The sequence below is a fragment of the Engystomops pustulosus genome, chromosome 8, assembly GCF_040894005.1.
Source record: "Engystomops pustulosus chromosome 8, aEngPut4.maternal, whole genome shotgun sequence".
NCBI lineage: Eukaryota > Metazoa > Chordata > Amphibia > Anura > Leptodactylidae > Engystomops > Engystomops pustulosus.
The window spans coordinates 49,106,378-49,334,223 of NC_092418.1; the positions used below are offsets into that span (position 1 = coordinate 49,106,378).

The 227,846-nt window shown below is 42.5% G+C and overlaps 2 protein-coding genes across 5 annotated transcripts; one reads left to right on the plus strand and one right to left on the minus strand.

Annotated features, from left to right (window-relative positions):
* Window positions 1–433: 433 nt before the first annotated feature.
* Window positions 434–142,706, minus strand: GLS (glutaminase). Of its 2 annotated transcripts, XM_072120882.1 has the most exons (18): window positions 142,260–142,706; window positions 137,016–137,112; window positions 135,138–135,259; window positions 116,528–116,657; window positions 97,742–97,821; window positions 85,652–85,815; window positions 80,701–80,759; window positions 76,447–76,479; window positions 74,863–74,921; window positions 64,305–64,371; window positions 59,687–59,737; window positions 54,257–54,433; window positions 51,076–51,207; window positions 48,763–48,855; window positions 23,936–23,997; window positions 15,248–15,324; window positions 11,989–12,052; window positions 434–7,443 (listed from the first exon to the last, which is right to left on the minus strand). In XM_072120882.1, exons 1-18 carry the CDS (start codon window positions 142,535–142,537, stop codon window positions 7,287–7,289), a joined length of 1,902 nt encoding a protein of 633 aa, XP_071976983.1. In that variant the 5' UTR covers window positions 142,538–142,706; the 3' UTR covers window positions 434–7,286. The 2 variants fall into 2 exon arrangements, with proteins under 2 accessions (XP_071976983.1, XP_071976984.1); XM_072120883.1 differs by lacking the exons at window positions 434–7,443; window positions 11,989–12,052; window positions 15,248–15,324; window positions 23,936–23,997 and adding an exon at window positions 38,626–40,432 and having other exon boundaries at window positions 142,260–142,705.
* Window positions 142,707–202,617: 59,911 nt separating this feature from the next.
* On the plus strand, window positions 202,618–227,080 carry MOB4 (MOB family member 4, phocein). 3 transcript variants are annotated; one of them, XM_072120884.1, is made up of 8 exons: window positions 202,618–202,775; window positions 205,184–205,246; window positions 210,455–210,555; window positions 213,686–213,728; window positions 215,394–215,480; window positions 221,838–221,917; window positions 224,930–225,041; window positions 226,848–227,080. In XM_072120884.1, the coding sequence occupies exons 1-8, from the start codon at window positions 202,716–202,718 to the stop codon at window positions 226,977–226,979; spliced, it is 678 nt and encodes a 225-aa protein (XP_071976985.1). In that variant the 5' UTR covers window positions 202,618–202,715; the 3' UTR covers window positions 226,980–227,080. The 3 variants fall into 3 exon arrangements, with proteins under 3 accessions (XP_071976985.1, XP_071976986.1, XP_071976987.1); XM_072120885.1 differs by lacking the exon at window positions 202,618–202,775 and adding an exon at window positions 202,996–203,124; XM_072120886.1 differs by lacking the exon at window positions 202,618–202,775 and adding an exon at window positions 203,181–203,204.
* The last annotated feature ends 766 nt before the right edge of the window (window positions 227,081–227,846 follow it).

Sequence of the window (227,846 nt, forward strand, 5' to 3'; positions counted from 1 at the left end):
TTCCGTGTTTATTTTCCATTAAGCTCACCTAAAATGGAGATTCCAACAGAAATCCCAAACACGGGTATGAACTGAGCATTAAAATAAATGCGAATGAAAAAGTGTTTGGTCATAATGGTCGTATTCACATGATGCATGTACACTGCGTTTACAATACATTAGTGTTACAATTGATGTAAATTTTATGTAAACACTAAGTTGACAAATTGAAAACGGACCATGTGAACAAGGCCTATAGCCTTTCTAGGCCAGATTGAAAACTGGAGGCCGCTTCTCACTGTACGTAGTTTTTAGACACTATGAAGTAGTGTGTGAATGATAGTGCTAAATATTCAGTACACGGCAAGGGCAACTGACTAAAACTTCCCTTTAAGATGTTCAACTGCACAGAAATGAGTTTTCATGTTGCAGAAAACTAAAGACAGTAGCCATGTTACTTTATTATTCCTTTAGTGTGCGTTCGATAGTAACACTATATTCAGAAATTTAAATATGTTGCTTTAAAATTACTTTTAAGCAAATACATTCAAAACATTATTTTCATTAAAATCTTGCACAACACAATCAGCTAGCGTTCTCTAGCTGAGACCGTGATAACTCGTTTCATTAGCAATGACATTTCTACCGTAAGATCACTACCAATATTTGCAAAATTACAGCTATACAATTGATCAAATCCCACCAGTTGGAAGTCACCATTTATCACCTTTAAAGGCGTTTGCCCATGAAAGTTGTCAAATTTGAATCTCCTAGTGATGTTTACACAAAAAAGGCAATTTTTAACCCCCTTACTTTAGAATCTTACTCAGTTTCAGACTCTCTAAGCTGACACTCTGTGCTATGAGATGCTGTGTGCTGACAATGTGCTTAGATTACCAGAGTACTGGGTTTATCTACATTTTTTTTAAAATATAGTCTTTTTATTCATAACAGTAAATTAGAGAACATGTTATTTTGAGTATATTTAAAAATATTGTCTTCTTGTCTAATGGAAAATGAAACTACTAATGATTTGTTTATTGAAACCATGGGATTTCTGAAGACATGTCTGTTAAAAGGATGGAAGAATGGAAACAACCTTGAATGGATGGAAAACAGAAACCCTTCTGTTTATTATCCATTTCCATTGACATCCATTCACCTTCCATTAGAATCTGTCATTAAGAACATCAAAATCAGCGCTGTAGGAAACATTTTTAAATGTTAAAAATTGTGGACTCCATCAGTGATAGTGTGAACTGGACCTAACTTCTATATAATGGGAAGATAAGAATTAGATGCATCCTCAGCATCCATACAGTAACCTTGGGATTGAAGCTCATCTACTATAAGTATTGTGATTCAGAGCTGTTTTTATAGAGAACACTAGGGAACATTGAAAACAAAAAGGAGTCCTGGATCTAATAAACATCTATAGAACAAAGGTATCGGCTGAATTCTGATAAGCCTGTATAGCAGCCTGTGGTCGGAAAACATTAGTTGATAGGCAACAATTTCACGCAGAAAACAGCTATTATTTTGTTCTTAAATTTGTACTATTTATCGAAATTAACATTTACAGTTCTGTAAATATACACAACATAACGAATATAGAGTTGGCAGAGCATATACAATAGCAAGTAAAAGCTACAAAATATTGAGAAATGTAATTCTTTTATCTGTTTTTTTTTGCCATATTACTATGTACAATGAATAATAAAATTTTTAAAGCAATAAAATCTACCATATAAGTAATACTTGTGAGGAATAAATGCTAAATGTTTACTTTTTATTAGGTACCCTAAGGATACCATAAAAAAATCTGATGAAATGCTGACATTTTTCAACACGGTTGTATATATAACAAGTGTGTTCATTAAAGTTAGTTTATAAATTGCATTTACTGTATACTGCTAAACTAATAAAAACATACTTCACTTATGAAAGTGAAAGTTTCTGGGGTTGGAATAATAAATAACATTAAACCCCACTTTTCCCTGCAGTTTAAGAATATCAGTAACATTTAAAGAATTTAAAAACAAAACACATTAGAACTGAATGCAATACTTCATCATGAACGTGCAGCAAGTGATGCAGTTTGAACTGCAATGCATGATGTCTAAGCAAGCACTTATGCAAGTAATCAAGGGCTTTATTATTTGTATTATTTGTTTGGCCAAACACATAAAATGCTGTGATGTTAGAATGGCAAGCCAAGAGAATGGTCCAAAAAATTAAGAAAACATCATTGCCAAGATATAAAGGGTAGCAAAGAATAAAACACATAGGAAGGAATTGGAACTTTTCTCCTACTTGTTTACAAGTGGATGCAAAAAATAAACATGATATAAAGGGTAGTCAACAATAAAAATGCATAGGGAGGAATTGCAACTTTACCCCCCACTTGCTTGAAAAGTGGGCAAAGAGGGCCAGTAATAGGGTGCACCAGGGCTGAACAGGCCTGCCAAATACATCAGATTCAGCATGATCTTCTTAGCAGCCTCTAAGTACATCCAATACATTGGGGCTTATTTACCAAGGGTCCGCGGCCGCACTTTCGTCGGATTTTCCTATGTTTTCGGGGATTCCACAACTGTGACAGGTATTTAACAGGGGATTGTGTTGCATGCGATCAGATTTTGGTGCAGCTGCGCTGGCTTTCAGGCGACCGAAATCGGGGGGGGGGGGGGGGGGGGGGGTTGGGGGGGGGGTTCCGTCGGACGATCCGACCGATTGGGACTGAGAGCAGGGTTTAACATTCAAATTGTGTCGCAAGATCAAGCACTTACATGCACCAGGAAGAAGAAGGCGAACTCCGTCGGACCTGAGTCGAAAAGCGACACACACAGGATATCGGGCGCACGATCTTTGTGAATCGCGGCACAGTGCATTATCATCGGACAATACACTTTAGGTGAAATCCTCCAGCCAGGTAAGTAAATGTGCCCGATTATGTGCTAGTAGGGAGAATATTTAGGCTGGAGCTCGATACATGAAGGGAAAGGAGCCCTATCCAGGTAAGAATAAAAATAGAACAAGGGTGGGGCACTGAACAGGGATGTGAGTGGCCAAGGAACAGAGACCAGATGAAATTCTGCATTTCCACCATTATTTCAGAAGTGTAGACCTCTAGAGCTAAACAATAGGAACCTAACCACCATGTCTACCCAATGTTTTAAAATGGGATACAAACGTGCAAACTTACTAGGATGAGGATTTATGGTAAATGAAGAGTATGGACATTCTTAGTACCTATACAGTATTTCTATCTGTAATGGTCTCGCATGATACATGTCTTGTTTGTGAAGATAGAGCAAAACCCAGTTGATGTCTATTCACCCCCTCATGTATGGATAAGAACACTGGTGCATAAAAATACCCCAGAAAAGAGTCCATGAAGCACTGACATGCACATTTTCTTCTTGTCTATGTATGATACAGGTGTCGTCTTTGCTTCATCTTTATAGGCGCTCCAAGTGTGTTTTGTGATCGTTATCTTGTTATGGGAAGGAATATATTCCATGTAAAAATATTTTCCCCTCAACCTTTTAAACAGATGAGAAGGGCATCATGATTATTATAGATTATTTATTACAATTTTTTTTTTTACAATAGGAATTTACTGTCTCACATAGTAAACTTGTTGGCCAAGTAGTACTGGGTATATATTTTGGAAGAGTGCTTTGGAAACTTGGCCTCCAAGGCCACATGCTTTGGTAGATACTATCCCTTTACTGTGCTCTCGCCGAAGAATTCTCCATCTGTAAAGGCACTTGGGCACCCTTTTTCCATTATGTCATAATTACATCCCAATTACTCTCCCCTCCCTGTAAGTATTAAAGCTGTCCAGGCATCTGTATATAAAATACAAACATATCAAGACCCAAGTCAAAGGGTCTGAAAATGTCTTGTTTCCTTCCACTCTGAAAAGCTCCCTTGAGAGTTCCTTTAATTTTCGCTATGCTCACGGGCACTCTAAATATCTGGAAACCCATTTGCCAACAGATTTCTTAGACTCCCTGAATCTCCCCTTCCACTTAAAGCATTGCATTAAGACTGTTCTAGATGGACCAAAGTGGAGCATCCATGGCGTCCTTAATTGGCTGTCTCCGTAAGGAGAACTCCTACTTCCCGACCCTAGTCACAAGCCTTTCACCCAGCCAAACCAGTTCCCTGCTGTACTCAGGAGACCCAATCAGGTCGAAAAAGTGCTGTCTACAGGAGTCTGTTCCTTCTGAAATAGATATACTGGTTTGGTTTTAATCCTGTATTATGTCATAAGGCCCCTTGTAGGTCATGCTTGATGTCAAGGGAGCTGCCTTACAAGGCATGGTTTTCCTTATCCCATCCTGGAAAACTTTGCATATTTTCCCAGAAACCCCCAGGTGGAGCATCCATGGCTGTAAGACTCCACACGCCTACATGATAGCCTTAATTGGCAGTCTCCGTAAGGAGAACTCTTACTTCCCGACCCTAGATGGACCAATGGCATGCAAAAAAGTATGAGCCTTCAAAAGTTGCCCTCTGGATGATTTAATATACAGGGAGGACTTGTACAGGGAGGACTGATTAAATATACAGGGAGGACTTGTACAGGGTACTTATGAAAAATTCTTTAGGACATGGCACCCTTGGACACCAAGATCGTGCCGTAGGGCGTGCGACACAGTTAAGTACGGCGATCGGCCCAAATCAGTCGGACAGCACGCCACCTAATTTGTGTCACATGGAAGCCAGCGCCTCTGCGCCATAAAAGGGTCGCATGGGACACAATCTCAGTGCAGACACTTCTTAAATACCTGTGAAAAATGTTTTAGCCATGAAGAAAGTGCTGACAAAAGTGCACCGTGCCACCCTTAGTAAATGAGCCCCAATGTCTTTCCATCTCTCCTCCCATGTGGTCCCCCCTTGTCCTTTACAACACTGACGCAAATCCAGACAGCACGCATAAATCATAATCCATCCTTGCCAACTGCATACACAGGTATCACTAGGATTTGTAAAGACTTTAGTTTACGCAAAGACTATTACGCAAATATAATTAGCAGTCAAAATGCATTGGCAAGGTAGATGCATTGATGCATACAATGTGAACATTGAACTATACGTTGATACATATTCACATCTTTGTGCTCCTCATAAGTATATTGTTTCTGTTCGCCAAAAAATATTGCTTTTCCTATTAATAATTTTAACAATTTTTAACAACTATTCACTTTTTTTAAGACATCTGTTCACAGGTGTATACAATATTGTGATTAACTGATTCTAAGTTTTTTTTTGTGAAGTTTTTTAAACTAATGTTTATTAAATGTGTGTAATTCATAATATCAACTTATAAAATCAATTTTTATTATATTTTGTATATTGGTGCCAACTTTTTCTGTTCTTTACTAATCAATTTTTACCACAATTTATTATACCACAAACACAATAAGGTATGATTAAACAGCCCTCCGTTGTTGTAACTAAACAGTGAATTTGCAGGTGGTGGATGTTCAAAACTGCTGAAAAATTCCATTTAAGAGATGATGAAAAACTGAAAAAAAAAGTGCCACAAATGTCAATGGATTGAGTCTGGCATTGCAGATCATCTCTATTAAAGCAAAATGGGATGAGTGAACAGACAAAACCTGTGGTGATGTTTTTAGAGGAAAGACACTATATCTGAACCTCAACACCTCCCTTATTAGACACCTGCAAAAGGTTGTAAGAAAAAGTAACATTGGGTTCCAAAAGAACAAATGCGAACTCAGCTTTGATTATTCAAGGTAAAATAAATGTAAGGTAAATGTTTGCCAAGCAGCCCAAGGCAAACCTTAATAGCACATCATAATTTATTTCTTTCAACTTTATTTTTTAAATACATTGAAATACACATCTAGTACTTTGGTCCTCAACAGCCTTGCCCCAGCCCAATTTGGCGCCAGGGAACATTTGGTCACGTTGCGAATGAAGAACCTTGTAAAAAAAACTAAATCAAAACATTGATTAGATTGTGAGCCCCATGGGGACAGGGGCAGATTTGGTAAGCTCTGTGCAGCGTTGCATAATCTGTGTGCACTATATAAATAAAGGAATTATTATTATTAAAACATGTACCGTATTTTTCGGACTATAAGGCGCACAAAAAATCCTTAGATTTTCTCAGAAATCAAAGGTGCGCCTTATAGTCCAGAGCGCCTTATATATAAACCGTACTTACAGACAACAGCTGCCTTAAAATGTGCACAGGTCTGCCACCTGCTGGCCATTCATCCTTATAATCTGGTGCGCCTTATAGTCCGAAAAATACGGTACTTGTCTAACCCCATTCCACAGCACCAGCCCTCTTCTCTGGCGTGCCTGCTGATGTCAACAGAGTTACATTCATCAGTGTAAGAGAAGAGAAGTAGACTGTGTTGGCAAAACAGAGAATGGTGAGTATATGATTGCAATTTTTACAGCAAAACGGGGATGGAGGGCAGCAAAAAGAGGACATTTAGATGGGGCTAAGCTCAGAAAATAGGAAGGGGCTGCAGATAAGAGCTCAGAAAGTAGGGGGGGGGCTATATTAAGTGTAAAGGTCAGTTAGGGGCATTATAAATGGGGGTTAGCGTAAAGGGGGCATGGTAAGATTTAGGCTACAGAAAAGGGAACTTTAAAAGTGGGGAGTCTAAGGTTAAGGGGCATTATACTATGTGGAGGTGACTAATAAATAGCATGGGGGCCAGTAAGGGGGGATTATTGTACTATTTGGGCACACAAAGGGTTGAGGATATATATATATATATATATATATATATATATATATATATATATATATATATATATATAAATAAAGTTGAGGGTTGCAAACTGAAACTTTCATCACCGCCCCCTCCCGAGTGCCAGAAATCCGTATCTAAAATGCAGCTTTAGACACACGTCTGCATTTGAATTAGCAATATGGGTACAATGGGTACTATTCTGCTGAACTTTGTGTACAGAAACTTTGGAAATAGGTAGCTACCTAACACAGATTTGAAATATTTGTTAATTTATGCAAAAATTATGCAAAAACTTCCAAACCAAGAGCACATCTATTCAGTTAGCTGTTTTAAGAGTTTGTACTGATTTTTTTTTATTTCTTCATTGAGTGAATTCTTTTTGAATTTGTTTTTATTTTTGTGTCTCTGACTTCATCCTGAGGATCCAGCTATAAGCTGGCATGAAAACATAGTTTGCATTTAGAATATACATCACTATAAGATAAAAATACACTCTTGAAATAATTATACAACACAACATGTACAAGAGCAAATATTGAAAATCTATGAATATATGAATTATAATAACCCATCTAGGTTCGTTTGGACAGTCTGGTCACTTTTTACATTATTTGGCTCATCCAGTGGTTTATAATTATTTTGGTACTCTTGAAGGATTTTAACAACATCATGATGTCCAAAGTGCATAGCTTCATCCATGGGAGTATTATTCCATCTGAAATAAAAAATGTAAATATTAAAAAAATCATTTTTATCAGTTTTTATTTATTTATTTGGCTAAAATGTTTTTTTTTTTCCCCTCATTGCTGCCAGAACTGAGTTCCCTAACTAAGTACTGTATTGTGGAATCAGCTCAGGAAATAAAATGACCTTTGTTGGATGGAAGAGTTGATTGTGTAGTACTAATGAAAGTTGTCAGACCAACCAGCAGTCCTGGATAGCCTGTTAGGAATTGCCAGGTTTCCGCACATCCTAGCTTTTTTTCTTGCCCAATATCCTCGTTATCTTCTGAGTATCCCTTCCTTTTCTCTGAATATTCCTGAATGCTTTTCTGATACTCAATATGTACATGCTATGTGATGCTTTTTTTTATTATTGCTTTTGTCTAGATATTGTTTCCTTGTGTATTTCCTCTTTAATTTTTCGACTCTATATGTCTATATACAAAAATTAATAAAGACATATTAAACATAAAATATTCATGGACACCTTTGGGCAAGAAACCATAAATCAATGAGCTCTTTAGCGACAAGGCTGCGCTCTAAGATGGTATGGGTATACACACGCAGTTATTGACGCTGCGCTCTAAGATGGTATGGGTATACACACGCAGTTATTGACGCTGCGCTATAAGATGGCATGGGTATACACATGCAGTTATTGACGCTGCGCTCTAAGATGGTATGGGTATACACACGCAGTTATTGACGCTGCGCTATAAGATGGCATGGGTATACACATGCAGTTATTGACGCTGCGCTATAAGATGGTATGGGTATACACACGCAGTTATTGACGCTGCGCTATAAGATGGCATGGGTATACACATGCAGTTATTGACGCTGCGCTATAAGATGGTATGGGTATACACACGCAGTTATTGACGCTGCGCTATAAGATGGTATGGGTATACACATGCAGTTATTGACGCTGCGCTATAAGATGGTATGGGTATACACACGCAGTTATTGACGCTGCGCTATAAGATGGTAAGGGTATACACACGCAGTTATTGACGCTGCGCTAGAAGATGGTATGGGTATACACACGCAGTTATTGACGCTGCGCTATAAGATGGTATGGGTATACACACGCAGTTATTGACGCTGCGCTATAAGATGGTATGGGTATACACATGCAGTTATTGACGCTGCGCTATAAGATGGTATGGGTATACACACGCAGTTATTGACGCTGCGCTATAAGATGGTATGGGTATACACATGCAGTTATTGACGCTGCGCTATAAGATGGTATGGGTATACACATGCAGTTATTGACGCTGCGCTATAAGATGGTATGGGTATACACACGCAGTTATTGACGCTGCGCTATAAGATGGTAAGGGTATACACACGCAGTTATTGACGCTGCGCTATAAGATGGTAAGGGTATACACACGCAGTTATTGACGCTGCGCTAGAAGATGGTATGGGTATACACACGCAGTTATTGACGCTGCGCTAGAAGATGGTATGGGTATACACACGCAGTTATTGACGCTGCGCTAGAAGATGGTATGGGTATACACACGCAGTTATTGACGCTGCGCTATAAAATGGTATGGGTTTTAAGTCATAGCAGCGAGCGGAGAGAGGAAAGACCAAGGGCTATTGGCACCTGTTAGGACAGAGCTTGCCTCACTCATCCTTTGCTTAACCTCTATATCTCTTAATAAAATCCTTGATAAAACGTTAAGTTTACTAAATGGGGTTATACTCAGGGGTGAAGGGTTTTACAATGTTTGGATTTCTATAGCGCTTAGCAGATATGACACAGCCCCTCCCAATATGTTATACTTAGCTTGTGCGGGCATGGTCTCTGCAAGCACAAAATAATGGGTTGTGAAATGTCATATTTGTTGTAAAAAAAAAAAAAAAAAAAAATCAGTATTAAATTTCTACAAGCCATTAACTTTTTCAAAGCTCATGTTGGGTAAAAATGCTCACTACATCCATTGATAAATAACCTGGATGGTGTACTTAAAAAAAAATAAACCCTGTACAGGTGACTTGATTTTGTTATGTTGAACTTCCTAATATATATAGTCATTGGTTAGTTTTGAGAGGTTAACTCATATACAAGGTTTCTGAACTGTCTGAATATTCAACCTTCCATATCAGTCAGTACAGCTTCAAGCATCAAACAATATATGTCCATTCAACTGTTGTAGGTCTTCATTCAGTGTTGTAAATACATTACCCTTTCTGTAATTAAAATAGGGTGAAGATTCATTTAAGAAACCTTTCAAATATGAGTTGTTCCACTGATAGATCAATAAGCAATTGCCATTACACTTCAGTTCTGTCCGCAACCCTCGGGACGCACCTTACGCCACAAGGTCTGGTTAGAGCTGTGTAGTTCAGCTTTCAAACATGAGTTGAAAGGAGAGTGTTTACAACACGGGATGTTATGTGCCAAATGGGAAGAGTTTCTTTCCTCATTGGCTAGTAACCTAATTATTGAAGCTCTCTGCATGTACAGAGATATTGGTATCTGAATACCTGGATATTATGCCACACATAAAACCAGTAACTGGATTTCCATACATAGCTGAAAATAGAAAAAGAAATAGAATTTACTTTCATTTACATGTCAACTCAACCTGTCACAAGTCCAATCCCTTTGGTTTAACCTTTGTGGCACTACAGAGATTGGAAGGGTGGGAATTATATTACCAAAATGTCTAGAGTTAAATCAAAGATGATTTACAACTTTGATACATATATCAAAAAAGGGAAGGGGAAGGATTTGGAAAGAAAAAAAGTTGTGGATGTGCTAAAACGTAACCTTTATTGAATTTTTTTAACATCTTTAGTATGATCTCACATTAATAGGTGAACACCTATTAATGTGAGATCATACTTAAGATTTTGATCATACTTTAGATATTGATCTATCAGTGGAATAACTTACATTTGAAAGGTTTCTAAACAGAATTTTCTCCCCATTTCAACTGTAAATTAGGGTAATGTGTTGTATAGTTTTACAACACCAAATTAAGCTGTTACCCGTTGAATGGACACATCTTGTTTGACCTTTGAAGCTGTACTAACTGATATAAAAAGGTTAAATATACTGACAGGTCAGAGACCTTATATATGAATTCTCTCAGGAGTAACCACGCCGCCATGCTTTCAGTGCCGCCGGCGACTTTGCCGCGGGCAAAGAAAAAGTTAACAGATGTGTTAGAAATGGGTATGCTGTAATATGCAGCAAAGCCCATCTCTGTATGAAGAGGGCTCAGCCAGTGAGCCCTCTTCACACACCCTTCATAGCTCCGTGGCCGATATATCCATCACGGAGCGTGAAGGGGTTAAACTTGAGCAACTTTCCACCATATTTTTTGTATGGGCCATTGATATATTTATATAAAGTAATCATGTCCCCTCGTTGTCTCTTTTCCAGACTAAATAAATCTAGTTGGTTTAATCTTTCCTTATAACTGAAATTCTCCTTACACATTTTAATTTTTGTGGCTTTTTGTTGTAACCTCATTTGATAAGTTGCCTTTGTCCACATTCTGAAACATTTTAATGGTTTATATAAGCTTAACTCACATTACCTGGCTCCCTGCTAGAAGCATGAGATGAGTCCCCTGGTAGGGAGCAGCTGCAGCCTATGTGTGCCTGTATCAGTCTCATCGTTCCAAACTCATGCAGGTCCCTCCCCACTTCCCATCATGTGCATTGAGCAGGCAGGGGATGGAGGGAAATGGTATAGAGGAGTGGAAGATTGCATGAAGAGACACAGACACACACAGGCTGCAGCTGCCCACCCCTGGGACTCACCACATGTGGCGGGCAGGGAGCCTGGTAATGTAAATCAAAGTCATTTTTAAAATCAGCATAGCATAGGCCAGTGGTGGCGAACCTATGGCACGGGTGCCAGAGGTGGCACTCAGAGACCTTTCTGTGGGCACCCAGGCCATCGCCCCAGCACACCAGACAGGACAGGAAGAATCTTCCTGCAGTTCCAAGCAACATAAAAGATGCTACTTGGGACTGTAGGAAGAGAGAGAATGAATAGACAGGGCCGAATTATCTTTGGAGGACCTCCTGCTGGCCCCTACAGGTCTACAGAGGGACACTGTAAAGAAGCTAAAGTGATGCAAATTTTCCATCTTTCTACTGTGTTGCTGTCCTCAGGAGGCCATTATGATTGTTGAAGAACAGGGAGCAGTAAGTTACTGCTTTAATTTTTGGCTGGCACCTCGCAATAAATAAGGAGGGTGTCTTTTTGGGCACTCGGCCGCTAAAAAGTTGGCCATCACTGGCATAGGCTATTGGAACCTGTCAACCTCTTTGTGTGTGTGCTGCTGCTTGGACTAGAATAAACAGTATTCTCTTTTTTGTGAATGGAAATTTTTTCCAGGACCAGTAAAATTTTCAAAAAGCTCTGATGGAATATAATAATTTCAGGAATGGTATACTCTTCAGACTAATTATATACCACTCCTAAAATGAATTAAATTAAGTATGACAAAGAAAAAACACCAAAAATTGTGAATATTTTTCAGACACTATTAAATAATACTTACCGGTCTTTTGGGAAAGGGTTAACTTTGCATGCCTCTAGAAGAAAACGTACAACTTCTACATGTCCTGCATTTTTAAACAAAAAAGTCAATGTGAAGCATGCAGATACATATACGTCTGACTATATACATATACTCTCACTAGATCATGTTTAGGATTAAAGTACATGTATGCCAGTGCAAGAGTTTCCCCACACTTAGGACAGGCAGTTAAGCGGTCTGGACCGGCTGAAGAGGGAGGAATATTTATGCCATATATTGCACCATACATCAATTTAAAGTACCGTATATACTCGAGTAGAAGCCGAGTTCTTCAGCACAATTATTGTGCTGAAAATTCCCCACTCAGCTTATACTCGAGTATAAAAAAAATAAACTGACCACTCACCATTCCGACGGCCCAGGCAGCTCCTCTTTATCTTCATGCTGCATGTCCCCTACAGCTCTGTGGGCAGCGCCTCTTCTTTTTTCACGAAGCCTGGAGGTCCGCCACATCTCCATGAACATGGCCCGCCGGTGCACAACTGTGATGTCAGCTGCTGCTGACATCACAGAGTGCACCATCCGGGCACACTGAGCTGTCGGGGACCTGGTGCCGGCTCACGTGAAGAAAGCGACGGAGCTGTTGCGGACTTGCAGCATGAAGATTAAGAGGAGCTGCCCAGGCTGTCGGATTGGTGAGTAGTCTGTTTTTTTTTTTTACCGGTAAGCTATACCCTACAGGGGGCTGGCAGGCAAAATATGCTAAAGGAGGGGCTGGCTACATATTTAAAGGGGCTGGTAAGCTATAAATTACAGGGGGCTGGCAGGCTATACACTAGAGGGGGCTGGCAGGCTATACACTAGAGGGGGCTGGCAGGCTATACACTAGAGGGGGCTGGCAGGCTATATACTAGAGGGGCTGGCTGGCTATACACTAGAGGGGGCTGGCTGGCTATACACTAGAGGGGGCTGGCTGGCTATACACTAGAGGGGGCTGGCTGGCTATACACTAGAGGGGGCTGGCTGGCTATACACTAGAGGGGGCTGGCTGGCTATACACTAGAGGGGCTGGCTGGCTTTATACTACAGGGGGCTGGCTGGCTATATACTACAGGGGGCTTGCTGGCTATATACTACAGGGGGCTGACTGGCTATATACTACAGGGGGCTGACTGGCTATATACTACAGGGGGCTGACTGGCTATATACTACAGGGGGCTGACTGGCTATATACTACAGGGGGCTGACTGGCTATATACTACAGGGACTGACTATATACTACAGGGGCCGACTAAATACTGGGAGGCTGTGACCAATGCATTTCCCACCCTCGGCTTATACTCAAGTCAATAGGTTTTCCCAGTTTTTGTGGTAAAATTAGGTACCTTGGCTTATACTAAGGTCAGCTTATACTCGAGGATATAAGGTAGGTTTCCCTCCATTTCTTGTTAAAAATAACATGTCTATCTGCAGCCCATCCATGTAGGTTAACTGTTGTCAGATCAGGAAGCTCCATTCTTAAAATGAACAAGGCTTCGCCTTCCTTATAGGTGTTGTCTCTTGACTGCATATAGAAGTGATATCGTGTAATAACCCGGAGCAATATTGAGAGTCTAAAAAAGCCTGATCAGAGAGCTTCTTCCTTATTTCCCTCACCCTACCTCTACAAAAGGATAGTGCTTGGTATAGCTAAAATTACCTTAATGTCAAATAATATTTTGAGTTTAGACCAGAGGCTTTAAACTATGCTCACTGCTACCCTTTTCCGCCATTCCAAGTGTGTTTTCCGATGGCCCTGCCATGGCGACTCTGGATAAGTGGTCAATGGCATATGCTTGGATAGCAGAAACGATAGACCATTTTTTCCATGTGATTATGGTATCCCTCAGTAAGATGGAGGATTTCACCTCCTTTGGAATCATTTAGTATGAATTAAAGACATCAAATCCCATGGGGCAGGTATATCCCTTTCTAGATCTCAGAGTGAGAAGAGGGCTTAATGCCCAAAGAAAGGCTTTCCACATGTGTTTAATTCTAGCACCCCGCTTTCTCCCACATAAACTCTATACCCTGAAAATTCTTCTACCTATGTATAAAGTAGTGCTCAAAGAAGTGGGCTAGTTGCTCTAATGCAATATCTAAAAGTAAATGGGAAATGGACCATCCCAGGCTAGTTCCTTTCTTGTAGAGGGAAAAGGAGCAACAAAAAACCTGGTGTGCTAATTTTTGCAGTGGGATTGTCATACATGCCTGCAATATAATGATCCAGTACCATCCCCAGCCAGCCCCATGTGACATTACCAAATGCCTTTTCTACAGCCAAGGCTACAAAGGTTGGTCTCTCTCCTTGTGTACAGTTTTAAATTTTATTTGTACTTTCAATCATTCTATTTTAGTACAGCCGTAAAAGCAAATTACTCTGTAAACTCAACTTATGTAAATGTACAGTATTAATATATTAATATAATTAATGTACAGCATTTGTTAACGTACACAACTTGAAGTACATTCGAAAACATTTGTGAAAAATAGTAATAGTAACAGTAATTACTCAGTTTTCCTTCACCTGAGATTAGGTTTGCTCAATTAAACATCCTCAGGTTGCATTCAAACACGGGAGTTACATTGTGTTTGAAAAGCAATACAACAGATGAGGAGAGAAGATTTAACTACTAACATCGCTGTTAACATTTATGTTTACAAAATGCAATAAACACAATGGGGCAGATTTACTTACCCGGTCCATTTGCGATCCAGCGGCGCGTTCTCTGCGGTGGATTCGAGTCTTCCAGCGATTCACTAAGGCAGTTCCTCCGACGTCCACCAGGTGTCGCTGCTGCGCTGAAGTCGGCCACGCCCCCGATTTCCGTTGCGTGCACCTCGGCGCCGATGCGCAACAATCCGATCGCGTGCGCCAAAAAAAACGGGACAATTCCGGGAAAATCAGCGCAAATTGCGATTCGGGCCCTTAATAAATGACCCCAAATGCATTTAGGCGTTTGCAAAATGCAGATGTTAACGCAGTGTCAACATATGTGTTAATTTTTTAAATGCTAATGTTAACAGTATTGTAATTAGTCAAATCTCCTCTACTCAACGTAAATGGCACATGTGAACATCCCCTCGCTTACTCAAAATGACATTTTGGCGATCTCCCTCTGCCAAGTTTTTCCCTTTAACTTTATTACAAATTTACATTTCATTTTATGCATTCAACATGGTCAGTAACAATATAGAAAATTGTGTAATTTCTGAGAGATATGAGCGATATATTACATACCTTCTGCAGATGCCACGTGAAGTGCTGTGCGAGAATCATAGTCACGTTGCTCCATATCCATTGCTGACAGGGCAAATCTAGTAAACAAAAGAGTTCTGTTAATTATGGGGTCTAGTCTGGGGTTCAATGGCCTTCATGCTCTAATCCTGCATAATCTACTTACCGCCTACTATTAATGCTTTTCAATCTATTATTTGTGAAATTACAACTACTTGCATGTTTTGCTCATCTATCAGATTGCGTTGGAATTTTAATGAGTTAATGTGCTACAACCCATTGAGACGTTTTATTTCAAGGTCTATTTTTTATCTACTCTTTGTCTTATCACACAATGCAGAAGCCAATACCCGGCAGAGAATCCCAGTGGATACACAAGTGTGTGTGCAGACAAGATTGTCCTACATCCACAATTTGTTTGAGGAGCAAACTTGAGATCCCACACCATGGTGCCAAGCCGGAACATCTAAACCGCTGTCTGCTGTGCATGTCGCCATACTGCATGCTGAAAGAAAGTGTATGTTGGACCTTGTCTGCAGCTGAGCACTTTGAATATTAACAAGAACAGTGATACTGAGATATTGTGGATATCTTTCTGACATTTTTATGAGGTTTCAGCAGTTGAACTTTTAGATGAATATTTGTGATTTTAGGTTGAATTTGGACTTTTAACTTGTTCAGTGTCTGCACCTTCCTAATTGTTTTCCAAAAAGATTTCAAGGTATGTCGAGACTTGCAGCCATTGACAATCCAATGGGAGATTCTGGGAAATATGCAAATATGTTTTCCAGCATGGGATATTAACCAGTTCACGACCGCCCGCCATGTATTCACGGCGGCGGTCGGGTCGCGCTGCATGGAGAGGGCTCACGGGCTGAGCCCTCTCCATAGCCGGTAAGTCTTTGCTTCAAATTGCTAGCACCGATCGCAGGTGTTTTCACAGCGATGGCTGCCGGCAGCCTCAAAAAGATAGCGGCGCATGGGCGCCGCCATATTACCTGGGATTGCTGCTCCCTGCGACGTCTCCATGGTAGCCTCGGGTCTTAACCCCTTCATTACAATGTGCTGATAGCACATTGTAATGAATGAGGAGGAAAATCCCCATATACTGCCATACCGTAGTATGGCAGTATATGATAGGATCGATCAGACAACCTAGGGTTAAAGTACCGTAGGGAGTCTGAAAAATAGTATAAATAAAAATAAAAAAAAAAGTAAAAAAAAAATTATAATAATAAAACCTAAAATTTCAAATCACCCCCCTTTCCCTAGAACTGACATAAATATAAATAAACAGTAAAAATCATAAACACATTAGGTATCGCCGCGTCAGAAATGCCCGATCTATCAAAATATAACGTTTTTTCAATGCGTTTAACCCCGTAACTGAAAATAGCGCCCAAAGTCAAAAAAGGCACTTTTTTGCCATTTTGAAAAATCTAAAAAAATCTATAAAAAGTGATCAAAAGGTTGTACAGTCCTAAAAATGATATAATTGAAAATATTATCAAATTTCGCAAAAAATTACACCACCCACAGCTCTGTACACCAAAGTATAAAAAAGTTATTAGCGCCAGAATTTGGCAAAATAAAAAAAAAAAATTTTGTACAGGAGGTTTTAATTTTTGTAAAGGTATGAAATATATAAAACCTATACAAATTTGGTATCCCCTTAATCGTACCGACCCAAAGAATAAAGTAGACATGTCATTTGGGGTGCTCAGTGAAAGACGTAATATCCAAGCCCACAAGAAAATGGCGCAAATGCGTTTTTTCACCATTTTCACTGCATTTGGAATTTTTTTTCCCGCTTCCGAGTACATGGCATGGAATATTTAATACGATCACTATGAAGTGCAATTTGTTACGCAGAAAACAAGCCGTCACACAGCTCTTTACGTGTAAAAATAAAAAAGTTATAGATTTTTGAAGGTATAGAGTGAAAAATGGACCTGAAAAAACAGGAAAGGACCCGGTCCTTAACCGGTTAAGGCAGCTCTCTTAACATCAAGCACAACTTTCAAGAAGCCTAATGACATGATTTCGGATTAAGCCAAATAAGTATATCTATTCCAAGAGGAACACATTCCCAACTGTAGACAGCACAGTTTTCCCAGATTCCCCCAGTGGAGCATAAATTGTTTTAAGTCTCCACACAGGCGGGCTTTTTTGGCAAAGTCTCCATAGGGAGAGCTCTTACATCCTGACCCTAGTCAAAAGCCTCCCAGTCAGCTAAATCAGTTCCCTACGTTCTACTAACAAGATGCAAAGACATCAAAACAGCGTCGTCTATTTGTATGATATATTGTGCTTTACATGACTCGATTTTGTATATTTATGTTATATTTTCTTCAATAAACCAGAATGATAAAAAAAAAAAAAACAGCGCCGTCTACAGTTGGGAGCCGCTTATAATAGGCTAACTGCTGCGTCGGTTTCGGCACAGACCGCAGCAGTTAATGGCAGCCCGTGAGCTCTCTTCATACATTCTCTACAGCACAACAACATTATAGTATGTTGTGGTGCACAAGGGGGTTAGTTCTGGTATGTAAATAGATTAATACATAATTAGATGAATGTGATAAATAAATCCGTGCATAAAGGCACACAAGGTCCATGTAGGTTAAGGTAGAATTAACAAAATGGAGAGGTGTTAGGATGGTTTCACATAGGCGTTTTTTCACATCAGTGATTTTCTACTGAACCCATTTTGGCTTATGGACACATACAGATTGGTTTTATCTTCCTGGCATTAGTGATTTTTCACTGATCCCTTACTGAACAGTTCTTTTCAAGTGGCTTTTTCACACTTCAGTTGTTTCCACTGTTGCGATGTTGTCAGTGAACACAAAAAGAACAGGTTCTAAACTGAAGTATGAAAAAGCCCATTGAAAAGAATGGTTCAGTAAGGGATCACTGAAAAATCACTGAAGCCAGGAAAAGAAAACCAATCTATGTCCATAAGCTAAAATGGGATCTGAAAAATCACTGATGTGAAAAAAAGCGAGTCTACCCTCAGAATCTAAAGGGGTAATTAATTGTATTGAGGATGTCAAGATAATGGTAGTTATGGATTGCTCTAAGAGAGAGAGAGGTTATCAGAATATTAGTAGATAGATAGAACAAAGTAGGGTTGCTTACCATGATACTGAGACTCTGTGGTGTGCCTGCAGCTCCACTGGGCTCACTGAATATAAAAACCTGGGGAGGAGGAGGATCGCTTTTTTCGATTGGTTTTTAGAACATGTTTTATAAAGGGATGTGATAAAAAATCATCTTTTTTTTTTATGGTGTTCACTGTGTGAGTCTTATAATGTTTCAATGCTATTTTACAGATGGTTGCAGCAATACGAAATATCTTTTTTTTTTTTTGTTATTTAGAAATATTTGTACCCTATATTTGTAAAGGTGGCATTTTGGTGACGTTTTCTTTATTTTTATTTGAAAAACCTTTTTTTCACTTTTTGATTTTTTTCCCCACAGGTTGACTTGAGTTGATCATTCAAGCTTATACCCAATACTAATGTATAGCAGTGCAGTGTATGTGGCAGATCATGCCGAAAGCAGGATCTGATGTGTAGCTTCTAGCACTGCTTGTGAGCTGGGTCCAAAAACTGCACATAATAATACTGGAACATATACACCGAAAATAATTCCTAGTCGGGTCTGTATAATATTGTTGAATTCTGAACCCACCAAAAGTTCCTGACAAGTTATCTATATACAATTGTACATATACCAGATACGTACAGTATAGACCAAAAGTTTGGACACACCTTCTCATTAAAAGAGTTTTCTGGATTTGCATGACTATAAAAATTGTAGATTCACACTGAAGGCATCAAAACTATGAACTAACACATGTGGAATTATGTACTTAAAAAATGTGAAACAACTGAAAATATTTCAAAATATGTCTTATATTTTAGGTTGTTCAAAGTAGCCACCTTTTACTTTGATTACTACTTTGCACACTCTTGCCATTCTCTTGATGAGATTCAAGAGGTAGTCACCTGAAAAAGTTCCCATAGAAGCTTAGCACTTGTTGGCCCTTTTGCCTTCACTCTGTGGTCCAGCTCACCCCAAACCATCTTCATTGGGTTCAGGTATGGTGACTGTGAAGGCCAGGTCATCTGGTGTAGCATCCCATCGCTCTCCTTCTTGGTCAAATAGCCCTTACACAGGCTAGAGGTGTGTTTGGGGTCATTGTCCTGTTAAAAAATAAATGATGATCCAACTAAAAGCAAACCGGATGGAATAGCATGCCGCTGCAAGATACTTTGGTATCCATGCTAGTTCAGTATACCTTCAATTTTGAATAAATCCCCAAAAGTGTCACCAGCAAAAAAACCCCAAACCATCACACCTCCTCTATGCTTCATGGTGTGAACCAGGCATGAAGAGTCCATTCGTTCACCTTTTCTGCGTCGCACAAAGACACGGTGGTTGGAACCAAAGATCTCAAATTCGGACTCATCAGACCAAAGCACAGATTTCCACTGGTCTAATGTCCATCCCTTGTGTTCTTTAGCCCAAACAAGTCTCTTCTGCTTGATGCCGTTCCTTAGCAGTGGTTTCCTATCAGCTATTTTACCAAGAAGGCCTGCTGCAGTCTCCTCTTAACAGTTGTTGTAAAGATGTGTCTGCTGCCAGAACTCTGTGTGACTTGGTCTCTAATCTAAGCTGAGGCTGGTGACTCGGATGAACTTATCCTCTGCAGCAGAGGTGACTCTTGGTCTTCCTTTCCTAGGGCGGTCCTCATGTCAGTCAGTTTATGTCAGTCAATTTTTTGGACCGACTGACCTTAATTTCTTCAAGTAATGATTGGCCACTCGTTTTTCTTTACTTGTGTTTTTTTCTAGCCATAATACAAATTCTAACAGTCTATTCAGTAGGACTATCAGCTATGTATCCACCTGACTACTGCACAACAAAACTGATGGTCCCAAACCCATCTATAAGGCAAGAAATCCCACTTATTAAACCTGACAGGGCACACCTGTAATGTGAAAACTTTTTCTGGTGACTACCTCTTGAATCTCATCAAGAGAATGCCAAGAGTGTGCAAAGCAGTAATCAAAGCAAAAAGGTGGCTACTTTGAAGGACCTTAACACTTTTTTTGTTAAGAATATAATTCCACATGTGTAAATTCATGATTTTGATGCCTACAGCTTGAATCTACCATTTTCATAGTCAGAAACTGTTTGAATGACATAGCCTACACATTGACCATCCCTAGACCACCTCCACTACTGTCCTGGCCAATCTGACCAATGTTCTTGGCCAGTTAAGAAATTATCTTTCCACTGCTTCCAGTTCTTAAAGAAATATTTTGCTTTTACACTCTTATTCCTTTGGGTCTTAATTCGTTCCACGTTCATGAGGTGTTTGACTTGGTCTTTTATATGTGGAGTAAATGGCAGATCGTTCTGTACCGAGGTGAAGAATACTTCTCTTGACAACCATCACATGAAACAGTTGGGGCATATAAGGGTTCACTGAGTCAGAGATGTTTTTTTACTGCAGCACTATCTTCTTTGGAAATCAATTCAACTATAAGGACAAGAAAGGTTTTTTGAGATTTTGCGAATAGAGGTGTTTTCTTTGGTATCTTTTTTTATCACTTTTTTGTAAAGAGTATTGATAAAAAATTATTTTTCTTGCCCAGTTTTTTTTAATGGCGTTCACCATGCAGGTCCATTAAAACTTCAGATTTATTGTACAGATTGGTACGGGCATTAAGATACCAAATATGTGGGGTTATATACTTTATTAGGTATTTCTATGGGAATGTGCTATTTTAGGAATTTTTAATGCATTTTAAAAATGTTTTGACCTTATTTTTCATATATGCTTGGAAATATATAGCTGCTGGAAATTTCTATCTATGGGCCCCCCTGTGCTCTGTGCTTTCAACTGTATCCATTCAATATAATACAGTTGCTTTAATGCAGGACGGAGGGATCAGGAAGAAGGCAAGTCCTTTTTTTCTTTGGGGGGGGGGGGGGGGGAGGGAATGTTGCTTGCTGCTGGGCATTTTATTGAGTGGAGGACGCTAATGGACGTTAATTGATTGGGGCCGCTGCCAGTCATTTATTGATTAAAGGTCACTGCTGGACAGTCTCTTAAGAAGGGAGGCTGTTGCTGGACAATATAAATAAGATGTATGTGTATGGTGCTGTAAGTACATGTCTGTGTATCATACTGCTATATATTGGCAGCACGATTTTAGGTATATGGGGGCCCTGGTGTCTTATTACTCCACTGACTGCAATAATAATGCTTTGTAATGCAGTAAAAACATATGCAAACCGTTTGAATGTGTTGACCACTATTTAACATAAATTATCTATGTGCCTTTGCTGCCTTAATAATATTCCCTGAATTTTCACCAATTCATCATCCCTGATGCTTCCTTTACTGCTGTGTGCAGACTCTCTGTGAACAGGAGGGTTCTGCAGCAGGAGTTTATGATTCATGCTGCTGCTCCCCCCTCCCTCTCCCTGTGTCTGTCAGTGAGATGGACTGAGAGAAAAAAAGACACACTGGAGGCTGCCATAAGGACAGACTTAAAGGGCACCTATCACCACAAATCTACCTATAAAGGTAGATCGGGTGGTAGGTGAATCAATGGGACGTGAGGATAGCCCTTTTAAGGGCTAATCCTCAAGTCCCCGCAATTTTTTGTAAACTTTTATTACCCTAATATGTTAATTTTGTTATGCGGCTACTTGGACGTGGAGTAGCCGCATCTGAGATTACACGAGGCGGCTACTCCACGCCCCGGTAGCCACTTTACCCCTCCTACTCACCATGTTCGGCGCGCAGCTGCTCGTAGCTGCGCGCCCTCGTCCGCCGATGCTGCCGTCTGCGCATGCGCAGAACAGCAGGCCCGCGCCTGTGCAGCCCCGGCTTCGGAGCAGTGACTGCGCAGGCGCGGGCCTGCTGTTCTGCGCATGCGCAGACGGCAGGATCGGTGGACGAGGGCGCGCAGCTACGAGCAGCTGCGCGCCGAACATGGTGAGTAGGAGGGGTAAAAGTGGCTACCGGGGCGTGGAGTAGCCGTCTCGTGTAATCTCAGATGCGGCTACTCCCCGCCCAAGTAGCCGCATAACAAAATTAACATATTAGGGTAATAAAAGTTTACAAAAAATTGCGGGGACGTGAGGATTAGCCCTTAAAAGGGCTATCCTCACGTCCCATTGATTCACCTACCACCCGATCTACCTTTATAGGTAGATTTGTGGTGGTAGGTTTCCTTTAAGGAGTGAGATACAGGAAGCTGTGTAGAGATGCAAAGTGCAGCATGGGGAGAACAGGGAAAGGCTGAAGGGCATACATGCAGAGACATTTCTAATGGAAAAGATTTATTGAAAAGTGTCCAACCCCTTTAATGTGCAGTGTAAATAGACAGATGTGCAGACAGTTTAATGTCAGATCCTGAACTCAAATTTCTACAGATGTGCTTATCACTAGTAATGATACCGTAATAAAGAAATTAAAAACTTTGCATACAAAAGTCTAGTGTTGCCATTTTCTGACAGCTGTAACTTTTTCACACTTTGGTGTGCAGAATTGGGCAAGGTGTCATTTTTTTTAGATACTGTTAAAAACTGTACCACATTTGATCATATTTTATGAAAATTTTTATGGTTGGCAAAATGGAGAAAAAGTGTTGATTTGATTTTAAAACTTCAAAATTTAGAGGCCATTTAGGGTTCTTTTTATTTTTTACATACACCCTTCATAAAAATAAAAAAAAACAAGATGATACAACTAAAAAGTTCATCTTCTCAAGCAGTTAACCACTATATGAGTACATGGTCTGAATCAAAAAATGTACACAGCTTAGATGAACACCACCACTTTCTGCAAAAACTGATCTTGTTGAGTTTTTGCATCCCTGTACTTTGTAGCTAGCTTGCGGATAATGCCTTAACACATATGCTTAATTCCTTGTTGGTTAAGGAGAAGTACCGTATTTTTCGGACTATAAGGCGCACCGGATTATAAGGTACACCATCAATAAATGCCTGCTAAAATTTCTAGGTTCATATATAAGGCGCAACAGATTATAAGGCGCACCTGATTATAAGTGGCAGACCTGTGCACAGTTCAAGGCAGCTGTTGTCTATAAGTACGGTTCATATATAAGTCGAACTGGACTATAGGGCGCACCTTTGATTTCTCAGAAAATCGAAGGATATTTTGTGCGCCTTATAGTCCAAAAAATATGGTAACTCAGAATCAGGGGAAATTCCTTAAATGTCTTTCACCCCACCATTAACTTTCTAGTCTGTGCAACTATGATATGTATGCAACATCGTTCATTGTGGTGAACTATAATGTGCGTGAGATAAAGGAGAGGAGGGCCATAACCCTGAAACTCTGATGGCAGAGTATCCAAATATCAAATAGTATAAAGATCTTTCAAATAATCTTTTTACACATAGGATCACCCTCTACTATTAGAGATAGTCCTATTATATTTGGAGTTGGTTATTTTTGCATTTCTTTGGTCATTACTATGGAATTATAATGAACCTGCATCTATTCAATCATATATACGGTATTATTATACTATAAAGAATACCTTTATGTACCTGAATCCTGGAAATAAAAATGTGTTTTTCTCTGCAACAAATTACAATAAAACAATGCAATATATATTGTATATTGATTTGCTTTACCTTCTCAATGCAGATACGTCTCCGGTGTATGCAGCAAACAGTAGATTGATCACAGATTTCACCTAAAGATTAAAAAAAAAAAGACATGTCATGTATGAAAAATATGATATGTAATATGGAACACAAGTGTGATATAAATTTTCCACTTCATATGCTTATGCCCAAGCATAATCCCCATTACACCCTAATGTCCTACACATCCTAACTGTAAATATCCCAAACATATATAATGAAGTCTTGGGGCACAGTTCATGCAGCTATATCTTCTGAATCATGGCACTTAAAAAGAGAGTTCTAGTGAATAAAAAAAAATGACAATCGTCCCTTCAGTGCCACAGAACCAGATATATACACTATGTGAGAAAGTGAGAGGTATTGTGTGGGAAAACCGCTATCTGTCTTACAGGCAGATGAAATGCATGTGGTAAAAGCCCTGGGTTTGTCTGCAGTAACCCAAGGGTTAATGCAGACATGATAAGCAGGAATAGTCTGTTTTGTCTGTGTTGGCCTAGCTAACACAGACACATTTGTAATGTCCGTACTGGGCCTGCTTATTATGGAGTAGGGGTAGGCTGGTAGTGGGACTCCTACTCCACCCGGGCTTCGGTCCTGGGCTTTTGTATAGCCCACAGGTGCGGGTCACAGGTCTTGTTAGGGCCTGATTTAGTCTGCAGGCTAGAAGCAGTAGGAGAGACACTACCTGGAGAGCTGAAAGTGAGATTGCATTCTCACAGCAAAGGTAACTGAGGGCCTCCTGTCTTGCTGCTGGCCAAGAGCGTGTGCCAGGCAGCCTAGTACCCGGATAGCTAGGGTCCTCAAAATGTATTAGACAGCGCCTAGCCGGGCAGGAATTACTTTTATAATGTTTTTGCATGTGCCTAAGCCAAGGCTGAATTTGTGTTCTGTTTTGCAAGTGTGAATAAACACTTAAGTTGGACTTTTAAACCTGCGTGTGTCACTGCTTCTTGCACTGCTACCTGTCAACTACCAGAGCAATTCCCCACAACTATTAAAGTTATAGTCTGGTGTGCAATTACCATACAAACCTCACTCCGGACTAAGTTTACCGGAAAAATGGTGTCTGTGGCAACACAAAATACAATCCTGACATGACGGGGATTTTCAACTTTAAAATGACATCAGATCTGTGAACTAGGTAGGTAGAACTAGATTTAGAAGACATAGCAGTTTAAATTGTGCTGCAGTCTGTCAGCTGAAGAAAGCATGGAGAAAGAGGAGAAGGCTGCAAGGGAGACAGAGCTAACGATTTGCAGAGAACACCTTGCAAACCCAGGGAAAGGTAACAGAATGACATTGCGACCCAGATTTACCACCTTCTAAAAATAGAAAAAAACTTGCAACAAGCACATAACACGCATATCAGTATAGTTCCTGGGGTTGTGGGAGAGGGACAGATTCGGATCAGCTGTCATTGATGAAGGGTGTCATATTTTGGGCACGGTTAATCGAATCAACGATATATTTTTGATCTGGCAGGTATCACATTTGAATTGGATGGATTCTTGACTTCCTTGAATGACAATTATGTTAATATTATAATGACTTAGAAATCTGATCCCAGTCAAATTAAATTTCTGTATATTCTTGTAAAAAAAAAAGATGGTCATTGTTTATTGAAGACGGACGGTTTCCCGCAAAGAGACATCTGTTAATTCATTGTTATTAGTGTCTTCCTCTTATCCACTGCAATTGGTGAATACTGAATTTTTAAGACTTAAAAGAGTTTGTTCTACTGACACCCACTTCAAGAGACAATCAAGGTATCTGACGACATGTTTTTGTGAAAGAGGATATTCTAAACTTTGTTACAAAAAGGCTTACAAAAGGGAGGTGGAAACTCCACGAAATAAATAATTACACCCACGCCCCAAGACATCAGGAGACACCACAATAAGGTATGTCACTATCAGTGGTCTGACACGCATCAAAGTCTCTAGAAATATTGCCCTATTTGCTTTCCGTTTTTATCATCTCATCTGGCACTCTGATTTATATGATTTTTTGGTTCATAAATTTTATCCTCCCTAGACCCACACAGTTAATTTTTGGAACATCCAAACCCAAACAGGGATGTGTGCCATGTGAGAATTGTAACGTGTGTACTAATATTGACAACTGCACAACTTTCACTGACTCTTCTGGAACAAAAACCTATGGTGTAACTTGGCCAATAAAGTGCTCTACCAAAGGTGTGATTTATTATGCTGTATGTATGTCCCAAGATTTATGAGAGTCTTATGACTCCTAAGTTAAAAGTGCAAGCGAAGGCAAATATTAATGGAATCGTGAATGCTGCCAAGACTGAAGTAGTTATCTAGAAATTACAGCAATTGGAGACCAAATAGATTTGGCGGCTCAAGACTATGCAACTCTCAGGGCTTAATGAGAGTCTGTTAGCAGCATTCCTATGATCACTGGTATATCCCTGGCTGATAGAAGTGGGGGACAAGTTGTCCCCCTTGATCCGGTTTTATTTAGGATTGTCTTTTGAGATTTTACATCTCTTAATTTTTTTTATAGTGTTGCATGTCCCCTAGGTTATGTCATCATTGACTTCCTTGGATTTATGATCTAATAGTATGCTTTTTATGGCAGTAAAGGAACGGTTTAAAAATTTTTTTACTCACCGTTATCATTAGTTTCATTAAAATATCACTTTTAAATTTGTTTATACATTTTTGTTTACATAATGTTGGTGACCTATTTGCCACTTTATATTTACATATTTTAATATTATGGTAAGGAGGATGGCAAGGGGCACAGGAGGACAGTGAGCACTAAACTGTCATTAAGTTGTCACTTGCCTACTTACTGGCCCCACCCTAAGCAATGTGCAGTAACTGAACCCCGATTCCTCCCTAAGCCACAGTGCAGACACTAAACAAGACTGACAAACAAAACAACACAGAAAGAGTGGTCAGGGTCACGGGTCACACCGCGATAGCAAGTACAGTACAGAATCGGAGTCCAAAGGGGGTAGTCGATAGTACAAAGCCGAGATCAGATTACCAGAGAAGCAATAGCATACAATAGAAAGCACAGGCAAAATATGGAGCTGAGATATGATAATATAACCAGCGAGGTCCAATGGGACTGAGCAGGGAAATAAAGAAGATACTGGACATGCCTTCAGCAGCCGTCCATCAGGCTAGTAGCCCTTGCTGGACAGTGCTGAATTGCAGAGAGCAGGGTGTGGCTCAATAAACCCAAAGCAAAGTCGCAGTTCACACATTGGAAACACAAACAGGAATTAACGCCACCCAATCTGCAAACTGCGGATAGCGGGACATTTGGCACGGACTTTACAATTATAGACTGCAATTCTAAATGTTTTGCATAATGTTATTTTCATATTGTTTCAGAAATGGTAGGATGCTCGATATCATATATATTTCTCTATGCACTTTCAAGGTTTTTTCAATATTTCTTTACATCTCATGTACTTATATATTTGTATATTAATAATTTTGTAGTTTTGTTAATTTTATATACAACATGATGTTTGTATTACACATTTTTTATATTTGTCACTTTTTCCAGGTTTGACACTCAAAAATAGTTCCTATATGTCCATATTTCTTCAATATATGCACATTTGCACTTTTTTTGCACAGTTTTAATGGGTTTATTTATTTATTCTGGTCATTCTGGCACTTAGAATTTATTGAACAGCTTTATTGAACATACATTAGCTATATGCATAATCTAGTACTTACCAGGCATCATATATAGTTTATTGGTGACCATGGTCATTATTTTCATGCTCGTGAGACGCTGGAGTGGAGCATCACTTCCGGTTTTCGGAGCCGAATCTTCCAAACAGCATGTTCTTGTGATGCACAAAAATACCTGGCAAGGTTATGTTTGGATTGGCAGACTATTTTTAAATATCTGCCCGGGTCAGCCCCTCATCATGCCAAGAAGGTTTGGTAGCCAAAACATACATTGGGGCCTATGCCTGAGAATTGTATTATAAGGGTGAAAGACTATGTGGAGGAATGCTACTGTATACTTCACTGTATATTTCCAGGCATATTTTACATGTGCATGGTTTACTTTTTTGCTATTTTTAGTGTGTAGAAATATAATAAAAAATTGTGATTTAATTTATTGATTACTTTGTGTGAAAAAACAAATTTTTTGTTTGGTTTAGTGTTTTCCAAAAGAGGCATTTTCACAATGATCGCATATTTTTTTATATTCTTTGTTTATTCCTCTTCTTTTGGGTGTAGTTTACATGTTACACTGTCCCTCTCCTATATATAGATAGATATATATAGATAGATATATATACACCTGATCTGTACCATAAAATAATGTGACACCTGTAGCCCTATACTGCCCTCCTATTTATACATGATATTTAGCATAAAAAGTTACATCTTTTCTAGTGATATACGGTCCCTTCCCTATTTATACTGGATCATTAGTATTAAAAAATGAAAAACATTACTTATTTCTTATTAATAGATGAGGTGCTAGGTGGTTCCTTTGGTAGCTGGGATTGCCTCACAGATTGCCAATTTGGGATGTAAGGTAAGGCTGGCATAACCAAAATATTCATGATCTGGAGCCAAGAAGTGATAGTTTCTCACATATTGGGAATTGGTTGACCGGGTTGCTGATAATCTTGTGGGACCCATTCAAGGAGATGCCAACGGGAAAGACCAATCTGTATGTTATTGTCTTAAGATGGAAAGCATCAGTCACTAGTTTTAGTTGCCGTCTTTTCCCCAGCATCACAGTGGCAGTGTCCTCAAAAATGTCTATTTTGGACCCATCCTATTGTATACCCGGATTCTCTCTGTTCCTTTTTTAGAATTGCATCGCTATGGGTGTAGTTCAGAAGATGAGAGTACAGCACGGAGGGTTCAAACGCTAAAATAGCACTGAGATCAGGATCCAGGAGAGGTTGCAGGATATTGTACATTAGAGCTTCAGGAGGTATGGTCTCAGGTACCCCTTTAAGACAGAGATTGTTACGCCTCCCCCTGTTGTCCTGGTACTCAATGTAGTTAAGGTAGCTGTTCAAATGAGACGGACAGGTCTCGATAGCATTAGATGTAGCCTTTCCATGAGATGTTTGAGTATCTTCATGTAATTCAAGTCTGCTGCCAAATTATCTCATGTCTTTTTATTGATTTATGAGAGATGTGAATCAGAGAGGATGTCTCTGGGGCCTCACCAACACCACAAATTTCTTTTTAAGCGGAGTCCACTGCTTGCATCTGCCTGTGTCTCAGATACTTCTCAAGATCAAACTTAGATTTCTTGTGTTTTGGTGTACAAAACTTGTCCTTGTTGCCACATATAACCATTTCGTAGTTAAGGCGATAATGGTCCTATCAAGCCAAAAGCTTATAGGCGGATTTAAATTTAGCCTTTATCATAGTTTGCTTAAGAAAAAGTATGGTAAAGCTGTCAACTTTTCAACCGCCAGGCAAAAGTGTGACTTAGAACACGACTACCTCAAAGCTGTAGTAAATGAAAGAAGAGTGTGTGCTTGCGTTCAATGAAAAGTCAACCGACCTGATGTTGGATTAACATTGACCTAGTTAGCAAGCAGCTTAATAGAACAGGATGAGACCTATGTGGAAGGTGAAGGAGAGCTCTGGAGGTCAGTAGATATTAGCACTGTTTTGTGGGATTGCCTGATAACAGGTGATCAGAGAAGACCACACTCAACACATTCAGTAGGGGGCAGAAGAGGAGGGGCATGAAGGAGGATTGCAAGAGCTGGGGTAGCAGAATGGGCTTGTGGCCCCGGACGTGATACAATGAAAATAGGTCTCTGCTTCCCCACTTGGAGCCTTCATCAGGGGTGTGGAGGCAGGTTGCAGGGGAATCCTGGAGGGCAGTATCAGCGCAAAGAGATCTAGGGGAGGAAGCTAGGGGAAGCCCAAAAGCAATGGTACGGACATCGGATTCTGGCTTAAATTGAGGCTTGGGTCACCACCCACCATGACGGGTTATAAAAGTAAATGACATCATGAACATGAAGGACTTTACCTCTTCTATCCATAGAACAGAAGACAAATTTTATAAAGACTTGGCAACAGTGGCTCCTTTTTAGCAGTTTGCAGAGTACAGACTATCACCATGAGACTCTGCTAGCGGTTATATCGCCTCCCTGGCCTGGGCACTCCCTTCCCTTTCTCATCCTTCCTTGGATATTTCTTTGTGTGTGTAACCATTCCATATCCTCCACCATTTCGTTTCACTCTTCATCACTGTTCTATTGAAGGTAACTGGGCTCTTCTGTTATCCTCAATTATAAAACAGGCCAGGAGAAAGTTGGCTTGATTGCATGTCCTTAATTTTCATGCAGGCATGTTCACATGTTTAAACTGACACGGTTATTTTATATATGGTTCATATAGTTTGATATAATGAGGACTACGTTTCTGATTTCTACAGGTGTTCTTGTCATCAATAAATCTATTATTTAAAAAAAAAATGAGGCAGAGTATATAGTTTGCTTGTATACTGCAGTGCTTGTTACGTTCTGGGAGGCCAAAAAACCTGCAGCCAGAGTGCTGGATATACGGCGGAGAGCAGATGGCTGCTGGGAAGACTTGGTGAGGGCCCAGATGGTTGTTCCAGGCGTGATGGTACATCTGGTGGTGGGGAGGGCCATGGCTTGCAAAAGTCTGTCCAGGAGTCAGATCCCCAAAAAGCTGGTGTGGTGGGTGAGCTGGGAATGAGTCCCAGATTGAGAGGTTTCTTTGGGGAAAAAAAAGTTATAGGTGTAGCAGTATGATGGAGGGTTAGGCCCAATCTGGAGGAGCTCTCCAAGTCCACCCATTCAATGGCATTTGATATTCTCCAATGTGACAGGTCACTGTGGTTATAACGTTAAAGCTATAACATATCCACGGCGGAGATATATTGATGTGTCGCTCTTTATAACAGTGTAGAGTAGAACTACATAGTTCACTGCTGCACCAAATTAATCATCCAGCATCAGACGCAATGGGGTAGAGTTAACAGAAGTGTCATAGCAGAACTGTTCTAGATAAAAGTTGAGCTCTGATGGGTTGCTATTTCTCCACAGCAATTTATAAAATAAAAGCTGAGCTCTGATTAGTTGCCATGAGAACACTTCTGCTCTCTGATAAATCTTTCCCAGTGATTAATCTGGCACAATAGAGAGCTGTCTAGTTCTACTCTACAATGGTCTAAAGATTGATTCATTAATACATCTCTACCTACGTTGTTTGTTGGCGTTTTGAAACACATTGCAAACACAATGGGGAAAAAACCAAACCATGCATCCATTTTTTGCATCAAGCACAATGGGGCAGATTTATCAAGCTGTCTGGAAGTTCCTGACCCTGGATTGTACTTGACCTTGCATCTCTGCCGTTTGCCCTGACCCTGTGCCTGAACCGGACTTCACCTGACTGGTGAAGACCAGGTGCTGGCTAGCTAGTACCAGTCCAGAGGATCCACTGATCCCAAATCTTGACAGTAATAAAATTATATAGTTGAACTGGAATGGGTGATGGGAAGAGTAACCAATATTAGTAAGGGAAAGGCAGGACTAGAATACAAGGACAGATTGCAAAGATTAAGGTTATTCAGCTACAAACTATGACCGGGTAACCTCATTACAATGTAAAAATATCTGAAGAGACAGTACATATCTTTAGAGGAGAGGCGGTTCTATCAACGCCATAGACACTAAGACTGTGGAACTCTTTGCACCTGGGGCATCTGCTGTGGAGATTTCTTTAATGGGGGCACTGCTGTGGACATTCATTAAGGGGGCTCTGCTGTGGATATTTTTATTAATGAGCTGCTGGACATTTTATTAGAGTAGCAGCTGCATTTCCTACCCTAGGGCTTATACTGGAGTCAACAACTTTCCCCAGGTTTTTTTGTGGTAAAATTAGGAGCCTTGGCTACTATGCAAATATTTACAGTATTAGGGGGAGTTTAGGTGCAGAGCGCTCAGAGGCTGGACTAGCTGTCTGGTAGATATGGTCTGGACGTTAGTCTGGGTGGATGGTTTCATGCAGTAAGAAAGTGTAATTGGCTAAATAGATGGATTATAAGAGCATGTTTGAAGTTCATCTTTAAATTACTTTTATGAACAGTACAATATTAAGGATATAGGAGTAAATAGAGTAGTACTTAAAGAGGTATTCCAGGAATAAGCATAATTCTTATACAAATGGGTACTCAAAATATAAGCTATTTTGTAATTGGTTGTTATTTAAAAGTTTTCTCCCCTTAGCAGAAAATGCTGATGAGATAGACTGTAAGGAAGAATTAAAATGCTACTGGCCCTTTAATCAGTCCGTTAATTTCCTCTGCGTGGTCCGTTGCAGGAGGAGACACAGGACAGAAGATGGCCACTGGTCACATGTCCACATCACATGTCCTGCACCTGCCTGGGCAGGTCATGTGATCACCACTAAGTTAGGCTGTAGTCGGTTGTTTGCAGCTCATCCAGTGGAGATGGCAGTTACACATCATTACTATGGTAACAGAGCAAGAAAGTCTGTTACATCATCACTGGGAGCAGAGCATAAGAGGGAGGAGGAGTTACTGAGAACTAAAGGATCATGGGACTTGTAGTGTCCAGTGGCAGCCATCTTAGTAATAACTCCACCTACTTTAGAGAGGCCATAAATTTTGTAAATCATAAAATCAAACTAATTAGGCTTCATTTTGCGACTAATTACATTGAGTATTGTTGTATTCATTTATTTATATCATTATGGTTTTTTGTGTCAGACGCTCATATTCCCGGAATAACCCTTTAAGTCCTAACATCAGGACACATGTTGGTTTAGAGGCTGGGGGCCTAGCCCTAGGAGTTATTATGACCGCCATATTAAAGGTCGGGAAGGAATTTTTCCCTGCTTTAGGCCAATTGGAATCAGCCTTTGAAGGGTTTTGCCTTCCTTATTTACAAAAGGCCATGAGTAAAACAACCTTAAAGTGTTCACGGGGGTTAAAACAAAATGGAGGTGCAAATTTGTACTTTTTGGCTACATAAATGTACACATTCATAATGGATTAGATGCCAAAATGCCAAATACCAATTTCTATTGAGAATGCCAATACCCCAAACATGACTGTAAACTGTTGTATGAGCATTTAAGGGAAGGAGCTCTGTTCACACCAAATTTGCATTGTCACTTTGTAGAGCTATACAATTTCTTTCCTGCAATTTTAGGACATGTGAGGGTTTAATTAAGAATTAGATGCACTTTACAAATACTTCATGGCTTATTGATGAGATTTTATTTTATTACCGTATATACTCGGGTATAAGCCGTGGTACCTAATTTTATCACGAAAAACTATAGAATCAAGTATAAGCCTAGGGTAGAAAATGCATTTATTACAGACTCCACCCAGTATATAGATAGCCAGCTAGCCCGCCCATGCCCTCTAGTATATAGCTAGCCAGCCCCTGCCCCCAGTATATAGCCAGAAAACTCTGTACTTACATTTCTGATGCACCCCCCACAGGTCCTCTTCTTTCTTCTGATGCTCTGTCTCTGGGTCCCCGCATGCTACAAACTACAATGTCAGGAAAGGCTCCGACGTCATGCAGTATGTGACACCAGCTTGTGGAAACCCGGAGACAGAACTGGAACATCAGAAGAATGAAGAGGACCTGCAGGGAGTGAGGGAGGCGAGACAGTCTTGGCGACAGAAAGGAATACACAGTTTGTTTATTTTTATAGACTCAAGTATTTTTTGTGCTTAAAAACTCGGCTTATACACGTATATACGGTAACCCTTTTCTGGAAACCTAGTCTTAAAATCAGGAGAAGTTTTCTGGTAGAGACTTTGGTAACGCAGATGGGCCGGTGCATTCAAAAAGAAAGATCAGCCGGGGGGGGGGGGGGAGGGGGAGAGGGCAATACTGAAAATGAGTGAGTAGTCACAACAGTGACAGATCTGCAGGAGGTAGCTACATCATGGCACTGCAGCTCTTAGCCTGGAAACACATGGGGTGGCTTGGCTGCAGGTTAGCCTATTTGGAATTGTTTAAAATAGTTACATTAGCAGCATAGGGATTTAAAAAATCTCATCCACATGCTGCGTTAAAGCAGAGGAAGCCAATTGTCAACCAATGAAAAATGCACATTAACATCCATTTCTCTTGGCCAATCTGCATCCATTTGGTACTGGTTCTTCATTGCTTCTCATGAATTATATTTGAAGTGATCAGTTAAAACGGTTTAGACTAGACTTCTTAAAAAACAGACACATACATTCCATTAACACCTTAACTACCAGGCCCTTTTTTGTTTTAGAGTATTCAATTTTCACTCCTCACCTTCAAAAATCTAGAACTTTTCTATTTTTCCATGTAAAGAGCTGCGTCAGGGCTTTTTTCTATGTAGCAAATTTGTGCTTCATAGAGACGATATTTAACCCCTTCCCGACATTTGACGTAATAGTACTGCATCGCGGGAGGTGCGTTCCCGCAAAATGCAGTACTATTAGGTCAAACTTCTGGCCCCGGCTCCTAAACGGAGCCAGGGCCAGAAGCCGCGGGTGTCGGCTATATATTATAACTGACACCCGGCTCTAACACCCGTGATCGGAGATTGGAGCGGTCGTGCGGCGTGTTAGGGGCATTTGACAGGAATCGAACCCCCCGCATCGCTTACCGGGGGCGGGGGGGGGGGGGGGTCCGCTGCTCCGATCGCAGCCCTCGGGACTGCGTGATCTCCTTCCTGTAGCCGGGTCCCTGCCTTCTGGGGTGTAGTTTCTATAATGGGGTAATTTATGGGGTTTACTTTTATTTAGGCCTCTCAAAGTGACTTTAAACCTAAGCAGGTCCCTCAATAGCAGGATTTTGCATTTTTTATAAAAAAGGGAAAAATCGCACCTAACGTTCAAAGCCCCATAACATCCTACAAAAATAAGAGTATGCATAAAAAACCATGTCCACATAATGTAGACACTCGGTGAATGTTAGTTATTAATTCTTTTTGCTGTTATAACTATTTGTGGAAAAAGTAGAACATTTTGAAGTTCAAAAATCGAGAATTTTTCCAAATTTTCACCAAATACCTGATTTTCTCATAAATAAATGCAAAACATACCACCAAAATTTTTCAACTAAAATGAAATACAATGTGTCAAGAGAAAACAATTTTAAAATCACTTAAATATGTTAAAGTGTTTCAAAGTTTATAGTGACACAGGGCAGATTTGAAAAAATGGACCGTGTCAGGAAGGTGAAAAGTGGCTTCGGCGTTAAGGGGTTAATATTCCTTGCTGGAATAAAAATTCTACATGAAGTAAAATTGGTGAAAAAGCACATTTGTGCCATTTTCTTGGCCTTGAATTTTTTGGCTATCACCGTGTGCCTCAAATGAAGTTTTCTTTATTCTGTGGATTGGTATAATCACGGGGGATACCAAATTTATATACATTTGTTTTTTTATAATGTTTTCAGACATTTACAAGAATTAAAAAAAATCTTCATTTTGCCATATTCTAGCGCTAATAACTTTTTCACACTTCAGTGTACAGCGGTGTGCATACAACAATTATCTTTCTCTTCCTAGAGAGATCACGGTACCCACTTGGCTAGAAAAGCTTTGTTCTAGGCAGCTGTTAGAAAAGCAACCTCTTATTAATATAAGTCTATATTAGCACTTCATTACATCGCTAAACCATACTATCTAGGGCAGTGATGGCTAACCTATGGCACTGGTGCCAGAGGTGGCACTCAGAGTCCTTTCTGTGGGCACCCGGGCCATCACCAGAGATGACTCCAGGTATCTTCCTGCAGTCCCAGACAGCCCAGGACTTGCTGTGCACAGAGATATTTTAAAGAGTCAGCTGTACCTGGGACTATTTTCTGCTATATTGGTGTCCTCAAGGTGCTGGTATCAATGAAAACTGTGACAGAGAAGGGAGAATAAATCACAAATTAAATTTCTGTGTTGGCACTTTGCGATAAATAAGCGGATCTTTGTTGTAGTTTGGGCACTCGGTCTCCAAAAGGTTTGCTATCACTGGTCTAGGGAGTCTGAACTACAGGAAACCTTTACAGAGAAAGACAAAATTCAAGTGGTATGTCTAGATACATTAGGGTAAAAGAATACCTACAAAATCAAATCCAAATGGTATAGAACTCCCAACTGGTTACATCAATTACCCGCAAATATTCCTGCTGATTACTGAAGGTGAAAAAAAGGAAATAGGAATCATGACACACACCTACGATTCCCTCTTATACTCTTTCCGGAAAATAGTCAGTTATCACTAATAAAATCAGCTCTATTACCATGTCACCTAGCACTGTCCTACTCCTTCTCCTGGAAATGTTTTCCAATAGGGGATGACCAATAAAAGCAATACATTAAAAAATAATATCATAAAAGGTCTCAGTGATTAATCATGGTCATAAGGATTTTTGATTCTAGGTGTAATAGATTGGAGATGTGTTTCAGGTCAGGGAGCAGGTGGACATGTATTGTACTGTCCACATTATGGGGGGAAGGTGGGTATTTTATTATTAGGTTTCTGTTATTTCCCTCAGCTCGTTTAAGCCATTTGGGGTCAGGGTGGCTAGTTTAAAATTCCAATACATTGCTCTTCTTTTGAGCATTTCAATCTGTTTTCTGCTTTCTGAGGGATATGGTCTACGACAGTGGTGGCGGACCTATGGCACTGGTGCCAGAGGCGGAACTCTGAGCCCTCTCTGTGGGCACCCAGGCCCACAGAGAGGGCTCACCAGACAGGACAAGTTCACCAGACAGGACTCAGAGAATCTTCCTACAGAATCTTCCTACAATGATAGGCGAATTTGCTCTCCTCCTTTCAACTGCGCTGGTGTGTTTAGGAGGCTGAACGACTAAAAGTTGCAAAAGAACAAGGAGAAATAAATTATTGCTTAAATTGCTGTGCTGGCACTTAAAATAAATGCAATAAATAAGTGGCTTTTGGTTGAAGTTTGGGCACTCAGGCTCTTAAAGGTTCGCCATCACTGGTCTACGGCATTTATTCACATTTTTAAATCTGCTTGGAGATGTTTAGTGATATAGTGTCTAGATAGACTATGATTGTTTACTTTTATTTTTAACATTAGATCTGTGATGGTTCAAACACCTGTTAAATGATCATTCCTACATATTGTTTGTGACAGTTTATTAAGTAGATTACATACTCACTTTGCCATAGTAGGTAGTGTTTTATATTGAATCTTTCTCCTGTGTTGTTCGAGGAGAAATTAGTACTAACTTTACTTTGTATGCAGCATAGGCAATTTTTAGATTTACATTTGTAGCTGCTGTTTTCACAATTGTGAAAGCTTCTTTTTCGTCATCAAAAGTCGTAAAAAATGACACCACCCACAGCTCCATGCACTGAAGTATGAAAAAGTTATTAGTGCCAGAACATGGCAAAATGAAGAATTTTTTTTTGTACAGAAGGTTTAAATTTTTTTAAATGTATGAAAACATTATAAAAACCTGTACAAATTTGTTATCCTTGTTATCGTACCGAAACAAAGAATAACATAGACATGTGATTTGGGGAGCTCAGTGAAAGCTGTAAAATCCAACCCCACAAGAAAACGGCGCAAATGCGTTTTTTCCCGCTTCCCAGTACACTGCATGGAATAATAAATACCATCACTATGAAGTGCAATTTGTGACACAGAAAACAAGCCCAAACAGAGCTCTTTACATGGAAAAATAAAAAAGTTACAGATTTTTGAAGGTGGGGAGTGAAAAATGAAAATGCAAAAACGAAAAAGGACCACGTCCCTAAGGGGTTAAAAGGGAATAGACATATTTATGTCTGTAAAGTAGTTGCATCATGTAAAACAGTACCCAAATAGATTTATGATATAGAAACACGTTTTGATGTAACTCTCTATATGCTATGATGTACTGCTTTATGTATAAATGTAATGATAACATTTTAATAAAAAGAATTAAAAATAAAAAAAAAAAGATTTACATTTGTAGCTGCTGTTTTCACAATTGTGAAAGCTTCTTTTTCCTTGTTTTTATGGGGTCTTAGAATACTGGGAGCCAAAAGGTTAGAAAATTATTTAGCGGGCCATCGAGAATAATTTATAAACATTTTTTTTTTTTTTATAGTATCTTAATCTGTCATTTCTAACTTATGACTTATTCAAACCACCAGGGTGACCAACAACATCACTTGCATTACAAAATAGTTGCTTGTTATAACTTACCTTGACCCTAAAAAAAATCCTCTGTGTAGTCACAGGGGTTGGGCTTTGGTTTGGATGCATTTTTAAAAACAACATGTGACTTGTCTGTTTTACTCCCTTCTCAGTTTTTGACCCCCAACTTGAGGTCAAAGCCTGATGAGCTGACATCAATAGGGGAGGGAGGAGCTGTACAGGAGCACAAAGGGTGGGCAGCACAAACAAGTCCCATGTTGTGATGGTGTTTTTTCATTTTTTTTTAATGGTAGATTTAATGAGAAAGGATATCTTAAAGAGGACCTGACCTATAAAAACGGTACTAAAGTAAGCAGCTCCTAGTGCTAAAACAGACGCAGCAGTGTTACATTAGAAAAACCGAACTGCGCTGGAACCGTGTAAATGTAGCCTAACACTCTCACTACTGCTGAAAATGATGTCTTGGTTAGGTGCCATAGTATACATAGGACATATAGTATGATTAAGGCAAGGAAAGATTTACCTCTAAAAGTAAACAAAAAGATGTTTATTCCAATCATTTAATGCAAACACATAAAAAAACTTTGGAATAAATGCACAATAGATACAAGGAAATGACCTTTGTATAATAATTGGTCTATGTCAATTTTTATTTAGGTTTTATAGGTATTCTTGGAACATATATTGAAAAAAAGTGAAAAATACTTCTGCATTTAATACATGTTAAATGGGCTGCTGAACAACAAGCACCAAGTCAGCTTTATTGTGTATAGATGAACAGCAGCTTATTTGTACAGGCAGTTGTCCTTGAAACTCTGTAAAAAGATTCCTACTTTTTGGAAGTAGTGTATTTTTGGATTCTTTACACCATTTTATGTTGTTTTACCTGGCACTCCAGACTGAAATTTAAAACAACTAGATTTAAAGCAAACCTTTCTCAAGAACTTGTGCCAAGTTTCTATGCTATGCTGATTTTAAAAATACCTTTGTTGGCATTCTGTATAATTACTGTACCTTATATTTCACATTACCTGGCTCCCTGTTAGCAGTGTGTGGCGAGTCCTGGGGGAGGAATGGTAGCTGCAGCTGCACCATGCTGGGTCTCATTCTACTCAATGTATTCTTCCTCTACTACTCACTCATCCAGCTCCCTCTGCCCCTTCTTTGCCTGCTCAATGCAAATGACAGCTTGCGGTGGCAAGCCTAGAGGGGTGGCAGAGGGGCAATGGGAGCTGTATGAATGATTAGTAAAAGAAGAATGTATCGAGAGACTGACACAGGACACCACCGCATGCTACTGGCAGGGAGCCAGGTGCAATAAAGTTTTATAAAGTACTGACAAAGGTATTTTTACAATCAGTATAGCACAGGCTATTGGAACCTGTCACCAGCTTAAAGTTACATTTCTGGCAACAAAATCGATTTTCATGTTCAGTAAAACAACTTTTGGAAACAATATTTATGGTTTTTTTAAAGAAAGAAAAAAAAAGAAACTTAAAGGGGTTGTCCGAGGGTAATGAAAAAACAACTAAAAGGTGGCCGGAGGGGGCTGCTTAAAAAAATAAAGATCTACTTTCTGGTGTCCTTCCTGCCGGCCGTGCCGGACACGCCTACCCGTCCCTATTCACAGCATTGTGTATGGGGGCCAGAAGGTTGTCGGGTCCGGCCGGAAGCTGAGTCCTGCCCTGCTCCGGCGGCCATGTTTGTTTACATGGCGCCCAGACCGCACCAGAGCGACAGAAGCGTGGGACACCGGAATGCACTGGAAGGTAAGTAGATCTTTATTTTTTTAAGCAGCCCCCCTCCGGCCATCTTTAGTTTTTTTTCATGACTCATGGACAACCCCTTTAAACATAAAATAGCTGTATGGAGCTTGCCAACTAGAGGTAATACACAATAAAACTTGCTCTGCTAATGCTATACTCTGTTTTACATCAGGAAAGCAGCCTAATAAATGTAATATCTATCTTTGGCAAAATATAACCTGCACACATAAAAGATGCATTAAGGATATATCTCGGATAATGGCACTTTGAACAAGCAAAAAGAGGACAATCTATATACATAACTTGTATATAATAATTCAGTACTTCTTAATGTAAAAAGCTCAAATAATAATTTAAAACAGTTTCAAGAGAGAAACTGTTAATACAATATTTTGCAAGCTATGAAAGTGTTTAGCTGTTTCTGTCCCCCAAAGTTTCCATTCTATAGACTATAGTGGTGGATGAGTCCTCATTGGATTCAGGTGACACTTTTTTCCACACTGTATCTTTTAAAGAAAGCTCCTTCTGGAGTTGTTCATAATCCAGGGGTCCATAGGAGAGTTGATTCTTCATGTTACATACAAAATTTAAAATTGAAAATAAATTAAAAAAGTTACAAAAATATATAGTTGCAGAAGGAGCTTAAGGTTGATAAATCTAGCAAGCACACTTTGGGTTAGTAAAAAGCGTCAGCGTTATTGGCCAAAAAAAAAAAAAATCAAGAATATGCTACAGAGCACTTAACACTATATTTATAAAATATAACATTTTAATGAAATCCAATCTAAATGAATCCATGCCTGTTTAATAACGTAACAACTAGACGTGGAATTGTATTTAAATACTTGACATAAAACTTCTGCACTTTATATTACAATGAAAATCTATTGGAAGAACAGACTGATACATATATTGTAAATAACAGTAGATACACTTCACAAGGAACAAAAACAAGAATCAATATTTGTCATTTGGATAGCATGATGGGGCGACGCAAGCAAGGTACACCGGCAATCTACCTGGGTCCTGCAACACTGGAGATCATGGCTGACTACCACAACAGCTCTGAACCCTTCCTACCTCATATCTCAACATATGCACCTGTAGTCCAAAGCACTGTTAAGCCCAGGCTCTGCAGCACCAGATAGACAGACTGCTGGCAGATAAACAGCCTGCACTCTTTCATTTCATGCACCTACCGGCGCACTGGCTATGACTAACGCGGTGTTCAGATCAGGTGCACAATCACTAGAGGAGGTCCTAACACATATCTGCACTTCCTTTGGTCTAGTGCGTTGTTTGTGGAGACACTGGATAAAGGGAACAGTTGCCGTTGGACATAAGGCCCTGTGTTACGGACACCAGTATACCTACCGCGACAACAGAACCATGCGCAAGGACTTTGCTATTGCTGGAGCTCCTGCAGAGACTACAGAGCCAACATCAGAATTGCAACAGGGGTGCTCAATAGACTCCATAAAATCAGCTTATACGAGGGAAGTTCATAAGTGTTTGACGACAGAGGGAAGTTAGTGTTATCGTGTGCTGCCATCTATCAAACTACGGAAAAACAAATTGCAAACTGATATATAGTTTAGTTTGGATTTGGCAGCCATTTGAGTAAGATGTGTTTTGTGATCTGCGCCAAGATGGAAAAAGAGCAGCATCGTTCGGTAATTCGCTTTTTGTTTTTGGATCGGAAAAATTGTGAGGAGATAAAAGCAAAGTTGGATGCTGTTTATGGGGAAACTTCGCCATCTATGACAATAGTTAGATATTGGTCCAGCAAATTTAAAGTGGGCGAACATCCGTTTTTGATGAGGAGCGACCAGAATGCCTGGCAGACGTGGTTACTGAGTAAATCATTCAAAAAGCCCACGACATGATGCTCGCTGATCTCAAAACGAAAATGTGCAAAGTAGCAGAGGCTGTAGGTGTGTCGACCGGAACGGCAATTAATATTTTACATGATAAGTTGGCACTATGGGGACTATGTTGAAAAATAAAAAAAAGATTTTTTTTTGAAAAAATGGTGACTTCATTTATAACATGGGTACAGGTGAAAGATTTATTCTACCCACATTCTGGAGGTATCATCGGTACCAAGAACTAAACTATTGGGGAAAAAAAAGACCTAACCAACAAGGTCTTTCTGCTGGCGGGATCCTGAGAAATAAGGGAGAATTACTGAGGAGCTCAATCTGTGGCCAGTTGCAGAGGGTAAGTGGGGGGACAGAGGAGTTAAAGTCACAAATGTGGTAATTATGATCAGCATTGTAAACAACACTTTTCATTGTGGTGGATTAAAGGGGTTGTCCGAGTTTAAAAAAAATATATATATGTGTGGCCGGGAGCGGGCTGCCTAAAACAATAAAGCTTCCGGACGGCCGTGGCCGGGTATGCCCATCCGTCCCTATACACAGCATTGTGTATGGGGGCCGGAAGGTTGTCGGGTCCGGCCGAAAGCTGAATGCAGCGCTGCTCCGGCGGTCATGTTTGTTTACATGGCGCCCAGACCGGAGCGACAACAGCGCTGGATACCGGAGGGCACCGGAAGGTAAGTACAGCTTTATCGTTTTAGGCAGCCCGCTCCCGGCCACATATATATTTTTTTCAAAACTCGGACAACCCCTTAAAGAAACCTTTAACAGGAAGAGGACTTTGAATTTTTGCAAAGTTTAATAAACAGAGGTGAAATTGGTCTCACATCGCCACGGCTACATTAGGTATGTTTCCTGTAAAAAGTGTCTACATTATTCTATGTAGACCTCTGTTCTATGTGATGTCTTAAAACGTTTCTACATCAGTGTGTATAGAATCAGGTGAGTAAGGAAGGGCAAATCTGATTCTTCAAACCTGTATATGTCAATATCTTAGTAACGTGAACACCGGTATATAAATACATAGAAAAACATGGTTACTATATAAGTCTAGGCCATGAACAAAGCGAGCCTGATTTATTACCCACGGTACATTAGATTAGATGCTGTGGTTCCCTGAAAGTGAGCCATCTATATTACATAAAAATAGGCAAGTGGGCATTTGATGTTTGGATAAAAAAAAAAAAGTATAAAATATGACAAACTCCAACTGTGGGCGAGTGCTTGGCTGCTCTACCTCGAAGCCCTTCCCCTGACTGCTACCTGCTGGCGAATATAAGTTGATATTTCAGTGCGAGACTGGCTCAGAATCATAAGGACATGCCTGGACAACAATTAATACACCCTATAAGATATGTTTGGTGATTTAGCAGCCGTGCGGCTAGTGACAGGTTAAGTTTGTTAACCCTTTAGATGTTTCACAGGGGTTAAAACAAAATGTAGGTGTCATATAGAGATTGAATGCATTTTCCCCCCAAAAAATCACATTGTGGCTCAAAAATTACACATTCACAATGGATTACAAACTGGATAACTAAATGCTCAAGTATGGAATATATTTATACCCCATATTTGGTAGTAAACTACTATATGAGCACACTACAGGGTATAGAAGGGAAGGAGCACTGTGAATAAAGATCTACTTTCTGGTGCCCTTCCTGCCGGCCGTGCCGGACACGACTACCCGTCCCTATTCACAGTTTCTGTGAGTAAAAAGGAAGTGGCACTCACCGCAGCATGTAATGGGTTAACACCAAGGACTGGAGTTATATGTAATTGTTTAAGCAGGGTTGTGGAGTCCATAAGCCAAACCTTTGATTCAGATTCCTCAATTTCCATTCTCCGCCAAATTGGTAACGACTGACTCCACACTCCCTTTTCCTGGTCAAGCAGTGCTTGAGACATTCCTTCCCAGTGCATTATACGTCTGATCTGGAGCAGGGGAGCTTCACTACTGAGCATGAACATAAAGCGCAACACGCATTCATCTCAACCAAAAAGGGGATCAGCCGCACCAACAGGTCACATTTGGCCTGTCAGGTCATGAGCTGGGGTCCGCACTCTGCTGACAGTCAAAGTCTAATGAGCACTTCCATAACTGATGGAAGCATTCATTGGTGCAGGGGATATCCAGCTTGATTAGTCAAAGTAGGTCCAATTCATCACAATTCCCATATCAAAATAGTCACCGACTCTAACTCCACAGCCCCAACTAAGTCTTTTGTTTTTCTTTAATAAGGAATGAACATACACTTCCTTCACATCCATCCCGACCTTGTAGAGAGAAAAGGAAGAGAGGACAAGCACATTTAATCATTTTGGGTGGAGCAGCGGGGGGTCTATATAGTAGAAGCTCTAGAACTATTACTGGCTACAGAAAGGGGTCCTGTGACTACTACAAGTTACAGAGAGGGGCTCTGTGACTACTATAGGCTACAGAGAGGGGCTTTGTGACTATTGGCTGCAGAGAAGGGCATTGTGTCTACTATTTGCTACAGAGAGGAGCCCTGAGACTACTGTTGGCTACAAGGAGGAGCCCTGTGTCTACTACTGTGGCTACACTGGCTACAGTGAGAGGCCTGTGACTGCTACCAGCTACAGAGAGGTGCCCTGTGACTACTATTGGTCAGAGTTTACCAGAAAATACTTTGGTATTGGTTGGTTAGCATTTACTTTCCCTATTAGAAATGTGATGGCATTATAAACGCGTTTTTAGAAATACAGGGGTAACAAGCACAGCAGCTACTACAGGGCCCACAGTGTCAGGTCTGCTGGCCGGGCCCCCTAACAGAGAGATCTAAAATATAGTGGATGTACTGTACAACAGTGTATCCTGTAAAGCACACAATTTACCACTTCAGTTAGGTTAGGGCAAATGGATGCCAGGACCAGGTCTCCTTCCATTTACTTCCTCCATGCTGTTCCACCTGCTAGGCTGTACACCGTATTATCTGTGCCTTTTGAACCCGTTGATAAGCACCCCGGGCAGACAAACTGCAAGTGATAAGACTGTTGGACAGATCTCCTATGGTAAGTATAGACAGGGTTGTAAATATGATGAAGTAGCATATATGTAGAATGTACAGTATACTATATGTGTGTATATAATATAACATGCATGTATATGGGTATGTAATGACCTGTATGCGTGTAAGTGGGTGTACAATGTATATATGGGCGTATAATGTACTGAGTGTACATAATGTACTGTATGCATGTATAAGGTTATTTAGCGTGTATATAGGTGTATAATATTGTGTATACATGTATATGGGTGTATAATGTACTGTATATGTGGGTATGGTTGTATAATCATTCACATGGCCTTGGTTAATCAACGGCCAGATTTCACAGAACGACTGATCACAGTTTGGAGCTGCTTTTCTATGGCGATCTCTTGCATCATATATCACTATGAGTCCAGTCCTCTGGTACTGTGGTGCTGTGAAATCCATATGAACTGTGTAAGGGGAAGGGCCACATTCAGAAGTTTCCTATGGGCCCCAGCCTCTCTAGTACCACCCCAGTGCTGAACTACAAATGTTTCTTACACCCAAAACTTACACCCAAGCAATGACTTACACATAAAAAAAATGGTAGAAAATCAAAACTCTGTTAATATAGTATTTCCGTAGCAGAATTTGAGGCAGTTTATGCCACAAATGTCCTATTAAGCTAAACAGTTTAGTAATATTATTCCACAAGCAATTGCACTCATCCAGATAATCCAAATTATTTCACACAAACTAAAGTAGAAGGCAAAACCAATATATTATTATTCCACAAGCAATTATAACCAGGTATATAATGAAGAGTATTTCACACTCCCTAAAGGGGAAGGTAACAACCATATAACTTTATTACACAAGCCACTGCACCCAGCTAGATAATACAGGTTATTTCACACTAATTATTATTACTCCATAAGCAATTATACACAGGCTGATAATGCAGTGTATTTCCCTCAAACTGAAGGGGGAGGGGACCATGAAAAATATTATGTAACATGCAAAATATTGATAGAAATAAACCAGAGGGCAGACAACCCAGCAGTGAGACATGATCCCAAAAATAATAGGAGAAGATGCAGCAGCATAGGAATGCAAATGATGGCTCACATTCAGTATTGTCAGCCACAAGACTATCCGTCCACTGACCCTACAGAGTGTCTCTCTATGCTCATTCAGTAAAGCAAATGGCAGAGATTGTGCAAGTATTATAGTGCTATGGCAGGGGGTTGGATAGCTGCTGATGGCTGGACTGCCCGTCCCCACTTATGATGTAGTGTTCCCAGGCTTTCCATCTCTTTGAGATTTGCATTATGGTAGTTAAAAAACAAAGTTGTCCTGATGTTTGGAACAAATCCGACTTAATCCGAATTGATTCACTCGTGACTATTTAAATTATTATCCGGTTATGACTATGTAGAATGGTCACATTACAACATTTTTTCAGTTAAAGAAGACCTCCTGTCTCAGCACAATTTTTCATCACACTATATTCTGCTATACATATTCCGCTATTTTTGTAATGGAGCCTCTAAAAAGGTTTTACCCACTTTGTTATCTCATATCCACAGAAAACACTCATCAACACTGAACCTGGTAGTTCCCAAACACAAGTCCCATTGTCACTAACTTTATGACGTATCAGGTCAATCATATATCCTGTTGCTCCATTCAATAATACAGACGTGCTTGAAATTTGACCGGCGCACATATATCAGGTACTTCCATTCCCGCTCTTTGCAATTTCTGGCGCTCCCATACAACTAAATTAGTGAGAACAGGACAACCGTACTCATGAACTGTGGGGGAGTTGGACCTCCACCAATCTATTGTTATCCCTATGAAGTGCATAGGGCTAATAAATAACGTTATACGCGGTGCTTTATATTCCTACATACAGGCACACCTCAGTTGCTCAACTGCATTGCAAAGGTTAATATCTGCTCCATGATGCGCAGAAATAAGTGACATGTCAGCAGGGGTTGTACTGCGATTATCCTCTCCATCTATACTCCCCTTAATAAGGTTCCATGCACACGTCCACAAATAGGAGAGAGATGCAGTGTGCATGTCTGAAACAGGCAGCTGTACCACAAAAGATTCCTGCCCAGATTTGCGATGTGGCCGTTCAGCTCCCTATAGAGAGTGGGACGGGTGGGCAGCACTCAGCCATGTCTTTACTCGGCTTGTGGCTCACAGGGTACATCTGCACACACAGACACGTGATACCACAAGTATACAATGTCAGAGGCCAACGTAAAATGCATTATAAATTCTTTGAAAAATAGTTGCAGAAACGCCTGGGATCTATGACACACAGAGATACATGGGCTCATGTGTAGAAAAATTGCCACATTTGATATGATAAGAAACAGCTAAGAAAACGCATGCAAAACTGTAATGAAGCACATTTCTGATTTAGTTGTATAGACTCACATTAGTAATGACTAGCAACATTTTATACAATAATTTAAGAAAGATTTTTTATCTGAAGCATTTTATCAAACGCCATGCTTGGTTACATAGGTTAAAGGTGTTTTAACAGTTCAGCAAATAAAAGTTATGCTATTTATCTATTCCTTATTCTCCATACTTTATTCTCAGTAAATAAAAAACGGTCTTGAAAATTGTAAGGCAGTGATACAAAAAGTATCCTTAAAAGGAAATCTCCCATTAAAATCAAGCATGATAAACCATGGGCACTTACTCCTAGATCCAGGCACAGTGACTGTGGAAATCTTATATTTGTTATCCATGGCCTTCTTCCTTCTAAAATCCACTTTTAAATTATAATAACAAACCTGAAGGGCTCTATCAGAGCCCCTCTGTGCTCTGGTTCCACAGGATGCTACACTGTTTTCACCCTTCCCCTGCTCCACAGCACACTGCACGGTGAACCGGGCTGTAAATCTGAAGCCTGGAGGGACTTTAGCGGAGCCCTTCTGGCTCATTAGCATTAGTTGATCTTAGAAGGATTGAGGACATGGATAACAAGAATATCTCCACAGTCGCAGTGCCTGGAGTTTCCCTAGTTTATTACGCTCGATTATGAAAGCAACTATATAGAATTAAAAAAAAAAAAACCCTAGAAATACCTCCGCTCCTCTTCATCTTGTTCCCAGTGCTCTTCGTCACTAGTCTTACACATGTCGGGTGCACCTAGAAAACAAACGTATGATTAGCAGCACGGAGTACGGGAGACAAGATGTCTGGCACTCCGGGTTGCTAACTATGCACACCCTCGCCACCAGCCTGGGAGAGGGACTTGACGTCACGCGAGAGGCACAAATTCAAGCCTCCCGCATGATGTCACTTCGCTCTCCCATGCTCCCAGCTAATTATAAATTTGTTTTCTAGGTGATCCTGGCATGTCGAAGAGGAGCGGAGGGTTTTATTTTGTGTTTTTAAATGTTTTCTCTGTGGTTGATTTCCTTTTATAAAGACTGGTTATTAAAATTTAAGTGCGTAAAATCCTGCCAGCAAATGGTTTATTTTTCACAGACAGAGCACAGTCGTGCGCCACCAGACATAATGTGTTTCTAGAAGAAAAGACTTAACAGCCAGTTAAACAAAAAAGAGCATAATTAGCAAAAATTACCTCAACTCTCCCTCACCAGGGTGAAGGATTGTAAACCAACACACTTACATGCTGGTGTGTGCACCCACTGGCAGGATATACTCTTCTTTTAGCTTCCTATGCCTTTGTTTTTATGGAAAAAGCTCTAAAAATAATCTAAATGAGGGGCGTCTGACTCAATTAGCTATGGAGCCCCAAGCTCCTCATGCTCATTTGCATTATTTTTAAAAACTTCTTTTTTTATAAAAACAATGGCATTAGAACCTAAAAGAAGAGCAGATCCTGTCAGAGGGGGCGCACACCAGCACGCAAGTGAGCTTGGTTTACAATCCTTCGTGGTAGATTTCCTTTAAGTGATAAAAAAAAAAAAAAAAAAAAATACACAAACTGAGCTTTAAAGAGAAAAAAATAATTAAATGAAAATCTACTTACTCGTTGATCACCTCCTTCTCGGCGAGGATCAAGCTTCTTTGCAAAGTGCCGGAGGTTATCATAATTATGAAAATTGCACAGCCCTACCAAATCCTGTAACATAAAACATATAATTGGATTAACGTGTTATTCCTAGTTTTCTAAACGTAATTGTGTGAACAAGAACAAAAAGATGGACACCACAGTTGTTCAATACAAGATAAAAAGGCATTATGGGCAAAATTAAAATTATTCCCAAGAAGACAAGTTTCTTACATGTACTCAATATAACATATTCTGTCCAAACTGTCTCTATCAGTCCTGGTGTACACAATTTCAGTTGCCCCTAGACGCGACCCTGTAACTTCTGACTTTAGGGTCGAGTGGTCGTCATCTTGGATTTCCGTGCTTGCTGAGTTTTTATGTCTTTCTGCTCTGAGCCTGTAGCCACGCCCCCTCACGGTGTTCACACAGATACACAGACACTGATTCACTTCCTGCCAGGACATTGTGAGCAGAGTGGAGCTGCAAACTTCAAACTACAAGGAGATAAGTGATCTGTGTGAAGGGGGAGAGGCAGGCACATATTTGTGAATACACAGATGTAGCAAGCTAAAAGTGTAACAGTGTAAAATTCTGTGAGCCTCTGTTGGTCATGCCTATGTGCATCTCATCTCTGATCTGGTCTTAAATCTCTTTCAGTGTGTTTGTACAATGTCAGTAGCTAGATAAAAGTGTATATACACCTATACCCTGGTAATCTAACTGCATTGTCACCCCATAGCACAGCGGGATCATAATGTGTCTGCACCGTCCACATCCTGGGATTTTGCACTGAGCAGCCTAGGTAGTGATTGAAGCTAAAACAGCAATAAAACTGAGTAAAATGGTAAAGTAATACCAAATTTGTAAAGGTTTTATAATGTTTTCATACATTTACAAAAATTAAAAACTTGTGTAGAAATTTTATTTTTAAATTTTGCCATCTTCTGGTGCTAATAACTTTTTTATACTTCGGTATACAGAGCTGTGGGTGTTTTTTTTTTTAAATAAAGTTTTCAATGCTACTATTTATAGGACTGCACAACCTTTTTATCACTTTTTATTGATTTCTTTATATTTTTCAAAATGGTGCCATTTTTAACTTTGGCCGCTATTTTCCGTTATGGGGTTAAATGCAGTGTAAAACGGTTATTATATTTTGATAGAACGGGCATTTTCGGATGCGGCGATACCCAATGTGTTTGTGATTTTTACTATTTATTTATACATGTTCTATGGAAAGGGGGGTGACTTGAATTTTTAGGTTTTTTATTAAAATTTTTTTAAAAAAAAAACCTGAGGCTGTGATGGCAATGGATCGCCGCTTCCCGATGACGTCACTGTGAGCAACGATCTCCAACAAGATGGTGCAGCCCACGCTCCATCAACTTTTTGAAGCCGCGGACAGGTTTCCTGGTGGCGATGTGTGAGTTAACAGCCGCAATCGGTGCTAGCACCGATCTCGGGTGTTACAAGTAAGTCTTTGCTGCGATATGCAGCAAAAACTTACCGGCTATGGAGAGGGCTCAGCCTGTGAGCCCTCTCCATTCACTGGCACCCGACCTGTGATGTGCTAATACGTCACGAGTTGTGAAAGGGTTAAAGGGGTTATCTGGGTTTTAAAAATTACTGAGGGCAGGGCTGTGGAGGGCTATTTAAAAATAATAAATATGTACTTACCTTGTCCGGCGCCGCCGCACGTCTTCTATGTGCGCCGGTTTCATTACAAGGGTGCACAGGGAGCTTCCCCGGCCAGAAGCTCCCATCCGACACCATCTCCCAGCGCTTACAACACTGAGAGATAGGGACGGATGGGAGGAGCTGGCCACATCGCGGACAGGAAGCTCCCTGTGCACGGCTTCTGTGCCCCTGTAAACAAACAGGGGCACGGATCGAAGGGACCACGGCGCGGGACATCGGCGGCGACGGAGGAGGTAAGTACATGTTAATATTTTTAAATAGCCCTCAGTCATTTTTAAAACCCGGATAATTCCTTTAAAGAAAATATGATATATGATATATTATTGTGCCTGCACCAGAAAAACATTGCTTGGAGCTTGCACATGTACATGAAGTGTTTGCAATACACTTGGTTTCTGGTCGAATGAAGCAAAGTGCACCAAGAACAAAAAGGTGCATGCGAGACTATTGGATTATTTGGTGCAAACTGCACAATAGTGAGGCAAACTGCACTAAGGCAGACTGCACCAGTTGTCATATCTAGGCCAATAGATTAAAATGTATCTGCTATATATACACACACATATATAAATATTATATTTATATACAAACCTGGCAAAACTGAATCCCACGAACACTATTTCCTAATTTATCCAATGGTGGAGACCAGCACATCAAGCCCATAACATTTGGAACAACCAGAAGGATACCCCCTGAAACTCCAGACTTTGCTGGGAGGCCAACCTATAAGAGATAAAAGAAAGTAAGTACGGTATAATGTTACAGCATTCTCCGTTTTTAAAGGGTAATTCCAGGACTGACTTTTATTATCATCTATCTTTGAAGAGGTTTTCCCACAAATTCAAGTAAGGCCTTATCCACAGAACAGGGCCTAACTTGCTGATCGGTGGGGTGGTCTTCGTGATGAGACCCCAACAGATCACGAAAATGTGGTGTCTCCGGTAACTTCGTCAGACCCCTTGTCGCTTCATGAGAGTAATGGAGCAGACGGCCATACATGACCGCTCTGCTCCATACATCCCATAGGAGACGATGCGCCGCGCTCAGCGATCTCCGTCGCTCCATAGACATCACTGGGACCCCCACCGATCAGCAAGTTAAGCCCTCTCCTGTGAATAGCGCCTAACTTGAATTTGTGGGAAACCCACATTAATTTAACATCAATGAATCATTTCTATAAATACCGGTAAATATCAGAATGGATGGGATTTGACACTGTGCCATAACTTTTATAAAGTAATAACTGTACTTCACAGGATGCTGCATCTGCTAAACAGCCCGATCTCAAATAGCTCATTTGCAGCTCAGCCTCACTCAAGTGCTCAAAGGGTTGTTTCATAGATGTTTTTTTTTTAGGCTGGGGAATTCATTTTAAATATTTTTTTCCCAATAAATGATGTTTTGGCCACCAATTTTTGATTCTCGCTACTGATAATAGAGACAATGGGGTACATTTACTTACCAGGTCCATTAGCGATCCAGCGGCGCGTTCTCTGCGGTGGATTTGGGTCTTCTGGCGATTCATTAAGGCAATTCCTCCGATGTCCACCAGGTGTCGCTGCTGCGCTGAAGTCCGCTGAGGCCCGCCGGAGTTCACGATGCTATACCTGGTGAAGGTAAGTGCTTGTCCAGCAACACTTTTTTTTAAAAAAAAAATGCGGTGGTTTCTCCGAATCCGTCGGGTTTTCGTTCGGCTACACCCCCCGATTTCCGACACGAGCATGCCCGATGCGCCACAATCCGATCGCGTGCACCAAAAACCCGGGGCAATTCAGGAAAAAAAAAATAAAAAAAATCGGCGCATATCGGAAATATTCGGGTAACACGTCGGGAAAACGCGAATTGGGCCCTTAGTAAATGAACCCCAATGTTTTGCTAAACAATTTCTCCTGAATATATTAATACTGTAACCAATTTTTGGCCATAAGCTTCTTGAAGTACACCTGGCAAGCCTGCAAAAGGGAAATAGCGCTTCTTTGCTTTTGAAAGGATGATTTAGCTAGAATAGTTGAATTATTTTTGAGATTACTGTTTGAGATTCCAACTAGTTCGACAAAGGGTAATGACTTCACAGTTGTCAAGTACGCCAGATTTATCTTCCAGCATTGGTTCATAGCGATAAATCTGGTAAGATTAGTTGCAAGCCTTTAGTCAGCCTCCATAGACACACAACACACAGGCTGGAATATAGATCTCTAGTAAGGGATACTCCATAGCCTGATTTGTAAAAACTACTGTAAGAAGATTTTTTTTTTTAAAAGTATATTGGGAAAATGATAATTTTCAAGTGGTTCATCTACTAGTTGTATTTTATATTCTTCTATTTTTCTCTTTCATCTGGGAAAATGGGGAGAGGAAGCTGCATCTGTCTAACATGCTTTGTGGAAGTGGGAGCTGCTCTTCCAGACCCATTCAAATACTTATCTGGCCAATTGTGTTATATTAGTACTTGGATTGGCCCAGATCAGATGCCTGATGCAGAGAATCATATGAACAATGTTTTACATTTACACTCCTTCTGTCCTCTTCTGGAACCTTTGGGCTATAGGCCAGTTCGGCTCCTGCTATTGCACTAGTCAGCTGGACATGTATGGTCTTATGGCAAGAAACTGGAGACATGAGGACCTTAGTTGTCTCTCTGGTCACACCCAGGTTTCTCCCATTTTGTCGAGTTACAGGATAATCCCCATAGGTCTGATAAGGAGTCAATATCTTGCAGCTACTTGCCGAGATTCTGCTGGTGGAGAGGATTGGTAGGGCCTTTGAGATTCCCCATAGGGACATGTTTAGGTGTCTACAAATATATCATACCCTCCTTGCCCAGTTCATTCCGGTTGTGCCAGCCTTCTCCTCCACATAGAGGGGGGTTTGCAATCTCAGGAGCCTAGGTGTTTGGTTTCTATTCTTTCTACTCATCTACTGTCAGAACTTTATGCTTTATTAGTAATACATGTTCAGAGGACTGGATGCACCTTGAAAGTTTTTTCAAAGTGTTGCAAAAGTATAGCTCTCCACTGGATGGCTGATCTGGATGTGTATAGATTTTCCTTCATTGCAGTTATATCAATAAATAAAAAACTAACGCAGTTGTTGCACTTCAAATAATGAAAAACTAGGCTAGTATGGCAGGTGACAGGATCAAATTGGCTGTGCTAGTGTAAAAATGTAGCATGTTATCAGATACTGCCCTTCAATCTTCACATCAGACAATATGTACCTGTCAACAGTAGCCATTTTTCTGGCTCCCCCATGTCTCCATAGAGAAAACTGTACACACTGCCAAAGTTTTTATAGTAAAACCGACTTTAAAAAAATAAAAAAAATAAAATAATGTTAGATCAAAATCTACCTTTCTGTATGCAGAGCTGTGACTCTTTTCCCATGCGAGAGGCCAGTGAGGAGTGGGGCAGAGATGTAAGACTTCCTGAGGGTAATGTAATGTGCGATGCGGGAATGGGGGACATGGGAGGCTTTTTTTATTTTTAAAAAAAATTATCTTGAGGGTGGGGGTGGGGGGAGGGGCACCACTTCTCACTGGCCACTCCCCAGCTCTGCATACTGAAAGGTAAACTGATCGAACTTCTCCTTTTTTTTTGGAAAAAAAAAACCTTTGGCAACGTGTACACTATTTTTTATGGGGACATGGGGGAGCCAGAAAAAAAGGCTCCCGACGACAGGTTCTCTTTAAGTAGGATTTCACATTAATAACCCCTGTTCATTTAAAGAAGATATAGTAGAGTAAACAAACATGTTATTTGTGGTATATTCTTACGTGAAAAGCAAACTGTCCAGAAAAGTCATACATCCCACAGGAGTGCATTAAACTTAACGTATTTCTCACGGATTCAGGACTCAGTACTCTCTCCCCAGTGATTGGACAAAAACCTCCATTAGCCAATGTTGCTGCCATAACACTTGCAGATTCACAAGTTACTTCAATGGAACACAACTAATTAGGAAAAAAAATAAAAATGGCATAAGAACAAAGTCTGTGAAAACATTTCTAAAATGATGATAAAAGTTACTGTTGTGTAAAAAAAAATTGGCCAACTATTTACAGTGGAACGGTTAGGGCGACTTGGAACACTAAACTACCAACAAGCCCTTGGTTTGGGGCCCAACATATAATTTCCATCTGGTGCTATAATGAAAAAAAAACCCAAAAACAAACACTTTTACTAACCTATCGATGGGACCGATAAATGCACAGGACCCATCTCTGGTCCTCCTGGCGCTTGCGCATGAAGCTGCCAAAGTACACCAGTAAATTACTACGGCCCTGGAACGAGATGACATTGGGCTATTTGGGATACTAAACCACTGGTCTACCTGTGGGTGGTTTAGTGCCCCAAGTAGCCCTAACAAGTTCCTATAAGCTACAAAAATTAACTAAATTAATAAATATGAAAAGTGACAAGGTGTAGATACTAATTGAGTAATGGTTAGAGTCTTCATAAAGCTCTCATAAACACCTAAATTTGCATGGCACATATATAAAAAAAAAAAAAAAAGTATTATTAATAAAAGGTGGATATACTGGCACACAATGCCATTCACAAATGTATTGTTCCCTATTGTTAATTACAATAAGCATGGCAAGTATGTTTGCTTTAAAGAGGACCTGTCACCCACATTTTCAGCACTAGGAGCTGGTTACTAAAGTAAGCAGCTCCTAGTGCTTGAACAAACGCCGCAGCGTTAGAGTGATAGCGTTACTGGAACCCGATCAAACACTGCGGCGGGGTACAGTTTAATCATCGGACCGCTCGCAAAGCAGTCCGATGTATTTATGAGGGGGCGGTCCGAGGCGCTGCCTCTTCCCCGGACTGCCCCGCTTGCTCCATAGGCCAGACGCCAGTCACCGCCCATAGCCACGCCCCAACCCCACCCACTCATGAATACGTCAGACAGCTTTGCGAGCTGTCCAACAATTACACTGTACCCCGCCGCAGTGTTTGATAGCGTTACCGATAGTTCAAGCACTAGGAGCTGCTTACTTTAGTAAGCAGCTCCTAGTACCTAAAATTTGGGTGACAGGTCCTCTTTAAAGCGAACCTGGAGGAAGGTCACAAGGAATGTGATTTCTAGATTCCAATAGCCTTTGCCATGTAAATGCCTCCGACAAAGTTAGAATCCCAGACCTGTCATTCAGCCTGATCTCTAACCCTCTGGGTGCCCGATCGCAGAATTGCAGTATATAGCACCTTTGTTAACCCCTTCCTGACACAGGCTGATCCCTCTCCATAGTCGGTAAGTCTTTGCTTCATATTGCCTTAGAGACAGAAATGAATAGTAGCCCCCTTCCTACAAGTGAAGGAGTATCGGAAACCATGGTCTCCTCTTCCAAAAAGGGAGTGATGAGGATCACTGTTGACCTTGATTGTTGAATTTCTTGGTATCAGTGTAAAAGGTGGGACCACATAAAGGAGACCTGTGGACAGTGGGGCAGATTTATTAAGTGTCTGAAAGGCAAAATATTTCTAGTTGCCCATGGCAACCAATCACAGCTCAGCTTTCATTTTACCAGTGCTTATGAATATTCTAAAGGGGAGCTGTGATTGGTTGCCATGGGCAACTAGAAATATTCCGACTTTCAGACACTTGATAAATCTGCCCCAGTGTGTCCACTCCCAACGGGTGATCCGTGGGATGTTTTCCCTAGTTGCAAAGAGGTTCAATATAGGTCATCCCCATTTCTCCACTAGGTTGGAAAAATGTTGGTATTCTGCCTCCATTTGCCTTCTTCTAACCGAATTCAATTCCCCTTTGAGATGTACTTCTGATAGGAACAATACATTTTTCTCTGCCCATTTGAAAATTTCATCTGCTACTATGTTTAGGGTGACATTCCTTGAGCCTCCCAATTTGTTTCAATATGCCACAGAAGTGGCGTTGTCTGTAATTTTCTGTGATTTTTCTGTGATGTCCTGTAATAAGATGGGGAAAACATATTAGGGCTTCTTTAATTGCTACAAGCTACCTCAAGTTGGAGGAGGCCTTTTACATGACTAGAACCCAGAGACCCTGTGCCGCTATTGAGTACATGTAAATGCGCCACCACTTACAACTGGCATCTGGGCCCATTGGGCTGCTGGCAGGTAAGAAGTCATAAATTCTAGGACTCTCTTGATCTGATTGATGGGTTGCCCGTGTTCTGCAATTACTGGATTCTTTGTGGTAGAGTATCTAGTTTCTCTTTCGTCAAGAACAACTTTTGTAGTCTTGTATCCAGAACGATTCCCAGGAAGACTTTCTACTGGGATGGAAGTAGATTTGACTTGTATTGATTGATCATCCAACCTAAGGAGGAAAAAGTCTTCAGAACCAGGTTCAGCTGTTGTAGCGAAAGGAATGGGGTTGCATCTGAAATTAGGAAGTCTGCTAGGTAGGAAATTATGTGAACAAGTTCATGTGCAGGAACTCTGACTCCCGGCATTATTTTCGTAAAAACTCTTGAGGCTGTGCAGAGCCCGAAAGGGAAGATAGAAACTAGAAATGATGGACTTCTTTCCCCATCTGGATAGCCGCTTTCAGAACTTCAGGAGCCTTTGTTTTTCCATAGGCAAAAGTGTTATATAGAAGTGATTTTAGGCTGGGGGAGTTCTCAAACTACAGTAGGTATCAATTTTCTAGTAGCTCTAGTATTCATGGTGAATTCAACATTTTCTGTCATGCCTGAATAAACGTGTTTATCCTGTCCTTAACCAGAATCCTGGCATCACTGGGAGGAGGACTTATCTGTATTTTTGTTATGAAAAAACTTATCCATTGTGTGTTTGGTACCTGGAAAGTTGTTCCTTCTTGCTTTTATCAAGCTTCCCTCTGTTTTTATTATAGAACTTCGCTTCCAGAGGAGCTACTTGGATTGCAGCACGTCACTTCCTGTGGAAAAGTTTGTCTTCTCGGTTTCTACGGAATATCATCTAATCCAGATCTGAAGAGACAATACCCTTCACAGGGAACAGCTACCAATTTATTTTTTGATCCTGTATTTCCCGACCACGTTCTCATCCAGAAGCATCTGCTTGCTATATTGGAGAGGGCCGCTTCTTTATCTGCCGAAGCATCCGTTGATTAGTTGCTTGTTTCAGAAGAGGGAGATTGGCAATAACATTTTTCCGGGGATACCTTTAAGAAGTTGATCAAATCATCACGTGGCCGTGCATGTTGCCGATATTCCCAGTCTCAAGATCGATGTGGCGGATTCCCATGTTTTCCTGAGCCTCTGATATTTTTTTTTTACTTAGGATCCTTCAGGAGACCTGCATCTTCAAAACGGTAGGGATGCTTTCCTGGAAATCTCGGTTATGGAGGAATCAATTTTTGGTATTTTATTCCAGCGTTCTGCATCCTGACCTGCAAAAGGGATACTGCGTTTTTAAGTTTTCCATAACTGCTGGTCTCTTTTCTGTACCTGTATATTGCTTGGCATTCAGACCCGCTACATTATCATGTACTGGGAACACACTTAACATTTTTAGGCTATTCCTTGGAACCAATATGGGTTTACTAGGATCTTCCAGGCTCATTGTTAATCGCAGCAACCTTAAAATTTCATCTTCAAAAGAAGTCAAAGGTTGGCCTGATAGAGTTCTATGAGGACCTCTTTTTCCTTCTGGGACTGGTTTGCCAGGCTCAACTTTAATATGGTGCCGTAATCCTGGATTGCATATCTGCTGCTTTTGATTTGCCACATGACCCGGCACTCAGAACAAGAAAATAGCAAGCAAGCCTCCTGAGGGACCCCCAGGTAACCTGGCTGCCCGGGATTGGACACTGGGATCAAGTGGGTTCATAATGTGGAGAAGCCAGGGAAAGCATATTCAGTTGAAATTTACATATACATAAGAAGTTTACATGTACTCGAGTATATACAGTAGTGTATGCCGAGTTTTTCAGCACAATTTTTGAGCTGAAAATTCGGGTCTATAAAAAAAAAAAAAAAAAGAAAAGCTCAGCACTCACCATTCTGACGCCCGGGGGTTTCCTCTTCAATCTTCATGTGTGCTGGGGCCGGCTACAGGTCCGCAACAGCTCCATGGGCAGCACCTCTTCTTTCTTCATACCGGCTGCAGGTTCACGACAGCTCTGTGTGCACAACCCGCACGGATCTGTCCCCACCACATGTGAAGAAAGAGAAGGCGCTGCCCATGGAGCTGTCGCGGACCCACGCACATAAAGATAGAAGAGGAGCCGCCCGGGGTGTTGGAATGGTGAGTACTCATTTTTGTTTTGTTGGCAGGCTATATATTACAGGGAGATGCAATAATATATACTACAGGGGACTGGCAAGCTATATACTGGGGACGCTGTGACCAATACATTTCCCACCCTAAGCAGTGTGTCAGACAAACCTACAAGCTTTGCTTGGTATATTAAAATACTATGTGCAAACAGTTTCCCTGCACCTCAAGCGCTAAGGGCTGCTTTGTACTAACACTTTATCACACGGTTTGTATTTCAACCTTTTATCATTCCTGTTTAATAAACTGAAAAAAATATATATCCGCAAGTTTGCCTCTAACTTAATGTTACCAGTAAACCAATCAGAAGTTTCCGAAGACATGACATAATCATATGGGCTCTCCCAAATTGTTTAAATGCGTAGTAGTGTATGTAAACTTTTGACTTTGCAGAACATAATAAAAGTCTATTAAAATTATCTCTTTCTAATTCTGGTATTTGTCAAATATAATTTTAGTAATCCTAATGGACCTAAAACAGGAATTGTTTATTTCAAGCCAGCTGGTGAACATGCATATGTGTCTTTTTATATAGTGTATGTACAGTTTGAACTGTATAATAAGGCAAAAATACAATACAATTCATCCTAATATGTGATTTTTATAAAAAAAAAAAAAAACTTAGTGGTCATTACTTCCATAGGGCCTTCCCATATCATGAGATTACTGTACATCCACTGCATAGGTCACAAATACCTGATATGTGCAGGTTGCAGAAGTGGAACCCAAAGCGCTTTCAAAATGGAATAATGGAATAAAGCTGTATTCGGACTCATAGGTGTAGTTATTTTTGGTGTTCCCATCAAGTATTTATAATATATTGACAAATGTAAACTTAGGCGACAGGATGCTGATGACTAAATTTATAATCTTTTCTATAGATATAGGAGTTGGATCCCCTTACTTGTTAATGAGTATGTTAAATAAGTTCAGTTAAAAAGTTAATTTGATGTTCTTACCTGGAAATAGAAATCTAAGGTTCCAACCATGTCAGTGTGTTCTGGAAAACACTGTGATTAAAACAAATGTTAATATTATAGTGGAATAATTCTCTTTAATTATGAAAATAAAATTTAATTAATTAATGAAATTAAATCATTAATGAAAATAAAATTCATTCTGGAACATTCTTTTTTTTTACTTTTTGGAACGGTTTTATTCCGGTTATTCATAAAAAAAAACATTTATAATGTGGACATTGCCATTCTTCTTGTCAAAGCAACTAGGTAAATACTCTTATCAGAACTATTGCCAATTATTAGAAATGCATGTTATACAGTTATAATGAAAAATTAAATTACACCATCGTTTACTACCTTTCATCTCTAAGATTGTCGAGAAGAAGACAGTATAATCATAAGGTGGTGAATGAGGAACAAAATAAACACATTCATTTAAGGGACATCTATCATCAGATCAAGGATTGTAAAACAAGAACACTGACATACCGGTGTGCTCTCTCTCTGGAAGGATCTGCTGTTCTTTTAGCTTCTTATGCCCTGGTTTTTACAAAAGGAGGCTTTTAAATTATGCAAATTAGCCTGAGGGGCTCCAGGCTCTATAGGAGTTAATGGAGCCTGGAGCCCCTCAGGTTCATTTGCAGAATATTCTTAAAAACAAGGGAATAAGGCTAGAGGAACAGCAGATCCTGCCACAGATGGCACAGTTCAATGTGTCTGTATGTTTTGTTTACAATCCCTGACCTGGTGATAGATGTTCTTTAAATATAGCATGCAAGGTGCGCAAGATTCATGAATTGTGGCGCCAGTTCTGCATGAATCTGGTGCCCCCTGCACTACTCAGGCAGAGTGCACCAACTTTTTTTTGGTGCATCATTAACATAATCAGATAATGCATGATAAATATGAGGCACGGTTGGACGGTGCACAAGCACGCCCCCTTTCATTGCAGAATTGTGTGTCGCTTGGGGTTGAGTGCAGCTGTGACACATTTGTCTCCTTAAATACATGTGCAAGCAATGTCCACGAAAAAGAATGTGCAAAGTAAGACAAAACGGGAGCAGGGGCTTTAACCCCTTAATGACCGCCGTATCGGCTTTCTACGGCGGTCATTAAGGGTACTTCTTCTGATGCGACGCCTTTCTGCGGCGGCGCGTCAGGATAAGATTTCGGGACACCGGGTCTCGCTGGTGCCGGTGTCGGGCTGTGATATCACAGCCCAGACCCGGCACTAACACCCGGGATCGGAAAAACTCCGATCCCGGGTGTTTAACCCCTTACAAGTGTGCAAGTGTGTCCCACGTGGATCGGACCCCCCCGGTGTGCTTACCGGGGGATCCGATCTCTCCTGCCGCTGCCCTGGGTCCCGACGAGTGACCCAAGGCTGTCGGCTCCTCTCTGTGCCGGGTTCCGCCTCCTGGCAGGACCCGGGTGTAAGTAACTGAGCATGCGCGGATGATCGGATGATCGCTTATTCAAGCCAAAAAGTAGAAAATGTAAAAAAGTTGAAAAAAAATTAAATCTTTTTATAATATAATTAAATAAATAAATTAAAAGTCCCATAATCTCCACAGTAACACATAAAATTCAAATAAAGTAAATAAAACACAAAAACACGTACATATTTGGTATCACCGCGTCCGTATTAATCTGCACAATAAATCTAAATCAATATTGAACCCGCTCGGTGAACTATGTAAAAAAAAAAACTCGAAAAACTTCCCATAATATACAATTTTTCATCAAACACCATCACAAAAAATGTTCTAAAAAGTGATCAAAAAAAGTTACGTTCCCTAATATGATACGACTGAAAAGAACAACGTTTTTAGCAAAAAATAAGCCCTCAACCAGATCTGACAACAGAAAAATTCAGAAGTTATGGCCCTGAAAAGTTGTCAATAGTAAAAAAAAAAGTTCTCCAATATTGGTTTTGCTCAGGAAAATTAAGCAAAAATAAGAAAAACTATATAAATGAGGTATCACCGCAATCGTAGTGAACCAGAGAATAAAGATAAAATATTATTTTTACGTTACGGTGAGCGGGGGAAAAAATGCTAACAATCCAAAATAAAATTTAAGGTTTTGTTTGTGTCCCCCTTGAAATAGTTAATAAAATCTCATGAATAAGCTTTAGACTCCCAAAATAAATTATCTATACATTGTATCTCATCCCATAAAAAATAAGCCCTCATATGTTCGCATTACCAAAAAAAAAAAAAAAAAAAAAATTTATAGGTCATACAATGTGATAATACAAATCTGCTGTGAATGGCGCCTCCATTGATTCTATACTCGGCCGTGCGCCCGTACAGCAATTTACCACCACATATGTGGTATCGCTACACTCGGGAGGACTTGAGCATCAAGCGTTGCAGTGCGTTTCATCATTTAATTTATTCTGAAAATGTCAGTTTTGGCCTAAATGAATGTATTTTCCAAATAAATTCTATAGTTTCTAAATCGCAGGTCCATATTTTTTAACCCATGTGAAACACTTAAAGGGTTAATAGACTTAATAGAAGTTGTTTTACATATGTTGAGGGGTGAACTTTCTATAGTGGGGTAATTTATGGGGTTTTACTATTATTTAGGCCTCTCAAAGTCACTTGAAAGCTGAGTTGTCCCTCAAAATGTGAGTTTTGGCAATTTTCATGAAAATGAGAAAAATCGCACCTAAAGTTCTGCGCCTCATAACATCCTAGAAAAATGAGAGGACGCATAAAATATCATCCCAACATAAATCAGGTATTCTGTAAATGTTAATTATCAAACTTTTTGGGTAGTTTTACATCTTGTCTGGAAACCAGAACATTTCAAACTTGGAAAATGAAGAATTTTTACAAACTTTTGCCAAATTTTCACTTTTTTTCAGAACGAAACGCAAAACTTATCACTTAAATTTTATAACTAACATGAAGTACAATGTGTCACGAGAAAACATTCTCAAAATCACCCAGATATGTTAAAGCGTTCCTAAGTTATAACCAATTATCGTGAGACAGGGCAGATTTGAAAAATCGAGTCTGGTCATTGAGCTGAAAACTAGTGTCGGTGATAAGGGGTTAAAGGGAACCAGTCATCAGAAATTGGCCTAATAAACCACTAGCAGTATGTTGTCAAGCAGCTGAGAAGCTTCTTTAATGTTACTTTAAAGTTGATTTTTGGATGATCCCACCAAGCTGGGCCATGAAAGAAACATAATCTAAAAGCTGTTCAACTGCTTGACAACGTACTGGTAGTGATTTATTAAAAAAATCTGGGCCACAGTCTTAAGCCAGCAAAGATGTACTTTTCTTTTTCTGCATGGAATGCTTTACTGGGCCAGACTGTGTCTAATAGCAGAGCACATTAAAGTCAAGATGGCCAAACACACTGCTGGCTAAACTTCATAGTTAGGAGTTAAATTAACGTTAGAAATATATATACAGTATAGGTATTTAGCACTTCAAATGGATCTAAGCAAAAAACATTTAAATAAAACCCTTTTTTATTGTATAAATATTCATAAATTCCTTATATGGTAAAAATACAATACAATAGATGTAATAAAATAAAAACTTGGTTTGTGCCTTTTGTAATATACTTATTCATTCACATTCATGATCTTCCCAAAAATATTGAGTCAAATGTAAACAATGAGATGATATTTGTGCCACAGAAACAGTTGTCATTTAGTCCACATAAGTGATTGGATATGAAGAAAAAGCTGAAGATAACATTTAGGATGAAACAGAGCATGGCACTTACTCACTAATGAGTTCAATACCAGCTCCTCGTGAATCAGCATTCTGTGGTTAGAAATGCGGTAATGGTTGATTTCGTATTTGAGTTTTCTGGCAGACTACAGAAATCGCAACAACCCCAATCAGCAAAGGAATCAATAGGAGCATAAGTAGTGGGACATAGAAATAAGAGACAATAATTGGGCTGTGATCTTTTGCCATGCACCAACATTTACTTTATTGAACCCTGTAGAGCTCTTGATAAGTCATTTAAAGGAAATCTACCATTTGTTTTCATGCATTATGAACCAAACATACCTTGACAATGCTGTAACTACACTGATGCTGAGACATTTCTTGCTTAATCCCTGAACTGAGTGGTTTTGCTGAAAAAAATTATAAAATTTATTATAACGAGGCTCTCTTGCTAGTGTGGCTGCCATGGCACTTCTCCTCACCCTAATTATGCACTGCTCCAGCCTTGTCCTGCCTAACACAAGCAGAAAATACTTATCACTGTGCTTTCCCTTACAGGCAGAAGTAATCAATCGCTGCACCATCCCCCAGCTGCTGTGTATGAGTAATCCAGCTCTGGTTGATTAGTCCTGTCTAGACAGTTCAGGAAGCTCTGTGTAATGTGTTTATGTATGGTAGCCAGCAGCACCCAGCTTTCCCAAGGTCCTGAATTTTACAATTGTTATTTTGTTCAAAACCACTCAATTCAGGGATTAAACAAGATATGATTCTGCATCAGTGTAGCTTCAGCATTCTCAAGGTTTGGTTCACAATGCATAAAAACAAAATGGTAGATTTCTTTTAATAGTATGGCTGATCGGTTAACACATTTAATACATGACACAAGTTTAAGATAAAAAAATTAAATAAAAAGACACCTTTTTTTCTTTTAAATAATATCCAATAGCAAAATTCCTGTCTCCACTTTCTCGCTCAGATTGGAACCTAGAAATAAATAGAAGTGTACATTAAATTAAAATAGACAAACTTTAGAAAAATAGAGCTTGGGAATGCACCACCACTATGGACACACAAATGGGTGCTCTAGTTTGTTGGGGTATCACCAACCAAAAGAAGACATATAGATAAAAAAAATACCAGCATCACAATAGATGGGTTAAGCAATATTTATAAAATATACCTATAGAAATACACACTTTTATTAGCATAAAATAAATTGACATAAAATAACACAATAACTTGCAGGGCCCTATGTAAAAAGTTCTCATCAGCAATAGGTAATGGATGACTTGGATTGAGCCTAGGGTTTTTCTCATACTCCTTTTCCCTCTCTCCTTGTGTGCTCCTTCCCGCCCCCCTACTTCCCCTATCCCTCTGTATCCCTGCATGTGCTCTCCTTCATCTTCCCGTGATGTGCATGTTTAATGTGGTTAATGTTGTTAATACTTGTTTAGTAGTGGTTTAGATTCTTCTCATAATTTCGACATGCATTCCACAAAGGAATTAGCCTTCATATTGGAACTGCTATTGTTTTGTTCATAAAGTGAATGGTCATACATATCCAGCTGTACTACTAGATGCGTTACATCTGTGCTTGACTGCTTTACAGTGTGTATACTGCTTTATTATATATTGATTAATTGACAATGCCTTGAATATTGTTATACGCTGATTTCAATAAAGTTTATTGAACAGAAAAAGTTCTCATCAATATGCTTTCATAAGCAATTGAGAAATAAATATATAAAAATGATATATATGCTTACAAGTACACCTTGAAATGTGAAGCTTTAAAAACTATAATATTCCTTCAGATTAGCATAAGCAGAGGCAGGCAGTGGCATACCTTGAAGGTGATGGACTCTACTGCAAAGTGTGCCCCAGGTCCCCCCCCCCCCCCCACTATAACGTATGGTTTATAGTCTTCTCATATGTAAAAATTACACTTTATGGGCACCTCTAGGCCTATTTAGCCTGGTTGTTACCGCACCCTCTGCAGATGCCCTTAAGTTATGGCCCAGGGGCAGGCATGTAACTTTGTAATGTCCTATTAGCAGATTTTCAATACTGCAAGCTAGCTATTAGCTGTGAAGGAAACTGGAACAAAACTGCATACATGTAAATACCCGATTGGTTGAGAGATCGCGGCAACAGGAGGGGAGTATCCGAGAGAGACCGGGACCTCCTCCATTATCCGATTGGTCGGGCTTTGAAGAGGGGAGTGTCCGGAAGAGATCGGGAACCTCCCCCATTACCCGATTGGTTGAATCATGACGCCCACACATCACACGTCATCAGTGACGTTTTGAGCCATCACGCCCATACATGACACGTCACTGGTGACGTTCGGTCATCCGAATGGCCAGACGAGGGGGGCTCGTGAGCGATGACGGGCTCAGTACTTTGTATTTAAGCGGAGCAACACAGGCGCGCGCCACGGCCACGAATATGCCGGGCGTGCACACCGCACGCAGTGTTACTATTCATACCCTAATTTATCTTGCCAAACTTTAAGACCCCTAATGATAATGGCACAAAGAAACGCGTCGGGTCCTAGGGTTATCTAGCAGTGAGGAAGTGTTAGCCACTTTTGGCTACAGTCAGTCTAGGCAGATTATATGTAGCTCAGTCAGCCTACTAGCTGCCAAACTAACGAGTATTATCAGCCTACAGATTAGAAAATTGGTCGCTAATATACTGGTAGCCAGAAGTGACAGTCAGTATACTAAGATCGCCAACCCATTGGTAACTAGAAGTGACAGTCAGTATACCAAGATCCAATCTTCACAGAAATTGTCAGTTATATTGGATTAGGCAGGATACAAACCTGCAGCTATCTGACAACTACTATTTTTTCTACCAAAAGATTATTAATGGTAGTTATTACACTTCCTCACTATTAATAACAGGGTTGTGAGCCAATCCATAATCACATCCCAGTTATTGTTACGTTTCCCATCCCCTGCTGACAACTATTCATGAAGTACAGCACACACACATATGCATGCATTTGGGTCAGCAGTGGAACAGAGGAACAAATTAATGTGCACTTTCTGTTCTGCCTATTCTTTTAAAATTTGAAGAAATAAAAGTTACGTTTTATTTTTTTGTTATTATACCTCCAAATTACAGTGAATCTACATATAAATAGAGTTGCATTGTGTTCTCTACCTGGGTTGTTATGCAGGAAAAAAAATTGTCAAGAGGATATTTAAAGGAGTTGCCCAAAACTTGAATAAAAAAAGGTCTGTTATTTTACTGGCTAAGGCTGGTATTAATCTACACCATCATTTAAATGTATGAGGGTAGACTGCAAATCTAGAAGCAAACTATACAAAATTTTGGTGCAGGTTCTGAAAAACTGTTTTTTTATTATTTAGCAACTTGCTTAACTAGAGTAAATACACCAGGTGTTTTATTTTATCCTTTCCGCGTGCAGAAAGGGAAATTACAGTGATGCCCGCTCTCCCCTTTACTTCCCATTTACTTTCCGCTCATCCATATATCTAGCACTTTTCACGGATGAGCTCACCCTTTTCATGGTACAGTCATGGCCATAAGTTGAGACTGACACACATATAATATTTTCACATGATCTGTTGCCCTCTGGTTCTTATGTGTGTTTGTCAGATGTTTTTATCAAAACAAAAGCTTTTATTGAGAGTTAAATGGGTTAATGCAGCAAGTCAATATTTGCAGTGTTGACCCTTCTTCTTCAGGACCTCTGCAATTATCCCTGGCAGCTCTCAATGAACTTCTGGACCAAATCCTGACTGATAGCAGTCCATTCTTGCACAATCAATGCTTACATTTTGTCGCAATTTGTTGGTTTTTGGTTTTGATGATTGACCACAAGTTCTCAATGGGATTAAGATCTGGGGAGTTTCCAGGCCATGGACAAAAAATCTCTATGTCTTTGTTCCCTGAGCCATTTAGTTATCACCTTTGCTTTATGGCAAGGTGCTCCATCATGCTGGAAAAGGCATTGTTGATCACCTAAGTGCTCTTGGACGGTTGAGAGAAGTTGCTCTAGGAGGACATTCTGGTACCATTCTTTATTCATGGATGTGTTTTTAGGCAAGACTGTGAGAGAGCCGATTCCCTTGGCTGAAAAGCAACCCCACACATGAATGGTTGCAGGATGCTTTACAGTTGGCATAAGACTAGTGGTATCGCTCACCTTGTCTTCTCCCAACAAACTGTTTTCCAGATGTTCCAAACAATGAGGGGATTCATCAGAGAAAATGACTTTACAGACCTCAGCAGTCCACTCCCTGTACCTTTTGCAGAATATCAGTTTGTCCCTGATGTTTTTTCTGGAGAGAAGTGGCTTATTTGCTGCCCTTCTTGACACCAGGCCTTGCTCCAAGAGTCTCCGCCTCACAGTGCGTGCAGATGCACTCACACCTGCCTGCTGCCATTCCTGAGCAAGCTCTGCACCGCTGGTAGCCCGATCCCGAAGCTGAAACACTTAAGAGATTGGCCTGGCGCTTGCTGGTCCTTCTTGGGTGCCCTGGAGCCTTTTTGTCAACAATGGAATTTCTCTACTTGAATTCCTCGATGATGCGATAGATTTTTGAGGCACAATCTTTCTAGCTGCGATATTCTTCCCTGTTAGGCCAATTTTGTGCTGTGCAATGATGACTGCACGTGTTTCTTTAGAGATCACCATGGTTAACAGAAGAGAAACAATGATGCCAAACACCAGCCTCCTTTTAAAGTGTCCAGTGGTGTGATTCTTACTTAATCATGACAGATTGATCTCCAGCCCTGTCCTCATCAACACCCACACCTGTTACTGGAGCAATCACTAAAACAATGTTAGCTGCTCCTTTTAAGGCAGGGCTGAAATGAAGTTGAAATGTGTTTTGGGGGAAAAGTTCATTTTCTAGGCAAATATTGAATTTGCAATTAATAGCTGTTAAGCTGATCACTCTTTATAACATTCTGGAGTATATGCAAATTGCCATTATAAAACCTGATGCAGTAGACTTTGTAAAAATTAACATTTGTATCATTCTCTAAACTTTTGGCCATGACTGTACTGTGACTGCTAGGTTTAGCAACAAGAATGATTAAAGAGGTAACTCATGTATCTTGTCACCCCACATAAAGTGCATAATACAAGTGTTTTCTGCTCTCTTTGCGGCAGAAGTATGCTATGAGCATTTTCTTCAAACATCAAGCTGAATTGAAGGGGTTTATCATTTCTGCACAGAGCTGTGTAAAAAAAAAATCTCCTTCCACAGCTGAATCATCAAGTGGAATATTCCGTCCTTATTTATCTGTTGCACAAACATAACACAAACATGAAGAGGCCCTTTCAGAAACAGTGCTCACTAGAGGAGAAGAAAGAAGCAATACTTTTTTGCAGAGATCATCTTTTCCATAGCGTCCCCCATGACGGCACCTGGAGGTTGCACCTTGACCTTTGGTAGGGACAGGATGTTGCGAAGTTATAAGGCCCCTCCTCTGCCGCTGTTCCCCAGTGTATTCCTGTCCCTACCAAGGGTCAGGGTTGCGAGACCTCGTCTCTCCCCTTGGGGGGGGGGGGGGGGGGGAGATGGAATTGGAACCCCCCAGGACTGGTCGCGAGCGGGGGTCTTACCTCCCTTCCTGGCCTGATGTCCTGCAGGATGCAGTCCTGACCCCCCTCCTCCTGCAGCCCAGAGCCAAAGCCGAGGGGGGTACGGGTCTCCGGACCCTGGATGAGGTGCCTCCCGGCCTCCGGGGGCTACCTCCCACAGCTATTTTCCCCCCAGAACGCCGGCGCGTGCTGCGCGACGGCCGTGTATCGCCGGCCGGTTCGCGCATGCGCAGTACGCTTGACTTCCGGGTTCGGGCCACGTGATTGCTAGAGAAGCCATCTGATTGGCTTAGGGGGTGGCGGGAAGCTTAAAAGTGCTTCCTGCTTAGTGTCAGCCTCTATACCACCAACGAGTTCACTACTGAAGCTGTGGAAATATCCTTTACTATGGCGGACGACCTTGGTTCTTCCCCCATTGTCCCGGGTACCGTGAGTACAACCAAAAAACTTTTCTTAAAGGGGTAAAATATTGTTGTGCACTATTTTGTGGAGTTTAATATAGTCTGTCTCCTTGTCCTAGGACGACCCTTCAAGACCTAAGGACAAGGAGAGGAAAGACAAGGACCCCAAAAAGGGAAAATGTGTTACTAAATCAAAAAGATGCCTTTCTTGTAACATAAGATTATCAGATTTTTATCCAAAATCGTTATGCTCTGAATGTCTAGCCAGGGCTTTACAACAAGAAAAGGAGTCAATGTTAAATGAGCTTAAAGCGGCCATGCGGGAGGAATTCCAATCCTCCCTTATGATGTTTACTAATTTAAACCGACCAGTACCGGGACTAGGTCCTGAGCCAAATCCTGAACCTGAACCAGACCAGGATCCGGATTTATATCCAGAGCCAGCTTCTAAAAGACTTAGATCTCTAGATACTGATTCTGACTATGATAAACACTCGGCGGCTCCTACCTATTCTTGGAAGGACTCGCTTGAGGACGTCTCCTTGGTATCCGAGGACAAAGGAACCTCAAAATACCTCTTTTCTAATGATGAATTGGATAACCTCCTTAAAGCCGTACGCAATACGCTTAATGTGGAAGAGGTGGTGGAGCCTAAATCCATTCAAGATGAACTTTTTGGAGGGTTAAAATCCAAAAGGAAAAGGGTTTTTCCCATAAATCAAACCCTAAAGGATATCATCCAAGAAGAATGGAAGAATCCTGAGGGGCGGGCAAACATCACTAAAGAATTCAGAAACAGGTTACTCTTTGACCCCAAAGAGACAGAAACCTGGGACAGCCCCCCCAAGGTAGACATCCAAGTGTCTAAGGTGGTGAAAAAAACGGACCTGCCTTTTGAGGACTCTTCCCAATTAAGAGACCCCATGGACAGGAAGGCTGATAGTCTACTCCGTAGAGTCTGGGAATCTTCTATGCTTAGCCTCAAGTCTAACATAGCCGCTACTTCGGTAGCAAGAACTCTGTTTTTTTGGTTGGGAGAATTAGAAGACCACCTTAAAACAGATGCGGACAGGAATCTCCTTCTACAGACGATACCGCTGCTGCGTTCAGCGACAGGATTTCTTGCTGATGCTTCAGCAGAAAACATCAGACTGTCAGCAAAAGAAGGGGCGCTATCTAATTCAGTCCGCAGAGCTATTTGGCTTAGACAGTGGGGAGGGGATGTAAAGTCCAAGACGAAGCTCTGCAACATCCCATTCACAGGAGACTTCATGTTCGGCGCTGAACTAGATACTCTTCTGGAAAAAGCCTCTGATAAAAAGAAAGGGTTCCCGGAAATTAAAAAACCTCAGAAAAACTTTTCCTTTCGGAATCCCAAGGATCCTAAAGACTCCAGAGGCAGAGGAAAACAGGGCCGCTGGCCCTTCAACAAAGGTGGAAGAGGTCGAGGATATCTATTCTCCAACCTTCCACATCAATCAAAAAAACAGTGACTACCAGGTAGGGGGGCGTCTTCTTTTCTTCCTCCACAGATGGAAGACGATCACATCAAACAAGTGGATCCTGAGTATCATCAAATCAGGTTACCAGATAGAATTCAGCTCCCCTCCACAACAAAAATTTCTTGTCTCCAACCTAACATCTCGGAGAATGACAACACAGTTATGGAAGACTCTTCAAGAACTATTAACAATGAAGGTAATTGTTACAGTTCCCAAAGAAGAAGAAAAGAAGGGCTTCTACTCCCCCTTATTTCTTGTGAAAAAGCCAAATGGGACCCTTCGACTTGTCATAAATCTCAGACGGCTAAACAAGAACATAAGATACAAATATTTCAAGATGGAATCGGTGAAGACAGCCACCCCACTAATTCCTCCAGGCGCACAAATGTGCACCATCGACCTAAAGGACGCCTACTATCATGTCCCCATACACAAAAATCATCAGAAATTCCTAAGATTCGCGGTAGAATCGCCACAAGGGAAGGTCTGCCACTTTCAGTTCAGAGCCTTGCCTTTCGGAATTTCATCAGCCCCAAGAATCTTCACAAAGATCATGGCAGAAGTGACGGCATTCTTGAGGAAAGAAGGTATCTCCATTATTCCATATCTGGACGACCTCCTCATAGTGGCAGACTCGACCCTGACTCTTCTCAACCACAGAGATCGGACAATCCGAACCCTGGAAAATCTGGGCTGGATTATAAATCTCCAAAAGTCTCATCTAGACCCCCAGAGGGAGACAAGATTCTTAGGGGTGACGTTAGATTCCAGGCGCCAAGCTTCTTTTCTCCCACAGGACAAGAGAGAATCCCTTACCTCTTTCATAGACAAATTCCAAAGGAAAAAGTCATGCAGTGTCCGCTCAGCCATGAGACTGCTAGGTCACTTAACAGCTTGCCTAAACTGTGTATCATGGAGCCAGTTCCATGTAAGAACACTACAGGCGTGGACATTAAAAATCTGGGACAAGAACTTGGAACATTTAGACTTCAAGAAGGTCATTCCTCTGGAAGTCAAAAATTCTCTAAACTGGTGGAAACACCAGCAACATCTAGAAAAGGGAATACCATGGAACCCGACTCCAGTCCTGGTCATCCAAACAGACGCCAGTTCCTCAGGATGGGGAGCCGTTCTACCAGACCGTTACCTTCAGGGGTCATGGTCCCCTTGGATGAGAAGACAATCTTCAAATCTAAGGGAATTATCGGCAGTGTGGGAAACACTAAAAAGGCTACCCAAGACCCAGGTAAAAAATATCAGGATCCTGTCAGACAACGTGACTACAGTGGCCTATCTTCGCCGTCAGGGGGGCACAAGATCCTCGGACCTGATGGAGGTCACCAAGAAGATTTTTTCCTGGGCAGAGAATCACCTAAATTCCTTAACAGCGGTGTTCCTAAAAGGGTCAGAAAATCAGTCGGCGGACTTCTTGAGCAGAGAAAAGATGGACCCACAAGAGTGGTCCCTGAACAGGGAAGTCTTCCTTTCCCTAACCCAGAAATGGGGTTCTCCATCAATAGATCTGTTCGCTTCAAAAAAGAATACTCAAATAGAGGTATTTTTTTCCATCTCACCCAAGGACAACCCTCTAGGACTGGATGCCTTAAGCCAGTCATGGAAGACAGATCTAGCATATGCTTTCCCTCCATTTCCCCTAATCTCCAGAATCTTACAAAAAATTCAATCAAGTCAGACGACAGTGATCCTAGTAGCACCATTCTGGCCGAAAAAACCATGGTTTCCACTTCTCTTAAAATTAGCAATCTCAGGACCCATCTTCCTTCCCTGCAGAAGGGATCTGCTACACCAGGGCCCTCTTCTTTACCCAGACCCGAAGTTTCTGAACCTAGCGGCCTGGCTCCTGAAAGGGAATTGCTCCTAGCTAAAGGAATCTCTCACCAGGTCATACAGACCCTAATAGCAAGCAGAAAACCAATCACCAACAAAATATACTTCAAAATCTGGAAAAAGTATATATCTTGGTGCGGGGACCTTTCCCCGATTCCAGGCAAACCAAATATCGCTAAAATTCTTGATTTTTTACAGGATGGTTTTTCTAAAGGGTTAAGACCTAACACCCTTAAGGTCCAAATATCGGCCCTAAGCGCCTGTTTTGACTTCCCCTTAGCAGAGCACAAGTGGGTGAAGATGTTCATGAAAGCAGTCTTAAGACTGCGACCTACAATCAGATCCGATATTCCTAAGTGGAACTTATCACTAGTCCTAAACTCCCTTATGAAGCCTCCGTTCGAACCACTCTCGGAATGCAGCCTGAAAGACCTATCTCTCAAAACTTCCTTCCTTGTGGCCATAACATCCGCCAGGAGAATTGGAGAACTTCAGGCCCTATCCTCCAAAGAACCCTTCCTGATCATCTCGGAAGACAAAATAGTACTGAAATTAGATACGTCTTTTCTTCCAAAGGTAGTCTCAGACTTCCATAGAAGTCAGGAAATCGTTTTACCATCCTTCTGTAACAACCCAAGGAATGAGAAGGAAGCACTCTGGCATACTCTTGATGTCAGAAGAGCTGTCATAATTTATCTAGACAGAACCAAGTCTTTCAGAAAGTGCAGAAACCTATTTATTCAGTTTGGGGGAAAAAATAAAGGAGAGAAATCATCAAGTTCCACCATTGCTAGGTGGATAAAACAGACTATCTCTAAATCCTACCAGCTGCAAGATGTGAGTCTTTCAGAAAGCATAACAGCCCATTCTACTAGAGCTATGTCTACTTCCTGGGCAGAGAAACGGGGAGCATCTATCTCCCAGATCTGCAAGGCAGCTACGTGGTCAAGTACATCGACATTCCCAAAACACTACCGCCTGGATCTACCCTCTAGCCATGACTTGAGCTTTGGACGGAAAGTTCTCCAGGCTGTGGTCCCTCCCTAGTCTATTTATCTGGTAAGTCTCCAGGTGCCGTCATGGGGGACGCTATGGAAAAATTGAATTAGTCTCACCGGTAATTCTGTTTCCATAAGTCCACCATGACGGCTATATATACCCTGCCCTGTGTTATTAATGATGTCTGGCTAATATCTTCTAGCGCTCTACCAGAACCTCCGGTGGTTATTTGGAAGACACTGGGGAACAGCGGCAGAGGAGGGGCCTTATAACTTCGCAACATCCTGTCCCTACCAAAGGTCAAGGTGCAACCTCCAGGTGCCGTCATGGTGGACTTATGGAAACAGAATTACCGGTGAGACTAATTCAATTTTTTTTTCTCCAGTGCAGATTCAAACACACAAGACATAAAATGGTTGTAAGATGCACAATGGTGATTCTCAAACATATTTCAATATTTCAGGCAAAATTTGTTGAAAAAGGTTAATTGTGTTCTCTCATTAAAAACCAAGCGACTTTATTGATGAACTGTGAAATGGTTGACAGAGGAACCTCTGATCTTTTGAAACATATGCAAAAAATTTGCTGTACATTTCTGAATATTTACGATGAAAAGCAGCAATCAAAACATATTAAAGTATTAAATAGGGGAATTTTTTTATTTTATATTGTGTATATTTTCTGTCATCTGCTAATGTTACATTAGGGATCCACTGATCATTAAAGGGGTTCTCCAGTGACAAAGATTGACCTCACTAATACCTGATCTCCCTCACAATTATCACTTGACTAATTCAGTATCATTAAATCTTATGTCCCCTTTTCACAAAATCAAAGTAATTCCTGTGCACTGCCAGCTCCTGCTACCCTTACAGTTTCCATAGAAACGACCTGTATACTTGCTCTGCTCTCCTGTCAGGCATGTGCAGTCAGCTCCCTGTTCCCTGCTGTGGAAGAGGGGCTGCACGTTCCTCTGTATGAAGAAGCTATGCTGACCAAGGGGATTGTGGGAAATGTAATATTTTGGCAGAGTAGGGGCAACCAAATAAAAAAGGACACTTAGTGGCTGGAGAACCCCTTTAATTTACCTGGTGACACTGGCAACCTTTTGGGTATTAAATCTGTGCTGTATACTTACGTGGCATTACTAAATCCAACATATTCATTACCAGCCATTTGATTTAGGAACTGCATTACCTAAAAAAAAGTAAGGAATAATAATATATATATACATTTTCCATTGCATCTAAAAAAATAAAAAAAAAAAACATACATGAGACAACTGTCCCTAGTTTGTGATACAATATTAGTGATATTAACTTAATTTTATGGTGCTATACATTTAAAACCAATTGTCACTAATACATTGCTAAACTGGCGAGGAGAACGGTCCCAACAATCTATAAGTTGTAAATATGTATTGAAAAGCAAAATTTTACTCTACAGGTGTCCTTATCCCTTCCTGTCAAAGCCTTACGTTCACCTTACTAACTAATTTGTGATCTCAGGTGTAATTGGGAGGATCAAAAACTCCCTCCAGAAGTCACATAAGAAAAACTTGGTAAACACACATATGTTTTGTTGTTATTTACCACAATTAATAATTTTACACTACATTGCACAATCTTGGCACATTGTCAACCCACAGCACTAGAGGGATCAGAAAGTGTCTGCTTAGAAAGTCCCCACCCACATTCTAGAATTTTACACTGACCATGACTAAATTATAGGAGCTTAAACAGCAATAAAACTGAGTAAAATTGTAAAGTAAGGGGTTAATGATCTTTATTGTGTAGGGGATTCAAATTTGAGAACCTTCTTTCATGGGCAAACCCTTTAAGGCAGGCTCATGTAGAGCCAAAACGTTGCTCATTTGGGAATAAAAAAAAACGACTCTTTTCTATTGAATATTGCCTGTTAAAGTACTAATCATATTTTGGAGGACATAAAGCCCAGCCTTGTTAAACGTGCACCCACCCTGGATTCTATTTGTCCTGCTTGGATGATGCCGATGTTCATTTAAGATCTGAAGTAGCACTATACAGGCAGTCCCAGAGTTACGTACAGGATAGGTTCTGTAGGTTTGTTCTTAAGTTGAATTTGTATGCAAGTCAGAACTGTATATTTTACAATTGTATCCCCAGTCAAAATGTTTTGGTTCTTTGTGACAATTGAATTTTAAAAATGTTGGATTGTCATAAGAACCAGGATTAACAATAAATCTTGATTGCAGACACCCGTGTTAAGTGTTATAGCCTTTTATAGTAGCCTAAGGCTAAAGTGCAGTAAATTACCAAACTCCAGAGGCCCGTTTGTAACTAGGGGTCGTCTGTAAGTCAGGTGTTCTTCAGTAGGGGACGGCCTGTATGTTCAAACCATAAAAGTGAATGCAGGAGTGGACAAAATGCACAATAGCACACCAATGCAATAAGGAACTCTGGAATTCCATGTTCTCCAGATTACTTGGTGGTTCAATAGACAAGAGTCCTATTGGATATACATTTATTAAAGTAATACAATACAAAAAAAAATAATTCAACCAAGTAAACAAATTTGCACATTTTCCATTTATAAATACAAGAAAATATATGAAATCTTTAGGAAATTATATAAAATGCATGCATTTTATTTCTATAGCCGTGACTAGAATGAATTGGTTGGGAACCAAGAACAGAAATAAAGGAGAAACAAACAAATTGTTAGAAAATATGTCAGTACTTACATAGTCAAATTTTTCAGCGTTGCTTGCACCTTGCTGCAGAAAAATAAAACATTTTTAATATTATGATATTGATTGTGAAACATAAATAGCAAGATGTCTGCCAAGATGTTCGATTTACTAAGCCTTGTTTTACAGTTTTCTGAGGCAATTAAACCCAGCAGAGATCTGCAGAGGCTTCCCTTTTATTTTAAGCCCATTTGGAAAACCTGAATTTAAAATCCAGTCTAATCACCAGCTTTTAGGTTTATTCACAGTTTTAAGAATATACATCACAAAAGTGTCAGCATACAGCCGATATAAACACCTCAAAAAATAAAGGGAACATCCTAGATCTGAATGAATGAAACATTCTCATTGCATACATTGCTCTTTACACCGAAAGTGCCAACAACAAAATAACAAAAAAAAATTATCAATGGAAATCAAATTTTTTAACCAATGGAGGCCTGGAATTGGAGTCACCCACAAAATTAAAGTGGAAAAAAAACTACAGTCTGATCCAACTTTGATGAAATGTCCATAAAACAAGTCAAAATGAGGCTCAGTATTGTGTGTGGCCTCCACGTGCCTGTGACCTTCCTACAAAACCTTGGCATGCTCCAAAAGAGGTTGCAGATGATTTCCTCCCAGACCTCCTGGACAGTTTGTGGTGACGTGACGTTGGTGGATGGAGGGAGATGTCCCAAATGCCCTCAATCTGATTCAGGTCTGAAGAATGAGTGGGCAAGTCCATAGCATCTTGCAGGAACTGCTGAGACACTCCAGCCACATGAGGTCTAACATTGTCCTGCATTAGGAGGAACACAGGGCCAACCGTACTAGCAAGGGGTTTGAGGATCTCATCTCGGTACCTAATGGCAATCAGGCTACTTCTGGCAAGCACATGGAGGGCTCTGAGGGCCTCCAAAGAAATGCCATCTCACATAAGTACAGCAGATTGGAGATGCTGTGGAGAGAAGACTATGAAGAGCACAGTGGCAGTTTTGCAAACCGAGGTGTTCTCTGGCAACTGTCAAGTATTCTGCACGGTGTTGGGTTGTAAACATAACCACCATTTGTGGATGTCGGGCTCTCATACCATCCTCTTGTACAGCTGGAGGTCATTTTGCAGGGCTCTGTCAGTGCTCCTCATGTTCCTTGTTGCACAAAGGTGGAGAGAGCAGTCCTGCTGCTGGGTTGTTGACCTCCTTCGGCCCCCTCCACATCTTCTGGTGTACTGGCCTGTCTCCTGCTTCTGGGCACTACGCTGACAGACAAAGCAAACCTTCTGGCCACAGCTTGCATTGATGTACCATCCTGGATGATCTGCACTATCTGAGCCACTATCTGAGGACAGAAAGCATAGGTACGGAGAAGTGGTCTGTAGTCCCCCAACTCCAGAACCACTCCTTGCCAATTTCCAATAATTTCCACCTGTTGACTATTCCATTTGCACAACAGCATGTGAAATTGACAATCAGTGTTGCTTCCGAAGTGGACAGTTTGATTTCAAATACATAAATAAAGGAGGAATTAAAAGTTAAAATGTTTTAAAATTGGAGATTCACATTGACTTACATTTAAAACCTGTTGAACAGACAACACACAGGCTAAACTACAGTCTGATATCACCTGTGGAACAAAAGCTTGCAGATATGATAAATGCTAACCAAGCTGCACTCAGAGAAAGAAATCCTAAACCAACATTTGAAGATATCTTGCGCAAGATGAATGGGGATGTTAACCCCTTAACGCTGAAGCCACTTTTCACCTTCCTGACACGGCCCATTTTTTCAAATCTGCCCTGTGTCACTATAAATGGTTATAACTTCGAAACGCTTTAACATATCCAAGTGATTTTAAAATTGTTTTCTCGTGACACTTTGTACTTCATGTTAGTTGAAAAATTTTGGTGTTATGTTTTGCATTTATTTATGAGAAAATCAGATATTTGGTGAAAATTTGGAAAAATTCTTGATTTTCGAACTTCAAAATGTTCTACTTTTTCCACACATAAGTCATAACCGCAAAAAAATGTAATAACTAACATTCGCTAAATGTCTAATTTATGTGGACATGGTTTTTTAGGCATCCTCTTATTTCTGTAGGATGTTATGGGCCTTTGAACGTTAGGTGCGATTTTTCACATTTTCATAAAAAACGCAAAATCCTGCTATTGAGGGACCTGCTCAGGTTTCAAATCACTTTGAGAGACCTAAATAAAAGTAAAACCCCATAAATTACCCCATTATAGAAACTACACCCCTCAACGTAAGTGAAACAACTTTTATGAAGTTTGTTAACCCTTTAATTGTTTTACAGGGGTTAAAACAAAATCGGATGCAATTTTGAAAGTAAACTTTTTTTGGCTAAATGAATGTGTTTTTCAAAAAAATGTACAAATTCTCAGTGGATAAAATACCAAAACGCTCCACAAAATTTGATGCCCAATCCCTCCCGTGTATAACAATACCCCATATGTGGTGGTAACCTGCTGTATGGGCACACGTCTGATTCTTCTCAAATGCCCTTAGCACGCCGCGGTGTTAGAGGCGGGTGTAGGCTATAATATATAGTCGACACCCGCAGCTTCTGGTGCGGGCTCCGTTCTGGAGCCGGCGCCAGAAGCATGACGTACTATTACTGCATTTTGCGGGAACGCACCTCCCGCCATGCAGTAATAGTACGTCAAATGTCGGGAAGGGGTTAAGCATTTTCAAGCCATAAGAGAGACTGTTTAGATACAGAAGACCAATGTATGGGGTATCATCAGCATCTGGTTCTACATGGATATGACGGCACCCACAATTTTACAGTACAATCTTACTGTACAAATTTAAAATGAACAAGATGATTTATGGAGCATGTACTGTCCGGCAAAGGAATTGGTCTAGAGGACAGTAAAATCAAAGCAGTTGCTGATGCCAGTAATCCAGAAACTGCAGCAGATGTATGCAGTGTTCTTGGTTTAGTAAATTACTGTGAAACGTTCATTCCAGATATGGCAACCATCAGGGAACCCCTGAGATGTTGAACTTGCAGAGCAGCTGTATGGAAGTGGGGTCAGCTGAACAAGGGGCATTCATTGGACATAAGAGATGGTTTACCTGGGACACAACTCTAGCATACTTCAATCCTGCTGCACCTACTCAAGATATTGTTGATGCCAGGCGAGTCAAACCATCGACTCAAGCCGTTCCTCCCCGCATTGACCATGTGAAGTTAACAAATTGTCAGCAGTAGATGCAGAAATGGGAAGAGGCATGAATTCGTTGTGATCCAGCCTGGTTAAATATGAGTTGAGTATCGCAGGACAATTAATTCTGCATGGCAATTGTATCATGGTGCCTATAAAATTGTGAAAACAACAATTATGCCATAAAGGACATTAAAAGTATCCTACATAACAAAATGTAGCTACAAGAGAAGGTCTGGTGGCCAGGAACTGACAAGGATATGGAACGTATGGTTGCCTCTTGTTGAGCCTGTCAGCTGGTAGGTAGAGAACCAAATCAGGTACCAGTTATGCATACTACGTTAATCAATAGGAAAAACTGGCTTTCGATTTGTGTGATATCCCCTTTAGACACCATTTTCTAGTAGTTGTGGATTATTTTTCAAGATGGCAAGTGGTAGCAGTTCTGACTAAAGCAACTTCATCAACAGTAATTGATGGGTTGGAATGCATTTTTGCCATTGCCATCACTATGATGATTTTGAGTAATAATGGTTTCCAGTTTACCAAGAATTTCAGAGATTTTTCCATGGCATTTGACTTTAGATAATCCTGGATCACCCCAGTTCGGGCCGGATTATGCAGCTAGCGCACCATGCATTTCGGTGCGAGTTTGAAACATCAAAATCGCTTATGGGCAAACGACCTTGCTAATAGATCAAGCTGATGGGACTGTGGTAATCTTCTTATATTTGTTATAGAATCAATGCTAGCGTCAATCCACCTGGTCAATTTATATAAATTAAATTAGTGCAGAAATTATTGAGCCTGAGGGGCTACCCTAGCCCCTCTGTGATCTGGCTTTACAGACTACACTGCCCCCTCAGCACCATCAGCACTTGTGCAGTGAGCAAGTAGAAGGAGGGGGGAGGGAGTGCTGATGAAACGGGGGAATGTGTGCCAGTGCAACAGTCTGTAAAGATCTCTGCATTATTTTGCATTCATCAAGTTTACACAACTATTCACAGTGAGTGCTGCACGGTTTGCACAAATGTGCAACTCTATCAAAAGTGCTTATAAAAACAGGAACTATGACATACCTTGATTAAAGAAGTGATAACAATTGCACCAGCATTCACCATTGGGTTGTGAGGTTTTTCTGCAATGCATAAACAGATAGCAGCATCTTAGTTCTATTCATTTACAAAGCATTGAATGTGACAGATTAAAATTCTGTTACAAACCAATTATAGGAATTGTCCAAATGTATTCTTAATTATATTTGACAATTTCTAAGTAAAATAATAAAAACTTCTATAATGCGTAATTAGTTTCGGAATTCTATTACTAATTACGTCTCCACCTTTTTCTTTAAAAAAAAAGACTTTATTAAGAAGCATCTCTGCCACCAGTCAGGGATGACAGGGATGATGCAAGAAGGGAGGAGGTGCACGGTGTACAGTTCCTCCTGGGACACTGCCAGATAGTGACTGTCCCAGGCTGAGGTTTATTGTCCAACAGCAGAATAGAAATTTGACTCCGATGACAAGACTTGTAGCAATATAAGAAAAGAAGAAAATATCCTAATGGAAATCTTTATGGAGGAGCAACCGTTCAAGAAACGTGGTACATACTTGAGTATAAGTCAACCCGAAGCCCCTAATTTTACCACAAAAAACTGGGAAAACCTATTGACTTGAATATAGCCCCCTGTAGTATATAGCCAGCCCCTGCCCCAGTAGATAGCCAGCCAGCCCCTTCCCCAGTAGATAGCCAACCCCCTACCTGTTATGCAGACGGCCCCCTGCCCCATTATGCAGGTGGTCCCCCACCTGCACTCACTAACCTTTTACCTCAGTACAAGGGGTACATATGCCTGTTTTATTTCCATTATAAGTCTGGTTGCCCCTCTACACCTCTATTTGGTATAACTGTATCACTTGGTGATAGGCGTAGTGGTCTACGTCCCTTTCCACCACATTGACACTGACTACTCCCGTTTATTATTTCCACTAGCTTTGTAGCCTATTATTAGGTTGCAGGTGGCCCAGAACATTTCAAATCACCAACAGGCCCTGATGGGCACTGTTCAATGCGGATGTAGATATTTCAAATGTTATGCAAAAGTTCTATGCAGACGAAATTAGTCTATTGTTCAGCAGAGGTTAAGAATTCTGTAGCCAATATTCTGCGGAACAGAGAGGAATTAGAAAATCCCCTGACCTTGGAAGAGTTAAAGCAGGCACTAGTAAGATTCCTGAATGAAAAAGCCCCTGGTGTGGATGGCCTTCCCGCTGAGCTGTTCAGGAGGTACCAAGAGGTTCGCTTGCCTACACTTCTTAAGCTTTTTAACACCATAAATGCCACAGGAGACCTGCTTGCATCTATCAAGGAAACTATTGTTGTCTTTCTCCCTAACCCCATCAAGGATTTTCAGCAACCAGAGTCTTACTGCCTCTTATGATGATAACACCTTAAAGCCCCATATGTCTGGGTGGGTTCCAGCGATATTTGCATCTTGCAGATTATGGCAATTTCTTTACACACTTGGAATACTATGGCTAGAAACTGGGTGGGTATAAACCTTAACTTATTGTATGTTCAATTCTTCAGTACAAGCATACCAGTTTTGCTTCCTTCTATTCTACTGTTCTATGTGAAGGAGACCTGAACTCTGTGGTTGGCTGCTGGTGGACCGGTTTTTCAACTTGGTCTTCTAACCTTCGGGGCCCCTCCCTCTTCTTTTAGAGAAGGCTAGTTTGACTTATGGAGACCCAGACACCTAGGTGTTAGGGTGTGCACATGTCCCCCCGCTTTATCTGGAGTAGTGATAAAGCAAGTCTCTTCGAAGTAGATCACCTTCCCAGAGGCCCATCAGGTCATTCCCCTGTCCTGACTACCTTGCAAAAGGACGACTCCACCTCTTGGGGCACCTTGCATAAAATTTACCCTAATTAACCTTGCTTCCCGAACAAGACAGAACCCCCGTTCTGTTAAATAAGTTTAACCTTGGCAATGCTCCTTAGCCTCATCAAAGACATCCATGCCTATTACTGGGATGCCTTTAAAGCTGGTTTGCTTGGAGGTATTACATAGTGGGAGTCAGTAACAGAGGAAAAGTCTTTGAGCATGGATGGCACTGTTTATATGAAAAGAGTAAAAGACCTAACAATATTATTTTGAGCAGGGCAACAAGTCCAGCATTCTACTAGCTCCCCATATACATCAGAATAGAGCTTCTATTTCCATCCTTAAAATCTGAACTCAGTCAGGTCATCTTGTCACTTCTATAGCTGAGATTCTTAAGGAATTTACTTCTTTACTATCAGGACCTATTTAACTTCAGATTATATAAGTCTGCAGCACAGATCGACAACTTCCTAGGACAGTGATGGCGAACCTTTTAGAGACCAAGTGCCCAAACTACAACCAAGTCCCACTTTATCACAAAGTGCCAACACAGAAATTTAATTTGGGATTTATACTCCCTTCTCTGTCACAGTTTTCATTCATACCAACATCCTGAGGACACCAATTAAGCAGAAGCCAGAAGAAATTTGGATGACCATTGTAGCTTCCCTCCAGGGTCCCATAAGCAGGAGCTACATAACGATAATCCAGACATAACAGATAATCCAGATCCACACCTTCCTACTCCTCCAGTAGTTCCAGGTAGTCCTGTCACTTTAAAATAGCTCTGTGCACAGCAAGCCCTTGGCTGTTTGGGACTGTAGGAAGATACCTGGAGTCCCCTCTGGTGATGGCCTGGGTGCCCATAGAAAGGTCTTTGAGTGCCACCTCTGGCACCCGTGCCCACAGGTTCGCCACCACTGTCCTAGGACATCTCTCCTGCCCATAGAAGGCTGGGTATCCGCAAGTGCAGCTGAGAAATCCTTACTGCTCTCTGGTCTTTTCTTGCCGCTCAACTCTGTCTCCTGACACTACTACCAGGTTAAGAACACTGAGAAGCAAGACCCCAGGAGCAGGACTCAAAAGTGGTAAGAACTTACTGTACTGCTCTTAGGTACTCTACTGCTTCTGGCAGTGCCCTGATACCTGCCTATACAACCAGTGCGGGACATAAAGCATCACATGGAGGAGAGAAGAAGCTGCAGTGAGGTGCAGGGAGCAGAAGAAGAGCTAGGAGAGGAAAGTATTTATACATTTTTTTGTCTGCTCTGCGGGTCTCCAGTATTAGTATTTTAATGCTCTGGGGTTCTGCAGTATTGTTAGTCTGCACTGGGGTCGCAAATACTATTATGTGCTCTGGAGTCACCATTGTCTACTCTGAATGTAGTGTTTAATTGCTGCAGTGGTAGTTATTGCTGTACTTTGGTATGTATTTCTCAAGTGGCATTTTGTGTTTGTTGGTGCATCTAAGATGCTGGTAACAAATGGGGCCCCTTAAAGTTGAACAGTATGACAATATGGCCCTTGGACAAATAAATGTTGTTCACCCCCTGTCTAAATTCTTATATGAAAAATAAATCATAGAAGTAGGTAATAAGGATTTTATAACATGACTTTTAATAAAAGAAAATATTTTAAAAAATCTCAGGCAAACTTGAAATGTCGGGCATACAATACATCTGGAGGGAGTACAAGCCAGCATGGAACAACCGGGTGAGGAACATGGTGTCAGCACAGCCCCAGTAGTCCCTATATTTGAACTCTCCCTTACTCCTCATAACTCTTACCCTTACAGGGGTAGTCCCAAATCATCCCTATAGGAAGTGAGAAATCCTAAGTAACCCTAAAAATAAATTTAAAAAAAGGAAAGATTATCCCAACACATTTCCAGGATCCTACAATAAGGGCCGTTCATCAGGGAATTGTATACAAATAAGCATAGGGTGTATCAAAAATGGCAGATATGTTTCAGCAGGCAGACGAACAGTGATAACTAACATCACATACAGTAGTATGATAGGTAGTCACATGCTCACTCACAACCTGCTAGAGAGCGTATGAAACAGAAGGCAACACATGACCCCGCCAGTGCTCACGTTCTGTAGTGAAGTTTGACCAGCACCATTTGATGTAGTCTACCGCAGGTATTTTCTGTATAATACACCTAGTCTGCATAGATAGGGCTCAATTGTGAGCTTTTTCCATACAACCCTAACACCATCATGACAAACATGTACATCTTTATATCTGAAGGGGTTATCACATAAATATGTTTTCATTTGAACCATTCTATTTTTACATTTTCGGGTGTAGGTTAAGGATTTATTGACCTAGTGAAAGGGGAACCTATGCCCTAGTCCTAAATCCAGACAAATTAATCACCGTTTGCTTAATGGCAAGTACTGTATATTTTGGACACATTATTCAAACCTTCTTCTGGCTTAAAAAGTGCCTGTGTCTTATGGTCCTGTAAGCAGGGATATCCAAGTGTCAGACTCTCCTGACTGAAGATCAGGTGAAGCACTAACCATGCCTCTGCACTGCTCTCTCCTTCTTTCTACCCATCCTGAAATGAATACCACTGCAGGAGATTAGAGTGATGTCATGACTATTCACATGCTTGACCCCTCACAGGTCCTTGATTCCTTTCATGCTACCGGTTGGGAGCCAGGGAATGGGAGGATATGTTTTCTTAATACAGACGCTGGGACTAATTATGTTAAAGAAGTGTGTGTGAATGAAAGAATGTAGAATGTGTATGATAGATTATAACTTGTGCAGTCAATTTATTACAAAAATGAAGAAATGTCATCATGTTGAGCTAGCATTTAAATATATTTGTCACGTAATTGATTCTTTAGAATCTAATGGCTCCCTTCAATAAACTGTATTGATTCGAAGTCTAAACCCTTGACATTTATGTAAAAAAACAAGCAAACAAAAAAACACATGCACTAAAACTGTTAACTGTAAATGTTTGCTTATTGTGGGGACTGATAAAATTACAATGTTTCTGAATACTTTGAAACTAAAGGAAAAGAAATAATAGGTAAACATAGAACAAGAGTATATCCGAAGAACGTAATATGTCATAATAATTAAAATTTGAGCATTTTAATCACAGAAAATAACGTAACTCACCATCCTCATTTAAAAACAGCTTATTGAACCTTAAACCACTCGGTTCTTTCCCAACATATCTATGGACATATTCTGTGCTAAGGTCGTTAACAGCGATCGCATACTTTAGTGGCTTGACACATGACTGCAGGCAAAATGGGACTTTAGTATCACCGACTGAATGCCTATTAGAGGGAAAAAAAACAATGAGTAAAAACATAGTAGGTATTTGATGGGAGACAACTGCTTTATTTAATAAATAAAATAACTATCCGTTTTATACAAATCAGCTAGAACAAATTACCTTTGATATCACAAAGATGATATGAAGAACTGTGCCAAAAATTCTTATTCTCCCAACATCTCCTAAGTTGGCCAGTCTATGCTGTCTATGCTCCAGGCCATCCATATAGCGTCATCCTTTGCATCTCTCTCCTCACAATCCGTCCACATCGACAGAGGTGGGAGAATGGTAGTGGATGGAAGCAGAAGTCATAACTCTCTGGGCTGGCTATATACTGGGGAGCAGGGGCTGACTGGCTATATACTGGGGAGTAGGGGCTGGCTATATACAGAGGCATTGGCTAGCATATAATGAAAGGGTATGGGCATACTATATACTAGGGGGTATGGCCGGGCTGGCTGGCTATATACTGGGGGTCAGGGGACTGGCTAGCTATATACAAGAGGGCATGGGCTGGATGGCAAGCTATATACTGGGTGGAGACTGTGACCAAGGCATTTCCACCCTTGGCTTATACTCAAGTTAATAGGTTTTCCTTTTTTTATGTGTTTTTATGTGTTTTAACCTTGAGTATAAGCCAAGTATATACGGCAACAGAAATTCATCTTGGGAAGTAAATATACAACATACAATAAGCAATGTTTTACAGCATGGGATAAGAAAATCTTTGCCTCCAAGTTATCTTGTAAGGCAGCTATCTCTATATCAAGCATGATTTACAAAAGGTCTAGGTAAATTGTAACTCGAGTCACACGGTAATTACCGTATGTAACAAATGGAAATTTTATTGAGAATTCATAGCATCCAGAAGGTGACTTTTTGGTCATACAAATAAACCTTCATAAGACTCCGAATACATAGTACAAGATAAATAATGGGAAAAAAATACTATATGTGATATATCCAATGATTACAACGGTGTCTCGGGGAACATATTGAGGCACATTTACTTCGAAAGTCGGAAACTGCACTAAAAGTGTGATTTCTGTGTATAATGCTGGGTGCGGCGTTTCACTAAAATTTTGCGCCAGAAATCATGTATCTGTCACTTCCATGCACTGGCCCGACAGAGTTCACCATCTTTTTTGTGGTGCACCGTGAACATAGGGCGTGCAACACAATTTGCAAGTTAAATATGGCCCTCGGTCCGAATCAGGCACCGCAACACGGTGCAACACAACACGGCGCAGACACTTCTTAAATACCTGTGCAAGCAGTTTTGGCCTAAAATAACGTGCACAGTCCGACAAAACTGCGGCACAGAGCCCTTGCTTAATGTTCCCCATTATGGCTATATTATCGTCTCTAGAACTCAAAATTTTTAATCTCTATTGAGTCCATTCTGTCCAATACGATTCCTGTTTTAGTAACGCAACTCGATACCCCCCTCTTCTCGCGATCCCCATTTTCCCTAGAACATTAAATTTTAACCCCTTCCCGCTGATGCCCTTTTTCGTTTTTGCGTTTTCATTTTTCACTCCCCACCTTCAAAAATCTATAACTTTTTATTTTTCCATGTACAGAGCGGTGTGACGGCTTATTTTCTGCATAACAAATTATCTTTAAAATGGTGGTATTTAATATTTCATGCCGTGTGTTGGGAAGCAGGAAAAAAAAATCCAAACGCAGTCAGATTGGTGAAAAAACGCAGTCGCGCCATATTCTTGTGGGCTTGGTTTTTACGGATTTCACTGTATGCCCCAAATGACATGTCAACTTTATTCTTTGGGTCAGTACGATGACGGGGATAACGAATTTGTATAGGTTTTATAATGTTTTCATACATTTACAAAAATTAAAAGCAACTTATCATTTTTAGGACTGTACGACCTTTTGATCACTTTTTATATTTTTAAATGGCAAAAACAACTTTGGGAGCTATTTTCCGTTATGGGGTTAAACACAGTGAAAAACCGTTATTATACTTTGATAGATCGGGCATTTTCTGACTCGGCGATACCTAATGTGTTTATGATTTTTACTGTTTATTTATATTTATATCAGTTCTAGGGAAAAAGGGGGTGATTTGAATTTTTCGGTTTTTTAATTATAATTGTTTTTTTAAACTTTATTTTTACTATTTTTCAGACTTTAACCTTAGGTTGCCTGTACGATCCTGTCATATACTGCCATACTACATACTGATAGCACATTGTAATGAATGGGTCAACACGATGCAGCCTTGGGTCTTCGGAAGACCCAAGACTGTCATGGCGATGGTTCGCCACCCCTCGATGACACTACGAGAGAGACGATCCTTGACAAGATGGCGTCGCTCATGTGCCGCCATCTTTTTGAAGCCGCCGGCGGGAAAACACGGGCGATCAGTGCTGGTACCAATCGCGGGTGAAGCCTTTGCTGCAATATGCCGCAGAGACTTACCCGCTATAGAGAGGGCTCAGCCCCTCAGCCCTCTCCATGCACCCTCAAGCGGCATGTGATGTAGTATTACGTCACATGTCGGTAATGGGTTAACTGGTTGATGGAATGTCTAGCATCTTTGAGATGGGCAGGTATGGGAAGTAAAATGTGCGGTGTTGTTTCGCCTACACAGCCCAATCTCCAAGGGCATTTCATCAAGCAAATGCAAAATTCTGAATTTCAAGAATAACAGCCATTAATAAGAAATCTCTTCCCTGATAATGGGTAAGTGAAAGAATCTTCAATCTGAACATTTTACACTGTGCGCAGTGGAGACAAGGGAAAGTACCTTTAATATGTGTCAGTAAGAAAACTTCTTCAGGTAGTTTTAGGGTTGTGCCAATGTCTGCTTTCACTAGTTTGTCGATTAAGCTCAATCCCCTATTTAAACATGGCAGAAATGGCTGCTGAAATGCCATGACATTTGGATGTCCCTTTTGGAGAATTGGACATTGCTTCTATTGATTTATGAATTTGGTATGCGATAGGGTGCGATAGGAATGTACAAAAGGGATATGGAACTGGTTATTTTGTTTGGGGCATTGTTGACGTGATTTATAAGGTGCTGTGTTGGCATCCCCTCTCATTAAATTTAGTTTGAATATATTTGGAGTACAATGCAGACCAGAGGGTGCCATCCGTTTCTGCAACTCCAGTCTTACAGAGTAGAAAATTCAGGAGTGAGCTCTCCGAGCAATATGCAAAAAATGTAATCAATATATTGCTGCCAGAATTGGCAGTGTTCCACAAATAATGGATGTGGGTAGACAAAAGAATCTTCAAAACTGACGGAACAGCAATGGGCTCTACCCTAGCCCCCACATATACAAATACATACATGTCAGACTTTTAGGATTCTTTTGTCTGCCCACGTCCATTATTTGTGGAACACTGCCAAGTCTGGAAGCTATCCACTGCTATATGCAATCCTTCCTTATAGTTTCCACACTGGTAAACTGTTTTGCCTTTTCTCTTTTTCAGATATTGACAATGTCCTTCATGGATCAAGGTGTATTATTAATCACTACTTTGCCGGGTACCACTATCTGACAAAGTCTGAACTAGTGACCATCATAGCCTCAAGCTGGATTTCCACATGCTACTTGATGGTTTCTAATTATATGTATCAATGTAAACTGAGTACCTATATCTATTGTTACTACCTTAAACTCTATGTTATACAGTTACTACAATGTAATTTACCTTAACTCTGTACTTTGTGCATCAGCTACAGTTAGCATGTATTGCGTCTACATTCAGGACTCAGCCTAATTTGCCCTCAGCCTAATTTTTCAACTCTGCAATCATTGTAAGTGATAATAACTTTGGAATGCTTTAACATATCCAGGGGATTTTGAGATTTTCTCATGATACATTGTGCTTCAAAGTAATCCATAATTTAGATTTAGCTCTTGTGTTATGAGTTATTAGTTATGGAAAAAAAAAATTACAAAAAGCTTCTCAATTTTCAAGGTTGGAAACTCTTTTTCAGGCAGATAGTCATACCACCCAAATAACTTCATAAATTACATTTGCCAAATGTCTGCTTTATGTTGGCATCCATTGATTTTTCTAGGATGTTTATAAGGCTCAGATTTCAAGTGACTTCTACAGCTAGAGGCCGTAACAGTAAAAATCCCATTATGGAAACTATCCACCAAAAAAAAAAAAAAAAAACTTTAAAAGACGTTTGTTAACCCTTTAGGTGTTTTACAGAAGTTAAAACAAAATGGAGGTGAAATTTAGAAATTGTAATTGTTTTTGCACAATAGATTTTTTTTTAAATGTGGATATATGGGGGCTTATTGTTTGCTGGATGAGACCATTTTTAGGTACATCATTTTGGTGCTGCTATACAAAACTATTTAAGATAGTCTATCCCCTTTGCTATTATGTTTAGAGCAGTGGCAGAAAGATCTGAGAATATCTATTGATTTTGATCTATAGACTAACCATCTCTCTCAAGGTGTGCTCTTGATATGGAGACTAGGAGAAAAATTTTGTATCGTTGGTACTATAACCCGCATAAGTTTTCCAAAAAAATTTCCCAGTCGGTCTAGTGCCTGCTGGCGCTGCACAACAGCATATGGTGACATCTTACATACATTTTAATATTACACATTGATATCCATCTTTTGGCTACTAGTGCAGCAGTTACTAAGCAATATTTTACATTCTCAAATCTTTGTCCCCGGCCTTGGCTTTATTAGGATTATCAGATTACTCAACAAGTGAGCAAAAATAATCATAATACATATCAAAGAGGACAAACTAAATGAAGTGGCACTCACCGGTTCAAGTGAACAGACTATTTATTCACATAACGGCACACGTAAGGCACACATAGCCGCAAAGGCAGTGGCAACGGCACGGGCGTTTCGCACATTTCTCAAGGAATGACAACAGATGCCTGTGTCCACCGGATACAAGAAAGAACACAGATATTCGCCATGGTAACAACAAGCAATGTTAAAACAGAACCATCAAACATCCCTTAAGCCTTATAAGGCTTAATTGCCGAAACGCGTAGGTTCTTTGTTGTTCTCTTTTGGACACGTGCTCTTTTGTGTTACAATAAAGAAGATTTTATCAAGCTACGCTTTCTCAATGTGCGGTTGAGTGCCGAGATCATCTATCTTTCATGTTCCTGTGATGCATGGATCTATGAGCAACTGCATGCAATTGAAAGCTACAGGGGCTAGAAGGGTGAGCTGGACGTGCACTTAGTGCAGTGTTTTTTTCTATGTTATGATGTTCTTACTAAAATTCTTGGGGGGACGGTTCCATTATTGCGTGGCTCATACAATTGTGCCCATCGAAAATTTACTTTTGTCAATTAGCTTGGTTTATGGATATGTTTTTAAAATTTTGTTTATAGTTGTGTAAAGGTGAGAGTTTTAATAGTACAGGCGGTCCCCTACTTAAGAACACTCGACTTACATACGACCCCTAGTTACAAACAGACCACTGGATATTGGTAATTTATAGTACTCTAGTCCTAGGCTACAATAATCAGCTATAACAGTAATCACAGGTGTCTGTAATGAAGCTTTATTGTTAATCCTGGTTCTTATGACAACCCAACATTTTTAAAATCCAATTGTCACAGAGACCAAAAAAGTTCTGGCTGGGATTACAATGATAAAATATACAGTTCCGACTTACATCCAAATTCAACTTAAGAAAAAACCTACAGACCCTATCTTGTATGTAACCCAGGGACTGCCTGTATATCTGTATGAAGATCAGCGCAATATTCTGCATAAAGTGATTCACGCCCGCTGTGGATTTAACATTCCCTGCTGCATATATTGGTGCAAAATACACATGTAGGTTATTTATGAACTTCTAACTCTGTTTTTAGGAAAATACATTTTTATATCAGTAGTCTAGATTTGTAAATAGTGGAAAATTTAGAAATTTCATGTAATTTTTTGCATTTTATCCCTGTTTGCCGAAACGTTGCATGAAGGTGGTAGTGTGCATGAATCAAGTTATAATTGGTATACATGGTAGGCAGTGATTTTTGATTTTGTCAGAATGGGAGCTTTTTATTTTGTGCATTATATATTTTTAAACACATTTGTGGATTGCAACCAAATATTGCATGGTTTATGTTTTAGCATTCTTGGCATTGTAAATTCTTGTTGATGTTGTGTATTGTGGTATATATAAATTTGCTCATGTTGGGGGGAGAGGATTGCTCATGGCAGTGTAAAGATGCTTCTAAAATGAGCTCTGCTAGTGTTACCACCATCCACAGAACTAAGCTGGACCATTTTATCCCCCCCCATGGGGCAGAGGATGAGTGGTCCGAAGCAGGCGACCACACAAGAGGCTTCCAAGAGCTCTATTGAGCAGTTTATGGACACCGCTGCCGCCGTGCTAGAATCCAAGATGCCACCAGTGTGCAGCAGTCTGGGTCCGGAAGGCACTGTGGTACAGAGAGGAAATCTAACGGCCGGACAAGTTGCAGCAGGTGACAATACGGCTGACGGGCCAGCCGAACTGGGGGCACTGTAAAGACGGGGAGGAATCAAAGTTCTCGCCGCTGCCGTCGCAGGGGACCGACAGCAGGACCCCATTGCCACAGGGTAGGATCTCTCCCTCACTTAGTATACTGGTCACCCCAGCCTGCCTTGGGTGCCTAGACTCCCTGTCCCCCCCTCCTTGAAATCCTCTCCTGCCTTAGCCCAGCTTCACCACAAGCTGCAACCTCAGCTCCAAGCAGAGCCCCCCAACAGCCCATGCCATCCCACCCCCTACTATCCATCCAAGGCCCAGTCACATACTACCAGGATTGGGACTGGAAAACACACCTACGTGCCATACCCACAATGGATGATCTGGAAGATGTTTTGTGCAAACTGGAGACCTCTCACAGGAGAGACGGCTATAAAACAAGAAATACATAATTTGGGCTCTCCATTCTCCCAGACCTGGCAAGAAGAACACTACAACCCAGAAAGATCCTCAAACACCCTTCTTCTCACCATGCTTCGAGATAAGAATATCCTGTAAAGATGGGGGTACCCATTCAAACTGATATCGCGGCACACGGGGGAATCGTTTGTAAGATGGTGGAGCCGGAACCACAAAAGGGAGCCAAAGCCCCAGAGACCACTGCCCACTTGAACTTCACTCGGTCTCTCTTTGCACTAAGGGGGTTTTCCAAAGGTTTACTACAGTAACCCACATGGTTAAACTGATATTTGTACTGTATAGCAGTGTTAACTTAGTCGATTTTCTATCGAGGTGTACCTTTGCTTGTTCCCCACCCCCAGTGTTGGTTTTGCATTTTTGGTCCCATCTTTCCCCTCCCCCCTTTTACTCCCCTCTTCTCTTCTTCCTTCTGTTTCCTTTCCACTGTCCTCATTCACAGCTACACATTTAATGGCCCACGATGCCCTTATTCCAGGGGTCTTAACGCTTTCAATAAAAAGGGGACAAATTTTATACTGTATGCAACGCAAACAGATAATGATAGCCCTATTCCTGGAAACACATTTTTGCGCATTGCATATGCCAAAACGTTTGACTAACTATACTTCACCTGGTATCACAGTCCGAACCCAACACGTAAGGCGGGTAGGGTCTCCATAGCCATACACAAACATACCCTTCTCCACTCCCAACCTGACCTGGAAGGGAGATACATCTTCTTTGCCGATACGATTAATACCATTGCTAATCTGTATTTCCCCAACCAGGTTGATTTTGGCAACCGAGTACTTCAGAAATGTACAGAAATGTACAAATGTCTAGGAGGAGACTTCAACCTGTCCTTCGACCCCCTACTAGATTCCACAATGGGTAAGCCCACTGTCTTTCTTTCAGCTGCGCAGACTGAGGAGATCTTTAAGAGGCCTGGCCATAGTGGATCTGTGGAGGCTCATGCAACCAGGAGTTAAAGGACTACTGTACACATTCCGCTGTGACGCCCATAATAGTAACCATAGATTGGATCAACTCTTCATCTCCCATTATTACTCAATCTGGAACCGCGGTGTTACACAGACGGATTTCTATGGTCAGACCACGTCCCAGTCATGGGTTCTCTCGAACTAGTGGCACAACCAGCACGCCCCTTCTCTTGAAGATTAAATGATAACCTCCTTAACAACCCCCTTTGCGTTGCGGACATAAAATCAGCCATCTTTACTCAACAGTCTGTGGACGACTCCAATGCCATCTTGAAATGGGAGGCCCTAAAATGTGATTTAAAAGGGAAACTAAATGTTCCATGGCTCGCACCTAAAAAAGGAGCAGCTTCAAACTAGTGTTAAGGTAAACCTGCTGATAGATCAAATTCTGTCATTTCTACTTGTTCTATTTTCCTAAAATCATTGTAACAGAGACTTCATAATAAGATGGCGCCGACATCTTGATCATAATGAAAACAATTAAGGCTAAAGAATGTCAACAAGACTTCAATCCTGACGTCAATAAGCAACAGCAAGGAAGTTCTCCAATCAAGAGACTACACGAGCTGGGAATTCTCCGCCCCTTCTGCTTCTTCCATAATTTCTATATAGTTTTGTGAAACCAAATAAAGTTCTAGCAGTGCAGATTTGCCATTGCCATAATCGCATGAGTGAGATTTAAATCAGCAAATGTGTCTGAATTAATTTCTTATGATATGCACGCATGCTTATTGATTAGAAACACGCAGCCAACGCACACTAAAAGAGGATGTCTTGAATCCTACCTTAACACTAGCAACTCTTTTTGCAGAATTGGGACATCTGGAAGATGTCAATAAAAACTTCCTCTCAGAGACTGCTAAAGTAGAGTTGACCAATATACGCCAACAAATCTTATACCAAATAACCCAATGCATTCACAACCGCATGAGAAAGAGCTTTTAGGAATATGGTAACAAATGCGGGTCTTGAGTAGCTAGACCCCTACACCCTCGGGCCACCTGGCAGGGAAATGACAAAATATCTTGAGAGATATGCACCGCCGGCTATCCCCACGGAGTCTGTGGAGGTCCCGTAAACGGACTTTACGGAGTATGAGCTCCAGTGACTACTCAAGGACCTTAAGTCGGGCAAGAGCCCAGGCCCAGATGGTTTCACGTCAATATTTTTTTAAAACTGTTCGGGGGCGACCTATCTCCTATGCTGTTACAGACATGGCAAGGGGGACTACTTTTCAGACACACCCTACAAGCTATAAACCTGGCAAGCTACAATCTTCTTGCAGAGATTTAAGGCCCATCTCACTACTTAACATAGAAATCAAACTCTACGCTAAATTGTTTGCACTCAGACTACAACCCATTATCCCCAATATTATCCATAGAGATCAAGTGGGGTTTGTACCTGGACGGGAGGCTCGGGATAATACAGCCAAGTCCATCTCTTCAGTAGCCAGGGCCCAGACCAATGGTATCCCCCTATGCTAACTCACTGTTGACACCAAAAAGGCATTTGACAGGGCGAGATGGGTTTTTTTAGAGGGCGTTCTCCGCAAGATAGGATTAGGTGCTAGAATGCTCCAGAGTATAATGGCACTATCACGATCCAACAGCTCAAGTACGTGTCGATGGTGCCCTCTCAGACCACTTTCGTATCAATAACGGGACTAGACAGGGTCAACCCCATTCCCCATTTCTATAACTTCTGGCACTGGAACCATTGGCTGACGCCATTAGGGAAAACACGGATGTCAGGCGCTTGGTGGCAGGCCTGGAATGTGCAAACTCTCACTCTCTGCTGACGACCCCCTACTCTACGTCACTTCACCTAGAACATCCCTCCCTTCTATTCTAAAAAGAGTTCCACGATTTTGGCTTAGCGATTAATTTCCAGGTCAACACACACAAATCCGAACTCAACATTTCTCTACCACATGAAGAACAGAAACATTTGCAATTAACATTCCCATTTAAAATGGTCACAACTGGCTGTTCGTTACAGACTTGGGGAAACTCTTTTGCCTCAATTATACCCCCCTGTTGCGGTCCATCGAACAGAATCTCGAGAAGTGGTCCAAGCTTACGGTCTCTTGGTTCGGAAGGATTAGTATCTTGAAGATGGACGTTCTCCTCGCCTGCTTTATTTACCCCAGACCATCCCTATCCCACTACAGAGATCCTTCTTTGATAGACTGAAACGTATCACACAGTCCTTTGTTTGGCACACCTCCCAAAAGCAAATTAAACACTCAGTATTATCCCTGCACAAAAATAGTGGGGGGTACAGATCTTCCTGACGACTTCGCTTACTACAAGGCAACCATTGACACATACATGCAGGCATTCGAATATGGTTGCCCGAGGTATCTCCAATCCTATACACGCTACTTGAGTCCTGGCGCAGATTTGCTCTCTCCACAGGTTCCAGGTCCTCTCACCCCACTGATAGGTAACCCTAACTCGCCGAACATTTACACTACGGATATCTCTGCCCCCCTTCCCAGAGCCCTAGAAGTGATCCATGAGAATAAAGTACGCCCCATGTCAGAGGTTTCCGCCACTCCAGGGGTAGCACCCTCCAGATGGCTACACTATTTCCAAATCATACATTGATTGCCTCTTTAGGCCCTCTTTCAGGATTAGTGGAACTTCCTCCATTTGAAGAACTGTGTGTCTACCTCTCCATCTCACTAAATATCCTTGGTCTGGGGAAATCTGAAAAGCAGATTTTTGGTTTTTAATTTTTAGTGATATTATGATGATTTATTCATGTGAACATATACCTGAGGTATCAGCGAAACCTATACATGTTTATCGATTACATTTAGGAGATGTAAAGCTAAACATTTTCTATTTGACAACAAAACATGTGCCACAAAGTAAATTTGTAGGCCTTTTATATAACTTTTTACGCTTTTACAGTATTACAGTAGATATTTGCTGCCATTTTGTGTATGCAGCTTTCATTTTGTATAATCTGCCTAGTGATTAAAACAGGCCATGTGAGTTACAGGAATTGGATGAGTTTTCTATTTCTCAAGAAGCAGAAATCTAGCCGACCTTGGTGTACAACAGAGGACGTAATCGAAACTGCCCAAAGGCCAGAAACCAATTAGCCGGTCAGTTATTCTTCAGAACCTACTGAGGTTACTTATTTAACTTTGCCTCTGCTTATCACAGTAGCCAAGCATAAACATGTGTAACACTAACAAAGTATGAGCTGCTTTTTCTAAGATACTGAAGCCTGTGTCTTGGTTTTGCTCAAATCCTAATATATCAGCATTGGTGCTTTTCTCTAATTTGGAAGTCACTCTACAGCCTAGAGAAGTCCTTAGAATTCACAGCATTCTCTAACAGTGCCCATGTCTTTACATTCTTTAATGCAATTTTGAAAATGGAGCAGGTGTCTGCTTTCAGAAAATACCGTATATGGATTGTTGGGGTTTAGTATAATTCTTTATGCTGTGATTTTGGTTTTGTATAAAAAAAAAATGTAAACATTGCTTTGGCCAATAATGCACCTAAATCTCAAAAACTGCCTGGCAGTGAAAGGGTTAAGGGGTTAAGAAAGTGATGTATTAGAAATTCAATACAATGCCTGACCTAACATCCATTTGAAATAGAATACTAAAACAAAAAAATGACTTGTGTTCTTTTATCTAATTTGAAAACCAAGATCATAAAAAAAAATATTTTTGTTCTTAAGTTAAATTTGTATGCAAGTCGAAACTGTATGTTTTATAACTGTAGATCCAAACTAAAATTTTTAGTGACAATTGAAGTTTCAAAATTTTTTTATGTAATTGGACCAAGGATTATCAATAAAGCTTCTTTACTGACTCGTTACAGCTGATCAATTCCGTTGGACTACAGTAAAGCATCCAGAGAGCTTCACCAGAGGTTACAGTGGGCAGAGGAGTCCGTCTTTAACTAGGGGTCGTCTTTAAGTCGGGTGTCTTTAAGCAGGGAACTGCCTGTATTTGCCAAAACTCAAAGTCAAAAAATCCAGGAATTATAAACTTACCTTTGACCATCTACTGTACAAAGTGAAACGCCCCAAAGGTCAGGACTAAACTTAGCAAGTTGAGGAATGTAATCAGCAACCTGTGGAGGAAAAAAAAACAAAGCCAAAAAAGTTATAGAACGTGCAGGGGTACTGCTAAAAATAAATAAATGCAGACATAATAAGCTGTGGGTTTCAAATATGGGCTTTCTACACATTGTAACCAAACATGCAGATGGAGTAGCACAGAAGTTATTGTCGGTCTGTAGCCGAAGGAGAGAGTGCTAGCCAAAGTTCACCTGACTCGTAGGCAAAACAAAGTTAATCCCCCCCAAAAAACGATTGAGGCAGCACATCCGTTGAAGAAAAGGTGTTTATTCACCCATGGTGCAGGTGTGACGCTTCGTTTGTGACGTTTGTGGGCATGTGCATGAGGCCCATAAGGCTAGTCCACCCCAGTTTTATTCAGCTAAGCTCTTTCATATAACGAAGGGGAAAAAGGACTATGAAAGTTTTTTTTTTTCATTTGTTTTCCTTTTATTTACACTGACAATGTTTATCAGATTTCTGGCTCATTATCTTTGTTAACATTCTGACAGAGGCTTATTTTTAGAATCTTACATACTTTACTTTAGTCAATAAATGTATATGCAAAAAAAAAAAAATTCTAATAATAATATCACTGACTTAAATCCAAATCTCTATCCAATGCTCTATGTTTTGTCCGTAAGCAGGGTGTGCGCCACTATTTTTTATGGAGAGGGGAGGCGCAAGCAGCGAGCGCTCGCTTATCATCCTCTCCAGTGTGCCCAACGTGTGCCCACTTGGCCGTAGCTGTGTGGGCACACGTTCATGTGAATGCAGCCTAACTCTTAGTATGATGACCTAACTATGTAATGCCACGTAAAAAAATATGAAACATTAAAATCCACAACACCTATAGCAGTGGTGGCGAACCTATGGCACGGGTGCCAGAGGTGGCACTCAGAGCCCTTTCTGTGGGCACCCATGCCTTCACCTCAAGTCTTCCTCCTGCGGTCCAAGATATGGACATGCTATGCTCAGTGCTATTTTAAAGCGACACCTCCTTGGCTGCCAGGGCTACACAAGAAGCGAGAAGGTGTGGACAGAGATGAATTATCGTTGGAGCTTCTGCTCTGGGTCCCCTTAATCTTCCTCTTCAGAGAACCATGGAAGGAAGCTACAATCCAAATTTCTCCATCTTCTTTCTATTGTATTGGTGTCCTCAGGACGCCAATACGATTGAAACTTGTGATACAGCTGGGATCAAGTTATTGCTTTAATTGTCTGGTTGGAACTTTGCGACATAAAAGAAGGTTAAGTTTGTAGATTGGGCACTCTGTCTCTAAAAGGTTCGCCATCACAGTACAGTTTCATTATTTGCAGAGGATACCAAGCTAATAGTAATTAATAAACAGGAGGATAGTTTAATAACGCTCAAGGATTTGTGGAAACTGGATGTCTAATCTACTCCCAACTTGCAGCATAATAGCACAGCGGGAAGTGACTTTGACACATTCCTTACTAATAGAGCATGTGATACGACACCGGCTCACAAGCGGATATATTACAGCTGACACTGTGCCCAATCACCTGCTGTTCTGTACAATAAGCTATTACTGGACCGAAACGGTGAAAGCCGCAAGAAAATACCCTAAATCTTGCCAAACACAAGTATTTTTCCTCAAAGCCCTTTAGACAATTTTTTTTTTAATTTGATCAAAAAACAGGTATGTGGAGTTACTTCTTTAAGTTGTGTTAATTAATGGATGCAGCGCTCAGCAATTTCCATCAGCTCCATAGAGATTAATGGAGAAGAACGGTCATGCACAGCCGTCTGCTCCATTACGGAGCAACGAGTGCGAAGACCCCCACTGATTAGCAGTTAGGCCCTATCCTACAGAAAACCCCTTTAACCCCATAGTGCAAAAAGATGTACCTGTATATCTTGTTGCACAGGGGGGAGTATGAAGAGGGCTCAGCCTGTCATACTCACTGGGTGTTTGCTTCACAATGAAGCGTGGGCGATTTGCATATTGCAATAGATGTGCAAAATCCCCATTTTGAAAAATATAAAAAATTTCAATAAAAAGTGATCAAAAGGTTGCACAATCCTAAAAATAGAAGCATTGAAAATGTTAGCAAAAGTCACAAAAAAGCGACACCACCCACAGCTCTGTACACCAAAGTATGAAAAAGTTATGAGCGCCAAAGATGGCAAAATTTGTTTCACAATGAAGCGTAGGCGCCGCCATCTTGGCTCTGATCGTCGCTCCCCGTGACGTCATCGCGGATCCGTTGCCATGACAGCTTTGGGTCACTCAAAGATCCAAGGCTATCAAGTTTTATGTTCAATCAACATTTATTGATGAATAACGAGTGTAAACAGAATTTTCAAGGCAAGAAGGGTGGTCTCGCAGGACCCCTGCAATAAGATACATATCACATCATGTCACAGAATGGCAAGGCAGCAGGCTGTACGTTTATATTGCGGTGGAGATCGTGAGATACCGGCTGTGGGGGTCTGCCCATCCCTTCCAGTGATAAGACGAGACAAAGATACGAACAGGGGGTAGACAGTACAAGACATAGACGAGAATGGAATGACTGGGTGGGGAAAGGGGGAGGGGTCTGGGGGTAGGGATGGCTTCTGTGTCATGTTTTGGCAGTGCACCACAGGCGTGTTGCTTAATTGCAATGCAAGAGTTCTGAAAGGATACAGATTCGAGAAGAGACCGAATTATTTTAGGCAAAAAGGTCCTGAAAGGCCGGGGTTAACTGGTAGTCTTCCCAAGGGGTCCACACAGTGGCTGTCTTACTCGGATCAGGCGTGTCCTCAGCCACCAACTCCTCCATCCTGCGTATGTATCGAAGCTCCTGTATCCACTCCACAACCGTGGGTGGATGAGGGCTCTTCCAGTGTCGAGGGATCACAGTCCTTGCCGCTGTGAGAAAGTGGCGAAGGAGTCCTTTTTTGATGGAGGAGATGGTGCCCGGTAGCACGGAAAGGAGGGCAACCTGTGGGCTGAATTGTATCGTCTTACCAGACACTCTGCTATAGGTGTCAAACACCATCCGCCAGAAGTCCTGTATGATCGAGCAACTCCACCAAATGTGAAGAATGGATCCCACCTCCGCACCGCACCTCCAGCAGAGCTCCGAGACTCCAGGATAGATCCTATGGAGCGTGAGGGGGCACCTGTACCAGCGTGATAGAATCTTATAGTTCTTCTCCTGAGCGCTGCAGGGCAGAGGGAGTTTATGGGAGAACAAAAAGGCTTTGTCCCAGTCTGCCTCCGTGAGTGTGGTTGATAGGTCTGTCTCCCATGCTGACACAAACCCTGGGTTCCCCTGGGAGGACTCAGCGAGCAGTATAGCATACAGCTGAGACAAGACGTGGGCTGGGGGTGATGTAGGTCTAAGTAACGCCTCAAACCCGGTTAGGGATGCCCCAAAACTAGAGTCAGTGTCCGAGCTTACGTACGAGGTTAACTGTTGGTACTCCAGCCAAGACAATGTAACGTCTGGATTGGAGGCTCTCAAAGAGTCCCAGGAGGGCATGGTGCCTCCAGATACTACCTGGCCCATACGAATATCTGCTCCCACCTCCCAACACAGGAATCTCCCTCTCCCCATCCCTGGGGGGAATGCTGGGTTGTTAAATAGGGGAGTGAGGGGGACCTGTAGTCTAATTATGGTGTCCCGAGACGCCAGCCTGTCCCATTCCCTGAGGAAGTATGGGGAGAAGAGTGAGTGTGTGAAGCTCTCTGGCCGTTGGGCCGGCCGAATCCACGGAATGGTGCGCAATTGAGGGTGGGTGAGGTCCGTCTCCAGAGACACCCATTGCTTGGATGCTCTGTGGTAATGCCAGTCTACTATGCGCATGAGCAGTGATGCGGAGTGGTAAAGTTTGGGGTCAGGAAGACCCACCCCCCCAGCAATTTTGGGTCTAGCTAGTGTGGAGTAGCTGATCCTACTTGTCCCGCCCCCCCACACAAATCTCCGGAAAGCTGCTTTTAGGCTTGTAAAGAATGAGCCCGGGGGGCGTATCGGTAGCGTTTGAAATAAATACAGGAATCGGGGCATTACGTCCATCTTCAAGACGTTGATTCGGCCGAACCTTGATAGACTACTACTGCGGTATTTGGCCAGGTCCCGTATTGTGCGATCCAGGAGCGTTTTATAGTTAAGGTTGTAGAGGCACGAGAGGTCTGCTGGGATGTCAATTCCTAAGTAACGAATGTGAGATCTCTGCCATTTAGGCTATCAAGTTTTAGGCTATTATAATGTGCGATTTGCACATTGTAAAAGATGATTTGCAAAATCCCCATATAGTATGGTAAGATCAATCAGACAATCTAGGGTTAAAGTACTGTATTAGAAATACAGTATATAAAGTATTGTATTAGAAATACAATAAATATATAAGTTTTATTTAAAGATTTTTCACTGCTTTTAACCCTGTAATGTAATGTTGTTTAACCTTTTCATAAAATGTAAGCTGGTTTAAAAAAAAAAAAAAAAAAAAAAAAAAAAAAAAAAAAAAGCTATGCCAACTGAAAACTAAAAAATACAGTCATCAGGTCTCTGTAACTATTTATGTCACTACTACCTGTTAGAGGCATCTCAGGAGGATTCCATCCCAACCTTTATCTAGATAACTGATACACTGACAGACATCAGCTACACAAGTACCTGACATGCTCTCTCCTCCTATACACATGGCTGCATTGTGTGGTAGTTGTATTTCATACACACAGGCTGCAGTGGTGCGTGGCACCCACTACCAGGACGTACAGAGGAGCAGCCAGCACCAGGAGTGTTGCATCATTATACAGTCAGTCAATCACTAAGAGGTATGGGTGTGCCGCACACATTTATGAATAAGCCAGACTGCAGAATATGAAATTGGCTCATTGGATCCATCTCAGGTCATTTGCATACAGCTTTAGAACCGAATAGTTTGAGTTTACAGGCATGTAGAGGCACAATGTAGGGATAGGGCATTGCTTACTAATGGCAGCTTAAGAAAATATATTTAGCTTTGGGGTTTAATTTGCATGACGGGTTCTCTTTCACCCTCTGAAAAATATTAGCAAAAACAAATGCTATTTTCTCCAATTTTGTTTTTATACAGCTAAACTAGACAAAAATGTACAAAAAAATATAAATGAGGTATCGCCATAATCATACTAACTCACAGAATAAAGACAACATCATAAAAATGCCCCCAAATGAGGCTAAAAATCCATATGCAGATTTTTTTCCACCCATATAATCTCATCAATAAGCGAAAGACGTCCCACAATGAAGGATCTGTACAGTACATCTCATCCTCAAAAAATAAGCTCTCACATGTGCTCAAAACAGAAAATTAAAAATGTTATAGCCTGTACAATGTGACTATACATTTGCTTTGCAAGGTCACTCCTTCCCGTCTACGCTCTGTCCTGTATTTTGGATTGGCGTATTGTTGTATTATAGTGCCCTGTGTTTGGATTGGCATAATTTGGAGAAATTGTGTGACAAACTTTGCAGAGCTTCTTGACTTGACTAACCATTGTGAATGTGTATTTTTTTTTTTAATACATTCCTTTAGCCAAAAAAGTGACAAATTTGTAAACTGTACTACAAATTTGTTTTAACCACTTAAAAGATTAACACATTTTTTTTTATATAATGGGGTAAATTTGGGGGTTTTATTAATAACCCCTTCCCGCCGCAGCCCTTTTTCGTTTTCTCATTTTTATTTTTCACTCCCCACCTTAAAAACTCTAACTTTTTTATTTTTCCATGTACAGGCAGTTCCCGGGTCACATACAAGATAGGTTTTTTGTAGCTTTGTTCTTAAGTTGAATTTGTATGCAAGTCAGAACTCTATATATTTTATCATTGTAACCCCCGCCAGAATTTTTTTGGTGTCTGTGACATTTGGATTTTAAAATTGTTGGATTGTCCTAAGAAGCAGGATTAACAATAAATCTTAACTGCAGACACCTCTGATAACTGTTATAGATGTCAATTGTAGCCTATGGATGCTGTTAGATTGCTGTACTATATCCTGAGGTCCGTATGTAACTAGGGGTCATCTGTAAGTCGGGTCTTCTTAAGTGGGGGACCGCCTGTACAGAGGTGTGTGATGGCTTGTTTTCTGCCTAACAAATTGCACTTCAAAATTGTAGCATTTAATATTCCATGTCATATACTGAGAAGCGGGGGCGCCATTTTCTTGTGGGATTGGATTTTACGGATTTCACTGTACTCCCCAAATGGAATGTCTACTTTTTTTATCATATGTTTTTAAACTATTTTTTATTATTACTATTTCTAGATCCCCTAGGGTACTTTTAACCCTAGGTTGCCTGATCGATATGGCAGTATATGGGGATTTTCCTCCTCGTTCATTACATGTACATTCATTCGCACATTATAATAAAAGGGTTAAAACGGGACAGCCTCAGGTCTTCAAATCTAGAATGAATTTTCTGACATAGAATAGATTTGCAATGCAATTAGCACCTTACATATAGGGCATCTAATCATTTTATCTGTATAGAAAAATCTGCAGGGAAATATTCCACTAACTACTCTAAGCCTCGTTCTTATAAAGTTAGTGCTACAGTTGCAACTTCCACATATGTGGCTGCCTAGTGGGATCACCTACATCCAGTTGCCCGATTTTGGAAGTAATCTACATTGTACCACTTTAACAGGTGTAGTATGTCTAAAGGTTGTAATTAGGGGTCATCTTACCACATTTTTGAGATTGGGATCCTCGTTGACCATCTGCCAATTCCTTTGAATGGCCGCTTTAAATTTCTGGGGCCTTAGAGCTGTAATCAGAAGAAAAGGTAACCCTTCAGGAGATCTGAACGTTTTAGCGATAATACCCTTTGGTATGCTTGTCCAACCAATGGCCTTGGGTACACTCTTTTAAAAGGACATTTCATCATTGTTCATAACGAAATTGTCCATAACGGACAGCCTTCTTCACACTCTTGGGATGATAAGTGTCAAAACGCAGCAGATTGCGGATTTGTAGTTGTGTTATCTAATATACTTTCATTTTCAGGGACCCATTCTGAACTATAGTTTGCAGTATATGTAATCTTTTGTCTAAGCAGATTTTTCTGCTTATAGATAAAACTACTAGATGCTTATATGCAAGGCTTAGGGAGCATTGCAAATCCCTTCAAACAGGGCCCCAAGTTAATAGACCAAAAATTAGAGTCATAGGGGAACAATTTATCAGCATGCAAAAAATAAAAGTTATATATATATATATATATATATTTTTTTTTTTTGCGTTTTGTGTACCGGAAAAGTTCCGTCTTGTTGTATCATGTGAACTTTTCATCTATGCTTAACTCCTTAACGCTCTGCGCCGTAGCTCTACGGCGCAGAGGTATAAGGGAAGTATGAAGAGGGCTCACGGGCTGAGTCCTCTTCATACAGAGGTGGGGGTTTTTGCATTTTGCACAAAACCCCCACCGCTAATAACCGCGGTCGGTGTTTGCACCGATCGCGGCTATTAACCCTCTAAACGCCGCCCGCAAAGTCGCGGGCGGCGTTTAAAAGACGGCGGCGCGCGGGCGCCGCCATCTTTTTTTCGATCGCCACGCCCCCGAACGTCATCGGGGGGCGGCGATCGGTTACCATGGTAGCCTCGGGTCTTCTCTTGACACGAGGCTACATGGTTTATGCAGGTTCGTTACAATGAGCCAGTGGCTCATTGTAATGTAAGACCTGCAAAAACGCCATATATTGCAATACTGTAGTATTGCAGTATATGGTAGGAGCGATCTGATCATCTAGGGTTATTGTACCCTAGATGGTCTAAAAAATAGTGAAAAAAAAAAGAAAAAAAAAAGTTTAAAAAATAAAAAAAATTAATAAAATATTAAAAGTTCAAATCACCCCCCTTTCCCTAGAACGGATATAAAACATAACAAACAGTAAAAATCACAGACATATTAGGTATCGCCGCGTCCCAAAATGCCCGATCTATCAAAATATAAAAACGGTTACGGCCGGCGGTGACCTCCGAGGCGGGAAATGGCGCCCAAATGTCCGAAATGCGACTTTTACACCTTTTTACATAACATAAAAAATGAAATAAAAAATGATCAAAATGTCGCACAGACCTCAAAATGGTAGCAATGAAAACGTCGCCTCATTTCGCAAAAAATGACCCCTCACACATTTCCGTGCGCCAAAGTATGAAAAAGTTATTAGCGTCAGAAGATGGCAAAAATTTTTTTTTCTTTTTTGTACACATTCGTTTAATTTTTGAAAATGTATTAAAACACAATAAAACCTATATAAATTTGGTATCACCGCGATCGCACCGAACCAAAGAATAAAGTAGGCGTGTTATTTGGAGCGAAGAGTGAAAGTCGTAAAAACTGAGCCCACAAGAACGTGACGCACGTGCGGTTTTTTTTCAATTTTTCCACATTTGGAATTTTTTTTCAGCTTCGCAGTACACGGCATGTTAAAATAAATAACATTACGGGAAAGTAAAATTTGTTACGCACAAAATAAGCCCTCACACAGGTCTGTACACGGAAAAATGAAAAAGTTATGGATTTTTGAAGTTGGAGAGCGAGAAATGAGCCGGAAAACCCTCCGTCCTTAAGGGGTTAAACACTCTGCACCATGTTCCATAGATTAGGCTACAACAAAGGACGTTTTCATCCGAAACGCGTCAGTTTTTTTCCTCTCATGGACGTCCTATGATGCTTTTACCATGCATTTTTTCCAAATAAAAGTGGACTTTTAACTTCATTCCTTGTTCCTTTCGTTGGAAGCTGGACAAAAAAAAAAAAAAACAACTTTTCTTGCTTGCTGTTTTCGCTTACTGGTTCCTCAACCCAGGGGTATGTGCAGCCACGCATCGCCACTCTTATTATCTAAGACTCTTTTTTCCTTTGAACATTTTATCATTTTGATTTTGAAACGGTGTATTGATATAGACCTTGTTCTAGTATGTGACTAATTTAACATAGTCATTTTATGTTGTGAGAAATGTCTCCATGTTCTATGTTCTTTTGTTTGTGTTTTTTAAAATTACTTCTAATTTGTCTCTAACCCTTAGCGCTCAGCGTCCCATACATCGAGACCTGAGCTGAGCCGGCATCAGGATACACTGGGATGTCGGTACCCAGTGAAACACCCGCTGTTGGCACGACAGCGGCATTTAAACTACCTTCCAGTGGTCTATGCCCCATGATCGCCCCCCCCCCCACGTTGATCGTTCCTATGGAAGCCCTGAGGTCCAATCAGGACCCCAGGGCTGTCCACAGGCAGTGCCTGTAAGATGATGTCTGTGACAGCTAATACCCTGCAAAACAGCAGTATTGCAGGGTATTATCATAAACAAGCAATCAGATGATTGCTTGTTCATGTCCCATGGTGGAACTAATAAAAAAGTTAAAAAAAAAATGTTATTCAATAAAAATAAATAAAAATGCCCATAAGCCCCATAAACATGTAAAGAGAGACATATAACACAAAAGAAGACCGAAAACCAGCTTGTTTTTGGCCAGAATGGGGCAACATGGATCAATAGAGATCCTTCGGTCCTCAACTTCTGCAGAAAAGCGTAGACTAGACCTATTCCCCATGATTGGCTGAAGGCGTCTAGGCCTGATGGAGACCCACTGGGGTCCAGAGAAAAGAAGTGGGTTGTCTTCCTGTTTTGGAGAGTTAGAACAAGAGGGAGGAAGAAGAGGAGAGAGCGGGGGCGCTCGATGTGTAGAAATTCTCAGTGTTTTACGGAATGGTGCATATGCTAAGTGCGCACTCACCTTTCTGTGTTGTGCTGATGGCACAACTCATATGATCGCATGTAGGATGAGGAATGGAACGGGATGCAGCCTTCCGGGAGTCACTTCGGTATGGGTGCTGATGGGAACAATTGTATAGAGTGGTCTCTATTGCTAGAGATCCGTTGGACTACCCTTTTGGTCCTGGAAAAAGACCCGGCGCACTCTGTTCCAGAAAAAAAGGTTTTATTCTTCCAATATAAAAACCATTAAAATATATTATAAAAGCAAGAAGCGTTTCGGATCCGGAGTGGATCCTTCTTCAGTTGCATTACATGTTTTCATTATGGATGTTCTATATATATATACACACACACACACACACACACACACACACCTTTTTGGCGCGTTCCCGGTAACGGAACGGGAAACGTCATACAGGGTGGTGAATAGATAACTGATATAATCGATTTTGACAAAATGACTAAATAAAAGAGTAAATAATACATCATATACACATAATTTTAAAAACTTCTATGGAATTAAACACCTTATATAACATCACTCCAACAGTATGTGGGAAGGACCACTCAAACCCTCCACTGTCGTCTGAATCAACATAGGTTCAATATCCAACATAGAAATAATAAGCATAGTTTATCTAGACATATGGAAATCAAACATAAGAACGACATCAAATATAACATCACTCCAATAGACCATGTTAACAAAGAAACATCAAATAGGTTTGAAGTCCTTAAACGGAAAGAAATCTATTGGATGTTTAAACTTAAGACACTAAAACCACTAGGTTTAAATGAGGTCACCGAAACGATCCTAATATAGACTTGAATACCATATACTTATTTCACATATCTATCATTGAATTATAACGATCCCACCACAGTAAATTTAACATCCATACTTACCTGTAGAATAAAGATCTTCTATTAATTGACAGGAACCAAGCCTTCTGTACAGCAGAGACAGAATCCATACACCTCCGATAGTCATCACAGCGGACACTGAGTACCGCCTTCCTGAGCACACATTAGCTTTTTGGCCCCTCCAGGCTTCCGTAGATGTAGTCCCGCGAATCTGCGGCATCCATCTTAGTAGTTTCTTACACTTGGTACTGGATCAGAAACGGGATGCACCGATACACATGGGACAACTCCAGTACCAGAGATTTTTTTACTTCATACAATAGATAAGGTGTTTAATTCCATAGAAGTTTTTAAAATTATGTGTATATGATGTATTATTTACTCTTTTATTAGTCATTTTGTCAAAATCGATTATATCAGTTCTCTATTCACCACCCTGTATGACGTTTCCCGTTCCGTTACCGGGAACGCGCCAAAAAGTTGTGTATATATAGAACATCCATAATGAAAACATGTAATGCAACTGAAGAAGGATCCACTCCGGATCCGAACCGGGTCTTGCTTTTATAATATATTTTAATGGTTTTTATATTGGAAGAATAAAACCTTTTTTCTGGAACAGAGTGCGCCGGGTCTTTTTCCAGGACCAAAAGGGTAGTCCAACGGATCTCTAGCAATAGAGACCACTCTATACAATTGTTTTGGAGAGTTGCAAACCGATCCAATACTGGAGTCCCCCAAAGATAACAGATTTCTTTGAAGGTTTCCAAGTTTAGAGACCATTCGTTTGGATCCAGTATGAATCTGCTTAGGAAGTATGCTTCTACATTTTCTGTACCCCTGAGGTGAATTGCCGAGAGGGAAAAGGAGTTATGATTCTGCCCACTTGAAGATCTGAGCGGATAGGCAGGTCGGATAGGAATGTAACAGTTGTATGTTGTATTGTCGGCGAGGATTCTGATATGTTGGCCCTTTATGGACTTGTGGACTGTTTTGAGAGTCTCTAGGATCGCTTTTAGCTCCCTGTGATTTGAGGACATGGAGCGAGTGAGATCGTCCCATTGTCCCAGAGGATGCAGACCTGGAAGTACTTCTCCCCAACCCTTCAGACTTGCGTTGGTACGGAGAACTGGAATGGGGTTCCACCAAACCCCATTCCTTAGATTTTGGGAATTTCTCCACTAGGTGAGGTAATGCTTGACTAGACCATTACCAGGACCGTGTTTAAGTTTGTTTGGGGTTCAAAGATGGACAGAGTCAAAAGGTCTGTCATGTACAAGGAGCCTCGCAAGGGGGGTAAGGGCATCCCCGACATCCCCACTTTGCTTTGGATTTCTTTTGTGTGTGACATGGTCCGACGAACTCTGCGAACACCAAGGGACTCTGCCGGAAAGTCCATGTCCCACTTTTTCCTTCTTCCCCTGTGGCGGGGGCTTGGTTGGGACAAGTGGAACAGCTCCTTCCCTTACAACTGGGATCCTCCCTGGTACTATGCCAGGGCGGTGAAATTTGTGAGGGATCAACATCTGGAGGGACTCAAGCCGGATTTGTGGAAGCCTAAAACTATCCACAAAGTCATCAGAGCCAAGGATCTTGTGGAGTGTGTTCCGGGGCTGACCACCAGCACCATGGACACCGTGTGGTCCAACATGTCGTGTGAAAGGCTTAACAACTGGCACAAGGATCTGTCATGGATGGCCATCCAGGGGGGCCTCCCCACCCGGTCATTTATGGCAGCCCGCAACCTGAGCAAAACCCAGTACTGCCCCCGGTGTCCCTTTGCGGAGGAGACATCATTGCACTTGTTCTGGGAATGCCCCTTTGCTCGGGGCCTGTTGAAAGCTCTGGATCACGAACTGCTTCTTTCTGTGCCCAGGAACACCATGACGTGCCACGCTGCACTTTATGGCCTGTTCCAAGGCACCCACACGGTGGGGGCCATCCAGGATGCCTGGCGTCTTATGAACTGCTTCAAAGACGTCCTGTGGTACGCCAGGAGGTGCCTCACCCTCCACAGAGAAACTTTGTCCATCCAGGACTGTCACCGGCTAGTCTTGAGCCAGCTCAGAGACTACGCCTCCCTTGACAGCAGGGTGGACTTAGAAGAAGAGGACTGACAAGCTTCTTCTTCATTTTCTCTTGTGGACTTTATTTAGGGAGTTATGGGACTTTGCCTCTTTCCTCACAGAAGGAGGCATCCAGGAAGAAGAGGACTTACCATCCTCTCCTTCCCCCCTACCTCCCTCATGTGTCTGTGATTTTTCAATAAAGCTTCGGGCCTGTGACAACTTACCCCCTTCCCCTCCTCCCTCCCCCCCTCCCACCCCCTGTTGCAGGTTAGTTGTTTTTATTGAGAAATGTGTGTTTTTTGTTTGCCTGAGCTAGTATGCTAGAGTATCACTTATTCTGCCATAGTGTTAGGATAGTGCTAGGAGTGTATCTTAATTTATTGTGTGCTTTGTACAAAGCCCATGCTGCGTCATGGCACACACTGTCTGTAAGTTTTACTGTGTATCTGTGAATAAAGGCTCTTTCAATCAAAAAATGCTTGACTAGATGATGAATTTTTACCCCGTAATCCAGATGTAGTGGGTTCTTGTCCCAAATCCGGATTGTCCAAGCTTGCATAATTCATAGTATCATAGTATATAAGGCTGGAAAAAGATGCAAGTCCATCAAGTCCAACCTTTAAGAATTAAATAAAATGTTTTATCCACATAACCTGTGATATTCTTTCTCTGCAGAAAGGCATCCAGGCCTCGCTTGAACATGTACATAGAGTCCGCCATAACAACCTCCTGCGGCAGAGAGTTTCATAGTCTCACTGCTCTTACAGTAAAGAACCTTTGTCTATGGCTATGGTAGAATTGCCTCTCCTGTAGGCGTAGAGGATGCCCCCTTGTCCTGGTCACAGGCCTAGGTATAAAAAGATCTTTGGAGAGATCCTTGTACTGTCCGTTCAGGTATTTGTACATTGTAATGAGGTCTCCCCTTAGATGTCTTTTTTTTTTTTTTTTTCTTCTAAACTGAATAATCCCAAATTTTGTAATCTGTCAGTGTATTCTAATCCCTCCATTCCCCTAATAATCCTGGTTGCTCTCCTCTGCACCCGTTCCAGCTCTACTATATCCTTTTTATACACTGGTGTACACAATATTCCATGTGTGGTCTGACCAGGGATTTGTATAAGGGCAAAACTGGGTCTTTATCATGAGAATCTATTCCTCTCTTGATACATCCCATTATTTTATTCGCTTTAGCAGCAGCCGCCTGGCTCTGGTCACTAAAATTAAGTTTACCATCCACCAATACCCCCAAGTCCTTTTCAGCTCCAGTTTTACCAAGTAATTGACTGTTTAGAACATAATTATAATTTGTTTCCATGGCCCAAGTGCATAACTTTACATTTATCTACATTAAACCTCATCAACCATTCCTCTGCCCACTCCTCAAGCTTCCACAAATCCCTCTGTAATGCTAAACTATCGGCCTCAGTATTTATTACTTTACAAAGCTTAGTATCATCTGCAAATATTGAAACTTGACTGTGTAAACCCACTACAAGGTCATTAATAAAAATATTAAAAAGAAGTGGCCCCAATACTGACCCCTGTGGCACTCCACTAGTAACCTCAACCCAATCTGAGAATGTGCCATTAATGACAACCCTCTGTTTTCTATCACTAAGCCAACTACTTACCCAAATACACAGATTTTCCCCTATTCCCAGCAGTCTCATTTTATATACCAACCTTTTATGCGGCACGGTGTCAAATGCCTTTGAAAAGTCCAGATATACAACACCCACAGCGTCCCCCAGATCCAGTCTTGAACTTACCTCATCGTAGAAACCAATCAGATTAGTCTGACAGGACCGATCTCTCATAAACCCATGCTGACGCTGGGTTAGAAGGCTGTGCACAGTGAGAAACTCGAGGATAGCATCTCTAACAAACCCCTCAAATATTTTCCCCACCACAGCAGTTAGACTCACGGGTCTGTAGTTTCCAGGATCGCTATTTGATCCTCTTTGTATACTGGTACCACATTTGCTATGCGCCAGTCCTGTGGAACATAACCAGTCCTCAGTGAATCTTCAAATATTAAAAATAACGGTCTGTCTATCACGGTACATAGTTCATGCAGAACCCGGGAGTGTATGCCATCTGGCCCCAGTGATTTATCTATCTTAGTGGTTGCGAGGCGGCGCCGTACCTCTTCCTGGGTTAAACTGTTGACGTTCCAAAAAGAATTTACATTATTCCTTAATGTGTCTTCCACCAGGGGATTTTCCTGGGTAAAGACAGTTGAGAAGGCGACATTCAGTAGATTGGCCCTTTCCTCATCTCCTTCCACCATGACCCCCATGTTATTTCTAAGGGGACCCACACTCTCTGTTTTTAGTTTCTTATCATTTATATACTTGAAAAATAATTTGGGATTATTTTTGCTCTCCCTGGCAATATTTCTCTCAGTCTCTATTTTTGCGGCCTTTATCTGCTTTTTACAGGATTTATTTTTCTCTCTATAATCCTGGAATGCCTCACCGCTACCTTCCCGTTTTAGCACCTTAAACGACTTATCTTTCTCGCTTATTGCTTTCCTTACAAGACTAGTTAGCCACATTGGCTGTTTCTTGTTCCTCTTATGCTTTTTCCCATAAGGTATGTGTTTCTCACAGGACTTTTTCAGAATATATGAGAAAAAGTCCCATTCTGAGACTTTCTGAGGCCAAGCACCGGATATAGGATGTCAAGAGTCCTAGAAGACTTAGGGCTGTCCGGATGTTGCAGACAGACATTTTTCTGAAAGAGACTCACAGCTTGTTTCAATTTTAGAACTTTTTCTTGGGGCAAAAAAGAACTCAGTTTTTCTGAATCTAACCTTACACCTAGAAACTTTTTCATCCTTTGTGGAGTTTTCTCGATTTATTATCCAGCCTAGATCTTGAAGAAGCAGCAGAGAGATCTGTAAGTGAGCCTTTAGCTCTGCCTCTGTTCTGGCAATTAAGAGCAGTTTATAGAATAGAGGGGAATAAAATCCTTTCCCTCTTTCAGACTCCTGTACATAGCTGCTGAATGTTGTCCCAGAGTTGGAAGTTTTGACTCTTGGTGAAATTTTTTTTTGGGGGGGGTAAGTGGAGACATTCTATCCTGTAACCTGATTGAATTACCTAAAGAACCCAAAGGACTCAGGGAAATTTCCTCCCATTTGGTTACAAAATAAGAAAGTCCCCCCTCCACCTGTCAGTCATTATTTCTTCTGTTTCTGGTCGTGGTTAAAGAGGTAACCTTGACCTGCTCCACTTTTCGCGCAACTCCATTTACCAGTCTTTCCCTTGCCCCGAATGGGGTTTTGTTTGCTCCCCTTCCCCCCATTGCTTATGCCACAAAGATTTACAAACCAAATTGGCTAGGGCTGCTTCCTTAGCTGAGAATCTTAAGGCCTCAGCAGAGGCATCAGCTAGAAATGCAGAAGCGGATTTAAGGAGGGGCATAGACTCTATAATGTATTCCCTAGGGCAGTGATGGCAAACCTTTTCGAGACCGAGTGCCCAAATTACAACAAAAACCCATGTATTTACTGCAAAGTGCCAACACAGAAAGTTAAGCAGTAACTCTCTGTTGTACCACAAATTCAATAGGATGAATACCTCCATCAATAAACTGCCCATACCCATACATTCTTCTCACTCTATTTACAATCCGAAGAAGCCAAGGATGTATTGCTTTGAAATAACGCTTTGAGAGTGGCATCAGGTGAATTCTTTAAGTCATGTCTGGTGAACCCTGTGCTGGGGAAATGCTGCCTGGGTGCCCACAAAGAGGGCCCTGAGTGCCACCTCTGGCACTCGTGCCATAGGTTCGCTAACACTGCCCTAGGGGTTTTGTTTACCAGGTGAGATTCTAATTCGGAAAGCCAAAACAATAGGGCCCTGGCAACAGATGTGGAAGCTATATTTGTTTTTATATTTAAAGAAGATGTTTCCCATGCTTTTTTTAAAAAGAGCATCAGATTTTCGTTCCAATGGGTCTTTAAGTTGTGCAATATCTTCAAAGGGGAGGGCCCATAAGTCTCAGTTCGTCTATTAGGGAGGATTTTTCCTCCTTAAGGACTTTAGTTAAGCATTCTGAACATTAAATCTTTTTATAATCCTCTGCTACTTTTGCATTGCATAAACCACATCTTTTAGATTGTTTCTTAGTAGGTTTTTTGTTCTCTCTCTTTAGGTTCTTTTTGTTCCTTTCCCTGAGCAAGTATTTATGATAACAAGACAGATATGCTCTACCGGTACGTGGACCTGGAACAGGTATGTTGCTTCATCTGCCATTTGTCTTAGAGGGGGAAGCACTGGAGCCACGGTGTATACTCTCCACGGACCACTTTTGAATGAGGACTCGGCGTTCCCATGGTAAGGCTCCACCCCTTCCCTTTCTGGCAACACAGCTAATTGTGGGAGCAGGCTGAATTTCAAATTTAAAAATAAAAAAAAAGTTCACGGAGAACCTCTTGCAAACTATACCCCATAGGGACAGGAAAACACTGGTGTTGGGTGCTAGGGATGAGCCTTTTAACCTCTTGTAACTTCCTGTCCCTACAGGATTTAATGAGCTTCCTCCAGGTGGGGGCTGTCATGGGAATGTGGTGGAAAATTTATTAGCGTCAGAAGATGACAAAAATCAAAAAAATACATTTTTGCACAGGAGGTTTTAATTTTTGGAAATGTATGAAAACATTATAAAACCTATACAAATTTGGTATCCCCATGATTCTACCAACCCACTGCGGTGCACAGTGATAGCCTTAAACTCCAAGCCCACAAGAGAACTGCGGTTTTTCACCATTTTGACTGTATTTGTAATTTTTTTCCTGCTTCCCAGTACACGGCATGGAATATTCAATATCGTCACTGTGAAGTACAATCTGTTACGCAGAAAACAAGTAGTCACACAGCTTTTTACGTGAAAAAAAAAATACCGTATATATATTTTTGAAGGTGGAGAGTGAAAAATGGAAATAAAAAAAAACAAAAAAACAAAAGAAGGGACAGGTCATTTAGAGGTTAATGAATTCCCTATTTTGTGGCAATGCTTTTTGTACTGTAGCTGGGGATTTATTGTATGGGGGAAATGTCAATGTATTTTTATGAATATTTATTAATATTTTTTTTGTGTGTGCGTTTTTACTTTATATGTCCCCCATGAGGTTATAAAAGACCCCTTGGGCACATTTTCTCTTTTTTTTTTTATTTTACTTTATTTTCTCTCAGATATGGAACCAGCGATCATGCCAGCTCTGCTCCTCCTTGCATCGCACTCATTCAGCATGATGCTTTGAGGAGCAGAGAAGGGAGAAGCAGTAATGAACCACATCTCCCTTCTCCCTAGTATCTCCGGGTATCCCTGTGCAGACATTCCTAGAGGAGTTAAACATGTTCAAGAGAACCTGGATGCCTGTCTGGAGAGCAAAAATATCACATCTTATGGGAATAAAACATCATAGTTATTCTGACTGCCATATTGGGGATGGGAAGGAATTTGATGCCAGTTCACCCAATTTAGGGACAGCCTTGTAGGGATTTTATGCCTTCCTCTAGATTAACACTGTACAATGCAGGATTAAAGCATAACCGTCACCAATGATGTCATTTTCAGCTGGTGGCAGGTTTCAACAGCCTATACTACGCTGATGCACTGACAGCATGCTGAATTATTTAATTAACATTTATCTGGCTCCCTCCCAACAGCATGGGGCAAGTAGTCCCCCGAGAGGGGGCAGCTGCAGCTGGTGTCAGTCACCTCTCACCCCCCCACTTCCGGTCATGTGCATTGAGCAGGGGGAGGGATAGTGTGGAGGAGAGCAAGAATGCATGCGGAGAGGGCAGCAGTCTATCAGGTTTGATTGTGACGGTAGATTTTCTATAAGTACTAGATGTGAGTCAACCTTAGGTTCCAAAAGTTAGGACCACCTGCATATGGGTGATATGCTTCATTTTGCAGAGCTGTTAACATATTCATGAAATATTATCTCTTTCTGCTATGAGTGATAAACACTAATCAAAGTCATAAATGTACAAATAATAATGTACCAACAGAAATAAAATTAAAATGTTGCAAAACAAAATACAGTACCTTTCCACCTGACAATTTCTTTGCACTTTCATATAGTTCATCGATGTGTGATGTAAAGGACATAAAGTCTGGTATAACAAATTTTCTTCTAAATGCCTGCGTTAGTAGCACAATGTTGCTCTGAACACACCTAAAACAAAAACATATACAATAAATCAGGAAATCAATAACTATGTTATGAAATATATATCAAACCAGAACACATTTAGTTAGTGACAATTCTTTCTGTAGCCATCTCTAATATGGTTCAAACAGGTCTTACAGGCTTAGTTATTAACCCTTCTTCACTGAGGTTCATTTGTGCCTCAATGCCAGGTATATTTCTGACGTTTTATCCACTTCTTTAAATTATATCTTTGGAAAAGCTTTACATATAACAATTTTTATTTAATTTTTTATCATGACATGTGAGACATTCACTTGCTAGGATAGTTTAATTAACATTTTTTTCTTTATATTAAATTTAAAATTTATATTAATACATTTTCTGATAATTGACCACAAAATGTGAAAAGATAAGCGTGTCTTTTTTCAGATGAAAGTTTTTTTTAATAAGTAATAATTTTTTACCAATTTTTTTATTACAGCACCCTTTCCCAGGTTCAGCTACGGATGTAGGGGGTGCATGTACTTCTACAAAGTGAAAGTCTTTCAGGCAGCTGCTTCTATTCGACAGGCAGGCACACTTCATCTCCTGAACCCAGGCACCTAGGGTTAAACAGGGGACTCTCCCCTTCATTATCATTTAATGATTTTGTATGGATGCTTCACAGAACCGGAGATGACCACCGTTGGACACCCTGATCCTGAAATATTCCATATGGGTGGAATATCCTGGAAAAAGGGAGAAGCTTGGCGTAAGCTTATAAAAAAATTTGCTCATAAGGTGCTCGCTCGTGACAATTTTTTTTAATAATCAAATATTAAAAATCAATATAGGAGGGGCATGGAAACCGGATTAAAAACACCCTTATCACCCCAAATCTTACCTCCTGCATGAATGCTAAGAAGGAGAGGTGCCAGGGCTGCTTCTACCCCACTCTCCCGGCCAGCGTCTCGCCACATCGCAACCTACATGACAGGCCCCTCTTCCACTGCAACTACTGCCGGCGGACCTCATTGATTTGGCCACATCGGAGGCGGGAACCACTGAGCGGCAAGGTGCTCCGGAGGCCCCGCAGCCCGAACGATCCATCCTGGATTCACCTAACCCGGGCCGGGGAACACAACCTCTAATGCCCACTAAACCTGGCACTTCAGGGTCTCCACGTGGTGCAACCAAGATGGCGCAAAAGAGCGCGAAGGTCAGGCGCAGTAGGATGGGACCGGAGATGCCGGCACACATCAAAACATCTAAAACCCCACTATGCCTCCTGTCTATTGATGCGGAGAAGGCATTTGATAGGGTCCACTGGGGGTTTATGAATGAGGCACTAAAGCAAATGGGTCTAGGACCGGGCTTTGTGGGCAAAGTAGCAGCTCTTTATACCAGTCCATCAACCAGGGTTAGGGTTAATGGATCTCTTTCGGATCCTCTGTTAATTAACAATGGCACTAGACAGGGATGCCCATTATCCCCCTTGTTGTACGCCATCGTGATGGAGCATCTGGCAGTAACAATTAGAAAGAACGCCAACATCCATGGAGCATGCACAGGAGACACACATTACAAGGCGGCTCTATATGCTGACGATTTATTACTATACGTCTCACAACCACAAATCACTCTCCAGGCCCTACTCCATGAGTTTGAAAGGTACGGTCACTTGAGTAGTTTCAAGATAAACTACACCAAATCAGAGGCACTAAATATTTCTCTACCGCCAGAAGAGGCACCAACTCCGGTTCTTCTTCAAAACGCAAAAATCTTTCGCCTTTGAAGACTGGAGGATTTCTGCAGATTAAGCGCAGTGTTGTTCTTTTAAGAACACAGAGCTAGCACTCGCTTAGATCTAGATGCACCTGAAGAGAACCGGAGAAGAACAAGCGCCTAGAGAAGAAACTCTGCTGGGAAGATTTGCATAGCTCCGCCCCCTTCTTGGAAGCCAAGCAAAGCAAGCCTCCCTGGAACTTCTTCACACCTCCGGAGCAAGCCTGACAGAAGCCATGGCCTCTTCAAGCAAAGCCACCGGAACAAAGAAACAGAAGAAAATCAAGCACACCCAGGAAGAAAGGATGGAAGAGGAGCCCCAGGCCCCAGCAGCTGCTTCTACCCCTGAAGCCTCCTCCTCTGAGCAGCAGCAGCCCCCAGCGGCTAAGCAAACCAGCCAGGAGCCCCCCAAGCTCCCGCCCTACATGAGGGACACGGTGGCGCTGCGACTGAAGGAGGTAGACGGAAGGGTGCCGGACATGACCAAGGAAGTGTTCTGCAAGAAAATGCTGCTGGACCAGGGGGTGAAAGCCTCGGACATCTTCGGAATCCAGGCCATGGTCACCGGACTCTTCTACGTGACGTTCATCTCGGTGAACGTCTGCAGAAGGTACTGGGAAGCGATCAAGGCGGCGGCCCCGGACTCTCCCTTCTCCAACTTTGTCGGCAACTGCTTGCTGCAGAGGGAAGAGAGGAAGATTATGGTGTCCATGTGGAACCTCCGGAAGCGACATCAACACCCTCCTCTCGAGGTACTGCATAGTGGTGAAGGAACCGGCCAAGATCCTGAACTGCTACGGCCTCTGGATGGGTAAGTGGACGGCGACCACCTGCCCCAGTCCTGCCCCAGTCCTTCACGCTGGGGAACTCCTACGGCCTGATTTTCTACCCGGACATGCCGCGGACCTGCCGGAAATGCGGGCAAGAAGGGCACGTGATCAAGGCCTGCAAGGAGGAGGCGTGCAAGAACTGCCGGGCGACGGGTCACGTCTCTAAGGATTGCCCGAGGAGAACAACATGTAACCTCTGCGGACTAGCTGGACATCTTTACAAGGATTGTTCAGAGAGGAAAAGGACCTGGGCAGACGTTGCCGCACTGGCTCCGGCCAAGGGCTTTGAAGCTCGGACGCCAGCTGTGTCGACACCTCAACCCAGGAAGAAGGCGTCAAAGAATGCGAACAAGCAGTCGGAGGCGTCAAAACCCAGGTCTGGTAAGACAAAGAAGGTGACACCTTCCACCTCCCAGCCCTCCCTGACCTCCCATAACCCTTTCTCCCCCCTCTGCCCAGCTGAGAATGCCATCCTCCCCCTAGCCAGCATCTCAGAAATTCTGTCACCAGCCCCTAGGGCAACCCTCCCGCCCCAGTCCATCCCCACCTCCTTTGGAGAGGCGGCACTAATGACCTCCCCCCCGCCACCTCTCCTCTTGCCATGACAGAGACAAACTTCCCCTTCCTCTCCCAGGCCCTTGTCTCCAACCCTGTCTCCCCAGAGCCAAGTCGAAGGAAGAGGAAACAGAGGGACAGCCCCGTCAGCGACTCCACCAGCAAGAAACCGCTGGAGGAGGCGGCGGAGCCGCCCCAGGCGGCCGAACAGACAAGGAGGAGTTCTTCGAGGAGATGGAAGCCGGTTTCAGGGAACACGGCCCCCTCTCCAGCTCCACCGACCTGACCGCGGAGGAACAGCACCTGGACGAGGTGCTGGAGAACCTCAAAAAGGTTCCGGACGGAACGAAGGCAAGCCGCCCGACCGGACAGGTAACTAAGGCGGTATCGTCCCAACCTAACCCTCTTTTTCTTCCCTCATGATGGCTAACCTAACCGTTTTTTCCATCAATGTTAGAAGCATTAGAGATAAGTTTCGTTGTCAGACTGCACTAACTTACCTTGCCTCCCAGCCGTGTGATGTTTACATGTTACAGGAATGTGGTATCCCCTCCTCTAGGTCCTACGACCATCTGGCCAGGGGCTGGAGTCACGGTCCTTCCTACTGGTCCGGTGGGGGCGATTGCAGGTCTGCTGGTACCGCCATCCTTCTCAGGGGGAGCGCTTTCACGCTTGATTCCGTCCAGGAGCTAGTCTGCGGCCGACTTCTGGTCGTGGACGGCTCCTGGGCGGGTGAGCCCGTGCGGCTCATCAGCGTGTACGCTTCCCCTGACAGGGGTGAGCGACTGGAGTTTTTCCAGAACCTCAGGCCGCAACTCGCCACCACTAGGGCAGTGGTGTTGGCCGGCGACTTCAGCTGCGTCATAGAGGAAGAGTGGCGCAAGCTGGACGCCATGTCCAAACTGCTGATAGAGGTAGTGACGGAAGCATCCCTGAGGGACGCCGTCGGGGCCAGCTCCGTGAATTACACTTGGAGCAGCTCCGACGGCGCTTCCCGTTCTAGGATTGACTTTGTGTTCACCTCCAAAGCGATCAGGCAGTGTGGGTCCTCCACGGTCCCCTGCTTCTTCTCCGACCACAGGGCGGTGCAGGTAAGGTGCGCCCTGGGCCACGGCTTCCCGGAAGCTCCTGGAAGCTGAACTGTGCCCTGCTGGCTGAGGAGGGAGTGCAGGCGGAGCTGAGAGACATCTACATGGTCTTGAGAAACGACAAATGTTTGTTTGAAACTAAGCGAATGGTGGGAATATGCTAAAGTTGAAATCCGTTCTTTCTTTCAGGACAAAGGCAGGCGGCAGCGGCCAAGAGGGGCCTCAGAGACCTCCAGCGCCAGCTGAGATCCCTGCAGGACCTCCAGCGCTGCGGCTGGGACGTCAGAGAGGATCTGGAGGACACCAAGAAGGGCCTGAAGAGGCACTTTGAGGAGGAATCCAGGCGAATCATCTTTCGTGCCAAAGTGGACAACCTGGAGAAGGGTGAGAAGTGTAACTCTTTCTTTTTCAGGAAAGTCCACGCCGGCCACACGCCCCTGAACGAACTACGTGACGAAAGCGGATGCGTGCAGAGAGGGAAGAGAGCCGTCATGGGAGTCGTCAGCGACTTCTACGGCGACCTCTACTCCCGCAAGCCCACAAACGACGAAGCCGCCGAGAGGTTCCCGTCAGGTATCGCTAACACCCTCGATCCTGCAGGTGCCGAGGCCACGGACGCCCCTCTGACGGCGGCCGAGCTGCTCTCTGCCGCTAAATCCTTCGGACCCGGCAGGACTCCGGGCGGTGAAGGTCGCCCACCCGAGCTCTACGTAGCGCTGGCGGACCTCATCTACCCGGACCTGCTGGAGCTCTACGAGGAGATGGTGGTGGAGGGTAGGATGCCGCTGTCCCTGAGGCAGGGACTGATCACGGTCTTGTACAAGCACAAGAGAGAGAGATGCGACCTGAGGAACTGGCGTCCCATCTCTCTGCTCAACGTGGACAAGATCCTGGCCAAGGTGCTCGCCAACAGGCTGAAGGGAGTCATCGGAGAGATCGTCCACCCGGACCAGACCTGCGGCGTTCCGGGCCGCCGGATCGCGGACAACCTGGCCCTGGTGAGGGACACCTTGCACTACGTCGGAAGCCGCCGCGTCCGCGCGGCCCTGGTCAGCCTGGACCAGGAGAAGGCCTTCGACCGTGTCTCTCACCGCTTCATGAGCCAGGCCCTACGAAGGTTCGGGTTGGGTAAGACGTTCTGCTCCTATGTTGACCTAATGTACCTTCCAAAACAAAAGAAAAAGAATGCATTCAAAAGGCTCATGGGATAGTGCAAAAACAATCATCAAATTTTATTAGTACACGACAGACAATAACCAGTATTCTAAAAACATTTAAAATACAAGAATGTACATACCAAAAACAATGTACAGTGACCTGGTGTAGGTACACCGTAACTGCCCACTGTCAATCACTAAGTAGTGATGTTATACCTCCCCAGAGTTATCAGCCTGGAAATTACACATGTGTAAAGTGCCAAAAGTGCTATGTGCATAAAGATCTAAACAATGCTCTGTGTCTCCAGAGCTGGAGAACACCAATGATCATAACACACGGTCAAAAATGGTACCGATATACTGGTAAGCGTGACAAGTCAAAGAAATACAGGATACAGCATTTGGCTCGCATATACTGGGGCTGTGCATTTGGCTCGCATATACTGGGGCTGTGCTACACCCGCTGGTTTTCTAATTCGACCTAATGTACCTTGATATCCACAGCTCGGTGTTGGTGAACGGCTGGAAGACTGACCCATTCCCTGTGCTTTCGGGGGTCAGGCAAGGCTGCCCTCTTTCACCCCTTCTTTTTGTTTGCGTTATAGAGCTGTTCGCAGAGTCTATCCGGCAGAACCAAGGGATCACCGCACCGGGACCCGGACGAGACGAGGTCAAGTGCTCGCTGTACATGGACGACGTGACCGTCTTCTGCTCCGACCGGAGCTCGGTGACGGCGCTCGTCCAGACCTGCGAGGAGTTCAGACAGGCTTCGGGGGCAAAAGTCAACTGCGGGAAGTCGGTGGCCATGCTTTTCGGAGACTGGCAGCTTGCTTCTTCTGCCCCCTTCCCCTTCACCATTCAGCGGGACTTCATGAAGGTCCTGGGAGTTTGGTTTGGGAGGGAAGGCGCAGCCCTGAAGAAGACCTGGCAAGAACGCTTGGCCAAAGTCAACACCAGAGTCACCCTGTGGAGCCTCAGACAGCTCTCCTTGGAGGGGAAGACGCTCGTCCTGCGTAACGAGTTGCTGCCCGTACTCCAGTACGCGGCTCAGGCGTGGCCGCCCCCGGCCCCCGTCTGCAAGGCCGTTACCAGGACCGTTTTTCATTTTGTTTGGGGCTCAAAGATGGACCGGGTCAAGCGAGCGGTCATGTTCAAGGAGCCAAGCAAGGGGGGCAAAGGTGTCCCCGACATCTCCACTTTGCTCTGGATCTTCTTTGTTTGCGACTGCGTGCGCAGGACCCTGAGGAACTCTGCAAGGTCCGCGGGAAAGTCCATGTCCCGTTTTTTCCTCCTGCCCCTCTGGAGGGGGCTGGGCTGGGACAAGTGGGACAGCTCCATCCCTTACAACTGGGACGCGCCCTGGTACTACGGCCAGGCCGTCCGTTTTGTGAGGGAGCACCAACTGGAGGGACTCAAGCCCGACCTGTGGAAACCAAAGACCGTGCACAAGCTCATCCGAGCCAAAGACTTGTTGGAATTTGTCCCAGGAGTCACCCAGGACACGGCCCAGGCGGTCTGGGCCAACGTGTCCTGGGCCCGACTGCTCAACAGGCACAAGGATATCTCGTGGATGGCCATCAAAGGGGGGCTGCCCCTGCGGGCCTTCACCTATGCCCGGAGACTGAGCAACACCCCCTATTGCCCCAGGTGCCCCTGGTCGGAGGAGACTCCCCTGCACCTGTTTTTGCTCAGAGCCTGTTGGACGCCCTGGAGCCCCATTTCCAAGACTCTGTGCCAAGGAGCTCCATCACGCACCATGCAGTGCTTTATGGGCTGTTCCAGGGCACTCATGCCATTGAGGATATCCAGGCCGCCTGGCTCCTTATAAATTGCTATAAGGACGCCATCTGGTACGCCAGGAGACTCCTCACTTGGCACAAGACAGCCTTGACGACGCCTGATTGCTACAGACTTGTCCTCAACAGCCTGCTGGATTACTCCCTAGCAGGGAAACAATGACAAGAAGGAGAAGCCTCCCTTTTACAGGAAGCTCCTCCCCCCTCTGCTGAGGTATACCGAGCGGCGGCGACGATGACGACGCTGCAGTGCCTCAGCAGGAGTCAATGGGGCAGATTTACTTACCCGGTCCATTCGCGATCCAGCGGCGCGTTCTCTGCGCTGGATTCGGGTCCGGCCGGGATTCACTAAGGTAGTTCCTCCGCCGTCCACCAGGTGGCGCTGCTGCGCTGAAGTTCCCCGGAGGCGCGCTGGAATGCCCTGAAATTCACCGGCCTATACCTGGTGAAGGTAAGTGTAATTTTCGCGACACTTTCTTTTTCTTAAATGCGGCAGTTTTTCCGAATCTGTCGGGTTTTCGTTCGGCCACGCCCCCGATTTCCGTCGCATGCATGCCAGCGCCGATGCGCCACAATCCTATCGCGTGCGCCAAAATCCCGGGGCAATTCTGGTACAATCGGCGCAAATTGGAAATATTCGGGTAACACGTCGGGCAACCGCGAATCGGGCCCTTAGTTAATGACCCCCAATGTCTTATCTGTGAGGACACAGTAAGAGCAAGACAGGCCAACGCCTAGCTGGATTAGGACCCCCCCTCCCCTCCCCTGGCGCCCACCGCCTCCCTCAGGGAGAATCCAGGCGAAAGCCGCTTTTTGGACTTTGCAAGACATCTACGCTTCGCACAAGTTCAGGACTTTTGTATAAAATGCTGGACTTTGCCAGGTAAACACAGCCTGTAATTCCTAACACACCTAATCTAAGCAAATGCCAGAAAACACTCACTTTCCACTGGATTTGGACTTTTACAGGGGTTTCTGGGTCATGCATACATTATGCAAATGGGCCAAACCAGGAAGTGGATTTTTGCTAGGTTCCCTTCCTTGTTTTTCCCCCTTCTGTGTCTGTCTTTCAATAAAGCTTCGGGCAAGTGTTACCCCCACCCCTTCCCCCCCGCACCCTTTTCCGTTTTTACACTTTGTCGTCGCCGTAAGTGAGATGCAATGCGTGTTTAGTTAGGTCAATTGAGCGAGCTGTGTGCTAGTATAGTGATTTCATGGCATAGTTGAGGATTATACTCCTGTGTTCTGTCAACACTACGTGTGAATCTTAATTTATTGTATATGTCGTGTCGCGGTCTGTGCTGCGACACAGTATACGCTGTATGTCTGTGCCAATGTATGTAACTCTGACTTATGCTCTTTCAATAAAGCCAGAAGAGGCACAGCATGTGGCCGATAGCTTCCCATTCTGATGGCATACTGACCACATCACACATTTGGGATTACAGATCTCCCCTTCCTATGAGATACACACTCTTAACTACACCCCTCTATTGGAGCGCACCCTGCGAGATCTTAATGGCTATGATAAAAAGAGGCTGTCCTGGTTTGGAAGGATAAACGCACTCAAAATGGATATTTTTCCTAGGTTTTTGTATCTCTTTCAGGGCGCCCCAATAGCCCCTCCCCCTTCCTTTTTTAAGAAGTTGAGATCAGCGATGACTCGGTTTGTATGGGGAACCAGCAGACCAAGGATAGGGTGGAGGGTACTCAGTAGGCCTAAATCGACCGGGGGGGGCAGGTCTCCCAGATCTTCAGGCATACCATTGTGCTGTTACTCTCCAACGCCATATAGATTGGCAATTTCATTCCAAGACAAAGCAGTGGGTTGCCTTAGAACAGAAATACTCCTCAGTTCCCCTGGGATACTTTCCCTGGATAGGTAAACATGCACTCCAATCCCTAGCAAAACACACAAGGTTTTCTCATGTAGCAATTGAAGCCTGGCACAAAATTATGCGCAAAGGCCTTTTGTCCCGTAATCGTGGCCCTCTCACACCACTTCTTCACAAGCCCGCTTTTGCTCCGGGAGAGGACAGGGACTCCTTCTTACTTTGGCGCTATGCAGATGATCCCCGTGTGGGTAGCATAGTTGAAAACGGCACCCCACCCACATTCGAGGCCTTGCAGCTCAAATTCCCGGATGTTCAGTTGTCCTGGTTTGAGTACAGTCAACTACGATCGTTTGTCGACAGTGAACGGGCTGCATTCGACTCGAGTAAGACGCCTTTTGAGGATCTTCTCAGCTCGCAGTCCCCTCAGCCCCAGCTATCTCACAAATCTATTCCTTATTACAGTCGAATGCAAATAAGTTTTCCAAGGTGTTAAATGGAAAACAAAACCTCCTTTTGCTACCTTGAATGGCAATCCTCTTAACATCAAGTATGACCTACAAGAAGTCTAAAAACATGATGTGGGATTAAGCCAAACCAGTATATCTATCCATAAGGAACAGACTCCCAGCTGTAGACAACACTGTTTCGACCTGGTTGGGTCTCCTCAGTACAGTGTAGGGAACTGATTTGGCTATGTGAGAGGCTATTGACTAGGGACAGACAGTAGGTGTTCTCCTTGAGGAGACAATGCCAATTAAGGCCACCTTAAAGGCGTGTGGAGACTTAAAGCCATAGGTGCTCCACTAGGGAATTCTGGGAAGAATGCAGATAAGTTTTCCAAGGTGTTAAATGGAAAATAATACCTCCTTATTACAGTCGGAGAGATTCACAGGCGACCCGGGATATGTCGGCAGGTGGGAACGGGAGCTGGATACAGAGCTCACTCCCCAAGATATGGAAAAGATGTACACCTTTACACAAACTCTCTACTGCTTGAGCCGCACAAGAAAAAAAACTACAAAATAATCACCCGATGGTATCGGGTGCCTGAGATGCTGCATAGGTACTATCCTAGTGTTCCATATGTTTGCTGGCGCTGCGGGACTGCTGGTGGATCCATGCTTCATATATGGTGGGAGTGTGTTAAAATTAAGCCTTTTTGGGAGAGAGTATCTAGCACATACACTGCGGTCACTAGACGCACGGTCACTTTCACTCCTAAGATAGTCCTGCTGTCCATTCTTCCAGGAACTTTACAGTCCCAAAAAAAAGGGGCTACTACGCTTTTTTCTAACTGCAACTCGTTCAGTTATCCCACGTTATTGAAGATCTCTCCTTACCCCACCATTTGCTGGCTGGGTACGGGAGATGAGCTACATGTGCTGCATGGAGGAACTTACCGCAGAAGTTAATCAGACAACAGAAAGGTTTGTTGAATTATGGCAGCGGTGGTTCCTTTTCAAAGATACCCCTGAGTATAATAATTTAACGACTGGGTCATTCCGTCTGGGATCGCCTAGGTACCCTGTTTCCACGAAAATATGACAGTGTCTTATATTAATTTTTGCTCCTTAAGAGGCACTAGGTCTTATTTTCAGGGGATGTCTTATTTATCCATGAAGAAGAATTTACATTTATTGGTGAACAAAAAAATCATCTTCTAAAACATCCTCATAGCTCTCCAAACACTGAATTATTGGAATATTTGGCCCTAACCTCTCATATTTAGCGATAGCACTTTCCTTAAATGACCACTTCATGTCCAGTAGTTGCTTGTATCTTATTGGTCCTGCAACAGTCAGTGATTTTATTCCTCAATTCTTCACCCATGTCACAACCTATTGCAGCATCTAAAAGATCTACTAATACTAATATACGGCTTGGGGGGAGATGTAGCAATGGCTGCCACTAGGTCTTATTTTCAGGGGAGGCCTTATATTTCTAAGATTGAACAAAATTGTACTAGGTCTTATTTTTGGGGGATGTCTTATTTTAGGGGAAACAGGGTATTTGTCGGTGTCAACCCTCAGCCCTGGATGTGTGTTCCTGCCCCCCTCCTACTCTCCACTCTGTCTCCCCTTCTCCCAAACCTCTCCTTTTTCCTTTCTCTTTTTTTCTTTTTCTTTTCTAAGTTGTTCTTATTGTATTTTCATAGTCCTTACACAATTGTTGGCTTATCAAAGCCATGTGGGTTAATATTAATAGGGAGCAGCATAATGGCAGGGGCCTTATAATCATCTTGCATATGGCTTTTACTGCTGCAACTCACAATATAGATAGCAATGTTATTCCCCTACTATGGCTTCAGTAACGAAAAATGATACATACTTTGCATGTCTCAACGGCTCTTGTTAATCTTTAGGTTGGAAGTCATGCGTGACCTCATATTTACAATTATATTATCCACAAACATCTCAGTGCGGACCTTCGGGCCCGAAATAGGATAGGTCTCTAATGTCTATATACTGTGTGGTCCAAACAATCCAGCTGAGAGACAAGATGCACCACAAGTTGCTCATAGATAATGCAATTCAAATATTTATTAGTATCCAAACAAGATCAACATAAGACATACATTTAAAATCATTTAAAACATGCAATATACATGAAATGACAACCGGAGACCCCGGTATGGGTCTTCACAGTGAACACCCCCTGCTACGAGCACTCAGTGGTCCTCAATAATCCCTACCACTCAATATACAATATTATTCTTGGTCAATGCATGTGCCAACAAAAAGTTTCTGCCATACAAGGTTAATGCAAAAACCCCAAGAGTACTGATAAACACCTATATTTGTTATAAAGTGCAAGTGCTAAGTGTTTAAAGTGTACAAAGTGTCAAAAGTGGCAGCAGGAGTTTGCAAAAGTGCAGATGCTAGTTACCAAATGCTGGCAGGCATACAGGTGGAGGGAGAAAGAAGCAGGGGTGTGCGGCACACCCCTGCTTCTTTCTCCCTCCACCTGTATGCCTGCCTGCCAGCATTTGGTAACTAGCATCTGCACTTTTGCAAACTCCTGCTGCCACTTTTGACACTTTGTACACTTTAAACACTTAGCACTTGCACTTTATAACAAATATAGGTGTTTATCAGTACTCTTGGGGTTTTTGCATTAACCTTGTATGGCAGAAACTTTTTGTTGGCACATGCATTGACCAAGAATAATATTGTATATTGAGTGGTAGGGATTATTGAGGACCACTGAGTGCTCGTAGCAGGGGGTGTTCACTGTGAAGACCCATACCGGGGTCTCCGGTTGTCATTTCATGTATATTGCATGTCTTAAATGATTTTAAATGTATGTCTTATGTTGATCTTGTTTGGATACTAATAAATATTTGAATTGCATTATCTATGAGCAACTTGTGGTGCATCTTGTCTCTCAGCTGGATTGTTTGTATATATTTATGCACCTGCTCTACTGTATTGTTGGTTGTGCTACCCACTATATCTTTTGGTATACTGTGTGGTCCTGCGTGACCCCTGCCTCAGTGTTTTTTTACAGGCTGATTACTTTCCTCTGTATAATTGTATATGTTTTCTATGTTGTTATAATCAAAAATCTAATAAAAATATTTTGAATATAAAAATCAATATAAAAACCAACAGGTATTTGTACCAATACAAATCAACATGTTCATTGTAAAAATCACAATCAAATATGGCAAAGCCAAACATTTAAACTATTTGGCGTTTAAATAAAATGGAGAAAGGGGTATATCTCAAACGGAGCCTAGCCAGGTGAGAGAAATTAGAGTGGTGAGAATTCACTACATATGAAGAGATCCATTAATGTTGTTGTGCAGGTGGGGGCAAGATGGGCTGTGCTGTAAAAATCTAAAGTATTGACAATTTCTGCTTGCTGTAGGACGACTTTCTCTTTTGTACGAACAAGGGGAAGGAGGAGGGAGGGGTTTGTTTTATATGTTTGTAAAACTGGAAAACTTTAAATAAAAATTTATTTGATAAAAAAAACTATTTGGTACGAAATTGCAAAAGGAATGAGCCCAAAGGTAATCTCCAGTTGGCTATAGAATGTCCCATGAAGGAATCAACACATGACTAAATCAACAAATAATTAGATAATAGCCAATAATTTAGGAGCCAGATTGTTAGGTGTCATATTAGTTCTTATTCACTTGACACATAGTTTAAATAGAAACTGCCACAACATCTTTAACCCCTTAATGACCACCCTATCTGGATTCTATGGCAGTCATTAAGGGTACTTCTTCTGACGCGACGCCTTTTTACGGCGGCGCATCAGAAGAACATTTCCGGACATCAGGTAATGAAAGTGCTGCTGTCTGGCTGTGATATCACAGCCCAGACCCAGCACTAACACCCGGCGTGTAACACCGCGACATGCAAGAGTCCCCACTACGGATTGGACCCCCTGGTGTGCGTACCGCGGGATCCGATCCCTCCTGCCGCAGCCCCGGGGTCCCGCGAGTGCCCCAAGGCTGCCAGCTACTCTGCACGCCGGGTTCTGCCTCCTGGCAGGACCCGGCTGTAAGTAACTGAGCATGTTCAGTTATTTACACTGTACACTACAATACATTTCGAACGTTTCAAATGAAGATTTTTTCCGAAATGTTGCCAAATTTTAATTTTTTTCTAGAATGAAACGCAAAACTTTTCCCTTAAATTGTACCAAGTTAGACACCCGTTCACAGCCTACATCTAACCCTTGCAGCCTTGCAATTCCCTTATTGGGAGAGGAGGCTGAGGACGAATGTATTATCTCAGAATACTAAAGAGCTGGGCGATAGTGCGAAAAACATGTAGTCAGAGTGGAGAGCAACATCTTTCAAACTTTAGGCACGCAGCAACGTACGCCTTCAACATATCGGCCTAAGAGTCCCGACTAGATAGGATAACCGCTTTCCTCCAGTGTAGAAACCAGTTAGTCGACCTTTGCCGTTGCACATGGACATGCCCCTCATCTCAGTCCTTTTGGAAAGATTTCCAAAAATTCATTATAGACTGGTACGGGGTCAAAATTCCCTTGCAACAGCTAGCTTGGCTTTTCCATTCATTAGAACCTTTTGCGGAAAGGGAGGAAGTGGAGGTCCGTATGACCCCTATCACACATATTCTAATTTTAGCAGCCAAAATGAGCTTGCCATTTTACTGGTTTGAATCATCCTTACTGACTGACGATCATAGACCAAGCAAAGCTATACTTAAACATTGATGGGCTAGAAACAGAAACATTTGTGTAAAGGATGGACTCCAGGGCTTGCCAGTACAGGCAGAGGAAGGAGATACTTTAGAACTGAAAGTATATGTAAATAATAAATATTTGTTTTCTACCAAAAAAAAAAAAAAAAAAGGGACATAGAATAGATTATTCTATAGTATAGAGTAGTAAATGTGAACTACTAAATGTGGCCACTAGAGGGACTCAATGTACAGATTATAGAACACAATACATGAAGCACACTGTTATATATACTTGTATTATTTATTTATATTTTTGCGTGTGATTTTTAACCCCATCATGCAGCACAATAACGTGATGGTGCTGCATGGCGGTGTATGCAGTGGGCTGAGCTCTCTCCACACACGGCAGGTATCAGCTGCATTACACATTGGTCTATGGCAGCCGTATGCTAGGGTACAAACAGCAGCTAGCAGATGGCCGTCACAGAAGTGCATAGTGCACAACACAGCGAGCAACACCTGTGTCACCGGAAAAAAAAAAAAAAAAAAGGTGGCAGCATGCACCCCAATGGAGAGCAGAGAGGTGAGGAGTGCTCCCCATCCACCACCTCTGCAGCCGAACATATGGGTGTTTGAAAGTAGCCTAAAGCTTTCAGATCCAGAGATCGTGTTGACGCCTTTACAAGCGTCCATGACACTTGTATATGTAGTTTTACTCTTAAAAACAAAAAAACCTCTTCGGCGTATAAATCCGCCTGAGTTTTCTGCTCTCCCCTTATCCTGGCCGGGTACTGCAGCAGCCTACTAGAGCCCGCTGTGTGTGACCGGAGAACTGGCGTTACCGATTGGCTGCTGATGTTCCGCTCACATGAACTTGCACAGCAGAGCTTCAGCCCTCATGGTCCGATGACGTGACAGCGGACCAATAGGCGCCGTGCTGTGCGTGGAGGGGTCCATTGGCTGAAGTGCGCAGCCAAAGCGCGGTGCCTGTTCAAAAGGGTCCTACAGCCGCAAGGGATTTTATTCTCCTAACAGCATCTGCAGCTCTGTCTATATACATTTAGCATACATGTACATACAGCCATCGGCAGGATCCGGGCTGTCACACTGACAGCGACGTTACAGGAGCCCCTGAAGATACTGAGCACTGTGCCTGCAGAGTGATTCCCTAAGTAGAGGGGTTAGATGCATACAGAGAAGTTACAATGTGCATCCTCTCTGCATGTATACAGATAAGGTAATATCCCATAGGATCAGTTAAGATCACGGTTATCTATCATCTGTGTAAAAGAACAGTTCCTAGAAACACATCAAAAATACAAACACACAAATTCAATAAAAAGAAGGAAAAAAAGCATTATCCCCCCCACACACACAAATTTTATATATAGTTTTTTTTTTTTTTTAAAAGCTCCTAATCCAAGACACCATCCATCTTGGAGGGGGGTGCCGTTAGCCAGAATCTGGTTTGGGGGAATGAGAGGCTTGATAGCGTCTATTAACATTATATACGTCAATGAGTTATATATTTGTATTACTGAAAATTTCATACTCCTCCTTGGCTAAAAATACTCCTCAAGAGAAGCTTTATGACCCTTCTGGAAAAATGTTAGTGCGACCTCTGCAGGGATCAGATTAACTGAAAAGCGATATGCAGTGAGGAAAGGAGAATGCAGATGCAGCAATAACCGCTTCTACGTTACCAAGAGACTCTTAGTATCCCCAGAGACCCGATCTGACTTATGTTACCTGAATGGGAGAAGTTTAAACCCACAACACTGGTCATCAAGACAGTAGGCCATCATGATCTGGTAAACGTTATGTATATACAATGTAAATGCATGCACTATAATAAAGCCAACTCCTCCCTGCAGCCTTAAAAGTTTGATGCAATTCTAACGCTACATCTGAGGGCAACCTTAGGACTGTAAGGAAAAGGTAGTTGAAAAGTGCTGTGGGATTAACAGGTTAAAAGTGGGTTTTCACATTTTTAAACCACTATTAGCTACGTAATTAGTATTTGATCTTTGTGGGAATGATAGCTAGCCTCCATGTCCACCCCTAAAATAAGGTAGAGTATGAAATATCATTTTTAGCAGCCCCTCTTTTATGTTAAAACGTTATTCTGTGCTCTGTACTAGGAAGCTGGAAAAAAGGCAATTCACCATTTCGTTACAAGATTAGTCTTTAAAGGAAACCTTCCATAAGAAAGCTAGATCTGATGGTAGGTGGTTAATAATGTACTAAGCCTTAATGCAGTTTAACCTAAAAGACTTTCTAAACTGAACTACACTTTATCTAGAGGCTATGCTATTTATCGTGAGAAGCGTCCCCGGGACGCAAGACAGGATTCTGGCAGGGAGTCAGAACACACGTATAATTCCAACCTGTCTATCAGTTCTAAAGTATAAAATTTAGGTCGCCCCGGAATCAGACTGTAAATCTTCAGATTTTAAAAATCATTCATGGCAGATTCTTCTCACAAATTGCTGCTCCTGTCCTCTCGATTACAAGACGAACACCCCCCCAAACACACTTCCTGTCAGTAAGCACCATCATGCACAGACCGACCCTACAGGCTACAAGCAAATTAAGATCTTTATGCAGAAAGGGGGAGGGGTGGGGGCACAGTATGTGTTATAGCTCAGATGTAGAACATCATGCATTATATGCATCTCACAATCTCTGATCTGTCTCATCTCTCCTTTTCTCGGTGTCAGATGCTAGTATAATGTTCAGAAGCCAAATAAAAGTGTAGATAAACCTTGTACCCTGATAATCTAAGCACATTGTCAGCACACAGCATCTCACAGCAGGGATAACAAAGTTTCCACTCAGGGTCCCAGTCCATACTTTGGAAATTTAAAATGCCCATCACTTGGATCGAAAAAATTTAATGTATAATTATGTTTTATGTTACGTTTGGGAAAAACTGATGGAGAAAAAGACTTGGGGTTATTGGTGAACAGTACACTCAATTTAAGTGATCAGTGTGAGTACTTTACTGCTAAAGCAAATGAAGTTATGCGAGATATGAAAAGAGGAATAGATTTTCATGATAAGAACATGGTGAGAGATTTATCATAAGTTTCTGAGAGCAGAACTGTTCATGTTGCCCATGACAGCCAATGAGAGCAAAGATTTCATTTTATAAACAGTGGGAAAATGAAAGATAAGCTCTGATTGGTTTCCATAGGCAATTCTGATAAATATCCCCCCATAGTTTTATTATACAAGTTTTTGGTCAGACCACATATGGAATATGTGTATAAAAAGGACGTAGTAGAACTTGAACAAATGCAGAGGAGAGCAACCAAGATTATTAGGGGAATTGGGGGATTAGAAACAATGACATTACAAAATTTGAGGTTATTCAGTTTAGAAGGAAAAAAAAAAAAAAAAGACAGCTGAGGGGAGACCTGACAAATACCTGACCGGGCAATACAAGGATCTCTCCAAAGATCTTTTTATACCTAGGCCTGTGACCAGGACAAGGGGGCATCCTCTGCGCCTAGAGGAGAGGTGATTCTACCATCACCATAGACAAAGGTTCTTTACTGCGAGAGCAGAACTCTCGGCCACAAAATGTTGTAATGGCTGGAAAATGTTCACGAGGGGCCAGGATGCTTTTCTAGAGAGCAGTGATTAACATCATATGGGAATATAACTTTTTGTTAGTAGTTTCTGTTTATCCAGGGAGTTATTCTGACCGCCATATTAGGGGTTGGGAAGGGCCAATTGGCATGAGCCTTGCAGGGTTTTTGCCTTCTTCTGGATCAACGCAATATAATGTACGGGTTGAACTGATGTCTTTTTCTAAAAATATTTACTATGATACGATCACCAAGTTATAGGAGTTAAAACAACAATACAACTGAGTAAAATTGTCAAGTAAGGGTTTAATGATCCATATTGTGGAAACATCACTAGGGAATTCAAATTTGAGAACTTTCTTACATGGGCAAACCCCTTTAAGTGCCATTATTTTCTGCAAGTATGGTAAAAGGAGATATCCAATGTATATAGTTCTACTATGTTTTAATACCTTAAAAGGATTCTTAACTACAGCAACTTGATGGTTACAGGTTAAGACTTTTCTTTTTCCTTTTGTTATCTGCTTTCTAGGGAAAGCAGAAAAGTAATTTGAACTAGAAGTATTGATTCAATCACTCTCCAACCAAGCACTCCTGGTTTGGGGTTTAAATGTCACATTATTAAGGCTATACATTTTTTGGTACCCATGTGAAGTGTTGCAACATTTATATAAGATTATTACACTCAACATGAGTTTGGAAAATGAAAAATATTTACTTTTTGAAGAGTTCTTTATCCAACATTACTCCATCAGATGAGGTCTGCAGAGAAAGTCTCAACATGTCCATGCATTCTTTCAGTCTTGGATCAGAGGTGCGCAAACCAGTAGATTTTAAAGCCTGCAAAAGAATTTAAAGAAGTACAGAAAGGCACATTGTTAATTTTAGTAAATGAGTAAATTAGTAAATGAGTAAGTTTGTTACTTTTTAAAAAAAGTTTTTATCTATTAAATTTTTTTTATTTTTTGTACGATTACAATAAACTGAAACTACATCAGTCGGCTACATCTTCACAACATTACAGCAGTAACAAGCGTAATCATGTTTGGAACAGCCAGTATAATACATCTTCAGTATGGATACATGTGCTATGCAGATTATGCATCAAAAAGGAAACAAAGCATAGTAACCAGACCACTTGTTGTAACACAAAATAACCTCACACACTCATTCTCTGGAAACCAGTGAGCGATAATGATGAATGACACTGTTAATAAGTAATATCCATCGTTTTAAGGGGCGAGGGTCATGATCCTTCCATGACATCATCACCACTTTCCGGGCATAATATGGGGTAAATCTAAAGAGGATTTTATCGTAGTGGCCATTGTTTACTTCATTCATAACACCTAGGAGACATACTGTTTGGAAAATTGAGCGTGGGAACTCAAAATGTCAATTTAGAAACTCCAGGACTTCAGACCAAAGAGCCTGAATCTTAGGTCAGGTCCAAACACAGTGTAAGAAGGTTCCAACTGCAGCCTGACAGCGGAAGCACAAGTCGTTGGGCATTACCGCCATGCAAAATTATTTTGCAGGAGTGAAATACACTTGGTGCAGAAACTGAGACTGGAAGTCCCATGCACTCACCACAGATGTAACATAGGACAGTTCACCCTCCCTCCAGTCATCATCCGACAGGTCAGGGATGTCGCCTCTCCAACATTCAAGGGCTTTATTAAATGGTCTAGTCCTTTGTTCTTGCAAGAGAGCGTAGACCTGAGTGAGTGGTTTAGGGAGATCCGTGTTGCTCAACAGTTTCCAGTTTTTAGAATTCAACTGTCAGGCTGGAGGAACCAAACTGGGCCCTGAAAGCATGGCGCAATTGTGTATAATGAAAACTAGCAGTAATGGGTACAGCATACATCTCTCATCTCACTGAAGTTCTGCATATGTATACAGGAGTTGACCGAGGAATTTTATCCCTGCCACCCCCCACATTGTCCATCCCAGGAGAGAGAGGAAGTGAGAGAGCCATGGATTAAGCTACAGTGGAGTCCTAGGCAAAAGAGGAGGGGAACCGCTATCTCCAACCAGCATTTGCGCCCTGCGTCAGCACACCATCACCACCATACGCATAGCGAGTGAAACATCTGATGGGGGTTTATATTAGTAAATTCGGAAGAGCTTCATAAGAAGATACTATGGCCCCTGTCAGTGCGGTAGCGGCATTGCTCCTGTCAACATCTATCCATTACTGGGCGGCCAAATAGTATAAAATATAAGTCGGGCGCTGATAACCCACCCCAAGACTTGGGAGCTTGGAGCAGAACTAGGCTAAAGCGCGGGTAACCACCCTGCCGGTAAAAGAACCTGATTATGCCGTCTATTTATTGTCACTTTAGCTTATACGGTATGCTCTATTGCATCCCTAACTTCAGACTTCTGGCATGGCTCTGAGGACCAGCCAAATACTTTTAGTCTGCATCACACAACAGTTTGCAGTCTTCCAGTTCTGCAAATTTGGGGGGGGATCTGGCAGTCATTAGAGGTTAGTCATTATGGTTAGACATTTATCCCATATTCTAAATACAGAAATAAATCACCAACAACCACCAATACGTTTATGAATCCAAACCATGCAGCACTAACTTACAGTGATAAATTTATGAACAGGAATTTTTTCTTGTCCTTCGGCAATTGTGTAAAAGAGCAAATCTTCCAAACTCGGCAAAAGTCCTTCTTTATTTTTTCTGAAAGATAAAAAATTTGAATAATCTAGCTAAACATATTCTAAGAATTAGACACTGCATCTGGTAACATGGTCAAAGAAGAATAATTATTGTACCCAGTATTATACCCTGTTATGTGTATACAAACAGTTTGGATATCAATGTAATAATGTTTTGATAAAATTAAAATAAGTTATTAGGAAATCAGGACTTCAGTAATAGAATTCATTATAAGTATAAATCAACACACGGTTTTAGATTCCGTAGATACTTGAGTATAAGCCGAGACACCTAATTTTAACACAAGAAAACTGGGAAAACCTATTGACTACAGTATAAGCCTAGCGTGGGAAATGCATTGGTCACAGTCTCCAGCCAGTATATAGCGAGCAAGCACATGCCCTCCAGTATATAGCCTGCCCCCTTAACATACAGCCAGTGCCTGACCCCAGCTACGTCTTCAGTTCCTGTTGCATACACCATGACCTCAGCTGCTTGCTGACCTCATAGTGTGTACCACTGGCAGCACACACATTATAATGTCGGCAAGCGGCTCACGTCATGGTGTGCGTAACGGGACCGCATGGGGAGCCGAAGACAGTAGAGGACCTTCGGGGCGCGTCACAAAAGGTGAGTACAGACTTTGTTTTTTTTCATAGAATCGAGTATAAGCAGAGTTAAGGTTTTTCAGCACATTTTTTTATGCCGAAAACTCGGCTTAAACTTTAGTATATACGGTAATTACGATAAATTACAGTATAGAAAAAAAATTAGCCAGGATTGCAAAAATAATTGGTCACAGGTAGAGGTTTCTGTGCATTTTTAAAAATTTTGCGATTATGTTACCTCAACTGGGTTTAGAGTTTTTGAATATTTTTTAATATTTGATGGTACGGATCTTCTGATCAAAGTATCTCTCAGGTTTGGAGGTCGTCCGTAGCACATTAAGGAAGCAAGGTCTGGGAACATTGTCCTTAAGCAGTTGTCTTTATGGAGAATGCGGTGGGGTTTTCTTATTTATGAAAAAGGGTGAATCTACCAAAAATGTAGAAAAATAATGTGCCATTCCCAAAATGCTCAGTTTTGCAAACTGATATTCTTACTACCTAAATTAGTTACTAATTAACATTTACCATATGTCCGCGTAGAAGCGTCCTTTTGTTTTATTAAAATGCTAGGAAGGTTACAATTTGAACGGCATTTAAAATTAAATTATTTTAGGGACCATTTTATTTCTATAGGGGTTTTTAAAGTTCTATTAATAGAAACCCACCACATATCATCCCATGCTAATAATGTTACCTCTCAAACCATTCAAAACAGCACATAGCAAGCATATTAATTATTTATTATTTTATAATAATAATAATAATAATAATAATAAAGGTTTGATTTGGAATTTACTAATTTAGTTATCAATATGTTTATTTAGCCCTAAAATTTGCCCACTTTAGCTTAATAAAAGTCTACCATTACATTGAGCAGTGTCTTCAGAGTATAAGAACCCCCCATATGTGGATGTAACCAGCTGTCTGGGCAAATAGCGTGGTGCAGAAGGAGTGCCATTGAACTTTTCTAGAGCAGATTTTGATTTCAGCTTTCAGGTGCATGCCATGTTTGCAGAGCCCCTGAGGTACGCAAAACCCATTCCCCTCAGAGAATGACTATTTTGTAAACTATATATCAAGGTGTTATGGAGGGCATTTTAACCCCTTGCTGCCAATGGACTTTTTACATTTTGATTTTTTGAAATAGAAAAATCCACAATTTTTTTTTATTTTTTCATGTACAGAGCTGAATAAAGGCTTATATTCAGAGTAACAAATTGTACTTCCATGATGTATACTAACTGGTTAGTGTGAAAACTGAAAAGAAAACACATTTGTGCAATATTCTTGTGGGCGTCATTTTTTCATCTTTCACTGTGCGCTGCTAATGACTAGAACTAATGGTAGATGCTATAGATGTTATATGAACAGTGCTACACACACTGGTGCTAAATTGGCCGCTCTGAGTACAATGTGGCCTCTCTATAAAAGAGAGAACTGCCACAATCCCATAAAAATAGTAATTTTATTGATAAGCAAGTTAAAAAACAGATGGTACCTAACATAATAATGTGGATGAATACATAAGAAAAAAAAACGTGCTGGGCAGCAGGTCAATAATAAATATAATTGCTCAAATATAAATGCTCATATATAAAGAGGCAGGGCAGTCTCTTTTTCTATTCACCTAAGGTAATCTACTGTTTAGTTTGCGTCCGTGTTTGGGTCTGCCACACTTGCACTTTGATCCCTCAGTTTTTACCAAACTACTTTTAACATACTCTTAACATGCTCTTAACATATCTAGGGGTTACTATTATGCTTCATGCCTTTTTTTTTTTTTTTTATATGTGTCTATATTGCAATATTTGGGACACACCTCACTGTGCATCTTTATATATGTACATTTATATTTAAGTAATTATATTTATAATTGACCTGCTGCCCAGCACCGTTTTTTTTCTATGTATTCATCTACATTATTGTGTTATTTACCATCTGTTTCTTTAACTTGCTTGCCAATAAAATTACTATTTTTATGGGATATGTGGCAGTTCTCGCTTTTCTTTGTATTGGTATTATCAACTAATTCTTTGGTTCGGTACGATCACAGGGATAGCACATTTATAAAGGTTTTATTATGTTTTGATAGATTTAAAAAACTTACGGTATTTAACCCCTTAAGGACGCAGCCATTTTGTAGCTTAAGGCTCAGTCCCATTTTTTGGATTCTGACTTGAGTCGCTTTATATGGTTATAACTTTTGAACACTGTTACTTATCAAAGCGATTCTGAGATTTGTTTTTTCCCCACATGTTGTACTTCATTTTAGTGGTAAATTTTGGCTGATAAGTTTTGCGTTTATTTACAAAAAAAAGAAAACAAATGATGAATTTTTTTAAAAATTTGCCATTTTCGTAATTCGAAATCACCGCGTTTTCAGGCAGATCGATTTACCACCTAAATAACTTGCAGAATAACATTTCCCATTTGTCTACTTTACTTTTTCATAATTTTTGAAATGTCTGGATAATTTATTTTGACGTTACGCGGCTTACAAATCGAATAGCGATTTTCCGTATTTTCAGAATTGACTATTTTGGGGATAAATACTGTTTGAAATTAAATTTTACATATTTAGCATTAAAAACCCCCTATATAACCAACCCATTTTCAAATCTGCACCCGACAAACTATCAGAAACAGCATTTACAAACATTGTTAACTCCTTGAGATCTTCATAGTAATTGAATCAAAATGGCTGTGAAATTTAGAATGGTCAAATTTTGTCAGTTATACGTTCATTTAGCACTAAAATTTACACATTTCCAAAAGATAAAAAGTGAAAACCCAGTGCAGAGACCCCTCACATATGGGGGCACAGCGAGGCGCAGAAGGGAAGGAGCCCTGCAGGATTTTAGTTTTCTCGTTGCCCTTTTTGAAGGCTATAAAATTTTCGCTTTTCCGTTATTTGGGCCATGTGACTGCATTTTTTTTGCGGGTGTTACCATTTTGGGGGGTTGGTATCACCTATTGTTGAAAATTTAGGAACTTTTTTTGAGGTCATGAGTAGAAAAGCATCAATTCTGTACTGGATTTTTTACTTTTTTTTCGGAAGGCAGGTTAAATGCCGCGGTCGCATTGACCGCGGCATTTAACGGGTTAAACACCCGCAATCGGAGCCCACTCCGACCGCGGGTGTTAGCCGGGGATGTCAGCGGTAGATTACCGCTGAAATTCTGCGACCCCCGATGCCGGTTCGGCTGCTGTGCAGCGCTGAACCGGCATCGTCTCTGCGCAGTAGCTGTGCTGTGCGCTATTCGCGTGACTCAGCGCAGTACAGCTACGGCGCAGAGCGCTAAGGGGTTAAAAATAATAAAAATTCTCCATTTCACTATATTCCGATGCCAATAAGTTTATCATACTTCAGAGTACGGAGCTGTGTAAGGTTTCATATTTTGCAGAGCATGATAATGTCTTCAATGCTACCATTTTGGGGACCATGTGATGTTTTGATCACTTTTTATTAAAAGATTTAGGTGTTGCAAAATGGCAAAAAAGTGGCAGTTCTGACATTTGGGTGTGTTTTTCTGTTACGGAGTTAACCACTGGGAATAACCGTATTTATATTTTTATGGACTGCGTATTTTAGGACGTAATGTTACTTCACGTGTTGTGATTTTTTTTCCCTTTTTTAAACTTTTTTTTTATTATATATTGTTTCATCTGTATTGGGGGCTTTTGGGGAATTTTAATTCATTGTAATTTTTTTGTGTGTTTTTTAAATGTTTTAATTAATATTATAATGTGACATGAACATGTGATCATCTGATCACTTGTTCATACTAATGGACTGCAATAACCATATATTGCAGCACATCAGAAGCGGCAACCTATGCACTTTCGTGGCCGAAAGGCATTGTGGGGTGTCGCAAGAACGGGCAAGTGAGCCCCTTCCCTCTCCAGGTATGTAAGCCAATTCTGCAATCGGGTTAACAATCGGATCAACGTCATTCCGAACTGGACTGTTAGGATGTCATTCCAATTCGGACTGCTCTAACCCGTGCAGAATTTTTGCAAGGTCAATGGAGAATTCTGTATGGGTGGTCACTAAGTGGTTATCATCCAGCATCACACACAGGGGTTAATCTTTCTAGTTCTACTGCACGGGTCTACAGTCCCACACAATAATACATCTCCCCCATGTGTCTCTGGCCTAAGGCTTCAGTGTCTCTGTTATTTTAGGAGTGATATATTCACTGCTAGTGAGGGAAGGATATAAGCTGATTATTCTTCCCTCTGATATACATGTGACGTGCAAGAAGTTGCCTGTCCCTAGCAGGACGCCCTTAGGACCTGGAGAGGAGAGGCCTGTACTCCGCTCCCACAGAGGCGGCGCCTCTACATCCTACACAATGAAGCATCCTCCTCTGTACCTGCACAGAGCAGGATCAGGGTGACCGAAGTAACTGATAGTGTGACCACATACCATCACACAGCCCCGAGAAACAAACCCCACATATACATTAGAATGGCCACCGTGCGCCCGGTTACTCCGCCTCTGATGTAGCTTCCGCCGGGCCCTGAGCGGCAGGTCTCGGTGTCATGGATGGTACTCACTTGTCCTCCTTGGTACCGCTGGTCGCAGAGTTGGCACTCTCCGGGTCTGCCGTGGCCTTCACTATACCTTCGGGGTCCGAGGATTCCCCTGACTTAGAGCACATGCTCCGCCGTTCGGATAACGGAGTCCACCAGAACCTGGCCGCACCAGTGCCAGCTCCGCCATAGCCAGGGTGTAGATTGCTCCTGTAACCGACCGTTACCGCAGCGGTTTTACAGTAACGTCTACTGTTTAGAATCATCAGCTGGAAATACAGCGCTCTCCCAAAACGGATCATTTTGATGTGGAAACGCTTCAACGTCTGGAATAAATGTACGGGGAGCCGCCTTGTACAATCCGCTTTCTGCGAAGGCGGTTAAGAGATGGAGCTCTGATCTAACTGGTTAGCTGTGATAGCTGTCAATGTAGCAGCTCACGATTGGTGAATGAAGAGGATTACATTTCTGTCTATTACAGGGGAGGGCGGGGATTGTGTTCTCGTGCTTTTCCGTTTAGAGTTGGGAGGGGCTAAGCAGCGCAGACAGCGTTAGGTAAACACTGCGCAGAGCTGCTCACATAATGAGACGGCAGGCACCCTGATCTTCAACATGTAGTCGGGAAGCTCTGAAGAAGGGAGAGGAATTATGCACTAGTGCCGTGTTCTTTACTTTGGATATTTAAGGTGGCAAATGACTATTAGGAATTATTTCTAAAGGGATTCAAAGTCTTTTGTCTCATTATAGGTCAATGACGTTATAGCTGGATTAAAGGGGTTATCCATAGAAAGGAAAGATGTTGCAGAAAGTTGCTGCTATCAGTTGTTTCTGGGCCATGATGCTCTGTCTAGAAAATAACTGAAAGAATGGGGCAGATTTACTTACCTGGTCCTGTCGCAATCCCCAAGGTGCGTTCTTCGACGAGGATGAAGTCCGGCCTGATTCTTCAAGTTTGCGCATCCATTTTCCTGCATCTGTCGCTTCCCCGCTGATGGAGTTCAATTTCTTCTTCCCGGTGTATGTCTTGTGACACAATTTGAATTGTAAATCCCACGCTTAGTCCAAATCAGTCGGGTTGTCCGTCAGTCACGCCCTCCGATTTGTGTCGCATGCAAGTCGGCGCCAAAAACCCCACTTAAATGCAGCGCAAACCAGGAATAGTCGGGAAACCCGACAAAAATGCCCCATGCGGACCCTTGGTAAATGTGCCCCATCGTCTTGTTTCCAGTGAATTATAATGCTGTAGTTCATGGATTGTTTCTTGCCCATGTTGCTCTGTCTAGAAAATAACTGAAAGAATGGGGCAGATTTACTTACCTGAACCTGTTGCGATCCCCGAGATGCATTCTCCAACGAGGATGAAGTCCGGCGCAATTCTTCAAGATCATTCGTCCATTTTCCTGCATCTGTCGCTTTCCCATTATGCTGTAGTTCGGAGGTCTAGCTAGTGTCAAAGATTGAACGCGTGTACTGAGTTATGCATGAATGGGACACCATGCAGTGACTTTAGGGTCTGGATCTCCTCAGTACTGCAGCTTGAGGGTGCCTTTACACGTGGCATTTTGGGGATATGTTTTTAAACGCATGCTTCTGAAGGCATGCTTCACAATGCATTTATTTTACAGGTTACAGTGTGTTTGGCTGCTTTGAAAGCGTTTTTCTTCATTGCTAGAAGTGTAAGCAGCTGGGTTAACATTGTCACAGGTGCTTACATTTCTATAATTGAAGAAAAAAGCCAAACGCACGGTAACATGTACTAAACATGCATGCATTTAATAACGTATCCCCAAAACACCACGTGCACGCATGAATGCATTCTGTATACTGTTCAGCCACTGGTCACATGATCTAATGACTTCATTGTAATTTACAGGAAATTACACATTATCCTTATTTTGCTAGATTGAGGCTTGACTGGTATTATTGATTATGAGGGCCAGCAACAGGGAAGAAATACTTGGACTCCAGAACGGTGGCTCTGCTTGGTCTCACTGGTCTCAGCAGGGTCGGACTGGGGTACCTAGGGCCAGGGCCGAATTAAGGTTGGTGGGGGCTTCTGGGAGCAAAATTTGGTGGATGCCCGACCGAATGCAGCATACATTAATGCAGGATACCCACTATCCCACCAGTATTACATCTACATACAGCCTCCAGCCCTACAGTAATACATCTACGTACAGCTGCCATACCCATTAATTCATGTACATACAGCCGCCAAGCCCCTAGTAATAAAACTGTATACAGCTGCCAACCTCCCAGTAAAAAATCTATATATGCAGCTGACAACCCACCAGTAATAGATCTGCACAGGCTCGGACTGGCCTGCCGGGGTTCCCGGGGAAATCCCCGGTGGGCCCTGACACCTGTCACTCTGCTCCCGTCCTACCCCTGCTGAAGATGGGTTCTTGCTGTGCATATTCATCCTGAAGATCGCACAGACTCCTGCTCTGCCACTTGTGTGCTGCAGCTGCCGGAGTTGCCAGCCCCTGCTCCTCCCATCCCCTTCCAGGCTCCCGCAGACTAGGAAGTGATAGAAAGCCGGGACGGAGCTTGTGGAGGAGGAGGTGAGCAGTGAATATTGGCCGAACGAAAACCCGACGGATTCGGAAAAACCGCCGCATTTAAAAAAAAAAAGTGTAGCGGGACTCGCGCTTACCTTCACTAGGAATAGGCCGGTGTACTTCAGTGCATTCCGGCGGGCCTCGGGGAACTTCAGCGCAGCAGCGCCACCTGGTGGACGTCGGAGGAACTACCTTAGTGAATCCCGGCCGGACCCGAATCCACAGCAGAGAACGCGCCACTGGATCGCGAATGGACCGGGTAAGTAAATCTGCCCCACTGTGTCCATTTGAATATAATGTATCCAGCGTGTGTTCATGTGCATATATTGTGTCCAGCGTGTGTCCATGTGTGTGTATATGGTGTGTCCAGCGTGTGTTCATGTGTATATAGTGTGTCCAGCCTGTGTTCATGTGTGTATATGGTGTGTCCAGCGTGTGTTCATGTGTGCATATAGTGGGGCAGATTTACTTACACGGTCCATTCGCGATCCAGCGGCGCGTTCTCTGCGGTGGATTCGGGTCCGGCCGGGATTCATTAAGGCAGTTCCTCCGACGTCCACCAGGTTGCGCTGCTGCGCTGAAGTCCGCCGAAATGCACTCAAGTACACCGGCCTATTCCTAGTGAAGGTATGTGCAAGTTTTACGACACTTTATTTTTTTTTTAAATGCAGCGGTTTTTCCGAATCCGTCGGGTTTCCCTTCAGCCACGCCCCCCGATTTCCGTTGCATGCATGCCAGCGCCGATGCGCCACAATCCGATCGCGTGCGCCAAAATCTCGGGGCAATTCCGGGAAATTGGCGCAAATCGGAAATATTCAGGTAACACGTTCAGTGTGTCCAGCGTGTGTTCATGTGTGTATATAGTGTGTCCAGCGTGTGTTCATGTGTGTATATAGTGTGTCCAGCTTGTGTTCATGTGTGTATATAGTGTGTCCTGTACACCTTTCTATGAAGGTGTACTTATGCGTGTAAATAGACTATGATATGTACATACATACGCTATATGTAGTTAGAGTGTTAGTTTCGTAACAATCAGGCCACGTGACAGAAGGGGCCCGCTACCTGCGGGTCCATTACGGGAAGATAACACAAATACAATTGATTATTAGAGTTCACGGGCAGATGCACGTGTGTGCTCTCTGGCCGTGCACACTGTGTGACATTATACAGTATGCACTCCGATAGCGCACAGAGATGTCTTTGCTCCCTCTACTGCATGGGAGGCCATGAGAAGACTGTCAATGGACATGTTATTGTTAAGTGGAGGCTGCCACTAGACATTTTATTAGTGAAGGAAGGCCACTGCTGGACATGTTATTAGTGAGGGGAGGCTACTGCTGGACATGTTATTAGTGAGGGGAGGCCACTGCTGGGCATGTTATTACTGAGGGGAGGCCACTGCTGGACATGTTATTAGTGAGTGGAGGCCGCTGCTAGAATATGTTATTAGTGAGGAGAGGCCGCTGCTGGACATGTTATTAGTGAGGGGAGGCTGCTGCTAGGATATGTTATTAGTGGGGAGGGGGCTGCTGGGACATGTTATTAGTGAGGGGAGGCCAATGCTGGACATGTTATTAGTGAGGGAAGGCCGCTGCTGGATATGTTATTAGTGAGTGGGTGGCAGCACAATTTTAGATATATGGGGGCCCCAATCCAAAGTTCACATCAGGGCTCACTGGTGTCTTGTTATGCCACTGTAATAGTGTATAATTAACCCCTTCACAACCATGTTTTCATACATTTACAAAAATGAAAGCCTCCTGTGCAAAAAAAAAAAAATCTTAATTTTCCCATTTTCTGGCACTAATAGCTTTTTCATACTGCGGTATACCGAGCTGTGGGTGGTGTCATTTTTTGGGGGACGTTTTCAATGCTACAATTTTTATAACTGTTTTTATTTTAATAAGCAATGCAATCCAATACCAATTATATATGTATAAGCAGAACCAGGATCAGGGGAGTGGTATTAACTTCTAAAAACAATCTCTTTATTATGTCACAAAAAACGACATGCACCAGAAATTAGTGCGACAAACAACACAAAGCAATGGTTACCAGTCTAATCTGATGTGTAAAGACACCGTACTTTGAAGTACGTGTATTTGGCGCCAACCTACTGCCATACCGCTGAGAGAGAGTCCCGCAATCCACCACTAGGACGCGGTACTAGCGGGCTCTTAAAGGGCCGAGCACACAGCAAGCCCTGCACGATTCAAAGCACTTTATCACAAAAAATAAGTGCAATTTTCTTCATAACTACCTCAAATGTTTATCCCTCTGAAGATTCCAATAGCGATGAAACGCGTCAGGGAGGCGGATCTGGATGAGGACTAGTTAGAATTACAGGGACAGTCTGGGACTGCTCTTGTAAGAGCGGGAGTCAAATTTGGGGACCGGTTAGGGAAAGAACCCATTATTGTGTACCCCATTCCCGCTCACACTTGTGACTCAAGTACGTCTGAACCACGGTAGGACTATCGGGGTATTACTAATAACAGGCAATGTACTTTTTTAGAGTATATGTATTTCCGCATGGTACATGTCTTTACACATCAGATTAGACTGGTAACCATTGCTTTGTGTTGTTTGTCGCACTAATTTCTGGTGCATGTCGTTTTTTGTGACATAATAAAGAGATTGTTTTTAGAAGTTAATACCACTCCCCTGATCCTGGTTCTGCTTATACAATTTTTATAACTGTACAGCCTTTTGATCACTTTTTATTGAATTTATATTTCATGAATGGCAAAAATGGCATTATATTTCGATAGATCAGACATTTTCGAACGCAGCGATACCTAACATGTTTGATTTTTACTGTTTAATTATATTCATATCACTTCTAGGCAACGGGGTGATTTGAATTTTTAGGTTTACGTTATTAGCTATATGCCATATTTCGAGGTTGCACTTGAATTGTGTTTTGAAATGCATTTCAATACACTAGTCAAGTGCAGCTTGTGAACCTGACGTTAGACCCCATGCACACAAACATATTTGTGAGACATAAGCTAGCCGTGGCACCATAGGTTTATTTTGCATGGTCACAGTGCAGTAAGGCACAGTGCTTCCACCGTGTCTCACCTAACCATGAGACACGCGTGAGTGTTCAGTTCCTTTGGAACTTTCTCTGTTTGGGGCCTATATTGTAAAAATTGTCGCATGCATGAGGCCTTAGTCTGCATTCACATCATGGGGGAGATTTATCAAAAGTGTCTGAGAGCAGAAAATAGCTATTTACAAAAGGAATCACCATCTCTGATTGGTTGACGTACTAGTATATCACAAGTCGTTTAGGGAATTTTCCAGAGCATTTCATAACACAATGCATTGTGTTATCGCAGCCTTATATTGTACATGCAATATTTCCTTGTAGCAGTAGGTGGGCCCCCAAAATCAACTTCACTGGTGGGCCCTAGACCCCCCAGTCCGACCCTGGATCTACATACAGCCGCCAACCCCCCACTTATACATCAACGAGGGCGGTTCAATAAGTACCCATGTTTGACGACAGAGGGTGTTCCTGAGGGAAGTTGGTGTTATCATCGTGTGCTGCCATATATCTAACAAAAGCAAAACAAATTGCAGACTGATTGATTGGTTAGCATGGATTTGGCAGCCATTTGTGTTTCGTGATTTCTGCTAAGATGGAAAAAGAGCAGTTCGTTTTTTGTTTTTGGATGTGAAAAAATGCAAGGAGATAAGCAAGCAAAGTTGGATGCTGTTTATGGGGTAATGTAGCCATCTATAACCACAGTTAGATATTGGTTCAACGAATTTAAATGTGGACGAACATCCGTTTTTGATGAGGAGCGACCAGGATGCCCGGCAGACGTGGTTACCGAGGAAATCATTCAAAAAGTCCACAACATGATACTTGCTGATCAACGAACGAAAGTGTGTGAAGTAGCAAAGGCCGTAGGTGTCTCGACCAGAACGGTAATTAATAATTTACATGCTAAGTTGGCGATGAAAAAATTGTCGGCCTGATGGGTGCCACGATTGCTCACGGTGGATAACAAGCGGATGCGGCTGTTAACTTCAAAGCAGTTTTGGAGAAATTTAAGCGTGATGTTATTTAAGCGTCATCGACCGCGGTGGTCCGTTAGGTCCACTACCCCTGGAGCCTGACACATATACAGCCGCCTACCCACCAGTAATACATATACATCCGCCAACCCCCCAGTAATACATCTACATATATAGCCGCCAACGCCCCCCAGTTATACATCTATATACACGGCCGCCAACCCCCCCAATAATACATCTATATATAGCCGCCAACACCCCAGTAATACATCTACATACAGACGCCATCCCCCCAGTAATACATCTATATATACAGCTGCCTACCCCCCAGTAATACATTTATACAGACAGAGACCCCAAGACAAGGACAGATGCCCCCCACAGGCGAAGACCCCCATCCCAGGCCTCCCTTCTCCCCCACAGAGACCCCCACGCCCCGGGAGCCCTGCCTATAATCCGACCCTGCCTAGGGCCCAAAGGTGAAAATGATTCTGGGGGCCCACCCTGCTACTACATAGAAATACGACCTATAATGCAGGTGTCCGGGAATGGATAGGCACTGGAGGCAGAGGCAGCAGAATATAATACAGGCGGTCCCCTACTTAAGGACACCCGACTTACAGACAACCCATAGTTACAGACAGACCCCTCTACCCACTGTGACCTCTGGTGAAGCTCTCTGGATGCTTTAAAATAGTCCCAGACTGCAATAATCAGCTTAAAATTGTCTCCAATGAAGCTTTATTGATAATTCTTGGTCCTATTACAGCAAAAAAATTTGAAACTCCAATTGTCACTGGGGCAAAAAAAAAAATTGTCGGGAACTACAATGATAAAATATACAGTTTCGACTTACATACAAATTCAACTTAAGAACAAACCTACAGTCCCTATCTTGTATGTAACCCGGGGACTGCCTGTATAAAGTTCTGCTTTCTCTTTCCCTCTCCATAATTGCACAGCTCTTGGTTTGTAAACTGAGGTTGCAGGGATGACATTATGTCAGGACATTAATGTTAGGGGTGTTATACATATTACACCTGCTGCTGGGCCTTCTTCTGGTGGTATGGACTTTGATAAGAGATGCAAGGGACAGCAAAAACATGCCAATTATGAAATGCAGACAACATTTATAACTTGTAATACCACAGATGTTCTACGTCGATTAGAGGGGGTATATCTAGACACAGATATGTGTTTGGTTACTTGTGTACACATCTATATGCCATGACCAGGGGATGCAGGCATCTAAATATTTTCTGGATATGTCTAACATAGACACAGATTTAGTTGAATTTGTTATGCTTCTTTTGGATTTTGTTTTAAAACATAATTTTTTTGTTTTCAGTGATCGATTTTTCCTACAGCTCCAGGGAACGGCTGTGGGGGCGACTTGTGCGCCCTCGTATGCCAACCTTTTCCAGGGGCTGTGGAAGAGAGAAATCGTCGACAGCACCCATGGTTATGACACCTTCATCTTGTGGTCGAGGTATATAGATGATATACTATTCATGTGGCAGGGTACTGTTACTGATCTTGAGATATTTTTGCAGGAAATCAATGTCAACCAACAAACCATCATACTAACCTGGAAGTACAGCCTTAATCAGATAGAATTCCTTGACATTCTGATTGGAAGGAATCCGAAAGGTTTAGTTACTACCGATGTATATCGGAAAGAGACATTTGTGAATTCTTTTCTTCATGCATCTTCCTCCCATTATCCGCAGTCCAAGAGAGCTATTCCGGTGGGACAGTTCCTGCGGATGAGAGGCATCTGCTCCAGCGACCGCTCTTCTGAAAATCAGGCCAATGATCTCACTAAGAGATTCAAGGACAGAGGCTACAGAGAAGCAACCATTAAACGTGGAGCTAATCAGGCAAAAAATTAAACCCGTAGCTCTCTCCTGGTAAGTAGACCGAGGAAGAAAAAGGAAGAGCCAGTGAGATTGCCAATGTAGGGGGATTAAAGAGATTGCAGAGAGGCATTGGCCAATCCTTTTGACGGATAAAGATCTAGCACAAAGTCTTAAGACACATCCCTCCATTACATGGCGGAAGTCACGGAACCTACGGCATATGCTGGTCCGTAGCCACTGTGTTCCCTATATAAAAAAAGGCTGGCTGGACAAGGGGGGCACACCATGCTGGGGGAAGTGCAAAGCATGCCAATACATGGAACGTGCACTGAATTCGGAAAACAACTCCAATTCGGAAAAAGAATATAAAATTGTATACCAAATTAACTGCAATACAGAGTCGGTGATCTACTTTCTACGTTGTCCATGTGGAAAAATATACATTGGCATGACGACCAGACCACTGAAGGTACCAGTTCTGGAACACATTCAGAGTATAAGAGCAGCCAGGGATGACACCAGCTCAGGCCTCCTAAAGGATTTAAAAAAATTACAACTTATTCCTAAGCATTTTCTTGAAGAACATGGCTGTAATCCTAGGGGACTCACAGTCCGAGGGATAGACAGGGTCCTCATGGGTTCCAAGGGAGGTGATGGCAAGAAGAGGTTATTGCAAAAGGAGTTGAGGTGAGTTGAGGTACCCTCTTGGATACTGTGCACCTGAAAGGCCTCAATGAGGCTACAAGCTTCAAACCTTTTTTGTAATGTTTTTAAGGAAAAGTTGGTGTTTTTGTTTTTCTGACCTCTTGTAGATGTCATACATGGATTTCCTTGATCTGTAGACAGTTCTCCTGCCTTTTGTATCCATCAAAAGGTCTAAGCTTCAAGATGACGCAACCCTCATGAAATTCAATTGAAAATATATACACAGAATGACCTATATGTGTGCAAATGTATCCATATATTTATATTATTGGTGTTTATGTTTACATGCATCCACATTTTTTAAGTAAAGGATTTTTCTGGGATATATCCTTTTCCCTTTGTGTGTTTTCAATTGTGGTGTGACATTGTATGTAGCTTTTGTATTCAATTTTTATTCAATTTTAAAAACAAAAATTTTATAAACAACCTACTTTGGGAGCGACTAAAGGACAAAAAAACAATCCAACATATACAGAAATATATGGTCCAGCTCTGTGAAGTTGGAGCCCAGTATTGCACGATTATCATGCAAGCAACGAATTCCAGGCTACCTCAGTAACAATGAGGCACACATGAGGCACAGATGAGTAATCAAAATTATGGATGAAAAATAAAAAACAGGACAAAAAAAGAAAAAAGGTGGGGTGGGAGTCAAGAGGGGTAAAGTTAGAGAAGGGAAATAGGGTAAAATAAGGTGAGATAGGGAAAGAGCAAGGGGGGGAGCAACCGCCGCGCTTCTAGGATTTCAGCAGACTCTCCATCCGACTAATCTCCTCCACTCTTCTCAACCACTGTGGGTGGTTCAGTAGAGAGCCAACAGGCTGGTATACATGATTTAGCCACATTCAGTAAATGTCGGATCAGGGAACGCCTGTATTTGGCAAGGGAGACCTCGTTATGATGTGACAGGACCCAGGCCGAGTCGTTTTGTAATGCTTTACCTGTCACCTCAGGAACCACCTCAAGAATGGGGTCTCAAAAAGGAACGAGCTTAGGACACTCCAAAAATATATACAGGATTGTTCCTACCTCCACACCGCCAGCAACATGAGGGGGCCTCTGGGAACATCTTGTGTAAGACGTGTGGAACTTTACACCACCTTGTGAGAATCTTAGAATTAGTGTCTTGGTAGACTGAACTTATAGTTGTTTTGTGGGCCATGATGAATATCTTTTCGCGCTGCTCTTCAGTGAGGCTAAACTCCAAATCCCTCTCCCATTTTAGGATGTAGGGTGGAATGTAATCCTGTGGAGGGGCTGTTAACAATTTATAAGAAGATGAGAGTGCTCCCCTAACCTGACTTTTCCGCATATAGAGCCCGTCAAACCCAGTCCACTGTCTTGCGAACAAAGAGGGGGTTGGTAGGGAGGTCAGGTAATGAGTCAGTTGGATGCCCTGCCACAGGGATGCCCGAGGCAGATCTGCTGGAGCCGTCAGAGTCTCCCCCTGCACCATTTACCCTCTACAATGAAGTGGCAGGCCCTAAAACGATCAGAGGTCATCCATTGTTTAAAGACCGGTGACGAGAGCCACATAGGAAAGTCAGGGTAACCCAGTATTGACGTGAGGGAAGAGTCTCCCGGAGAGATATCCCAAGTCTGTCTACACCTATCAAACACCAGTAGGGTGGATTGTGGGATGTCGGGTAAGGTCCCTCCACCGCTTCCTTCATATCCACGGGTGGCAGGGCAGGGGAATCTGAGTGGCATGTCGCTCCAATTGAACCCATGCTTTAGAGCTCTGATGGTGCAGCCAGTCAATGATTCTGCACAGGTGAGATGCCTGGTAATACCGAGTAACATCGGTCAGGGCCAAACACCCCTCTCTCTTTGCTGTGTGTAATATGGACCTCTTTAACCTAGCAGGTTTATTGGCCCAGGCAAAGGATGCGAACAGATCTCTATAAGATAACTGGTAGGTATCCGGATAGGTAGAGCTTGAAAGAGGTAAAGTAGACGGGGCAGAGCATTCATTTTGATTGCTCCAATTCTGCCAAACCAGGACAGGTAGCCCGTAGACCACCTTTTCTGATCTACAGTAGCTTAAGGGTCTGTAGTAATGGGGGAAAGTTAAGGCGAAATGTATCTTCAATGTCTGCGGGGAGGTGAATGCCTAGATACTTGAGTGATGAAGATGCCCATCTAAAGGTTAATTGTTCCCTAAGATGATCCCCCAAATCCCGGGGGGTATTTAACAATATGGCCTTAGACTTTAGCATGTTTATTTTAAAATGGGAAAGTGTACTGAATTCCTCAAGTTCTTTGAGTAAATTTGGAATGGTAATAAGGGGAGTTGTGAGAAAAAATAGTAAGTCGTCGACATAAGCCGGTGCTTTGACCTCCTGCGAGCCTACTTACAGGCCAGAAATGTCAGGGTTGCTTCTGATTCTACGGAGGAGGGGTTCCATTGTCAGGGTAAAGATAAGTGGGGACAATGGGCATCCCTGTCTTGTACCATTCTTTATTCTAGTAAGTCTGAATAGACTCCATTGACCCTTACCACTGCAGATCGCCTCGAGTATAGTGCTTCTATCCAGGTCATCATGTTAGAACCCAAGCCCAGGTGTCTGAGAGTGCCGAAAAGAAAGGGCCAACCCACCCGGTCAAACGCCTTTTTGGCATCCGCTGATAGTATAACTGTCGGGGTGGAGTTTGCGTTTGCCAGGTGGATCAGGTTAAGTGCTTTCGTGTGTTGTCCCTCGCTTCTCTAGTGGGGATGAAACCTGTCTAGTCTTAACCCTTTCAGGACCTGATCCTTTTTTGTTTTTTCATTTTAATTTTTCACTCCCCATGATCAAAAATCCATAACTCTTTTATTTTTCCATGTCCAGAGCTGTGTGACAACTTGTTTTCTGCGTAACAAATTACACTTTATAGAGATGGTATTTATTATTCCATGCCGTGTACTGGGAAGCGGGAAAAAATTCCAAATGCAGTGAAATTGGTAAAAAGACGCATTTGTGCAGTTTTCTTGTGGGCTTGGATCTTACGGATTTCACTGTGCGCCCCAAATGACATGTCTACTTTATTCTTTGGGTCGGTGCGATTATGGGGATACCAAATTTATATAGGTCTTATAATGTTTTCATACATTTAAAAAAATTAAAACCTCCTGTAAAAAAATTTTTGGGGGGATTTTGCCATCTTCTGGCGCTAATAACTTTTTTATACTTTGGTGTACAGAGCTGTGGGGTTTTTTTTGCGGATTTTGATGACGTTTGAATGTTATCAATTTTAGGACTGTTCGACCTTATGATCACTTTTTATAGAATTTTTTTTTAATGACAAAAAAGTGCCATTTTCGACTTTGGGCGCGATTTTCTGTTACAGGATCAAACGCAGTGAAAAACAGTTATCATATTTTGATACATCGGACATTTTCGGACGCGGCGATACCTAATGGGGCAGATTTACTTACCCGGTACATTCGCGATCCAGCGGCGCGTTCTCTGCGCTGGTTTCGGGTCCGGCGGGGATTTAATAAGGTAGTTCCTTCGCCGTCCACCAGGTGGCGCTGCTGCGCTGAAAAGCATCTGAACACGCCGGAATTCACCAAGGCCTGCTGAGTGAAGGTAAGCACGTCCCGAGCGACACATTTTCCGTTTTTAAATGCGGCAGTTTTTCTGAATACGTCGGGTTTTCGTTCGGCCACGCCCCCCGATTTCCGGCGCGCGCATGCTGGCGCCGATGCGCCACAATCGGATCGCCAAAATCCTGGGGTAATTCAGGTACAATCGGCGCAAATCGGAAATAATCGGGTAACAAGTCGGGAAAATGCGAATCGGGCCCTTAGTAAATGACCCCCAATGTGTTTATGCTTTTTACTGTTTATTTATATTTATATCAGTTCTAGGGAAAGGGGGGTGATTTGAGTTTTTAGGTTTTTTTATTATAATTTTTTTTTAACTTATTTTTATTTTTACTATTTTTCAGACTCCCTAGGGTACTTTAACCCTAGGTTGTCTGTACGATCCTATCATATACTGCCATACTACAGTATGGCAGTATATGTGTATTTTACTACTCATACATTACAATGTGCTGATAGCACATTGTAATGCATGGGTTAACGCGAAGTAGCCGCGGGTCTTCGTGAGACCCGAGGCTACCATGGTGACGAAAAGATGGCGGCGCATGGGCTTTGCTGGCGCCGATCAGCAGGAAAACACCCGCGATCGGTGCTGGCACCGATCGCGGGTGTTACCGGTAAGCCTTTGCTGCTTATGTGCTATTACGTCACAGGTCGTGAACAGGTTAAACCCTGCATTAAGGGGGCCAGGCAGTTGGCTAAGATTTTGGAGAAGAGTTTGAGGTCGACATTAAGAAGCGAAATTGGAGTATAACTTGCGCAGGAGGTTGGGTCCTTGTCCTCTTTGGGAATTACAACTATATGAGCTTGAAGGGTGTCACGTGGGATAGTATGTCCACTAGAGAGGGCATACTAGGAAGTGTTGTGTAAGGTAAGTTTTAAAGGATTTAACATTTTGGACAGAAAGGCCATCTGGGGACTTTCCTATTTGGGCAGTGTCAGGTGCTAATTTCACTTCTTCTGGAGTAATCGGGGCTTCTAGGTTCTGTCTCTCTTCTGTGGATAGAGTCGGGAAGTCTGCTGAAGTCAAATAGACTCTTATGTCATTTGGGCTGGGGGGCCTGTGTGGTTGCAGCTGGTAAAGGGAGGAATAGAAATTCTTAAAGGCCTCTGCAATGCTCTTTGCGTTCTGAGAGCGTTTGCTTGTATGCAACCAGGCTTATTACCATGCTCGTAGAAGATCTTACGGCATTTCACCAGAGAGTCTTTGGCCTTCACTAGGTACAGGGCACGTAGTTGGTCTCTCAGGGACTGTATCAAGGTCCTGTCTAAAGGATTCTGGGTCCGTTTATGTCTGTCCTCTGTCTCTTTTATCTGAGCCAATAAGTCCATCACCCTAGCATATTGCTCTCATTTTACCCTCCCCCTATTCTCATAAATACGTCCCTGATGTAACGTTTATGGGCTTCCCAGTACACTAGGGTATTGGTGACCGAGTCAGCATTTGAGGAGAAGTAATGTTCTATCTCTCTATTCACTTCCTGGACGTGTACTGTATCTGTTAGGAGTGAATTGTTAAGGACCCACCTACCCATCGAGTGTGATGGGGGACTAGGTTCAGCGTTATTGAGATAGGGGCGAGATCTGACAGTGGAGAAGTGTGGATGGTAGTTTCAGTTATTCTATCTAAGTGGAAATGGTCAATGAGGAAGTAGTCTATTCTCGAGTACGTGTCATGGGTTGTGCAATAGTATGTTAAATCTCGGGAGCTCGGATACATAGTTCTCCAGACATCCACCACCCTATGTGAGTTTAGAAGGTCTCTTACATGGGTTAATTGTGATCTTGGGATGTGGGATGACCCTCTCGAGGTGTCTAAGTCAGGAGACAAGGCAAAGTTCAGGTCTCCCCTTAACTAGTCAGATCGGTTTACTGGCCTGAGTTTGGTAAATAGAGGTTCACAAAGGTGACAGTCTGGGCGTGGATGGTTCTCTTAACAAACACATAGGGGCACATTTACTAAGGGTCCGTCGGACACATTTCCGGTGGGGTTCGCGTTTTTTTCCGATTTGCCTTGAATTGCCCCAGGTTTTTGGCGCACACGATCGAACTGTGGCACATCGGCGCCAGTTTGCATGTGACACAAATCGGGGGGCGTGAACGTCGGACAACCCAACTGATTTGGACAAACGGCGGAATTTAAAAACTAAATTGTGTCGAAAGATCAGCACTCACATGTACCGGGAAGAAGGTGAACTCCAGCGGACCTCAGCGGGGGAAGCGACACATGCAGGAAATTGGACGCATGATCTTAGTGGGGAGCTTAGTAAGGCAATGCAGGGAAAAGAGACACCCGTCCCGGACGCCTGTGAAAGTATCACAGTGCACAGATCGCTTCCCAGACCTTCGTATACTCGTGTCTCTCATTAATAAATTAGGTGCATTAGAAAGACACCTAGCTGCAGAAGAATAAAGAGGGTGAGGGGAGGGGTGGTGGGGGGGTTACATATGCGGAAATAGGCTCAAAGCTAATGGATGTGGCTTCCAAGGGATAGTCTTGAAAGGAGGCCCTAAATCGCCCTGGAACTGACAGTTTTGCTAACAACTCTTGAACCCAACTGACAATCAATAACAGATACAAATCAGGAGCTCCATGTAGGGGCGGGGAAAATTACACGGCGACTGTAATTTTGATGAATAGTTGATGAATAGTGAACTTCAAGCAGTGGTCCGCAGTCAGTCAGCTCATCACATCTGAAGATTAGTGGTCATTTGGGCATCCCCTCCTAGCTGGGTACGCTGTGGGGGGACGAGGGTTCCCTGGTCGGTCTCGACGTCTTTGCCGGGAGCATGGTACTGCTGAAACCTGCAGCCAGTCTGGAACATAACACAGAGGGCATCCCAGCAGTCCAAAAAGGGCAGGCAGGTCGCTGGGGTCATAAACAGGCAGTGAGCGACCCTCCATCCGCACAACTAGGTGAAAAGGGAGGCCCCAGATGTATGAAGCATCACATTCCCTAATAGCAACCTCGTCGTATGCCAGTTGACCCTTTTCTCGGGCACATCTCATCAGACGCTCCTTAGTGCAGTAGTGATGGATTCTGCATACCACATCACATGGATAATCTGGATCAGTTGGTTTCGGGCCAAGGGCTCTATGCACGCTGTCCAGCTCAATTGGAGTATCCGGAGGGTCTCCCAGTACTTCATTAAAGATTGTGGTGATGATGGACCCAAGGTCTCTGCCCTCTTCATTCTTAGGAAGGCCTCTCACCGGCAGATTGTTACGACAGCCCTGATTTTCAGGGTCGGTATGTTCCAGGGTCAGTGAACGTATCATTTGTTGTTGAGCGGTGACCCGCTGTACTAGCTGCTCCAATGTGGTGTCATGAGCTGTAGTTTGTCTTTCCAGAGAGCCCACCCTTGAGCCCATCGGTTCCATGGTGCGATGCACCTCATCCAGACAGTGACGTTGCATCTTCTCCATCCTGAAAATCATGGAGTCGAAGAAGCTTCTCATAGGTAAATTACTCAAAGGCTCATGTAAGTCCGCCCTGGTCAGTGGAGATTCATCTAAGAACCCAGAGTCCTGAACGTAGGATGAGGCCCAAGTCTGAGAGAGTAGGAATTCTGTGCAGCATGGGTCAATGTTTGATGTAGGGGACTGGTGGTGTGGGGACAAGGAGGGGGAGAAGGTCAAGAGCGGTGAGGCCTGTGGTCCTACGAGCTCCCCATGACACTTTACTGTCTATGCATACCGGCTCGTAACAGAGCCTTCGTAACAGAGCCCCCAGACGAAGGCTCTGTTACAAGCCGAAACGCGCGTCGGGGATATTGCCATCCCGGACAGTGGAGGTCCACTTCATCTCACCTTTTGTTCATTGGTAAGGTATTATCTCTACCTGTTTGTGCGCATTACCTATGTTTATGCATGTTAAGCAACTGTGTGCCACTTTACACCTGTTGCCTTCATTATATGTACCATCTGTCCTTACCTATTACATGTGCATGCTTTGTCCATGTGTAATTCCTCCTATGTCTGCCCGGGGTGACGAATTTCTCATTTGTTGTCGCCGCCTTGCACTGTCATTCCCCCTCAGCATTTTCTGAGGATTTTCATCCTGCTTTTATCATTATGTCTTAAATAGTCTTAATGGGAAGCCTCACTTTGGTGTGTTACTTACCATACCGGTCCAACCCACACACTATTACGTACCACATGGATCTGGGCTTACTTGATATATAGGTTTGATACCTTCACCTCCCTTCTCTCTCCCTTCCTGATTCTCCTGTTGTTTTGTCTATGCATACGCCAGATCTGGATCTATGCTTCTCCCAGATGGGCTGGCCTGGGATTGGGACAGGGGGCTCCTTTCTCACATGAGCCTGTGGAGGGACTGCGCTTCTCCCCATTGTTCTGGGGTCACTGACATGAAGAGAGCCTAGGCAGGATTGCACTCCTGTTTATGGTTTTTATGGGGAACTGCTTTCTCAGCTGTCCTTCATTTCCCGACCAGCAGGGGGCGCAGCGTGCATTTGTGCCTGTTGTATTATGTCCCTCCTGGTGATGCCATCCGTCTGCAGATGGAGACTCTGATGGTGGCTGCTCGTAGCCTGTGTGGAGGAATGCCGCACCTCATGAGGAGAATCGGATCCTGTGCCTGAAATGCATGGACCCGCAGAGCCCTCCATGTCATCTTGTGGAGCCGCGACCGGGTTTGTGGGCATTGGCCCGCATGCGTCTGTTTCATGCTGCAGTGTCACGGGAACTTTACAATTATCAATCACTGTTTTAGTGACAGGTTACATTGTCATCCATACCTTCGTCATATTTATTATATATAGGTAGTAGCACATGCACTTCATCCACATTTATTTACATTCACAACTTGTGGGGTATCATTTTATAGTTGGTATGTTTACCATTTGATCTATTTTTGAGTAACAGCACATGCACTTTATTTATTGCCATCTATATATACAATTAGTGGCATTTATGTATTTGTGCAGGTCAGCACATTATGATTTCATCATTGCAAGTATTGCACAATTCATGAGACAATGGGGCAAATTTACTTACCCGGTCCTGTCGCGATCCCTGATCTGGATGGTCAGATGGTGTGATTCATGTAGCTCGTGCGCCCGATTTCCTAGCCGAGGTCCGCCGGAGTTCACCTTCTTCTTCCTGGTGCTTGTAAGTGCGTGTCTTGTGACACAAATTTGAATGTTAAATCCTGCGCTTAGTCCGAATCAGTCGGGTTGTCCAATGGCCCGCCAATTGAAAGACGGCGCCAATGCACCAAAATCCGATCGCGTGAGCCAAAATCTCTAGTTGAATGCAGCATAACTCGGACATCATCGGAAAACCTGACGAAAATGCGCTCCGCGGACCCTTAGTAAATGAGCCCTATTGGGTTTACATTTAGGGTCATATATAACAATATTATTGGGATATATGTGGGTGTATGTGGACATGTGGGAATGAACGGATGGTGTATGGGTGTAGATAATGTTAGATAATGTTATGAAAAATTCTGGATGCATCCTCGCAGTATCATAGTATATTAGGCTAGAAAAGTCCATCAAGTCCAACCTTTAAGAATTAAATAAATGTTTTATCCCCCAACCCTTGATATTTTTTCGCTCCAGAAAGGCTTCCAGGCCTCTCTTGAACATGTACATAGAGTCCGCCATAACAACCTCTTGCGGCAGAGACTTCCATAGTCTCACTGCTCTTACAGTAAAGAACCTTTGTCTATGTTGATGGTAGAATCGCCTCTCCTCTAGGCGTAGAGGATGCCCCCTTGTCCTGGTCACAGGCCAAGGTATAAAAAGATCTTTGGAGAGATCCTTGTACTGTCCGTTCAGGTATTTGTACATTGTAATGAGGTCTCCCTTCAGTCGTCTTTTTTCTAAACTGGATAATCCCAAATTTTGTAATCTGTCATTGTATTCTAGTCCCCCCATCCCCTAATAATCTTGGTTGCTCTCCTCTGCACCCGTTCCAGCTCTACTATATCCTTTTTATACACTGGTGCCCAAAACTGTACACAATATTCCATGTGTGGTCTGACCAGGGATTTGTATAACGGCAAAACTATGGGGGTCATTTACTAAGGGCCCGATTCGCGTTTCCCGACGTGTTACCCGAATATTTCCGATTTGCGACTATTTTCCCTGAATTGCCCCGGGATTTTGCCGCAGATGATCAGATTGTGGCGCATCAGCGCTGGCATGCATGCAACGGAAATCGGGGGCGTGGCTGAACGAAAACCCGACGGATTCTTAAAAACCGACACATTTAAAAAAAAAATGTGTTGCGAAAATTGCACCCGGCTCGGTGTATTCCAGTGCGTTCCGATGCGTTCCGATGCTCTTCAGCGCAGCAGCGCCACCTGGTGGACGGAACTACCTTAATAAATCCAGGCCGGACCCGAATCTAGCGCAGAGAACGCGCCGCTGGATTGCGAATGGACCGGGTAAGTAAATCTGCCCCATAGTCTTTATCATGAGAATCTATTCCTCTCTTGATACATCCCATAATTTTACTTGCTTTAGCAGCAGCCGCCTGGCTCTGGTCACTAAAATTAAGTTTACCATCCACCAATACCCCCAAGTCCTTTTCAGCTCCAGTTTTACCAAGTAGTTGACTGTTTAGAACATAATTATACTTTTTGTTTCCATGGCCCAAGTGCATAACTTTACATTTATCTACGTTAAACCTCATCAACCATTTCTCTGCCCACTCCTCAACCTTCCACAAATCCCTCTGTAATGCTAAACTATCGACCTCAGTATTTATTACTTTACACAGCTTAGTATCATCTGCAAATATTGAAACTTGACTGTGTAAACCCACTACAAGGTCGTTAATAAAAATATTACAAAGATGAAGTACTATATATTAATTTAATTATGCCTATTATGTTGACATCAAACACAAGCAGTCTGTTTTTAATTTTCCCTTTGTATTAACACCTTAAGGCCAGAGCCTATCGCCTTCAGGACACAAGCCTATTTTTCAGACCTGCCATGTACATTTTGTTTGATAATAACTTTAGAACACATTGGGGCGCATTTACTTACCCATCCCGTCGCAATCCCCTAGGTGCGCTGTCCGACGAGGATTCGGGCTGAAGCAATTCACTAAGATCGTGCATCCAATATCCTGCATGTGTTGCTTCCCTGCTCAGGTCCGCCGGAGTTCACCATCTTCTTCCCGGTGCATGTAAGTGAATGGCTTGCGACACAATTTTGAATGTTAAATCCCGCACGTTGTCCGAATCCGTCAAATCGTCTGACGGCTTTCCCCCCGATTTGTATCACATAAAAGCCGGCCCCGATGCGCCAAAATCCGGTCGCGTGCACCAAAACCCTTCTAAATGCGATGCACATTGGAAATCGTCGGGTATATCCGACGATAGTGCGGAACCTTAGTAAATGAGCCCCAATTAACTATCATTAATGTGCAAACATTATCTATGTTATTTTGAGATGATTTTTTCATGACACATTGGGGCCCATTTACTTACCCGTCCCGTCGCGCCTGCGCCATGCGCTGTCCGACGAGGATTCGGGTCTGCCGCGATTCACTAAGATCGTGTGTCCAATTTCCTGCATCTGTCGCTTCCCCCGCTGAGGTCCACCGGAGTTCACCTTCTTCTTCACGGTGCATGTAAGTGCTGGTCTTGCGACACAATTTGCTTTTTAAATTCTGCGGTTCCGTCGGGTTGTCCGACGTCCATGCCCCCAATTTGTGTTGCATGCAAAACTCACCTTTCTGTCTTCCCCGCTGCTGGCTATATACTGGGGCAGGGGGCTGGCTATATACTGGTGGATATGGGCTAGCAGGCTGTATACTGGGGGGCAGGTGCTGGCTTTATACTATGGGGCAGTGTCTGGCAGGCTATGTAATGGAGAGGCTGTGACCAATGCATTTCCAACCCTCGGCTTCTATTTGAGTCAATAGGTTTTCTGAGGTTTTTGTGGTAAAATTAGGGGCCTCGGCTTATACTTGGATTGGCTTATAAATGTTTGTTTATATGACTTATGTTTTTTATGAAAAAAGGGGAAATGTAGCAAAAAATCAGCAATTTTCCTAATTTATAATGTTTTTTTTTTTAGACAGACACTCTTACCATCCAAATGAAACAGTTTTATGCCACCATAATTCATTTACAAAGACTCTGGGGAATGAGAACAGTTAAAAACCCCAACAAGTGACCATTTTAGAAACTAAACCCTTCAAGGCTTCCAGGATAAAGCAATAGTGACTTAAAGGCCCCATTCGACACTTTTAGTAGATTTTAGAATAATGTAACACCACTAGAGATGAGCGAACATACTCGTCCGAGCTTGATGCTCGTTCGAGCATTAGCGTACTCGAAACTGCTCGTTGCTCGGACGAATACTTCGCCCACTCGAGAAAATGGCATCTCCCGCCGTTTTGCTTTTTGGCGGCCAGAAACAGAGCCAATCACAAGCCAGGAGACTCTGCACTCCACCCAGCATGACGTGGTACCCTTACACGTCGATAGCAGTGGTTGACTGGCCAGATCAGGTGACCCTGGAATAGACTAGCCCCTGCCTGCGCTGCTCGGATCATTCTGTGTCTGGATGCCGCTAGGGAGAGAGCTGCTGCTGGTCAGGGAAAGCGTTAGGCTGTTCTATTAGAATAGTGTTAGGCAGGAGTGATTCTACAAGAACCCAACAGCCCTTCTTAGGGCTACAATAACGTTATACATTTTTTTTTTTAATTTGCAGCTAGTACCATATTGTGAGGAATTTGCAGGGGGACTTGCGACCGTTGTGTTTAGCGCTTAGTGACGCACATATCCATCACAAAGACCGAAGTGGGACAATTTATTAGGGGTTGGATTTCAATTAGGCACAGTCTGCCATTTACTTTTTTTTTTACGTTTATTTTTTGATAACTCAGCGTCATCTCATCTGGCATAGCAGTGTGCTTTCATACTTGGCTAGAAAATAGCCATAGGAGAATCCAAACGACTTACTTAGGCCTACAATAGCGTTATATATTTTATTTCTGGTTGATCTGCTGGTGGCTGGCCTTGCTGTAGTGCATCTACTACCATATTGTGAGGAATTTGCAGTGAGACTTGCGACCGTTGTGTTTAGCGCTTAGTGACGCACATATCCATCGCAAAGACCGAAGTGGGACAATTTATTAGGGGTTGGATTTCAATTAGGCACAGTCTGCCATTTACTTTTTATTTTACGTTTATTTTTTGATAACTCAGCGTCATCTCATCTGGCATAGCAGTGTGCTTTCATACTTGGCTAGAAAATAGCCATAGGAGAATCCAAACGGCTTACTTAGGCCTACAATAGCGTTATATATTTTATTTCTGGTTGATCTGCTGGTGGCTGGCCTTGCTGTAGTGCATCTACTACCATATTGTGAGGAATTTGCAGTGAGACTTGCGACCGTTGTGTTTAGCGCTTAGTGACGCACATATCCATCGCAAAGACCGAAGTGGGACAATTTATTAGGGGTTGGATTTCAATTAGGCACAGTCTGCCATTTACTTTTTATTTTACGTTTATTTTTTCATAACTCAGCGTCATCTCATCTGGCATAGCAGTGTGCTTTCATACTTGGCTAGAAAATAGCCATAGGAGAATCCAAACGGCTTACTTAGGCCTACAATAGCGTTATATATTTTATTTCTGGTTGATCTGCTGGTGGCTGGCCTTGCTGTAGTGCATCTACTACCATATTGTGAGGAATTTGCAGTGAGACTTGCGACCGTTGTGTTTAGCGCTTAGTGACGCACATATCCATCGCAAAGACCGAAGTGGGACAATTTATTAGGGGTTGGATTTCAATTAGGCACAGTCTGCCATTTACTTTTTATTTTACGTTTATTTTTTCATAACTCAGCGTCATCTCATCTGGCATAGCAGTGTGCTTTCATAGTTGGCTAGAAAATAGCCATAGCAATAGGATAGCATCGTTTGGTTTTAAAAACTAAAAAACACAAAAAAAAAACACAAAAAAAACCACAAAAAAAAGTAAAAAAAAAAATTAAAGTTATAACTTTCATTTTCAAAATGTTTAACCCGAGGGCTACGGGTAGAGGACGAGGGCGGGGACGTGGGCGTCCAACTACTGCAGGGGTCAGAGGCCGTGGTCCTGGGCGGGGTGAGACACCACCTGCTGATGAGGGAGCAGGGGAACGCCGCAGAGCTACACTCCCTAGGTTCATGTCTGAAGTTACTGGGACTCGTGGTAGAGCACTGTTGAGGCCAGAACAGTGCGAACAGGTGATGTCGTGGATTGCCGACAATGCTTCGAGCAATTTGTCCACCAGTCAGTCTTCCACGCAGTCCACCCATGTCACCGAAATCGGCACTCCTCCAGCTCCTGCACCTCAGCCTCCTCCCCCCCAGTCTGCCCCCTCCCAGGAAAATTTGGCATTTGAACCGGCATACTCTGAGGAACTGTTTTCTGGACCCTTCCCACAGTCACAAACCACTTGTCCGGTTGCTGCTGAGCAATTTTCCGATGCCCAGGTTTTCCACCAGTCGCAGTCTGTGGGTGATGATGACCTTCTTGATGTAGTGGAAGAAGTGTGTAAAGAGGTGTCCGACGATGAGGAGACACGGTTGTCAGACAGTGGTGAAGTTGTTGTCAGGGCAGGAAGTCCGAGGGGGGAGCAGACTGAGGGATCGGAGGATGATGAGGTGACAGACCCAAGCTGGGTTGAGAGGCCGGGTGAACACAGTGCTTCTGAGACGGAGGAAAGTCCTCGACCAGAACAGGTTGGAAGAGGCAGTGGTGGGGCCAGACGGAGAGGCAGGGCCAGAGCTGGTGCATCAGCGCCAAATGTGTCACGTAGTGAAGCTCCCGTGGCGAGGGCTCCCGCGGCGAGGGCTAGATTTTCAGAAGTCTGGAGGTTCTTTAAGGAAACACCGGAAGACCGACGGACTGTGGTGTGCAACCTTTGCCAAACCAGGATCAGCAGGGGTTCCACCATTACTAGCTTAACTACCACCAGTATGCGCAGGCATATGAATGCTAAACACCCCACTCAGTGGCACCAAGCCCGTTCACCTCCGGCCGTGCACACCACTGCTCCTTCCCCTGTGTCAGCTGATAGTCAGCCCCCTGCCCAGGACCCTGGCCCAAAAACCCCATCGTCGCATCCACGATCCTCCACAGCATCCACCAGCGTTCAGCTCTCCATACCCCAGACGCTGGAGCGGAAAAGGAAATATAGTGCAACCCACCCGCACGCCCAAGCCCTTAATGTCCACATCTCCAGATTGCTTAGCCTGGAGATGCTGCCCTATAGGCTGGTAGAGACCAAGGCCTTTCACAACCTAATGGCGGCGGGCCGCCCCTCGGTATTCGGTCCCCAGCCGCCACTACTTTTCCCGATGTGCCGTCCCAGCCCTGCACCAGCACGTGTCAGACAACATCATCCGTGCCCTGACCAACGCCGTTTCTGACAAGGTCCACCTGACCACGGACACGTGGAAGAGTGCTGCCGGGCAGGGCCACTATATATCGCTGACGGCACATTGGGTTAACTTGGTGGAGGCTGGGACCGAGTCTGACCCTGCGGCTGGTCATATACTGCCGACGCCGAGGATTGCGGGGCCTACCTCGGTCCAGGTCTTTCAGGCCTACTATGCCTCCTCCAGCTCCCACCCCTCCTCCACCTCCTCCTCCGAACTACCATCCGTGGGCATGGCGCCATCAGTCGCTAGCTCTAGGCACAGCAGCAGTGCCGTCGCTAAGCGACAGCAGGCGGTGCTCAAACTGCTGAGCCTAGGCGATAAAAGGCACACCGCCCAAGAACTATTACAGGGCATCACGGCGCAGACTGATCTGTGGCTGGCACCGCTGAACCTGAAACCAGGCATGGTTGTGTGTGACAACGGCCGTAACCTGGTGGCGGCTCTGCAACTTGGCAGACTGACACATGTGCCATGCCTGGCCCATGTGTTAAATCTCATAGTTCAGCGTTTCCTCAAGACATACCCCAATCTGTCTGATTTGCTCACGAAGGTGCGCCGCATCTGTGCGCATTTCAGGAAGTCCAGCACAGATGCTGCCACTCTCAGGGCAGCGCAGCGCCGCCTCCAACTGCCCGCTCACCAACTGTTGTGCGACGTGCCCACGAGGTGGAATTCAACATTAACCATGTTATCCAGAGTTTACCAGCAGCGCAGAGCGATTGTAGACTGCCAGATGTCAACTTCCACCAGAACTGGTAGTCAGGTCAGTCAGCTTCCTCAAGTCTACAATGAGGAGTGGACGTGGATGTCTGATATCTGTCAGGTGCTGAGTAACTTCGAGGAGTCAACACAGATGGTCAGTGGCGATGCCGCCATCATCAGCCTCACCATCCCGCTGCTTGGCCTGTTGAAAAACTCTCTGATCAGCATGAAGTCGGAAGCTTTGCGCTCGTCAAATAACCCTCAGGTCTGTTTCTCAGCGCATATCGTAGGAGATGGAGGAGGATGAGGAGGAAGAGGAGGAGAATGTTGGCGAGACACAAGAGGGGACCATTGTTCAGTCCTTCACTGTTCAGCGTGTATGGGCAGAAGAAGAGGAGTTGGAGGAGTTGGAGGAGGAGGAAATGGACAGTCAGGCCAGTGAGGGGAGTGAATTCTTGCGCGTTGGTACTCTGGCGCATATGGCAGATTTCATGCTAGGCTGCCTATCCCGTGACCCTCGCGTTCAAAGAATTTATTCCAGCACCGATTACTGGGTATTCACTCTCCTGAACCCACGGTACAAGCAAAATCTTTCCACTCTCATCCCTGGAGAGGAAAGGAGTGTGAGAATGCATGAATACCAGCAGGCCCTGGTGCACAAGCTGAAACAGTATTTCCCTTCTGACAGCGCTAGCGGCAGAGTGCGTAGTTCTGCGGGACAAGTAGCGAGGGAGAGTAGGCGAGCAGGCAGCTTGTCCAGCACTGGCAAGGGTACGCTTTACAAGGCTTTTGCCAGCTTTATGTCACCCTAGCAAGACACTGTCACCTGTCCCCAGTCTCGGCAGAGTAGGGCTGATCTTTACAGAAAGATGGTGAGGGAGTACGTAGCTGACCATACCATCATCCTAAATGATCACACAGCTCCCTACAACTACTGGGTTTCAAAGCTGGACATGTGGCATGAACTGGCGCTGTACGCCTTGGAGGTTCTTGCCTGCCCTGCCGCTAGCGTCTTGTCCGAGCGGGTTTTCAGTGCAGCTGGTGGCATCATCACCGATAAGCGTACACGCCTGTTGACTGACAGCGCTGACAGGCTGACGCTTATTAAGATGAATAAAGCCTGGATTTCTCATAATTTCCAATCTCCACCAGGTGAAGGAAGCTCAACCTGAATAATTTATGCACTCCTCCTCCTCATTTTCCTCCTTCTCCTCCTCTTTGTACACTAAAGCAGAGGAAACTGGCTATTTTTTGACAGGGCCCACTGGCTCTAGCTATAGTACTCTATGCATTTAATTTTTCTGGAGGGCCAGAAATTGTTTTAAACAATTTTTGGCACTGCCACATACAGGCACTCAATCTATTAAATTTTTCTGGAGGGCCACCTACCTGCTCCTCTGGTTTGAAAACTTTTTTGGACTGCCACATACAGGCACTCAATCTATTTCATTTTTCTGGAGGGCCACCTACCTGCTCCTCTGGTTTGAAAACTTTTTTGGACTGCCACATACAGGCACTATCCAAATTAAATTGTCTCCATAGCAGCCTCCACACGTTGTCTCCATTGCTACCTCCAAAAGTCGTCCATATAGCTGCCTCCATACATCGTCCCCTTATCAAACGAGGTGTGTCAGGCAGAAATTTGGGTTGTTTTCATGGATTCCACATCAAAGTTGTTAACTTTGTCGCCACCCTGCTGTGTTATCCACAAAATATACTGGCAAACTTTTATGATTAACCGATATTATTTCAGCGCTTCTTGCGCATCTGTTTACATTCCCCTCACCCGCCATATCCCAAACTTATAAGAACGCTACTACACTTAACTTGGTGGAGGCTGGGACCGAGTCTGACCCTGGGGCTGGTCATATACTGCCGACGCCGAGGATTGCGGGGCCTACCTCGGTCCAGGTCTCAAAGGCCTACTATACCTCCTCCTCCTCCCACCCCTCCTCCACCTCCTCCTCCTCCGAATTACCATCCGTGGGCATGGCGCCATCAGTCGGTAGCTCTAGGCACAGCAGCAGTGCCGTCGCTAAGCGACAGCAGGCGGTGCTCAAACTGCTGAGCCTAGGCGATAAAAGGCACACCGCCCAAGAGCTATTACAGGGCATTCCACATCAAACTTGTTAACTTTGTCGCCACCCTGCTGTGTAACCCACAAAATATACTGGCAAACTTTTATCATTTACCGATATTATTTCAGCGCTTCTTGCGCATCTGTTTACATTCCCCTCACCCGCCATATCCCAAACTTATAAGAACGCTACTACACTTGATCTTATACAAAAGGTTCTTAGAAGTGCTGTTTGGGGAGTAGCCTAGAGACAGGGGCTTGGATTGGCGAAAGCTCGCCTGGCAGCGGAGCGCCAGCTCCATCCCAAGATCCAACTAACATAGTTTTAACTGCAGCACCTTTAATCTACTACTAGTTCACTGCCTCCATACATGGTCCCCTTATCAAACGAGCTGTGTCAGGTAGAATTTTCAGGTGTTTCACTGCATACATAGTGGAACTCGGCGCGTCTGTCGCCGCCATGCTGGAGACCTGCAGTTGCAATCATAGAAGCGCAATATGGATGCCCCATACGGTCGCTCTTAATCATGGAAGTCCTCTCCATGGCTGCCTCCAAATGTCGTCCCCTTATCAAACGAGCTGTGTCAGGCTCATTTTTCGGGTGTTTCACCAGATACGTTATGGAACTTGGTCACTATGTCGCCACCATGCTGTGTTATCGACTAAATATACCGTCAACCTTTTGTTCACAGAGGAAATAATTTCAGCGCTTCTTGCTCACCTCCTTTGGTTCCTCTCTGCCACCCATTGGTTTGAAGCCTGAGTCCATTTAGGGTATGTCACCATGCCGCTCTCTAGCCTGCCGCTGCTGCCGCTGCCTCTGCATGCCGTCCCCTATAGTGTCAGGGTCAATTATTGGATGTTTTAGATGCTATCTAGCTTCATTCTGTCACTCTGTCATGGCCATGCTGTTGCCCATAATTTTGGCATAATGGTGTGTTTAACCCCTTAAGGACGCAGGGTATTTTTGCTAATTTCTCGCTCTCCATCTTCAAAAATCCATAACTTTTTCATTTTTCCGTGTACAGAGCTGTGTGAGGGCTTATTTTGTGCGTAACAAATTTTACTTTCCCATGATGTTATTTATTATTCCATGCCATGTAGTGGGAAGCCGCAAAAAAATTCCAAATGTGGAAAAATTGAAAAAAACTGCATGTGCGTCATGTTCTTGTGGGCTCAGTTTTTACGACTTTCACTCTGCGCTCCAAATAACAACTCTACTTTATTCTTTGGTTCGGTACAATCGCGGTGATACCAAATTTATACAGGTTTTATTGCGTTTTAATACATTTTCAAAAATTAAACGAATGTGTACAAAAAAGGAAAAAAAATTTTTGCCATCTTCTGACGCTAATAACTTTTTCATACTTTAGCGCATGGAGCTGTGTGAGGTGTCATTTTTTGCGAAATGAGCCGACGTTCTCATTGCTACCATTTTGAGGACTGTGCGACATTTGGATCATTTTTTATTACATTTTTTATGTCATCTAAAAAGGTGTAAAAGTCGCGTTTTGGACATTTGGGCGCCATTTGCCGTTCCGGAGGTCACCGCCGTCAATAACCGTTTTTATATTTTGATAGATCGGGCATTTTGGGACGCGGCGATACCTAATGTGTCTGTGATTTTTACTATTTATTATATTTTATATCAGTTCTAGGGAAAGGGGGGTGATTTGAACTTTTAATATTTTATTATTTTTTTACATTTTTTAAACTTTTTTTTTTCTTTTTTTTCCCACTATTTCTTAGACCATCTAGTGTAAATTAACCCTAGATGGTCTGATTGCTCCTGCCATATACTGCAATACTACTGTATCGCAGTATATGGCATTTCTGCTCACTATACATTACAATGAGCCACAGGCTCATTGTAATGAATATGCAGAAGCCATGTATCCTCGGGTCAAACGAAGACCCGAGGTTACCATGGCAACCGATCGCCGCCCCCCGATGACGTTCGGGGGAGCGGCGATCGGAGGTAAGATGGCGGCGCCCATGCGCCGCCAAATTTAAAGTGCCGCCGGCGACTTTGCCGGCGGCAAAGAAAAGGTTAACACCCGCGATCGGTGCAAGCACCGACCGCGGGTGATAGCGATGGGTCTTTGCTGCGATATGCAGCAAAGCCCATCTCTGTATGAAGAAGGCTCAGCCCGTGAGCCTTCTTCATACACCCTTCATAGCTCCGTGGCGGATATATCCGTCACGGAGCGTGAAGGGGTTAAGCAGCCTCAGAGGCATCCATGCATGCTGCCCCTGCTGTTTCCTGTCCATTTCCGTGGTGTTTCCATCCTTTTCTGAGGTTTCCAGGTGTTTGGCCAAGCTTCCCTGTGCAGAGCCTTGGTCCCCTTGAAAAATGCTCGAGTCTCCCATTGACTTCAATGGGGCTCGTTATTCGAGACGAGCACTCGAGCATCGGGAAAAGTTTGTCTCGAATAACGAGTACGCATTTTAGTGCTCGCTCATCTCTAAACACCACCATACGTGAACCTTATTGAAAACAACACCCAGAAAGTAGAAATTATTCATCTATGGGTATAATGAAAGTTTTTGGGGCTACTAAAATGAAATCCAGCAAAATCTATTTGCATATGTTGTGAAGAATATTTTTTCCTTCTGTATTCATCTAGGAGTATAATGAAAGGTTTTGGGGCTAGTATAATTAAATCCAGGCAAAATCTATTTGCATATGCTGTGAAGAACACTTGTTCCTTCTGTATTCATCTAGGGGTATAATGAAATGAAATGTGGTTCTAAATTTTATGTATAATATAAATGTGTAAATGGCCAACATTGCAATAAAATTTTGGGCATGTTTGTTCAGGATCATGTAAAAATAACAAAAATCCTGCCTCATCTCAGATGTGCTGACGGCCGTCAACGCTCCAATTACAGCTGAGAAACTACCATCAGGGAGGGCCCCGGGGTCCTTTACCTTTACTACCAGACTGTATTGACCCCGTACTTAATACCCCTGTACAATGTCTTCCTCGAAAGAAATCCCATCCCACACAACATGACCAACTCCCTTATAACTCTCATCTCTAAGCCAGGGACTATAGACCTATAGTTCTGTTGAACACAGACTATAAGCTCTTCACAAAACTTTTGGCCTGCCAGCTATGACAGTGGCTACCCCAGTTCATCAATAAGGATCGGTTGGGCTTTGTTCCTGGCAGACAGGGGGGGGGCAATACTAGACGAACCATTAACCTAGTAGATGAAATTAATCAAACCAAAAGGGAAGCCCTATTGTTGAGCCTAGATGCCGAAAAAGCGTTTGATCGCTTGGGATGGCCTTTCCTATTTCTCACTCTGGAGACATTTGGGTTCCACGGCTGCTTTCTAAATGCAGTTAGGGCACTTTACTCAAACCCATCTGCCTCTATCAAATTACCCCACGTTCATTTGCCCAGGTTTGAATTAGAAATGGCACCCGTCAGGGTTGCCCATTGTCCCCCCTCTTGTTTGTGCTCTGTATTGAACCCCTGGCAGCGACCATTTGACACTCAATGGATGTCCAGGGTATTCGGATAAGGGATAGGGTATTCACTCTCTCACATTTTGCAGATGATGTCCTCTTGACTTTTACTCAGCCCTTGAAATCCCGCCCCAATTTACATAAACTACTAGACTACTACGGCTATATAAGATAAGTATGAGCAAGACCTATTAACATCCCAAAGGAAACCTTGGCTCAGCTCCGCTTCTCCTTTAACTATAGATGGCAGACATCCGCCTTGACATACGTGGGGGTTAAGATTACCTCCTCCTATAGAACCCTATATTACCAAAATTTCCCACCCCTCTTTACATCCCTGAGACAGCTTCTGGGCAGATGGGATAAACTGCCCTTCCCATTCTTTGGCAGGATCGCAGCGGTAAAGATGACAATTCTACCGAAAGACCTATATTACTTTGAAACCCTTCCGGTTCCAACCCCCCTACGCATATGATGGACCTTCCAGGGCTCTCTGCTACAATTTATTTGGAGGCACAAACATCACAGATTATCTAGGAAAATATTGACCCTGCCTAAAGACAGGGGCAGGCTAGCATTCTCCGACATGCTTAAATATTACTGGCCACGCATCTGAGAAGGATACCAGCCTGGTCCACCTTATATGCATACACTAAATGGATGGAAGTGGAGAAATTGTGGAGTGCCCCGAATGCCTTCCTATGGGCCACGGCCCCCACCCTTCCACCCAGCAGATTGCTAGGCCCGAACTACTGTGCCTCAAAATTTCAATTGCAGTTGGAGTGCTCTCCAATTACTTCCTTCTTAAACCCTGGACTGCGGTCCAGCCTGGAGGGTCAAATGGTCAAGCTGTGGCATGATAAGAGCCTATTTATGTTCAATCAACATTTATTGGTGAGAAAGAGTAACAATCGTGAACAGAATTTTCAAGGCATGAAGGGTGGTCTCGCAGGACCCCAGCATTAGGATACATACAACGTCATGTTATACAGTGACGTGGCAGCAGACTGTGGAATCATACTGAGGTAAAGATCGGATTGTACCGGCTGCGGGGGTCCGCCCATCCTTTTCAAGAATAGAACGAGACAAAAATACGAACAGTGGGTAGACAGCACAAGACATAGACGAGAAGGGTATAGCTTGGTGGGGAGGGGGGATCTGGGGTTAGGGATGGCTTCTGTGTCATTCCTTGGCCATACACAACAAGCGTATCGCCTATTTTCAATGCAAGAGTCCTGAAAGGTTACAATTTCAATTAAAGAACTTATTATTTTAAGCAAAGAGATCCTGAAAGGCCAGGGTTAGCTGGTATTTCTCCCATGGGGTCCACACAGTGGCTGTTTTACTCGGGTCAGGCATGTCTTCGGCCACCAGCTCCTCCATCCTCCGTATGTAGCGGAACTCCAGTATCCACTCCACAACCGTGGGTGGATGAGGGCTCTTCCAGTGTCGAGGGATCACTTTTTTGATGGAGAAGATGGTGCCCGGTAACACTGAAATGAGGGCAACCTGTGGGCTAAATTGGATAGTCTTAACAGACATTCTGCTATAGGTGTGAAACACCATCCGCCAGAAGGACTGTATTACCGAGCAGCTCCACCAAATGTGAAGAATGGATCCCACCTCCGGCAGAGCTCCGAGACTCCAGGGTAGATCTTATGGAGCGTGAGGGGGCACCTGTACCAGCGTGATAAGATCTTATAGTTCTTCTCCTGAGCGCTGCAGGGTAGAGGGAGTTTATTGGAGAATAAGAAGGCTTTGTCCCAATCTGCTTCCATGAGTGTGGTTGATAAGTCCGTCTCCCACGCTGACGCAAACCCTGGAGATAAGAGCCTATTTAGATTCGCAGACATAGTGGATTATCAATAACGGGAGATAATAGACTTCCTGGATCTGCAGAGCAGGTTCTCCTTGCCTTCCTCCTCCCCATTAAGTTACCTACACATTAAATCCTTCTTATCCACTACATATGTTGCAGCATCAGACTCAGTGCCAACTGAGTTTGAGAGGTTATGCAAGACAGGTACCGCTACCGCAGGCCTTATATCAGCAATTTATAGGATACTAGCAGACCCTTACTCTAAAGACCCACCCCATCATAAGTATATGGATAAATAGGAGAAGTTTCTGGGTAGAACCATACCCTCTCCGGTGTGTTGTGGTATCATACCCCTGCACTTCTTCATCAGATTTATCCAACCTCTCCTGATATTTGTTGGAGGTGTGGGAGGGGGGAGAGGGCGTACCCCACGTTTTTTGTCCTGCGCGTCTTTTATTCCTTTTTGGCACATAGTTCAAAACTTACTTGAAACAGTATTAGGTAGTGCAATACCCATGGAACCAGCTACTTAATGTCTTCCCAATGGGTCTGCGGAAACAGAGCATCAAACTCTCACTTCATCTTTTAACAGCAGCAAGATGCCTCATTCCCACTCAATGGAAACAAGCTGCCTTGCTGTCACGGCTCGATTTAATTTCCGTATAAAGGAAGTGAGAATGATGGAACACCTGACGCCACTTTTACAGAATAGAGTTGTCAAGTTTGGGCTTCCTGGGATGCATACTGGTCCAAAACGACCCAGGTATGAGACAGTTTTTACTATTGGCGTGTCCGCTCCCCTTCTCCACACTATAATGCCTGCCTCCTCTTCCCCACTGATCTTCCCTTTGTCTTGTGATTGTCAGTCTAATGTTTTTCCTGAAGACATGTTTCTGCCTTTCAGGGTTTCTAATACTTATAATAAATATGTAACAGAGGGGAAATGGTGGATGGCACTACTTCATATAGTTGGTTTTCCAGTCTCTAATTAATGTCAGACTTGTGTATGTTGTAAGTCAACTTTGGGAAAACAGCAGGGTGGTGCTCTTACTCAAATGAAAACGGCAATCTTGAAATAGTAGAAAAACAGTAGAATGGCACTCACCACAATTTTCCTTTTTCCAATCTGGTTTATTAGGCAGGCAAGTCAGATGAAACGCTGCTGGCGCGAAACAGCTGCATGCACCTTGTCAATTCGTGAGTCCCTGCATCTTCCCCTCCCTTTGAATGTTTTGACATGTCATGGTTTTGTGAGTATCCCTAATAAAACCGATTGGAAAAAGGAAAATTGTGGTGAGTGCCATTCTACTGTTTTTCTACTATTTCTAATACTTATTACTTTACTTATGTTATGTCACTGGTTAAGTTAACTGCCTCTATCCCTCCTAGAGGGGACATAGGGGCAGATTTATCAAGCTGTCTGAAAGTCAGAATATTTCTAGTTGCCCATGGCAACCAATCACAGCTCAGCTTTCATTTTACCAGTGCTCATGAATTGCTTTAATTGGTTGTTATGGGCAATTAGAACTATTCTGACTTTCAGACAGCTTGATAAATCTGCCCCATAGAGTCTATCGTGACAGGATATACAATGTTAATGCTCCTTTATATGTCCCCCTGGTGAAGAAGTAAAATGTTTTCAGAGACCTTGTTTAAATGACCATTCTTGTACATCTTATGCTGTTGTACTTGTTGGAAAAAAAGAAAAAAAATGTTTGCAATAAAAATACATTTGGAGAAAAAAAATAACAAAAATGACAAAATAACAATAAAATTAATATTCCAGGGAAGTATGGTAAGAGCGGCAACAGTCTTTGATGCACAACCCTGGCTTATCTGAGCAAGTGTCGCATGGATAACCCATATCTTTCCGTGTTACCTTTTTGTAGCACACACAGCATTTTTTGTACGGCCGTCTTTTTTTTTCTGTAGGGGAAATTTTAGATTGTCCCGGCACAATTCTGCTGGCGTGACTAGCATGGGCTGTGCTTGCACCTTCTTCACCCTCTTGGAACAGTAATTGTTTAATTACTTGTTATGGTTACTTGTTATGCCAAGTAGGTTACTTGTTGCCGGGTCTTGCGTTAAATGATAAAGGAATTATACAATGTAGTTTGCGAAACCCATTATATGGCTGTAGCATTTGATTGGCTAGATCAGTGATGGCGAACCTTTTAAAGACCGAGTGCCCAAACTACAACAAGCCCCACTTATTTATCGCAAAGTGCCAACACAGGAATTTAATTTGTGATTTATACTCCCTCCTTTGTCACAGCTTTCATTAATACCAGCACCCTGAGGAAGTAAAGCAGAAAATAGAAGAAATTTGGATGATCATTGTAGTTTCCCTCCAGGGTCCCATAAACAGGAAGAATTGCCAGGGCCGGAGCAGGAGCTACAATGATAATCCAGATCTGTCCACACCTTCCCACTCCTCCAGTGGTCCCAGGTACCACTGTCACTTTAAAATAGATCTGTGCACAGCAAGTCTTGGGCTGTCTGAGACTGCAGGAAGATACCTGGAGTCCTCTCTGGTGAAGGCCTGAGTGCCCACAGAAAGGGCTCTGAGTGCCACCTCTGGCACCAGTACCATAGGTAAGCCACCACTGGGCTACATCAACCCTTCCCATGTGTTGGCTGTACTTCTGTATGCAAACTGGCTTGAGGACTGTGGCATTGGTTCCTCTGACAGAGACAGGGGTGCTGTAATCTGCATGGATAGATGTGAGGACAAACACATCTCTCTTGTCCTTATATTTTGTCAGCATGGTGTTACTCTGACACAAGGAATTACTTTCACCCCGTCTCAATTTAAGGTCCACCAGATTTTTTGGGAGGCCTCTTTGATTCCTCCTTATTGTTCCGCAGGCCACTGTTCCTTTTTCAAGGAGGCATTGAAAGAGAGGGACACTTGTATAGGAATTATCAATGTAAAGGTGATAGCCTTTACCCATCAGGGGGAATAAAAGATCCCACACAATCTTACCACTTGTGGTTAGGACAGGGGGCATTCAGGTAGACAAATCTGGGAGTCCTTTCCCTCATAGATACGGAATTTGTAGGTGTATCTCCTTTCACTTTCACAGAGCTTGTAAACTTTAATCCTGTACGTAGCTCTTTTGCTTGGCAAATATTGCCGAAATTTAAGCCTACCTCTAAAGAGTACAAGTGACTTGTCAATGGCTATATCTTTTTGTGGGGTGTAAATCTCCATAAATTTCTCATTAAAATGAGTCACTACTGGCCTAACTTTGTATAATCGGTCTTGGGCATGGTCACCAGCGGCAGGACATTGACTATTATCGCTGTAATGCAGAAAGTTTAACAGAGCCTCAAAACGTGGTCTTGTCATTACAGCTCTGTACATCGGTGTGTGGTATAAAACGTCACTGGACCAATATGACCAGATGCTAGCCTTTTTAACAAGTCCCATTTTAAGAAAGAGCCCCAGAATCTTTTTAATTCTGTGGCATTAGTGGGGTGCCAACTCTGGCTTCTAGCATAATAAGATGTGGGGTGACTGTCCAGAAACTGTTCTGCATACAGATTTATCTGTGTAACCATTAGGCCTACAAATTCCTCTGTCAAAAATGTTTTAAAAAATCAAGTTCCTTGTACCCATCTGTATTAAAATGTATTCCTGGGTTGGAACTGAATGCTGGAATTTGGGGAGAAAACATATTTGGGAGCTCCCAACTGGGTTCACTTGACTCCTCTTTACTCTGCCTACTCTGCCTTTGTGAGGACTCATCACTGTCACTTAAGGAGGACATTAGAAAGTGTTCTTCATCACTTGCAGTGTCTGTATCTGAACATATGTAGGCATAGGCCTCATCTGCAGAATACACCCGTTTAGCCATGCTAGAAACTATATTTTTTTAGTTATTTAGTATTTTTTAGTAACTGCAACGTCAGCGCAGGAAGGGATACAAATGCTGAAGATCTGTATAGGTCTAAGTATATGTAATAATTAGAGATGGACTAATTTGTTGAAATTAGGTTCAACCCGATTCACCAAATTTCAATTCAAGAAAATTTGATTTGACGTTAAAAAACAGGTATTTCCTGCTTGCAAAGAGCCTGTAGGGTGTTTTAGAACATTGTGCCGTGCTCAAATATGCATAGGGAGAGTGGTTAGGTCCTCAAACAATGCTGTGTTTTAGTATGAGACAAACATGACAGCCGCCGCTCTTAGAATAACTTCACTCTTCAATTCCATGGGCACTTACAGAGGCCAACTTCACCAAATAAGTGAAGCGGGAATGCAGCCTGACAAGGTAACGTCCATGCCAGCTCGGAAGGACCAAGCTGAGGGCCAAGATCCCACTATAACATCAAAGAGTGCAGAGTGCTTTTTACACTGACATTAGATGATTCCGTAGATTACGACAGAACTTGTTCTGTTAAACGCGGATACATATAGAAACCCCCCAAAAGAGTGGAGAGGGTGTCGGCAGTAATTTTGCATCAACATCACTAATCATTTTGCCATTCATTTCATCTGTCAGTCCACTTTCAATCGGTCAATAATCCATCAGTATTGCTAAAGCCAAAAACAAACAGGAGTGGATCCAAAACAGATATGACCAGTAAATGGGATATTTGCATATCCTCTGTGTTCTGTATCCACTCCTGCTTTTGGCTATCAATCTTGAGGCTTTTCATTCCTTCTGACAAATGAAATCAATGGGAAAACTAAACATAGTGGCAACGTCATAGAGTGGTGGAGGGCGAAAACAGCATTATGGAATCACAGGGTGTTCCAGGGAGACACCGGTCAGTTGGCAACAGCATGAGTAGGCCACTGAGTGGCACAATGACAAAGTGTGGAGATGGCAGCAGCAGCATGTAGTTAGAGAGTGGCACGATGACAAATCCTTGAGGTGGCAGCAACATGGTAGGCCACAATGATGGAGTGTGGAGCTGGCGTCAGCAGCAGGAGCCCACAGAGTGGCACAATGACAGAGTGTGAAATTGGCAGCAACATGGTAAGCCACAAAGTTGCACAATGATAGAGTGTGGAGGTAGCATCAGCAGCAGGAGCCCACAGAGTATCAGAATGACAGAGTGTGGAGGTGGCAGCACATGGCAAGCCACAGAGTGGCACAATGATAGAATGTGGAGGTGGCGGTAGCAGCAGCAGGAGCCCACAGAGTGGTACAATGACAGAGTATGGAGCAGTCAGCAACATAGTAAGCCACAGAGTGGCACAATGATAGAGTGTGGAGGTGCGGCAGCAGCAGGAGCCCACAGAGTGGCACAATGACAGAGTGAGGAGGTGGCAGCAACATGGTAAGCCACAGAGTGGCACAATGATAGAATGTGGAGGTGGCGGTAGCAGCAGCAGGAGCCCACAGAGTGGCACAATGACAGAGTATGGAGGTGTCAGCAACATAGTAAGCCACAGAGTGGCACAATGATAGAGTGTGAAGGTGCGGCGGCAGCAGCTGCAGGAGCCCACAGAGTGGCACAATGACAGAGTGTGGAGGTGGCAGCAACATGGTAAGCCATAGAGTGGCACAATGATAGAGTGTTGAGGTGGCATCAGCAGCAGCAGCAGGAGCCCACAGAGTGGCACAATAACAAAGTGTGGAGCAGGTTTTTATAACCGAAACGTGTTACCTAGACTTTTATTTTTATCACTGTTTGGTGTTTTATATAATAAAAGATTTTCAATACAGATTATTTCCAGCTATTTATCACTATTGTAGATACGATTTGGCCTATTAGCGCCCCACGATAGCTTCTTTCTCTTGTTTTTTCCATTTTTTACTCCACTGTCTACACCGGCCTCTATTCGAGGTCCGGGTATTTTGGAGCTGTGGGAGCTGCTTAGAACAAACCATCCATCTACTCCTGCTATTGGCTTCAATTAGCCATACGATCCAGAACCCTTCCCCAGGGTGGGCTACAAACTGCACTGTAACAAGGTGCTTTCAGGTGAGCAGTACTCTTTTCTCTCACCAACCATTGATCCCAACAGTATTACACAAGGCGCCGTCCTCTCTTGTTGTTTTTTCGTTCTGTTTACCTAATCTGATATAAGGCATTGGTGTGTTGAAATCTATAGGCATCTATAATCTGCATAAGGCATTGGTGTGTTGAAATCCTAGCCGATCCAAGCCTGATTCATCTCCACAAAGGTCAGTTTCTCCACATTATTTGTGGACAAGCGGGTTCTCCTTGGGGTAACGATGGCCCCTACCGCACTGAATACCCGCTCTGATGCCACACTACTGGCCATTGTTCCTCCCATTGTCTGTCACCATGGCTCCAATTTTCAGTTGTCACAGAGAAAGCCACACATTGATTTCTTCTTGCATGATGCGCAGCAGTTCCTCCCCTGTGTGACTTCGTTCGCCCAAGCAAACCAGGTGTAGGACTGCGTGACACTGCTGTGCCCTGCACATGTGGTATGAAGGAGCAGCACTTGTGGAGGCTGTAGTGGTGGTGAAGGAGGAGGCGGACACTGGCACAGGAGCAGCAGTTTGACAACGTGGAGGAGAAAGCGTCTTCTCCTGTTCAAGTTGTTGGTGTGGCTGGGCGGAAAGCACATTCACCCAGTGGGCCGAAAAGGACATGTACAGGCCCTGACCGCTGCCGTGCACCTGGGAAGAAACCGATAAGCTCAAGGACTGGCCCACCTTCTGTTTTACTTATCTGTGAAGGGCTGGCACTGCCTTGAACTCTCCACCTCAGTTCGGCACAAGCCATTAGTTCTCTGAAGGGTGCAAGTCAGAAAGGGAGGGACTGCAATACCAACAACTTGGACAGGAGCACGATCAGCTTCTGCACCTTAGGATGGCTGGACACATACAGTTGTCTCTTTGTAATCGCCTTGTGCAACGACTGCTGCCACCATGCGTAGCGAGGAGCAGGAGCATCTGGACTGGGAGATGATGTCAAAGACAGCTTCCTTCGGCAGGGGTGCTGGAGCCTTGTCTAGCTGAAATGCCATGTGTGCCACTAGGTGCAGCTGCTGTGACGGCAGGATGGACCTCCACATCTGTACCACGTTTCTCTCAGGCCATTGGATGGAGACAGTGCATGTGTTGACGCAGGGACGCGGTGCCAACGTTAGCTCCCTGGCCACACTTCATTTTCTGTCCGCAGATTCTACATGTATACACGCTTGGCTCCTCTGGTGTCTTAACAAAAACTGCCACACCGCCGAAGTGGTGCTTTTACTTCCAACACTCTGCACTGAGTGACTATTAATGCCGCTGCCTCGCTGAGTCCCTGTGCCACTGTTTACTTGGACCTGTGAAGCAGGGTTTGTACCCCGCGACTGTTTAGCTCCCGTCCTCGCAGTGCTGCAACCCTGCTGACTCACAGCCACAGCCCTGCTGCCTGCTTCGCTGCCTGACACACAAGCTGACACCCTCTTCTCCTGACGATGATGATGAATCCCTGGCTTCACCCAGCTCCCAAGTGCGATCGGCTACATCATCATCGATTTGTGTTTCCCTGTCACTGCTATTCTCCTCAACGGTCTCAGTATGCACAGCCCGTCTACTTGCAAGTGCAACATAACCTCCTGTGCCACTCTCCACATCTCTACCTTCCCACCTACTGCAGAAAGCAGCAGATGTCTGACCAACTTCTTCACTGTCAAGCAGCTGCTTACTTTCCTCAAGGTGTTTGTCCTTGCTGTACAGTGGCGCTGAGCCCTACCACCTAGTAGCTCTCTGGCTGCGGGAAAGGAACAGGACAGAGGCTGGTTGAGGACAGGTGAGGGCCGCTGACCTGCTCCTGGGACATGCCAACTAAGTGTTGTATCTGACGAACCCACACTTGGCTGGGGTTGTCAGATGTCATCTGGGAGGAAGTGGATGACCAAGTCAACCAATTAACAACCTTTGGGTTGTTTATCAACACACTGCCGCTAGATGACAACGGCAGTTCTGGCCTCACAGAGTCACCCCTGCCGCGACATCCCCTTACTGTGCTGCTTCCTGTGCCTGCTCCACCTGCCACCTCTCTGTGTGACATATTGGTTAAACAGGACCTTTCACCACCACAGACTTCCCAAACTGAACATACCATAAAGCAGGCTCTAGCATCCTGATTCTGGGGCACTTGGAATTTTCCTTCTAGCCCCCTCCGTTCCAGAGATATGACCCCCGGGATCTGACGATTCCGAGGTCTGTATGGTCAGAAAGGAGGAGCTGCAGCACGGGTGGGGGGTGTGTGAGTATGCTAAAATCTTCTGACACCAACCAATCAGCGTCGGATGGTGTCAGATAAGAGAATCCCTTGTATTGGGTTGAGCGCGCGCCGAGCAGCTGCTTGTCCCTGGCAGCACACGGAACACAAGGTGATCTCGCGAGATCACGCTGTGTTCCAATCTAAAGCGCACCCGGCACTGCAGACACATGATGCCGAGAACGTGCAGCCGCTGCTCGGCGCACTCTCTTCCCGATACAAAGGAGTCTCTTATCTGACACCATCCAACGCTGATTGGATGGTGTCAGAAGATTTTAGCATACTCACACCCCCCCCCCACCCGTGCTGCAGCTCCTACTCTCTGACCATACAGACCTCGGAATCGTCAGATCCCTGTGGACATATCTCTGGAACGGAGAAGGCTAGAAGGAAAATTCCAAATGCCCCAGAATCGGGATGCTAGAGCCTGCTTTATGGTATGTTCACTTTGGGAAGTCTGGGGTGGTGAAAGGTCCTCTTTAATCAACTATGTTGATTTGACAAGGATCTACTTTATCTGTCAGAAAAACTTGAGATTTGGGGTATATGGAAGCAGAAGAACCCTGGGATAGGAGCAGAAATCACTGCCGAAAGTATGTGGATTTTACACAGATTTCTTCCTATTCATTTCAACAACAAAAAAGAACTGCTATTTGGGGTATACAGATCCCCCAAAACGGACACCATGGGATACGAGCAGAAATCACTACAGAAATTATGTGGATTTTACACCTGCTGGTCATTCATCTTTATAATCAGGTGCGCCTTATAATCCGGTATGCCTTATATATGAACCTAGATGTTGTCACGCATTGGTCTTCGCCAGAGGGTGCGACTAGGCCCACAGTGGCAGGCAGGGTAGGGACACAGGGAAGGCAGGACCACGGGAAGGCAGGAGCACAGGGAAAGCAAGACCACAGGGAAGGCAGGGCCACAGGGAAGACGTCTGGAAACGCTCTGGAATCACGGAGGAGTCTGAAAACGCTTAGGAGGCTTTCTCTTCAGCAGAATGACCTGAAGATCCGGCAGGGGATTCTGGGAGCTTCCAGAATATATAGCAGAGCCGGGATGCAATCGCCAATTAGGCGGACGCTGGCCCTTTAAATTCCTGAAGATTGTGCGCAGCCCTAGCAGCGGGAGCGCACGGCCTAGTCTGAGGAGTCGTGCGGCCCAGACGGAACCACAGCCTGGAGCCTGACGAGGTAAGTACAGGCCGGGGACGGGGCAGCACATACAGCAGAGCATGGGTGCACCCGCGGGGGTACCCGTGACACAGGTCCAGACCGGGGGCTTAGCAGCACAGCGGGATACGGGTGCCCCCGCGATCCGAGACATGGATCGTGGGGTCACCCGTGACAGACGTTTTAGCAGGCATTTATTGATGCCGTACCTTATAATCTGGTGCGCCTTATAGTCCAATAGATACGTATGATATGTTTAAATTTATGAATTTACAGCACCTTATAGACAGTACACACTAGTTGGTATCGATACAAGATACAGTAACACTTACCGTATATACTCGAGTATAAGCCGACCTGAGTATAAGCCGAGACCCCTACCTTTACAACAAAAAACTGGAAAAACCTATTGACTCGAGTATAAGCCGAAGGTGTAGTATACAGCCAGCCAGCCATGTAGTATACAGCCAGCCTGCCCCCTGTAGTATACAGCCTGCCCCCTGTAGTATACAGCCAGCCTGCCCCCTGTAGTATACAGCCAGCCTGCCCCATGTAGTATACAGCCAGCCTGCCCCATTTAGCATACAGCCTTCCCCAAGTAGTATACAGCCTGCCCCAAGTAGTATACAGCCTGCCCCATGTAGTATACAGCCTGCCCCCATGTAGTATACATCCTGCCCCCATGTAGTATACAGCCTGCCCCCATGTAGTATACAGCCAGCCCCTAGTATGCCAAGCGAATAAAAAAACAAACTTAATACTAACCCTCCGACGATACTCACCTTTGATGCTCTGCACGGCTCCCGATCCTGGCGGCGGCTTCCAAACCTCGGCGGCAGCTCCTCTCTTCTTTCTTCACTGGTGGCTCCTGCTCTCTTTGCTTACTTCGCTAGCCGGCAGTCGCGTCCATGCGATCTGCCGGCGGGCGCACACTATGATGCGGCAGTGTCGCCGTCAATGACGTCATCAGCGGCGAGAGCGCTTCATCATAGTGTGCGCCCGTCGGCAGATCACAGGGACGCGACTGCCGGCTAGCGAAGTAAGCAAAGAGACCGGGAGCCGCCAGTGAAGAAAGAAGAGAGGAGCGGAGCCGCTGACGAGTTTGACTCGTGTATAAGCCGAGGTGAGGTTTTTCAGCACATTTTTTGTGCTGAAAATCTCGGCTTATACACGAGTATATACGGTAGTTATTGACGTCTTAGACACATATATATTTTATTGATACTTTAAATATTTTGATTATTATTTCAGTAAGATTTGTTTTCATAGCAACTCCATCAATATAGAGATATATAATATTAGGTTCACATAATACATATAAATTCATCACTTTTCAGCACCTAGCTCTTTATGTTCACTTTAATTGTGGTCATACACACACTGTAGCACTTTATATACCAGTGATGGCGAACCTATGGCACGGGTGCCAGAGGTCTCACTCGGAGCCCTCTGTGTGGGCACCCAGGCCATCACCCAGCACAAAGTTCACCATTCAGGACTCAAGACCTCCTCCTGCAGTCACAGGCAGCCCACGTTCAGCGTTATTTAAAAGTGACTTAAAGTGCAGGAGGAGCAAGGAGATGTGGACAGAGCTGGATTATTATAGTAGACCCTTCTTCGGACCTGTGATTCATGCTGTTAAGGAGACCTTATACGGAAACTACAATAATAATCCGAATTTCTCCTTCTTTCTCCTGTATTGGTGTCCTCAGGACGCCAATACGTTTGTAACCAGAGAGTTACTTTAGTTACTGTAAATTGGCATTTGGCACTTTGTGAAAATTATGTGGCTTTTGGTTGTAGTTTCGGCACTCAGTCTCTAAAAGGTGTGCCATCACTATTATATACTATACTTTTTTAGATCATGGATATAACACTTTTGTTATTTAACCCCTTAAGGACGCAGGGTTTTTCCTCTCATTTCTCGCTCTCCAACTTCAAAAATCCATAACTTTTTCATTTTTAAGTGTACAGACCTGTGTGAGGGCTTATTTTGTGCGTAACAAATTTCACTTTCCCGTAATGTTATTTATTTTAACATGCCATGTACTGCGAAGCTGAAAAAAATTCCAAATGTGGAAAAACTGAAAAAAACCGCACGTGCGTCACGTTCTTGTGGGCTCAGTTTTTTCGACTTTGACTGTGCACTCAAAATAAGACCTCAGCTTTATTCTTTGGTTCAGTGCGATCGCGGTGATACCAAATTTATATAGGTTTTATTGTGTTTTAATACATTTTCAAAAATTAAACGAATGTGCACAAAAAAGAAAAAATAATTTTTGCCATCTTCTGACGCTAATAACTTTTTCATACTTTGGTGCACGGAGATGTGTGAGGTGTCATTTTTTGCGAAATGATGCGACGTTTTCATTGCTACAATTTTGAGGTCTGTGCAACATTTTGATCATTTTTTATTTCATTTTTTATGTGATGTAAAAAGGTGTAAAAGTCGCATTTCGGACATTTGGGCGCCATTTCCCGCCTCGGAGGTCACCGCCGGCCGTAACCGTTTTTATATTTTGATAGATCAGGCATTTTGGGACGTGGCGATACCTAATATGTTTGTGATTTTTGCTGTTTATTATGTTTATATCCGTTCTAGGGAAAGGGGGGTGATTTGAACTTTTAATATTTTATAAATTTTTTTTATTTTTTAAACTTTTTTTTTCCACTATTTTTTAGACCATCTAGGGTACATTAACCCTAGATGGTCAGATATCTCCTACCATATACTGCAATACTACAGTATTGCAATATATGGCATTTTTGCACACTATACATTACAATGAGCCACAGACTTTGCCGGCGGCAACGGAGGGGTTAATAGCCACGATCGGTGCAGCCCGTGAGCCCTCTTCACACATCCTTTATACCTCTGCGCCGTAGAGCTACGGCGCAGAGCGTTAAGGGGTTAAATATATGTTTCACACCAGGCACACCTGTTAATTTCTGCACTTTATATACTTTATATAGACATGCAGGCACATTTACTTACCCGGTCCGGAGGAGTTCTCGAAAGTGCATTGTCCAACAACACTGAACTGTGCCGCGATTCACCAAGATCAGGAGCCCGATTTCCTGAATGTGTTGCTTCCCTGATCAGGTCCACCGGAGTTCACCATCTTCCTCCTGTTGTATGTAAGTATGTAAGTGCATGTCTTACGACACAATTTTTAAGTTAAATCCCACGGTTTGTCCGTTGGATCGTCCGATCGCCCGCCCCCCATTCGTGTTGAATGAAAGACGGCACAGTTGCGCCAAAATCCGATCGCGTGCGACACAATCGCTTGTCTCACGGACGCGATACCCGAAAATGTTGAAAAACCAGACGGAAATGCGATCTGTGAACCCTTAGTAAATAAGCCCCATGGTCTTGAAACATACACATTCTGAAGCACTTTACTGATTATTATTATTTTTACACCATTGATATAGCACTTTTGGTATTGAAACACACGTTTCATATAAGGCACACTCATTTTAGCCCTCCTACTTGCACTCTATATGGACATGGTCTAATTACAATATTTGCATGTGTCACTTTATTATAATCCAGTGCATTTTATGTAATGCATGCCCTTAATTTGGATGTGTATTGTATAGTGCACATTGTGGGTTATATGAATTTTCAATTATTGTGATCAGGTTCACCTTTCTTCACCTTTTTATTTTGCATTAAAGGTCTTTAACCCCTTAAGGACGCAGCCATTTTGTAGCTTAAGGCTCAGTCCCATTTTTTGGATTCTGACATGTGTCGCTTTATATGGTTATAACTTTTGAACACTGTTACTTATCAAAACGATTCTGAGATTATTTTTTACCCACATGTTGTACTTCATTTTAGTGGTAAATTTTGGCTGATAAGTTTTGCGTTTATTTACAAAAAAAAAGAAAATATGATGAATTTTCTGAAAAATTTGCCATTTTTGAAATTTGAAATCATTGCGTTTTCAGGCAGATTGATTTACCATCTAAATAAATTGCTGAATAACATTTCCCATTTGTCTACTTTACATTTTCATAATTTCTGAAATGTCTGGATAATTTATTTTGATGTCACACGGCTTACAAATCGAATAGCGCTTTTCCGGATTTTCAGAATTGACTATTTTGGGGATAAATACAGTTTTGAATGAAAATTTACATATTTAGCATCAAAACCCCCCATATAACCAACCCAATTTCAAATCTGTACCCCTCAAGCTATCAGAAACAGATTTTACGAAGATTGTTAACCCCTTGAGATCTTCATAGTAATTACATCAAAATGGAGGTGAAAATAGTCAAATTGTGCCGGTTATACGTTCATTTAGCCCTAAAATTTACACATTTCCAAAAGATAAAAATACAAAACCCACCATACAATTTGTTCTACAATTTCTCCCGAGTACAGAGACCCCCCACATGTGGCTGTGACTTGTTTTATGGGCACACAGTGAGGCGCAGAAGGGAAGGAGCACCCTGCAGCTGCCAGGATTTTACTTTCCTCATTGGCCTCTTTTGAAGGCTATAAAATTTTCGCTTTTCCATTATTTGGGCCATGTGACGGCATTTTCTTTGCGGGACGAGATGCTTTTTCCAATGTTACCATTTTGGGGTTTGGTATCACCGATTGTTGAAAATTTAGGAACTTCTTTTTGAGAGCAGGAGTAGAAAAGCATCAATTCTCTACTGTTTTTTTTACTTTTTTTTTTGTGGTGTTCACCGTATAGACTAATAATCATATTATCTTCATTCTATGGGTCGATACGATAACGGGGATACCAGACACGAATATATTTTCTTGCGTTTTACTAAATTTGTAAAATAAAACCCTATTGTGGGGAAAAATCTATCATTTTTGTATTGCCATCTTCCAAGTGGCATAACTTTGTTACGTTTTTGACTACGGAGCTGGTTGATGGCTTGTTTTTTGCGGGACACGTTGTACTTTGCACCAGTATCATTCTAGAGTACATATGTTTTTTTGATCACTTTTTATAGCATTTTTTGTGGGATTGAATAGGTAAAAATCATAATTTTTGGAGGGTTTATAACAGTTTTCTTTTACGGCGTTCATCGTGCGGGTTCAATAATTATTTATTTTTATTCTATGGATTGTTACGGACGCAGTGATACTATATATGTGGGGTTTGTGTTATGATTTAGACTTTTTTTTTAGTTATATGGCTCTTTATATGTTTTGGGGCTTTTGGGCATTTTTGGTGATTTATTACTTTATTTTTTTATTGAATAATTTTTTTTTTTACTTTTTCACTTTTTCCACCATGGGAAATGAACAAGCAATCATCTGATTGCTTGTTCATAATAATACCCTGCAATACTTATGTATTGCAGGGCATTATTAGTGTCAACCTATGCACTTGCATAGGGTGGCACTCTGCCAGTAAGATGACGTCACAGACGCCATCTTACCGACAGTTCCTGCAGGTAACACTGGGGTCCAGATCGGACCCCAGTGATACCGTAGCAATGATCGGTGCCCCCCGAAAATGATTCGGGGGGGCCGATCGTGGGGGAAAGACACCCCAGATGCATGTTAGATGCCGCGGTCGCGATGACCGCGGCATTTAACGGGTTAATCACCCGCGATCAGAGACAACTCCGATCGTGGGTGTTACACTGGGGTGCCGGCTATCAGTCACAGCCGGCACCCCGTGTTTCCCGATGCCGGTTCGGCTCAAATCTTGAGCTGAACCGGCATCGGCTCAGCGTCCGATATATCGGACGCTGAGCGCTAAGTCACTGAGCTCAGTGTCCGATATATCGGACGCTGAGCGTTAAGAGGTTAATTCACACTTTTTCATTTATTCACTCATGCTGCTATTATTCAGGATACATCTTTGAATAGGTATATGCAACATCCCCCACCGGGGCCTATTCTTTTCTCGGGGCCTGGGGTCAGCCGGGGCCCGCAGTACCTGAGTGGCTGGCGGTTGCGGCCTAGGGCACGCTAGTGTCACGGTGCTTGGTATGGGGAACCGGAGGGCTGTCCTACAGCCTGGCAGGTCTCCAGCAGGGTGGTGTTGGCAAGAAATGATGAGGGAGAGGCTGCTATAGCGGTTCTCCCTGGGGCAACCCTTTGGTGTCTAGAGTATAAGTCTCTGTGTAGTGGACAGGGTGCCTGTGATGATGGCAGCCGTAGTAGCAGGGACCAGACGGAGGCAGAGGTTGAACGAAAACAACTTACAGTTCTTTATTGGAATCGACAGGAACCGCAGCAACGTGCCTTAACAAAATGGTGGAGTGCTGAGATGCAGTTGGAGGGAGCCACAGGATGTAGATCACCAGCCTGGATGCAGAGGGCAGGCTGGGAGGTAGCTGTGTCCTGGAAGGATGCTTCAGCTTTATCCAGGATTGCTTCAGGTATCACACTTAAAGGTAGGATGATACCCCTTTCCTCACTATACTAGCTATTAGTTCCACTCTTCAGGCAGGGGCTAGGCTCACCTGCTCTGGTCTGGTATGCGTCTGCGCAGCCAGAGTCTGTACTGGATTAACTCCAGTCTGCTTCTGCAGACTCCTGGGTCTGACTGGTACTGAACTCTAGAAGTTTCTTGACCAGGGGTTTTGTTACTCCCACTGGTCAGGTGGTGGCTGCTCCTCCAATTACATCTCAGCTTACAGAAACAGAGTGTAACACATGTGATTGGCTGACACATATTACATCACAGGAAACAATTAACTCCTGCCTTACCAGGCAGGGTCTACCACTGCAGTGCTGATCTGTGTTATCTAGTGTTATGTAGTGACATGCTGTGAGGCTAATCATACCCTACACAGGCTGCAAGCTACATGGTGGGACGTATTTGCAAACACAGCTCTGCCTTGCATCGGCGAGGGTGTTGCATATATTTTGGTTGGTGTTATGCATATAAAGGTTATGTGGATAAGTATTTATATATATAATTGTGTTTTTTGCTCCTTCCTATACTTTTGCCAGTACCTAATATGGCCAGGTGTAACCTGATTCGGACTTCCGGTTCATGATGGCGCGCACAGGATTCGAGTGATAAGTCCTCCGGAACTTCGATTCCCCCCGGATAAGGGGGCGCGGTGACCGTGGTAATGCGCAGATACAGACACCTGACTGCATCCTGATAATTAGGTAACGTAGGCTACTATAGGCTCTTTTGGGTCACCTGGGCGCACCATATTGGGTATATATATTGAGTGCTAACCACACCATGGCACACCCCTGAGCAGAAGCGATGACGAAACGTATGTCAGGTGCTGTGGGGGTGGTCAAAAACTGCTCTTCAAATTTTTGTTACTATGCAACGCCTGGGTGGGTAATATTACAATCTATATTTGAAGTGTATATTCTGGTTTTGTGTACTTGTAACATCTGATAGTAGATGTATGTTATATTTAATTGTGAAGACCACCACCACACTGTCTTTGTGGATTTTATGTATGTTTCATTTTTTTTTTGATTGCCATATTATAAAAAAATAGAGATTGGAATAATTGTTTTAATATATTGGAGTTATGGTGTATTGTTGGTGGAACATTGATACTATGTACTAGTATTGGTATTTACACTCATCGGCCACTTTATTAGGTACACCTGTCCAACTGCTCGTTAACACTTAATTTCTAATCAGCCAATCACATGGCGGCAACTCAGTGCATTTAGGCATGTAGACATGATCAAGACAATCTCCTGCAGTTCAAACCGAGCATCAGTATGGGGAAGAAAGGTGATTTGAGTGCCTTTGAACGTGGCATGGTTGTTGGTGCCAGAAGGGCTGGTCTGAGTATTTCAGAAACTGCTGATCTACTGGGATTTTCACGCACAACCATCTCTAGGGTTTACAGAGAATGGTCCGAAAAAGAAAAAAAATCCAGTGAGCGGCAGGTCTGTGGGCGGAAATGCCTTGTTGATGCCAGAAGTCAGAGGAGAACGGGCAGACTGGTTCGAGCTGATAGAAAGGCAACAGTGACTCAAATCGCCACCCGTTACAACCAAGGTAGACAGAAGAGCATCTCTGAACGCACAGTACGTCGAACTTTGAGGCAGATGGGCTACAGCAGCAGAAGACCACACCGGGTGCCACTCCTTTCAGCTAAGAACAGGGAACTGAGGCTACAATTTGCACAAGCTCATCGAAATTGGACAGTAGAAGATTGGAAAAAACGTTGCCTGGTGTGATGAGTCTCGATTTCTACTGCGACATTCGGATGGTAGGGTCAGAATTTGGAGTCAACAACATGAAAGCATGGATCCATCCTGCTTAATATCAACGGTTCAGGCTGGTGGTGGTGGTGTCATGGTGTGGGGAATATTTTCTTGGCACTCTTTGGGCCCCTTGGTACCAATTGAGCATCGTTGCAACGCCACAGCCTGCCTGAGTATTGTTGCTGACCATGTCCATCCCTTTATGACCACAATGTACCCAACATCTGATGGCTACTTTCAGCAGGATAATGCGCCATGTCATAAAGCTGGAATCATCTCAGACTGGTTTCTTGAACATGACAATGAGTTCACTGTACTCAAATGGCCTCCACAGTAACCAAATCTCAATCCAATAGAGCATCTTTGGGATGTCGTGGAACAGGAGATTCGCATCATGGATGTGCAGCCGACAAATCTGCGGCAACTGTGTGATGCCATCATGTCAATATGGACCAAAATCTCTGAGGAATGCTTCCAGCACCTTGTTGAATCTATGCCACGAAGAATTGAGGCAGTTCTGAAGGCAAAAAGGGGTTCAACCCGTTACTAGCATGGTGTACCTAATAAAGTGGCCGGTGAGTGTATATTATAAATGTTAGTTTGGTTGATTTGACTATCTGTCTAAGTCCTCTTGCCCACAAGCAAATGCAGTCTGTGAAAATCGCTCTGTGCGCTGATGGGATTTCCTGACCAATACCTTGGATCACTGGAATGAACTTACATGCTGAGTTTATTACAGTGATCAAAGGTTACGGTTCTGGAGATCCCTGAGCAATTTTCACTGACCGCCTAAGGCCTCATTCTCACGGCCCTGTGGTCACTCATAGTTGATGCTGGGTCTAGTACACATGTGGGTGAAGAAGGGAGGGAAATTGAGTAATCCTCATCCTTCCCCATTTTATTGAAAGCCAATCAGCAGTGCGACAAGTTGGACTAGACAGGACACGTCCTATATTTTTCATCACAGCCGCTCAGTTTGGCCATAGTGTGGTGAAACACTGGGGCACATTTACTAAGGCCTTTGCGCCAGTTTTCTGGTGGACTTTGCACGTTCTTTCTAGTGGAAACTGCTTGCACAGGTAATTAAAAAGTGTCCGCATCACAAATGTGTCACACACAACCGTTTTGTGGCGCAGCTGCACTAGGCATCATGTGCCACAAATGTGGTGCACTCTCAGTTCAGGGAGTTCGAGATTTATGAAAAACGCCCGCCAGAATTCATGAATATGGCACACCCTTCACTATAAACAGAAAGGCCACACTTAGTGCAATTTGCACCATTCTTAGTAAATGTGCCCCACTGTGTCATCACCACACTGTGAACAGATGCCATAGACTTAGTAAATGTGCCCCACTGTGTCATCAATCACCACACTGTGAACAGATGCCATAGACTGAGGGCGCATTCACACGATGCGTTGCGTCACGTTGTGCATTGCATTTTTGACGCATTCCAGTGGCTTCAGCCTTTATAACATTACATTACGGTTACATTGTGTTTTAGCAGATGCAGTGGAAAAGCAATATAACCTTTGCATGTAATCGAGGCTGAAGCCAGTGGAATGCGTCAAAAACGCAACACACAACGCAAAGTGCAACATCCCCCACCGGGGCCTAGCCTTTTATTGGGGCCTGGAGGCAGCAGGGACCCAGAATACCAGAGTGGCTGGCGGTTGCGGCCTAGGCACGCTGATGTCACGGTGCTTGGTATGGGGACAGGAGGGCTGTCCTATAGCCTGGCAGTCTCCAGCGGGTGCTGTGTGCAAGAAATTAGATGAGGGAGTGGCTGTGGTACTGGTTCTCCCTGGGGCAACCCTTACAGTCTGTTGTATCAGTTCCTGTATGATAGATGGGGCGCCCTTGATGGTGATACAGCCGTAGCAGGGACCAGACGGCGATGTTGTGCATAAAAGTAACTTACAGTTCTTTAATCGAACCAGCAGCAGCAACAGGCCAAATGATTCTGTACAAAGGCAGATTACTGGAGTGATCTTAGAGAGGGAACCTCAGGAGTTGGGTCACCAGCCTGGATGCAGGTGCAGGCTGGGATGTAGCTGTGATACAAGTGATCTCAGCTCCTACCGCGTGAGACCGTCTGGAGGGGGAGAGCACGGAACTCGCTTCGCCTCAGAGTGGTAACTGTGCAGGACAAACTTTTCTCCAGCTCGAATCCAACAATGTTCAGACGGTATTCAGAGAAACTTTATCTTTATTTAATTCACATTAAAAGCACGCAAATACAATGTAAAATCCAAGACGTTTCAGACGCTTGGTGCGTCCTTAGTCATGGATAACAGAAATGATAAAATACATCAATTTATATCAGCTGGGACCAATGGTTCTCAAAATCACAGCCCATTCCGGTCAGTAGGAGGAGTGTATGGTCTGACCGGTTTAGTCAGCGTCACCAACCCCATGGCATGGGAGAAAAAGTTTGTCCTGCACAGTTACCACGCTGAGACGAAGCGAGTTCCGTGCTCTCCCCCTCCAGACGGTCTCATGCGGTAGGAGCTGAGATCACTTGTATCACTTTGGATTTCTTCGCTTTCTTGTGCTCCCGCGGAATAACCAATCCACAACCTTACATTGGGCATCACATCATTTTCGTTTCACATACTGTGAGCAGTTTCTATCATGGAACCTGACGACCGCACCCGACATGCCAAACTGAATCGTTCTTCGCGGATCATAATGTCACCACCCCACTACAAGTAAGTGTGGACTCATCGCTTAAATTACTGGAAAAACTCCAAATCCAGGAGACCAGGATTTGGTGGGATTTACCACATTGCAAACGTATACCACCAAACAAATGATACGCAGAGGGTTGTGTTTAAAAAAGATCCCTACTCATATTTATTGTAGTGAATTTATTACTGAATGGAATAACAAATTATTGGACTGTTCCTTTTCTCTAATGCAATTGATCATGAAATACGAGGAGGACAAACTAATTCAGATCCGAAAAGAAATTTCTGACATGCAGGACTCTCTTAAAAATGATCTCAATAACTTTGATGAAGCACTCAGCAAAATCAAAACCTCTGTGTCTAAAGTGGAAGACGAGAGCATGATCATTAAAAGAAAGAAATTCCAGAGGGATAACCTTTGATTATTCACAGAATCGAGTTTATGAGTGAGGGAGGTGGGAGCGTTTGCCCCAAAGACCCAAAAAAGACCAACAATTGTTCTAATTCCAGTGGTAATGTCTGTTTCACCTCATCCGATGTTGACTCTTCTGACGGAACTACGGATTTATCATCCATTGATACCCCGCAAAAAATCTTATTACAAGAAAAATAAAAGAGGCCACAAAAAAAATCCACATCGGAGCCTTCGGGTTAACAATCGTCAAAAAACTGAGAAGTGGATGCAAACACAAACATTGCGGATCCTGTAACAAGGAGCGAGCAACTCCGTGGATGTCTTGAACCTGTCTTCGCATGAACTTACAAAGGAACAGACTGAGGTACTTTCCATGGGTTTGAACTTTGTGCCGACTAACCAATTTAATCTTTTCTCCACACTATGTGACATTAACAAATTCATTCGTAATCTAACTGTTAAAAGACATTTTCTTTCTCTTCAGGATTGTAATAATGCAGGTACCGATGTTAACATGTCTACTGTTATGGCCACTAATAACAATATTTTTCGTGACTTTAATTTTCAAGAACAATCTTTAATCACTTGTTGAATCTTTAATCACTTGACACCTCTGACAATAGTCAGGAATGCACGATTCATCAATCTTGTGATCTTAGGGTTAGTAATCAACATTTTTATCCCTTAGAATCATGCACCCTGTCCATGGCTTTGTTCCAAAATAAGGTCATGCGTGAATTATGTGATCTACACAGGAGAATGGGTCCAACTCGCAATAAAAACTTGTCCGAGGGGCAGTCCCGCGCCCTGTGCGAACTAAAAAATCTTACAAATTTAGTTATCAAAATGTCGGACAAGGGCGGCACGGTAGTGCTCATGGACAAAGATATTTATTGCTCTTAGAATCTCACCATGCTCTCTGACTCTATGGTGTATCCGGAACTAACATCCAATCCCACCCCAATATTTAAACAAAAAATATTTCACATTATTGATGAGGGTCATACATTAGGTTTGATCACCTCCAAACAGAGGGACTATCTGCAGGTTCATAATCCGGTCATTCCCATCATTCATGGCTTACCCAAAACACACAAAGGGATTTTCCCACCCCCGGGTTTGGGTTCAGTGAGTTCAGTAAATGAGAGGCTTTGTGAATGGTTAGACGGCCTCCTCCAGCCTCTTGTAGTCAGAGTCCCCGGATACTTACAGGATTCATCGGATGTCTTACGGACACTTAACCAATATACCTGGGGTCCAGAACACACCTGGCTGGGCTGCGATGTCATCTCATTGTACACATCCATTCCCTACAACATTGCAATGAGAGCACTGGAATTTTATCTAAATACATAGAGCCAGTATACACCTGATTTAAAAGAGTTCATCTTGCAGGTCACATTTCACCTTATGTCACATAACTATTTCATGTTTTCTAACAAATTTTACCTGCAGGTACAAGGTGTACCTACGGGGGCAAAATACTCGCCCTCATTGGCTAACCTAGTCGTGTCATGGTGGGAATTACAGTATGTCTACGCTGAAGAAAACCCATTCTTGTCCAGCATTGAGTGGTATGGCAGGTACATCGATTATCTCCTCCTTATTTGGAGGGGCGATGTATCTGCCATACCCTCATTTGTGGAATACATTAACCACAACGACTATAACCTGCATTTTACACATTACTCCCATGCGTCGGAGGTCACATTTCTGGATCTCAGACTGCGAAACATACTTTAAAATCAATTTCAGTGGGGGAGATGATCCGTAGTAGAAGAAATTGCAGTCTAGACTTCTTAAGTGAGTCCGATAATCTCACATCCAGGGGTTACCCGGAGTGGTCACTTAACAGAGCTAAAAATATTGCACACAAAAAGGATCGCAATTCTTTATTGCACAAGAAATCTTCCCTTTCATATAATGATAATCAAAAAGATATACCGGTTCTTTCCTTGCAATATAGTTCTGAATTTTACAAGATCAAACACACAGTTCTTAAGTATCTTCCTATTTTATTTGATGATGATAAATTGGAAAACATACTCTGTGACGGGTGTAAAGTTGTTTCTAGAAGGGGTTGTACCCTTGGTAATATGTTGTCCCCCTCTATGGTCAAAGAAGATAAGAAACCACGTAATTGGTTGGATAATGTGGGGTTTTTCAGATGTGGCTCAAGACAATGTCGCTCATGTATTTTTATTACACCCACTAAATCCTTTAAGAACCCATCAGGCGACAAAATTTTCAATATCAGGCAACATCTCACCTGCAACAGTGTTGGTGTTGTTTATGTCATCCGCTGTACCTCATGTAACATGATGTATGTGGGTTGCACCACAAGAAAATTTAAAATCAGGTTGTTGGAGCACATCAATGATGTCACCGGTAGTCAGAATAGGAACATCAGTGGAGCGTCGGCTCACTTCCGTGACTTACATGACAGATCAGTTAACAATCTTACTGCCTTTATTATTGAAAAAACCTATGTACCTAAAAGGGGAGGAGACTTCTCTTGGACAGGGAAGCCGATTGGATCATGATCTTAAATACTGCATGACCTGTGTGCATGAACAGAAATGAATTAATATTACATTATCATTGACATGATCCAGTGGGCCTTTTGTCTGTCCTCCCTGTCTCCTCTTTGTTTACTTATGTCTCCTTTCTCCGCATATTACTATTTTTATACAGGCATTGTTACTGGACCTGTTATTTACCATGCTCACCTTATTGTATACGATTTTATTATGTACTTATTGTTTTTACTTTTTGGTTAAGCTTTTTGACCCGGTTTCTCATGATCGCTCCTTCCTAGAGGTTCCACTTCGCATTTGAACAGGTTTTTTCTTAAACCACTTACCTGGGCAAGTTATCCGGACTGCCTTCATAAATTTCCTGTTTGTCTTTTGCGTTAGTGTTGCCCTGGAAATACAGCGGTCACCTGACATGTTTAATCACGCCCCTTTTTCTCTCACATGACTTTTTTGCCAAGGGGTTGTTGACGCTGACAAAACCGGTCAGATCATACACTCCTCCTACTGACCGGAATGGGCTGTGACTTTGAGAACCATTGGTCCCAGCTGATATAAATTGATGTATTTTATCATTTCTGTTATCCATGACTAAGGATGCACTAAGCGTCTGAAACGCGTTGGATTTTACGATGTATGTGCCCAATTTTAATGTCAATTAAATAAAGATCAAGTTTATCTGAATACCGTCTGAACGTTGGTGGATTCGAGCTGGATAAAAAGTTTGTCCTGGGATGTAGCTGTGTCCAATGCTGGAAGCTGCAGCTTTAGTCCTGGATCTTCTCTGTGTCTGTGCTAGTGGTGCACTGACACTCTGTAGCTCTATAGTGAGAGCTGAGGCCTAGGAGGCCTGTAGTAAGAGCATGTGCTCCGAGGTGATGCTCCTCTGTCAGGAGCTAGGCCTAGAGACCTTGCTCCTCCCCTGACCAAGGGTTTTTGTTATTCCTTGGTCAGATGATCTCACTCTCCAATCACACTCCAGTTACAAAGTTGGAACATCATTGGATGACAGTATTCAAAAAGCTTAACCCCTGCCTGTCCAGGCAGAAACTACTGCTGCTAATTACTTCTAGATGTACCGAATGATACAGGGGGCTTATTCGCAAACACTCTCCCTTGCGCAGTGGCAGGGGTGTTGCACAAAGCATTGTGTGAATGTGCCCTGAAGGTAAGAAAGTTATGTAATTAGCTTGTTTCAGTTATTTAATTTTGTGTAACATAAACTTCTGTACAACTCACTTCAAGGTCATATAGTTAGATAGAGGTAATTAGCAGCGGTAGATTCTGTCTAAACAGGCAAGGGTTAATCTTATTTAATGTTATTAACCAATGATGTTCCATCTTTGCCAATGATGTTCCACCTTTGTTCATCATGCCACCTCCCATAGACATCTGATTGGCCGATCTGTACAGATCGGCCAATCGGTTTTCAGGTGGAAAGTTCAAATTAGTGATCAGAAAAGTCCTGGTAACAAGCTGGCAGACCCTCCAGAGACTTGGAAGACACAGTAGAGGACAAGACCGGAAGTGGTGCCACCATTCATCTGGATTGGCATTCAGGACTCCAACGCAGGATCTCACCAGTCTTCCAATTGAGGAACGGGGCATGGAGCTGGAGCCCAGGAAGACCCAGAAGGAGAGCTGATGTGGAGCGAGGCAGGACCTAGATGACCAAGTTTTCGTGATGTAGGGCTCCAACCTAAAGTCGGATAGGTTCCGTGCGGCGGTACCGGACCGGATCGGAAAGAAGCTGTCCGCTTACAGAGGAAATTACGAGGGGAGACTTGAGGGGGACCACTGGAATGTGATGCCGGGAGACCAGAGTGGCATCCACAAAGCTCCCCGCAGAACCGGAATCCAGGAATGCTGAGACTTGTACGGGAGCACCAGTGCCGACCATGAGGAGCACCGGAATAGTCAGATGTGGAGAAGCTGAATTCACACTAAGGGACGCCTCTCCCCGAAGCTCTAAGTGATGGAGTTTCCCGGACGTTGGGGATGCACTGGACAAGTCCTGATGAGGTGCTTGGGACTGGCACAGTACAGGCAGAGGTTTTCTTGGAAGAATCTGGATCACTCCCCAGGTGTAAGTCGAGGCTGAAACGAGCCAACCAAGGCAGACGTGGAAGCCGGACTAGAGGTAGCTTGTGCCGCAACTCTTCAGCTCATTCCACCGCAGGAAATGGTACTAGCCGACCTGGGACTGGATTCTAAGTGGCACCTCGTTTTCACCAGAGCCCGCCGCAAAGCGGGACAGGACAGAAATGGACTGGCACACAGGAACGCAGGAATCACAAAAACGCAGGAATCACAGGAACGCAGAAATCACAAGAACGCAGAAATCACAGGAGAGCTTTCTCTCCAGGGGAAGTTTGAAGATCCGGCAAGGGTGACAGGAAGAGGCAGGGATTTAAATCAGGCCAGCGCTAATTATCAGCACGCTTGCCCTTTAAATCTTAGTCAGCCGGCACGTGTGCGCCCTGGGAGACAGGGACACGTGTACCGAGCCGCGGGAGCAGCAGAGATCGCGCTGGAGCCAGGGGAGGTAGGCTGTGCCAGGTTCCAGGAGGTACATGGAGAGACACGGGTGCGCCCGCGATCTGAGACAGGGATTGCGGGAGCACCCATGACAACATGATGTTTGTAAAGTATAAGGACAAAAGGGATGTCCTTGTTCTGACCACCATTCATGGGGACTCCAGCACCCTCACCCCTGTACGAGGTACCACCACTGCTGCCCACAAGCCAGACTGCATCCTGGCTTGCAATAAATACATGGGTGGGGTTGATCTGTCAGATCAAGTGCTGAAGCCGTACAGTGCTCTACGGAAAACGAAGATATGGTATAAAAAGCTGTCCGTGTACATTGTACAGATGGCACTGTACAACTCTTACTTGCTGTTCCAGGCCATGCTGTATCATTCCTTCATTTTCAAGAGTCAGTGATTAAGGCATTGATATTTGGACAGAAAGGACAGGGCCACAGTACCGCTGGATTAGATGTCCCCCGTGTTGTGCCAGGGCAACATTTTCTCGGTGAAGTGCCCCAGACTGCATCTAAAGGAAGGACTTTGGGGGGTTGTTTCATCTTTTATCCCTTGTAGCTTAAAATTATTTGGGGTAAAAGTTACATTTTTGGGAAAATGTTAACCTTTTTCCTTTTTGGGATCTAACTGGATCATACACCTTTAAGGATACATACACATATTACACCTTGAAAAATTCTCCAAGGGTGTACTTTCCAAAATTGGTGTCATTTGTTGGGGTTCTCTTCTGTTTGGGTAACACTAGGGCTCTCCAAATGCACCCTGACCCATGTAAAAAAATTCTTGGTTCTAAGAGACACACATCCCTCGTTCCCTCTACTTTGTACCCATGTGGGGCAATTCTACATCCGGGAGAAATATTTTTACACATTTTGTGGGGTTGTTTCATCTTTTGACACTTGTGGCTTAGAATAATTTGGATTAAAGGGACTTTTTGGGGAAATTTTTCACCTTTTTCCTTTTTGGGGTCTAATTGGATCCTCCACCTTTAGGGGTATATACACATATTACACCTTGCTAAATTCTCCAAGGGGTGTACTTTCCAAAATGGTGTCACTTGCTTGGGTTCCCCTCTGTTTTGTATCACTAAGGCTCTCCAATTGTATCCTGACATATAAAAAGTATTTCAGCAAAATTTGTCCTTCAAAAACTGAACAGCGAGGTTTCCCTTCCCCCTGTGCCCATACAGCAGTGTAAAGTGACACAATGGGGGTCATTTACTAAGGCCCGAATCGCGTTTTTCCGTCGCATTACCCGAATATTTCCGATTTGCTCAGATTTTCCCTGAATTGCCCAGGGATTTTGGCGCACGCGATAAGATTGCATGCACGCGACGGAAATGGGGGGGGGGGGGGGCGTGGCCGTAAGAAAACACAACGGATTCGGAAGAACCGCCGTATTTACCTGCACCCAGCCCAGCGTAGGACGGTGAACTTCAGTGAACTCTGACGGAATTCAGTGCAGCAGCGACACCTAGTGGACATCGGGCGCACTACCTTAGTGAATCGCCGGAAGACCCAAATCCTCCACAGAGAACGCGCCGCTGGATTGGGACAGGACCAGGTAAGTAAATCTGCCCCAATGGGTATTGGAATAATCAGGGGGAATTGCACCAAACATTTTGATATGCATTTCCCTTTTTAACCCCTTGTAAAGGCGCAACATTTAGTGTTCAATGAATATATTGTTAAAAAAAAAATCAGGTTTCCCTAATTTCATTTATTTTGCACGCTCATGAAACGCTGAAAGGGTTAACAAACTTTCTAAAGGTTGTTTTGAATATTTTGATGGGTGCAGTTTCTAAAATGGTGTCATTTGTGGGGGGGGAATAATATAATAAAGCCCTTAAAAAGTGACTTCTAACTAACTAAAAAATTGCACGTTATATGCCTCCTCACATCCTAAAAAAAGGAAATGAAGTTTGAAAAATGATGAAGTTATAGCAGACATATGGAAAATGTTAGTTATCTTTGGTGATATGACTAACTTTCCAAAAAGTGTAAAATTTTTAAATTGAAAAACATAATTTTTTTCAAAATTTTCACCAAATTTCCATTTTTTTCATAAATAAATACTAAACATATTGCGTAAATTTCTCCACTAACATGAAGTACTATGTGTCACGAAAAAACTATCTCAAAATCACCGGATACATGAAAGTGTTCCAAAGTTATTACCACATAAACTAACACGCGTCAGATTTATAAAAAAGGGCTGTGTCAGGAAGTCGTAAAATGGCCAAGTCGTTAAGGGGTTAAAGCATTCCAGTTTTAAGGATTGAACTTGACCAGTCAGATGTGTAAAAGCCTGTGCTAGGAAATGGCAAACCTGTCCAAACAACTGCATTCCAGCGTCACCCGATAGTGTAAGTGCAGCTCAGCCCTGGTGAAAAGGGGCGGGGCAATGTAGAATAGTTCCCGCCTCCTTTGGAGACGGGGCGACTGCAGGAAGGCGTTTTCTGTGGATCTACATTTTGTCACTATGGTCATGGCGGAGGGAGCTACAGTGCTGAGAAGAAACAGACCAGGGACTAGGAACCAGGTATTATTGGGCGATCGGGCTGTGGTCGTAGTATGTGGGGACTTTTCCCATGGCTTGGGAGTGAATGGTTGTCGTCTAGAGGCAATGCGTGAGCTGGAATGCGCTGTGTGCTGCCTGTACTTGTATCCGCCATGTTTTTTGTTTTTCCTCCCGCACGTTGAGCGGCTTGGCACGGTATTCCTCTCTGCATGCAGGACGGCGGATGTACTCTAATAACTCTGCGTCACGTCACATCGCTATAGGGTTTATTTCATGACGACATTGATGATGATTGCGGGTGACGGATCCCTCCGCTGCCGGGCGTCTGCGGAGGAGCGGCTCGGGCTGTGCTGTGGCCTTCCGAAAGGAAGTAAAAAAAAATCCATAGATAATGACATAGATGTGTGTCTAATCTGCTGAATAGTATGCGATATTCCTGCTGTACTTACAGTAAGGTCCAGTATATTGTGTTCTCCATACATAAGGGACACATCTATCCTCTCACTACTTCACGCCTTGTATATGATACCAAATAACTATGAGCAAAATAATTGGGATAGGTGGTTAATTCCATAGTGAGAGGCTTCCCATTCCTTCACTTCAGTATGCTTAATACCGCATTTTGAAGCGGTGTCGCGATTCAGTTTAGAGACGCAAACGCCATGCAGAGCGGGGGTGTGGCCAGATTACATATGCGTCCGTTCCCAATCACACACTTTTCAGTGGAAACAAATATGCGTCCGGCCGAGTACCTCCTCCTAGGTTTAGAAATGCAATTCAAACCCCAACTGAATTGTCATGTCTGAACGCAGCCTTATACTGGAGCCGGGGACACCTGGAGTAACCTTGGAAAAGCTCAGACTGGTTTTGTTTTTTCATTCTCTGAGCAATTTGCATGCAATTGTGAGCCCGAGATGGAGCCCATGCTTCAGTCATTAGCAGTAAATTTATTGTATAACCCTTTTAGGCGGTGTCAGATGGGATGGGGTTTGGGGCAGGTTCACACTGAGATCGTCGAGCGCAGCGCTCTGCAATTTTCGTCAGCTCCATGGAGATGAATGGAGCAGAACAGTCATGGGCGGTTTTCTGCTCCATTAATCTGAAGGAGGGACAAGGGGTCCGACCTAGGTATCTGGGACCCCCTCAGACCCCTCATTTTCATGATCTGTGGGTTCTCTGCACTGAAACCCCCACTGATCAGCAAGTTGGGCCCTATCCCATGGATACAGCCCTCATTGGACAAACCATCAGCAGATTTGGCTTTCGGTATCAGTCCTCCATCAAGACAGCCTGGTGTGTGTACGAGGTTCCAGACCTCGTCAGTTACACAGATTTGTTACAATGTGCTGGAATATTAAATACTGTCATTATGCATTATACAGAAAACAAGCCCTCATAAAGCTCTGTATAGGAAAAAATAAAAGCTATAGATTTTTGAAAGTGGAAAATGAAAAATAAAAACTCAAAAAAGGGAAAAAAAAATGCTGCATCCTTAAAGGGGTTTTTCCACGAAGCAAATAAGGATAGGGCTTAACTTGTTGATCGGTGGCGGTCTCATCGTGGAGACCCCATTGATCGACAAGTTAGGCCCTATGCACAGGATAATTTGCTTGGTGGGAGAACCCCTTTAGGAAGCAAGCTACCATCAAAATCAAGTATGATAAACCATGGATCCAGGCAACGTGACTGCTAATATTCTTATTTGTTGTCCTTCCTTTTAAATAAAGTTTTAAAATTCTGCTCATTGTAACAGCCTGTGAATCTGTAGCATGGATGGGCTCATTAGCATAACATATTTTTCCCATGCTGCTGCTTTCTGTCCTCCCTTTGCCTGTATACTGTAGCAGCAACAGAAATTTCAGGTAGGACAGGAGACCTGCTCAGCTCATTTTAAATTAAACTTACCACTTAAAAGTGGTAGTTCTTACACACAGATACATGGCACCATCTCAGGGTGAGCTGGTGCCGGAGCATATTTTCATTAGTAGAATAAACCCAGCATCACAGATTTATAAGTTATATTAACATTTATCTCGGCGCACCACACTAGGGCACGGCGCACCGTGCGTGCGCCGGATTCTGGAGAGCCGGTAACGCCCCTGAGCTCTCCGGCACACTCGCGCGATGAGACCCCCCCCCCCCCACAGATCACGAGAACAAGTGGTCCAATGCGGTCCCAGTTACCTCATTGTTCCTGGCGAGTAATGGAGCAGACGGCCACCCTTCTGCTCCTTACATCTCAATGGAGCTGACAGAAGTTGCCCAGCGCTACAAAATTGTGGGAAAATCCCTTTAAGGGGTTAAAGATAATTCTATGTGCAGATTTGATGATTTGGCCAAAAAGCTTTCACAGTAAATTGTGCCTTGCGCAATCTTTTTTTCAGTTTTGTGCTTTCTGTTTATTTACTTCTAGTTAATTTGTTTTCTAGGATTTCTACAACTGGCCAGATGAATCTTTTGAGGAAATGGACAGTACCCTTGCAGTTCAACAGGTGGGACAGTTAAGGCATTACAAATGTGTTTTTGATTGACATTCTTCTTTTGTGGGGTTTCTTTTAACCCCTAGGCGCACCACGACGTTATACTACGTCCCCGGGGCTAGATGCTTAGATGCTCACGAACGGAGCCGGTACCAGAAGCAGCGGCTGTCAGCTGTCTATCACAGCTGACACCGCGCTGTAACACCCGCGATCGGAGCCGACTCCGATCGCGGGTGTTAACCCCTTACACGCCGCGGTCAAGCATGACCGCGGCGTGTAAGGGTGTTCCTGCTGTGGATCGGATCCCCCGTGCCGCTTACCGGGGGATCCGATCCTCTTCCGGGCAGCTCCGAGGACTGGCATGTGCCCTGGAGCTGCCCGGTCTCCATGGCAGCCAGATCCCTACCGTGTCTGACTGCAAACTGACTGCAAGCTTGCGCATGCTCAGACAGTTTACACTGCTCTACAATAAAATAGTATTGTAGAGCAGTGTATTGGACTTAAACCAGTGATCAGAGCATCACTGGTTTAAGTTCAAGTATGTATAAGTAAAAAAATGCAAAAACACTTAACACTACACATTATAATAAATAAAAAATAAATACATAAAATATAAGCCCCTAAAATGTCACTTTCCCATAAAAAAACTTAATAAAGTTTAAAAAACATAAAAACACAAAAAAAACCCGCATATTTGGTATTGCCGCGTCCGTAACAATCTGCATAATAAAACAGAATTGTTACTGGACCCGCACGGTAAACGCCGGAGGAAAAAAATGCAAAAAACGTTCCGAAAAAAGATAATTTTTAATTAATACCCTATAAAAAATGCTCTAAAAAGTGATTTAAAAAATTTTATGCACTCCAAAATAAGCCCACTAAAAAGAACAACTGTTCTCGCAAAAAATAAGCCCCTAACAAGATATGTCAGCCAAAAAATAAAAAAGTTATGCATATAAAAAGATGGTGATGCTAAAATGAATAAGATTTTCTCCAAATTAGTTTTTATTCAGTACAATTGAATAAAATACACAAAACCCCCACATATTTGGTATCCCTGCGTTCGTAACAATCTGTATAATAAAACAGAATCGTTATTAGATCCGCAAAGTGAACCCCGTAAAAAACAACCTAAAAAAACTCTCTCTGAAAAAGATGATTTTTTATTAATGCCCTTTAAAAATGCTCTAAAAAAAGTGATTTTAAAAAGTTACGCAATCTAAAATAAGACCACTAAAAAGAGCTATCATTCTCGCATAAAATAAGCCCTTAAACAGATTTGTGAGGTGAAAAATAAAAAAGTTATGCATATGAAAGACGGTGATGCTAAAATTAACAACAATTTTGCCAAATTACTTTTTATTCAGTAAAAATGGTAAAAAATTAAAAATATATATAAATGAAGTATTTTCATAATCGTGGCGACCCATAGAATAAAAATAATATACTATTTTTATGGTATGGTTAACGGCCAAAAAAAAAAAACACATAAAAATTTTCCTAAAAATTGATGATTTTCATTTCCTCCACCAACAAAGAGTTAATTAAATCTCACCAATTAGCTATAGATGCCCCAAAATTATGTATTAGAAAAGTGCATCTCATGTGGCAAAAGAAATAAGCCCCTATAGGTCCACATTAAAAAAAAGAAAAAAATTATAGCCTGTACAATGTGACATGGCAAATCTGATCTGGATGGCGCCTCCTTCCCTTCTATGCCCGGCCGTGCGCCCATACAGCAGGTTACCAGCACATCTGGGGTATCCGTGTACTCGGGAGAAATTGGGTATCAAACTTTGTGGAGCCTTTTTTCATTTAATCCATTTTAAATGTTTAATTTTCCACCCAAAATGAGTGTATTGTGAAAAAATATTACAATTTGCAGACTCCACCTCCGTTTTGTTTTAACCCCTATAAAACACGTAAAGGGTTAACAAACTTCTTAAAAGTAGTTTTTCATACGTTGAGGGGTGTAGTTTCCACAATGGGGTAATTTATGAGTCTAGATATTATTTAGGCCTCTCAGTGTCAATTAGAAGTTGAGCAGGTCCATCTAAATACGGGTTTTGGCGATTTTACAAAAAATGTGAAAAATGGCACCCAAATTCTGAGCCTCATAACATTCTAGTAAAATATGTGGAATCTTAAAAAACCATGCAGACATAAAGCAGACATTTGGGAAATGTAAGTTATGAATTTATTTGGGTGCTATGACTATCTGCATCAAAAGTAGAGAATTTAGAACGTTGAAAATAAAGAATTTTTCAAAATTTTTGCCAAATTTTGTTTTTTTTCATAACTAAACGCAAAAGATTTCAGCCAAACTAATTTGAAGTACAATGTGTCACGAGAAAACAATATCAAAATCCCCTGGATATCTCATAGCGTTCCCACGCTATAACCACTTATAGTGACACAGGCCAGATTTGAAAAATGGGGCCGCGTCCTTTAGGCCAAAATAGGCTGAGTCCCCTAGGGGTTAATAAACCTATTTTTTGGGCATCAACAATTTACTTTCAATGTTATTTAGCAAGTGACTGTAGAATGCTATTATTCTTAAACCATAACTATTTTGCTGTTTCTGCCTCACTATTATCTACTAAAGACCTAGCTTCTGGATTATTCTTAAAGAAAATATACCTTCAAAATCAAGCATGTTAAACCAGGAACTCGTACTCGTACATCCAGGCTCTGTGACTGTGGTGAACTTATTATTTTGGTTATATATGGCTTCCTTTCTTCTAAAATCAGCTTTTTAAATTTTCTAATGTAGTGTATGTTAGAATGAGCAGACCATGTCTTGCCCTCCTTACAGACCTGCACTGCTCATTGTAACAGGTGAAAAAACATCACTGAGGGGTCCTGGACTTTAGTCCCAGGCCACATTGATCAGCTGTAACAGTTATTAACCCCTTCCCGACATTTGACGTAATAGTACTGCATGGCGGGAGGTGCGTTCCCGCAAAATGCAGTACTATTACGTCAAGCTTCTGGCCCTGGCTCCTGAACGGAGCCGGGGCCAGAAGCTGCGGGTGTCGGCTATATATTATAGCCGACACCTGCCTCTAACACTCGCGATCAGAGATTTCTCCGATCGCGGGTGTTAACCCCTAACACGCCGCGGTCGCGCTGACCGCGGCGTGTTAGAGGCATTTAACATTAATTCCAAATGAATCGGACCCCCCCGGGGAGCTTACCGGGGGGGTCCGCTGCTCCGATCGCAGCCCCGGGACTGCCGATGCCCAGGGCTGCGCGATCCTTCTTCCGGGAGCCGGGTCACTGCCTTCTGGCAGGACCCGGCTGTAACACACTGAGCATGCGCAGCATGCTCAGTGTGTTACATTACACAGTGTAATACATCTGTATTACACTGTGTAAGGTGAAGAATAGCTTGAACAAGTGATCAGTGGATCACTTGTTCAAGCTTACCTGTAAAAGTAAAAAAAACAGTTAAAAACATTTAATAAAAACATTTTTTAATAAAAAGAATTAATTAAATAAAGTTAAAGTCCCCTAAACACACACATTCCCTATACACATGCAATAAAGTGAAAAAAAACACAAGATCGCCAAAACCCCCCCACATATTTGGTATTGTCGCGTCCGTAACAATCCGTACAATAACTTAGAAACATTATTGGACCCGCTCGGTGAACGCCGTAAAAACAAAAGCCGAAAAACTCGCCAAAAATGTACATTTTTCATAAAATCTCTTCACAAAAATGTTCTAAAAAGTGATCAAAAAAAGTTATGAGCGCCAAAATGGTATCAATTGAAAGGGCAATTTAACACGTAAAAAATAAGCCCTAAACTAGCACTGTCAACCAAAAAATATTAAAGTTATGTCTCCGAAAAGATGGCGATGCAAAAACAAATGGGATTTCCCCTATATTAGTTTTTTTCCAGTAAAATTGTAAAAATAAATGAAAAACTATACAAATGAGGTATCACCGTAATCGTAGTGACCTATAGAATAAATATAATATAGTATTTTTAGTGTACGGTGTACGACCCCCAAAAAATACAAAAAGAAAGAAACCAAAATTGACAATTTTCTTTTCACCCATACATTCAAGAGTTAATAAAATCCCATAAATAAGCTAATGACCCACTAAAATGAAGTATTTGTAAAGTGCATCTCATGTCGCAAAAAATAAGCCCTTATATGTCCAAATTGCCAAAAAAATAAAGATTGTACAGCCAATAAAAAGTGACAATGTATAATCTGCTCTGAATGGCGCAGCTCCCACCTCCATGCCCTGGCGTGTGCCCATACAGCAGTCACCACCACATATGGGGTATTGTTATAAGCGGGAGGGATTGGGTATCACATTTTGTGGAGCGTTTTGGTATTTTATCCACTGAGAATTTGTACATTTTTTGAAAAACACATTCATTTAGCCAAAAAAAAATGTACATTCAAAATTGTATCCAATTTTGTTTTAACCCCTGTAAAACAATGAAAGTGTTAACAAACTTCATAAAAGTTGTTTTACATACATTGAGGGGTGTAGTTTCTATAATGGGGTAATTTATGGGTTTTACTTTTATTTAGGTCTCTCAAAGTGATTTGAAACCTGAGCAGGTCCCTCAATAGCAGGATTTTGCGGTTTTTATGAAAATGTGAAAAATCGCACCTAACGTTCAAAGGCCCATAACATCCTACAAAAATAAGAGTATGCATAAAAAACCATGTCCACATAAAGTAGACGTTCGGTTAATGTTAGTTATTAAGTTTTTTTGCTGTTATGACTATGTATGAAAAAAGTAGAACATTCTGAAGTTCGAAAATCGAGAATTTTTCCAAATTTTCACCAAATATCTGATTTTCTCATAAATAAATGCAAAACATACCACCAAAATTTTTCAACTAACATGGAGTACAATGTGTCACGAGAAAACAATTTTAAAATCACTCGGCTATGTTAAAGTGTTTCAAAGTTATAACCATTTATAGTGACACAGGGCAGATTTGAAAAAATGGGCCGTGTCAGGAAGGTGAAAAGTGGCTTCAGCGTTAAGGGGTTAAAGGTGTCTGCAGTTAAGCTTTATTGTTAATCCTGGTTTTTATGACAACCCAACATTTTTAAAATATACAGTTCCGACTTGCATACAAATTCAACTTAAGAACAGACCTACAGAACTTATCTTGTACGTAACCCTGTACCCTTTAATTTACCTTATAGATAATAATAATTCTTTAAATGTATTATTTTGCAGTATATTCAACAGAATATAAGAACAGATTGTTCCAACACTGATAAAATTCTAGAACCTCCTGAAGGTCAAGATGAAGGTGTCTGGAAGTATGAGCATCTTCGGTGGGTTTCTTTTCTTCCTTGCTTGTTATATTTTTTTAATGTGTAGTTTGCAAAGGGTACGAGGCCAGCAACAAGGGGGGCATAGAGCAGAGGCCAGCAGCTGTGATTAAATGGAGTTGTGAATAAATGGTCGGACTTCTGCTTTCCTTTTAAATGTCGTTTCTGTTCATGATCTAATAATTTAGGCCAGGGGTGAACAACATTTATTGGTTTAAAGACTATATAGTCATATTGCTCAGCTGTAAGGGAAACATGTCATCGGAAGGTTATTTTTACATTACAGGTTCCAATAGCCTTTTGGTATTTTGATTTCAATTCCTTTGTTGTGCATCTGATGATTTCACAGTTTTTTTTATATTCAATATAGGACTTCAGTTTTTTAATTGTTTAACTACACGCTATTGGGCCAATAGCATATAGATTACCCCCCCCCCCTCTTCTTAAAGCACCCCCTAAACATGTCTCCTGCTGCTTACTCTTTTCACACCCTCATCAGCAGGTTTTGTTTGGCTCCTACATCACCCTGAAATATGTATCCTTCCTTGTAGCAATTTTCAGTAACCCTGCCAAGGCTAAAGACCCAAACCCCTTTGCCAAACGGCTGCTCTGGTGCTCGAATGAGTGTAAGCGCTGTGGGGCATAGTGCAACATGTAAATAATACTAGATGGTATATGTATATATGAAGGTAAATAAAAGGGGGAAACTGCTAACAACTGCCTATCCTCATTTGTTGCATAACCGTTCTGAAAACATTGTGTGATACTTGTACAAGTGTAACAAACTAATCTGTAGCAAGTATCCTTCGCTTCCACCTAATTATAACTAGTACCTTTTTCCAGTAGTGTACACTGTGGTAGGACTTCGCTCACAGAAATGCACTTTTGTCCACCTTTTAACTTAGAGTTAAAATTGCTCAAGGAGCTGCTTGCTAAAGAGATCACTGAGATTTAAGAGCTAAAATGGCAATAAAACTGAGTAATTGTAAAGTAACTCTTTCCCAGATGCCTTTCTTGAGGAAAAAAAAAACCCCACAGGTTATGGGAAAACATATGTTTAATCCTAAATTAAAGGTTGGACCTACATCTTTTTTTCCAACATCCTCTACTATGAGTAAACATTTTTTTTTTTAACGCCCACCGGATCTATTTTAACAATGTCTCTTGGTTCTCCAATATGACCCTTTCAAATGTGTCCTACAGTGAAATTAGAAGACAGTCCCTTTCCGTCAAAGACCTCTTGTCTGGAGTTCAAATCCTTCTGCTGCATTCACACGATGTATGCCCGCCATACCGTAGTACGTCGGGCATGCATCGGTGCCGGGGAGAGCACCACTCACCCCCCGCCCCTCTCCATAGAGTAACATAGAACCTGGCACTATATTCCTTCAAAAGATAGGACTGTACGGCGCTTCGAGGCCATTGCGTTGTACTTGTATACGTCGGTCGTATTTATGTCCTCCATACGTTTGTGTGAATGTAGCCATCCTCTGTAAAATTGATCCTTCTGAAACTCTCAAATTGGCCATGGAGTCCTTCTTTTTTTATATAATTGGAGTCAGTAGCTCTTTTAGTGCAGGAGGTAACTCTTTGTTGCATGTTTTCTGTACAGTTGTCATTATTTCTCTCCCCCCCCCCCGCCCCCCCACTTATTGTGGACGCTGATCACGGCCACAATCCTCGCGGTGTGCTCACCAGGAATAGATGCTTTGCAAGCACAGGACCGAACGGAGGGGAATGAGGACTCCAGATCATTTGTGCGTCTCGATCACTGCACAAATGCAGCCATGTGAATAGGGTGTTAAGCATGTCATTGTTAATGTCAGTCTTTAAACTGTTCACATTAACTTGCCCATACAATGAATATGTTGTCAACGTAACCCCTCTATCTATGTATGTATGTATGTATGTATGTATATATTGGACATATTGGTACGTGTACATGTTTTTGGCCCATTAGCCCGGCCTTTTTGTGCCTGAACAAGACATTGTTAATCTGCTTCACAGCATTTTGGTAATGGTTTATTGGTTCCAATGATGACTGGCTCCCTTTTGCACCTTCACGACTTTGGTTTCTGTATATTGGGAAGGTACTTCTCGCAACATGCAGTACCAGTACTTCTGCTGCTGGCTCTCAAGAAGAGACAGTGTATTTTACCAGAGATTCTACCAGTTTCCCCTCTGTATCAGACTCTATGTGCTGGTATTTACCCCCGGGGCTGCCCAATGTTCCAGGATTTCAGATCCTGCTACTCCACACGCAGCTAATACAATGGAATACTATGCAATCAGACAGTCGTTTGTTTAAGTCCACTTGTAGAAAAAAGTTTAAAAAATGTTTTTAAATAAAGGATTTCCATGAAAATGTAAATAATTGCTTAGATCCAGGCATTGACTGTGGTAATCGTCCTATGTATGTTTTCCATTGCCTCCTTTCTAAATTATGTAATGATCCCAATGGCTACTTTAGCCCCTCTACAATCTGACTTTACAGGCCTTTACACTCATCCCTGCCCCACTCAATGATTAAATGTTATAAATAAAGGTACTAAATCTAAAAATAATTGGTACTTTAAAAAAAAAAAGGTAAGGGTTAAATATAAGAAAAATGTGCTTGGACATATTGGCCCAAATCAGGCTGAACAATAAAGAGTTTTGGGAATGATTTATGTTCTCTCTGACCCTTCCACCATGCCGACTACATTAAGAGGTCCCTGTTCCAACCAGTGAACGGTGTCTCCTCCTCGCCTACTATGCCAATGCAAACCTTGATAAATGACGCCTAGTGTAGTTTAACCCAGGAAAAAGGGCAGTGCTATCCACTAAAGTGGGCAAATTACTTTGTCCAGGTGGCTTACATGCCGGGTCCTACAGGAATTACAGCATTTCACAGGCTGAGCGCAGTAGGCTTGTCAATCGAAGTAATGGTGGCATTCTGTGTATAAAGTCCTGGGGGTTGCTGAGAGAAATGTGGAAGGTGTTAAGATGCTTGACAACTTATTTCTACTGGTTCATTATATCGATTTCTGCTGACAAGTGACTTTTTTAAGATCTGTATTTTTTTCCTTACATTTTTTTTTCTTTTAAATGCATTGGATGTTTTTCTTATACAATTTATTTTTTCAACTTTTAGGCAATTTTGTCTGGAACTTAATGGACTTGCTGTCAAATTACAGGTATCTATTAATGTGCTATATGTCCCTTTAACAAAAATTATTTTATCTTATACAACCAGTATCCATGTTAGTTTCCCTCCCATGGGGTGCAGAAAAGCCAGAGGTAAGTTCAGGTATTTGTGTTTAATGACCTATACCTTGGAGAGGTATTCATTATCATTTTGTCTGACACCAGCAATTCCACATCAGCTTTTTTGGATACTTAAACTAACAAAGAAGCCAAAAGTAGATCTGCATTCTTTAACCACTGCACAAGCTGGGTAGCAATTAACATTTATTTATGGAAATTGAGCTACAGTAATCCAATTCAGCAACTAGTGAAAATTTGAAAAAGTTACCATGTTGAAGCATTCAAAAGTTATTACCACATAAAGTCCTGCATGTTAGATTTGGCTCTGTCCTTAACCTTAACCGGTTATGGACCGGGCCCTTTCCTGTTTTTTCATGTCCATTTTTCACTCCCCACCTTCAAAAATCTATAACTTTTTTATTTTTACACGTAAAGAGCTGTGTGACGGCTTGTTTTCTGCGTAACAAATTGCACTTCATAGTGATGGTATTAAATATTCCATGCCATGTACTCGGAAGCGGGGAAAAAATTCCAAATGCAGTGAAAATGGTGAAAAAAAAAACGCATTTGCGCCATTTTCTTGTGGGCTTGGATATTACGTCTTTCACTGAGCACCCCAAATGACAGGTCTACTTTATTCTTTGGGTTGGTACGATTAAGGGGATACCAAATTTGTATAGGTTTTATGTTTTCATACATTTAAAAAAAAAATTAAAACCTCCTGTACAAAAATTATTTTTTTTATTTTGCCATCTTCTGGCGCTAATAACTTTTTAATACTTTGGTGTACGGAACTGTGGGTGGTGTCATTTTTTGCGAAATTTGATAATATTTTCAATTATATCATTTGTAGGACTGTACGACCCTTTGATCACTTTTTATAGATTTTTTTTTTATATATATATTTTTCAAAATGGCAAAAAAGTGCCATTTTCGACTTTGTGCGCTATTTTCCGTTACGGGGTTAAACGCATTGATCGGGCATTTTCAGACGCGTCGATACCTGATGTGTTTATGATTTTTACTGTTTATTTAGATTTATGTCAGTTCTAGGGAAAGGGGGGTGATTTGAAATTTTAGGTTTTTTTTAATTTATAATTTTTACTATATTTCAGACTCCCTAGGGTACTTTAACCCTAGGTTGCCTGATCGATGCTATCATATACTGCCATACTACAGTATGGCAGTACATGGGGATTTTCCTCCTCATTCATTACAATGTGCTATCAGCACATTGTAATGAAGGGGTTAAAACAAAATAGCCTCGGGTCTTCGGAAGACCCGAGGCTACCATGGAGACGGATCGCCGCTCCCCAGTGACATCACGGGGAGCGACGATCCCAGGCAAGATGGCGGCGCCTCTGCGCCGCTATCTTTTTGAGGCTGCCGGCAGCTTTGCTGTGATAACACCTGCGATCGGTGCTAGCAGCGATCGCGGGTGTTACCGGTAAGCCTTTGCTGCAATATGCAGCAAAGACTTACCGGTTATGGAGAGGGCTCAGTCCGTTACAAAGACCCCTATCCATATGGTGTTTATAATAGTTTGCAACAAACATTTTAGAAGTTTAATTATAAGCCTTCCCTTTTGATTACAGGTTGAATGCCATCCTGACACTTGTACTCAGATGACTGCCACAGAACAATGGATATTTCTATGTGCAGCTCATAAAACCCCAAAAGAGGTAAGCTTTTTTTTTTTTTAAATGATAAAATAATATTGTCTTAAAAGTCAACACCTGGGATATGTTTTACCGTCAAATTGCATGATTTATGTATCTGCTTGTAATTGTCTGATGAATTGACCTGCTTTGTAAATTATTCCCACCTTGTGAATAGAATATTAGATGTGCATGCTCGCTAAAGTCCTATTCAAAGTCCATACAGTACCACCATTGCCATAGATCTTGAATGGTCAATGCTTGCACATCTTGCTATGGAGAGGGTAGGAGAGACCAGCACTCACCTCTCCGACCAACGTATGCGAACCCTTTGGAGCAGGAGGGCATAAACCCGTGATTTACACAGTAGACCCTGAGCCTAATTAGCCTAATTTTCATATTTTGAAAAACTGTCCTTTCTTTCAGCAAAATGGGGGGGGGGGTGACACAGACAATTAAAACAATTGTCAGTATTACAAACCATGTAATCCCAGGTGAATGGTACCGTATATACTCGAGTATAAGCCGACCCGAGTATAAGCCGAGGTACCTAGTTTTACCACCAAAAACTGGAAAAACCTATTGACTCGAGTATAAGCCGAAGGTGGGAAATGCATTGGTCACAGCCTCCCAGTATATAGCCTGCCAGCCCCTTTGTCTATGTAGCCTGCCAGCCCCTTTGTCTATGTAGCCTGCCAGCCCCTTTGTCTATGTAGCCTGCCAGCCCCTTTGTCTATGTAGCCTGCCAGCCCCTTTGTCTATGTAGCCTGCCAGCCCCTTTGTCTATGTAGCCTGCCAGCCCCTTTGTCTATGTAGCCTGCCAGCCCCTTTGTCTATGTAGCCTGCCAGCCCCTTTGTCTATGTAGCCTGCCAGCCCCTTTGTCTATGTAGCCTGCCAGCCCCTTTGTCTATGTAGCCTGCCAGCCCCTTTGTCTATGTAGCCTGCCAGCCCCTTTGTCTATGTAGCCTGCCAGCCCCTTTGTCTATGTAGCCTGCCAGCCCCTTTGTCTATGTAGCCTGCCAGCCCCTTTGTCTATGTAGCCTGCCAGCCCCTTTGTCTATGTAGCCTGCCAGCCCCTTTGTCTATGTAGCCTGCCAGCCCCTTTGTCTATGTAGCCTGCCAGCCCCTTTGTCTATGTAGCCTGCCAGCCCCTTTGTCTATGTAGCCTGCCAGCCCCTTTGTCTATGTAGCCTGCCAGCCCCTTTGTCTATGTAGCCTGCCAGCCCCTTTGTCTATGTAGCCTGCCAGCCCCTTTGTCTATGTAGCCTGCCAGCCCCTTTGTCTATGTAGCCTGCCAGCCCCTTTGTCTATGTAGCCTGCCAGCCCCTTTGTCTATGTAGCCTGCCAGCCCCTTTGTCTATGTAGCCTGCCAGCCCCTTTGTCTATGTAGCCTGCCAGCCCCTTTGTCTATGTAGCCTGCCAGCCCCTTTGTCTATGTAGCCTGCCAGCCCCTTTGTCTATGTAGCCTGCCAGCCCCTTTGTTTTTAATGCCTGCCAGCCCCCTGTTGCCGGTAAAAAAAATAATAAACTTACTACTCACCATTCCGACGGCCCGGACAGCTCCTCTCCATCTTCATCTTCATGCCGCAGCTGACATCACAGTTGAGTGCCGGACGGGCCGTGCGCACGGAGCTGTCGCGGCCCCGAGCCGGCATGAAGACAGAAGAGGCGCGGCCACGGAGCTCCCGCGGCCCTGCGGCATGAAGATGAAGCTATCCGGGCCGTCGGAATGGTGAGTAGTAACTTTATTATTTTTGTATACCCGAGTATAAGCTGAGTGTTAAATTTTTAGCACAAAAGTTGTGCTAAAAAACTCGGCTTATACTCGAGTATATACGGTACATGTCATAATATGAGCATAGGATATGCAAATGTTTGTTTTCTATTTATCTAGGAAAGAAAAGGTGGGTGAAGGGGCCTTTCTTTTATTTTTTTATACATAAAGTAAATTTTATTAACAATTTTCAGTTTGCAAAACGTATATACAGCCAGTCCCCAACTTAAGGACACCCGACTTGCAGACGACCCTTAGTTGAAGACAGACCTCTCTGCCAACTGTGACCTCTGGTGTATCTCTCTGGTTGCTTTACTTTACTCCCAGGTTGCAATAATCAGCTGAAAGGCGTCTGTAATGAAGCTTTATTAATAATCCTTGTTCTTATGGCAGCAAAAAATTTTGAAAATCCAATTGTGACTGGGACAAGAAAAAATTTTTGCGCTACACTTATAAAATATACAGTTCTGACTTGCATACAAAATCCACTTAAGTTCAAAACTGTGGAATCTGCCTCATCCGGGTTCAGTCAAGAGGCTCATATATGATTTACAGAAAGTCAAACTTTCATCAGGGAGCTCACTTGTAAGAAGTTTTCCCCCCCGAACTGCATCAAAATGGCCACATCTCTGAGTAGGGCTGGCTGTGACCAGAGTACTATTCGGGTCACTGAAGCGAAGGTTGGCCATCCGAGGTTTCCATATACCTACTCTATATCTGAGGAATAATCATAGAATTTAATGAAGACACTCCTATTGAATGCCACCCTTGAACAAATTGTTAGTAAGGTTCCACTGTATGTAGTTCATATGGCATCGAGCCCTATAAAGCTTCTGTCATGTGGGTATAGTTTAGATTAGTGAGCAGAGGCATAATAAATTCTATGAAATATGAAGGAACTTTCAGTTAAGGAAACTTGCTGGTTTTCTCAGAGGGTAGAACAGCTGCGGCGAAACTGCTGCGAAAGCTGCTAGCCCAGGTACCACTCCCATCGTTCCATAATCCTTGGCTTGATGTTGGGAGGAGGTTCATTGTCCCTTATATAAAAATGCCTGTCCTCTTTATGCTAATGTCCCTAAAGTGCTCCTTTACAGCACTTCAAGCCAGCCTGCTGCCTCCCATGTATGCTGGAATCCAGGCTGTCATGGTTGTAGATGCTCTCTCCACAATGATCCTGTTGAATTTGGTGGTGCTGACTTTTAAATACACATTCCCCCTAGTATATAGCCGATAGATCCCCATCCCCTAGAATATAGCTAGTAGCGTGCCTGCACTTTAAGTATATAGCCAGCGTGCCTTCCCCCCTAAGTATATAGCCAGCAGCCCAGCCTAAAAAAAAATGTACTCGCCTTTCCAATGCCAACCACGGGTCCTCTTCTGTCTTTGGCTTCCCCTGTGGTCCCGTCACATGCTACATGAGCCGCTTACTGACATTAGTGTGTGCAAATGGGGTTTTCTATAACACCGATATAAAAAGTTATTTGAAACCTGGGAGAGTCCTTCGAAAAATATTCTTGAAAAATTTTCAACCTAAAGCAATAATTGGTAAATCTGAAGTTAAACATAATTAACCCCTTAAGGACGCAGCCTGTTTGCAGGTTAAGGCTCGCAACTTTTTTTTGAAATTTGACCAGTGTCTCTTCCTGTGGTAATAACTTTTGAACACTGTTACTTATCAAAGCGATTCTGAGATAGTTTTTTCCCCACATGTTGTACTTCATTTTAGTGGTAAATTTTGGCTAATAAGTTTTGCGTTTATTTACAAAAAAAAGAAAAAAATGATGAATTTTTAGAAAAATTTGCCATTTTCGAAATTCTAAATCACCGCGTTTTCAGGCAGATAGATTTACCACCTAAATAACTTGCAGAATAACATTTCCCATTTGTCTACTTTACATTTTCATTATTTTTTAAATGTTTGGATAATTTATTTTGACGTCACGCGGCCTACAAATCGAATAGCGATTTTCCGTATTTTCGGAATTGACTATTTTGGGGATAAATACTGTTTGAAATCAAATTTTACATATTTAGCAACAAAACCCCCTATATAACCAACCCATTTTCAAATCTGCACCCCTCAAACTATCAGAAACAGCTTTTACAAAGATTGTTAAAGGAAACCTACCACTTGTAGTGGCAGGTTTCCGATGGAAATACCGGGCACCAGCTCAGGGTGAGCTGGTGCCGGAGCTTATTTTAGTTAGTGTTTTAAACCGCGGTATCGCGGTTTAAAACACTTTTTAAACGCTATAGCCGGCGCAGGCAGGTACGCGCTCGGCGCTTACCGTGCGCGCGGCTACATAGGAAGTGAATGAGAGCCGCGTGCACGGTAAGCGCCGAGCGCGTACCTGCCTGCGTCGGCTATAGCGTTTAAAAAGTGTTTTAAACCGCGATACCGCGGTTTAAAACACTAACTAAAATAAGCTCCGGCACCAGCTCACCCTGAGCTGGTGCCCGGTATTGCCATCGGAAACCTGCCACTACAAGTGGTAGGTTTCCTTTAACCCCTTGAGATCTTCATAGTAATTGAATCAAAATGGCGGTGAAATTTAGAAATTTCAAATTTATCAAATTTTGTCGGTTATACGTTCATTTAGCCATAAAATTTACACATTTCCAAAAGATAAAAAGAGAAAACTCACCATAAAATTTGTTCTACAATTTCTCCTGAGTGCAGCGACCCCCCACATGTGGCCGTTACTTGTGTTATGGGGGCACAGCGAGGCACAGAAGGGAAGGAGCACCCTGCAGCTGCCAGGATTTTAGTTTTCTGGTTGCCCCCTTTTGAAGGCTATAAAATTTTCGCTTTTCCGTTATTTGGGCCATGTGACGGCATTTTTTTTTTGCGGGACGAGATGCTTTTTCCAGTGTTACCATTTTGGGGTTGGTATCACCTATTGTTGAAAATTTTGGAACTTTTTTTGAGGTCATGAGTAGAAAAGCATCAATTCTGTACTGGATTTTTTACTTTTTTTTTTTTCCGTGTTCACCGTATATCCTAATAATCCTGTTATCTTTATTCTATGGGTCGATACGATTACGGGGATACCAGACATGAATATTTTTTCTTATGTTTTACTAAATTTGCCAAATAAAACCCTGATGTGGTGTAAAATCTCTCATTTTTGCATCGCCGTCTTCCAAGTGGCATAACATTGTTACGTTTTTGGCTACAGAGCTGGTTGATGGCTTGTTTTTTGCGGGACATGTTGTTCTTTGCAACAATATCATTCTGGAGTACATATGTTTTGTTGATCACTTTTTATTGCATTTTTAGTGGGATATAATAGGTAAAAATCATAATTTTTGGCGGGTTTTTGACGTTTTTTTTTTTTTACGGCGTTCATCATATGGGTTCAATAGTTATTTAGTTTTATTCTATGGATTGTTACGGACGCGGTGATACTATATATGTGGGGTTTGTGTTATGATTTAGACTTTTTATTTATTTATGTCTCTTTATATGTTTTGGGGCTTATGGGCATTTTTAGTGATTTATAAAGTAATTTTTTATTGAAAAACATTATTTTGTACATTTTTTACATGATCCACCATGGGATATGAACAAGCAATCATCTGATTGCTTGTTCTTGATAATACTCTGCAATACTAATGTATTGCAGGGTATTATCAGTGCCAGCCTATGCAGATCGGAGCCCACTCCGACCGCGGGTGTTAGCCGGGGATGTCAGCGGTAGATTACCGCTGAAATCCCGCGGCTAGCGATGCCGGTTCGGCTGCTATACAGCGCTGAACCGGCATCGTCTCTGCGCCGTAGCTGTACTGCGCTGAGCGCTAATCGCGGGACTCAGCGCAGTACAGCTACGGCGCAGAGCGCTATGGTGTTAAGAAAGTGACTATTTACATAACTGTACTCTCCAGGAGCAATTGTACTACAGCACAAGTGGTGCAAAACACAGGGATAACTTTGGTGCAGAAGCTATGATCAACAAGGTCACATCCAAATAAACACCCAAATGACTTAATAACGATGAGTACCACCTTGTAAACAAACACTTTGATATATTGTGCCCTCTGGCAGGATCTGTTACTCTTTTTAGCTTCTTATGCCCTGTTTTGTTTTTTTTGTTTTTTGTTAAAGACTTTTAAAATTGTACAAATGAGCCTGATGGGCTCCATAGGTGTTAATTGAGCCTGGAGCCCCTCGGGCACATATGGGATACTACACACTCACACTAGTACAATTTTGTTGCACAGAAATCAAAACCCTTGTACAGCTTTGTACATAGAAAAATAAAAATGTTATAGGTAGGGGAGCAATAAATGGAAACGCTTACTAAAAAGGGCATTGGCTGGAAGGGGTTAAAGGGTTGTTTTTGAGGTTATCTTCTTTTTAGCCTGGTGATCTAGCATTGCATGTAAGAACTGCATGTGTTCAGTGGCTGAGCAGTAATATGCTGTGTACGGGCCCTTTTCCATCTCTTGATCGAACATGAACTTGATTTGTCTTCATTACAGCTATGTGACTGATTTTTGATATTTTTTTTTTTTTTTGGCAAAATGGATAGGTGTATATCTCTTTCTTTCTGTCAATTAAAATTGATGTAAAAAAACCTTAATCTGATTTATTCCTCTTGTTTAGTGTCCTGCTATAGATTACACAAGACACACCCTGGATGGCGCTGCATGTCTTTTGAATAGCAACAAATATTTTCCTAGCAGGTAAGTTCTGCACTGTAGTCTTTTAAAATGTGTTGTTGTGTGGTTTTTTTTTTTTTTTTTTTTTTTTTTTCAGTATCCTTTTTTTAATTTTTGCATGTAATCTACATAAAGGAAAATAAATATTTGATTTTTAATGAGTACCAGGAAAAAGAAAGAACGACGATAAATAACATGTACTGAAATATTGCTTTGTTTTGCCAATTATGGCAAATCTTTTGAAAACTTGAGTGTGCAAACTGAACCCCAATGCCAATTTATTTATTGCAAATATTGGTGGTATTGCCAATACCACAATTTAACCATTTAGCAGATGGTATTTCTGCGACGCCACATCCGAAGAAGATTGCAGGCTGCGGCTGCTGGCTCGCTTGGCTAACACCCAGGATTGGAAAAGCTCCATTCTTGGGTGTTTAACCCCTTAGACACCACAGTAAAAAATGAACTGTAGTGTCTAGTCCATTAAAGAGTGTGAGCTCCCTCTGAACAAAGCGTTGCCCCCACAGCAGCGATTGCAGGAACCTGAGTGAAGTTGGCCCCCCCACCTTGTTCAAATCAAACAAAATTGGTGTCAAACGTTTGTGCTGGTTTGTGCAGCAGAAATTTTTGTTTGTGCCGCTATCGTTTTCGAGATTTTAATGAAAGTTTCCAGAGGTCATCAGAGGTCAACCAGCCCCCCCACATTGCCCAAATCAAACAAAACTGGTGCCGAACAATTCTGCTATGTTTGTGCTGGTTTGTGCTGCTCAAATTTTTGTTTGTGCTGCTTTTGTTTTGAATATATGAACAAAAAATTAAAGTTCAAAAGTTCAAGCAGCCCCCCCACATTAACGGAATCAAACAAAACTGGTGTCAAACGTTAGTGCTACGTTTGTGCTGGTTTGTGCAGCAAAAATTTTTGTTTCTGCTGCTATCATTTTTATGGTATGTTCAGGTGTTTGAGGTGTTTAGGATGAACTGGTAAAAAACAAACCTAGTGACACTTCCCTGGTTTGATCACCAGGGGGAGCTGGCAAACACATTGTACTTTGGAAGAAATGAACTCTGATGACCTCTGCAAAAAAGTATGAATATATTAAAAATGATAGCGGCACAAACGAAAATTTTTGCTGCACAAACGTAGCACTAACGTTTGACACCAGTTTTGTTTGATTCCGTTAATGTGGGGGGGCTGCTTGAACTTTTGAACTTTAATTTTTTGTTCATAAATTCAAAACAAAAGCAGCACAAACAAAAATTTGCGCAGCACAAACCAACACAAACGTAGCAGAATTATTTGGAACCAGTTTTGTTTGATTTGGACAATGTGGGGGGGCTGGTTGACCTCTGATGACCTCTGGAAACTTTCATTAAAATCTTAAAAACGATAGCGGCACAAACGAAAATTTCTGCTGCACAAACGTAGCACAAACGTTTGACACCAATTTTGTTTGATTTGAACAAGGTGGGGGGGGCCAGCTTCACTTAGGTATTGCAGGATGACACTGACCTCGCAGATAGCCTGTGGGTCCTCTGAGGGACCCCCTGGGTTGCCTATAGTACCTATCTATTAGGCCAACTGATAGGACAATGCGCTGCACTACATACATTGTGCAGTAATAATAAATAAAAAGTGTTAAAAAAAATTTAAAATCTTAGAATCCCATATTGTGCACGTACACCACCTCCCATACTAACCCAGGTTAGAAATCTATAATAGTATCCCATACAAGAAACTTTTTTTTTTTTTTTTTTTGTTTCAATTTCACGCATTTGGAATTTTGTTTTCCTGTTTCCTTCAAGCGGCATGGAGTATTAAAGGAAAACTACCACTACGAGTAACAAAAAACTAACTACAGATACTCACCTGCGCTCCTCTTTATCAGTCTTGGAGGAAGTTTTCTTTAATGTTGACACGCCTGGAAAAAAGACTTGTTATTTGCAGCCTCCTGAGTGACATCACCTCCTTCTCCAACATGGGAGAGGGAGGTATCTTGTCCATGTGCTCCGGCTGCTAAATATGTCTTTTTCCAGGCGATCCCAGCATGTCATGTTAAAAAAGACTAATGCTGAGATCTGTAGTTTTTTTTTTTTTAGTGTTTTTTTTTTTTTTTTTGTTCATAGTGGTAGTTTTTCTATAAAAATTGTGGAAAATGAAAACACAAGAATGAAAAAGGGCTGCAGCCGTAAGAAGTTAAAGGGGTGTCCCCATTTCAACAAGTAACTGATATTGTTTGAATAATGAAAAGTTGTACAATTTTACAATATACTTTCTGTATCAATATCTCAGTTTTCTAGATCTCTGCTTGTTGTCCTTCTAAATAAAGCTTCATTATTTATTTCCAGTGGACAGGAATCTGACCATGGTCACACAGGTGCACTGATCATTATATTACACAACACTGATCTCTCTCTGTGATACTAACAAGTTGTGCACCTGTGTGACCATGGTCAGATTTCTGTCCTCTATAAGTAAACTTAGAAGCTTTCTATAAAATTACAGCAAGCAGAGATCTAGAAAACCATGAGGAATTGATACAGAAAATATACAGGCAGTCCCCGGGTTACATACAAGATAGGGTCTGTAGGTTTGTTCTTAAGTTGAATTTGTATGTAAGTCGGAACTGTATATTTTATCATTGTAATCCCAGCCAGAACATTTTTGGTCTCTGTGACAATTGGATTTTAAAAATGTTGGGTTGTCATAAGAACCAGGATTAACAATAAAGCTTCACTACAGACACCTGTGATAACTGTTACTGCTGATCATTATAGCCTTGGACTAAAGCACAATAAATTACCAATATCCAGAGGTCCGTTTGTAACTAGGGGTCGTATGTAAGTCGAGTGTTCTTAAGTAGGGGACCACCTGTATTGGAAAATTGTATTTTTCATTATACAAATAATATTAATTTACCGAAGGGGGTACAATCTGGTGACAGTCTCTTTATGCTTTTATTAGAAAATGTACTTTTACCAACGACTGTAATCTGTAAAAGTATATGGTTTTAAACATTTCTGCTTCTGTTTTCACAGGGTTAGCATAAAGGAGTCTTCTGTGGCTAAATTAGGATCGGTGTGTCGTAGAATCTATAGGATTTTTTCTCATGCGTATTTCCACCATCGCCAAATATTTGATGAATATGAGGTACGTTTAGTTTTGTAAGAAATACTTTTCTTATAGAAATAATAGGAAATATTAGCTTTCCCTTTTCATCCTTAGACTATCCATAGATATTTTACATTGAATCTCCTTACATTTCAAGTTTTCTTTGTCAAAATACTAAGTATTCTCAGGTTTTAAATTTATTACAAACCTATATTAACCCCTTCCTGCATTCAGATGTTCCTGAACATCCTGTTGCAGTAGACAGTGTATGAAGAGTGCTCAGGAGCTGAGCCGGCACTAACCACGAGTGTTAACCACTTGAATGGTGCCAACAAAGGTGTCTGGGGCATTTAAATGTTGGCGGCTTGAGTGCATAACCCATCTTGGTTACGATCATTGCATCCTGTGGTGTCATCGAAGCATGACTATGTTTGTGTTAAACTCTCATGCTGTAATTTCCTGGAAAATATGGAAAGCCGATGTTCAATTAATAAGCCGCGTGGCTTTTTAAATAAAATATGAAATTTTGAAAATGATGAAAACCTGAAACAAACCTATGGGACAAGTTAGTTTTACCACCCAAATTTGTTAACCATCTCCTTCTCAGACAGATTCAGTTAGAATTTAGAAAAATTGTGCCTTATGTTTTGCGTTTATTAAAAAACAAAACATTTACTTCTAACAAAATGTACAACATATATCGAAAAAAAAATCTCAAAATCAGCAACACATGTCAGATTACAAAAATGGAGCTAAGAATAATTATATGTACTCAGAATAACACATTCTCTTAATCGCTGTTATTAACAAAAATACAGCATTTCAAAGATATAAGTCCAACCTGTCTCTACCAGTCCTGCTGTGCACAATTTCAGTTTCCCCTAGACACCACCCTGTAACTTTTCACTTGGGGTTGGCAGCTATCTTGGATTTTTGTGTGAGATAGTGCTGCTGAGATTACTGTCTGTAGCCACGCCCACTGCACGGAGCTCACACTGAGACAAACACTTGCTGCCAGGAGATCATGAGGAGAGGTAGAGGCTGCAAACAACAAACTACAAGGAGAGAAGTGACCTGGGGAAGGGGGATGCAGGCACATATCTGTGAGATGTAGCAGAGCTCACATTGTAACACTATAATGGTCTGCCTGTGTCAGCAGCTCTGTAATCATTTCATGCATTTCTGATCTCTCTCATCTCTCTGTGTTAGTACAATGTCAGAAGCCACATGAAAGTGTATATAAACCCTGTACCCTGATAATGTAACCACATTGTCACCCCACAGAACTAGAGGGATAATGTGTCTGCTGTAATAATGTGTCTGCTTAGAGATGCCCCGCCCACACCCGACTTAGACGACCCCTAGTTGCAGATAGACCTCTCTGCCAACTGTGACCTCTGGTGAAGCTCTCTGTATGCTTTACTTTACTCCCAGGTTGCAATAATCAGCTGTAAGGTGTCTGTAATGAAGCTTTATTGGTAATCTTTGTTCCCATGGCAGCAAAAAATTCTGAAAATCCAATTGTGACTGGGACAAAAAAAAATTGTCTGGCGCTACAATTATAAAATATACTGTCCTGGTAAAAGGAATATAATTTCCCTTCAGGAAAGATGTTAATGCGACCTCTGGTCAACTGATGTTGGTATTATGTTCAAAGGTCTTTTCTTATGTGCACCGCCATAAATATATTTCTAATATTGCACAACCTGCAGGAAGAATGTTTAGAGATGCGTACTGAGTGTAGCAAGTTTCTCAAAAAATGTAACAGATTTGGGTTGATCCGTTTTATTTTACTTGTATTTACTATAAAGGCATAATATCCTAATAAGCTTTTGTTTGTTGCAGAATGAAACTTTCTTGTGTCATCGCTTCACCAAATTTGTAATGAAGTATAATTTGATGTCCAAGGATAATTTAATTGTTCCCATTTTGGAAGAAGAAGTTCAAAGACTAGTTGCTGGAGAAAGTGAAGCATAATGTTCAGTTTACTATGTATTAAGGTTTTCTCAATTTTGGAAATGATACGTTCTATTTTAAAGTAGGGAAAATAAAAAGCTTTTGGGAACATTTACTTCAAATTGCTTATAAACTCTTGATTGTATTTTAAACCTTTAGCATGTATGACTATAATTGATCCTTTTGTTAAGCATTGTGTTTGTATATTTTGTGCACAACCATTTGTATCTGAAAAGCTCTTAATTAAATTATTCACAAAGAAGAACAATTATTTCTATCTCCTCAAACAATTGCCAAGTTTGAATTGCTGAATTAGATATTTTATCTGATTACTGTGTGTGTTTGATCAGGAGCACATTCGGGAATCCAAAGTGTGATGGCTTACTCCATTTCCCAGTTGTCACCTTAGGGTGAAGACACACATGGCGTTTTTGGGCCGTTTTTACTAAGTGCGTTTTCAGAGTGTAAAAAACGCATCCGTTTTTTGAAAACGCATCCGTTTTTTGAAAACGCATCAGTTTTTGTCCGTTTTTAATTACGCAAATTCGGAAAACCGGACAAAAACGCATGCGTTTTTTACGATCTGAAAACGCACTTGGTGAAAACGGCCCAAAAACGCCATGTGTGTCTTCACCCTTAATAATAGTCCTCTAAGGTTTTTTTTTTTTTTTTTTGTGAGGCTATTTTTCTAAGCAAGCACCTTGATTACATTCTGATAGCACTCCATCAATAGAATGAATAATAAAGTGTTTGCTGTTCTGTTTCAGTGTATACTCGTTAGGCTCTATTTAAATTTCAAAAAGTTAATTTGTATTAAAACCACATGGTTAAAATGTGTGCAATATATGCAATGCAATATGATTTTTAATATTTGAACATTTCATGACA

What these genes read in the sequence shown, in the direction of transcription:
- MOB4 (XM_072120884.1), top strand. Translation starts at nt 202,716, where the DNA reads ATGGTCATGGCGGAGGGAGCTACAGTGCTGAGAAGAAACAGACCAGGG. An exon ending in TGGAAGTATGAGCATCTTCG is followed by an intron (nt 210,556 to 213,685) that starts GTGGGTTTCTTT and finishes TTCAACTTTTAG; the next exon opens with GCAATTTTGTCTGGAACTTA. An exon ending in GACTTGCTGTCAAATTACAG is followed by an intron (nt 213,729 to 215,393) that starts GTATCTATTAAT and finishes TTTTGATTACAG; the next exon opens with GTTGAATGCCATCCTGACAC.
- GLS (XM_072120882.1), bottom strand. Translation starts at nt 142,537, where the DNA reads ATGATCCGTTTTGGGAGAGCGCTGTATTTCCAGCTGATGATTCTAAAC. An exon ending in GCTGTTTTTAAATGAGGATG is followed by an intron (nt 80,760 to 85,651) that starts GTGAGTTACGTT and finishes TATGCATTGCAG; the next exon opens with AAAAACCTCACAACCCAATG. An exon ending in ACGCTGAAAAATTTGACTAT is followed by an intron (nt 74,922 to 76,446) that starts GTAAGTACTGAC and finishes ACTTTTTTTTAG; the next exon opens with GTAATGCAGTTCCTAAATCA.